This window comes from Ischnura elegans, chromosome 2 (genome assembly GCF_921293095.1).
Source record: "Ischnura elegans chromosome 2, ioIscEleg1.1, whole genome shotgun sequence".
NCBI lineage: Eukaryota > Metazoa > Arthropoda > Insecta > Odonata > Coenagrionidae > Ischnura > Ischnura elegans.
Window position 1 is genome coordinate 78245111 of NC_060247.1, and position 238648 is coordinate 78483758.

Below are 238648 nucleotides of genomic sequence, written 5' to 3' on the forward strand. Positions count from 1 at the left end.
TCCGACTCGGTCAGGCGGATATATCAGCGATGTGGTTTTGGGAAGAGGTAAAAGGTTATTAATGAGATCAAGAGAAGGTAAGAAAGTTTGGACGGAAAAAGAAACTCCGCGTGGAATTTAGAGTAGTCATTTTCATGAAAATTTAAAAATAGGTTCATCTATTTGTACCTCGTCGAATTATGGACACTAAAAAGATTTTCTGTTTTGTAAATTCTGTAAATTGCATTTGAATGTCCATAATTTTTTGGTGGTCCTCATACCGATACGTGCAAAAACTTGATGATGATGTTATAATATTTAACGCCATTTTTTACAAATATCTAATATGATGCTGGTTATAAGGCAAAATTAGTGATACATATAAGGGTGGTGTGATGACTTCCCATGAAAATTTAATGACGCTTCCGATTCAATCACCGGCGATGACAACGATTTTTCAGGGACTTCTCGATCGATTGATGAGTGATTTGTGGAGGGATATTCACAGCGCCCCAGCAGGTCGGATTGGACGTTCATGTGCTCAAAAATATCTTTCGAAAGAAAAGTCTTAATGCATATTCGAAACGAAAAAAAAAACATTCTTCAACATCTTAGGGTAGTCGATCACCTATTCGATCTGCTTCAAGATAATCCTCCAAAAAAAACTGATTCAAAGAATACTCATAATCCATGAATAGGGTGGTTTCCTATTATTTTTTTATTGCCTAAATCGAAAGATTATTACACCTGGAGTACGTATTTCACGCTTTTAGATTTTTAAATGACGATATCTATTTTTCGCGATTAAATGAAAAGTGAAAATTTTCAAGCGCGCGAAAACGCGACGCGTAAGTATGAATGCCGGGAAATCTCTCCGTGTGACGTATTTCTGGTTCCCGCTGCCGCCCTGTGAGGTGACCTTGAGGCGAGGCTTAGCGCTGATACGACGCAGGCTGCTAGCGGGTAGCTGAGTACCCTGGTGGCTGGTAGCTCTTGGCTTAAATAAGGATTATTAATACCTTATCAAATGAAGAAAACTTTCCGACCTTAGCCAGTTTTAATAAGTGATTATGAAGACATGTTTCCCTGAGCTCTGCGCCTCATGCATGTATTGGTAACCTCAGACGATGTATAACTCCTATCTTCTCGTATAGAAACTAGGTCCCTGTGACGTCACGTGGAGTGGCATCGCATGGGCGCCAATCTGGCCCTTTTCAAATGAGGATAAAAATGGACCATTGCCATTCGTCTAAACCGGTATTTCTAAAACGAAATAATTTGTATATTATGAATACAGTAATGGTGGGTAACGAATCGCAATCAATGCCTTTCGTTTTCTTTGATGAAGGAAACTACCCTATCGACACTAAAATCGTATTCATGATTATCTGTCTGCCTAAAACGGTTTACGTCCTCAGGATTATTTGAGGAATTTTCTTTTCTTCAACTCATATTCGCACTTCCTCATTACTTGCTCGGACGATCCATTTTTTCTTCCCCACTCTCCGATAGCCCCAGCTTTTGAATGATTCTAATCTTGACTTATGTGCAGCTGTCAACATTCGTGCCTCCTGTCTTCCTCCAATCACAATTTCTTCAAGATTGTTGCTTCAAATTTTCTTGCGAGGAAGCACTGTTATGTTTACTCTCAAGTGTACGTCCCGAGCGATTCTCGCACGAGGGAGGACTGGGAGTGAACCTGGTTTACCTTCAGCGTGAGTGTGTCGGGGGAAGGGGGAATGGGTTGAGGGAAGGGCAGAAAGATAGCGCCCAAGACGAGAGACTGATTGGAAGGCGTGGTGGCACACGCTGCCTTTTTGGCGGACCTAGCAACCGCGGGCGGAATAGAGTGCCTTCAGAACTCAGAGCACTGCATGATACAAGTGACTTTGCACGCAGTCACGCGCACGGGTGCATAGTCATTTACACCAAGATTCATATTTGAACAACATTTTTTTTTCTGTATTGATTTATAAATTTTATTATTGAATTGCGCATATCACATTATCATTTCTTGTTTTGATTGAATTACGTTAAAAAATGGTCCGCTAACTACTGGAATACTTGTACAATACGCACGATTATTCTCTTGTAAATTCATGAAATACTCATACGAGGCTAAGGAGCCTCCGAGTATGTTTCAAATTTTGTGAAAAAATTCTGTATTGGGATTAAGAAATAAAATATTTCTCCCTCTCTCTATCTCTCTCTTTGTGTATCTCTTCCCCTATCTTCCTCTCTCAAGAATGAAGTTTGCCATGAAAAAATATTTGACTTTGCTGGGATTCGAGCATGGATCTCCTGATGAAGTTCGCTCTGAAAAGATGGCTTGGTGGTGGAATTGGCAAACACGCCTGAGCGGCAATCGTGAGATCCAGGTTCGAGTCCCGGCCAACGCAAATATTTTTTCATGGCGAACTTCATCCTTGGTGTATATCTCTTTCCAAAGTTTTCAAGGCTATTTTTATACGAAATTGTCGACTGGTGAGGGCAGTTACAAAGAATGATAAACTCAGCGCTCTTCGAGTCTGAGATTTTCAAGAACTAAAGATGATTAACCTTAACTTCTCCTCTTCTTTGTGCTCATACTTTTTCCGACAGATTTAGGAGAAGAAAGTGAATTATAGAGCACAACACGCCCGAGAAGGGCCCAGTAGATTGATAATGTCAATAGAGACAGCAATTACATACATAAGTCACAGGAGAGAAAATTGACGGAAGAGTTCCGGAGTGAGGCCAGAGATAAGTACTGGGGACAACTAAGAATAGACGCGAGGAAAAATAAAGACAGAAAACTGAAAGAACGAAATCGAGGAAGAGAGAAATAGATGGCTGCAATATAATAGTATTTGGATATATTTTTATGTTGCTACATGTCCTTTATTCCACTATTTATTAACCAATGAATGGAAGATTATTATGCAATGATTGTAACATAAACACAGGTCCGCCCTCTAGTTTATATATAAAGCTCCTTACATTTTTATACGTCTCGATTTGTAATTAATATGGAGTAATAAACATCATTTTTATTGCATTTGAGGGAAGAGAGGAGATATTTTCAAGAAATATGACGTTCAATTTTATGTCTGATAATCTATCATTTACGGTACAGTACTACTTATATAAAGATTATTCGAGAAAACCGCGTCCAGACTAGTGACTTAGCTTTCGCTTACTAGGGCACGTAAAATCCGAAATTTTCACCGGGGAAAAATCATTTGCCTTGACCAGGATTCGAAACAACACCGCAGGGGAAGAGGATGCCTCGGTAGCTTGTGGTAGTGCACTTGGTGCGAAGTCAGGGATAACGGAATCGGGATACGTAAGAATCTTACGGTAAGATCACTTCATATGGGTTGTGTCAATTACATCAAAAGACAATGTTTCTCATTTTCTGCACTAGATAACTTCAACATTATCACGCCTGTAATTGATTCCTCTGATAACAATTATAATTACAGTAATATATAGTACTTAGCCGTCATACTGATGAGGTAACACTGCTCAAAAACTCATCGAGGTTAAGTGAGTGTAGCTCTCCCGGGAGATAAAGAACCTCACACTCGATGGATGGTGGATGCAAGTAATTGTATCAATATGAGTGAGGGTGTTTACGGCCATGGATATTAATGTTCATATTCATCACTCAACGGCACATTATCACCCCAGTTAACGGTACCCTTACTTCTACTTAGCGAAGATATGGAAGATGATTTCTACTTATTGATACTTAAGGATGATGTCTGAACTCGCTTCATGTTAATATAACTGATTTTTCAAGCCCTTGTGTATGTGGAAAATTTCATCCTGATTACGGAGTTTCTTGATTTGATTTCATCGGAGTTAATCTTAAAGGTCAACCTTTAAAACAGGTAAACATTATTTAGGAAAATAAATGGTACTGGCCGAATATGAATATCTTTTCTTTAAATGATCATTAAGCGAGATCACTATTCATAAAAAATCGTAGTCAGCTTAGCTAGAGATATATTGAGTGCTCTCTGCATCACAGATTACTGACAAAAACTGGAATTGTTCCGCTCAACAATTATTTCTGGTGCATCATATTTTTCGGTTGGCATCTTCCCCAGATTTCACCGTTTGAAATAAAATCCTTGATTTATGAGCCGGCATGTAAGTTACCGTAACGCCTACATGTATAAAATTGGACGTCATATTTCTTGAATATATCGAGGCTATACCCACAAAAGGGAATGAGAGTATTGAAATTCCAGGGAAAAGGTCGGAAGACTTTAGTGAACCGGAATGAAGCCTGATATGTTTTTTTCAAGGTGATTAACATCTTTCACTCGTCACTTTGGTGCACAGGTTGGAGTCTGAGAGAGGGCGGAAGTACCATAACCCAAACACGACCCTTTTAGAGGGAAGGATCAACGTCACTAAGGAGTTTAGAGGGGCGAAACGCGGGGATGTTAAAAAGAGAAATGGAAAGATTCATTAATTAGGCTATTTTTACGTCGCCTCATCCTAAAGTTAAATGAAGCAGCATGAATTCTCCCTGTCCCTTGATATTCTTTCTCTCTTTTCTTACATACCTATCATTATTTACTGACAAAAAGAATTAATCAGGGTGGAGTGACTGGAGAATCATTCGTATATTTGTTCCTACACTCGGCTGGCTGCATGACTGTGGACCTCGGTTATTTCCTTCGCTGTGCTGAGATGCGTTTTTCGTGAGGGTTATCAATTGTGCCTACTCATTCGGTGACTTCCCTAAGTGAAAGAATCCTACTATGTTCAGACTTCTACCCCACGTTTTTCGTAGGGTTGGTTATCTTCCTAGATCTTGCCGCCAGATGTCGCTACAGCTCACTTAGCATTTGGGTTTCCGTACTGTTGTAATATGCGGTCTTTTTTATACGTGTGATCAGACATGAATGTGACAGATCTTGGATTACGTAAATTTATAATTTCATAATGGGAACTTCATTATTATTACAATATTCTACCGCTCAGCATCAGTTTACGATAGAATTCTGCGAATCCTCCGCTATGCTAAAATCGAAACTGGTAGAGTTTTTAATAAATACTTTGTGGTAAATAACAACTTTTATTTTTTAATCTTATATTAATATCTCAGCTTGTACCATTGACGAAACGAAGAGGGTGCCAAGAAGTTCAACCCCTCGAAAACGCTGGGGAGATACTGTCTTAAGTGTACTTCCTACAACTGAACCTTTCCGAAATATAAACTCAGTCCAAATGATCTCTCCCACAATTTTTTTCTGCCTTTAGCTTAGGCTTAATTTTTTCAATGATCACTTCTGATGAAAAAATAGTAGACTTACCGAAAATAATTAAATAACGGAATTTTTGCTTGTTTAAAAAAAGAAATGGGAAAATTATTTTAGAAATAAGATTATCCACCTCTTTTACCTCCTTATAAAGATTTTTTTCGGCTCGATTCGTACCCCATAAGTTATGCGATCTTGTAAAGCAAGAGAGTGATATAGATGCCAATATTTCTGGCATCCCCTCATCGCCAAATTTTCCCTCTCAGAGGCCTCTGCTGGTTTGGTGGCGGGAAATCTTCCAGCCTCAACAGTTTCCGATTTCGGAACCTCCGCACAAGAGCATCATATTTGTCTTTTTGAAACGTAATACATATCTTCTCCGTTCAAACTCTCCTCCCTTCAAGCCGACTCCTAGACTCAACATGCACCCGAAATTGAATGGGGCTAATTAACTCAGTGGGTTGCCTACATGACTAAAACTGTAATCCTTTTTTGAAACACCAGAGGTGGAGCAATCACTACTCTTTTATTCATTGCTGATTGTGATAAGAAATTGAACAATGAAGAGGCACAAATTTTTCTACTTTTCGATTATACGCAAACTTCTCGAACTAAACGCCGCGAAAAATTGTAGACGTTAACCCACTCACAGATAAGTTGATGACGTAACGAACTCGGGTATAGCGTTTTACCTTGTCTCTGATACTCCTCGGTCTCATGCGTGGGTCTTGTGTGGATCGTTTAGTCTCACTACCGTTCCCTTCCCACGCTGAGTGGTTCCTCCTAATCGGGTAAATCAACAGAAACTCTTATGACGTCACCAACTCATGAATAGTGGGCGGTTAGTTAAGCGTTTTTTTACTATAAATATATGAGGGAATGGCCGAATGTGGAAGTTTTTCGTCATAAAATATCTTTCCCGTCCGTCTAGTGTGATAATGGTAGGAGTATGAGGGGGATAAAATCTCCCAATATCTCCAAATAAATATATTCTTATCATTGCAGTCCTAATTGCTTTTAAAGAGTAATTTAACCTTTTGGTTTTAATTTGTCTTTTCTAGTTTATGAAAATTAACAGTTTATTATTTATACAGGGAGGAGAAAAATCATGTCACGAAATTTTAACCTTGGATGCCAGTAGGAACCAAAATTATGAATGATGTTTATACCTATTTTTAGTCTGTATACCTTAGGGTGGCGCGCGGGCCCTTCAGCTACCTGAGCCGCGAGTGCCGCGGCGCGCCGGGAGGAGGTAAGGACCGACTCAGGTAGCTGGTGCGCCACCCTACGGTATACAGACTATTGGTCGAAAACGAACCAATTTTAAACTGCAGAAGCGCTCCGATTGGCCGCGAGTCTTTGCTGTTGCTGGATGCTCTGGACAACTCATGACTTCGAATGCTTTGCCTGCATTTGCCTTAGGTCAGAGAACACGGCAACTCGGGGAAAACTCGGGGCCAAACGGAGCACTTGACTCAAAGTTTCTGTAGTTTAAAAACGGTGCATTTTCGACCTATTCATCATCGGTAGGTTTGGTTCATACTGGCATCAGCTATCCAGGTTTAAAGTTTCGTGACACAGTTTTTCCTCACCCTGTATAGGAAACAAAATTTCATGTATCACTACCAGGTGTGATGCAATATTAAATCTGATCCTTCCCCCCACCCCAAAAGCGACGTGCTAGAGCGCCACTGATCCAGCAAATTCTTTTAATGACTTATGATTTCAGATCTGAGGGAATGACACCATTGGCAGACTCTCTCCGGTTCCCATGGATGGCGACTGCTCAGGTAGCATCCATCTCTCCAGCTTCGCGAGCCACCAACCGAACCGCAACCGCAGACGAAAGAACGAGTGCAACCAGAACATAAGCATGAAGAGGGATAGAGAGGTCGAGTTCAAAGATCCCTTAACGATTGTATACGCTTGAATGCTAACGATTTTTGATCAGATGTCAGCAGTGGATGTATTTTTAATTGTGAATGAATTTGTTAATGCCTCTGAGGTCATTGGCGCATTAGGACTGATAACTATGACTACTATCAGATTATTAATTCTGACAACCCAATTCTGCACTATTTATTCACCATCCAAAATGTTACCTCATTGAGAATTTTTTTCTTCTTTGAAACGTAACCATTCACGTGAGTTTTTCTAACCAATTCTTCGCAAAGGAAAAGTTCATTAAATAATCAAATAGTTACTCAGACTCAGGTTTTAGTAAGCCCCGTCTTGAAAGCGGCTTGGCGTTGATATCGTAATCTTCGATAATCAAGCCCTTGTAAATTTTGTGTTTTTTTCAGAGATACGTCAGTTTGTTTTTACGGTTCTTAGTTCCACTGTTTCTTGAAATTTGAACCGGAATTGGAGCCGAATTAAAACAGAGAATTGGTACCTTGCCCAGAATCCAATTTTTTTAAATCCTATTAGTTTAATTTCCCTTGCATGCTTTAAATAGAGTAAATCTATGCACCCAGTCACCTAAAAGAGATACCTTGATGAAGTATTTTAAGCAATTTTCATGATTTAAGAAAATCATGAGCAGCTTTTGAAAATTAAACAATGGAAATGAAAACGATGCCAAGAACTGAGCCGGCCGAAAAGTGGAACCAACCAATTTTTAATTTTTTCTCAACGAACCTCACTATTGGTGTAGATGTATAATTTCGCACCCTAGCGAGTGAATTCGTACCGAGTTACTTGTTTCACGCGGTTAATTTTTATTTTATTTTTCTCTATGAACCTCTTGGTTTACATAATGTCGCGCACTTACGCGTGGATTCGTACTGAGTTACTTGTTTCACACGGTACACTGTGGGGAGTAACGTGTCCCGACCGCCCGATGGCTTTCTTCCCAACGCGCTCTCTCCCATCCCCCTCTTAACGCGTCGCGAGGGATGAAAGAAGAAAAAGTCGACAGAGAAAGGCGCGAGGGAGGGGGAGGGAGGGGGCGGGGGTGAGTTTGGAAAGATTGAGGGAGGGGGCGCGCGAGAAGTCAGAGTGTTGGGGGCGGGGGCGCGAGGGTGGGGCACGGGGGAGTGGGATGGGGCGGGAGGGGAAGGGTGGATGGACCGCGAGGCAGAGAACGCCGCTGCCGCAGCCGATTGGTCGGTTTTCGGCGTCGCCGCGACGTCGGCTTCCACACTCTTTTGGCGCGCGCAGTCCAAAGGAAGACTCGGTCGGGGGTTAGCCGTGTGTCCGCGCGCGATCGCCGCTGTAGTCTGTACGCATCCCGCGCAGGTTTTGCCACACGTCCGACGCGCCTCCGTTGAGATCCCCTGCGGAGGGACTCCCGGAAGACCCAGAGGAAACTCCTGGAAAGGGTCCGACCACCCGTTACAGAGCCTACGTCGAAGAGTGTGTTCTTCCGGTACCTCCTCGAACCCGAATCCTCCGCCGAGGTGGTGTTCTCAACATGGCAGGGAAGAACTTCTTGTTGTGGGTGCTCGCTCTATTGGCCGCTGTCGCCTGCGTTGCCGCCGTAAAGTAAGTTGCATGACCGTTTTACCTTTAATATAGTGGGAGATAGGTAGCTGTTATGGTTTGGAGAGAGGTTATTGTCAGGTGTCCTTGCACTATGTTGTTTTTACGGTTTTTTTAGAAAGGCCGCCATAGCTGATATCTTTTTCCACCGACTATGAAATATTTTCTGGGGGATATTTGATTACGACCGGTATTAATTGACCCGTAATTTATTATTATTTGATTAAGACTGTTTTACCTCGAATATATTGGGGGATCGATAGATTTTACGATTTGGTGTGAGGTCACCGTCAGGCGTATCAGCACTCGGAATATAGTTATTTTGACGGTGGAAAGCTCACCAAAACTTTTCCCTTTTTCCGAATAACAGTTAACCGACTATGATATATTTTCTGAGTGGATAAATAATTTCGACTGGTATAATTTGATTTCGCATACTTGACGATAATGGTCTTCGTAAACATTTGGATAAATCTTCCTGAATTATTTTACTTTTTCTCTGAAAGTGGCAAAGTTGAATCTCAGAGTCGGATTATCTTTCCATGTTCAAATGACACAACATTATGTTAAAATTAACGCTTCACTCATTAATTTCAATGGCAACGTTTTCCGTAATGTCGAAACGAAGCAGAAAGAAACACAGAAATTTGACTACTCCACGCAATCAAGGGATATACCTGTGAAAGTTATGTTCTTAATTGGAACAGAAGTGTTACATTCCCGTCAAGCATTTCTTTTAGTAATACTTATGTTTATTGCTCCAAAAACACAATTTCATGAATTTACTTATTATATGTATTTAGTGGAGCATGAGTACTTTATAAAGCGAACGTGCATTTCGGTAACTATCAATTTAAAACACTTACCATAAACTGTTACAAGGAAAAATCGTAGAGGAAATACTTACTATACATTATTACTTTAAGAGAAAGCATAAACAGCCTTTTTAAAGAAATTACTATAACAATTAGGGGATGTTTAGAAAAATATAATATTTTCAATAAAATATTTCGATCTAAAATAACTGATTGAATGAAATTTTAAGGAAGGTACGCTGTTCGCCGTGGGCTATTGAAATCTATAATAAATTCAACTTATTTTCTCGCCGAATACTGAAAGTCACCCAATCCCAGTTAATGCCTTATTCAAGCAACTATCGCACATTAAAATGAGCTCCTTCAGGAGGACCACGCCGTTGTTCTGCTAATGAATGGTACCTACGTCAAAACTCAGCCTGTGAAGAAGACGATAGGTTTCATGCACAGTGAACGGTTTTTCTTACAACCGCGGGTCACCAAAAGACCAATATATTTTACTGTGCTATTTGTTTAAAAAAGAGTGGTATACACCCGTACGTCACTCTTTCTTAATCACCATGAGTCGCGAAAGCTTCAATCAAGAAATGTGCTATTTGTATTTCGATTCGAAGAATCCCATCATATAGCACGTTATCACCAAAAATATATCATTTGATTTTACTATTCATCTTCTTCTAAGATCGATATGCTTCATGCGACTGAAATTACCGTTTTATTTTTGCACTTTCTCGGCTTTCCTTCCGCATCAGTTAGCTTATAAGCAACACGTTTCGCTGGCTATCCTGCCAGAGTCATAAAGTGTCCACAAGCCAACTAACGTGGGATAAAACCCGAAAAAATGCAGATATTAGACCATCACCGCGGAAACCTTTGAAATAAACGTTTTTCTACGGTCCTTCGAGAAAAATTTTCGGTTCTTGGGGAGATTCGATAGTTCCAACACTCACTTTATCGCACCGTGCGGATAAAAAAACCGGAAACTATACATTTTAAAATAATAATGATACTCCATCTGCATGGTAGAATGTCTTCCCAAATTCAATAGGTTACCATGGTTAAGGAGGGAATGTGGCGAGATACAATGAACACACAAGTGTTTTTCGAGTTCCTTTATAATATTACTAAATGAAATCATGAAATACGGCTTGATATCAGATGCGTTTTTCTAGCCTTTTTCGGCAATACCGAATTCGTCGTCGATTACGAGAAATGCATGAAGTGATTTTTGGGTGATATTATTTTTTCAAAGATGCGAGCGAATGTATGTCTCAACATCGTCATTAAATATTTAGTTTTTAATCAATCTGAAAGTTACTTTTTAGAGTGCATGTTCTCCTGCTTAGTCCATTTTGATGTTGTTGTACGTATCGCGACCTGTTTTCGGTGTTTACTTTCAAAGTTTTATTCTCAACTGAAGAGATACTCTTCTTGGCCGCTTAGTCATTACCGCTACATCCTCTCTTGCTCTTCCGTCTGCCAAAATGTACTCCTGATACTCCTGATACTCCTCTGTCTCTTCACCCATAGCGACATCAACATCTCAACTGCCGACCGTCTTACTACCATACGAAAGTCATTTTTCCCCAGTGAAATTTTAAACCCTCTCGCACTACAATTTACTCATCCATATGCTGAGTACATTTGAGGATAGCTGTGGAGCAGCCTAGAATTTTTCTTACCTTATTCTTAACCGAGAATCATCTTTGTTATTTTCTGGAGATATATTTAAAAGAATCAATGGCCATTTTTTAGTTTTTTATACCCTATCAGACAGTGGCTTAACTATGGAGGGAGGTGAGCGGAAAGTTCCCCCCCCCCCCACCCAAAGCCTCAGAGAAATAAAAAAAATATTTAAAACTATTGACTAGTTTTGACATATGCTTTAGGTTCAATTTTTAGTGCCAAAATGGTGAAAAATGTATTTCCTGGTATGCCATTTTTTTAAAATCTTTACCAGATTTTGCCTGGAGGGTCGCCACCCCAGACCATCCTATTCCCCCCCAAGGCATAGGTAAGGCATATTCCTAGTTACGCCACAGCTATGAGTCATTCCGCACACCTTGTCAGCATCACAGACCCTAGATTGAAGGTGTGTTTTTGACTTGTCATTAGTCTTTCGCGGCCCAAAAAATTATAAAATTCAATAAAAATAATTAAATTTGCACCTTTGACATAAATTACGGTTTTTAAGTCCCTCTAATGGTTGGCCTTATTGACCCACAACCTAAGTTTTCTTCTCACCAACAATTTTTTGCCGTTTTCTAAACTAATAAATACGAGAAAATGAGGTATTTTCGTTTTTCATGATTTGATTATTTTATGCGAAAGCACCATAGAGTTGCAGCCACATACCCAGCTTGGTATGCATGAATAAAGTTTTGGAGAAGTACAGCCCGGAATATTGATTGATTGAATTACTATTCAATGGCATGAAATCGTGGGACTATTGAACAATGTGGCAGTTACCTGCGTTTCTTTGTAGAGTTAAATTAATATCCGGTTAAAATTTCCACCCATTTATCCTATCGATTTTTTCACGATTTCCAAAATTCATAATTTATTGAATGATTTTTTTTTTTTTTCAAATGCACTACGAAAGAAGTGTTTTGAAGAGTCATGTTAAAAAAATATTTTCGTATTTTTTAAAATTTAATTGCTCTCGAATTTGCGTCAATATCCATGAAATCGTCAAAAATCAATATTTTCTCTCTTTTAAAGGCGATAATTTTCCTCTACGTGAATTTTCCAATCTTATCTACCCAATGCAATATACCATATGCTGAGTACATTTGAGGATAGCTGTGGAGCAGCCTAGAATTTTTCTTACCTTATTATTAACCGATCGATTACGACGTGAAACTAAGAGGGCAAGGGAGGCTTGGTGGAAAAGACAGTGCGAGGAAATGGAAAAGTTCCAGAAGGATGGAGAAGTAGGCGCGTTGTACGCCAAAGTTAAGTCGCTATCGGGCGGCAAAAGAGGACAAGCCATGTCTAAAATTAAGGCTAAAGATGGGAGGATGCTAACCGAGCGGGAAGAGGTACAGGGTAGGTGGAAGGAATACGTGGAGGACCTGTATGACGGAAAGAACAGACCAGAGAGATTGACTCTAGAGGAGGAAAGTGCAGTGGAGGAGGATAATCTTGGGCCGGAGATATTAGATTCAGAAATAGAGAGAGCACTCCGTGATATGAAGGCTAGGAAAGCAGTAGGCGTGGACAACATCCCGTGTGAGCTTCTGAAGAATCTAGGGAAGGAAGGTAAGAAAAGGTTTTTCGAACTAGTGCGCAAGATCTATGAGGAGGGATGTTGGCCGGAGGATTTCGTGAAGACGGTTTTAATTCCGCTTCCGAAAAAGAAGAAAGCTGTGGAATGCGGAGATTATAGGACTATCAGCCTAATATCCCATGCGGCTAAAGTAGTGCTGAGGATATTGAACAGACGAATGGAGGCGAGGGCAAACGAGTATTTGGGCGAAGATCAGTTTGGTTTCAGAAAAGGGAAGTCAACTCGTGATGCAATAGCAATAATGAGGTCCCTCGTGGAGAGGAACCTAGAATATGAGCAGGACGTATATGTGTGTTTCGTGGATTTTGAAAAAGCGTTTGATAGGGTGAACTGGGTGAAGTTAATGGATATTCTCAAGAGAATAGGTGTTGACTGGAGGGATAGACGACTGATTTGTAATCTGTATATGGCCCAGACTGCGCAAGTGAGGATAGCGGACGGAGAATCTGGGTGGGCAAGCATTGGCCGAGGTGTGAGGCAAGGCTGTCCTCTATCGCCACTGCTCTTTAACGTGTATGCTGAAGAGATGGTAAGGGAAGCGTGGGATGAGTTAGAAGCTGGGATAAAAGTGGGAGGAATGATGTTCAAATCAGTGAGATTCGCGGATGACCAGGCGTTGATCAGTCAGTCAGCAAGAGGGCTTCAGGCCCTAGTGGATGCGTTGTACGAACGTTGCGAGGAGTTTGGGATGAGGATTAATCACAAGAAAACTAAGGTAATGCGGTTTTGTAAGGCATCACGAGTGAGGAATGTGAGACTCAAGATAAAGGTGGGTGGTGAAAAACTTGAGCAGGTTGAGCAATTCAACTATTTAGGCAGTACGTTAGAGGAAAACGGATACAGTAGTAAGGACATAAGGAAGAGAATCGCATTAGCGAAGGAGGCATTCATGAACAGGAAGGAGCTTCTGAGAGGATCGTTGTGTAAGAGTTTAAAGAAAAGGTTAGTGAAGAGTTTGATCTGGAGTGTAGCTCTCTACGGTGCGGAAACGTGGACTCTGAGGAAAGAAGACGAGAGAAGATTGGAGGCGTTCGAGATGTGGGTATGGAGAAGAATGGAGAGGGTGAAATGGACGGAGAGGAAAAGGAACGACGAAGTGCTGGATATGGTTGGCGAGGAGAGAAAGCTTTTAGATGAGATACGCAGGAGACAGAAGGTTTGGATGGAGTTAGTGCTTAGCGGTGAGGGGATGTTGAAAATGGTGTTGGAGGGTAGAATGTTGGGGAAACGAGGGAGGGGAAGGAAAAGAATAGGATTTTTAGATAGATTGAAAGAGAGTAGGCCTTACAGTGAATTAAAGAAGGCAGTGCTGGAAGGAAAGGGAGGCTCCCAGATCACCTCTTTAGTACTCCATGGAAACCTACCTTAATCGGTAGAATACTATAATAATAATAATAATTATTAACCGAGAATCATCTTTGTTATTTTCTGGAGATATTTTTAAAAGAATCAATGGCTCATTTCTGAGTTTTTCATACCCTAACAGCCAGTGGCTTAACTATGCAATAATATGGAATCCGATCTATTTTGAGAGAAAAAAGCCGACGGATGAAAGTATATTATAAGTAATTATATTAGATCTGGAATAATTAATTTTTCGTTTACGATGAATCTTAAAATCTTACTCGATTGATATGTATCTAGGTCAGATTCTCAAGCATCTACAACTTGAATGGGCACCTAGTGTAGCTCTACGCAGGAAAATGAAACAAGTGATGGAAGTGTTTATTTCATTACGGCGAACATGTGCGCATAGTTTTCTCTTTCCCTAGTGATCTTCTCTTCATGAAGACTGACAAGTGCGCTGACCCCAAATGCCGGACCAGTATCGGACCCATTCCAAGATTTTTTCTCTCTCCTGACTCACCTCATTACTGACCCGGCAGCTTTTCAAAATTTCCGGTACGCCCATTAAGAAAATGTTGTCCATTGCAACTGTTCCTCTCTAGCGTTTATCCCCCAAGTGCATTAGAGATCCAAACTGCGGCATAATTCGAGTAATTAACGAGAATATGCGCGGGTGAAATGAGGTAGATGTACTCGAAGCAAGTGCTCGCGTTCTTACGAGTAATGAAGGCCCCTTAAATGGTTCAGACATGATTTCCCTTCGTCGGCGTGGGCTACCATTGTTGTTAATTTTCTTTTTTTATCAGGTGCATTCATAGTGATTTCTTGTGGTCTCTTCATGCCCGACTGACTGGATCTGTGCAAAATATCGGCATTTGAACCGGCATTTATTACGGAGATTGACATAAGTTGACAGTAGCTCTAAGCTGAAAAGAAGTAGAAAATATTTACTCATTAAATGCTATTGACATATGGTTGACAGAGTGTTCAGGAGTTTTCGGTTTCCGATTGGCATTATTTTCTTTTACTACCGTTAAAGAATATAAAATTTTTCCGAATAAGAATCATGAATGAGCATGAAATTCTAATACCAAATCATATCATTATCTTCAGTTCAACATAAATGCAAAATCTCACGATTTTCATTTCTAACGCCTTCAATAACAGTTTTTTCTAAATAATATGTTATGTATGACAGGCAATTAATATCTTATTTTATTGGAAAATTATTCTTGTACTATTTGCCGTTGTAGCAATACAATAGCTTACAATAGCAATACAACAATTACAATAGCTTAATTGGCTAGAGAATGTTTCTCCTCTAAGGCATTAATTGGTTATATTTTCCATCGAGAGATCACACTGATATGTCGTCTAGTGTTCGTGAGAAAGACATTTTGATCCTACGTAAACACATTTATAATCAAGGACCCGATATTTCAATACCATTTACTTTGTTACCAAGAACTATTAATTACAGAGCCCTTATCAGTGGTACCTTTTACACCACTGGTTGAACCTCGGAAGTCAGTTATCTGTCGACAAACTCAGAGGCATTCGGGCTACCAAATTCGAACCCTCATGTATTTCGATTGGCAATATTTCCTTTTACTCCCATTAAAGTATATAATTGTGCCGAATACGAATCATAAATGAGCATGAAATTCTAACATCATGGACAGTGCATTAGGGATTTAAACTGCAATATATTTCGAGTTATTAACGGAATCGTTGTCTATGTATTTCTAGAGCTATAAAAATGATTTTCCAATCGGCATAATACCCTGATAATAGAAAGCAATTACCTATGATTACTTTTCTCTTTCCTGATTTAGTGCACAAATTTTCACTATTCTATTTTCAACGTTACTATGTGATACCTGGGTCCACCAAAGTGAACAATTCCAAGTCAAATAGTGTTGTGGCTTGAAACTTCAAACTTTTCATGGCGTAACCCGTTGTACTGGTCGAAAAACAATTGCTTAAAACCTCATTAAAATATAAGAATCACAAACCGTATTTTCCTCAGTAACCATCGTGAGTCAAATTTTCACTTTATTCTCTTCCGTTTTTTTCGGTTGTTTAGTGCGTGCAGGGTGAAGAGCTGGACCAACTGGACCATGAATCCACCCATAGTCTCTTGTTATGTAGAATTGCATTCTCGACCTTTTAATTTAATAAATAAGCAAATCTTGGAGAGTAGGTTTGTTATTAGTTACCATTAAGAGAAACAATCCTAAGCTTCAGAAATATGTTTTCCAGTTTTAAGGCTTTAAGTTAATTATGAAAATTAATTAGAAATAAGATCAATAAAAGGGATTGAATGTTATTAAACCATACCTTTTGGTACAAAAAGTAAAAATTTTGGTAGTCTTCTTTCTGAATTAGAAATAAAATAAATTTAGAAACTTGATTGTACATGCCTTACATGAAGTGTATTTTTTGTTGCTATATAACATTAATTTATAGTAATTTTAGTGGATCAGTGTGTAGTAAATTTTGCTTCAATTAGCTGCATCTATTTTTTCATCGATACCTGATATAATGACTCGATCTTTTCTCTCTTGTTATTCGAAGGATGTTTGTCTGATCTTGAAAGGCGTGAGTGCGAGGGTTTATCATCTCCGAATGAATTAGTATCAATTTCCGCCCTTCACTCTGAGGATGTCAGCGCTACATCTTCTCCTATCTTATCCTCCTCTTTGGCTTACGCTCAACTTGCATGGCTTCACTGAGATCCGTCGTGGGGTAGAGGTTGGACAGAAATCGAAAAAGGGGTTTTAAGAGATTGAATAATTTTTCACCCGTCAATGTCTCTAACTTGTCGAAATTTTGAACAAGGTCATTATTTGAAGTTCCAAATGAATTTATCCAGAGCTAACTGTTTTTCTAAGACACATATCTTCAAGGTACAAATAAGGGGCATTATTCGGCTCGCACGTGCGTTTTATACTTGCAGCTAATAAGTAATTCATTTATAATTTTCTCTAACGAAAATTTGTATGAGTTTGGCGATTTTAATTATTTTTCCTTAATGTTTTATATATTTTTTCTGTCGGTATCCCGTTAAATTTCCGCGACAGAAAACCAAGAGTTTAACACAATAAATTTGGAAACGTAACAGGTTCCACAATTGTTTAATGATGTGACCGGTTTCGATACAAAGCAAGATCATCAGGCCTTTCTGAACTATCATGTAGGAGTTCCATCATGAAGTTGTTCCACCAAATATATCGCTTTCCGCCATCATATTTCGCCTGACACTATTGAATTTTCCTCAATATATATCCGGCTTTACATTTGACATCTTTTAATTCACCTGTACCGTAAAATTCCATTTAAATTGTTGATACTTGTTGAAATCCAGCTCAATGAGTACCGTGACAAAGGAAGCCGTCATTCCTATTAATTCTTATTGACAACTTACGGCCATTTCATGCTTGGTTGATTTCGCAGAAGCCGAAAATCTATCCTGTTTATATTTACTCTTAGATGATGGGGTTGGACTTAAAGTCAATATGATGAAGAGAAATGATTGATTTTCTCGCATGTGATTTAGAAGGCAAAATCCGTCATCACGCATTAGGTTTTATGGGTCAGATTTCTGACGATAACGTCTGTTTTTGTGCTGTTTATTTGGATTTGAAAGTTTCATTAAATTTAAAATCAAGAGGGGGAAAAGTATCTGTATTTATATTTTATACAAAAAGTATCTATATTTTAAGAAAATCTGTTTGAAAGTATAAAAGTTTGCCGAATTTTTTTTATTTCCCATGATAATTCTGAAGTTGGGGTTTAAATGTCGGCCTTCTGCTTCTGGTTATTGCTTGGCAACCGTGAGTGCTGTCGTATATATTTACTTGGAGGGGTCGGAGGGCATCATTGCCGCGACAGTCATCCAGGCTAAAGCCCAACCGAAAGACTGACGGAAGGCATGCAGTTGCAGGCGTGAGTTTTTGGGGAGGGGCTGCAGTGGGCGTGAGAAGTGAGGAATAAATAAGACGCCTTGGACCGCGGAAGGAGTTTGTTCAGGAGGATAGAGGAGTGACATTGTGGAGGAGAAGTGGGAGTTTCTTCATTGCCGAGGGTTTCGGAGATGGAATGTTCCGCGTCTTTTTAAAAAAGACCCCAGAGCGAAGATGCTCTCCGACGCGGTTCATCACCGCTCCCTCCGTCTCCAACCTAATTTACGGAGAGCGGATGTCCTCCGGCCGAGGCCGTTAAATGGTCCCGGGTCGTGTTCCCGCGGCCGTTAATATGTATTTTCGGCGTCGTCTCGCGCCCAAAGAAATGCATCTGTGTACCGGAGGAGCGACTTTCGAGGGAGGAAGTCATGAGAAGCGGTAAACCGGGATGAAGGCACGAGAATCGGACGTTTAAAACACCACAGCATAGCAGATCAAAAGCAGATCATCATCATCACTGGACAACAATCCTAAGATTGATTTGACACAGCTTTCCACTCATTTCTCCTGTCAGCTAATCTTTTCACGCCTATGTTGTCTTAAAATACCATTATTTGGAAATTTTGTTCGGCGTATGAAATAGTGTGGCGAGTCAAACAGGAAGTACAACGCACCGACGCTGATCAGCGCGGGCAACCAGGCGAGCCCGGTCAACGCGGCGAGGCTGCCGCATCAAACCAAAAGCAGTATAGCCAGCGTATATAAGACCAGCGGAGAAGCCACCGCGAGAGGCAGAAATATAAGAGAAGGTGCTAGCAGAACGCTGTGCTAGAGAGAACTGTGAACCTCAAGTGTAAACCGATTTTTGTACATAATAAAAATCGTACATTGGAAGAGTATTGTTTGCTTGCAACATAGCCTGGCAGCCGACCTTTACAATAGCCTCCCTCCAGGAAGTGAAGTAGAACAATATTTTGGCAATTATTGGATAGAGCGGTGAGATGGATTAGAATTTGGTAGTACAACTCTTGATAATGGAGTAAGGTTTATAGTGATTCGAATGTTCTGAGTCATATATCACATTTCTCATACTGGTGGACAATCCTAAGCTTTGACGCAGCCCTCCACTCATCTCCTATCAGCTCATCTTTTCACACCTACATAATTTCCTCTTTGAAAACCTTCTTTACCTGTTCCACATATTTTACTTGAGGTCCTGATTTTCCACTCTTGACATCTACTTGTCCGTCTACGATTGTCTTCATTATGGCCTGTGTGGTTGCTCCGTCTTCTTATCAAGGTTTTTTGAGGCTTCTCTTCTCTCCTACTCTTCTTAGGACTTCATCATTACTTACTCGGTCCATCCATTTGATCCAAATCGGATAAATCAGAAACTCTCAAACTTTGATGTACTCAAATCCGCTAATTTTCAAGTTTTTTCTATTGTTTTGAAGCTAATGGGTGCATGTTGAAGAATTTTCCTGTAGATTCCGAAAGTGATGTTGAGAAGTTTGTACAGCGTCAGGTTTTTTTCAAAAATCAATCTAAATCCAAAGAACACGTAATTTTCCAAGACATAACAACATGGCAAAGTTTTGCATAGGAAAAATATTACCCTCGGAAATAAGGTGTAGACTATAGATAAACTGAAATCCTAATGCTAAACCAGTGTAGAGAATCTGTAATGTCACCTCAGTGTGGAGTACCCGTTGCTATTAGAAAATCAAATATGAGGGAGAAAAATGCTACACTATTGTCCATATTCTTCGGAGTCTAACATCAATATGATTGTTTTACAACAAGACAGAATCTGGGAAGGTGTGAGATGCGGGTAATACAGTGTCCAATCTTTTCCAGCTAGCGAATTCGGGATGGTGTATAATCATGTAACATGTATTTCCAGACGACTCAAGAAAGAGCTTTCATTATCTCAGTGAGTACAGAAGATATGTAGCTGTCACGTTGGTGTGGAAGTTCACGCGTGTTGACTGCAATGCGTGACAGCTGTCGGGTCGCTCAAAATAAAACTCGTATTCTTCTGTTAATGATGAGATGGGTGTGTTAATTATCCGGCGATATCTGCGTACTTGACGAACTGAATTCTCCCCCCTTATATCCCCTCTTTATCACTCTAAAGAAGTCAAATTTCATTCATGTCCACTTATATTAGTTCGAATATATGTATGTAGTTTAATTTCAGGCCATATTTAAAATTATCGAGTTGGAGCTTTAGTTTTTGGCATGTTTTTTCTATGATGGAAGTTTGTACAGTATAACTGGAATCTAATGCGTCGATACGTCATGAATGGGATTCAAAAGCCGGTATCACTAAATTTTGCGTAAGTTACCTGGTGTTTTTAAAACTCCATCTTGATATAGAAGATATAAAAATTATTACATGCTTAATAATTCTGGTTGTGTATCCATATTTGTTTCGTCGATTTGATATTCCGTGTAATTAATAACGAAAAAAGACTTAAATTGCAGATGTTAATGAACAAGGACAACCTTGTCAAGCATAAGTTTGAAATAGTTACTTCATTCAGGTTTATTGCGTGATTACAGGATATTTTTGATCCTAACCTTTCTTTTTAGAAAAATATTTGTATTTTCTCTTTCCGCGAGTATTTTAATCGTAAAGAAAATAGCAGTTTCATAAAAGAAGGCGAGAGCCCTTGTAATATATTTTTAACGTTGTTCTGACATAATGAATTCAAAAGGTTGAGTCTATCTTGAAGAAGGGCCAGGCAGAGAACGGTATGGAATGTTAGCGAAGCATTAGCTAATGTTCTCCAACCGTGAGTGGAACGTAATTTGACTTTCAACCTACACATTAAATGTCAGCTCTAGTCTCCCTTTTTGGACCACACATCCATTGGGAAATGTGTTATTTTCTCTGCTATTGGTCGACCCCGAAGTCGTAACTTTTGCTAAACTGATGATAATAGACATGAATTAGTATTAATTTAAGATATATGATTAGTAATCGTCGTAAAATTACTGAGTATAAAAAATAGCCGCTAGTAGTCTTTGACCAATCTGTAATTATAAGTCTGAAAATAATTATCTGAGTCACGGTATGAATTGTATTTTATACTAAAGCATCGTCTTAATTTGTCGAAATGAATGCTATGTATCCTATGACTTATTTAAGGCATACAGAAATTAATTTATCTAGCTATGAGGTAGCTGTTATGACTATTCATTTATGGAATTTGTAAGTACGAGTTATTTTGTCACCATAGAGCGACAGTCTTTGATCCAAATGATTTATATCTTATAATCACTGGATGTTACCTTTTTTCCTTTATGTGTAACAGCAGTTTCATTCATGAGCTAATATTTCAACATTCCTCATTATTTATGCGATTTTATCCCGATTAAAAACGCCAATTCATCCCTAATATTTCTCCTTCCGTATAGCTTTTATAGTGGGAGCACCTTAAGTAAGCGTAGATGGGTAGCAGTGAAAGTTTTATTAGTCAAGGTCTCTCTAGTTGTCGTTGATCCTTAGTGATGCTTGGACGGCATATAGCTTGGCTCGCGCCGAGCCCAACGGATTACCATGGCGTATTTTTAGGTTGGAGAGTGCTTGCCATTGTAATGGAGCGTGAAATAAATGACCACAGAGAGAGTGAAGAGTGATAAATGTTTTAATTGCTCGAAAGGTGAAGGCAATGCATGCACACTCTTCATATAATGTTCCGGGCTATGCCAGGTAATGTGAGGTCGAAGATAGACTTCGAATTAGATGCATCAATCATCGATAAAAGTGCGCTATTATGATATTACATATTATACGCTCGAAAGCTGGTTCAATGCAGCCTAGGAAGTTTTATTCAGGCAGATCGTGTCCTTTTGCTAACATTAACCGACATATTGCACTTATTGTAAATGTATTCGAAAATTTCTTCCTTCCCCATCTCCTATTGGTCTGGAAATCCCCCTTGATAAGTTCCCCATCCCCATAGAACCACCGCTGACTGCAACCAGTCTACCCTTATGCTTCCAACGTTTTTAGCTCATCTTCCTATTTTTTCACGTTCAAAATTAACTATAATATTTTTACTCTCGGCCTTCTTCTGTTGACTTTTCCCTTCATTCTCCTTTCTATTATCAGCTTTATCCTTAGTTTTGGTAGAACCATCAATCCGCGACTGGAACCTATTTGTTCGAGTTTAATTTGATAATACGATGCCATCAGCAAATTATTCGTGAGGACGATTGTAAATTAATGGATCAAACATAATAATGTTCCGTAAACAAGAGATTCATCATACGAGCAGCGGTCATCATACCATGACACCTAATGCTTAGGAGGGAAGCAATCCTGAAGTTAATATTTACTTTTTAGCTAATTTCTGATATTTTTAGCAAAATTTCGTGCTAGCCATTGGTGTTAATCTAAATATCTCAGACCCGCCAATTCAACTGATGGACTTTACTATGAGGCAAAAACGGATCCAGGATAGGAACAAAGGGGGGGGGGGCGTAATCCCCCAGCAGTAGTGGGGGTCCGAAAAAAATTACCATTCTTTCTAGGGTAAATTGGATACCCAAGGGGGTGAGGCTATAGCCCCCTTGGCCCCCCCCCCCCCGTAGATCCGCCACTGCATGAGGAAGATTAACTCTTTCGATTATATAGGGTTCTCATTCAAGAATATCATTTTGGTATTCTTAAATGCGTAGTATGGTGAGGATAATACTGATCTCATGTGGGAGGATATTTTTTCACCTCTTCGAACCCAAGATACACGGGCACCTCCACATTTTTATTATAATAATCCTTCAAGTGTGAATTATTATAGTTTAAACCCGCCGCTGCACTTCTATGTAACTTGTAGTTCACGATTCTGCCACTACATGCCAGTGATGCCACGTGTGTTTCTTTGGTATTCGTAAAACATGATGGATGACGCAGCTGTTTTGCTACGACTTGATTGGGTCCCAAACAAGTACTAAAAGATTTATTACAACTTACGCCAATCGGTAATATTCTCAAGCTGAGCGCAAATCGTAGTTATTTGTTCCGAGACCATGCCACAGTGAAGAGTCAAACGTTGAAATGTGAGTGGAGGGCACTGTATGGTCCATTTCATAGGAGGAATTTCGTTTCTAGTACTCATTATGTTCGTTATCATTTCCTGATGGTTGGTCGTTGAGCATTTCAAGTCTATTTTAGTCGATTCCGGAGCTCTCTACTTAAATTACTGTTCGCACAAGCTTATCAAAATGTTTGCCTTGTAGGAATCCAAAAACGAAACGAGTCCTGTACATTAAGTCTCGTGCAATATTAATCCCCAGGTAACATGGGTTCATTTCATTCAAGAGGGTCATTTTCACACTTTCATGTCATATCATTATCATTATGATAATGATAATTATTATTAGATATTGCAGCAAGTAGGCTACTGCCTGGTTGCAGCATTGGATTAAAACACTTAAATAATAAGTCTACTTACCTAATAGCAAAGTAAGAAACAGAAAAGACACCTATTGCAAAAAATAATACATTTTTTCTAATATCATACAACTAACAAATGAACATTGACCCAAACAACCCAATTTAAAAAACTCCATAGTAAACCACTATGTCTTCAACTAAGATATTATGAACACTAATTCCTAAAAACTTTGGTATTTGCGGTGAAGATCTTAAAAATATCTTCAGGTAGGTCGTTCCACTCCTTTGTTCCTCTATGTAGGAAGGATTTTTTCAAAATGTCTATTTCCTGCTTCTTTAACTTAATTTTGTATTTATGATCGTTCCTTCCTATGTATCAGGGTGATTCCAGCTTTAGACCTCTTTCTTTCCAACCCCGCTCTTTTGTAAAGGCTTTATAGACCCCACATAACCTATTAATGGTTCTTCTCACTTTCAGGGGTTTCCATCCTAAACACCCTAAATAATAATAAATTTGTATGGTTAATTACACTTATTATTAATATAGATGTAGACTCGATTTTTAAAATAAATTATTGCATTATATTCAGGATAATTTTTAATGATATCGGGTCAATTAATATAAATGTTACCATAAATAATCCATTTAATAAAAATAAAATTACAAATGATGATATCTTATCTTTTATAAAAAGTTAACAGGAGGCTACTCTAGTTACATGTATACATAATACCAATATATCCCTAAAAATACAGTAAATAGAAAATGATAAAATTATGCATTTTGTAACACATTATTTGTGGTTAAAAAAACTGACACCGTGTGAATCAATAGAGTAATTATGTTGTATCATTATCACGCCTGAACCAGTTCATATCAAAACAGATCATAACCCGCTTCAAAACCTATGTACCTAATGATAAAATACAGGGTACAGAAGATATTCTCTCTATGTTAAATGCTAGAAGGTGAATTGCTTCCCATAGCCCTTCATGACCCCTCCGTAGCCCACTCCTTGATTTCTCTATTTTATTCAGGGAGCTGGAGAAAAGTGGAAAATGCATAGGGACGGTTTATCTGGGTCGAAAATTCATCTCAGCCAGGCGGCGTAACACTCGCGGCTATTTCAGAGCATCCGCATCAAAAGTTACGACACTGAGGGACGGGTTGAGGCGAGAGCAAAAGTAAGCGATCGAAAAAAACTCGAACGGACAAAAGCCCGGAAGCAACGGCTGTCTTCTTTTTTTAAGACCGCGTCTCGTGTTTGAGGAACCAGTCGCGGTATTTATTTTTCCCGCGCGAAAGAATTGAGTATCAGAGCTTCGTGCTGGGCGCAATACTCATTCGTGATCGCGGGGGGGTGGGGGGGGGGGGGCGTGCTTGGATCTTTTCTGGGACCACATGCCAAGGAACATAGTGCAGTGGTCAAGGCCAGACCAAGGAGTTTTGTCAGGGGGTGGAAAGATCAGTTTTCCCCCAACTACTAAAATATTATACGTCCGCAATCTATTTTTTGAGATCCAGTAGTCGAAATTAGACACCGTATGTATGCTATTAAGAAGTTTTATTTATAAAAAAAATTCGTTTATAACACTTACATAAATACACTAAACAAATTTGTAACGGAATCAAATAAAAGTGAATATCTTATCATAGATTGTAAAAAATTATATGCCTTTTTAAACAAACTTTTCAAATGTTGTCGCCCGGGGCACGTGTACACCCTGCCCCGCCCTTGTTCCGGGCCTGATAGTCTCTCGGTAATACGGCAGATATCGGACCAGATCATACCCGGATTACCGAAAACGCCGGATTACTGGAAATCTGACTAATAATGTCGCGATTAGACGGCAGAAGCTATGTTTTATTGTATACATACATGTATATAATATTTTTATTGCACACTACATTAGTCCGTACACGCAATTAAAGTGTTATCGTTTAGTAAAACTACAATACATAAAAATTAAACTTAAATTACAGTACTGTATTGTTTCGTATAATTAGTCCACGTCATTCCATTGAAATGGAAGGCTCCCCCCTCAGTAAGCACGACTTTTAATTACCAATCTACCCCGCTGATAGCTGCCTGTGTACAAACGCCGGATTACTGGCAGGGCCGGAGAAGTGAAGTGCCGGATTATAGAGGGAGCAATATAATGTGTTTTTAAAGTTGGTGGAGGACGCAATTCACGAGGATAAGTAACGATTTCCATGCTCTCGGTGTTTCTTGCCATCTCTTGATGGTGACATCGTTGGGAGTTTTATTATTATTTTAGCTCTATTCCTAAAATATCGCAGCCGACTGCCTGAAACAAGGAAATAAATTGGCTCGTGCCAAGTTTATCCCTGGAGCTTTGGGTTCCTGAGCGAGAATTCTGTTCTTCAGTTATGCGCAGTGATGCTAATTGCAGTATTTTAGATGTTTTTGCTTGTACATGCCCTATTTTTATGAGAAGAGAATTTTTTGGTGGAGGATTTGTACAGTTACTGTGATAATAAGTATGTTGTAAGTAAAATTCTGGCCCACGACCTTTATCTGGTAATGGTCGGTACGAGGGTTAATAAGTTTTTGTTTTCCATGAAGTTGAGTATGTATTCATTCGATAATTGTATAGAAGAGCATTTTCCTTCCGGTTCCAATTTTCAGAATAACCTTTCACGTATTAAATTCTCGTCCACACATTTAATGCCTTCGTTTTGGTAATGTTTACTGATCGAAAAAAAACTTGTCTACATGGAAAACATCAAGCGGTGTCGAAGCCATATTCTTTCAGGACATATGTGAAAAGGAATAGAATATTTTTATTAATTCCATTGGCATTTCTTGTGTCTTATTATGGGTTTAATTGTTTGCAATTAAATCATAGAACCAATTTGGTATCGAATAAATTAAATATTTTCAAATTAGGAAGTATGTAAATTTATGTTAGTTAGGGCTGAGGATAAAAGCAATTGGAAGGGAGATACTCACTGGAGTAAGTTTTTACTTCAAGGTTTGTGGATAAAAAACTTTTAATAATGCTCTTCTTATAGTATTTTTAAAATATAATAACCGTGTCATCAAATACCAAGAAATAGAAGAAGAAATGTAAAATTTATTTTTTACAGTGGGTACCATTTATCCGCCACAGATGAATGGAATTAACTATCATTTTGGAATTACTTTTACAGTAAGAGCTTTTCATCCTTAAAGCATCGTCGAAATCGTCCAATTATGACCTGACCCTTGGAATGTAAGTTATCTAAAAATGCTATTACTCGACTCGTGGTAATACTCGAACTTGTGATTGTGAATATTTTTTTGCTATTTTCGCTAAAATATGATGTTTGATAGTCTGGCGAAGACACTACGTATCGTGAAAGAATTGGTGGGGTGAATGTTCTTTCGCACCTTAGTATATTTTCCTAATTTTGTGAGGGACCCGGACGATCCAGGAGCACTATTATTTATTTTATTTTCTGAAATGTATTCCTTCCGCCGAGGATTCAACCATATTTATTCTTCCTGCCTCTAAAAATTAAGCTGTAAGTTATTTCGAGCGTTTGCCAGAAATAGCAGGAAAGACGGCATAGGTTACTGAGAACGAAAGTATTTGAAATATCGCCCTTTAATTGTTCTTGAGGGAGAATATATTTGCTATTCAGGTAAGAAGGAAGGTCTCCATTACAAGAAAAGTAATAATCGCCAAAGGATAATGTGATTTTCAAATTTTTAACGCTAAAGTTTTCGAAATCGGTTGGTTCGATACGATAACTTTATTACGTAATTATGGTTATCTTAGTTTACTCATGTCACGTATTCACATTTCGTTATACCGATATAAAAAAACGTAATAATAATTACACTGCTCATCGTGGTTTCCGTTACATAAGGATATCTTTTGATTTTTCCCGACAATACTAATTAGACAATGTTAATAACCAATTTCGGCTTTAGCACTCGAAATTCAACGTAATTTAATTTTAGGCGTACAATCATCATTTTTGGTACATTTTCACCATGTGCTACAAGAAAAACAAAATTTATGGAAAAATGACTGTAGCCATATTATTATCCTCAAATTACCTAACTTCCGTTGAACGAGCAACCGCGAGGGAAAGTCCCTGTCATGTACCGATCCGCATTTGTTTCGTGTATTGTCACATTTTACACTGATATACTATTTACTATCTACCAATGCATTTTCTCTCCTTTAGACATGTCTTCTTTCCATTTAGGCTGCCATCATGTTTACAGATTGAAAAATTTATCTTCCTGTATTTACTTATGGGTATCTCAGATTTATTTTCTCCCAACTCCTGATTTACCCAGAGAAAATTTTATCTCGTGCTATTCTTGTCGCTGTATCGTTGTACAAGCTTCATCGCATTGATAAAATTTCCCTTCCGAAAGGACTTGACAGTTTTATGGATCCTAAGAAACCTAGCAGAATTCTCCGTAAAAGTACTTCACCTGAATATCCACCGTATAAGTGGGATCACTATACCTTTCCTCTATGGAATGGTAAAACAGGAGCCATCTCCATCATCACGTCGTATTAACCTCACATTAGTCGATCAAGTACAGACAAAAATCTGTAAAAGAGGATGATAAAATAAAAGTCACTAACCTTCACGTTCAAAATAACGTGCTCACAAACTTATGTTCACAATTTATGTCTACATTGACATAGAATGCAAACAAGTAGTGGAAAATTAGGTCAAATTGGTACTTATGCTGTCACGTCTTCAGAGATTTGAGACAGGATATCTAGAATTCATTTTATAATCGCTGAGTATGGTCGATATACCAGGGGCGCAGCTAGCAATCTAGGCGAGGGGGGTTTTAGGCGCAAAACACTGGGGTGTCTGAGGGTGTGGAATACCCACCAGGGTAAGTGGGAGGTGCGGGGGGCCCTCCCCTGGAAAAAGTTTCATATAAATAGTTCAAAATGGTGAGTTTTGCGGCCCTCTGACGGATATTTTATTAATATTTACACTATTATATAAGTAATGTTAATCCAATTAAGTGAAATGGATTAAACTTAAAAATTTCTCTGAGCTCTGGGGGGTTTAATTTAGATTTCCCTGCGTTAATCCCCAAAACCCCCCTCGTGCACCAGTGCGACGCACTGTGTATGAATGCTAACCACAGGCGGTATTCTGGGGTATCCAACAGGTCTGTTCTTAATAATAACCAATTCATAAGCTTCATGACAAATTAATAATTTACGTACAGAAAAGCTGAGTTTCAAATTGAAATTTCAAACAGTTTTTTTTGGTCGATTTGAATCTTCTTAGGGGTAATAAAGACGAAAGCTAACCTCACATTCTCACAAGCTAATTTATCTCACATGAAAGCTTAATAATGCGACCGAATTTGCGTTATTGTGCAGAAACTTAAAAGATAATAAAGAATGGCAATTTGATATATCTCAGTTTCATCACTTGAATTGTTTCATGAGTCGGTATAAAATAAACTTTGAATCTTCAAGCTCGATGGCATTAAAACTGAATCTGTCTAGTATTAACGTAAAACTTAATCGTTTCAAAATAACTTGCAAAGAATATTTTAAATAATGAGAGGGGTATTTTATTTTATCCTGTAGATATCTCTGTCATTCGCATTTTAAAAAATTCCTACAACTCTTACCTTCAAGCCCTCACAGAATACCTGTACATATGCGAAAATCCCATTATATCGCATTATGAAAGTTTAAATGTTTTTTCCTAATCCTATGGTGATGATCTTCTCTTCTCTTCTCCAGGAAAGACGTACGGAATGCAGAGGCGGAAATCATTAAGTTGCTGCTAAACCCTGATCGATATGACAAACGGGTCAGGCCGCCTGGATCCAACGTAACAAGTAAGTAGCTGAGCCCACCACCGTCAAAAATGCTCATTATAATCAACTCAAGAAACCCTAACGATCGGGTAACTGTAGCTAATAATTACATCGAGATACGCCTCGCTCTGTATGCTTCTCATTCTACTTCATTCCTCACAAAGTATATGCGTTTCCAATTGTAGTATATGTATTTAAAAGAAATTACAAGCTATATATATTTACTTCCAATCGTGTCCCCAAACGGAAAATAGCATGACAGATTGCCAAATGTCATAAAATTCAGAAATAAAGTATCCACGTTAAGGATGTTGGCCTGCTGTGCGTGGGATTATGAAATTAGTCATAGGATAAATGTAGGATATGATCAATAGTTTATGAGGGAAAGCTTTTCCTTGGCTTGAGTACATAACTAAATTAAAACGGAAGATTCGGAGACATATCTTTTTCATATGTCCATTTCTTGCGAGATACGCTTGTATAAGACATGAAAAGAATGGATTACGAAATACATGGGATAAGAAGATGAACCGATTTCCCTCCCCTGTTTGTATCCCCATCGCAAACAACATCAGCAGTGGGTACTTCAATTTTTCTCCTCCTTCATCGCCCACTCAAAAGAATCTTTCCTCCTTAAATTTGTAGGCTAACATTTATTCAAGGTATTTAAGTCGACCGTTAGGCCATCTTCAAGGAGCTAACTTGTTCCACTCAGATATCAGCATTTTTTGGCTAATGACTCAAATAGTTACGCGATCCGATGACGTGTATGAGTATAATTTTTCATGATTAGTAAATAATAACGACTATTTTAGCAGTGTTTTGTCACTACGACGTATTTATTTCAGTATTCCACGAGTATATTTTGAACATTTTATTAAAATTATGATGAATGAAATTCGTTTTCCGAAGCAATCTCCTCAACGGAAAAAATCAATAAAACTGATGACTTATGGCTAAATTGTGTGAAATCTTTCCACTATGGAAAATAAAATAATAAACTTCATATTACTAAACCTTACAAAGTTAATTCCATCATTTTACAGAAAAGTATCAAGTTTAGCGGGAAAATGCTATTACCAATGAAACCCTTTCCCGCCAGAATAGAAGGATTCCCGCCGAAATTTGTCGGCCAGACCGTAGGAGCAAGGTGGATCCTTAAGCTTTCCAACCTTCCCGCGTTTTCCTCCTCCAACCATCTAATTATAAATCGCGTAATCTTCCTCTCCTTCCAAGTAACATGTGTGCGTGTGTGTGTGCTTTATACAATTTCTTCCTCTCTTCCTCCTCTTCCGCCAAGGCCAGCTTTCGTCATTATGTCATCCGCTAAACGCGGTTCGCACCATCCAAGAGAGGGGGCTCTCACAACAAAAGCGAAACGAATGCGTCCCGAGGAATCACTCCCGCCCCCTCTCCTTCTGGTCTCCCCAGCTTAGATACTTCAGTGTTCTCCCCCTCCGCGATGCCCGTCCCTATTGTGGTCTATATTTGTGTCCAGGCGGGCGTTGACCGTCACCTCAGCCTTGCTGGCAGCTCTTGATGTCGATTCCCCTTATCACCCGAGGGAGTTTTTTTCGTCATCGTCACATTATAGGGGTGCGGGTCAGAAGTCTATGGAAGTAATTACCCAGGCCTCATTATCACTATTTATCTTCATAAACAGTCGGCATTTTAATGATTGGTCCCCCGCCACTCCACTTAAGGATGTTCGCCTGGGGAATGAAAGAAATGCAATATTCATGAAAATCCAACATAAGCTCCTATGTTCTTCATCGACTGATGGTGAGAAAAAATGGGGTCCTCTGGGAATATTTATGGAATGTCATTTGAAAATCCCTTACAGTTAGAGATGTTATTATAAGGGCTCTTTGTTATGTTCCGTGCCATTTTTATGCCGAGGCTCTGATGGCGATTCTGGTCTAAGCGTAGGAAAAATTCGTGCAATCGACGAGCGTAATTATAAATGTTGCTGTGACGAAAATACTGATATGAAGTTTATACTAAAAGAAATATGATGCTTTAAATGGTTTGTCTCCTTGTCATACTACCTTTTAAGGTATTATCGACCGAAAACTTAAATTAAAATCATGTCACGAACTAACTCTCTTTAGTCAAACGAAATAGTGCTTCTGTTGGGTTGCAAGGCTTCAACGTTATTTTGTTTAAAAATATGGGGACTGATTTGCATATTTATTTTGTTCTGCTTGACGTTATTTTCATTTCTATTTATCATCTACGAAATGGACAATTATTATGAAATATTTGGAAAATAATTGTTTTTGTAGTTCATTCACGATTAAACCAGGTGGATTCCAGTTGCGAATCACAATGTCTGGATTCGTTTTTGTCATGTTTAGGAACCTTGCTTTATTTTATCCCTCAAAAGATCTTATGTATCTCAACTGATTCGTATAAGGTCCTCATTTTCAAATTAAATATCTCCAAATGAATATTTTTCGCTGCTGAATCAGTAAGCCTTACTGATACCGCTACCGTTATCGATATCATAATCACGTATAGCTTTTCTGTACCATATAATGAAATGTAAACAACTTTATCCATGAAATCACGCCCTAGACAAAGAATTTTACGGACTGATTTTGTTTTCATCACGAATTTTTTGAAACAGTTTCTGCTTGTACTACAGTTGCTTTCCTGGCTCAACATTATTATTGCGGTGAATGCCTTTCTTTCGCTTTTACCCGGTCGCTGATCCTCTTTCATGCGTGAATAGCATAAATATCGGATTTGAATACATACACCTCAATTCAAATGAATCAATGCGTATTAAAATGTATTCGTACCTATCACAGCCTTTCTTTGCTCAGCAAAACCTGGCACTCATCCTGGTGGAGTATTCACCTTAATGAACGTCAGATGATAGTTTAACTTCAAGTGAGGAGTGCATTGCCGCAACCTCTTTTCATGAACACGGAGTCGTTGTTTCTCCTTCCCTTTGGACGCCGCCTCGTATCCTCTTTCATTCCGATTGATTCTTCAATCGATCCGATAGTGCGCGCTCCTATCGAGTCGAAACGTTCGCATTGTCACTGACTGACAACGGATCTCGGGCTTGATAGCTGTAAAAGCCGTTTCACCATGAACGTAAGGGAAAAACTCTATTAGAAATTCCCACGGCATGCCGCGTGCTTTTTGGAGCGTCCTAAATTTATTTTTAAATTCAATGGTTTTGTGTTCTTGTAAAGGAGTAAAGGGAGTGTGTATCCAAATGAATTGCCAATACGCGAGAGAATAGTTTGAGTTGTTTTCATCGTATAGAGTAGCACTCCCTATTGCAGTGGCGTGACAAGGAATTTGCTTTGGGGGGAATGGGATGGCTCAGGTGGGTGACCTCCCCCCCGTGTAACGGGAGGTAGGGAAAATTTGTGAAAAATGACATGCCTGGAAATAAATTTTACATCATTTTGCCACTTAAAATTTAACTTTAAGCAGATGCAAAACTAGACAATAGTTTTAAATAATTTTTAAATTTCTCTGAGGCTTTGGGGGAGGATCTATCCCCCCCATAGTTACGCCACTGCCCTATTGTAAAATTGCCCATCTCCCCAGTGGGGTACTCCATACTCCCCGAACCCAGGTCATGACCCCTCCCCCCAAATTTGATGCTGGATCCGCCTATGGCCAAAGCGCCTCTGTCCTCCCAATAGCCAATCTTGAACACCAGCGCACGTGAAACATGACCCACACTGCCAAGAGTTTATCCGCTGTATGTCGCAATGTGAGGATATTCCTGCGAAATCCGGACGTCTGATCACCCTTAGCTTGGATGGCGGCGCCTGGCGCCGTCGCGGCAGTTAGTCGAGAGATTCACACAGCAATTAGCGGTGTGGTCGTCATCATGCCCGCGCCACGACAATCTACCACTCCATGCATTAATCTCTCTCAGGATACGCTCTCATCGCGCTCAAGAGAGCTTTTGACAGTCCTGCGGCTTGTTTGTTTTGCACCAAGGGAAAATTCGGAACACTATTAGGTTTCCCTTCAAAACCGCAGCAAACCTTTGCGTCCTCAATTTCTATCTCATTTCCAATTCTGGAATGTGTTTTTTATTGTGACGTCGCGTTGGTTCTTCTGGATCTTAGTCTTTTAAAAAATCTATTTTCTACAATTACTTAGTATGATATTTTAAAAAAATATTATTTTATTGATGGAATTAGTCAGCTCTTCATCGTCATTACCCAACAGTCCTATTATTGGCTTGACCCAGCTCTCCATTCAGGACTCCTATCCCTTAGCTTTTTCATAGTGACGTATACCATCTCTTTTACATCCTTTATAACCTTTCCTGTGAAACTAATTCGGGGTCATCCCTTGCCCTTCTTCCCTTCCACCTGTCCATCTACGATTGTTTAATCCGGGCATCGTGTCTCATAATGTGGCTAACTAAGTTGTCCTTAAGGTTTTTAGGACATTTCTCTTTCTTCCCACTCTTCTTAGCACAAACAAATTAAATGAAGCCACACGTATGTAAGTAAAAATTAGATATCTGCTACATAACATCTTGTGTAGCTCGGGGAATTCGGATTTACCGTACCGGTGTATCACACGAAGGAAAGGACCCAGAAAAAAATTATGTGGGATTCCAATTAACAGCTCAGCACTTCGGCAACCAAACTAATCAAATCTCCCGTCATGGTGCCGTACCAAGCATAGGTAACAAACCAATCTGAGTCCGTTATGTGGAGGGATTCTGGGTTTTCTGAGTTACTTACTGTCGAGCACGCCTATTATACTTTAGGGAATTATAGCGAGGTGAATATACTTATAATATGTATATGATTGGGGCCAGGGAGCCCCCCCTGCAATTGCCCTTTCCAATGAAATTAATGAAATAAGGAAAGCAATCAGCACATAGCCTCCTATTATAATTTTCATGGATCACGCATGAGGGCATGGCAGCGCATTGCGGTGAAACATTGTCCTGTTCATATTATTTATAAAATATCATGGCGCGTCCTTATTTAAATATCATTACTCTTAAATTAAATCCCTCACAAAGATATACTCTACATTCGTCACATTTTGGTAATAGATTCTCCCTCCAGGTAAACTAAAATATTTCCGACGGTATGGAAGAATTCAGCTAAAACTGAAGCAGAGAGATGTAGCGGAAGATCTTTGCACGTTACTTCTTTCGGATTCCGATTCGGTGGTATAGGAAAGTGTTGCTCGTTTGGCGGGACGAATGTTTAAGTGTCCAAAAATACCGCTGGCCGCCTGCTTAGTTCGTCGAATGACCACTCGAGCGTCTCACTCGCTGTGCAAACAATTCTCCTACGGCATCCACCGCGTGACCTCGCCGCGATGTTTCTGCGCGTCCGCCTCACGGTGACGCTCGACAGACGCGAGTAAAACGGCGAGAGGGTGAGAGATGAAGAAGTTACGGCGCGAAAGTGGTGGCCAAAAAGAAAGAAAAACAAGCCGCGCGACGAAGTGCTCATATGCTACATGCACGCATGCCGTGAGTCCCTCGCCCTCTAGGAGGTGAAAGAGTAGTGGGGTAGGTGTTCGTTACGTGGTTTGCATTGCGACGGTAGAGTCCTCCCTGCTGGGGTGTATTAGCCCTTGTGGCGGGAGTCCTTGGAAGTCGTGTCTGCGCCTACCGGAGAGACATAGGTGCCAAACCTCGCGGTTTTGGGGGCGAACTTATATCAATAGCAAAATATTTGCCAAACGCTTAGCATCCTTTGTGTTAATTTACCACTAAATTGTTCTTTTTTATTTTACTCAGTGATGAGCAACATTTTTATGACCATATATGTTTTAATATCTCAAAATCGTATCTATTTTCATTAATAATATCATTTTCATTTGAAGCCCTGACGCAGGAAAATGAATTTGCCGAAACGTCGGCAAAAATTGTATTTTTGCCATAACACAACGGCGAATTCAACACACTCCAACATTCAACACAACCTTACTCCTAGAAACTCATTTACTACTAAATATCGTATGAGGTAATTAAATAAAATATTTCATTGAAGTAAATGGTGGCCCAGTGGGTAGAGAGGTTGGCCATTATACGGATGGCTTCATTCTCCATTCTCGAGTAAAACCTTCGGACATCCCATAATAAAACCAATATGTGCCTTATTCCGGGGTGATATCTACCCTCGCCTATCCAAACCAACTCCATGATTGAATAACTGAGTAGGTATAGGTGATGAACGGCAAATCATTTAATCGTAAAAAAGATCATACACAAATTAGAGACAGAGAGAGAGAGTAGATTGATAGAGTTGAAAAGTGTTGATTTGCGAAAATGAGTAGGAAATATCCTCATTCAGACACTTAGTGATTAAACCCGTAGGTATAGTCGGATTAGCGAGGGTAAATCTCACCCCGGAGTAAGCCACAATAATTGCAGTTCACATGTTCAGGGTAGGGAGGCTATTTTCTTTCCTTGGGCCACCATACTCTTCGATATTTTTTTCTTTTGGGTAATCAGAGGCTTCATCCTGAATTTCAATCCTACGATCAGTAAGCCAACGCCCTACCAACTGGAGTATCCATCACGCTCCCAGCCTTTTCTCTAAGGACAGTAAATGCCAAGCTTTGGTAGTTGAGCCGCATACCTATCAAAATTCTAATAAAAGTAATTCTAACCCAATTTGAATTCCACACCTACACACCTCCATATTTACGTATGGTGTTCCACATCTATTTTATTACTACTAATTATTTATATTATATTTATTACTAATATATATATTACTATTTAATTACTACAATTACTATGTGGCGATAACTAGGGCGTACCTAATTTAAGCTACGGAAGCTGATGTGCGATTATAATCCGTTAAAAATTTATTGTTAGACATATTAGTATATTGGCTCAGTGGCGCAACGAGGGGGTTTTTGGGAGATAAAGGCCCCCCCCCCCCCCCGGCGCTCAGAGAATTTTTTTAAGTTTAACCCATTTTACCTAATTGGATTGATATTACTAATAGAATAGTGTAAGTTTGAATAAAATATCCCCCCGAAAGCCGTAAAACTCACTATTTTGAACCAGATATCTTTAAAATTTCTCAATTTATTAATTTCAACCTACCGCTTATCCTGGTGGGTATACTATTCCCCACAAACCCGAGTATTAGTTGCACGTAAACCCCTCCCAGCCTTAATTCCTAGCTGCGCCCCTGTATTGGCTTGCTCTTTATTGAAAACTTTAAAGGACGGAAGTCTTGGAACTGTCGAAACCAGATTAGTCTCGTAAAAAAATCCTGCTTTCATTGGCTGATGGCCCGGAAAAAGGGTCGCCACCTTCCGACCATCGAATTATACCTTATCTGTGCCTTGATCGTTGTCGTCCAATTACTCTTGTGTACCTCACAATGAGCCCAACACATAACAATGTCAGGTTTGCTTGTGCGCACGGTGTAAATGAATCATTTACAGGATTTTTGATGATGTGTTACAAAGGGGTGAACTTGAAATCATTCAAAAATATTTTATGTTGTAGCAAACAGATTTTTTTACAGGTGAAGGAAAAAGTCTGTTTTTCATTATATCTTCCCTAAGAGTCTCACCTACAGCGTTACTAGTTTATTAATGCATTGCTCCGATTGAACGGGATCTTTGGTAACCTAATGATAAGCCCTTTATTCCAAATTCAAACACACTTCAGTGAAGAAACCGGGATTAATATCATTGATGCACATATGATTCATGCATATGATGATGCATACCTTTTTTCGAAATCCACGGCCTAAAATCTTTATGAGAATTGTACACAGATCGATGGATTTTATGAGGTACTTCTAAGTAGCGGTCACTCAGCGAATTCATAGTTGTCAGCCCACAATTCCGTGAATTCTTGATGCTACGCGACCACTCCGGACATGGAAACTTTGACCAATTGACTTTGAATTAGCCCATGAACTTCAAAAAGCTATCAATACTACATAATTTCTAGCCTCTTATTTTTTACTCACTCTCTGAAATCCTGGCGTTTCCAAAGAATCAGTAAAAGGCTCGTTCGTTCGAACAGTTGCAATGAGCTTCATGATCGAATGAACAATCGAAGGCCAAAGGAGGTTAAGATCTATGCAGAGGAATGCTGGTGGCTCCCGAGAATAGAATGCATGAAAAGAATCAAGGAACACACGCATGCACTCACTCTCTCGGGCACGAATGCTAAGTGCTTGAGTGTACAAGACTTGTGAACGTATGGATAAGTGAGAGAGAGGGGGTAGTGGAGGGGAGGGGAATTACGACGGCAGAGTAGGGGAAGGGCCTCTTCTTCCCAATTGCCATTCAAGATTAACTCGAATAGGCCTCATTTACCTGCTTTATAGAGCCTTATTCAAAATAATAAAAAATATTTTTTTTTTATTATTCGCTAAGGATCGATACATACACTGCAAAAACGCTCAACAATCGCCGACCGAATCAAATCCGCTAATCTAGTAGCAAAACAAGACACCTCCAAGCACTCACCTCCAAGTTTGGAGAATACAAGATGAGCGTTTATGCTCCGGACACTGCCAGCTGAGCGGATTCATCTTGTTGGGCTACTAGATGAGCGGATTTGATTCAGTAGGTGATTGAAGAGGGTTTTTGCAGTGGAGGTATCGGAATTATATCGGAAATATTAACCAGCCTTAAGGCCGTTTTACACGGGGCACGGAATTGCGCAGGTTAGAGCTGCGTTTATTTCTAAAATGGTGTGGAATTGCGCGAATGCATGAACCAAATTAGAACAGGGGCTATTTTGCCGTCTCGCATCCACGCATTCTCGCATGTGTTCTAGCAATTCACCGCTTTACACGACGCAATTTTGATTGCGCCTTCGCACGTACGTCAGATTGCGCAATTCCGTGTACCTTGTAAAACGGCCTTTTGTGGCAGCTGGGTACAGCCCTTGCCCTTACACAAGAGGTCGCGGGTTCGAGTTCGGTCTCTGGGTAGGTCTCCCCTATCCAGGGCATGGGTATTCGTCTACATTAATTTGTTAATTTAAAAACCCCTATGTAAAAGGCCATTGGTGCTGTTTTCGGTGGTACAGGAATGAATTAATAAAACTCCATCTCGTCCTTGATCGATCTCACGTTAATTACATGTGTCATGTTTTCCCCCTTCTCACTATTCTGTCTACCGTCGTATCCCCAATATCGGCCGAGAAAAATCACGGATCGTGATCCTTTCACGGAAAAGGACGTGGAAAGGTGACCATAAGATGTGATGCTGATACTTTTCTCTTACAACATCGTGGGCATGACGCACCATCCACATATCCTCGCCTTCCGGTGATATTAATTGGGTGCGGGTTTTTTAAATATGACCAGAATTTCAGTCTAGGCCAGCAATGAAATCCATCAACCTTTTAGGCAAAAAACGACCAACTACATCTGCATAGTGATCTTCTCGGATTTTTTTCTTTTTCGTCAAAAAATCAGCCCATTTAGGGTCTAGAAAATACAAAATTTTCGGCTGAAAACCGCTGAAATTTTTTAATTTTTGTCACTCGAAATACACCTTCTTATGGGGTAAGAGGTATTTCCAGGTCACCTTTTTCTCCCCCTTAGCCTCCTAGGTCTTATACTAGATCCACCGCTGAAAGAATGCTTCGCCATGGATGGCGAAAGTGATAGTATGGTCAACCATAACGATAATTAGGTCAACCATGGAAGGAAGGGTGATGTGTGAATAAGCGTGGGTAGCCAAGGGTCCCTTGTTCGATTTCCGGACGCGGTAATTAATTTAATTTGAATTAGCGTAAAACTCACTCACTGCCGTTCATGCGGCATCTTACATCCAGTGCTGTAGTTGGGCCGGTACGGCGTACCCCCTAAAATACAAAATCGTTATAAGCGTACCGGTTAAACTACCTTTTTAAATATGTAAAAAATAGCCCTACTATAAATTGTCCAATGGATTTCAAAAAGAAAAAATCGGAAAAATGATTAGTTACTTCTTCAGAGTTATCTCGTGGCACAACTAGGAACTAATGTAAGAGTTGGAGTTTGACATTTCAATCGCGGGCGGATGTATAACACATGTTCGGCTGTTGGCAATTTTGGTGAGTACCGACTAAATTCTTTTCCCATCTACAGCACTGCTTACATCCTAATTTATTTGGTCCACTTGGCAACAGAAATCCTGGAAATCTGTCGGCCATTCAACAGTTCAATTTAAAAAATTTTTTTTTCTCAGAGAGATTGAGGAACTGGTAACCTTCCCTAACCATACCAAATGGCTGGCACTCAAGCGAAAAATTTAAAGGACGGAAGTCTTGGGATGGTCCAGACCTGCTCGTCAAATTGGTCTCGTCAAATCCTGCTTTCATTGATGATGGCCTGGCACAAGGGTCGGCACCTTCGGCCCATCGAATTATGCGTAATCTGAGCCTCGATTGTTGTCGTCCAACGATTCTTGTGTGCCTCAACAATGAGCCCAACTCCTAACAATGTCTCTCTTTTTTCCTGCAGGTGTCATGCTCTTCGACCAGCCACAAAAAGTCACGGGTGACCCTGTGGTCGTCAAGGTCAATGCATTTATCCGATCTGTGGGACATATAGATGACCGTAACAGGGTAAGTGGACCTATACTACATATAATCATGAACACTATTTATTTCATTGCTTGTGTACGATTTATTCGACGCGTTTTTATTCAATTTTGAAGCATCTATTAATTTCATTCAAAAAATATCCTCCAAATGGTCGCAATTATGTTCTCATCTCGGTCTTTTCTAATATATTTCCTAGAATGAGAGCTACGATGACTTCGTGGGGAATATAATATTTTTACTACTTGCTTTTGTTTTAATTTTTAAATTCCGGGAACAAAATATTGTTCAAACTTTTGCCAGAAAATTCACGATTTTCAGCCATTATGCATTACAAAAATTGTGTAATTTACTTCATTAAAGAAAATTACAGTTGTGGTTATTTTTACCCGTTCTTGGTCAAATCTTTGGCAATGTTACGGGGATAGGATTAGTTTGATTGCCATAGCGCTGAGTTGTGATTGAGAATTCAGCTGACTTTTTTCATGAGTCCCTTCCTTCATTCCAAGTAATTCTTTTACAAAATATCTACCATCCGATTCCAACCACAGTTGAGACTTTAACGGTAGACTTTTCGATGGAATTCCATCCTCAGCTACAAATCGATGATATTAAGATTTGTGGTCAGCTTTACATCAATATTGTTGATTTCCATTCCTAGTAGTGTTTTCTTTGAGTTAGGGTACTTAATTTCAGATTTCAAAATGTTATTCAAAATCATGGAGTTGTACCGCGAGAATTGATTTATTCCGAGGGTGGTAGAATGAGTTTCGGTGGGACTCCATTGTATTGGGAGTTTTTAAGAAACTCGATAACTCTGTTTTTTTTTAAGTTAGCCTTAAGCTGGTGATATCTGATAAGTTCAGATGACTTGGACGCTATTACTATCATCCTAAGTAAATAATTCTAGGATTGGTTTGACGCAGCTGAACATTCCGCTCTCCTATCCGCTAGCCTATTCATAGTGAAGAATTTCTTCTCTTTTATATTCTTTATAACCTATCCTATTTAACTAGGTCCTACGTATATATTCGGGGGCATCCCTTACCCTTCTTTCCATCCGCTCATCCTTCTACGATTGTTTTCATCAGGCCATCATGTCTCGTGATGTGGCCATCTACTTTATCCCGTCATCTTATTAAGGTTTTTTTAGAAGACTTCTATTTTCTCCTACTTTGCATGACATAGTGATATCAATCAATGAACGTTCTACGGCCGTTTATTAGCTGAATAAAATAATTCCCCAAGCCGCACTTTGTTGTGATCATACAGTCGTGGGGAGTTCATACATTCAACGGTTTCGGTATTTAATCAGCATTTGGCGTTTCTTATTGACAACAGGAGGTAGGGGAAGCATAGTAATTTTCTCCTTCTAGCAAACTGCGAAAGATTTTCCCATGTAGGAAGTGGCGGGAATTCAAAATGTGTATTGGTACACAAATGAGTATGCTCAAGGCGCCTCAAATATTTTCTAATGTTAAGCAAAAACAGGGCTTTTAAAGTTCTCTAGGAGATGACCCATGGATTATTATATACGAAAATGGTAAATATTCTAGCCTGACATTTTCATTTTTTAACTTATGTCAAAGCTGAAACTGTTAACCATCCTCGACCAATTTAGAAAATAATACGTGATAAACCGCAAGTAAAACTTATAGAGCCGTGAAAGTACATACCTATCAATATTTCGGGGAAATAATACGGATTTTTACTATGAATCCTCTATTTGACCACGGAAAAAATAACTACCTCCGTCAGTGCCGAGAAAAATAGTTCACTAAAAGTCATCGATTTGATATTCGAGAAAGTGGTTGAACGTTTTGGCTGGAAGGCCTTTTCTCCGCTGCAGATGAATACTTAATTTAGCGTAGGCTCCTAACTTCACACTCAGATCCATTGGAAATGGAGATACGATCAAATATTTTATCCTGTACATGAATGCGTAGTGAAATTTTCTAAGTCGCTAAAAACCACAAATATGCATATTGGCCTAAGCCAGGGAACCATGTACCATGATTTTTGTTCATCGCTGAAGTGCTCAATCTTATATTTATTTGAGCTAACTTTGTTGAAGAATTCCTTCTCCTATTCTGACCTTTTTCAAAAACATTTTGGTCAAATAATTTTCACAATGTTTAATGATAAAAATATGAACCTGAAAATTGAAAAATGTCGACTCTAATTCAATGCATTAACTTTAACCCTTACATTTAAAAATTTACAGTGGCTACATATTCCAATAAAAAATATATTTGTAAAATTATTTTTAATTCTGTGAAGGTATTGTACTTGGTCTTTATTGAAATGCCTAATTTTAAGGCTTTTCCTGTTTAAATGTACAAAATTGATTTGAAGATTTTTAAGATTTGAAGTACATATTTGAGAAAATTTAAGGATTTGGATTGATAAATTTTGGATTCATCTCACCCCTTGCAACAATACTGCATGCTTTCTACAATTTTGCTAGAGAATATTCATGGTGAAACAAAAACACAGTACTATTCCACAAAATTTATTTAAGCTGTCTACTAGTTTCAACGTTTACACCGTCATTATCAAGACTAACTGAGCAATAGCGCACAACGCCCAGCCTTATTTATCCAACAATAGTGTGAGGGAAGGAGGAGGAGGGGGGAACTAAATGAGGAGGAGCATTGTTGGTTGGATTGGAGGGTAAAAACACAAAGTATAAAAGCTTGGGGGGGGGGGGAGGGCAGGCAGATAGAAAGTCAGGTGGTAACGAGGTTAATGGGAAGGGGAGGAGGAAGGATTATCAAGGAAGAAGTCAGATTTTAAAACAGTAGATAAAAAATTAGAACATTTGAATACAGTCATATCATTAAAAATTTCGATGTTACGTGCAAGAGTGCATTTGGTGATTTCTAAAATTTCTAAAATATCCAGTTTTACACTTTTTTCATGTACACGTAAATTTTTTTTTACATGTACATGACAAATTTAACGCCCAAATCAGTTGATTTTATTTGCTAGAGAAGTTGAATTACCCCTTACATTTTCGTGGCTGCCTCTCAGCAGCCTTTATTCTTTATTAAAGCTATAAGACTGTGACACTAATAGCTCTTATCTAATTAAATCTGACAATATTCTACCAAACATCCCAATATTTTTTTTCAGGAATACAGAGTTTCCATGACCCTGAGGCAGACCTGGAATGATGCAAGGTTAAAGTTCAGTGCCCAAGGTGAGAAAAATATGATGCAAAATGTCAAGGATGCAGTAGTTTCATAGTTGATAAAATGATGCTGATTACATAATTTAAGTTTCTAATGCATGAACATATAGAATTTTAGTTTGTTCAGTGTATGCTCTGCAGGAATAGTTCTCGGGTTTCCCACCGGGTGTAGATTTGGGTCACAGGTCCCAACGTTTCGATGAAAAAGTCTGCCATTGTCTTCAGGGGTTGAAAGTCGAGCCAAGATCTTGATGGTATTTATACCCTTGAGAGCCATTTAAGTGTGCCTTGATTGGTACGTTCTTGATTGGTGTGGTTTATAGTGGTTGATGACACCCTTCCACATATTATTTTTCCAGATTGAAGTGTATTGCTTCTTTGACAATTTGATCCCAATAATTGAACATCAACAGGACAAAGGCTTCCAGTTAAGTAATAATCGCAAGGGTGTCATCAACTACCATGAACCACACCGATCGAGAACGGACCAATCAGGGCACACTTAAACAGTATAAATACCAGCAAGAACTTGTCTCCAGGGGTGCACCTAAGAATTAAGGCTAGGGGGGGTTATAGGCGCAAGTAATACTTAGGAGTGTGGGGGTATTGCATACCCACCAGGGTAAACAGGAGTTGCGGGGGCCCTACTCCAGAAAAAGTTTTAGAATAATGGATCAAAATGGCGACTTTTATGGCTTTCTGAGGGATATTTGATTAATCCTAACACTATGCTATAAGTAATACTGATCCAATTAAGTAAAATGGATTAAACTTAAAAACTTCTCTGAGCTCTGGGGGGGAGTTTTATCCCCCAAATCCCCCCCTCGCTGCGCTACTGCTTGGCTCGACATTCAACCCCTGAAGACGAGGGTGGACTTAGTCATCAAAATGTTGGGACCTATGACCCAAATCTACACCCGGTGGGAAACCTGAGAAATATTCCTGCATTTACATATAACTTACTCTCTTTGAAATCATATTTTCTACCTTATAAGGAGGAATTATGATATATTTAATGTTACATGGTGGACGTTACTGCTTGAGAAAGGGAAAGCTTTGTGGTTAGGAATATTGGTGAATTTGTGATCCAGGTAATTAACATGCCAGTTATTGGTGGATAAAATGGAAATATTTTCATAAAAAATCCATGAATCACATACCTTGTAAGTATTTAAGAAAAGGGATGCCATTTCTAGAAGGTTCTATCATCTGGTGGTGGATTAACGGGAATTAAAAGGCAATGCCATTCGTGTGAAAATAGAAAAAATTTTATCATAAATTTGGTTTTTCAATGCAAAATTTCAATTTAAACAGAGCCATATTCAATGCTTATATTATTTTAACCTGTATTTTATGTCTCTCAGTTATAGCCCAGTGAGAAATGGGTGGTGGAATCCAGGTGGAACCCACGTGGAATCCACGTTGAGTGGTGGATATTTGGTGGTGCTGGATATTGAGTGGTTGGACCCACGTGGAATCCACGTTGATTTCAAGTGGATTTGTGGTGATTATCATAAAATGTTAAACAGAATTTCTAATTTGTGGAACTTAACTCTCTGGTGACATTGCGTCATTTATCATCCTGAAACCACGCTAGTTATGTGAAAATGTATCGCACATTCTATTTTTATATAATTCGTGGAAAGGCAGCCATGAGAGCACATGAAAAATCGTAGACACATATATAGAAGGTTTAGATATAGAGTGGTTGAGGTTTTAATGGTTTTAGGACAGCACCAACTGCTGTTTTAATTTTTCCACCAAATTTCCACGTGGGTTCCACGTTGATTCCACGACCAAAAACACGTGGTATCCACGTTAATTCTCCACGTGGGTTCCACGTGGATTCCACCACCCATTTCTCACTGGGAGCTTAGGTTATAGAGCAACTTAGAGTTGAACCAATTAATTATGTATGCACCATAATGGAATATGTGATAAACTCATAATTGATGCTGCTCTGTAATTCTATAATTATTTATCACCAACCTCAACATTTATGAGTGCAGTAGAGGATCTACCACACACATCAGGATCTATAATATCATATGATTTACCGTACATTTGATCATCCACCTATCTGGTGCCTAAGTTTGGCTGGAATGGCATTCCAGCACACCTCTCAGGAAATTTCATCATTTTTTTTACTTGGTAAATCATGATACCTCATTGTAACTTTTATTAAAAGTTTTAAAAAATCGGAATTTTTTAGAGGCTATACATATTTTAAAATCACACAGATAAATGTGTTAAGTTCTAAAAATTTTAGAAATTAAGCTCTGCACCTATCCCTTACCAAAGCAACCACCTCCCCAATCTCTCCCCAATACATCCTTACCTACTCTTATATATTCTTCCTAACCTACCCATCCCTCGAACAATTTGCTTTCCAATGACATGTTTGTGAAAGGTGTACAGAAAGCATGCTATTGATGAAAACTTGAAAGAAAATGATAATAAATAGAATGTCTATCTTTTCTGTTTATATAATTGGGCTTTCCTCCCATTTATTTATACAATTAAAGCTTTAGTGTAATACGTACCAAGCAAAAGCCCAACAAAAATTAATTTCTCTCTCCAAAATAACAACAGTTATAATATACTTGATACTGGTATTTTCCTTTTCAGATGACCTGAAGTACATTCTCCTAACAAGTGACGAGGACATCTGGTCACCTGACTTGTTCTTCTCAAATGAAAAGGAAGGCCACACCCACGACCTTCTCCATCCCAACTCTCTAGTCAGAATCTCACCGGAAGGTGACGTACTCTACAGCACAAGGTGAAAATGAGATAAAATTTTATCTTCATTTGAATTTATTCTCTTCGGCTATACTATAATGAATATTAAATAGATTGGCATTATGTACCATGTATATAAAAATATGTAAATAGGTTCACATATTAATAAATATCTTAATTTTATTTGCTAAGGATTTCCCTGAAGCTTTCTTGCCCCATGGATTTGACCAATTTCCCTATGGACAAGCAGTCATGCTTTATCAGGATGGCTAGCTGTAAGTAGTTGTGCTGAATTATATATAGTATTAGTAGTAAAGTACTGTAAGGCAGAATGTAATATCATGGTAATTCCATTTGAACTGATTGATAAACAAACCGATGCTTTCAAATTGAGACGTAATTTGAAAACTCTTGTTTCTTAGATTGTTGTAACACTGGTTATAATTTTACATCAGTATGTATGCATGAGTGAGACCAATGTAAGTAATAAAATTGATTACAAGAATAAGCAGACTACTGCATAGGTTATTAAAGATCAGGCAGCAAAGATCATAAAACTAATATCGAATCTGCCAATACTTAGCACTTTTTTGTGAAATGTGAAAGACATGAAGTTTTATACAATGAAGGAACTGAATCTTATGAATAAATCTTTCTCAAAGGCACTTTTTCAAATATTAAATCATCCATGGCACACAACGTTTTTCTAGATTGAGTTAAAAAGTCTTCAACGGTAGCATTACGCTCCAATGATGAATCTCCTACCAGTGGCGCCGACTTCATGGGGCCTGAGGGGGCCCGAGCCCCCTCAAAGATTCGTTTGGGGGGGCGGAGCCCCCTCAATATTTCAAGAAAATAATTAAGTTATATTATGCTTTGTGAAATCACAAAAATATGTTGGTAATTTTTATTTCCCATGTTTGACGATAGTTACCTTTTAAAATAAATTCAAAAATGTGTTAAAACAAATAATTATAAGGTGAAGCAGATTGACTGAATCAGGTGGTGTGAATCATGATAGTGTTACGGTGCTGCGACACACTTTGAATTTAACCTCTTCCCGGGGCAAGACCTCGTATATGGGCCCCCCCAATATTTTTTATAAGTCGGCGCCCCTGTCTCCTACATAGGTAATAAGATATAAATTGACAGTGTAAATTTCCTAAAAAAGGCAAATAATTTCTGCCTGTGTTCCTTGTACCTTAGATTCACCAGCAGGTACCTGATATTGGTATCAATTTGTCTTTAACAGTAGCTGGCTATGATGATAAAAAATTTAGGCAATGGTATCTAATTCCACATTCGGAAACTAGGTACATATTTACTTACACTCGATAAAGAGATGTACGCTCTGCAATATGTATGAATACAAGAGGGAGGCAAACAGAAGTAGAAATGATAGGTGACGATAGATATACTGATATATTAAATCCATGTTGGTAAGTGCAACGTGCCAAGTCGGCAGACTTTCTCTTTTTAAATTGGTCTGAGTTCAGACCTATGTCAGTTTGGTTTGTAAACACAGTGATAGAGTATATATCTGATTCAGTTGTCATCATCAAGTCAGCTTTTAATATACATATAGGAACATAAGCGTTGAAACATATGCATTATGTTTCCATATTGTAAAATTGTGGATTTTGCAATACTAAGTCCTAAGTTTTACTGACTTTGTGAAATGCTGTTCCAGCAAATTACACTTGATATGCCTGAGTAAAAAACCTCTTTGACAATAGCATTACATAGTTCTTATTTACCAAGACCTCAGCCATTATATGAGGCAATTAGTACATATTTAGTTTTAAAGTGGTTAAAATATCTAATGATTGGATTTAAAAAATAATTGTTTTACAGTTACTTTTAAATTGTTGTGTCCCTTAACTTCAAAATGTTGTCAACAAATTTATTCCTTCAATCATGCAAATAAAATTCTCATTATTTCTTCCAGATGCCTATACTACAAAGGATCTCATTTTCGTGTGGAAAGATGATGATCCAGTGCAATCTGTTGTGGACTTAGACATGAGTCCTTTTGTCATGCAAGGTTTTGGTATTGATTACTGTAACTCCAAGACAAATACAGGTAAATTATTTGTTGGTTGAAGTCCAATTTTCTTCAAATTGTCTCAGACATGCACACTGTGAAAGAGGCAAATTTGAAATAAAAGGTACATGGTTGCACTTTTCCACAATTATTTAATGCGTCCGATGTGTTTTGGCTCACAGCAGGGGCGCAGCTAGGAATTAAGGCTAGGGGGTTTTTTAGGGTAACTAATACTTATGGGTGTGGGGGTATTGCATACCTACCAGGGTAAGCAGGAGTTGCAGGGGCCCTCTCCAGAAAATTTTTAAGAATAATGGTTCAAAATGGCGAGTTTTACGGCTTTCAAAAGGATATTTGATAAATCCTAACACTATTCTATAAGTGATACTGATCCAAGTAAGTAAAATGGATTAAACTTAAAAATTTCTCTGAGCTCTGGGGGGGGGGGGGGTTTATCCCCCAAAATCCCCCCCTTGCTGCACCACTGTCTCACAGAGTCATCATCTGGAGCAAGACATTTAAGTACATAAGAATATCATAACATGATGTTCTCAGGTACTTTAATGTCTTGTACCAGATGATGGCTCTGTGAGACAAAACACATCGAGAGCATTAAATAATTGTGCAAATAACTACCTTTTATTTCAATATGCCAAACTTCCATTGTATCATGCCTGAATCGGTTGAACTCATTAGAGACAAATATTTTAAGTTTTCAACCGCATGAATCCACTGATTTTGCTTTCCCATTTTAGGAGAATACAGTTGCTTGAGGACAGAGTTCTTGTTCAAACGTTTGGTTCACCACTACATCCTCCACCTATTCTTGCCACTTGGACTTCTTGTTGCTGCTTCCTGGGCACCCTTCTGGCTTGACTTCTACGGGGAGGATGGAGCACCGGTGCTGGGTGTTGTGGGACGCTGCTTGATTGCCCTCCTCTGCTTGCTGGCCACCATCATTGAGGCAGCTCGTGTTTCCACTTACGCTCCACCCTCTTCTGGGGATGCTCGCGCCATCGACACCTGGACTACTTGGTGCCAGACATTCGCCTCCCTTGTCCTCCTGGAAGTCATCATTGTTGCTGTGATTGATCGCTGGAGGCGTGAGCGTCACCGCAATGCAGCCCAGGCTGAGGGTGCTGGACGCTCTGCGGTATGTATTTCACCAGCAAATAATTAATTTCCATCCCATTTTCTGCTATTTTCCAGTTATTTTCTTCACTTTCAAAATTAATATGAATTAAAAAGCAGCATCAGCTAATACCATGTGATTTCTATCATTGTGTTTTTTTTTTACTTTTTGAGGATTGCCATAATGGTTTACTTTGTGTTTAAATTGTCAAAGCAAATATTACAATGCATATTTTTCCCTCTTGATTCTTGGCTAATGGAATATTCCCTACAATCAAATGTTGCTTGTGGTCAGGAGATAATGCTTTTCGTTCTTCCTATTTTGCTCCATGAAAGCACATAACCAGGGTTGGCACTTAAGAGACTCTTGTCCCATCCCCCAAAAATTTACTCCTGTGGCGGCTGCCTGCCATACATCCAATAAAACCAACCCTGCGATAAATCCAAGCCCATAGGCTTATGCTCTCTGACACTCCCGTTTTTCAACATAATTACATTCATTAATGTAACTTATACCAAAGGGGTTCTTTCATCTTTACTGAGTCAGGAAAATGCAGCAATAATTGTGCATTAAAATTTATTGCATGCTCCCCATAAAAAAAATTTGCCACTCAATTCATTCAGATTTCGATGGGAAGCTACTTCACTTGTAGTAACTTCATTCTTAAGCAGTGTAAAAATGGAATAAAATACAGAAGAGAAAAATGCTCAATATATGCAAATGGCAGTACATCAATAAGGCATTGCAGGCTGTAACAGATAAGCCTATTTCTCCAATCACTTGCCCTCCAGTCTTTCCTCTCCCTAATTGGATGAGGAAGGCTGGTCGAAGCCAAATGGCTACCAATCTCTTTTCAACAAAATTTCTCTCCCTACAAGAACCAATGTACAACTTTTTGTTTGGTGATGATAGCCATAGCCAGGGGAGGTCTGACCAGGATGGCAATCGCTGAGGGCTCCGAGCTTAGGGGGCCCCCGCAACGCTTGCATCTATTGTGAAGCATATATGAAGGGTCTAATACAGAAAGACTCAGATTACTTGGACCAAAGTTTTTTTTGCAATTATAAAATGCTACCTTTTCATTAGTTATTCTGTGTAGTACATAATCAGTGCAAAAGAATTATACAAAAAAAAATAAAGGAGTTAGAAGGTAAAAAAGAGCCTGATGCTTGATGATGCTTGTTTGATAGGGCTATTCAAAAAGGTTATCTTAGACTTTTTTTTATTTCAGTGCAGTTTCAAGGAAAAAATTCACTATACATATATATAATAGAACCATAATACACTTCTTAATTTTATAAGCTGAAAAATTCTCACTATTCATTGCACATATTTTCTTACAAATTGCTATTTTTTTATTAACTTTCATCTAGTATTTGAGAGCCAGAATAGAGTCAAAATCCATTACCAGGCATGCAATATCCTAAGTTTTCCGGGGTGGGGTTTTATTGGGGAATCCCCCCATAAGATGGGCCCCATCATGAGCCCCAGCTGAGGGTACTCTAATCACCCCAGACCGCCCCTGGCCACACAACTCAATTATTGCCTTTGTAATGCCCAAAAGCACAGAATGAACTTAATCTGGAGGCAAACCATACACAAAGTTGAATTCGGACAACAGACAATTGCTGAATAATGGAAGTACCTTTAATTTGACCACTTTTAACGGCTTCTATACCCACCCTATGAAAGAACCAAAAGAGGCACAATATTGTATGTACTTCTTTAAGTTCTTGTGCACAAGCATACCATCTTCTCAAGTAATCAACTTTAAGGTCACTCCTAGTTACGCTGTGTTGTTACAAACGAGGTTACATATTTATCTTTTCCTTTAGGGTGCTGATGGAGGAGAAGGTGGAGAGGCTAAGAGTGGACCTCCACCAAACCTTCTGAAGAAGTGGATCATGGGCTGGCCAACTGCCGGACAGAGAATAGACGTAATCTGCCGCATCATATTCCCTGTGGTCTTCGTTATTTTCAACATAACTTACTGGTCCACTTACGCTGACTACATGGGGCTGCGTTCTCTTTCATCCATCAAGAAAATTCCATATTAAACCGTTCAAGCAGAGATGAAGAGAAATATTAAAACTTAAATGTTTTTTTAATCAAGAGTGCAAACACCACCATCATTGTTTCTCATACCTCTACTGAGAGCATATTGAAACTGCCGAAGATACAAGAGATTTGCCATAACAAGCCATGGGAAGTCTACTCTTCTCAAATTAAATGAGGGATTTGGAAACCATTTCCTAAGAAAATGGTAATAGAATACCTATCTTTTTTTTCAAATTTAACTCAGTCTACAAGAGTAAGTGTGAAATAGAGAAAAATACATGGCTACACAGTTTATTTTGTGTTCCTTAATCTCTTTTGCCAATAAGTAGATAGTACAATTTGAGAATGTATCTGATGTGAAACTGTTTTCCTAATATTTAAGAAATGTCTGTTGTCTAGACAATACCGATGTGAAGTTGAGTTTAGTTAGTTCAGTGTTGATGAATGCTTTTGATGGTCCACCCCAAGATAAGCAATTACCCAAAACATGGGTTTATATTTAAGAGACTTTGCATTTTTTTACACTTTAAAAAATTCATTTTTCACATTCTCATTTCATTATTTCAGATGGATATGTAAATTATTGCTCTGATAATGTATAGGCAATCATTTGCTGAGAATTAGTTTGATGTATATGAAATAAAGTATCATGTGCATATTCCATTCACTGGACCTCACTGTTGGATATTTTGAGCTAATGAGCTGCAAAAGTTATTTAAAGCGTAAATAAATCATTTAACCATTTGTTCATTCATTCATGGTTTATGGAATAGTTAGGCTAAAATTTTCATATCTAATTCTGTCTTCATCTGTAAATAAAAATGTCTCAATATGAATAAATGTATGTACGAATTTCTTTCTATTGTACTGCATTAACACTGCCATAATGTCACATTTATGTAAGTTAAACATGGTGGATGGAATTCAGTCTCAGAATTGTTCATATGTTCCTTCAAAAATTCACGATATATGCATGATAGGAGTACCTTTGGTTATTATACTGGAAATCAATCCAACCTAGAATTGAACCTATTCAGCAACCTCATTGTCATGCATTTATTTATTTGTTGAATATAAATTTTTCAAAATAAGTAAAATAATATGTGAACTGTGTTTTTATGTGAATATGATTTTCAAAGCAGATGGTCTTTGATCTTGAAATTTAATCTGCTAGTGGTCTCATGATAGAGCTATTTGACACCAATGCCAACATAATATTAGGCCACAAATTCGATTTCAGTAAGAAGAAAAATGTGCCGATATTACAAACGCCTAATAGGATAAATCTTTATAACCTGATCTTCAACGAATTACATCAGATTATTTCAAAGCAACAAGAACCTTAGCACAGGTCTATGATTTGAAAAGAATATGCTAATACAGATAATGTACACATTTGGTACCTCATAATTCTCGGGATATATTAATTTCTTGACCATTCTGAGAGTGAGCCATTTTAATCAGACTTTACTGATGGAGTTAACCCTCGTTCATTAATTATTAACTATTATAAATGCCTGACAAGACAAAATTTTCAAGACTTAAATAATTGAAATTTAAATTAAAAAGATTAAATATTGGTGTCATATGTTCCATTAGGGAAGGATAAATAGTAATCCGGCTTCAAAGTTCTTCACAAGGCGTCTCCAGGACCAGGGGCGCAGCTAGGAATTAAGGCTGGGGGAGTTTAGGTGCAACTAATACATACTGGGATGTGTGGAGGTATGGAATACCCACCAGGATAAGCGGTAGGTGCTAGATAAATAAATTGTGGAATTTGAAAGATAAATGGTTCAAAACGGTGAGTTTTACGGCACTCTGAGGGATATTTTATTAATCCTTAAACTATTCTATTAGTAATATCAATCCAATTAAGTAAAATGGATTAAACTTATTCAAGATAACACCTACGTTAAATTCGCACGCAATTAAAAAAATTTTAACGTAGGCGTTATCTTGCTCCGCTTATATGTGCGAGTGCTTTGTATGGTCAGTAATATTTTGCTCTAAATAATAGACCTTGCTGACATAAGTTTCTCACGTGTATATTCGAGTGATATTACCGTGAATTATTAATTGGTTATTTTGTCCGGACATGCATTTTTCTTTTGGCGGCCGCGTTTAATAATTGCTTTGTTTTTTATCAGTACTAAATAGCTAATCAGTGCTCTACGAGTCGGCACCAAAACGGTCTTCCTGGGAGGCAGGCGCGAGAGAGAACGAATTCGGAAAATTCCTGATTCATTCGGTCCACGTTCCCTATATGCTTTACCGACTAGAGAGAATCGCGAAGCGCTAACCGCGGTTTTAGGCAAAGCACAAATATTTCCAAGACCCTTACATTACCTTACCTTATAGGGTTCTTGAATATTACATTAGAGGATTCTCAAGTCCGCCGATAGAATATTGACTACTTGTGAGTATCTAATAGTTGTAGTGCTTCCGGATATATAATTGAAAACATTAGGGGTTAAGATATCCACGTATCAGGTGTGTCATGATAAACTGAATTCCATTATTAGGCAAGAGGGGAAGATCTTTCGTTAGGTGAGTCCACACAGTGACAGGATGTGTCATGAGAGGAGTCAGGCACAATAGGCATCCGATCCCTCCATAGGGGTAATAAAACTTCTGCAACCTGTACTGACTTGCAAGTAATGGTGTGAAGCTATCATCCCAGGCGTCGTTTCCACAGATGGCAAACCGAGTCCGAGGTGCTACGATCAAGGTCATCATTTGCACGATTAGAGCTAGGCCTAGAAGACCTTGAAAATATCTGCATCGAATTACTGAGAAAGATGCTCAAATTGACATCGTCTTTCAAATTAGCCTTTCTCACAATACTCAAAATCCTTCCTCCACATCTGCAGCCACACTGTTGACAAATAAAATTACAATCGGTCACGTTCACCTTTTTCCTTTCCTTCAAAGTTTATGTTAGATAAATCCGAAAAAAAAATAAAATCCGAAAAGACGTACGTACAGAATTTAATGTTTTGTTTGTTCTGAAAACGAAACAAATGATGTTATGGAGACGATTACGCTGACATGAATTTGCTATGCATTTTATTGCATGAATAAAGGAATGGGAAATTTAATTGTTTACGAAAAATCACCATATACAATTCAGTCATACACGCGTAAATTAAATTAAAAAAAATAAGGAAAAACATCCTTCAACACGAAAAATTAGTGAAATAATCAGATATCCTATGTACATTATTAACCTGTATCGTACCAGCGCGCTAGTATGATACAGGTTAATAATGCGCTGCAGCGCAGCGGTGCATGGACAAGACCAGCGAGTGATGTAAAATTAATTCACTTCTCTTATCAAAAACTAGTTAATAACTGAAATGTTTCGCTACCAGTGATTCGGAGAGTGGGAGATAAACGGAAAAATATGAGTCTTTTCACTTTTATTTTAGAAGAAGGCTCACATTCATAAATTAAAAGTAAAAAAATAAGCAAAAACAGCCTTCAACTAGTTAACTCAGTGAAATAAACAGATACCCTGGGTATATAATTAGCCTATATTATACCCATGGTGTATGGACGAGACCAGTGAGTGATGTAAAAATACTATACCCACCCACCCACAAAATATCACTGTTTTTCGCTATTTTTTTACTTAATGCTAGGATGAATGTAGTTGCTGCCGCTTGCCGCTCCTTAGATGTTCAGACCAGAAGTTAGAATGAAGTCTGTATTATCATACGAAAAAGAAAATTCTTGCTCCAACTTGCACCCCTCCGATTTTTTCATGGAAAAGCAAAATGATGTCGAGCGGTTGTCGCGCCCCGTGACCCGGTGTGGGCACTCGGGAACTTGGTATGATATGCATCGCAGTCCGTTTAAGGGACTGGGTTTTCCCTAAATCTTGAGTTTAATGCACTCAAATACTTATTATTTGAGATGCCTTTATGGTATACATACTCTTCTGACCAGGGGCGCAGCTAGGAATTAAGGCTGGGGGGTGTTTAGCTGCAGCGAATACCGGTGTGTATGGGGGTATAGTATACCCACCAGGATAAGCGGTAGGTGCGAATTTAATAAATTGCGTAATTTAAAAAATAAATGGTTCAAAATGGTGAGTTTTACGGCTTTCTGAGGGATATTTAATTCATCCTTACACTATTCTATTAGTAATATCAATCCAATTAAGTAAACTGGATTAAACTTAAAAATTTCTCTGAGCTCTGGGGGGGGGGGGTTTATCCCTCAAACCCCCCCCTCGCTGCGCCACTGCTTCTGACGGTTTTACCCTTTGCTCCTGACGTGGATTCCGCGTGCAGACGGGAATAAACCCAATGATTCGCGCGCTCTTTAAGCCCATTGTTCTCGGCGGGAACCTCTATTATGCACCCAGATTTGTTTTTTAACTTTGAAGAATTGCAAATTTTTCTATTCCACTGATTGGGTTTCCCAAAAATATGCCGATTGGCTCGCTCATTTCCAGCCGAGTGTTCAATTTGTGTAACAATAAGATTGCGCCGAAGGTCATTCACAGTATAGTTGCCCAGTTAGGGATACAGCTAAATTAACTCGCCAAGATTGAAATATCGAGGTTTTGCCGAATAGATCCATGAAGCAGAAGGAATCATTGTTATTAGAGTTTTTACACAAAAAACTTTTTTTTGGAAGAAGACAAGAAATTAAAAACTTTGCTTGCAGCCTTGTTTCCTAAGTGTTTTTTCACCAATGTTTTCGAAAGTGGGATGATTACTCCAGCGTTGATAGTAGATTTCTGAATTTCGAATAAAATTTGGTAAAAATAGCCCTTCTTCTGCCGCTGTTTTAAAAAATATCCCAAATGTCCTCAATCGGGTAAAAAATATTAATCGACAATCCTATTAAAGTGCCATTTAAAATCCTAATCCAGGAATTTCAGACGAACGGTTTACCCGCTTCCCAGTAATTTTTAGAGCTGTGTTGACTGAATGTCAAGTAAATGATATTTTTTCTCAGCTTACTGTCTTAAAACAGCTAAACTGTATGAAAAACTATCCATGGTATCACGTGCACCAACTGTTCACAAAGTTTTAATACACGGAGCGGGAATAGTGAAAATAGCAATTCTTCCTATTGGTCAACTTTCCGGAACTCTGGCTTAACTTTGAGGAATTTCACCATGATAGAAGCAATAACGGCTAAGGAATTATTCACGAAATATCAGCGGACTAGCTGGTTGCGTACCTTTACGGAGTCACCCGCAAATGCACGTGAAGTGAACCCAAATCCGGGTTCGAATCCCGGCCAGGGCATTTTCACAGCACTTGGTAATTTTCAAAAAGTTTCATTAACCCACTCATCATGGGTTGTACCCTTGAAAAAGACACATTGTGCGTCGAAACCAGTTGGGTTGAATATAGTGGGAAAGATAATTGAAGTCTTTATTACTCCCGTCGTAGAGATATTCAATGTCAGACTGAATGAGGGCCAATTTGGTAGTTGAGACTCTTAGAGCCTGAGATGACAGAGACGTGAAACATCTACGGCATCCGACGAGTCGAATTCGTGCTGAACAAGACGCACAGGAAATCGCATCACTATGGAAATTTCAAGCACAAGACTTATTAGTCCAAAGGCGAACGCGTCCATCGCGTAGGGGGCTATTCCCATCCAACGCGTCTTCCATTGTCCGTCTTTTCATCGGCCTCAAGGAAGGGAGTAGCGAGCGGACGTGGATGAAAGCGGAGGGAAGGGCCCGGCCACTTAACCGCAACAATGGAATTATTATTACTACGCCCATTTCGCTCGTCCCTCCAATCTCACCCTCTCCCCCAATGGACCCCATGCCCTCTCCTCCCACCAGACTTAGTCGACCGCTCCCTCCACATGCCTCGTGCCCAGAGTAACAGGAATTGCATTAACTGCGCGTTCAGAGTCTCCCCCACGCATCGGTCAACAACTGCTACATCGCACATGCTTCTTTTTCCTTAATCCCGCCACCGGACATGCCTGGCGGTGCAGTTTCCTTGTTGGGATCATGGTAAAGATTTTCTGGTTGTATTTAAATAAATAAAAGATCGTGGCACTTTTCCACAATTTTTTTTACTGCGTACAACGCGTTTCGGCTCACTGAGCCATCATCAGGTAAAAAATATTTGTGGAAAAGTGCTACGATCTTTTATTTACTTAAATATGTCTAACTTCCACCAATTGAAGCCTGAATCTGTTGAACATTTTCTGGTTGATTACATTCAGGCAAGGGCATATACAAAGGAGGGCTCTCCCGAACTGTGGAAAATGAAGAAAAATATATTTACCGCTGTTAGCATTAGTTAAACGAATCATGCGCAAGAGTATGGCTACGGTATGCACTGATACACCGCCATATGAATTACTTTTTTCAGTTGTATATATTGAAATACCTATACATTATCATTGGGTGTCCTTATTTTAACTCTGTTTACATAACCTTACAAAGATCCTGTTCTCCTCCCGGGCGGCTTTCTTACTGGGATCATGGTAAAGTTTTTCTGGTTGATTACTTTCAGGTAGAGGCACGTACGAAAAAGGGGCTGTAGGACCCTCCAGAATTGAGGTAAATAAAGTAAAATATAAGCACCGCAGTCTGACTTATTTTTACGAATTAAGGGCGAGGGTATGGTAACGGCAAGATACTCCGCCGAATGCATTACTTTTTTCAGTAGTGTGTAATTAAATATACCCAATCATTTCGTGCAGGAGCGTACCCAGGATCAAAACTAGAGGGAGGCAAACCGTGGTCGTTCAAGTTGTAACACAGAAAAGGTTATGAAACAAATATTTCAAGAAAATTACGATAGCGCTTTATTAGCTTTTAAAACTATTTGCTTGGAAAAAATATTTTCATTACGTTTTATACTGAGATCACTTTTCTTGGATTTAAAGAAACTTTGTTCAAAAATTTCGTTTTGAAATAAATTTACTTGTGCTTCAAGGGGGAGCAGCTGCCCTCTCCTCTCCCCTGCTGGGTACGCCAATGATTTCGTGCCTTATTTTAAATCAGTCAACCTATTCCAGATGATGACGAGCCACGCCGAAACCTAGGTCGTACATTAAATATTTATGCGGAATTACAAAGTTTTCTTTACTTTTCATTATGCCAAGTAGATTCCATAAAATCACACATGGGAAAACTAATCACTCAACGTAACTTTAAACTGACCATGCTCTCCTCCCTACAATTATCGATAACAAAGTTTTTTTTAAGTTATCGGTAAGCTTCAACAAGTCAGATTGCGCGCGAGAAATATAGAGAGGTATGGTAAAAGGGCCGAAATAGCTCAACTCAATTCCTGACAGCTTCGATTGCACTTCATCACCGAGATTGAGCTCTGCATCGGGGCCAAATCAATGTTTAGAATTACTCAAGGTGGTGCTTAGAGGTTATTTAGGGGAAAATTTATGATGATTAAGTAATGAAACAAATCTTGAAGAAAGTAACATTTTTTAGCAGAGAAACATACGTATTAGGTTAGATTACAGCTAAAATGTGACGGGTATATCATATATCTGGAATGCAGATAAGACTGACTGAGTATAATTAATATGGTTGTATTCCACAAAATCTATTAAAAACGCAGCAGATTGCGATGTATTCCAGTCATTACCAAAAGCTAAAATAATATAAAAAATAACATCATGTGTCGTTAAGACGAGTAACCTCCGCTAATAATTGGTCGGAATTTCCACTAAGTTGCTATAATATTTACTCAGGATAAATAAAATAGAAGTTTTCCTCAAAATAAAAAATCGTTAACTCTTACATCCTCTCCACCATTTTCTCTCCTCTGTTCTCCTCCTCGTCTACATTATATTTACTCTCTATTCACTACTGGCGCATATATATGCCTTCAATATTTGTATCCAGTATAAAAAAGTCATCCCTCTTCAATTCACTCACTTCATTAAAACTCTTAAAATTACAGTAAACACAGTTCTCACATATCGGCCCTGCAAGAAATAGGCATCAAATGATAAAGTAATGGTGATCTGAAGTGCAGGCCCTGCACTTGAGCCCTACAAAACAGCTAAAAAAATTCGCAAGCTCATTCATTCATTCGATCGAGTCAAGCGAGCGAGTTGGTTCGAGTCTTGGAGAAACTGTTTCGAGTAACTCGAATCTTCTCCTTCAGAAACGAAAAAATCTCGGCCTGCCTGCACTCAAATTTACGGAAAAACCGCTCGGGCCTCCTCGAATCTGTTGCGCTTAAGCTTTCTTGCTCGGGAATGGAAAAGTTCTAAATGAAATATTTCAATTTTAATGTTTGTGCTTGTAGTGTGCGCCACCACGTCTCATGAAAAGAAGGTCGCGGCTTTCCCTTGATTCTAGAACGCATACTCAATTTAATCTTAGTTTTGTATTCATTAGTTCTTGGAAACAATTTGTAATCGCTAGTGACCGATTCGCGCCGTATAGACCATCGGCGAGGTCGCAGGGGTTCTTCACTCAAGAAATATAATGTACCCATCACTTTTTAGCTATAATCTAACCGAATGGGTATGCTGCTCCGTTCGAAAATTTTACCTCCATCACGAATAGTTTCATTTTTATCCCCTTTCCCTATAAATAACCTTTAAGCCGCAAAATAAACCCCGGAACGCCATGATAAAATATAAACGACAAATGGTAATATCTACCCTTAAATATAAAACTCCACCACCGATCGGAATTGAAGCTATATATTTAAGAGAGGAAATAACAATTTTTTAATATTTTATCATGGATATATCGCATTTCAACCAAGTCAAACCTGGGGCCGTATTCTGTATTTCGTCGGTGCCGCACCGGTCGGTTTCCCTTTCAAGCCCACCGACTGGACAACAAACCGTACCGACAACGGATTCCGCACCGACGACGACACTTTCAGCGATTCTGTAAGGTCGTCGGTTTCAAACCAGTCGGTACGATTCCCTCTCCTTCCCAAACAGGGAAAATCCGACTATATCCGAAGTTTCACGTGTCTCCACCAATGAAAGAAGGGTAAAAACAAGAGAAGACTCATTGGCACAGTTTATTGTCGTCATTCTCAATCTTTTTATTTGCGGAAATTACGACTTATTGCTAGATTAAGATAAACGATATTGGATAAGTTGTTAACAATGCTTATATAATGTGTGGTAGTAATGCTGTACCTACAGAATCGAAGGAAACAATATTACAACATCACAATAAAGTTTGTACGTGATGGAGATTGTTGTTGCTGGAATGAATTATTGAAACTATCCTTGAGATCGTAGTTTCTTTTTTTAAATATTGGTTCCGTATAATGCTATTTATTCATGATTTGGTAATATAGTTGTCATTAAGTAAGTTCCGTATAAATGTTATCAACGGAAGGCTATGCCATTGGCACCGTAGCAGACGAAAATAGCATACCATGGAACGTGAACGTAGGATTCAAATGTAAATGTCATATTAGAGGAACAAGTTAGGAAATTGTTATAAAAATATGGAGCTGGGTGTAATTAAAAGAAGTGTAATGACGAGGAAGTAAATAAATTGTGATTGGGTGAAATACATTTGTATAAGTTGCGCATTCCAAGTGAGAGAAAATGATAATATTGCGGTAAACCTCATACTTATTAACAAATATCTTCTTTTATCGTCAAGGGAATCTATGGCTGACGATGAAATGAAATATAGTTGCCCGTTACAAATGAAAGAAACTGATACCGTTGTGGCAAACTTCATACTTAAATAAAAAGATCTTATTTCTATGCCGAGAGAAACGCCAAATTGATGATTGAGTGAAATAACAGTCGCCTATTCAGAGTGATATAAAGTGATAACATCGCGGCAAAACTCATATTTAATCAAAAATATCTTTTTTATGTCAAAGGAGCAAATAAATGATGATAGAGAGAAATAAAGCCTATTACAAGCGAGTGAAAGTGGTAACATAAATGAGAGAAAGTCATTATATGTTAGCAAACCTCATTTTTATTAACCATTATCTTATATTTCTGTCAAGGTAATTAATATAGATGATGACACAGTGAATTATAGAGGCGTATTCGAAGGGGCAGAAAAATATAACGTTGCAGAAAACCTCATTCTTTACTCGGTGATGAGGTAAAAACAAAATAAAACGTACAATGCGCACCGGGGAGTTCATGAAACCCACAAGTCGGTGGCCGTACCGACACCTTTTTGCTGTCGGTACGGCTACCGACGATCTCCCGTCCCCTCGTCGGTGCCGCACCGACCGGGTTCGTACAGAATCGCACGACTTCTCACCGGGAGTCGGTGTGACGTCGCACCCGACGAATCGGTGCCGCACCGATCGGTTTGGAGTTACAGAATACGGCCCCTGGAGGGGAAACCGTACCGACTGGTTTGATACCGACGACCATACTGAATCGCTGAATTTGCCGTCGTCGGTATGGAAACCGTCGTCGGTACGGAATGATGTGCTGTCGGTGGGCTGGGAAGGGAAACCGACCGGTGCGGTACCGACGAAATACAGAATACGGCCCCTGAAACGATTTTATACCCCCGGAACTCCGTCACTATCGAATTTTAACTGATAAAATCCGAGTAAAGTTCGCGCCATCTTACATGCCAGCATTACTCCACGTCTTCAGACAACCACACTTCGCTGCCAAAAGGTCCTCGATAAGAAAGCGATGACGGCGAGCATTCAAGCTAGAAACTTGAAGTGCCCTACCGATCCCCAATACGTCGCGCAAACCTCATCCCCAACCGTCTCTCCCCCTTTAGGAAACACTTGGCCAGGGAACGTTGAACGCAATTTAGAGAGCCATTCAGCAATCAAGTCTGCTCGTTCGGAATCAGGGGGAGGGAGAGGGAGCTTTTGACCGCTCAGATTTTTGAATGCCTTTTCCCTTTACCCGCGAGCGAAGGGTGGTGTCCGCTCTCCATTCACATCGCTGGAATTCGACGACGCGCAAATCGACGCCGACCGGTGAACCGTACGCTCGCTCCGAACGCAGTCTCCAAACGCGAGATAAACGACACAGCCACCACCGTCGAGCAGTGGACACGCTGATTCTCTGACTCACCGTGGACGAAGACCGCGATGAAGAGGCTTATCTGGGCGCTGGCCATCCTCGCCACGGCAACGTGGACAATTGCCGCCAGGTATGTTCGGAATTCCTTCCAATTCGATTAATTTTCCGAATATCGTGCTCCTATTCTCTATTTATTTTTTCTGTGGTTCTCTTTTATATGGTAGGTAGTGAAACTTACTTATTTGAAAGGCCAATAAAAACAAAAGTACTTCAGTTATTGTTTTAAATGTTTCTTTATTTGAGAAAACAATATCCCAATTTTTTTTCATGCAGTCTTGAAAATGACATCGGATAAATGGCGACCCCCATTGCGCATACACTGATGAAGTCGACTTTTGATAAAAAGAAATCGCATGGAGTCAAATCTGGAGAGCAAGCCCCTATGTGCCCCCCACCGTGCCAGTTATGGGGTTATTTGAAATCCCTGGTTTATGCCGATCGACCACGGGCCATAGCACACCTGGTAGAATGTAGGGGGGTTCTAATACGATGTTCTCCCTCTGAAAGATATCTATTCTCGAATTTTAAATTTTAAAAAGCAATTTACCAAGCGCGCAGCCTCCGAGTCTCTGGTGGCTCTCAGCCTAATCCGTTTAACGTCTGTGTAACGCTTTCTGTTCGGCCGTATCAGTTGTTGTCAAATCGCGCTTTGTTTTGTTTGCATATTAAGTCTTTCTGCGCCGGCTCACGTATGCTCGCTGCGTATTCAAGGTGTGCTCGGAAGATTGAGAAATAGCACCTCTCTTTTACTTTTTCATCCTAAAATCCACCCACAAAACGCTTGACGAATCCTAGCTACTTCAGGTCTCTGCTGCAAATATTACTTCTCCACGATAGGTTCGATGTTATCGTAACTCCCTTCATCTGTCACCTTTATGTTGAGACCATCCAGTGCATATACATGAGGATAGTTGGACAACCTAAGCAAAAAATATACGGCCGTTCATTTGCTCAAATTAACCTAGGCTTTAGTCCCTACTATTGGCTACGCACATGAATGCTGATTAAATCCGAAGATATAGAATTTCAAAGCCATAGTTATGACTTATTCGGCGATAGCGTCGTCAGTAAATGGATTTATTTTACACCAAATTCGGGATCAGTAGTCATTTATATATTTAATTAATGTTGATTTCTCTTTCTTGTCTCCTGGTGACACTTAAATTACATCAAAGCTAATTCCGCCAATAAATACTTTTGCTTAAGATCTCTCAGAAAGTCACGTACCCACTTTACTACTGTTTCGTTTAACCCACATTACTATAATTTGTATTAAAGAATATCTGTATGTTTCCTTTCTTGAACATAGGTGTAACGTTCGCAATTTTCATATTGGTATCTTTCCTTCAGACAAGGACTTATTGAAAATTATCTCTAAGAATGGTGCAGTCTGCGGCGCTAACTTCTTGAGGACAGGCGCGGTTATTCCCTTCGGACCCGGAGATTAATTATTTTTTATCGATTTTAGCTGTTTAGCTGTCCCATCCCTTTAAATACTGATTTATTTCGTATACTTCTTAGATAATGGAATGTCTAAATCACACATAATATCTTCTGTTGTGGAGTCTGTAATATATCTTAAGAATTGGGAGTTCAATGTGCTAGCTTTGTCAATAATTTCGGTGAAAATTTTACCATCTTTATCAAGACGAATCAACGGCTGAAGATTTTCCCTACAACTCTCACTCACATGACCAAAAAGATTTCGGATTCTCTTTGAGTAATTCACCGAGTACTTTTTTCTTTTTGCTGATTGTGGGGGTCATGACATTGGTTGAGATTCCGGAAGAGAGAGGCGCTTTTGCAGTAGGGAGTGCTGCGCTCTACAATGAATAAAACTCAAACTTCTCTCACCTTTGGTTCTTGTAGCCATGCATTTGCATATAAACTCCCTTTACTCCTTTACAAGAGTACAAAAACTATTAAACTAATAATTTTTTTCCTGATTAAAATTGGGGAGTTATGACCCCTGTGACCCCCCTAAATCCGCTCCTGCGTACGTCAATGTTTGCACTGGACAATTCCAAGCACCGCACGAACGAACTGGGCTCTTTACTGGACAATCCTGCACCCTTTGTCTCTCCGGTCGGCATACACTCGGTAATGCGAAAAATCCACACAGGAAAAATCATTCGCCTTGACCGGGATTCGAACCCGGACCCCTCGATATCCGGCCGAGTGCTTTAGCCAGTCAAGCTACCGAGGCGTCATTCTCCCCTGTGGAAATTTGCGGATAGTACAATGATGAACACTAGAGCATGAACACATTGCAAACGGTGATTTCCTCGGGAGCGCAGATCTGAAAATAACGACTATCTACATTTCCATTCACTACTGCAATATTAATAACCGTAATGTCATGAAACTTCATATGATGGTTGCAAAAGTCTATAGCTACAACATATGTACAGGAAATTTTGACACATATATCCCTTTTCCTGCTACGAAGCTGTAAACGCGATGCATACGAGCGGCAACCATAAAAATGCCCAAAACTTCTGTTTTCTCTGCATAATAAAATCATTATTCGCATAAACACAGTTTTCGTACCATAAGACAACGCAAAAATAAAAGAACTTTAACGTGGCGTACTTTTTCCTGAAACAGAATGAGCGGTCTTTTATGTATTGGTTAATTAAAAATAACTCGGTAGATAACTCCGATAACAAAATTTTCCAACGGACATTAGGTGGCATAATACTGGACTATAGCCTAGAGAGTTCCAATATCGAACCCCTGGTGAAGTCCTTGGTCACTTATACAAGAAAATATTCGCGCAAAGGCATGGCCGACGGGAATTAACTCGCTCAACCTCCCTACGCAACATGAGTGAAGTTCATACGACACCAATATCTTAGACCGAGTTGAATTTTACCCACGCCTATCCGAATCAAACGTGGGGTTGAATCACTGAAAGAGTAGGTCCTCCGAGTCTACAATAAACACTTCGCAATAGCAACCAAATCCTAGGTCGAAATGACGGTTTATTTCTATCTCCATCAGAGTAGCAACATCACGCCATAAACACTGAATTATTTACGCACGTTGAGAGCACCAAAATTTCGATAGGCAAGGAAAATTTTCTCTGACCGAAGCGACTAATCTATTTGGAGGAAGTTTTGTATGGGCAGTTTTTTGGTGGTATAAATGGAGTGAACAAAAATGGCAAACAACGAAAAATGTTTAATTCCCGACTCAGAAGGCGAACGTTAACAATAAACATATTCACACTTTTCCATTGGTTACGTTTGAAATATCAAATACAGAAGTGATATAGTCTACGTAAATAATTTGTCTCCGTCTGCACCAATCTAATCACCATGGGTGCGACACCACATTGATCTCTTCCTCCCTCGCTCATTTCCCTCGAATTACGTCACGAACTAGGGTGGTAACTTCTACGATGCATAGTTTTTTAATTAATAGTGAGTGGCTGAATGAGGAATAATGTACCTGTATAAATTAAAGTTTCCATTAAATCAATCAATCAATTCATTGAATTTAGGAAATTAACAGAGTATTCGGGTGGGGGTAAACGACCTCATCATATGTATCGTGTAAAATGGTAAAGCAATTCATGTGAACAATAGCACAAATATCTGATTGACTAAAAGGGAAATAGAAATAGAAACTACGTTAATTAAATTCACACAGTGAAAAAATCAAAGATTGTGTAGTTTGCACGAGGAAATGGTAATCGCATATGTATACAAAAACGCTACTCGCAACAAAACCACGCCGTATCCTAAAATAAAGGCAAACTGCAGTACACATAAGTAACTAGGGGCAGCCGTAGATTTCTGTCACCGCGAGTGGACCCTAGGAGTAAATGCCTAGAGTTTCAGAAGTGTAACAAGAGTAAATTTATAATCAATTAAGTATGTGTTATTAATGATGAATGGAGTAGCGCATTTAGCAGACACCAGAACTCATTTCATTTATGTTGCTCTATGGATTAATAGATCATGTGATTAAAATAACTCACGGCCAACTATAAATGCACAAGAAAAGTAATGTGTACGCAAGATAGACTTAAAGAAGAATAGAAATACCTCCAATGATCAAACAATAAGAACTGCTCTCCAATCCTGAACAATAAACAATAAGTGAACATTAATGCATGTCCTGGATAATGATTTCATCAAAAACTGGCAATCAATCTACCCAAATTTTAGCAATGCCAATCAAAGATCTTTTGGAACCATTTTATTTTTATTGGAGCCACAATGAGACAAATATCTATGGTGTAGAAATAATACTATTTTTTACTATTACTATACGTAATTAATAATGAAGTCAGGGATGGATCATAGAGGGGGGAGGGCCCTAGTGGTTCAAGCCCTGGACCACCCATCAAGCATGAGCCTTCCACCAATATCGAGGTAAATGTCACAAAATTGGAAAAACAGAAAAAAACCACCATTTATGAGGGGATTCGAAGTGAAGCTGGATTATATTTGGTAAAAATTAGCTGGCCTCGGTGGCGGCGGGGTTAAGTCCTCGCCTGCCAAACCGAAGGCCCGAAACTGGCCCCCAAGGTGGTGTACCTTTGGCACTCAAGACACTTAAGTCACTAGTCATACTTTGAGTGCTTGCAGAAAGGTAAAAAAAATATCTCCCTCTCCCTGTGGATTCAAATGGCAAAACAAAACAGAGGGCCACAGCTTCTAGAGGGCACAATAATCTGAAATTTCGCAAAAAAAATATTCAGCTATTTGTCACCGCATTAGGTGGCAGCAAGCAAAATTAGAGCTCTTTCATTTGTTTTGGACCATTCAACTGGATTAACACATTTTATCGTAGTGCAACTTCCAATTTTCCAGAGTGTGGTTTATGTATGCTTAACAATAGTTGACAATGGCACCAAAAATAGCTCAAGTAAATATTTTGCTAATGCATAATAGGGAAATAAAATTAATACATGTCATGTTCACCAATAATTATACTCCACTCTGATAATCATCATTTTACCTATTTAAAATTAGGTAATTATTCAATAGGTAAAAATGTATTACAGTTATTATTAATTAGGTAAAAATTTTATAAAAATGAGTACTCAGCTTTTAAATTATAATAACATATGAATTTGTCATGAATAATATTGTGCAGAGGTTTTGGGGGATAAACCCCCCCAGAGCTCAGAGATATTTTTAAGTTTAATCCATTTTACTCAATTGGATTGATATTATTAATAAAATAGTTTAAGCATTAATAAAATATCCCTCGGAAAGCTGTAAAACTCACCATTTTGAACCATTCATCTTAGAATTCCACAATTTATTAATCTCGTGCCTACCGCTTATCCTGGTGGGTATTCCATACCCCCACCCACCCTGGTATTAGTTGCACCTAAAGCCTTAATTCCTAGCTGTGCCCCTGCTATTGTGTATGTAGTATATTGAGCTATGGTAAAAGTTCTCCTCAGTACTATGTATCTCTTACTTCATTTACCTATTTACCTTCCATCAAGCAGGACTGATTTAAGGGAGAGTGAGACAGAACTCCTACGGCTTCTCTTGAATCCAGAGAGGTATGACAAACGCGTTAGGCCACCTGTACACAATGAAAGTGGTAAGTACATATGAATTTACATTAATAACCCTCTTTGGAAATCTCAAATACACAAAATTATATTTTAATAGCAGTAAATGTTTGAATCATATATATGTATTGTAAAAAGGATGCAGACATAAAATTTTGATCATAAAAAATTTCAATCAAGGATTAGGTTTTTAAATCCCGAAGTCTGATCCAACTTTTTTTTTTGATTAAAACAAAATACAAAATAAATTCCAAAACAGGCTGCAAACAATAAATAAGATAAGGGAGCTAACTGAAGGTCACAGCCATGAGAGGTACCTGGCTAAGAGATTTTTTGGGTTACGCATTTGTAATACACAAAGAAAACTCCATAGGAAGGTATGGTAATGCAATTAATGCAGTCTTCATTGAATGTGTAGAGAGAGAAAAAATGGAGCAATGGAGATTTCATGGAACATTTTTTTTTTAACTTGAAAATCTATGATGCATGAAATATGTCGTGATGGTTTGAAATGATATTTCATTGCTGAGAATCTAGATATCTCGTTCACTCACAATCAGGAAGAAAATTTAGACAAATATGCATTGTAAGAGAGGAGCAAATACCAACAAAATGATGTCTAGAAGGTAAGCAAGTGGAGTATCTGGAAGACTCAACTGTGCACAAAATATGCAAACAAATTGCATTAAGATCAGACATTGATGCAATAGAAGCCAGAGGCAAATTTAGACTTCAGTAGGAGGAGACTCAATAACCAATCCATACTTTCAATGGATACCTCACCATCCCAGTGGCGTAACTATGGGGGGATGAGGGATATATTCCTCCTCCCCCCCCCCCCCAAAGTCTCAGAGAAATAAAAAAAAATATTTAAAAATTTTGTCTAGTTTTGACATATAATGACTACATCTGCTTAAAGTTAAATTTTTAGTGTTAAAATGATGTGAAATGTATTTCCAGCCATGTCATTTTTCTAAAATATTCCCGGAACCCTGTTGCCTGGGGGGAGGGTTGCCCTCATTTCCTCCCCCAAAGTGTATTCCTAGTACGCCACTGCACCACCCAATACTCAGGTTCATGCTATTCCCCAATACTATAATTCAAATATATCAGCAAATGTTTAAAACTTAGCTCTTGTACCAGTATGGAATTAATTATAGAATTATCAAATTATCATCATGGCAGAATCACTGTTCCTCTTCAAAATCTGTAAAACTAATTACACCGAGCATCTAAAAAACTTGAAACTTTAATATTGCTGAGCATTTCTCACGTTTCCCATACAAAAAAGCTAAAGCTACAAAAATGAGGTTAAATAGCTCCTTAATATAGTTACCCAGGGCAATGGTTGAGTGTAGTCCATAATTGGGTCATGCTGCAGCAAATGTTTTGAGAAATGTGAGGGTATGAAGATCATCAATTGCAATGCTTATACCATTAGGACACTTTTGGTCATTTGAAACCAATCTGGAAATAAAAAACATGGTTTTCCATTTTCTTGGTTTTACTATGAACAAGAGCTATTTCTTGTTTGAAAAACTTTTAAAAATGCTAGTGAATCCTAAGCCAATTTTTTGCACTATTCCACAGGTTATGGAGGTGATGATTTTGTCATGGTGAAGGTAAACACATTTGTTCGCTCCATTGGGCCAATAGACGATCAAAATAAGGTAAGGTCCTCTTACAGCAGAATTAATTTTGAACCCTTCAAAGAAAAAGAGTCCTCAGTGCCGAAAATGATTCAAACAGTATCCTTTTCTCAGGTCAAGCTAATATGCTACATGAAAAGTTCAAACATAGTTAGGTCAGATTATATATGATACCAATTGCTTTATTTCTCTAGAACATAATCATGTCTTATGCTTTCGCCTCTTCCCCTATAATGCGTTATGCAGAGATTCATCCACTGGTAAAGGATAAAACTTTCATAAATGGACTTTTCTTTATTTTATGAGTTCAGCAATGACTGAAAAAGTACAAATACCAAATGTAACTTGTAAATTTCAACCATTGCAAGAGGGTGTATGAGAATTCCATTCAAAAGAGGAAAACATGATGGATAAGGGACAGCAAATGGCAATAAGGAGATGATCGTGGAGTTAATAAGACAATATTAGTCATCACTATAGTCACTAGGTACCCTTTAAATTTCAAGATAATAGCATATGTTTTATTCCACTAATCCTTTACCAAAAAGGACTGATCGATAGGGAGGTATGCATCCTCTTCCCCAGCTTTGTATGCTCGTGGATAGCACCACTTTCCCGTTTTTGCTCATATTTTCATGTTGGAAAAGATTTGTAAAATTATTGATACCCGATATTTCTTATGAAATTCCAGGAGTTCACAGTGTCTTTGACAATGAGGCAGACATGGAATGACAAAAGGCTAAATTTTTCTCCTCAAGGTACGTAATTTCAAGTATTCACTTCTAAAAATAAACTATGTAATGACTCAAATTGCAGCTATTAATATGTAATGATAAGTTTACCACCTGATCTCATATCTGTCACATCAACATGGTTTTGGAGGGCAAACAAATCAGCCCTGCCACACTAATTAAAAGAACAGGCTGAGTCAGTGTACTTTTCATACAACTTTACTGTAAATGTACTGGTAATGGCTTCATTATGGTGTTTGAAAATGAAGTTCTAAAAATACAGATACATATTGTTGGTTACCTACTCTTTTGTGCAGACAACCATTCAGAATGAATTATATACACTAGTGGATATGCATATCATGAAGTAAAAATTATTCAATTGAAAATAAAATTGCCTCCACTTACAGTATCAACAAGTATCAATCAATAATCAATATATGTGTATAATCTAAGGAGGCAAATTAAAATAGTCAACTAACTTCCCAATTTCAGGTAAATATAAAATTATGCTATCATAAGTTTGTTGTTAAATCAAGAATATGCATAGTTAATAATTAAGGGCCACAGAGATAAATCGTATTTTTACAATTCATGGTTGACTTGAAGAAATTTTACTACTCTGGCGACAGCCAATGCTGACGCAATGCTGATAGCATCCAAGGCCACTTGTGCCACATAATAAACATGTGAGCCAGGCACATGGCCAGGGAAAAAGGGGCTTAAAGACTCTTCATTGCCAAAATGTCTTTGGTTTTCTCAAAAGTCAAGGGCACAGCTAAACACTCAGTTCACAGTTTTCATAAACGCACAATTTTTTCATTAAAAAATTTTCATGGCTCAATTTTTGCAATTATAGCTTAATCAAATTATGTATAGTCCAGTGAACAATTCATGTGGTTCATGGATGCATATGACTCTTATCCCACCCAAAGGGGCAGGCTAAGTAGTTATGATTTGCAGTAGACATGACTCCAGAGCAAATTTCTGATTTGAGAGTTGTACCTTACTTGAGCAAGTGTTTGAATGGGAAATCCGTTCAGGTATAAAAAACATTTCAAATACATGTTTTTTTTAAACTTACAATTGAAAACAACCCAATGCTACTGGAAAATATTTGTACTAAGGAAAGTGCTAATGTGCTGTAAACTTGTTTTTGCAGATGGCTTAAAATACATAACACTAACAAGCGCTGAAGATATATGGTCACCTGATTTGTTTTTTTCAAATGAAATAGAGGGTCAAATCAATGACCTTCTCAAGCCCAATACGTTGGTGAGGATATCACATAATGGTGATGTACTTCTCAGCTCTAGGTCAGTTCCAGCCCTCTCCACCTTGAGTCATAGTGAAGTTACATTTAGAATCTATTCTAATCATACAGGAGTTAAAGCTTAGATATTTTTAACTAACAATGCTTTTGCTTATTTTCTCTCAAGGGTCACCATGAAGCTTTCATGTCCTATGAACTTGACCAACTTTCCCATGGACACGCAAATGTGTCACATCAGAATGGCCAGCTGTGAGTACATATAATATAAAGCAAAGCTCCCAATTAAGCATCCAGCATGGCCAAGAATGTTATTGGCCACAAACAGGAATTGATTATCAAATAAGGATGAACGTATATCCCTGTGATGAAAAGTCTGAATTAAAGTAAAAGATAGTTTATTCAAAGTGAACGAAAACTATGTTAAATTTTTTTAGTAATTTTCATTTAAAAAACCCACCTGAGGCATATTCATCAATTCAAAATTAACTATGTATACATATATACTAATATTACATTATTACATATTATATACATTATTACATATTATTATAATTATACTATATACCTATACTAATGTATTAGACTAAAATTAGTTCAGCTGATATTTTATTACAGCAAACTCTCATGTTTTTTTTTATTTTACAGATGCATATCCTACAAATGCTCTTAAACTTATGTGGAAGGAAGTTGAACCAGTACAGTTTGCCAAATCCTATTATACGAAGCCATTTGAACTGATTGGCTACAAAACTGATAACTGCAACTCAAGAACTGTTGTAGGTAAATCCATCTAGGAAAGCTATTTGCCTCCAGTGTTACACCATGAAATTGAGTATAATATTACACAAAGACATAAGGGATGGATAATTCTTAAAATGTTCACATTAATAGCATGAGAACAATATCATGAAAAACTGGTCATGGAAGATATTGATTGTCACATACTTGAATTGATTTGGCTGAATAATTATAGACCTATGCCCGACCACCATAAAATTGGCATGTACCTATTTTAAAAATATAATAATGTTTCCTCATAATTTTTTACTAAAGAGTTAAGCTCAGAATAAACTTTTGGAGTACTAATTGTTTAACACATTAAAAATAATAATAATTATTCAATTAACCTGAATTAAATCAAATGCTTCAGAATCATGCAAAAAGCTTATTTAGATACAAATTTGGATTACTGACACTACCTTAACAGATAAAAGGGTAAAATAAGGCCTTACGCACGTAAGAACACTATTTATTGATAAATCATGTAAAAATATGTGTAAATTCCACTCCTAAATGAGCATATTCATGATTGATTATGTTTTTAAAAGCTAAATTCCTCAAAATTGATAGGAGATAATTTTTTTAAATTAATGTCCTGTTCCTCATAATTCAAGATTATTAATGTAGGTACTATGATGCCATTCATACTGAGCTTTACACCTGCCAACTATGCACCTCAGTGGAGTGAATTCTAGCACATTTCCAAGGGCTGTTTAAAAAATATGCTAAATACACCACTGATGATTCTTTCATACACAGATCACCTCATGCATCTGCACTAAAAACAAATGAAATGATTGCCAAGTCAAACATATTTGCAAACCAATGAGATGTGGACATTTTCATTTCAGGGGAGTACAGCTGCATTCGCCTACATTTCTACTTCACAAGGTTGACCTACAGTTACATTCTACACTTATTCCTGCCTCTTGGTCTATTAGTAGCTGCTTCTTGGGCACCACTTTGGTTGGATATAAATGGAGAAGAGAGATCCTCAGTCCTAAAAGTCGTTGGACGCTGTGTGATTGCTTTACTTTGCCTGCTAGTAACCATTGTTGAGGCAGCTCGAGTCACAGCGTCAGCTCCACTATGCTCTGGATACTCATGTGCCACTGACATCTGGACCACTTGCTGTCTGATATTTGTTGCCCTTGTCTTCTTGGAAGTTGTTATTGTAGCTGTCTTGGACCACCGTCACAATAACAGTCACTGCAACTCTGGCACAACAAAACCTGGATGCTTCTCCATGGTATGTCCATAATTATACGATAAAAGAGCCTGAGCATTCAGGCAATATTGACAGGAAACAAAGAATAACAGAGATGACCAAATGGGTAACTTCTACATGGAAAAAGGGAGGGAAGTCTACCTAAGGTCCTCCATCCTCAGCCAAATTTTAGTTTTTTAGCTTTTTAGTTTTAATGAGAATAAGGGATTCCTAATACATAATTAGAGTTCCTAATTAGAGCATCTCTAGCCACCAACAATGTTGCCATGCCACTGAGAAGAACTAAAATTATTTCTCAATCCAGTATTTCCTTTTCAAAACATTTCAGGGTAAAACTAGTTCACTCAAATATGCTTTATTAAGTAAAACCTGGTTCATTAACCAATCAATTCACATACTTTTATAAAAGTGGGGATTGAAAGAAGTTGCCCATTCAGTGCTTTGTAATCATTGGATTGGAACAGTGACCATTACTGAATTACATTCAATCCTATGAAGTAGATTAAAACTGTAAGCCACTAAAGAACCCTTTTCAAAATATGAAGCCATATAAAAATACCATAGGCTTGAATAGAATATGTAAAGAATTGAATGTAAGGAGTTGGTCTTTCAGTTGCAGCGTCAAATGTAAGTTACAGGCAATTCTTTGGATAGAAAGAAACATGATCATGTTGTCTATCTAATTATAAGCAATTTAATTCTGGGAACACTAAATTAATATAATTTTGACTAAAATGCGATTCATGAAAAGGAGACATACATAAAAGAGAGCTTAAGAAGAAGCAACTTGGAAAAAGATCTTTTAATAATAGACACAAAATCTACCTTAATATGCTTAGGAAAATTTATAAAAAAACCAATGCTCTAATACATACTCATTTTTAATTTTACTCTCAAATAGCAGAAAGTTTTTCTAAAATGTTGATTCATACTATGAACACTGACATAGCGTAAAAGTATGCAATAGAAGAAATGGGGTACGCTTTCCACTTACTCCTAACTTTGCAGGTAGATTGTATCATAGAAAAAATAATACCTCCACTGACTTAGAAGGTAAATTGAGGACATGAAGGAGCTATTTCTGCTACGGAAATGCAGATTGCTACCTATTGAGGTAGCCTCTGGAATTGCTCAGAGTGGCATTGTAGTGGCTACATCACCCTATGCTGAAATTTTTTTTGATTAAAGTGCATTCCATACAACTTTGTTTAGTTTGGGAAGAGAGCTATAATTATAACCAATGCCAGTGGAAGAGGAGATAACAAGAATAGTTATCAGAATATCTAAAACTTCTGTACTTCGAAGGAGGTATAAATATTTAAACCTTAATTTTTCCATGAATTCTATCCTCCATCACTCAAGACATGAAAGTATTAGCCACCAATACATGTGGAGTATGTGATGAAGACAATGGGATTACTTTTTTATGAAAGAATATCATTGTATAAAATTAAAATACCTCAAGAAACTGCAGAGGTGAAAGATATTTGAAACCTAATCAAAATTGAATATTTTAGTATATGTTCCAAGAAATTAAGGAAATATAGGTAATAATGGAAGCTGATCCATCCACATTAAATAAAATGAAAATTTATCTTTTCAGAGTCATAGTGGAGCTGAAACAAACGATTCCAAGTTCAAGCCAAACAGGAGCTATATCCAAAAATGGTTGCTTGGTTGGCCAACAGCAGGACAACGAATTGATGCAATCTGCTGCATTCTCTTCCCAGTGGCTTTCATAATTTTCAACATAGCTTTCTGGTCAGCAAATTCTTACAGTCTGGATGCAGACATAATTTCTTCAATGAAGAAAATTGCACTCTGAGACTTAGGGGTCTAAACAATGGTAATAAAGGTTCATCGAAATTTGTATTTATCTCCATTCCAATCTAACAAAATAATGGATTTACAAGCTTAAAAATAAAATTTCATTTACATTCAAAAGTTTTCATATTGCAGTCATACTTGAAGTAACATGATTGAGATAGGATATGAAAAACCAGTGAAAAAGGGAATTCAGCATCAATAAACATGGCTCAGTTCAAATACATAGGTCTGGAAGAATTTTGTTCGCAAATCATCATCATGCTTTCAATAAAGAAATAGGACGATAAGAATCCACTAACAATGATCTCAAAGAAATATTCCCTAATGACATAACAGAATTACTTATGAGAACCATAATAATAATTACAAATTAATATTAAAAAATATTGAGAAAAGAGACACTGTCAAAAATTGTCTTACCACAAACTTATTTTGTATGTTGGTCAAAACCTTCCATCATATTATCAATTACATGGTGTATGGGTAAGAAGTGTAAATATTGCAAATATGACAATCAAGACGAACTAGTTAGCTAAAAATAATAAAGATCATTTAAGACAGCCTTTCCTCTGTTAGGATGTGAGGTGCTCACAATAATACTCAACATGATTACCCATTAATTTCAATGAAGAATTTTCTTTTTTATCCTGATGGGAATGTTTGAGTTTATACATAACATATATATTTATATAGCATAGTATTTTATGCTTCACTTTTATACTACCCTATAATTAATTATTTTTCACAGAGCAATGAGTATCACTGTAAAATTTATTATCACAAATAAATCTGTACTTCCAATCATTCATACAACTCACTATTTTATTGCACCTTGATGAATGGAAGAAATATGTATGTAGCTATTTTTAGAAAGTAACCTGTACTTAATATTTCATCTCATGCAATATTTGATAACTTTTTAGAGAAAAGGATATTTTTTACCAATATTATGCTTGACCAAACCAAATAGGGGGGAATAATTATGAACTTAAAACACTGATTAATTCCGTAGCTTCAAAAGGCAGCCACTTTTAATTGGCTTTAATAGATACATTTACGAGGGAAATTTGGATTAGGAATGCAAAAACACTGGATAGAGCAAAAAGTTGAATTTAGCATGTGGAGCAATTTATTTGTCACAAACATGGTTCAATCAGCATAAGGGCCTGAGATACACATGTAAGAGTGAGAGATACGACAAGTTATCAGAGAGACAACATTATGGTAAGACAGAGGTTTAAGAACAGAGTAAAAAACTTGAGCAGCTTCCCTGTGGTGGATGCGGATTCAAGTCATAACCAAGAGCTTATGATATGCAAAGTAAGATTTGAAAGACAGAAGACTGATGAATATTAAACAGGGCAAGGACATGGGTATTAGAAGCTCTAAAGATGACTTAGGGAAAGAATACCAGGAAATAGTGGAGAATAGTATCCGGGATATTGGAGATCAGCAGACTATAGAGGAAGGGTGGGATGAATGGAAAAATGAAATAGACAGAGGCCAAGAAGTCTATTGGCCAATATGGCAGTAGAAGGATAAAAAAGCCATGGGTAATGGAGGAAATGATAAAAGAAATGGAATAGAGAAAGAAGTGGAAGAACATGGACAGAGCAGGGTAAATGGATGTATAGGCAAATAAATAATCGATCACAGCATGAAACTAAGTGGGCGAGAAAGGCATGGAGTAAAAGACGGTGACGAATGAGCCAAGGTTCAGGGTAGATGGAAAGAATACAGAGAGGATCTATGCGACAAAACACTCTGGAAAGATTGAAGCTAGGAGAGGAAAGTATAGAATGAAAGAAAGAGAATAATCTTGGGCCACGGATCTAGATAGGGAAATAGAGAGGACTCTTCGTGATAGCATGGAGGAACAGAAGTTGGTGAGCATTAAAGTATCATGTGTGAGCTTCTGAATAATCTAGAGATGGGTGGTAGGAGAAGGTTTTTCAAACTGATATGCAGGATCTATGAGGAGGGGTCTTGGCTGAAAGATTTTGTGAAAACACTTCTTATTCCAGAACTGAAATAGAGAGCTATAACATGCAGAAACAATAGGCGTACAACCCTAATATTACATGAAGTACTGAGGATTTTAAATAGACGAATGGAGGCAAGGGAAAATGAGTACTGTATTTCTCTGAATATAGTCCTCCCCCCCCCTAATTTTGAGGCTTCAGTTTTGGGAAAAGTTAAAAAAGTGCATTTGGTTATGTTATAGCCACAATTAGGATCTCAAAGGAGAGGAAATTAGAATGTAATCAGGACATGTATATCTGCTTCATGGTTTTTGAAAAAGCATTCATCGGAGTGGGCTGGGTTAAGCTGATGGGCATTCTAAATATAAAAAAAAGAAAGAAAAAAGGGTATGTTGGAGGGATAGGTGGCTCATTCTTAATGTGTAGATGGCCCAAACTGCAGAAATGAGGATCCGGAAGAGCAAGAATTGGGGGAGGAGTGATTCAAGGCTGTCAAACAAGTTGGGAGGGGAGACAGGCTGGGGTGATCAGCAAAATGCTCCATGTAAACCTGCATTGACCAGTAGAATACTTTCATAATAGAGCAAGCAAGTTTAATGAAAAAAACTTGCACCATGAATTCTCAGAAGTTCTAAGTTTTCACAGGGAATAACATTTTCAAAATAAAATTACGTTTAACAATGGCGTAAGGTCATTAAAACCACAGGTGGAGGTTTGTTTTGTAAAAAACATCATAGTTTTAACACTTTCGTGCCGAATGTCGGATGGAATTGACGAGCATTTTAATTCGCAGAAAACCTAACATCGGCTATAGCTGGTGCAGGGGAAGGGAAGTGACCGCTGAGGTAGCAATGGTCTGCGGTATTAAGACCCTGCCAGAGACCCTGCTTAGCGAGACCCTAGTGCCACTCCTTGGCAATTAAGATCGACCCTCCCACACATTTACGATCCTCCTCACCGCAGGAATCCATTGTGAAGTGGTTACATTGCCAATGGTTTATGGACGGACACATTTTATTGCATACTCCAATTTTTAAATACTTTGAAGTGAATTCTTTGCTTTGTTCTGTGTGCAAGCAACTTTAAAATGAAATTTTAGTGTTACTAATAATGGACGTCTGGGTTTACAGTCCTACTACCTTGTGTTCACTAACTTCATTATTATCAAAGCTAGAAATCCATTTAAAAATTCCCTTTTGCATAACAAAATGATAGCTATTCTAATTGAAGAGTAAATTATTGAAAATCAGAAGCGATATTTGGTTTAAAAAAACACTGGTAATGCAATGAGTTGACTGTGGACTCGTGCTAAGATAGGGTTAGAGGGTCAAGTGGCCGGGATAATGGCTGGGCGTTGAGTTGGGTTCCAAATTGGAGGGACGCGAATACCTGCATACCTCTTCCCCAAAAAAAAAGAGCTCCGTGCGGAGATGTTTAAAATATTCTTATGCTACTTGTAGCTTGGAAAAAGTTTTCCTCCTGTAGGAGCCAGCACGAAAGGGTTAGGAAAAGTAAATGTGGACTAACTAATACATTAATTACATTACATTAGGGTTGCTTGATGAGGAGTTCGAAAGGGTCACAAATGGAAGCAAATCTTAAAGCTATTTCAGGGTTCCAACTCAATCTAAATTATAAAATTCACGGTTTTTTCCAGGTTTTCAGTCTTCAAATTCACGGTTTGAACATAAACCATTTTAGGCAGAAATATTGATCACGTAAAAATCATCGGCCGCACGTTAACTACAAATTTTAACAAACACGACAGATGCCGTGAATGCAAACGCAGCAATGAAAGTGCTAAAGGTTGTGAGTGGGAAAATAGAGGGACCAGGATGCCAGAAGGGTTAACCCATTAACGCCTAGCGGTACCAAATGGTACCAGCAGGTATTGCAGAGCTAAACATAACTTTTTTGTCATTTATCGTAATTTGATAAGGTTTTTGAGTTTTATATTAATAAATATACATACATTAAAATTTTCCGAAAAGTTTGCTATTTTAAAGCTGTAATTAACGCATTTAGAGCTGTTTTGAAAATTGAGAATTATCAACTAGCCCAAAAAAAACGAATTTTTAGAGCAAGCATTTCAATTTTCTTTACTTTCGCCTCATGTACTGTTAATACAAAAGTTTTATTATGTAATTATGATTGTTATAACATTTTTATACCGTATAAAGTATGGTTATTCGATGTGAGCCTAATATTTATGATGCAAAATATTTTGGTGGTACCATATGGTACCGACAGGCGTAACTATTAGTGGCAAAAGAAATTTTGCCACTAATGACTCAGAATTTCATTGACATTTAGTTACATAATTACCACAAAAATCGCAGAAACTTTTTAATTCAGGCGTTATCGGGTTAAGAAAAGTCTGAATTTTCGCTAGTGTTAATGAACACTTTGGTTACCAGTCTTCCAGCTTTGGTGCAGGTTTAAGGTCAATGTACCGTCATGGCGCAAGGACCTACAATTGCGCTTCGAATATACGTGTGCAGATAAATCCGTGGCCATGTCTGCGCGTGACTGACCTTGAAACATGATCGAAATATCCATTTTTCTTTTAATCTCTCAATTGTAGTTCTACAATCGTAAAAATCATGATTGAGAGAAAGAACCACAGAGAAAAAAATCATTCGCCTTGACCGGGATTCGAACCCGGATCCCCCGATTTCCGGTCGAGTGCTTTAGCCAGTTAAGCTACCGAGGCGTCATTCTTCCCTGTGGATATTTTCGGACACTACCGGACAAGATGTTGCTGGACTGCAGAGCATATGATGCCACAAGCAGTCCAAATCGTGCGCACAGCGCCACAGCCGGAGAGCAGGCCCGGACATAGAACACAAAGAGGTGTTCGCTCTAGACTAGTTCAAAGTATACCGGGACTAGCCGCGGTGATAACTTTTACGGGAGTCACCCGCAATGCCTCGGTAGCTTAACTGGCTAAAGCACTCGACTGGAAATCGGGGGATCCGGGTTCGAATCCCGGTCAAGGCGAATGATTTTTTTCTCTGTGGATCTTTCGCACCATTGTGCATTCCCGTAACTCCCGTAAATTTCATTCATGTGACTCCCGTAAAAGTTATCACCGCGGCTAGTCCCGGAATACTTTGAACTGATCAAGATTGAGAGATTTATAAGGTTTTAGGACCAAATTCTCAGCTTTTTCCAGGTTTTTTCACGGTATATAAAATTCACAGCTTATTCACGGTTTTAAGGTTTACAAGGTTGAGTGGGAGCCCTGTATTTTAGCAAGAAATATATTGCAAAATAGTGATATAATACAGAAATATGAGCAATATTTTCCTAGGTTTACACCAGATAAGAAATACATTAATGGTTCACAGGCATTTTGGGGTCAAACTCATCACCCATTCTCAAGCAAATGATGGATGAACTAAAATATCTAACCCAGTGTGAGTCTGAGAAAATATGACACATATACGCATTGTCAAGCTGGAAAGAGCAAAATCATAAACAAAATATATGTAAATAATTTCAAAATTAATGCACAAAATATATTAAAATATACTTTCTACAGCACAAAAAAATTTCACTTATTTCCAAGCATTTCTCGACACCACTGAGACCAAAAATGACGGTGACAAGGCACTAGCACAAATTTAAAAAATTCTAGATACCATAGCCTACAAAACTGAAGAAGAATGCATGGGAGAATGAGAAAAGAACAACAAAATGTGAAAAATTACAGGCATTAACAAAACGGGTATTCACATGCATTTTGTTAATTGTCAAAACGAAAATGTCACCTAAAAGTAAGCAAAAAATAATACCCTTCAGCATTGAATGGCATTAATAGATCTTGAGACCAAAAGCTATAAGCCTTTCATAATCCTGAATGACCCAAGTTGAAGCAGGTTGTTGTCCATGCTAGAGCAGATTCCTTTAATACCCAAATCTATAGCTTTAATTGGTCCTTTGGCCATTGCTTTGTGATGTGAGCTTCTCGCTCTACACAGTAGTTATTACATGGTGGTTTAACTGTACATATATTGAGTATCAATACATACATTTACAATACATACATTGCTGATGTACAGTTCAAATAATTAAAAATAAAATTATTTGTAAAAGACAAAAAGTCAATCTACTCATTAGAATTTTCACCAGATTAAGCCATGGTTAAATACACACCAGCCTAACAATGAATTCATGCTATAATGCCTTCTGAATGTATCCAGTCGGTGATTCATGGCCTATGTTCCAAACACTTCTTTTTTTTTATTCGCCTCATAATTGATAAACCTGAATCTTTTCTCCTCAAATATTTTCTCTTTTTTTTCTCATCAGCTTGTAATTTATTGGTATGATTTTCCTAACTCAAAGATTTTGAAATGCCTGTTTAGTGACACCCTAAAAAATAATTGTCCAGAGTGATTTTGCTATTACCGTTACTCAAATATGTCACTCTCACAATCAGCACCATTGGAGCAGTATTAAACCAAAAATCATTTGCTGGGCACCTTAATAAAAAATAATACTGAAAAAGTTCAACAGATTCAGGCTTCAATTGGTGGAAGTTAGACATATTTAAGTAAATAAAAGATCGTAGCACTTTTCCACAAGAACTGTGTCTCTTGTTGTAACTCTTGTGGAAAAGTGCTACGATCTTTTATTTGCTTAAATAATACTGAAAAATGTATCTGTAGGGCTACCTTGGCATTTGAACAGCATAGAGGCTGTTTTACACGGGGCACATACTTGCACAATCTGACGTGTGTACTATGGCGCAGTCAGAATTGCGTCGTGTAAAACAGTGAATTGCTAGAACACATGGGAGAATGCGTGGACGTGAGATGGCAAAATAGCCCATGTTCTAATTTCGTTCATGCATTCGCACAATCCCACGCCATTTTAGAAATTAATGCAGCTCTAACCTGTGCAATTCCGTGCCCCATGTAAAACTGCCTTAAGATAATGTTGGGGCTGGAATGAATGGTTAGGATTAAAATACCATATGAAAAGACACGCTTTTTTTGTACAATTCGATTTAATGAAAGACATATATATGTGTATTAGGGCAAGAGGACCCACAAACTTTTTTTTAAATTTATTGAGGCTGAATGTCATCACATTACAAACCTCAACAACATATGACTAAGACACTACACATTATTACATGAAGTTTAGTTTCACAGGTCAAATGTGTCAAACACCTACACAGTAGTTAATGTAAATGAGATCATAAAGAGCACAAACTCACCTGCTTTCAATTTGGAAAAAATCCCATGGAATGGATTCATTTATAACACAGATTGCGAAAACAGTGAGTCTTCAAAATAGTATAAAATATTATAGTCATCACCTCTGAGTAGGGACTAACTTAAAAGTTCTCAATCCCTCCATGAAAAACTATTCATCAACCATTGTGATGATTCATTCCCCTAAGAATAGTCACACATTTAAAAATAATACAATTCTTCACAGTTAGACAAGAATATTACTACAGTTACAATATCAAATTGACATTCTCAGTCTCAGCCATTCAAGTATGAAATATGTGGTCTACATTTCAAATATCCTTACCAACTTCACATTAGACTTGATCAGATTTTCCGGGCAGCCTCTCGTAAGCTAGTCATATCTCTGGAGCAACTAAATTGACCACACTTGAGTTTCTCTTCCTTGATGGGACAAGCAAGTACAAGTACCGCAGGCGGAAAGCAACCCAAATCCTTTGGCCCACAATGAACAGCAACTTTGCTCCCAGTAGAGTCACAGCCACTGCCAGAATACCTATAGTAGTGGGGAAAAATCAAAGAGATGTACATATAAGCAAGTTTCCATTTACAGTAAAACTTGCTTAAAACAAATTTCTGGTGACCATTTTTCTATTTTGTTATAAACAGGATTTTGTAAGATCCATAATAAAGGATTTTGCCCAATACATCACATGATTGCTGTAAATCCTCTTTATTTAAGCAACAGGTCCATAAAAATTAACCATCGTCCCACAGAATGTATTCAAAGCAGTGCTCACGCCAAACGAATTGCACTTTAAATACTACTATTTCATATATAATAAAGTATAAGCTAATCTCCTCCTAAAAAAACAAACAAAATAATTCAGGGTTTTCAATGAAGACTTGCTCATTCTATCATGAATGGCTTTAAAGGGAGTGAAAAGGATTTTAAGATCAAGAGTAGTACTACGCGGTGACCTGATAACACCTGATAACTGTCAAATGGTGTCGAAATACTCTACAACGATTCAAAATCAGGAGCATCAAAGCCTGTTCACAACATCGAAAGTGCTGATGAATCGTGGATCTATAGCTATGAGCCTGAATCAAAGTGCCAATCTTCAGTGTGGGTCTTCCAAAGTGAGTTCAAACCGACAAAAGTTGTTCGCTCTCGCAGCGCTTCCAAGAAAATGGTCGCATTGTTTGTAGCCAAATCAGGGCATGTAGCGACGATTGCTCTTAAATCAAATAAAAGTTAATGCTCAATGGTATACGACCATTTGCTGGCTGGAAGTGATCGTCGCTCTTCGGAAAGATAACCCAAATCGATGCATTACGCTCCATCATGACAATGCAAGCTCACACACCGCTCGAGTCACAAAGTCATTTTTGGAATAGCAAAATGTCGAAATTTTTGATCATCCTCCATACAGCCCGGACTTAAGCCCCAATGACTTTTTCACATTACCCAGAATCAAGAATATGCTACGAGGAAAGCGCTTCCAGACATCTGAAGAAGTGGCTGATGCCTACAAAACAGCCATTTTGACTACCCCTACTTCAGAAGGGAATAAATGTTATAACAACTAGTTCCATCAAATTCAAAAGTGCATTGACTATTGTGGAGAGTACTTTGAAAAACAATAAAAAATTGCGTTATTGTACCTCTTATAGTTTTCTACATTTCTTACACTTAAAAGGCTACCCTTGTACGCAGCCTCCCTGAATGGAAAAGTTGAGTACATAGGGGCCTTTGAATTGTCAGACAAAACATAATTGGCCACCTAGAGGTAATATTTGAGCTCCTGCCAATCAGTTACAAGTGCTCAGGCAAGGAGGGGCCAAAAACATAGTTCTGAGAAATGACTGATTGCTCACAGGTGAAATGAGGACCCTGGGTGGGCTGGTGGGGTTACTCTCCCGAAGGCAGGGTCTATGAGCCTTTCGCTTTTCCCCTTGCACCTTGCGAAGAAAAGGATAGCGGAAGGAAATAGGATGAGAGGCGCTGCCGCGATGAGAGCCCGACGATGCCTCCAGGGAGAGAATAGGGATGGGATAGGGAATCCCAGCACCGTCATTGGGGCCCACTATTTGCAAAACCATGATTTGCTGTCTCTACAGAAAGGAAAGATTTCCTCATTAGGAAGAGAAACCCAACGATTTTCTGTAGATAGTGAATGCTCACAAGCTTTTTTTAGCTTCCTAGGGGTAGCATTCAGGGGAAATTCTACAGCTGCTGTGAAAGCACAGTGAGTACTCACTCCCCCAAATATGGCCATTAATAATAATAATAATTTATTTCACCGATTGGCAAGAGTACAATTGCATTAATAATTGGCAGCACCAATCATTCAATGAGGGGGAGCTGAGGTAGAAAGCAAATGAAATTCACCTTCCGCATGCTGCGTAAGGCCCAGTCGCCATAAGTTGGGACATTGCTTACAGCACAATATTATGAAATTACCAACACCCAATTACTCTACACCTATGTAATTAGTAATAATAAAATATACTCCTTTAAGTATTACCTCCATAAACATAGGTCATGATTCCCGGACAAACAGTCTTCTCGATGTGGGCACATGGAGTAGAATCTGTAAGGAGCATAATAGGATAAGTTCCCTCGGCTTTTTTTATTTCTAGTCTTCTACACAGCAATTAGGGAAAAAGGAGCAGAATCACATAAATGTCACCAGAAAAAAACTTAATACGACCTCAGAAGCAATTATATGATAAAAAGACATAACTACACTCCTTTCTAGGATTCATCCTTTCAAAACATACTATGAACAGAAAAATAAACGGTAAGGATTAAAATATTCACCCATAAACCTACCTTCATCAATTACATTCAATGAAAGTATCTCTATTACATGATACTTTTGACTTAGAAACAATAAATCCGCATGATAGACAAATGCTTGAAACTTTCCCTGAGGTTCATATGTGTAGATTATTATCAATGCTTCTGCGCAAGAACAGGGACATGGGGCACAATCATAAAAAATCTCACCGAACTGTAGAGGAAATGGACCAGAGACACGCACGTCTGCGCCACAATTAGATTCAGCAAACCCAACAACCCTTCCGGTCTGGTTGAACATTATATTGAGCCCTTCCATCACAACTATGCCTGTAATTTAAATGAACCTTATAAGCACAACTTGAAACTAATGAGCATACATTAAAAGAACAGCAGGGTACCTGTGATGGAAATCACAGCATACCCTAAGTATTTTGCGGTGGTGCATCTGAATGTGCATGATAACTGGCAATCAATGGGAAGACAAAGTTAATGGACTGTTCAAACAGTAAATAATTATGGCATCTAAGGTAGTAAAAATGTAGCAGTTTTGGTGAGCAGGAATATTGCAGAAGGGGAAGAGAGACATGACAACGAATTTGGGAATATGAAATATGGGGGGCTTTGCAACATTATGCTGCAGGAATGATGCATGAGGTGATAACTTATCTTACATCAAGGTAAAACAGAGGTATACAAACAGCTTCCCAGGGACAGATGCGGATTTGAACCACACCCAAGTGCAAATGATATGTAACCTAAGGTTCATTACTGTTAACTAAGAAGGGTACAGTTTTAGTTGTTTCGTTTTTAATACTTTACTGGAAGCAGTTTTGTGAAATACGTCAAAGGTGAAGACGTTCAAATTTAATGAAACTTTTCCAGCATACCTCACTTAAAATTTAGATTCAATAACATGCCAGTAACGTGAACTGGTTCAGTTTGGGTTCAGTTCCCTCTACGTCCTCTCACTCAAGAAAACTTAATACTTGTGGAGAGGTTGCAATGTGCAGATAAACTGGAGGTATATGAATAGCTTCCCAGGGGCAGATGTAGATTAGAAACTCATCCAATTGCAAATGATATGTAACCAATATGACTTGTGTTGCTTACCAAGGACAGTTCCTGTCTCTGATGCTTCAATAGCAAACTGATAGCAATTTTCCCTTCTCCTAGGATATGATGATGAATAAGTGTTTTGATTTATCTTCCGGATATATGACTGGAATAAAAAAATAAAATTCAATAAACATACAATATCTGATTAAATGCATTGTCACTCTAGTTCATAAAAAATGCCAGTCACTTCTATAGCCAACCATAGATAGATGTCAACCAAAAGATAGGAAACACACATTGGTATTTTATAAAAGAAATACAGCAATGAGGTACACACATCGATGCCGCAGCGAAAGACAAATTGCACAAACAATAACATGGTATTTCAGACCTAATGAAACTTTTGAGCACTAGGCACCCTTCCTCTTCACTACAAGTTAAAAATTACTAGTAATAAAAATTAAAAATTGAGACCTTAAATCTTTTTTGTTCCATCCATCCATTCACACTAATATAAGATATCCAAGTTCAAACAACTACACACCCTTGAGGTCAGCTCCAGGTTGAAGTATGACTTGATTGGGAAGGGATATGGCAATTCACTTAAATAGAACTGATTTGTTCTGGGATTGTAACCATTGCCAAAGTAAGGCGTGTGAGCCAAGGAAAGGGTGAGGTTGGGGAAGCTTTCCAGCCACTGTTTCTCTTTCCACTCAGATCCTTGTTTCCAGCAAATGGTCTTCTGCTGCTCCCAGAATTCCACCGTTTCACTTCTGCCTTTTTCAGACAGAATTCTTTGGAACAAATTCATAACAACTTGAAACACCTGGAATGTATGTGTATACGTTCAGCACAAATTTAATTCCTTAGGTATTATCTTCCAAACCAATTAAACCTTAGTGGCAATGTGAGTCAAGATTAGAACAGTAGCGGATACAGAGAAAAACTCAAGGGGAGGGGTGCAAAATATATCTTGAGTTTCCTTTACTTTTATCCTAATAAAAATAATCAAGTCACATGCAGAGTTAAAGAAAATTTTAGTTAAATTTATTACACACATATACAAGACAATGCCATCTTATGATATAAAAAGTTATAATTGTGGTTCTGCAATGTTTGACAATGTGGGCGGGCCCACAAGGGGGGGGGGGGGGGCGCATCCCCTCTGCCCCCATCTGTATCCGCCACTGTATTAGAAAGAACGATAAGTTTTTTTTTCTCCATGAGATGGTGAAGTTATTCCTCACCAACCTTGTTCGGTAGCTTCAATTCCGTTGTACCACTGTCCACAATTGTTTTCTCATTATTAAACTCCTCACAAGGTAAATTGACGGTATTTCCCCCCAATTCCATTCCAGTGAGCAACACCTCATAGAATTCATCCTTCACAACTGGAGAGTAGATCCATTGAGGTACTCCCGGGCCAGGCACACTCAGGTCATCTTAAGTGGAAAGAAACACATCATTAAACTCGTTTGGTCCATCAAACTCACTCCTTAGGTCCATCTAAACAAATTAGAACCTCTAATTAATAAAGTATAAGGGACCATAAATTCTAAACTTTGGATGAAAGAGGGTTAGGGACTGGGGGGTTACCTTTGTGTGTTGCAAGTTGCATTCATTAGTTGCCTGGCGGGCATATGATTATGCTCTGCATTATCCTCCAACACACTCTTTAGGGCCATTATTGGAGTAAAAATGAATCAATGTTCATATACACCAAAGGAGCTCTTTAAGAATTGATATTTGCGGAGGGTCAGAACTGAGTACACTTTTACCAGTTGAAGAGGCAGGGACACTACTCAATGAATTAGTGAATTACTGGCCGAAAATTTTTTATGAAACTTTATTTATAATGATGATACCCCTCTAATTATACCCCTGAACAGTGGTAAACACAAATTTAGAGTGTACAGAAAAAAGTGCTACAATGAAACAGTGATTCTAATGGACTCGGTTCATCCCATAATGCACAAACTGGCATCATTTCACTTACTATCCATTGACTGGTCTCTCTACCTATTCAACCAGTGCAATTTCTAAAAGAAATAAGTAGAATCAAAAAAATACCTGTAGCTAATAGGTTGCAATCATAAAACAATAGACAGACTACTAAATAAAAAATAATACGACGTCGCAATCAAAAATTTGTGTACCCTATTCTGCCCCACTCTATATTAAAACAGGTTGCAAAGACAGTTAATTGGCAACATTTCCCACAAAATCGATAACCGTATCTCTATGACAAACCTACTTATTTTTACAACCCAGTTACCTTAGAAAAGCTACCCTGCAATACAAAAGATAAAATCTACTCTTTTCCAGTCAGGAGTACATAGAATAAAATGCAATGATTGCAACAAATTGTGAATTGGACAGACAGGTTGGATCTTTACCACCTCGATGAAGGAGCATTGGAAATGCAGGGAAAAAGGAGACTCGACCTCTCTCGTGGAGAAACATTCTTAAAGAGAGACTTTTGTATGAATTTGACAAGGAGACTGTCCAAGTGGAGAGGAAAGGCCAAAGACTCGATGCACTAGAAAGATTGGAAATTGTACGAGGAGGAGGCAATTCCGTAATGAACGAGAAGACATTCATGGGCCACTGCCCACTCCTTGCCATCTCATTCTTTAACCCTTAACTACTGGTGCGGTTTTTGAGACGTTAGTATTGGTGTGGGGACATACCATATCCCCATATTATTTACCTATTTAATTTCTAAATGACTACTGATATTTTGTCAAAACCACCGTGCATTTTTGAAAGTTTAAATTGTTTTCAACAGTTATAGATTATTATATTTTGATATTTTCAATATTTAATATTTTTCATATTCTTAGAAAAAACCTCGCATTTTTTGTGAAAACGTAAAATCATATTTAATTTTCTCTTCATTCAGGCCCTGGGAACTCATAATTCTATTATTATAACAAAATGCAAAATGAAGTAATATACACCACTTCAATTCACAATAGTAATTACTTCAATGCAAAAAAAGACGAGGCATCTATTATGCAACTGGTGGCACGGGGACACAGGGGTGCAGCCAAAAATAAAGGCTAGGGGGGGTTCTAGGCACAACTAATACTTTGGGGTACGGAGGTATTACATACCCACCAGGGTAAGCAGGAGTTGCAGGGGACCTCCTCAAGAATATTTTAAGATTAATGGTTCAAAATGACTAGTTTTACCGCTTTATGAGAGATATTTGATTAATCCTAACACTATTCTATAAATAATATTACTCCATTAAGTAAATGGATTAAACTTACAAATTTCTTTGGGCTCTGGGGGGGGGTTTTATCCCCCAAAACCCCCCCTCGCTGCACCACTGCAGGGACATACCGAGTCCCCAGATCTCTTTGTTTACACTGCACAAGGGTGAGATAGACTGACATGAACCAGTTTGGTGGGAGGGGGGGAGTAGACTTGAAGCTACTGAGTAGCTACGCGATGTTGCCAAATCACCCCGGAAGTAAACAACAAATTCACCAGCCTGGGGATCTACCATCACCCACACCAAAAGTTAACACGCTGCGTACAGATGGCGAGAATTTTCGTAATTTTTTTCCCGAACGTTTCGGATGGATGACGAAGATTCTCGTCATTTAGGCGCGTCAACCTAAACAATTTTAAAGCGTACAATACGTATTCGATAGTACGTTTTCAGTTGTTGTTCGTTATTCATAATGAATTGATGCATCATAACGTTTGATTGGGTAAAGTTATATTCTAAACATTAGCTTTTTAACCATGCTTACACCAAAGGCATTACGCCCTAATAGGCACATATTTCCAATCTCAACACCTCCACCCAGAATCGGCATTCCTACGAATTTAAATACCACGGTACGCAACGTGTTATGGGTTAAGCATACCACCCAATGACATCCCCTCCCTTCCTCAATGTTTCCCTTCCACTTCCCACCCCCACTCATTCAAATACAGCCGAACCTTGGTAATTGAGAGATCAAGGCACTGGCATTTTTTCTCGCTCATAGAGGTTTCTCACTTACAAAGATTTCGGAATGACATCTCTCACTTATAGAGGTACACTTAAGGAAGTAGGGGGATGAGATCGTAGAGAGTGAGATATGCAACAATGCAAGCTTCTGAAATTTTCTTCAAAAACATATCTCACTCTATCTTTCTCTCTCAACTTCCATCAAAGTGTGTGTTACAAAATGATAGGAAAGTCAATCTCTTGTAGAACACATTCCCCTCAAGTCAACATTAATTGAGATGTGTACAAATCTAAAGAATGAGTGTGACAGGTTTCCTCTCATTCTGCATTGAGTTTGACAGCATGCACATATTTCCCAACATGAGGCCAAAAGATCTCTCACTTATCCTAGATTCTAATCCTAGCAATTCTTAGACAATAATAGAGGCTTTCAAGGATAAAAATGGTGGGACTAGGAAATGAGTCTCACTCTTAGAGGTTTTTCACTTATCCAGTTCACGCTTATCATGGTTTGAGTGTATAATAAATAAGAGCTCATGAAACTGACAATATTGCAGTGCACTAGAGAATGACATAATGGTCAAAACACATCGTACGTTACACAATAAACTAGAGGAAAATTGCCATATATTTTTCATAAACTCTGGATGTCCTTCCACTACATCTTGCCTTTCTCAGTAAATTTTAGCTGTAGCACATCTTATGAGGAAAAATACAAGAGAAAAAAATCAGCATTGACCATGTACCCATGAGAGAAATAAAAATAGAACTTACCACCGACATAGAAATTTCCATAATGATCAAGGTCATCATTATATGGTCCACATAGCTCAAGAGTAAATGGCAGAGGTATTGAGCGGAAGTGATAATGACTGACATTGTGCCCAGATACATACGATACAGCTTCAAGCCATGACAAAACGCTTGATGATGGTCTAGATATGGAAGGATAAGCCAACCCTAAAATACCCTGTAAACACAAAACAGGCTTATTTATTTGAACAAGTTAACTTAGAGAGGGCATTTCAATACTACCAAGTACTTCCACACAAAAATCTTACCTGCCAGTGAGATCCATTCACATAAAAATTCTTGGATGAGTGAATACTGGCAATGTCACATCTTACAGGAACCAGATTTATAAGAGATGGAATGTAAACCATATCACTGCCCATCTTTCCATCCCAACAACCTTGGGTATAAGGTACGCCTACATTTTCCTTTTTAGAAACATATGTCTCTGAACTGTATGGGTAAAATAATAAAATGACTCATCGAAAATATTTAATGACGAATAATCAACACAATTTTCCATACGGCTCATATGATGATAGCGGAACCAAACGCATAAATACCAGCTTAAGACACTCTAATCCTTAAAACTAAAAATATTCCTTATGTAACATTAAGTATTGTTGATAAGATGTCAACCTTACCTATCACTTCTAAAATAAGCATCCACCAGCGGATGCTCGGTACCTGCGACGGCAAGATTTGAGCTTCCAGTGTCAACTAGGATATTCAACTGAAAAGTAAAATAAGATAAATCTAAATCTCACAGTCAAATTGTTATGGTATGCAATTATTGGTAACAAAATTTAACGTACGCCAATAATCAGGGCAATTGCGCACACCACAATAATTTGGATCGATAAAATAATTACCGGAAAATTTATCTCAATAGCATAGCTCACAAGCAAATATGGCAGAAAATTGGAATGCGTACTTTTTGCGGAGGCGTTCCCACTTCGGCTTCCACATAATACCCTTCGCCACGCCGCCCTTTCAGATTGTTCAATTGCATATAGCATGTTGATACATTTAATAATAGCGAAATAATTCCAAATACACGGAGAAAGTGGAAATAAAAACTTGTACATGTGCTTGACATTGCTCTCCTACGACGATTCGGACGTTCACATATTAAAAAATAAATGCAATCCAACCTTTGAAAATAAGACAGAGCATAGGGTTAATATGGAGGATTGAAAAACGCACAGACTAAACTCAGCACAAAGGAATAATAGACACACCCTAATCACTCACCAGCGAATTGCTTCGCCCACCAAACGTTGCTACAGCATATTCACCTGTGACCCAAGGCAACCTCTTGCCTAAACTTTGCAGTGCAGGAAACGATACGATGAGAGGACTTCAAAAACTGCACCATCGACAGTTATCAGAAATCAATTGCCACAAGATCACGAAATAATTGAGCTTCTAACATTTCAAGATTACTTTGTTTGTGCCCATCACATTCGCAAGGTGTTTGTGGGGTTTACAATCGAAATCAACAGAATCGATCGAGTCGCAGATATCGAAACTATGACGTCGACGCGATGACAAATGATGATTGGCTGCATAGATTGGTCCTTGAACGACCGCGAGTTATGAAAGCACGTAGGCTGATATCACCCACGTAAAAACTCAATAAGCAGAGATGGGTATGATACATCTCAATTGCATTTCAGATACAAATTACTATAAATAAATTAATTTTCAAAATAAAAATACAATTGCAATATCAAAGTAATTACTAAAATACAAAATACATTCCACCTTCGGCCAATGACATTCAAAATTTTAATCTCAAATATTAAAATGTGTTTACATTTTAATCCTTTAACTGAAAATATAATTCCGTTACTAATATTAAGTAATTCTACATGAATTTATAGAATTGATCTAAGTTTCGACAATGATTTTGTATTCCACTGCGGCATCGAGAAACCACCGACGCGACCCAATTCGCAAAAAAATTAGAGAGATTAAACGATTTTTTTCATTTTACACCGAAAGACCATGCAAAACTGAAATATGCCACTTTCCAACACTCCTACCAACCTCAATTTTAAATATCTGAAACAAAGTAAAAACAAAGAATAAGTATCTTATCAGCAAACGTCAACTCAAAAAAAATTTCGATTACTTATTTAATATCAGATTCAGATTTGCCAAGAAAACTGAAAACCACTATTCCATAGAAAGATAACGTTTGCATGCCTTTATCTAAAGAACGGCGAATAAACATATTGCCATCTCATCAATTGAGTGTGAATCATGCTTGATAGAATACAAAACAACCATCTATCACAACGATATTTTATTATTTTTCAATGGTTATATTTTCTTTCCGCGGCCACAAAAAGGGAATTCTGGGTTGTCAGCTCTCAAACAAAATACCAAGCCTGTAACGATTAATAAGTTACGTTATGAATTTTTCACGCCAAAGTTACCCTACAAAGCGTTATCTACTCTTGATTCCCCGTTATCAATTAGAAACGGACAATTTTTGATACAGCTATATATATAATTCAAAGTACGCTAAACTTTTTAAATAAAACCTCGACATTTTTTTTGTGTGACCTTCAGGAGATATTCGCCGTTAGAGATCCCTGCATTAGAGCATAGAAATATGTATGAATATACTCATAGAAACAAATATATTTTTTGTATAAACATTTAATGTGATAATTCACACTGAGGGAACGATTCCCCTATTTTCAACAAAAAGGTTGCTTTGACGGGTTTTCATTATTAAGAAAAAAATAGTTATTCGTCAAAATTTCACATATGCTGTACAAGCTACGGTCATCGTGGAAGTGTCAGATCCGCCAAATCTACCACCATGAGACAATTTAGCTGTATATTTTTAAACAGCCACTTATCACGATTTTTCGTCAATGGATCTAATCTATTTCATCATTAGCATGGCATATGCGAATGAGGGAGACCGATAATATTTTCTTATCTCCACATTTCCTCATCGTATGTAAGACGATCTAATCACTTCTTCAAAACATGGGAGATACCATTGCCCAGAACCATTGCAACACCGCTGAGGCCTGTTTGCACGGTACATGAACACGTCCAAGTTAAAGTATGAATGGCCGAAGGATTTTGGTGGACCGGAACGGAATATGTACGAATGCATGGACCAAATTAGAACAGGTTCTATTTTCTGTTCATGCGTTCGCACAAGTTGGTTGGTTATACGGCGCATTTTCGAGTCCATTCACTCGTTCATACATTTAGACATTAACTCGTGCGTGTTAATGTATCGGGTAAGCATGCCTTAAGATCTTTTCCCTCACGAAGCCGTAAACGACTACGCGCTTACGAGACAACCAAACAAAATCACGATTTCACGTATACTCCAGCCTGGTCCCTTGAGGTGATGGATGATGAGATTCCCACGGGGTTACTTGTTTCGCTATGCAAGCACTTTTTGTACCTTCTGTTCCTTGCTTGTTTACCAGAAAATTTATTTTCAACATAGATGGACGCAATTTTTTATTTATCTGTGAATAGGGTAGTTTTCTTCATCAAAGAAAACGAAAGGCATTGATTGCGATTCGTTACCCACCATTAGTATTCATAATATACAAATTATTTGGTTTTAGATATCCCAGTTAGACGAATGTTAGCGGTCAATTTTAACCTCGTATGAAAAATACCTGAGTGGCGGCCATGCGATGCCACTCCACGTGCCGTCACAGGGACCTAGATGCTATACGAGTAGTCAGGAGTTTTACATCGTCTGAGATTACCAATGCATGTGGCACAGAGCTCAGGGAATCATCTCTTAATAATCACCTATTAAATTACCTAAGGTCGGAAAGTTTCCCTCATTTGATAGGGTCAAGCCTTAATCCTTATTAAAGTCAAGCGCTACATGCTAGCAGGGTACTCTACTACCTGCAAGCAGCCTGCATCGCAGTGGCGCACAATATCCTCGCCCCAAGGTCACCTCACAAGGCGGAAGCGGGAACCAGAATGACGTCACACGGGGTTTTCCCACCATTCATACTTAGCAGTCGCGTTTTCGCGCGCTTGAAAATTTTCAATTTTCATTTGATCGCCAAAAATAGATATCGTCATTTAAAAATCTAAAAGCGTGAAATGCGTACTCCAGGAGCAATAATCTTTCGATTAAGGCAATAAAAAATAATAGGAAACCACCCTATTTAACGGTGCATGTTGCCACCTTCAAATTTTTGCTACGGCTTCATCAGTTTGCTACGGAGCCAGTATTAAATTAAAATAAACATTAAAAATTAAATGTCTAATAAAGCATTTATACTTCATCTTCCGGGCCTGTCTACGTTAGCAAGTTCTTTTACCTACTATCAAGTTTTTCCTGTACATATGCATATATTATGTGCAATCGTGTATTGATGTCCACGTCGAACCATTCTCTGACAAATTTAAAAGAAATGTAGTTTGTTAAAATATTTAGAGCCCTATTTGTAATGCCATGAATGTCTTATAATACGATATTTGCATATAACTTATAATTATAATAATAATACCATCATAAGTAATGACAAAATAAAACTGCCCATCTTCTTGGCAATGAGCACTGAAGTAGTCCGAGTTGTTTGGGTTTGGAGCAGGTCGACAGCTCTTGGCGTCTGCGATGAACATTTATGTCCGCGGTTGATTTTAAATAAGACAGCAGTATTACTATTTGTAGTGCATATTGTATTCACTTCACTCCTTTGCGCAAGCGAGGCCAAATACATACAATTCATCACCAGCGAGAATAAAAAAACTAAATATAAAAAAATTCTTTACCCCTCTTAAGCATAGATACCTTATTGGAAAGTTGTCTGACTTTCAATATTTTCACTTGTGCATGTCCCCTAGCTCCCAATTTGAAGTCGCGGTCCAACAGCAACAGATCTACGACTCCTTACATACTGTGCATACTACCAGTAGTTTTTCCCGTATCTTTAACAAACGTTACTTCGAACGGAATCACTCATCTTCCTCGGGATACACGCATTTAGTAACGAGATTAAAATCGCCAGAGCAATTGCAAAAAATCTCACTTGGGCTTAAATAGAAAATCACTCACCATCATCATCAACTCAGGTAAATGCTAAGATTGGTTTGACGGAGCCAACCTAATTCTCATGCCAGCTAATATCCTCACATCTACGTATTTTTTTCTCTTTGACGTCCTTCTTTACCTGTTCCATGTATTTCATTCGAGGGCTTCCTTTTCCGTAATTGCCAGGTACTTATCCTTCGACGATCGTCTTCATCAGTCCATCATGCCACAATACAGTAGCGTGACTAAGGATAGGCTCTGCAGGGGATGGGATGACCTGGGCTGACGGCCCCCCACCCCCTGGCAACGGGGTTCGGGAAAATTTTTGAAAAATGATATGACTGGAAATACATTTTACATCATTTTGGCACTTAAGACTTAACTTTAAGCAGATGCAGTCATGAAAAACTAGATAGTATTTTTAAATTTCTGTGAGGCCTTGGGGGGGTTCTATCCCCTTATCCCCCCATAGTTACGCCACTGCCGCAAGATGTGGCTGATATTGTTGTTCCGTCTTCCTCTCGAAGTTTTCACGAAGCTTATCTTCCCCCTTCTATCATTAGGACTTCCTCATTTCTCAGTCGTTCGATTAACTTTAACCTCATCATTCTTTTGAAGCACCACATTTTGAAAGCCTCCACTTCTGATTTCTCCTCTGCAGTCATTGTCCATGGCTCACTTCTGCAGAGAAGGATACTTCAAATCCCCCGGTTTCATGTGTCTTCCCCAGCTTCCTCGCTCACTTATTCCCATACGCACTATGCGCTATCCTTGGTCATAGATTGGTCCTTGGCAGTGACGGATATGGGGGGCCTAACATTGCAGAACCACAATTGTAACTTTTTATACCATAAGATGGGATTGCCTTGTGTATGCATACTATCAGTTTAAATAAAACTTTCTTAAACTTTGCATGTGACTTAGTTAATTGTCATTAATACAAAACTAAAAGTAACTCAAGATATATTTTGCGCCCCCTCCCTTGAGTATTTTCTGTATCCGCTACAGGTCCTTTGTCCTTTTCGTGGATCAGTATGCATTTTTGAAGTTTAAACTGATTATTCTAACTTCCCCCACTTCTTTCGTCGCCTATGGGCGGTTCTATAGAACCATTCTCATCAATATACCTACCCTACAGTGTAGCGACACCAGTCATATCTTCCGTATTTTAGATTTTCTTTGGTAAGTGTAATTATCAATATTTTACACCATGCTTTTTCCTGATCCTGTGATTGGTTTGGTGGACGCAGGAACAATTTTGGGGTTTTGTACAGGATTTCAGCGTAAGTCGCTACTGTGCATACCGCCAGCGCAAGGTCGGTGAAGTCCTTTGCGGACCTTGCCCCTTCCCGCATTATATCAAAAGCATGTAAATCCCATCAGAAAACTCCCTCAGTCCCAAACAATTCCTATCTTATTATCAATTTATCAATCAATTATTATCAATTATTATCAACATTATTATCAATTATTCCTATCTTCTTCCTATTTTATGGTATCGGTCCGAGGCGTAGATATGCGTGAAACAGGCTTGAATCATCATGCTGTAGAACTGTGTACAAAGACGATAGCGATGCCACACTGGGAATGGGCACATGCCCTCCCCCTCTCCTGCAGACTTCAAATGCACATCAAAATTAAATCCCGTGCGTTAAATACGATTACATCAGAAACAAATTTTACTAGTAGCATATTTTATTTTTATTTCATTCCCAAACCACCGTGTGCAGCTCATATTGGCCACTTTATATCGGGGAATTAAAAAAAAAATAACAATGACGCGTACATAAACACGAACAACCATGCCCTAAATAGGAGAAATCTACCCAGGCGGGACTCGAACCTACGACATCTTAATTGGCAGCCGAGAACCGCATACCGCCGCCGCCACCGAAACCGGCTTGCAAAGGATAGAAGCGTGGACTAGTTTGCTCCAACTACGATGAGGCTCAAGTAAGAAGCATAATCACCATTGATAAAAGTATGTGGCCAACCACTATTCGATCCCGAAAAATCTCGTTTCTCACAAATAACCTTGACTCAAGAGGACCAACTGGCAGAAACACATTCTCCTCTTCCGAAGAACCGGTCTGCTGCAGACGGGGGCCGTCGTAACCCCCTTCCTATTGGCATCCACACGGCCACCCTCTGCCTTGCCGCATCTTTTCCCCTCCAGCATGCATTTACCCAAGTTATCTCTTTCACTTACTATGCACGTTCCATTCTGTTTGTGAGGCAGTAACGCAATAAGGAAGCAGAGCTATAGGACAACCGAGAAGCATTTATCACCGTAAGAGCCATCTGTACGGCCATCCCTGCATTTACTCATCTCCGATATCACCGATCTCGCTTATCCCAGCCGCAACCTCGAACTCACTTTACTTTCGTAGGTAGGTGCAACCATTAAAATTAGTAAAATTTGTAGTGCAATTGGTTATAAAGTCCACGTCCAACTGGCCTGCCCCTGGCCTCATAGACACAACTAAAATCAGCAATTCTCTTTTGGTGTCAAACTGCTGAGGCTTGCGTCGTTTGAGGTCAGCATTTTCAGAGAGGCAAATAAGAACGAACTAACCGTGAGTAAACCAGTGAACTTGACCGATCTGATAAATAAAAATACAGCTCGTCAGGATGAAAAAATTGGCTTGAAGGATTTAGTAGTAGCAGCAGTGAGTGTTCCGATTGGTGTGGTCATTTTGCGCTATCGGAAGAAAGTGAATACGTCACATTCTCTGATAAGATAATGAAAAACTTGAGGCTTTTGCAGCGCTGGATCGTGCAGTTCTCTCCTCGGTTTTCGGTTCAACTGCATCGAAGTTATTTTCAAGTTGACATTTCTTGGCCAATGCTGGCCTCATTATCAGATCAGGTTCCTTCTGTTGACACTCAGACTCGATATGAAGATTGGATTGGATTGGAAGGCCGTGTGGATTACCCATAAGAGAAGGCCACGAAACATCATCTTGAAAATAACTTCGACGCACCTAACCCGAAACCCATGGAGAGAATTTTAGGATTTGAAAATTCATAGATTGGGTAAAGGATTGGTGTCTTGACTGCGCAGGAGTGAACACATTACGTCCTCGCTCTTGCGCAAACCATGCTTTGGACGCATGACTAGAATTAATTAACCATAGTACCACAGCATATAAGGAAGTTGAATAGGCGTGGGACGAACCGGGAAAACGGAATGAGCTTAGTGTAGTAATGGGAGAGTTTTTGCGATGGAAGCAATCAGAAGAAACAGAATCAAAGTTACAATGTAATCTGTAACGATCATAATTTAGGTAATATTTGTAATTGTTAAAGTTGTTTAGGTATACTTGTAATTATTAAATTTTTGAAAAAAAAACTATTCCTATACATCTACATCTTGATTGTGTCCCGCAAGCCAATAGGTGTGTGGCAGGAGAAGTTAGGATACCAGCCGATGACCGGTAACAGAAAATTTAGGCGAGTGAATAGGCGCCCTTTGACAGCCTGAGCTCGATCTGGTACTTATTTTTTCCATTATTGTTAAGTGAATGAATGAATCCCTTTATTTACCTTTTCGGCAATATCTCTTTCTAATTTAATCTTTTCTGTAGGATTTGGTAATTTTGTGCGGTTCTCAGGTGATGCTCTCGAGTGGCTACGAGCCTAATTTGTTTAGAAGATGAGTAAAGTTCTAAGTTAGCTCGTAGAAATATCGGATAATTTAACAGTGAAAATATTTGTACGAATGCTGAGACCGACACCATGAAATGACCCTGGAATCACTATTATTGCAACATGTTCTCTACAAAACAGGCTCCATTCGATGACAACCTATTTAAAATTTTACTGTCGATCATCTATTTAACACATTCAATGCGGATGATATTTTCACCGAAACCTCCAGTGACGGATGGGTGATTTTGCTTCATAACGGTGGTCTTGGAAGTAATACAACAGAATTTGCAATTTTTTTCGTTTCTATTTCAAGCAATTAGTAAAAAACCCTAATGACATACATGTATGCCACCCGTCACCAGTAATTGACAATTCACGCAACCCGCATTACACACATGCAATTTTCCTTGTATGAAGGAGTGAACTTTTCATATTTCCGTTTATAATACTTCTTCTACCATTGATTCCTTAGGTTAATGGCGGAAATATCTTGGAATTAGTCTTTACGTGTATTTTTTTTGTTTCAACGGCCGTAGATTTAATTTTTTCAAGTCACTGAAGTAGAACACACAATGAACGGCAAGAAAAATATAAATTTATGGGATAAACATTTTTTTAAATCTATGTTACCCCAGAGTTATTGCAAAATTGAAACATTTCAATAAAAATTCTCACAAATGTTAATGATATATTTGAAAGCAAGGCCTTATAGCCCTGGTTGACCTTCACATTCTGGGCAAATTGCAGTCACTGTCCTTCGGATGCCTTCACGGTTAGCGGAGAAATGAAGAGCCTGCATCATTCCTAAAAACCTATCACGGCACATTTTCTCCCGAATATCGGTACTCACACTAATTCTGACCTCCAATCGTTAAAAATCGTGTTAACCCTAATTGCGCCCATGTGGAGAAGAAGGCCCAGCGAAGTTTCCAGTTCTCCCTGTCTAACAGCTTCCAATCCATTATGCCCTTAGTGAAGGCCCTTGGTGAAGGATTTTGGAGGAAAATGCTTACAGCATTTTTCTCCGTCTATGAGAGGATTATTTCAAAGAAAATATCATTTGCAAGTTGAAATAATCTCTGGGAGTGCCGCTGGTAGGGAGGGACTCCAACCTTGAGCCTTAAAAATTATCAAGCAAAATAGTACAATTTGTGTAATGGAGTGTTGCATATGTGATTAATACCTTAGTTTTTATGAAAATTAAGACAGTATCTGTACCTAACACTAGAATGTATTAATGACCTACAAAATGAAAACACCATAATGATCAGAGGACAAGTAATTGATGCGGAGCAATGACTGAGAAAATATGCCGTAAAATTAGGAAAAAAAACAAATTATGTAAAAAACGTAATTTGCAATAATTATTTTAAAATTATTAATAAAGTATAAAATACGACCTTTTGGACCGCATGGAAACATTTTTGAACAAAATAGTAAGTTTTGAGACGGGAATACACGTTATTAACAAAAACTAAGTCTGATAATAATTTTTGTGGTTGTACATAAGATATGAATAAATTAAAAAATAAGATAAAAATACTATTTCAAGGGAATAAATAATGGTTAAATGCCGTAATGCTTAAAATACCTCTGAGTCTATTTTTTTCCGCAATTTCGTTTACAAAGCTAAGGAAACAAATAAACAAGTAAAAAAATACAGACCAATACTGTAGATAATGTAATGCAGTGTTGCATACGCCATTAATATGTTATTTTTTTATGAAAAGGAAGAAAATCTGCAACTAACCCAACACGTATGAATAACTCAGAAACTGAAATAAAATAGAAATGAATAGAGGATTGGTAATTGACCTAGGGAAACGAATGAGAAAATATGCAGTAAAAGTAGGAAAAAGATCCAAAAAAAATCACCCAGGATAAACGTAATTTGCATTAATAAAAAAATGTTCCTAGCAAAAGAAATTCAAATATAACATCATTAACTGAAGCGCCGCACTAAGATCATTTTTTTATAATGTAGTGAGTATGAAACGGGGATAAATATCTTCAATAAAAAAGTTAGTCTAATCATAATTTTTGTGATAGCACATAAAATATGAATAAATTAAAAATAAAGGTAAAAAAACAAATTTAAAATAATAATCCATATGTAAGACATGATTATGATATTTACGATAAGAATGATGAAAAAGAGTTGAAGGAAATGAAAAGAAAAATCTCAACCTGCCAAATTGTTCCAAAAACAGCAGTAAAGTAAACAAAAAAACACTAAAAATGAAGGAACACGTAGAACTAGAAACGGACACTTCCGCAATGGTGTAAGGTCAATCCCGAACTGCGGGAGGGTGAAAAAGTAACGCTAGGCGCGCTCGGAGCACCCTAGTGACCAGCGGAAAAACGTACTCCCGAAGACATACATTTATGTCATCCGCCTGAGTGGAAAAGCCCTCATGACATATATATATGTCATCCGCACTGAATGTGTTAAAGCCATAATTTTATTTCCTATCTTCTGGCTCAGAACTAGGGCGGGGTACAGAAGAAAAATTCTTCATAGCAAAAATACGGTGCGTAATTTTTACCACCGCATCTAAAAAAATCTTGCGGATGTATTGTATTTTAGTGGTGAGGGAGGGAACGAGAGGGGATCATGGGAGGAGGGGCGGTAAACTGATCTTTGCCCCCCTGACAAATGCCTAGTTCTGGCCCTGTCTATCATTATAGATTTGTTATTCTCAAATGTTTTATACTTCATGATATCTTATGTTTGGTTAATATGCAAATCAATTGTCGTGAGGGACAGTTTTTGTTTCATTCAGCATATTTTTTAATGTAATCATTGAGGGCTATTATTAAAATAGTAATTGTAATTTATATTGTAATTTTGTTTTTCGCTTTTATATCGCCACTTTGAACCTAGGGAGCATAAATTCTTAGGTTCTTAGTTACTAAGTTATTATCAGTTGAGAAATTGGATAAAGTAAATTTCAGAAGAAAGGATTTCTTTATCATTAGATCGCTATCATAATCGACCCGTCGATATGTGGTGTAAATATCACAAGGTAACTCGGTGATCCTTTTTTGCAATCCTACATAAACATAATAATTCGACGAAAAACAGGGTCCGCCATTTTGTATCGTATCGGCCACAAATACCTTAACCAAGCCGTAAAAGTTTATGAGGATAAACAATAGAAAACCGTTTTATAATATTGCCGATTTTTGTTACCAATGTCGCTACAAAAGGTGTACCATTAGTTTTAACACTCTGAATTCCGAAAAAATTCAATGCGGGCAATTTATAGGATTTTCTTTTTCAACTTTGAGGGTATGAATTATGTTTAAAAAGCCGTAGCCTTTGAAAAAAGCAATGCGTCAAAGAATGGAATAATATGTTGAAAACAACTGTGCAATGATACTTCCATGCAAAAAAAAACATTTTTGAGGCGGCTATCGAACCAATTCAGCTGAATGCCCCTGTTGTTTTCGGACCCACTCATCCAGAATTTCCACAACAATAAGCATTTTTGTACGTTAAGGATTTGCTTCTGAGACTTAGCTTTGAAGCCTGAACCTGCACATATGACTGAGTGGTGAGAGGAGCATTTTCCTTCGTGAAATAAAAACAGGAAAATATTATTTCAAACTCTTAAGTTGCGCTGGAACGTTCTTCGAAAGGAATGACTTGGATTTTCAGTTTTTGCGTTTCGTTCTTATATCTTCGCATGACTTCCTTGTTTTTAGGTATATTTTGAGCTAGCTTCACCACATAATTACCTCCGAAATTCCATAATTTTCCCTCGACGATTTTCCTTCATACCTACCACAAATAAATGGTAATATTTTAATTACATATATTAAAACGTGCTCAGAAGTCTCTCATTTATTTAATTAAGTTTAATTTTACCTTTGCTTAAAAAATTCGTTGATATTTATCATATAAAACTAACTTGACGAAGTATATTGTCGAATCGAACGAAATGATGACCATGAATTCCCCATAATATTAAAGAAAAAAGTGAAATCCTTGATAGATCATAAATTTTCGATGCAGTTAGAAAATCTGCGACTCATTTGTGATCTGAAACTCACTTCCTTGTGGTCGAACTTTCCTTAATTCGATCAACAAACAATAGGGTTAGAATAATGTTATGAAATCTCAATAGATCACGAAACCTAGGACGTAAAACCGAGGGAAAAATGTTTCAGTAAACAGGGCCAGCAATATTGGGGATTATCACTTGAGGGGAAGGTTCAATAGTATAATTTTATCCTATTTGGTGCATCTGTGAAGAAATTCCTCAGAATGTAAAGTGATGTCTCACCGGCATTCGAGTAGCAAAATATCCAATTTTTAGAATATAGATAGTATTAATATTTAAGAAATCAAAAAGAGCCAAGCAGAGCTATTATGCACATTTTATAATTAAAAGCCTTAGTAAAACCAATATTTGGAGGTTGTATCTAATTTCTTTTCGAAAGAAATTACACAAGCTCTATTTCAAATTCAAGTTGGGAGAGTACTAAATTTTGCCTGATCAATAGACGAGTTTATTTTGAATCAGTAAATGTGCTCAAATACTCAGAACAACATAAATCGTTTTTACGCTAGACATTACAATAGCTGGAAATTATCGATTCAGAGCTCATAAATTTAGTAGTCTCGGCATGTGACAACAGGTACTTTAAACTATGTGCCTCTAAACGCATGTCTCCTCAGCAGAGACATAAAATACTTAATTATTCTTAACTCTTCCATCCGAGACAATTCTATTACACATCAGAAAAATTAAAATGCGTGCTCTCGTTAGACTATTATTTTTAATGTATTCAACCGATTAAGGTAGGTTGTCATGGAGTTTGTAAGAAGCATTCTGGTAGCCTCCCCTTCCATCATCTACTTCCCTCATCAATTCACAATAAAGTTTCTGCCTGTCATTCCATCTACAGATCCTATTCTCTTGACTTTTGATGCCACTTCGGGCGCATTTTAATCGGTTTTCAAAATTGTATAAGGAACGCGGCGATGAGGTATGACTCGTCCATTTTTTCTTAACAGTTATTATTAAAGTATTCTACCGATTGAGCTGGGTATTAGGATATACGTAGTTGACAACTTCTTAAAAATTATTTATTTATTTTTTCACTTCCCCGCAAACAGCACAGAATGGCCTTTACAGCGTGGGTTGAAAAATTAACAATAGAACAAAATGCCTCTGTGTTGTATTTTTGCAAGTATCCGCACGATTACCTTAGCTACTCCTTATAATAGGAAACCCTGATATGAATTCACAATTCATTTGAAAAATTTACTTTTTTAGGCAATTCCTTAATCAAGACATGCGCTTGGCTTGGAGCATCCTGACCTACGGAGCTACCGTCCTCTCAGCCTTCTGCATCATCATAGTGGCCTTTGCCAAATGGCGCTTTGGCCACTGGCGGAGACAGGGCGTACCTCACCACAAACCAACATTTCCCTTCGGAAACTGTGGCGACGTTTTCATGGGACATAAAAGTTTCACTACTCGATTTCACGAGCTATACAAAATGTTTAAAGGTGAAATATATCAATTTAAATATTCTCATCAGTGTTCACTACACATATGTTTCATTGCAACGCACTTTTAAATTACGGAATTCTACTGACAAATTCAGGTAGCCTGATATGCTATGCTAGCATTCCGAATAATTTAAACCGATTCAGGTGTGATATAGTAGAAATTCAACACATTGAAATCATAGGTAGTTGCACTTTTCTACCATTATGGAAATCCAATAATCATCCAATAATTGTGGAAACGTGTAACTACCTTTTATTTCAATATGTCTAACTTCCACAATATCACGCCTGAATCCGTTGAACTTAAATATTGAACGGCCGCTAAAAAATGAAGTGTAATCCTTATAACTCCTGATTATACACGCTCGTTTAGCTACAGAAACACAGCAGATGCTTGGACACAGTGGCGGATACAGATGGGGTGCGCAGGCGGCGCGCCACTCCATTGTGGGGCCGTCCGTAATGCCCTCGGTAACGCCAAACATTGCAGAACCACCATTGTAACTTTTTTATATCATAAGATGGCACTGTCTTGTATTTTTATATGATCACTTTAATTGAAACCTTCTCTAAATTTGCATGTGAATTGATTACTTTTTGGTATGGTATTTGGAGGAGGCGACCGACAGCTGAGGTCATTTGCGCCATGAGGGAAGAGTGTGTAAGGAAGGGTGGAGAGAAACCCGGCGTCGGCATTACCCTGCTCCTAACGTAAGGCGCCAAGGGGACCACGGCTTAAAGTCCCTTCCGACGGACGGAGTGTTGCGCTTGAAATGTCCTCCACACAACATTCAAGCAGGGATCCGGCAGTCTCTAAAAATTCTCTGCCACTGCCGGGATTTGAACCCGAGCCCGCCGGGTGGGAAGCCAACACTCTAGCCACCACACCAACCCGATCCCCCTTGATTGTTATTTTTTTTATTACGATAAAAGTAAAGGTAACTCAAGGTATCTTTTGCATCCCCCTTGAGTTACTTCTGTATCCGCTACTGCTGGGAAATGAATTGACTACCATACATTTCTATTTTTGCTCAACAGTTAGTTTTCAGTGATAGAATACTTAGGTACTGATTGCCTTCAGGTTCTGGAGGGAAAAGGCAAGTACATGTCATTTTCAACAGCGCACAAACTGCAAGTATGACAAATATAAAGCACTTGCCCAAATATGGACATGTGGTAATGCAATACCGAGTATGCCTACCTCTCTTTCAACAGGGTGGAGATCTGACGTCCTCTTATTCAGTGAAGTCGTATCAACCGCAAGGAGAAATGTTTGAGCAAGACACAAAAGTGAAAAAGTGATAGAGATTAGGAGTAAGAGTGAATGTTGCGCAGGTGTTGAATGGGAATTAATTTTTATCATTAATTAAACAAACTTTTAACAGTACTTAATCAAAATTAACATAAATTTTATGCAAATGATAATAATACTCATAACTCACCATACAGTGCTTCCTACCACAAGGTGATCTTTTGTGAAATAACACCAACCCCCTTTCCACCATTACTCTGAGTAATACCACCTATAATTTTCCGTTGCTTCATGATACTCATATCCAGATCTGTGACACTTTTCTTGCCCAATGATATTTAATCTTTTTTCACTCAGGTGAGCCATATTTTGGAGCATTCCTGGCGCTGCAACCTGTACTGCTCATAGCGGACCCTGAACTGATAAAAGATGTGACCGTGAAGTTCAGTAGCACTCACTTTGTGGACCACATCTCTCAACCCGACGAGGAGAGGGATCCCTTACTGGCCAGGAACTTGTTCATGCTCAAAGGTCAACGATGGAGAAACATGAGAGCAGCAGTCGGTCCAGCTTTCTCCTCCGGAAAGATGAAAGTTTTCCACCCTCATGTTTTGACCAAAGCCCAATTGCTGTCAGACATCATTTTCGAAAAGGCGGAAAATAGTGGTAAGCCAAAGGACTCATGATTGGACCCTAATCTCGCCATTTAGGGTGCAGACGAAACTACATGGTTTCCAAAGTTCATAAGAATCACGGGAGGCGTTGATTTTCAATTTGTCACAAAGCTATGGTCAATACATTGAATGATGATAAAATTTAGCGAAAAAAATAATTATCAAATTATTTTTTAATTATATATTAAATTATAATCAAATCGCATAATGTCGGAATTTTATAACCTTAATGAGCGGACAACTGCGCTTCATACGGTCGAAATGAATAAATTTCGAATTCATTTTATTATTTGTCGGTGGTTTCGACGAAGAAAAGGTTTGTGTTGCGCAATACATCCTCAGATCACACTGCGATTCTAGCTACCTTATTGTCTTCTCGCTTTGCCAATTTTCCACGGTTGACTGAGAATGGACCATGCATAGTTGTCATGGGCACAAAAGTGAATTCCATGAAGTAAATAATACTTTATTCATCTCTCTACAGGCACGACCATGGATTCAAAATCGCTCCTGGGCAAATTCACAACGGACGCGATCGCGACATGTGCTTTTGGACTGGACGTGGACTCAATCAGGAACCCGGACAACGACTTCTACCAGATGGGCCTGCGACCTTTTGAACCAACTTTGCGTCAGCAGATGAACATCGCAATCGTTTTCCTGTTCCCGACCCTTGTGAAGGTAAGAAAGTCATTACTATAAGATATTCTGGACTAAAAATTCCCCCATAATTAATTGTTGAATGGAAAAACGCTTTGCTTTTTGTGCAGATTCCGAGACATAAATGGTCCTCAGATATCTCTCACACGCTGATCATATGGATTAACCTTCAAGCAAGTCCATTCTAGCAAATTAAAGAAAGAATTATTTCGGTATATTCCAAGCAAATGCCTATGTTTTTTGGGTTCAAAAAGTCTAATTTACGGCAAAATCGGGGAACTTCCTATTGAATAAAGTACGAATACACGAAGAAAGTTATTTCAGCGGAGTTTCTGCTCGCTGGGATGGATTAACAACGAACGATATTGTAAAGAAATTATTAAATATACTTTCATGAAACATTAAAAAATTCTTCAAAATTACAGATTAATTTTTAACTATATTTATATAATTTCGTCAGATAGTTCGGTTTATGATAAAAACTCGAGGTTACTGTCAGCCGCCATAACCATCCCAAGAAGGCTATCACAATTTATCAATAGTAATTTGTTTTTGCTTCTGTTGGCATTCAATTAATTAGTTTTTTGGGTCCAATTGCAAAGAAACAAGTATGCCAGAGGGGGCCTGCCGTATACGTTTACGTTCACTACCCCGTTTAAAATTTGTGATTTTTTATTTACTAAAAAATTGTTAAAATCTTACTAAATAATTCAGCAGAGAACTTGATATAATACTTTTGATTTACGTCTCAGAGAGGGGTTAGCGGGGTTAGAGGGGCTATGCCCCCCTCCTTTTGGTACCCAATTTACACTAGATGAAATGGTAATTTTTTTAGTCGTTGAATATACACACGAGAGGAAAAGAGCCCTGAAAACACAAGTAGGCTAGAGTAAACGAGCTAAAACTGAAGAAACATTTCTGCTTTAGACCTTTCTTAGTAAGAAATAGTAACGTACTGCATTACAGGAACTTTTCATGAGGTAAAATTACTATCAATGCACCTAAAAGTGTGTTTTAAAAACATCAATTTAAAAAATAGCAAGAAGACAACCTTTTAGTGTTGTTACAAGCCTCGAAATTCTCAAATTTCGTAACTTCCTGGACCGCCACTGCTGCTGGCAGTTTACCCAATCCATCCAGGCCCCCCTCGTCCCTATCCTGGATCCACCACTGTATACAGGCGAAGGAGTAAATAGTAAGTGTACCCTTTGGTTAATGCGAGGAAAGAGAGACGCCGCGTGGGAGTCACGCCGTGCGGAAGGCGAGGCATTTTGTTGAACAGGTCTCTTCCCTCCGCAACAGGTGCTGAAGTCCGTGCTGGTGGCCGCTGACGTGACGTCCTTCTTCCGGCACCTCCTGTGGGGCATCATGGGCGAGAGAGAGGCGTCGAGTGCGGCCGGGGAGCGGCCCAGGGGCGACTATATCGATTTCCTCGTTGGGATCCGTGGTCGGAGGCGCGGAGGCGGCGGGTGCAGTCGGGGGGCCGACGATACCGCCGTGCACGGACAGAGTCACAGCGACACGAAATCAATAGCAGGTGAGCGAGTGCCGACGACCCACGCGACTTTCAGAGACCACTAACCACGCGATAACGAACATCACCAACCCCTTCACCGCTCCCTCTTCAATAAGGGTAGCGAACATCCATTGAACTCATCCGGCTCATCTTCCGCGAGAATTTTTTTTCTCGCATCATGAGAATGGAATTCCTGCCACCTGTAACGTTTCCATTGCTAAGAGTGGAAAAGTTGTGGGAAAATATACCCATTATTGCAGCCACCTGCACCGGTAGGGATGTAAAGCTACGGTGGGTCTCAACTAAGTATTCTTCGGAAGTAAATAATTTCTCTGGTGCATAGAGAATTTTTGGGTTCTCCACCAGGCTGCATGTCTCCCGACGTTTCGAAGAACGGCTTAGTCCTCATCCTCAGGGGATCTTCTGATCTAATATCTAACATCTTTCCCTGGCTTTCCTATGTGTCCTTTAAACATCTGCATGTCGTCAGAAAGATTCCATTAACTACCATAAATTCTGTAAAATAGGGACTTGTTTCACCGAATGTCGAGGAGGTTTATGGTGAAAAAAACAAGAACGTATATTCCGAATCTCTGGTCAGCAATCTTTTCGAGAAATTACGATGAAAACGCTCCTCTTCCAGGATCGTGTCCGAAGTGAGAAAAAAAGCGTTTCAAAGACTTTCGGAATACCACTACACGTCCACATAACTATATCGACAAACCATTGTCGCTCCTTTTTTCAAAAAGGGAAGCTCATCAGTCGCACACTCGAGCTCATTTTTGGTTCGGTGCTTTAAAAGTTTTCCACTGCACGAGAAAAAAATCCCCAAAGACCACCTGTGACGCACCGCTTTCATTTTTACCACAAACACACCATAAACTACCATAAATAATGTTGAAAAGGGGATCTGTCTGACAATCTACCAATTCGGTTTATTGTAGACACGAGGAAAAACAATCGCATTACTACTGGATCTAGGGTCAGGAAATATTTCGAGAAAAAACGATAAAACAATACGCTACACTTTGTGAATCGTACACGAAGGGGAAAGAAGGGGTTTCCACCGGCTTTTGAAAACCGCTACATGGTAACGTACATCCCCAACCCTTCAATGCTTTCTCTTCGAAAAGGAGAGCATATGAATCGAACACTTGATATCGCCTTTCGCGAGCTTCAGACCTTTTTGCATGAAAATAAATCCCTGCAACACCTGTGACATTTGTGATGTCGTTTTCATTGCTATCACAATTTACAGTGCAGAAAGGCATGATGTAACAAGCATATCAGCGGTCTGAGACTATTCTGGACACACAGACAAACGTCAGTAGAACAGAGACAACCTGACGACGCCTCCAAGGTAAGAATAGGGATGGAAGTGAAAGGATCCCGCGCCGTAATTTGGGCGACGCGGGCTACAACTAGCGAAACCAGTTTTACTGTTTCTAGACAGTTAATAGAACATCATACGATGAGAATTATCCATAAAAATCTCTCAATGTTATTTCTAGCAACAAATTGCATTGCACCAGTCACCGGTAGGGAGTTTAAGGCGAGTTGAATCTTTACTAAAAAATCTTAGAAAAAAATTCTCTCTCACTCTAGCTTTCCTATACCTTCTCTAAGCATCTGGTTGTCACCGAAAAATGCTGAGTCGCGCTGCCGCTAAGTGGCATCAATGACCACTATAGTCGTCGTCCAAAATGATGGAATGTTTCAAATTTGAAAATTATTTCTGTTTCCAGATATTTCCTACGAAGACTTCGACGACGACGACTACGTGGCGCAGGCGTTCAGCTTTTACTTGGCCGGATACGAAACGACATCCACGGTGGCTTCATTCGCACTCTTCGAGCTGGCGGCCAATCCTGATGTCCAGGACAAGCTGCGAGAGGAGATCGACTCCGTCCTAAGCGAGGAGGTAGATCGCAGAGTAAATTACGATGCCATCCTCAAGATGAAGTACCTACAGATGGTCATTAACGGTGAGTCCACGAAGAGGGAGGGGGTGGCATCGGAAGTTGAGATTTGGTAATCAGTCGAGCGTCCGTAATCTGTGTTAACCATTGTGAAGAACTACATCCAATAATTTAATGCAAAAGAATAACGGTAGCCCACCACCAAGTAAAGCAAAAAATTGCACATCGTGGGAGGGACCTTCGAGTTTGGCCACACCGTAAAAATGCAAATAAATTGCATTAATACAAGGTGTTTCAGAATGCATCTGCAATACTCCAGGAAGGGATAGGGGAGACAATTTCGAGCATGTTTTTATCCCTAAACATGGCGTCGCAACTCCTTTGTTACTGAGCCATGCCAACGTAAACATTTTTTTTGATGCACTTTGCAGTTACCATGACAATGGTTATTCTTGGTTCAGTCAATATAAAAATGGGTGAGATTGCGCTGTTTTATTGCTGATACTAGCCCAACGCTCTTGTTAAATTTAACTGAAAGATTAATTGTTTTACACAATTATAATCGCACATTTTCGTCCAACCTTAATTACTTAAGATCCTTAAAAATCTAGAGTATTAAATAAAATGTTGAAAAGGATGGATACCCAAGAAAAACAGTTTTCATTATATCAGTAACTAAGGAGTTGCAACCCTATGTTTACGGACAAAAATGTTTAAAATTGTCTCCCCTACCACCTCCTGAAGTATTAAAGATTCCCCCTGAAACATCCTGTATTTGAGACATTTTTTGATCTATCAGTGCGGATTGTATTTCAATATAGATGACCATTCACTTGGATCCTTTATGACAGTTTTATTCTCTTTTCCTACCTTCCCCAGTTGCTTATAACTCATCCCTCGAACACTGTTCTCAACATTCCCTCCGACACTGTTCCCAACTCAGTAATCACTCCATCCAAACCTTCCGTCTCCTCCGCATCTCCTCAGGAAATTCCGTCCCCTCTCAAACCAAGTCTACCATGTCCTCGTTTCTCATCATCTCGGTCCATTTCACCCTATCCATTCTCCTCCACACCTACATCTCGAGCGCATGATGCCATTTATCGTCTTCTTTCCACGGAGTCCACCTCTAGTGTGACAGTCTGAGCACTTCAAAAAGATGTATGCCCATGTTCGCTAATTCTACAGTAAATTTCGCTTTTGAAATACATGGGCCGAGCTCCCTCCCCATTGGAATTCAGCTGATCCAGAGCACACGGCGGTTGACCGTCATACCAATGTATGTATTGAGTTCAGTATCTATCTAGGATTTCAGTTTTTATCTGGATTGTGAAAAAGTTTGATTGAAATGGAAATCTAGGCGTAAACACTTCATAAAAACTTACTCACCCATCCAAAAGCTAAAGAAAAAAGAGGGATCACTCCCATTCACGGTTGCAAAGCAAACGCATTTAAGTAAAAAATAGATGGTCGACACACTGTCGTGTAAATACTGAAAAAGCAGTTGATGAAATATGATCTAAGATACTTGGGATGATGGGGACTTCATTATCAGGAAAAAAATGTTCAGATCAAATGGCTCGAATAAATTATATCCCCCGGTTGTAAATCATCCAATTTGTCCCAGGATTGTTTCCTCCAACAGTGAGTGGTAAAGAATAAGCCATAAATTAAAATTTTCATTGATTTATGATATATGAAAGTACTACTACAAAAATATTTCATATATTTTATAAATAGAATACGAAGGTGACATCAGGGTTTCTCGATACCAGCGTACGAGTGTCTTTTTTCCTGACAGTGAGTGTATTTTAAGTGTGTACTATAACTATTTTCAAACTATCCATAACATATTCAGCCACCTTGCATTATAGTCAAACGAAAATAATCATAAAAAAGAGTATTCAGGGAATTAAAGGATTTTTCAAGCAAATGTTTCTGAACCCACAAAAAGACCGACGGTGATTTATTTCGCGGCCCACGCACACTTAAAATATACGAACTTGACCGGAAAAGAGGAAGCAAACACCAAAACGAATGAAGCACGCGTAATAACTTGGATAACAGCGAGGCAAATTGTCTGAACCGATGTTTCGATGGTTTGCTGCACCAGCAAAATCAAGCAATAAGCCCACTCAGTTCCTTGGCAGTGATTGCAGATATATGTGGGCCCCTAAAAACCTGCTATCATGACAGAACTCTATTCATATGAACCAAGAGGAAAAATTAGGTCCTACATCACGCATAATAGATATTCATGAGGACGAAATAAACCAAACTCTTATTACTGCGTGTTCAACAAAACCTACCTCCTTCACCCACGGCGATGCTTACCTTTTCGGTTTTCAAAAACTCTCTCTCCTGCCCAAACGTTCACCCAGCGAAGCAAACAACCCTAGATGTAGCTTCTGTTATTATTAACTCCAATAACTTTCATGCCTCCAGCAAGGGAAAGGACTCGAGAGCATCCGAGACGAGGAAGTTTTGGAGAGGCCCGGGTGTCAGAGCCAAACACACAGGCACACACCCTCTAAGGCTTCCGCTGAGGCAGGTCGTGACCCAGTTCCCGCTTCGGTTGGTCATATTCTCTGAAGATATTGATCGGCCTCGTTGCTAAGCTGCATCCCACTCTTCGCGACATAAATACGCTGTCGCACGGTGAGTGCTCGCGCGCGCCTTGTTGTTTACATGTCCTACACTACTGTTTCCATTGTTGATCACATTCTGAATGAAGGGGAGAGTTACGTTCTAAACCACCATTATGAGCCTTCTGGATCAGTCGAAGTGTTGCGCTTCCCTTAAGTACTGGTTTATGATTAACCGAATAGGCTTGCAATGCTGAATGAATTAGTCTTTCTCTCCAAGCTCTTAAAGCGAGACTTAGATCACCCAATGACATAGCCATGTAACACCAGCACAAAACTCACATACTGCTCTTGCATCATTCTAAACTGATTAATGAAGGCATCCTCGTAGGAGAAAGATGGAAAAAGAGCTTATGGAAGAGGCCGCAGAAAATACAATGGGCGAAAAAAATTAAGAGGTTCTGAAGAGAGTTATTCTTAATAGAAGAATACTTTATAGGGTATATGCAATTAGCAAAAGGGACGATAACAAGAGTTCTTGAAGTATTGGTGGAAGGAGAGAAGAAAAGAGGTTGAAAAGGCTGAAATTAAAGGATGAGTTTGATAGGAGATGTTGCAAGGAGACCAAGAGGCAGGAGAGGAATGGAAGCGCGTGGATATAGCTAATGTGGATTGAGCAGAACACAGCTCTTGGTAGAATACCAAATGAAGACGCTGAGGATGCCCCCTTAAGAGTAAGAATATAAATTATAACTCCGAATGACGTTGTGATGCCGTTCACCCTGATTCGAATGTGAAATTTCATTGCTGACTGTATACAACGCTAAGGTATTAAAAACGAAAGATAAATGCTTCTGCTCTTACGGATACCTTTAAGCATATCAATAAGCTTTTTTCTTCATTCAGAAAATAAAGCGTGGGTGCTGTTTAGGTTGATTGTAAATGAATGAAGAAGAGCCTAACAGGTGATTTAGGATCGCGCGCAATCCAATATATCTAAATCTAATCACCATCAACGCTTTATTCTTCGAGTGATGAAAACGCTTATTTTTTTTACTTTTTAGTGAATTTTATTCTGTTAATGGAGAAAGCGCGTTTATTGGAAATATTTATTTTATTTTATAATGTTTGGTGGTGAATCATATAATTGATTAAACCAGATCCGTTGAAGATATTTCTGAAAAACATTGGAAATTCCGTCATCTATCGAGAAAATTTAAAACTGTTTTTCCATTTGTAAATTTAGTTAATTAATTAGAGAAAAATGGAACGAAATTTCAAATGTCTGATTATTGAATATTATAATTGTTATCGGAAGCAAGCAAGTTTGCAAAATTTCAAGCCGATCCGACAATGGGGAGTGGGAGGAAACCGATATGTAAATGGAGAGGCACATGTCCTTATATCCGTGGCTTGAAAATCAAATGATTATTTTAAAATTTTAACTCCCGCAACTTAAACTTCTGTAAACGTACCCTATGTTTTTTTCAGTTCATCTCAGTTTCAGTTCATCTCTGTTAGGATAGCTAGGGGTAAAAGATTCCGAAATATTCAAAACCCAGCGCTACGGTTGCTTGCGGTAAAACCAGCTCCTCGCTCATAGCCAAACCATAAGAAAACCTTGCCTATTCCAACAATAGGATACTTCAGCACTAAGAGAGGAGGGGGTACTTAAAGCCATATTATTATTATTATCGTAATCAGTTACAATTTGACAACTGGCAAGGTGGTAACATGTACTACATCCAAAAAGAAAACACAAAATATCCACAAAGTCACATATCAACTAGACAGTGTATACATTTTAAAAATTCAGTTAAAATAAAAAATAAGTCATTTTTTCAGATTTTTCTTAAATATTTTTACATTACCAGGAAAGGGCTCAAATAACTCTGCAGGCAATCTGTTCCAATCTATAATTGTTTTATTGAGGTAGGAATTTTTTTAACATTAGTCCTCTGCGCCCGGCATTTAATTTTGAACTGATGATCGTTCCTATCAATGAAATTAGGTTTTCCCACTATATTGCTTAGTTCTCTCCATGCTTTATCCCCTTTGTATATTTTATACATAGCGCAGAGTCGGTTTCTTTTTATCCTACTTTCCAAAGATTCCCACCCCAGTATTTTTAACATTTCTGATACGCTCTCTGTCCTCCGATGCCTACCCAAAACGTATCGAGCCGCTTTTCTTTGAACTCTCTCCAATGCCTTTATATGTCCCACCTCATAAGGATCCCACACCATAGAGGCCTACTCTAGGATAGGCCTAACCAGTGTTTTATATGCCATATTACGGAGAGGAATGTTAAGCTGAGGGGGAAGAATGCTAAGTAAAATTTGAAGGGAGAGAGGGGAATAGGTTTTTAAAGGTATAAAGAAAGAGAAATGGCCTTACTGGGAATTGAAGATGGAAGTTCATTTGGGAAGGGAATGAGTGGGTTGATTCGCTGAATGCTCCATGCAGACCTCCCTTAAACGGTTGCAACGCTAAGAATATTTCCAGAAGATATGTCCATAGTATAGATTTAAGTACATTTGAAAAAAAACAGCATAAAATTGAAACTGGAACGCCCAAAATATAATAAATAGAAAAAAGTGAACCATAATGACATATTAGTGCTATAATTCATTTAAAATATTGTGGTGACATTTAAACGTCTTCTTTTGTATTTTACCAGTTACATTATATTAAAAATACTTTTGTCGCAATAGAATGCTATACATTGGAGTTAAATTTACATAGGTTACTTAAACAAAATCTACAATATAATGCAATCGCTTATGGCATTGTGTGCGATCAATAAGTTGTTTAAGGCTTCCAACTTATTTAATAGATATAATTTGTAACCAGGAAATTTTATATTCAACGAATCTTTAAAAAAGCATCCGAAAGAACAAAAATAGTGTTTAATTGAACATTTTAAGGAAATTTACATCTTTGTTACAATTTTTATGCTTATACCAGCATCGCCTAAAGAGCCAATCTAAATATTTTCTCTTCCAAATGAGATTTCCTGACAACTGAGGCTAAGTGAGCCTATTTTTTGGGACTAATTGATGAAGTTTTATTATATGAAGTTTTATTATATATTTAAATATTTCATTCATTCATAGTATTGCAATCCTTCGCTTTCCGGTATAGACGAAGATTCTTAAAGTCTGCTTATGTATTAAATTATTCTAGCGATTAAGGTATATCTATAGCTAAGCTATAGCTATAGCTTTCCATGGAGTACTTAGGTAGCATTCTGTCAGCCTCCCCTTTCTTCACGTACTTCCCTCTTCAAATCACAATGAGTCCTACTCCCTTTCATTTTATCTGGAAATTCTGTTCTCTTCCTTCCTCTCTCTCGTTTACTCAACTTTCTACCCTATAACACTGTTTTCAACATGCCCTCGCCGCTAAGTACTCTCTCCAGTCATACCTTCCGTCCGATTCGTATCTCATTTAGAAGCTGCTTCTCGTCACCCACCATGTCCAGCACTTCGTCGTTCCACCGCCTCTCCGTCCACTTCACCTACTCCATTCTTCTCCACACCCACATCTCGAACGCCTCCAGTCTTCTCTCGTCCTCCTCCTAAGTGTCCATGTTTCCTCACCGTGAAGTGGTACTCTCCACATCAGAATCTTCACTAACCTCTTCTTTAAATTCGTGCATAACGACCCTTACATAAGCTCCTTCCTGCTCACGAACGCCTCCTTGGCTGATTTTCTTCCTGATGTCGTTACTGTCTATGGCCATCTTTAAATCGGATCTTTTTTTTGACGTGTGCTTTCGCAGAGGTTCTCCGCAAGTACCCTCCGTTTCCGACGTTGGACAGAGTGTGCACACAGGACTACCGCCGCGCCGACATGGGCCTCACCATCGCAAAGGGCACGATCGTCATGGTTCCCATCCACGGCCTCCAGATGGACCCCAAGTACTTCCCAGATCCGGAGGTCTTCAACCCGGAGAGGTTCTCGCCCGAGGGCAAGAGGGAATGGCCCAGCCAAGCGTATCTGCCATTCGGCGATGGACCAAGGATCTGCATTGGTATGATAACAGGCAATTAGCACCGCGTATTCAAATGTGCCACGCGCCCTCTCGTAAAAAGCGAATTTAATTTGAACCGAAGACGGCTATGAATTGGGGTCAAAAATATTAGTGAAAGTTGGCAAAATATAACGTGAATTACTCAATGGAAAAAACACCATTTACATCATTACGATTAATATTCCTTCGTTCATTCATTCAACGGCATGAGCGCATAAATACAAGAAAATATCTAGGACGACGGTTCTGTGGTAGATGGGAAAAACTAATGATATGGATGGCTTTTTTCATCCACCACAGCACCGTTGCCTTTGTCTTTTTTCTTTTATGCTATACCATCCCTTACTTTCCCTCTCTGTGAATTCATATTCTTGTACACTATAATTCATTTTATATATGATTAATATTATCAATAATATGATAATCTAAATATTATTATTAATATAACAGTTTTCACTTTCATTTATTTCATAATAACATAATATTCAATTACATTCATGTTTCAAATTCATTCAATTACATTACAATTCATAGACATTCTGGTCCTTTCAAGCCATAATAAGCTTAGCAGTGGGTGATAGATTTAGTATTTTTGTGTGTCTTCTTCACATTTATTTACAAGTTGTTATTTGAAAACCATACCTTTAATTGTGCGAAAATCCACAGAGAAAAAAATCATTTACCTTGACAGGGATTCGAACCCAGATCTCCACGGGTGGCTCCCGTTAAGTTAACACTCTGGCTAGTCCCGGTATACTTAAATACCTTTAATTTCCTTTTAATTTCCCCATTAGTTCTCAAACTTAAAAATTCATCTTTTAGATTGTTACATAGTTAAGGAACTACGACTTATAACTGCCTTCTTTTGTTAGTAGTGTGCCATCCGTGCCATCGAGTGATTTCATATGAATTTGCAAGTATCAATTTAAAATATGTCCAAGCCACGTATGTCCAAGTACGATCATTTTTTCCATCCGTTTCTAGGGATCGTGTTCAAATAACCGTGAGTGTAATGCATTGAGTTGGGTGAAAGGAGCCTAGAGTGCAACCTCGTTGAAGTGCAGAGTGATAGAAAACTATAACAATATTTCTCTAACACCTTCGCTGTTATATAACCCATATTGCGGGTGATTCGAGGGCAGCGGCGGAAGGACTATAACACAACAAAGTTTGATTTAAATCTGAGACCCGGTTTTCGGACACTTGGCCCTTGTGAGAGGTGCCGAACGCCGTCCAATCGAAATTTACCATTGGAGATGAATGCAGTAACATAATTATGACTAGGAGAATCAGTTTGGTATGCCGCCATTGATACACTGTCAGAACCCGGTTGCAATAATGAATGTGAGGAGCGCGTATCAGTGATGACGCTATTGCCGCTCGTTTGGCTGCGGATTAAGATGTGAGGCGATGATGTGGGATGAAAAATGGATTTACGGGTCGGAGCCATGACGTAGAATGAGTGCGAAAATTTGATGCAACTATTTAGCCAAAAATTTGACAGAAGATTAAATTGACTCTAAATTTTTGATCAAAAATCAAGAGAAACATACGAACAAACCATAGTGGCACTAAGCAAGATATTGTCTTCTGCACCTTGAATATTCAATGTTCTCATTGGTGTTCAAAGTTATACGTAAAAAAGGGATTCTTGCTATCACCACAAGGTGGAGTGCCTCCGCTATTCCAATGGAGGACAGCCACGAGGGATAGTCGACAGCCGAGGAAAAATGCAACTAAGACTACTACTACCATCATTCGAAACCTATTTATTATTAACGTTATTTAGTGTTTTCGAGTGAAAATCTTTCAGAATTAAATGCAGAATGTTTGGCCAACGTTTCGGTTTTTACCGTCTTCACGGATTTTTTTGCAATGAATATGATTTTTTTGCTATTTGAATTGCAAAAGAGCCCTACAGAAGGCTTAAAAATATACCGAAACGTTGGCCAAAAATTTTGCAATAATTTCTTAAAGACCTGCACTCCAAGACACTAATCAATGTTAATAATTAAGGTGAATAGAAAGAAGAAAAAATAGACGAATTATTACCCTCACTCCACCAAATTTTTTCGGTTCAGATTCAGACATACGAACAAACCATCGTGGCAGTAAGCTAGAAGTTGCCTTCTGCATCTTGAATGTTCAATATTCTCATTGGTGTTCAAAGTTATGCATCGCAATAAAAGTTATGACATGAGCATCCTATTCAGTTTCTGGGAAAAATTCATGAAATTAATGAGTACAAGGTGCGCCTAATCCTTCTCTGTCACATAGAAAATTGTATACCGCAGGGAGAAAGTAATTTAAAAATTGTTAAAAATATACGAACTCAATGTTAGAAGGCTGCCAAACCGGAATGGTCAGCAATTATAGCCCACAGTAACTACATTATAAAAAATATGACGACTGAAATAATACCAATGTCAATTTAGAAATAATAAATATGTGCATTAATCCGCCCAAGATATTATCCCTGTTTTATTGAAAAAAATTAAGAAATGAAAAATGTGTCTCGAAATTAAATATAACGAGCATGCTCCGCCCGCTCTTTTCAATGCAGGTTCACAGAGGAATAGGCGCGTTTCTAATTTTAAAATGTAGAAAAAAGGCAGGGTTTTATGTAAAAATTTAATTGGAATGTTCATGTACAAATTGAGGTCAGAGGACCTCTTTAAACACAACATTGGAAGTAATTACACTATCCTCTGTTAAACGCGCATGATGACTCATACTTACGTATCAACAGGAGACTTGAATGTGGAATCAGCCGCATTTTGATAAAAGTTATTTAAAGAATGCGAGATATTGTTGCAAATGAACAAATGTATCAGTTTGTGCGCCGTTAACGTCAGGGTTATTTACCGTTTTTTTAAAAACTAATTTTAGGAAACAATAGCAATATGCCATCGCATGTTCTCTGATAAATTCTGTGCATTTTGGTACCTCATTTGTAGTTTGGTTGCGTATAAGTTGAGAAAAAGGTATCTATACAGTAGAAATAGTATAGAAGATGCTCGTGCGTAAATTAACGTAAGTAAATGGTTAAACTACACTTTCACCACACACTTTATGTGATTATAAAATGTTTTTAAATAAAAAAACGATTAGCCATTAAAGTAACTGAATTTTTTTAAATTAATAAAGATTTATTTTTTAACTTGTTCGACGGCAGGTATGCGGTTCGCTCAGATGCAAATCGCTTTGGTGCTGGTGTGTCTGCTGTCAAGGCTGCGGGTGTCGCTCACGGCCGAGCACCAAGGGATGAGGACCTGTCCACCAAGCACAAAGGGATTCTTGCTCTCACCACAAGGTGGAGTGCCTCTGCTGTTCCAGAGGAGGACAGCCACGATGGACAGTTGACAACCGAGGAAAAATGCCACGAAAACTACTCCTGCCATCATTCGAAACCTATTTATTATTAACGTTGACTAGTTTCTTCGAGTGAAAGCCTTTAAGTATTAAATTCAAAATTTTCTTCTTCATGGATTTCTTTGCAATTTGAATTGCAAAAGAGCCCTGCAGAAGGCATAAAAATGTACCGATACGTTGGCTAGAAATTTTGAATTTATTTCGTAAAGACCTACACACCAAGATACTTATCACTTATAAAAATTGAGGTTAAGAGAAAGAAAAAAACTCAATGTATTATTACCCTCACTCCACTAAATTTAAAAAAATTAAACTGGGATTTCGGATGAATTTTACCGACTATTTACTCAGCATCCGTGAAACGGAAACGAAGCTAATCTTTCATGACGCTTTCTACAATGAATGAAAATGAAAAAATGGCTTTTTTTAAATTCTTGACAGCCACTAGTAAAACTACTTCGAATAATGGGAACCATCACGAGTAGTCTTGTAAAATAATTAAATTTCTAGGCGAAATCTGCATTCCCTGGTCTTATTTCGTCCTGATTTTGTCCGGAACAATTTGGACCCAATCATTTTATAGAACGGAATTGCATAAAAATCAACAAGTGGAAAAAATTAGAAAGCTGCTAAAATACGTTGCACGTCAGATAAACCTGGTACATAAGGGTATGGAAACTTCAATAGACATTTTTCTATATTTAAAAAAATTAAATATTTTATTGTCCCTTGTGGTGATGGACGAATAGATCCTCACGAGGTCACATAAATCGTTAAGCACTTCTTGCTACGCCTGGTACAGGTTTGAGTGCATGTTAATGCACTCAAACCTGCGAAGAAATAAGCTAGTGTTTTTGAATGGAACAAAAGATAAAAATAAAATTCACATGAAAATTTATTTATATTATAATTGTACGAATTGAAAAGTTAGATGATTGAGTGTTGGCGGTTTGAGAGGTTAGGCGTATTCAATTTTTATTGTTCATTTCAGAAGTATAGTTTATTCATTAAGACCCACATATCCCCAATATTATGAAAGCTATTAGAGCAAACCGAATTTCTATTTCAAACAAGTGTTTTTTACATTTTCCTGGCAAGCTCAAGCTATAAATAATTGATTCAATAATAACTCAGTCATTTATGATTCACTGAAGAGTATGTTTGTATTAAGTGGTCATTCATCTTGTAATTTTCATTAACCGTTCATGCAGTACATGTCACTGCAAATGACCGCAGCTGTTTATTTCAGGAAGTTTAGATATGCGCATTCATATCTCCTCCCAGAGATGACTGTTCAACATCTACTACGAGCATGGAAATCAATGCATGCCAGAGAATTATGCAATTGGCACGATTTCTTCCTGCTAGACCCACCGCCTCCTTGGTTGAATGCCGTCATTGGTTAAATCAGTATTGTCCTCGTGTGTCCAGGAAAACAGAGCAGAATTCACACGCACCACTTCCCCTCGCGAAACCGACCGATGAGGAAGATAGATTACACGTTGAGCGCTCTGTCGGAGTGACCTGTCCTCAAATGCGTCACGCTCTCCCGAGGAGCAAGAGATCACAGAAAGAAACGCTGGAGGGCCGCTGACTGAACCTACCGGTGAGATTAATTTTCCTTAATAATTCACCTAATCATTTATAATTAACATCTTAGTACGAACGTGTTCGTATTACGGATATTGATAGCCTCGTGCTAATTCGCGCCTAACTTCTCATTTGCAAATACCACAATAAAAAGTTTATTTTGGTTTGATTACCCAAAATTGATTTAAAAAATATCGACTGGATAATATTCATAAATATCCATTTTCACTGCCATATTTCGCATTATACATTAAGTAATTGTATCTTTGGGGATAAGAATAGCAATTTTGAATAGAGATAAACTAGAAGACACAAGCCAAAGTTGGACCAAAGTTGTGCAAGAGTAAAAATATCCGGGAAAGGCCGTATCTTTATGTGGCGTGGCACGAATGTAAGAATATAAATTATATCAATAAAATTCAATGCTAATATATTGCATTCAATGTCAAATTCGTTCCACTTTCTCTCTGTCAATTGGCTAAGGGAACAATCGTAAAAGAAACCAAGTTTTATTAATACAATTTGTTTTTTAGCGTTAGCTTTTTAGATTGCTATCAACCGGAAAAGGACAAAGTAATGAATATTTAGTACGTAGGAAGTTGTACCTTTTTATTTACCTAAATTTCCCTCCCGAAAATTGAGGAGCCTAAAATTTGAAGCAAAAATTTTCGTAAATATTTATATTGAGCCTTCATTTCCTCGCTACCTTCTAGCTCTTGCAGTAATTATAAAGCAAGTAATAAATTGAAACTAGCAGTGGCGTTTTCGATATCGCATTTTCAACGATTTTTATCGTAATATACGTCGTCTTCCATTTTTGCGTTGATTTTCACACTTAAAAACTGAGCCAAGCGTCGATTTACATGTTAGAAAGAAGAGGTAAACTCATTTCAGAAAAATAGATAGGCAACATTATCATAATAACTGACCTTCACGTGATTCAGTCGAACAAACTGGACGGCATGAAAATCGTCCCTATTAGTTATTCTTGCTGATTCTTCTTACAAAATGACCTCCAGAATCCGAATATGATCTCCGTTTTTCCCCATCACTGACCATTTTCGAGGGAGATCCTCCCTCATATTTTTGTCACTTTTCGATATTTTGCGGGATGAAAAGGATTATTTGCGCATTTACATTGCTTCTAAGGGTTTAGAGGGTTGAAAAATCTAAATCATGAACATTCATGGCAAGAAGATTGATTAAAAATGATCGATTTTTGCTTTTTTTTTGCAATTTTCACGGTTTTTCTATATTTTACTTTTTATTTTAACTATTAGATGCTGTATGAGGCATCACTGAAGCTGTCTTTGACACAATAGGAAACTATTTTCGTGCTAAACAGATTTAATCGAAATTTCTCGCGATCTTCAGTTTCTGGTGCAATGGTGCATACCAACACCCCAGCAACTCAACTCAAATAGTAGTTTCACCTACAGCTTTTTTCTTACACATACAGGAATCTCTGCATGGCGGCCATGGCGGTAGCGGGATGGAGCGTGCTACAAATCACCGTCGCTATTGTAACCATTCTGGTGACCAGCTTCATCCTGTTCGCGTTCTGGCGCCTAACGTATTGGAGACGCAAAGGAATACCCTACCTCTCGCCTAAGCTCCCATTTGGTAATGCCAACGAAATGTTCTTTGGCAAGAGGCCTTATGGCGATGTGATGGAAGACATATACCGAGAGCTCTCAGGTAAGGTATCCGTTGAATAACCCACATGTGGAGAATGAGAGGGTCAAAAAAACTGTTCCACGATTGAATACTGTGGAAGAAGTGACGAAAAATGTGCACCGCACTGTGAATGCCCGCGCGATGCACAATTGGAAAGAGTTGACGACATGTGGGTATGAAGTAGATGAAATGGAGAAAGGTAGCGCAGAGCATACATTGCACCCAGCAGCGTATATAATACGTAATACATCATAAAAATCGTGTAGATCGGGAAGCATTAATAAACATCAGCAGGGAATGGGGTGCAGTGGTTTCCTTTTTCTTTTTTATTGCCTAAATCGAAATATTATTACTCCTAGAGTACATATTTCAAGCTTTTAGATTATTAATTGACGACATGTATTTTTCGCCATTAAGTGAAAAGTGAAAAATTTCAAGTGTTCGAAAACGCGACGGCTAAGTATGAATACTGGGAAAAGCCCGTGTGACGTCATTCTGTCTGCGGCGCTCATACCCTCGCATAAAGGTGGCCTCACTACATGTGACGACAATGGTGGCGCTCCGCTACGATGCAGGCTGCTAGCATATAGCGCTTGACTTCAATAAGGATTAAGGCTTGACCCTATCAAATGAAGGAAACTTTCCGACCTTAGGTAATTTAATAGGTGATTATTAAGAGATGATTCCCTGAGTTCTGTGTCACATGCATTGGTAATCTCAGACGATGTAAAACTCCTAACCACTCGTATAGCATCTAGGTCCCTGTGACAGCACGTGGAGTGGCATCGCATGCCCGCCACTCTGGTCTTTTTCATATGACGTTAAAATTGACCATTAACATTCGTCTAACTGGAATTTCTAAAACCAAATAATTTGTATATTATGAATATATTAATGATGGGTAACGAATCGCAATCAATGTCTTCCGTTTTCTTTTATGAAGGAAACTACCCTATTGAGACTTTATCTTCTACTCCATCTTCTATTCCTCCCATCACTGGGCGTGAAGCGGGTTGCGCGAGTTAAGGATAACTTTCTGAAAGCTTCAATTTCCACTTTTTAGCAAAATATCTCTCTTTTAAATTTCTTACCCTTTTTTATCCACACTCCAAGGAGTGAACCTGTCTTGAAGAGCGTTCCATGAATTTATTCCCGTTTTACTGGCACCTAGCGAGAACTTCCCTTCTTGCCTAGTGTTGCCGCGAGACGAGACGAGACTTGCGCCAGTCTCGTCTCAGTCTCGTTTTCCGCACTCGGGTATCGTCTCGAGTCTCATCTCGTGAAACTCAGTCTTGTCTCGGTCTCGAGTCTCGGAAGAGTCTCTCGTCTCGTCTTGTTAGCTCCAAAATAAATTTAGTACCATGAAAAGCCGTTTCCTTTGCGTACTTAATCACCGAATCGGTACCACGAAATAGGATAGCCATTAATATAATTTTTAAATATACCCTTATCCGGACACCAATTACGTCAATGCTGGTAAAATAATTGATTTTATTGATACTCAATGAATAAACATAAAACGAAAGGTTTCTACAAAGGGAATATAGGCACAAATTTACTGCGGAGAAATCAACAGAAGGCTTGAGAAAATAAACGTAAAAATAGTGTTAATCCCTCAAGCGCAGCGGGCATTTAATTGAATCCTATCCCAGAAGCCGGATGAGATTTAGATTACTTCGCCTTTTTTAGCATGCTTTCATTCAATAGTTTATAACTTTCATGAAATATGATTAGTATCGTCGAAAATTTTTGTAAACATGCTTTATGTAATGCGCTACTCTATGATAATTTTTCAAGCAATTTCAATAAATATTTATTGTTTTATGTATCTCGTTCTCGAAACTAATCAATACATTTTCAGTTTTCAAAAATTGAAATTTAGTTTAGATTAAGCTGCGAGATCTCTAACATTCCATGCATTTTTTTATAATTACATAATGTATTTTAGAGTATGATATGGGTTGAAAATTTGGAAAAAAACCAATTGGATATTTTCGATAGGATTACCCGTTTCGCCTACTTAAAAAATTATAACTTCGCCCATTTCTTTGAATTTGTTCTATTATTACCAAATAATTTTTTATAAGTACTTACGCTCTGTTGTTTCTATCGTCAGGATGGAAATATTCAAATTATTTTACCTTAGTAATTCTGCTTTGTGTGACATGATACGAAGCAATTCAAGCATAAACTCACTGCAAATTTTTCACATCAGTACACGCTTTTTCTTCTTTTCCCGTGATTGGCACAAACTGCTCACCTCCTTTGGGGGTTTCCTTCCCAGCAGCAGGAATTCTCCTTAGGAAATGTCTTTCGGTGAGTCTTAGTACTAAACTGTCTAAGGAGTGACGGCCATGTCCAAACCACAGAATAAGGACCTACGGAGTCTCCGTAGGTCCTTATTCTTAATTCCGTTCTTTGTCCAAACTGTCCGTATGGAGTTGCATATTAAAAAAAATTACCTCAACCAGCTGCACGCGAAGCGATAATAGGGACAATTTTTAATCTTGTTTTCCCTGTGAATAACATATGAATTTAGGACTGCGGAATTCAATAGTCTCCAAAATAACTTCATACACCACTTATTATGGAATTTTCTTTCCACTAGGTACGAATGCAATAACAGGTCCTTGAGATCCACCCTACCAATGAATTTACTATAACCTAACTCACAAACAGACTTCCGAGTCTCTTTTTTTCCTTGCAATACTTTTCCCATTTCGTAGGATCCCCAATTATAAATAAAAATAACCACACACAGGAAGTGCACCCGACGAGAATTTCAATAACCTGCCTGAAAGAACACCGTGCAGCATGAAGGGTTCTAGTGGACTGAAGCCCGTGGTTTCGAAGCTCCATCAAGAGACGAGAAAATATCACGAAGGGGTCCTGGTACACGCTGACTCTTTAGATGGAATATTACCTTCGTGATTACTGTCCACAAAAGAAGAAAATATAAATGCAGAGCGAAGCACATGGTATCTTCGCTTAGGACTAACCAGGCGGACCAAACACACTTGGGGCTCGAGGTGATGAAACACATGGAGAAGACAGAGAAAGGGCTGTGAGCAACTTTACACATATACTAGTATTATCAAAGATATTTTTGTCGTAGGAGTAAGCACTGAAAATTTCCACTTTGGAAAATAGTTCAAGTTTTGCAGGATAATAACACTTTAGAATCGTTCATGAGATAAGGGATGCCTGTGATGCATGTTTGAATTTCTATCTCATGTACCCGAATTCTGGCTCGTAAAAACTGGGCTTGAACACATTTTGGTTGCCTATAATAGATTTCCTCGCCAAAAGACAAACTAGAAGAAATTTCCCTGTATCACGAGGCCCTTCCTTTTTATCATTAAATTCGCATTTTCCGAAGAATTACGAAATCAGGAACGAGAGAAGGGTCCAAAAATGATGCTGACAATACTAAGACCCTTATCACCACCTTTTGCCCGATTTCCCTGAAGATCCTGGCCTCCGCTTGGATCCTTGCTTCCAAAATCATCACTCGTGATACCTCTCCACAATCACCGTAATTGTACATTGTCGTAAAAATTGTATGTATATTTTGAATATATTTTAATTTAAATTGTAAAAATTTAAATTATTTTAAATATAGAAAATAATAAATATTTTACTGCTGATAAATATTGTATATGGTTTCATATTTAAACTTCATGTAGCTAATAATTTGAACATTCATAATGGAATTATCATTATTCTGTGTATTTGGATTTATAAATCATGATGTTGTAAATTATGTAATATACGTACTGAAAATAAGTATTCCATAAATTTGTGTTTTAACATAAGTAAATAGTGACTGAATATTCTGTAAAATGTTAGGCTGAATTTTTGTTTCTTGCTACACTTGCTCCGAGTAATTATCTTTTTCGATATTCGCAATAACATTAAGGAACTATATCGTGAAGCATTTCAAATCTTTTTTAGAAAGGACATTTCAATAATATTTGGCTATATTTGCTTACCGCGGTGCACTTAGTCAGCTATTCATCCCTAAATGGAAGAGGAAGTGCCCTTTGCTGGAGAGAATGGGAGTTGGGGTTAGATGGCCTTGCTCTTCCTTCGCAAACAATATGCTCGTTCTCTTCAAGTCCAGATGCAGCCCGTGATTCTGTCCTTGGGTCGGAGTCTTTGGAGAAGATTTCACTGGCCTTTTTCCACAAGGAAGAGAGACATTTTCAACGTCTTACACACATAGCCAAGTTCTCAAGTGCGTTTCGGGATACTTAAGGATTAGGTCCTGACTTTGGAATGTGTGGATGTGGTACAAATGGGGCACGTGTTCAAAACTGACTATATTTCTCCGTTCTCAAATAAACGTTTGCACGCAAATAGCACAATCAGCCGCAACACAAGTCAGAAAACGCTCATCCAAGACAACCCTAACTTGATGCGCGCAAAGGGAGATCGGTAAAATGAATCATTGTATGCACAAAATATAACAATAAAAAGGTATGATAGATAAATATGAAAAATAAAAAAATGCCAAACTAAACTCTTCTAGAAATAAAAAATGTGAAATAGTTTGAAGATAAGATTTCAAAAAGTTGCCGCGGGCGAACCCTAACTAGACGCGCGCACAGGGAGTTGCCTCCAGGTGGAACGAAAATCATTCATTTATCTAAAAACACTGCTAAGACACACTGCATTTTCTTGGATGGGAAGAAACGAGAAATTGAAGCTGCTTTATGTCAGCCGGGATCGGTAAAATGAATCATCATGTGCTTAAAATTTAACAATAAAAAGGCATAATAGATAAGTATGAAAAATAAAAAAATACTAAAGCAAAATCTTTAAAAAATGCCTCAATGTATTACCTGTAACCTTATACATCAGCCCTAGAAATAAAAAATGTGAACTAGTTCGAAAAATAGACTTCAAAAAGTTTCCGCAGGCGATTTACCTAAAATACTGCGAGGCCGTAGCCTTTTCCCTTCACGAGATCCGAGCGTCATGTATATATAACGGTAAAAATATTAAATTACATAAACATTTATGTGCGTTACGACTTGTTTAGATCCTATTTTATATAATGTAACGCTTACCTAAATGACGAAAAAAAAATTTTCGGATCAAGGAAAAGTTAAAATGTTTACCTTCGGGCTAAAAGTGCTAAAGGTATAAAGCATGAGGATGCTGAAGTGCACTCCTTCGAAAATAGAGCAGGCCTCTTCCTTTTTTCTCTTCCCATTACCTTTCTTCTCTCGCACAGGAATGACCTTTGCTCGACTGCATTGTGGAGGCTGTGCACCCGACGTGACCCCAAACATAAAAATTCATTTTCGACTGGCCTATACCCTTGCGGAGCCTTTGCTCTTAGCTTATTGTGTTTTTTTTATTATTGGAGCTGGACGCTGCAATGTCAATATGGGACTCTTCTCCATAAGATAGGATTTTTCTGAGAGAGAAACAACGTGCAGAGTTTCCCCCAATTATTTTTTCACTTACTTTCTAATTCACTGAATCGGAAGGGAAAAGGCTTCGAATAACCATTTGAATGGTAAGTTTCCTTAAGATCGTGTTCTTGAGCGCACTATCTTGACGCATAGGAGAGAGCGGGGTAATAGCGTACACTTAAGCATTTTTTCTGTACATCTTTCAATTGAAAACTTGAACGAGAGAAGCAATCATTTTATTTTGAATGAAATTCGATTTCCCACCAATTATTTGCTTCATATTCGGAAAATTTAACTTACTTTGAATGTTACACCTATTTTACAAAACCGTTACACTACACGGTATTGTACCGGGGTAAAAAAAACATAGCATACATTAAAATTAAAGTAATACCAACCTCCTATCTTAGTTGTAATAAATGTGAGCTAACATAAAACTAAAATTGAAGATAATCCTCGATTATTTACGATTAAATGTTTCATTGTAGCATCAAAATATGAAAATCCATAATTAGTACAGACAAACTGACGATATGACGGATGAAAGTCGTTCGGACTATTGACATGTTCCGACCATCTTTTGTCCGGACTATCGAGGTTCGCCTGTACTTGGAAGGATTGTTAACTCACTCTTTCAAAGATCTTTCATAATTCACATAAGCATTTTAAAGTTCAAGTTGCTCAGAAAAGTTATGATACTATGTGGGGCATTATCGTTCAACACGGGGCATAACGTAGACATTGCGCTTTGCACGGTATTACCCCATGCTGGGTGTACGAAATTGCCCCAACATGACATGACGCAGCATTTTCAACCCTAATCTAAATTAAGAACAATATTAGACTTGTGTTTGGCATTAAAAAATAACCCCAATGGGCTATTCAAAACCACTGGTTATATATAGTCACAAAAAACATTTTTCCTTTACCTCAGTTCGAGTTAGACTTTAAAATTGTAAGAAAAGTTGAGAAAAGAGAAAAACTTACGTCACATTCACGTGCGTAAATGCAGAGGCTCACAGATTGTCCTTATTGGTTTCAATTTCCTTTTGCTAGTCAGCAATGCCTCCCAGCGCTCACTACATACTCCAGCAGATCCAAAATTATGGTGCACGGTATTGCCCCGCTGTACAGTATTACCCCGGTCTCCCCTATTCATGGTGCACTGCAGCGAAAATTACTTCGCTACGGGTACACAAAAGGCACAATTTACTATAGTGGTTTTCCGTTATCAATTACGTAACGTTTTAGTATCTCCCATTATAACAATTAGTACGTCATACCCCACCGAAAGTCAAAGCAATACAACTATATATTCAAGCGCATATGTAAACGAAGCATCCCGTCGTCTGCGACTTCCAAAACAAATCATGTGGTCAGAAACGGTCGGAAATATCGCTAAAATCGACACTCATTATCGATAATCGCACCAAGAGGCATCATTTCTGCGCAGAAAATTCGCCGAAATCATTCACCTTGTAAAGCGGTCTAGGCGAATGAATTTAATTTGAATGATAATCAGGGTGAATTATCATTCGAAAGATCGTTCAAATGGTCATTCACCGTGTAAAACCGTGTTAAACAGTGACATATGTTTCACAATCTGGTACCAATTAACTCAAAACCTCAACATTCAAATAAATTTCATTGGCGTACCCAGCAAGGGGCAGGAGGAGGCAGCTATTCCCCCCCTCAGAAGCAAAAATCGTAAATATCTTTAAGGAATATAATCTTTCTGCAAGAAAGTAATTTTAAAAACTAGTAAAGTGCTGTTACAGTTTCCTTAAAATGTTGGTTTCATTCGATTTTTACATTTTTAAATCTTACCTATAACTTGAACAAATATGGCTTGCCCCCCCATAGTTTTGATCCTGGGTACGCAGTTGAATACATTAGTATTGGCACTGGTGGAAAGTTAGAGGATGAAAGGATCATATTGTGGATGAGGATTAAAGAAAAGTCAATATGCGAAATTTCCAGCTAAACGCTCAGGACGAGGAATGATAAGAGATGAAAGGAGATAACTAAATTAAGTAATTCATTTTCGGGGATAACGACTAAATATGATTATCCCCAGTGATAACTGAAGATAGGTTATCGAATAATTAATGGAAAAGTAAAACAGCCCAGAAAAAACTTCATTTACAATACCGTGAAAAATTAAATAAGAGAAGACGAGAAATGATCAGGGTATTTTTGGACGTTTCTATTAGTAAGTTAACGATGGTAGTGTGCGGAGTACTAAAACTCTAAAAAAGATAGTGATTACTGCCAACCATAATTATCCCCAGTGATAACTGAAGATAGGTTATCGAATAATTAATGGAAAAGTAAAACAGCCCAGAAAAAACTTCATTTACAATACCGTGAAAAATTAAATAAGAGAAGACGAGAAATGATCAGGGTATTTTTGGACGTTTCTATTAGTAAGTTAACGATGGTAGTGTGCGGAGTACTAAAACTCTAAAAAAGATAGTGATTACTGCCAACCATAAGGCCCCTATTAGCCGAGGCAACCAGACGCGCCACCGGACGCGCCACCGGTGGCGCGTCTGGTTGCTCGGGCTTATTCCGCCCAGGTCACCGGTGGCGCCACCAATATCAGTCTTGAATTTTACCCTGCGCACAGCAGTAGTTGCAATAATAAAACAACATTTTACATCAATCTTGGCAGTTTTTAACACTTTATTCTACTTTTACAAACAGTCTTCAAATAAACATCAGGAGTATTAATTCATTAACATTGTTCAATTCAAATAATCTGATTCATTAACACAATAAAATATTCTAGTAATCACTGAAATTTTTTAATCAAATATTTGTTTGATTACGCGTGAGAATAAAATTCTTGAATCTTTCAAACTTTACACTTAACAACGGTTTCGTTAGAATGTCGGCTACTTGATTTTCTGGGAAACAAAACTAAATCAAATAATCCTTCCGAATACTCCCAAGTCATAAATCTCTACCTCAACTTAATGTGTTTTGTTCTCCAACTCATCTGACCAGATTGTATCATTTTATTGTACTCTGATTGTCTATATTTAAATTTACAAATACTGGTTTGCCTGTCAACTCCCCAATTAAAGCCTTAGCATTTTTTTCTTGAAAGCACTCAGATGCTGCAATAAATTCTGCTTCAGTCGAGGATATTGCCACAACGCTTTGCTTGTGTGAGCACCACAGGATTTGCACACCACCGAACAAAATTACATATCCTGTTGTACTTTTTCTTTCAGACAGATCCCCTGCAAAGTCTGAGTCACTATGCATATGCTTGCAGCTTCATTTGCTCTTCCATTTCTGTTGTGCGCAAATGTATTCCCAACGCTTGTGTTCCTTGTAGATATCTCATTGTCCTCTTCAAATTCTCTATAACTTCTTTGACAGTTTTTTTTTCCATGAATCTGCTCTCAAAATTAACCGAAAATGCAAGGTCTGGTCTAGTTTTACATAATGTATCGTATCATCTATAAATGATACGAAGTGCCTTTTACTATCGCGAGTCTCTGTCTCAAATGGATCGCAAACATCAGTGTGAATTATTTGCAAAATTCTATTTGCTCACATTCTTTCAGTTTTAAATGGGAATCTGGTTCGTTTAGCATTCACGCAAACAGAACAAAACTTATTGCCATTTGTCCGTGCAATCTTAAGGTACACCATGACATAGAGATGAAAATTTTTTAAGGCTCTTAAAATTTAAATGGCCCATTTTTCTGAGCCAATCCATATCCAAATTAACTGCCTGAGTTAACATGGCTTCGGTTTCGTTTACATCAACTACAAACTATCCGTTTGAACCTTTCTTCCCTTCTATTACAATATTTTGTTTTGGTATTTGTATTACAACTACTAATATTTCAATCCTATTCTTTGTAAATAATACATTTCCATTATTTTCTGTGATTTCAGAAACTGACATTAAATATTTAGATAATTCAGGTACACATACTCCTCTCTAAGTTTACATTTATTCATTTCTAGACTTCCTACTCCATTGACTAACATGCTCGCATCTTTCTTAGCTACCTTAACCTTATCATTACATGGACGCAAATTTTCTACTATTTCGGTGGCATTAACCGTATGTTTTGTCGCTCCACTATCCATTATAAATTCAAATGTATTATTGCTACTAAGATAAGACGCAGATTAAGTTAAAAATTCTACATACTTAACTTTCTCTCGGCTTTCTGTCCCTATATATTATATCCTTTTTCATTTGACGATCCCTTATTTCCAAAAAAAGAACAATGTTTTTCATCATGATTCGTTTTCTTTCACATTTTACAACATTTTTCTCGTAAAAAGCAGTCCTTTTCTGAACGATTAGTTCGTTTACATATTCGCCTCATGGAAAACACACCATATCATTTTTATAATTCATTTTTCCGTGTCGATAATCTGCCGGGATCGTCGTGGTCAGGGCAGTATGATGCGCGCGCATGCAATATTCAGTCACCGGTTGCGCGTCTGGTTGCCTCGGCTAATAGGCTACATATAATCCAATGCCCCGGGACGATTCTGAGCGACCCAAAGTGGAAGGCGCGGTTGCGGGGCTCGGGCGACTGGTTTCGGTGGAAAGTCTGGTGGCGCGTCTGGTTGCCTCGGCTAATAGGACACATTTGATTCTATGCCCCGCACCTGACCATTTCCACCGGACGCGCCACCGGTTGCGCGTCTGGTTGCCTCGGCTAATAGGGGCCTAAGATAGCGCTCTAGTCTAATGAACTTGGGACATCATCCAATCAGTGTATGCTTTCCATACACTATAAGTTAAAATAATGCCACTATAATTTAAACGAGAAATAATTTGTTGATCAATCTCTTACCATTTGTGAAGCGGCAGTGTAAATAAGCGAGGTGAATAGCTTTCGTATTGTACAGGTAAACCCACTGAGTAAAAGATCATTTAGACGTATTCAATACACTATGACTTTAATAAACTGAGCCGCCACAGAAAACATACGATTTAATTCTACTTTTAGTTGTGTGATGACAGTACTAATGCACCCTCCACAGGGAACGTTCCTGAGGGAGGTAGAAAAGGTATCAGACCGATAAGCTGGGAAAGCTGTCTAAGTATTGTCGGTAAGGATATCATAAATCCATTTAGGCTGCAGAGAGAATTAATGAGAGCAATTTTTCAATGTAAGAATAAGAGGAAAAAGTATTTTGCATGTATTATTCCGAGCAAAAAGAGCTACGATATCTCTTTGTGGGCTATAGTACCACATCTATTAGGTACTACGCTTGAAATAGGGCGTATCGTAGAATATGCTTTGTTAATCACTCAAGACAGCTTTTCTAAAAATAATTCAAAAGCTAATAACTATGAAGTATTGCAAAAAAAATATTATGAAAAAATTCGTCCAACAATTAAACTGAAGATTGCAGTCCTTTTAAAAATTGACGACTTCTAATGCCAGCCTTATAAGCTCAAAACTAATCCGAAATTAAGATACGTTTTTACGTAATTAATTGTATAAAGAGATGCAAATACCCAATCAAAAAATACGTTAATTTCTTTAAAGCGTGTATTTGGATCCTCTTTGTAAGTTTTATTTATTTTACGTCGTTATGTTATTAATTATTATCATCCGCAATGAATAGAGATAAGACGAAATTATGTATGGAAATTTTTCCAAAAAAATCTTCCATGAAAATGAAGTCTAACGACATCTACGTGTACATATTTAAACAGAATCCAATGGGCGGTTTTTTGATCTATCAAACACGTCCAAAGGGCGGTTTTCCAAAAGGGTCAAAAATGGTCTTAAATCATTTTAATTGCAAACGTTATTTTACATAATGCAGCTCAATGTTCTCCTTAAAAAATTACAAGTTAATAAGAAAAGAAATAAAATCTGGGAACATTTCAATTATTTTAAACCTAATAAGGCAGTATAGCGTCTAAAATTATCACGTCAGTCCTCACATATAATCTACAGTTATTACCAATAGGTGAGAAGTTGAATGCAAATTTTTAACAAAATATAAAGCCCACGAGGAGATGACTCCAAAGTAAAAGTAAAGAATATTAAGTCCAGTAGTCCAAAATAAATATCCGCGCTCTATGTTAAGTATTTTGATAGCCAATTCTCTTGTTCTACCGAAAGGCGATACACTGTTGAGAGGTTCATGCCCCGTGATAACTGTTTTCATTTTCTCTCGCGCCAGGGCTATCGCGGTAATTACGACTCAGGGGTCGTATTCTGTATTTCGTCGGTACCGCACCGGTCGGTTTCCCTTCCGAGCCCACCGACAGCACATCATTCCGTACCGACGACGGTTTCCATACCGACGACGGCAAATTCAGCGATTCAGTATGGTCGTCGGTATCAAACCAGTCGGTACAGTTCCCTCTCCTTCCCAAACAGGGAAAATCCGAATACATCCGAAGTTAAAAGTCATCTAACGTGTCTCCACCAATGAGAAGGGTAAAAACAAGTGAAGACTCATTGGCACAGTTTGTTGTCGTCATTCTCAATCTTTTTATTTGCGGAAATTACGACTTATTGCTAGATTAAGATAATCGATACTGGATAAGTTGTTAACAATGCTTATATAATGTGTGGTAGTAATGCTGTACCTACAGAATCGAAGGAAACAATATTACAACATCACAATAAAGTTTGTATGTGATGGAGATTGTTGTTGCTGGAATGAATTATTGAAACTATCCTTGAGATCGTAGTTCCTTTTTTTAAATATTGGTTCCGTATAATGCTATTTATTCATGATTTGGTAATATAGTTGTCATTAAGTAAGTTCCGTCTAAATGTTATCAACGGAAGGTTATGCCATTGGCACCGTAGCAGACGAAAATAACATACCATGGAACGTGAACGTAGGATTCAAATGCAAATGTCATATTAGAGGAACAAGTTAGGAAATTGTTATAAAAATATGGAGCTGGGTGTAATTAAAAGAAGTGTAATGACGAGGAAGTAAATAAATTGTGATTGGGTGAAATATGTATAAGTTGCGCATTCCAAGTGAGAGAAAAGGATAATATTGCGGTAAACCTCATACTTATTAACAAATATCTTCTTTTATCGTCAAGGGAATCAATGGCTGACGATGAAATGAAATATAGTTGCCTGTTACAAATGAAAGAAACTGATACCGTTGTGGCAAACTTCATACTTAAATAAAAAGATCTTATTTCTATGCCGAGAGAAATGCCAAATTGATGATTGAGTGAAATAACAGTCGCCTATTCAGAGTGATATAAAGTGATAACATTGCGGTAAAACTCATATTTAATCAAAAATATCTTTTTTATGTCAAAGGAGCAAATAAATGATGATAGAGAGAAATAAAGCCTATTACAAGCGAGTGAAATTTCACTCAAGTGGTAACATAAATGAGAGAAAGTCATTATATGTTAGCAAACCTCATGTTTATTAACCATTATCTTATATTTCTGTCCAGGTAATTAATATTGATGATGACACAGTGAATTATAGAGGCGTATTCAAAGGGGCAGAAAAAGATAACATTGCAGAAAACCTCATTATTTACACGGTGATGAGGTGAAAACAGAATAAAACGTACAATGCGCACCGGGGAGTTCATGAAACCCACTAGTCGGTGGCCGTACCGACACCTTTTTGCTGTCGGTACGGATACCGACGATCTCCCGTCCTCTCGTCGGTGCCGCACCGATCGGGTTCGTATAGAATCGCACGACTTCTTACCGGGAGTCGGTGTGACGTCGCACCCGACGAATCGGTGCCGCACCGATCGGTTTGGAGTTACAGAATACGGCCCCAGGATAGACTTGCGTAGGGAGAATGGTGGGATGTTACACTTGGCTGGTTTAATTTTCAGAAACCAAATCTTAGACCATTGGTCTATGGTATCAAGATCCCTCTGAACAGCGAGGCAGTCTGTTAGGGAATCAATTTGTTTAAAATTTCTGCAGTCACCTGCGTAAAGTAATATATTACATGTGGTGGATGATATAATATCAAATATTTCAAATTAATACAGCCGTATAAAAATTGTTACGTACTTCGCATTTCTTTTAGACAAGCCCTATGCTGGTATCTACATGGCCCTACAGCCATCCTTATTGGTCATGGATCCGAAACTCATCAATGACATACTGATCCGAACTGCCCTAACCAACTTCCAGCATCACATCGCGACTCCACATCCGACGAAAGACCCGTACATTTCTAATGCTATCTTCTTTGCGCGGGGAGCAAGATGGAAGACAATACGCACCGGACTCAGCCCAGCGTTCTCTTCGGGAAAGATGAAGATGATGTACCCACTCGTCGTGGCCAAGGCTAAAAAGCTTGCATCTGTGCTGGAGGAGATAGCCCAGGGGTCAGGTGAGTGCCTATACGAAGGGATTTTTTTTAACAAAATCGAAGCTGGAAAATTACATCTCCCACCAGACAGTTTATAAATGTAGAGTAGTATTCACCTTCAAAGGTAAGAAGTTTGAGTTGGGCCTAAATTTGTTTTCAAATATCTTGGGGCTTGTCCTGGTATTTTTGGAGTAAATGGTTGAGATGTCTAATGCAATGATAATTCCCCCTCCCACTGATAAGTGTTTGAAGTTGCATATCCGATCACTTAAGGAAGGATAACAACAACAAATATAACAAAAAGAAGGAGTTTTAAGTGGTCCTTAATGTCATAGGACCAGAATTGAGCCATTATCAAATAATAAAAATGTATGCCATAAAAATAATATAATAATGCAATAAATAATACATACAGTGTTTTAAGAAACAACATCAAAGTAAATGTTCAATTATTTCTTTTGAGAAAATGCAGTCATAAAATAAAATAAATAAACGTACATTCCATAGTCATTTCAATTGACAAATTTTCCATCGCGATACAACATTCTGCTGGTGACCCACAAGCGAGGCCAAAGACCGCGTCTAATGGTTAGAGGCTGGCAGCTGCTAACTATTCAGATCCGAAAACAACCCTTAACTGGTGTTTTTTATATATAACTCACATTTATAACGTTAAATAGCCGCTATTTAATACGACACTCAATTGTATTCCTTTATATGTACGAATCGTTGTGGTGGAATTTCTGATGCCACTAAACGAAAATTTACGTTTTGGGCACATCAAGTCATTCTAAAAATATTGGGAATTAAAAGGTCTTTTCACTGAAAATCTTACGTACCGGAGGGAATTGCATGTGTAGTATCAGAGGAGAAGCAGTGAAGACGGCTTAAGTGTATGTATCTTAATATGTTAAAATTATGTTATTTCAACAGAAATATTCTCGGAAAACAATTCGATCGCAAAATCATTATATTGCCTTTGGATACGGAATGTATGATTAATCAAATAAATAGAATATTTTCCAATGAAAAATTGAAATTACTCGTTTTTCTCAGAAGGTAACTCATACTTTATGGCTCTAGTGTCAAAAGAAATTCTAATAAGTATTATTTTCGTCCAATAGATCCGAAGATAGACGCGAAGTTCCATGCTGCCCGGTACACCACAGATGTGATTGCTTCCTGCGGCTTCGGCATCGAAACCAACGCACTGGAGGACCCTGGAAATAAATTCTTCAACATGGCACTCAAAATTTTCGAGAGGACGTTCCGGCACACTCTGAACACAATGATTATTTTGCAATTTTCATCCCTCGTGAGGGTGAGAAAATTATACATGCGCAAGGAATTGCTCACATTCGTTTCTATTCACTACCATATGCCATTTTAATATTTAAGTTTCGACAGGGCGATACAATGCTATAAAATCAAAGTTTTTCATTCTTTGGGCTTGGCTTTCACGCGGTGAAATTTTGTCATAATGTCAACAAAACAATTAACTTAGTTATTTCCTTAATATTTCATTTAAAAACGACCGGTTTCGGCAGCTACGCCACCCTCACCTTTAGATGAGATTTTAAATAAAAGTTGTGGAAATTACTTCGTTATGACTATTGGAGCATTCCAAAGCGGCCATTAATGCACTTTTACTTTTTTGAAGGTTAGTGTCTAGACGGCATCGTGATTATTCATCGATTATTGTTTGATGTTAGCACCTGAAATACATTATAATATTGCAAAATAATCTATTAAAGGGGTAAATTGGCACTAATTAGCGCATTTCGCTTTTTTAGATCAGGATGAAGTAACAGCAAAAACGGTCGTTTATGAATAAAATCTTGTAGAAGTATCCAAGATAATTCTTTTATAGACATTATAACATACTTCGACCTCGAGAAAGCTTCGGAAATTGATTTTATATCATTGCACCATCTCATTAACATCGGATGAGTATATTAATAGAATCGATTGTGATAAATGCATGTACCACCCACAAGGATCCAACAAATGAAATATTATTCATAATGTAAATTATCTTAAAATTTATGATTTCACAAAATACGAATTTACTCATCATTATCAATACTTTCTGCAAATAATATTTCATTTTTATATTCATACGCTAGCAAAGGGGGCGCGATTCTTATAAAGATGTAATTCAAAAGCAGGAAATTACCTTTTCTAATTTATCTTCAATATGAGCTCTCTACTGCTGATATGCTCATTGAATAATAAGAAGGCAGAAGAGATAAGAGCAAATAGGCCTCTTATGATGTGATAAAATGGATCGCTAGCTTCTGGTTAACATCCCAAATTAAGAATAAGTTTAACTAATGATTCAGAGAGAAAATTTCAACTCAAGAGTCCTAAGAAATATTATAAATTCACATGAATATACCACAACTCTACTTAACTATTACCTAAGAATCCGTTAAGCGTTTCGACAATCATTTTTTACCTTTTGTTTAATTTAGTCAGACGTTATTTTACTGCACCTAATCCAAGCTGTGATAAGAATCGAGCTTTACATTTAATTTCTGGTCAGCAGGTGGTGAAACTTACAAGGTATCGGAGCATACCGTAGCGGGCATTGATCTCATTGATTCTTTTTTGATGCTAACACCTGGAAGTAACCATTATATTGCAGCATTAAAGGGGTAAATTGACTGGTATTGGTATTTTGCTGTGAATATGTGAAATTTCGCCGAAACACTTGAAAGTTATTTATTTATCAACATGAAAAGTAGCGTTGCAAATTTCTACTGTGTATGTCTCATGAAATTCTAGTCATATAGTATTTAATTTCGTATATTAAAAAAATTACTTATCCTGGAATTCACCGCAATAATTGCCTCCATAAATTAATTCATATATTTATCCCGCCGATCGCCTTTGCACAAAAATAAATGTGTTTTGGGCTCATTTTTTACGAATGTTTTCACAATCATTAACTGAAATTTGCTTATTCGGGCTCTACCCAAGGATAATAACTACTCGCAATACGCTTTTGCCTATTAAACGTCTAGCCTCGTAAATTCAAACGAAAGTTGGAGAGCGAAACCTTCGAAATATCGTCTTTTCAATGGCTAAGACGCATTGAAGCATATTTTATAAGGTATGAATACGGTACGGAATGTATAAATATCATTTCAGATTGCCGGAGCGGTGCTTATTATGAAAGATGTTGGAGATTTCTTCAGCCACATAGTTTGGAGAGTAGTCAAAGAGCGGGAGGACAAAAAAATTCAGAGGGGCGACTTTATAGACATGCTGATTCAACTGAAGAACAACGGAAAAGTTTACGAAACCAGAGATGACAAGAAAACTGCCGTCGCGCAAGAAGAGGACAAGAAGAAAATATTCCAGCGTGAGTTGATACCAACTAACCAGACAGCAAAATGGGGTTTTTAACCTAACCCGAAACAATCTTGAATGTTATTTAAGAGGTGGGAAATGACTTTATACTATTACGAAATATATACTTCCAAATTCATATATTTATTATTGAAATAAAAAAAAGGTGGAATCCTACTAAGAAGCTCGTCCCAATATTAGTGATCACCCTCGTAACTCGATTCGCTCTTTGAAAAACAAGAGAAAGGATGTGTTATGTAATGCTCGTTGTGGTAAATTGGGTCATGTGGAATAAAAAACTTTCCACGCCACTCTATCACATATGGTTAATGAAATAGCTGTAAAAACAAGTATCGGGTGCATTTACGGGGAAAAGAAAATTCTGGTGATGAACTCTTCACGGGCTCTACACCGGGTGAGACTTTGATGCTGCCGACATTTGGGGTAGCGATTTTTTATCCACCCTCAAGGGAAATGTGAATTCTTATTCCTCACAACGAACCGGAATAATTTCAGAAAAAATAACCATCGACTATCAACCTGAACGTCAGTTTGGCTCTGCACCTCAAATTTCTGTGTTTTTTATCTCTTTGGACTGACACAAAATCTTCCAACAAACTATCCTTTCTATGACATAGGCATTTCTGGTATTACTTATTACCATTTATCAACTTCAAAATCGTTATTAAAGTAATAATTAAACAGCTGTCACATACTTTCATAAACATAATGATCGTAAATTAAAGACGAAACTCACAACATCAATTTTCCCTTAACACACAATAATTGTTACGATCGATATTTCAAAGAGCACTAACATTTGGGCGTATTTTAAATTTCTACTATTTTATAGTTCACTTTATCCTTCCTTTTTGTAAACCATTACTTCATATGTTGCTCGTTACAACGCATTGACACTAGAGGGCATTGTGATGAATGATGGAATGCCTTGTAAGAATTATTTCCTGATGAAAAATAAGATCTTGAGTACCCTGTCAACACTAAATTCGACAAATTAAGGCTCCAAGCGTGGAGAGAAAAAATACACACACCTTTAGAATTACTGAATATAATTATGTCTATATCCCACATTTATAAAAATGGAGATAATATTTAAACATTCTAAGTCATTTAAAATAATGACGTCGCATTTTCAAAATATATTTTCAAAAGAGGTATTCCAAATGCCACTAAACTCATTCAAAAATACGTTTTTTTAGTCTTAAACGTCAAGCTCATCATCGCCTACAAAATCCATACCCCATAACTGAAATAACTACTGAGCTTTAGAAAAAAAGGAAATTGCGATGGTATAATTTGTTTTGTTGCAGACTTCGGCGGAGATTCACTTGTAGCCCACGCTTTGGCTTTCATCACCGCCGGATACGAGACTTCGTCCACAGCACTGAGTTTTGCTCTGCTGGAACTTGCACGTAATCCCGATTGCCAGGAGAAGCTCATCAATGAAATAGATGAGACGCTGAAGAAGAACAATGGAGAGATCGATTACGATACACTCCGAAGCATGGTGTATTTGGACAAGGTGGTCAACGGTGAGTGATGAAATGTAAAAAAATATTTGTGAAGTTTGGATGAAGGCTACATGCTAATGTGCAAAGTTTTAAAGCGGCAGCTGTTCCCATAACACTCACCTTATCACAGGAAAATCTTTTATCTACGGAGAATTTTCCACGCACAGTTTATCACTTATTTTTAGTAAAGTTCGTGATCCCTTTTATGATAATTTTTCTTTAATTTTTCATCCCTTCGCCTGGGGTCATCAAAGGTAAATACTAAATAGTTTTCATTTTTTCGCAGAGACGCTGAGGAAATACCCAGCCCTCGCTGTTTTGGACAGGTACTGTACAGAGGAGTACCGCAACCCAGAGTACAACCTCGTTATCCCCAAGGGTATGAGTGTACTAGTTCCTGTACTGGGTATACACTACGACACCAAGTACTATCACGACCCATACCGATTCGATCCTGAGCGATTCGGCGAGGATACCAAGGATAACCGCCCGAGCTGCACTTTCATGCCGTTTGGAGAGGGACCAAGAATATGCATAGGTTAGAAACCATGGACGAATTCTAGTCTATCCTTTCACTACCACCAAACGTATTAGACCCAAGATACAGTCAACTTTTGTATCATTATCATTACGTTGATTATGGCCAATGGAAATAAACGTAACCTATAACTTTCTACCGATTGATTATTCTGATATGCTCGAATTACACTTGTTCAAAACTTATTCAATCGTATTGGCAGCGATAACACTTCGTTGCAATTCTCATTGCTAATATGGAGACATTCCACCGCGTTCAAGCTTCTAGCTTCGATTAAATTATGCTATCGTCTTGAACCTTGCAGGGTACAAGGATTAGACACATTTTAATCACCACATATACTTGAAATACAAAATTTTACCTGAGTTTTTCTAATATTTGAGGTATAAGGACTACTTAACAAGCGTCCACTCGATTATACCGGACGATTTAAAGTTGATGACCCACGTTTTAAAAAAGGAAGAAGCCGAGAAATGAAGACAATATACAAGCGGTTGTACGGGAATGATGCGCCCTCTTAAAGTAGGCGTCGATAAAAGGCAAACAGTCTAAAATCCCATAAGACGCGAATTCTACAACCAAAAGCCCAAGCATCATTTATATCCAAAGATCAGCCATAGGTTGAGTTTATATTTATTCATCTCATTTCTGCATCTAAATCGCCTTTCCCTGCCATTCTTGCCCAGCATTCTTCCCTCTGTCACTAACCTAAACTTCAACATCATTACTTCTCTCGGAACATCCCTCAGCCACCTTACCGACTTCCTCATCTCTTCCCTGTTTCCTCCAACATACTACTCAATTAAAAAAATAATTCCAAACCTCGTTCGATTTATAACATTTTTCTTGACTCATTCGGCTTGCTTCCAAACAAGAGAACATAATAATCTATGTTTTATATAATCTTCTAGCCAAATGTATTCATATTTACTCACATGAATCAATTCCCTACCACTACCACAATAAATATTTGGCTGCAGTTAATCAAAACGGATTGAATTATTGACCTATTAAGATTCCTACATTCAACTCTTCCCACGCTTCTTTTGCTAACTTCTCAAAAATACAATGATAAAATGTCAAAATGAGGCAAATCCAAGGGTGTAAGTTATTCATGATGATCATAGTGGTGATCATAGTATTCATGGCGATATTTTATCATTAGGATTGGCCCTCATTAGTTCATCGGGCAAATATAATCTTAATTTACTTCCCATAGCGATTGATAAACGTACTATATGCTAATCCGAAAACTATTCGCACATTCGAAACCGGTCTTGCCAAGAACGCCCACCTTTAAACTGCGACCTATACTGAGCCCATCATACTATATGGCTGGTGTAAGCATGGAGTAGATGCGTGATTGCTTGCCAAGTGCTGCTCACAGAATGTTCTCAGGCTTAAATACAAATTTGTAACAATATTCCGAAACAGAAATCCTCACTGTTCATGGAGACACTGTCAAACGCGCTGGCTTTCTTACCCTGAGTGTGTGAAAGTTTCATGCACATGACTAAATTCAGGGTGAGCCCCACCCTGACCTATTTCACCAACCTCAGGACTGCAGAGCTGAGTCAGTTAGTATCTATTGACTGCATACGTTTAACACCGATATTTATTCTTTCCAGGAGTGAGATTTGCGCACATGCAGGTCAAGGCTGGCCTGGTCAATATCCTCTCCAAGATGCGATTCTCAGTTGCAGACAAGTTGAAAGAAATGAAAAGGCTCCCGTTTGACACAAATTCCTTCGTGATCTCCCCAGAGCAAGGTCTATTATTGACAGTGCACAAGAGGGAAACATCTACCGTGGTATGACCAATGAATATGGTTCCGCCTAAAATGAGGAGAAAAACATTTTCGACGCGATTCCAGTGCAACAGCTCGCCGGATGAAGGAGCAAGGTGTATAAACAAGAGTATTTTTCGCGAAAGCCCCACGAGGTGAAAGAAGCAGCGTGCATCAAAGAAGTAGCATAAAAATATGATTTCGGAACAAGATGCAAGTATCGAAACATTTTTAAAAATATTTTGCTTCCATTGTTCAAGAATAATGTGATAATTTTGAAAAAAATCTCGTTCATTACATGTTTGTATGTTTCACATGTTGATTACATTTTGATAAAAATGCGATCTATAGCTTAGAACATTTGATTTACTATCAAATCTCACTCATCTTCCATTGCCAAGAGTTGTACGAGCAATGCCGAATTCTAAATCGTACCGCCGAATTCAATGATTACCAAAATATTGTGTGACTCCACTTCCTGAAGGAAGATTTTTTTCAAGGCCCAAGCAAAATCTCGAAAAAATAGTATTTTAAGACAACATACGACAGAGATGTACTTAGCATTTCTACGCGGATGTTCAGTTGGCCATACATTCTGTGATACATTTTCCCTCTACCACCTGACATCGTCTACTACTCAAAATGAATCCAGAAAGAGCAGAAACAACTGTGGTAATTTCTTTTGCAGCTCGAAAAATGAACCCTCCTCTGTTTAGGCGCATGAACAATTTAACATAAATCATTATGAAAATCCCTTTTCACAAACTTGTTCAGTGCATTGTATATTAGATTCAAACTCAAGAAGAACAAATAAATAAATGGGTGAAAATAACTATTCCGTTAAAACGCACATCGGATGGAACTGTAAATTAATTCGTTGATACTAAATTTATATTAAAAATTTCAAAATCTCATGAGCTACTAGGTTACGTTCAGCGGATGTTTGCGATATAATTATTTCGACAATTCGTGGAATAGGCAACATTTTATCATTCGATTGAAATGCAAGGACAAGAAACGGAGAAAAAAGGTTTTTAATTATAATTAATGGCACAAAAGGGATCTTTAATACAGAACCATATCCGAATAGTTTATCTATACGGTAATTTAGATTAAGCATTAAAAATTATGTATCGTTATAATTTCATTTCCTGGGATAGAAAAATTACAATTATTTTTCCCAAATTTGTTCGTATTTTCTTTATCAACATACCATTTCTTAATTTTTTTAAATGTAATACACATATATGTACTCATATGTTGTTGCATAACTTCATTTGCCTTTTATAATGACTCAATGATTTGTTATGTTCTTTAATGGGAAAACTTTTGTATTGATATTATGAAATAGAAGCTTTTCTGTCGTAATCATTGATATTCCTGCAAACTGTTTTTATTATTATTTTATTGTGTGTATTTCCTAAACCATGAACATTTTAATATCTCTAATAAAATTTTATTAAAAAAAATATATTATAATTGTATCAATTATCTATTTTTCCCAAAGTATAAATCGCCAGATAATTACCAAAGAAGAGAGTACATGAAAAGCAAAAAGGTGTCCTAAGTTCGATCTAATTCAGATCGACTCAAGTTCGATCCTGAGCATAAGTAAAAAACGTGAAATTTGCATTTCGAATGAGAAAGCTATCGAAGTCAAGATACTTCGTTCGCATGCAAAGGAGAAAAAGAGCAATAAGTGCCTCAAAACAACCATCAATAAGTTTGTTATTCACGACAAGTGGGGAACGAATAAGGATTATACATTCCTTTCAGAATATAGATACGAGTAAAGGCTTACAGCGTCTTCAACTTAATTTTAACCTTTGAAGAAATCAATGAGTCAAACAAATTGATGTCAATTCAATACGGCATTAGTGACCTTGAACGTGAAGCCATTGCTTACCCTGGCTTTCACAATATGAATAACGCGGGCCTTCGACTGCGATGAAAGCAAACTCTTAGGTAAAGTTATTTGACCACTAGTGCCGTTTTAAGTGTTTTTTTCAGATAAGATCAAGTGCGAAGGATTCAGTGCCAGGGGCCTTAGAACACCATACCAAATGCCATGCTTCAGTACAATGAACTTGTACACCCTACAACCACACCTCGTGCCACCTATGGTTGTGAATTCATCAAGTCATACCACACCTCGTGTGAATCACTCATCGTGCCACCGTTGGAAATATTTTATCTGACTTTACAAGTATAAGAGATTTTTAAGGACTTATCACATAAATTATGAGGAGCAAAAAATGCAACGGCCGTATACTGACTTCTAATTCATCCATGATTCGAATGAATTTTTGCGTCTAGTCACTGCTTTATAGCAGGAATGACACAACACGAATTTTCGACTAGGTCAACAGGAGATGTCAAACGTAGACGACAGTGGGTGCTTTCCATTCATGCCACTCATGCGTCGACTGGTGTCGACTCGCGGTAACTGTTTCTAACTCTCCAATTCCTGCGCGTAATAGTTTGTTGATTAAGAGCAATCTCACCCATTTTTACATTAATTGTTTCAGAAAATTATAAACCCACATATTCGTCCAACATTAGTTATATACTGTCCTGAAAATCCGGAGTATTGAATATAATGCCGATAAGGCTGGTTACCCAAGAAAAACCGTTTCCATGGTAACTGCAAGAAGTGTACGAAAAAATGTTAGCGTTGCCATAGCTCGGTAACTTGAGAGTTACGAGCTCACGTTTATGGACCAAAATGCTTAAATTGTCTCCTTCAGCAACTCCTGAAGTATTCCAGATTCCTCCTGAAACACCCTTTATATTTATTTATTGTGAGGGCTGGGCCCATTCCAAGGTGACCCATTTTTTACGAATGGATTTCAGACTACAATGTTCTCGGGGTAGACGAAACAAAAACCAATGATCTTGTTCACGATTTATTTATTATTATTCATTGCGATAGAGTTTGAAGAAGTAAAAAGAGAAGTATTTTCCGTTTTTCGTTCCGCCGCCTGATTCTCGAAAAAAAAAACAAAAATATGTGAAAACTTAAAAAAAATGAGATCACAATAAAGATTATGTCGAATTATGATATTTTTCTCTCTAAAATGCTCTTTTCCACTTTACTCAATATACATATCCTTGTCTTAACCTCATGTTTTTGGATATTCTACCCGACAATTCTCGTTAAAGACTCCAGAAGGAAGCAGTGTTGTTTAGTGCCTTTACTTCCGTCAAGAATAGGGTCTCTCTGAAAGACTCTATAAGCCAGGAATTTGATGACGTCACCAACTTATGAAAAAATGGGCGGCACTTTTGACTTTTTTTTTCGTTTTAAAGTTATGAGAAAACAGCTTTATGTGGAAGGATTTTTTCCTTGCCTTTCCACTCATCTTTACAATCTATCTACCTATAAAAGTGCCTTTTAGATGCTCAGCAATAGCATTGAAATATTTTTGTTAAGTGGGTGTAACAAAACTGTCATTGAAGAATCACCTAGAAGGATATCATGTTCTCAGTTTTTTCAAAAAATATCTTATTTAACCTTTCATCATATTAAATTACCATATTGCATCATTATTATGTATTGAGTACCATAATGTGTTATATCCCCTTACACAGTTTTCTCTTGCCAACGCCGTAAGTAGTTTTCTCTCCCCTTCTGTCCTTTCCAGCCCTCATGCATGGCATCAATCGTATTTTCTACAACCTGTACCATCATACATACGCACTAGGAGTGAAAACATCAACAATATTGAATTCATCTCATTAAATTACTAATAGCAAAAACATCAATAATATTAAATTCATCTTATTAAATTGCAATTCTGGCTCACAGTCACGACACACCCCATCAAACACGCAAGAAAGTAGGACGAATACCCGGTTATAAAATCGGTCTGAGCCACAATGTGAACAATGGGGGATAAATAAGTGCCCTGGTGTGCTAGAAATACGATCGTGGATTGTTGTTATTCCTTCCGGAAGGGAAAATTAACTCACAAGAGTAGAGAGTAGGAAGTTAAAAGAGACACGGGCATCCCAGCTAAATGCACACGTACACATCCTTAGGGCCTCCACCGGGGCATGTCGTAACCCAGTTCCCGATTTTTTTCCCCACATTCTCAAAACATATCGATCGGCCTCGTTACAGAGCTGCATCGCACTGCTCGCGGTGTAAAAAATAAGTTGCTACTGGCTACTAAGTTGTTTTGCACCGGCATCTTGTGTACTTGTCCCTCCCAATATTTTCATAGGTTTATGAGGTTCTCCATAAATGACTGGAAAGATCTATTAATTCAGCCACTATTATAGCCATAGTAATTTAAAGGATCACTCACAATTTCCACTCTCTCCATGTCATGGAAAGAGATGATGGCTTAATGCGCTGGGATTACAGTCAGAGGTGAGGCGATCAAAAGTTTGTAAAATGCATGTACTAGGGATCTTTCTATTCACCATGGATACCACAGTGGCGGATTAAGAGGAGGGGTGACCGTCCCCGTAATTTTTGGATAAATTGAAAAGATGGTAATCCTTAAGTTCGTTATCCAATGATAGTTTTGCGAAACCACCTTAATAAAAAGCATTTAAATGTCATTTATGAAAATCTTCAGACCACTTGTAGGTATACTAGCCATAGAAGATTTCAGACGCAATGTCGCATAGTTGCAATCAGAAGCAGACGCTGGGAAGGGACAAGGGAGGGCTAAGAGGGGTTAAAAATTCCAGTAGTAGTGGGGGTCGGAAAAAATTACTATTCAATCTAGAGTAAATTTTATACCCAAAGGGGGGGCTATACTCCCTTTAACCACCCCCCTATAGGTCTGCCACTGGGTGTGTTGCATATCACCATGGTGTCGCGGAATGTAATGATCCCCCAAAAACAGCGACTTTCATGCGTTCCTGGGATATCATTCGCTTCTACAAAGTCAATTCCAGTATACTACCACAAGATTGAAATTTTTAAGGCAAAAATAGGGTTGAATATTTATTATTTAATAACGAAAACAACCGATTTTATGAGGAAACAGATAAATGTTAGAAGACATGGTGGAGGTCGTGGAAAGTATGATTGATTGAAAGAATGTTGAAGGACTGGAAAGGGCCGACGAGGTGAGGAGACTACTTGACGTTGTTGGCAAGAGAAAACTGGGTAAGGGGTTGTTCCGCATTATAATTCCCAAATTAAGCAAAAGTTCTTGCCTTCATTTCACGGATTATCCGAACTATTTTTTCACATACGTATACACAGAAAATCCGTGGCTAAATTCATCACTCGGTGAGAAAATAGTAGGCATAGGGATTTCCAGAAAATTTTATCCACTGAAAAGATCTACAATTGCCACTTTCTGACGAATGAATCTGAAAAAGTCTTTTGAGAATGAAATATGCTGATAATATAGGAAAATTTATCGCCCAATCGAGTTTTTAAGGCGTCGCGGGAGATGCAATAGATATGAATAGAAGGGAATGACGTTCACCGCAAATATCGGATAAACATGCGAAGCAAAGGACATTTAAAACTTTCCAAGCCCATTTCACCAAAAAGAGTGAAGAAGTTGGATGTTGCCTTGGTTAAATTTTGAGAATCAGGAAACGGATGGTTAAAATAAAGCGTGATATTATGTTCAACAGAAAATCAGAATGAACCCTGTACCTGTGGTTTTTTTTACCACCGTAGTTGAACCAGGAATGTACAAAAAGGCAAATAATACTCGAACGGAATACATGAACACAGAACTGTGGTGGTATGCGGTAAAAACGACCTCCTTGCCACGGACCAAACCACAATAGAAGGTCAGCCACCTCGACAGTAGGATGCTACAGCAGAGTAAAAGAAGGCTAAGCACCCAAATTCTGTCATGGGGAGTATTTTCATATGGAGGGAAGGGCCTGAGCAGTATTAACAAGGGGCCAAAAACTACCGAGGTCTACGATGCGTGTACTGCAGCCATTTTGGATCTGGGTGCAATGAACGATTAATACAACTAAAGGTGAGGGAGGAATCGTTCTACATGGATGAAAATAAAAACTGTGACATGAAATTTGGGGGTTGAAGACTGTACTTGACTCAATATATCATTATGAATAATTATCTGAGCCACGGCACTCATATACCTTTATTTTGTCAATTTTGGATTCGATAGTCTAAACATGCAATCGGAAAAAAACCTCACTACCGAAAACACTATATATTACAGACTCATTATGACCTCGTTCAATGTTGAATACACCTCCACCGCCCAATCCGCATCAGAGTGCCACCAGGAAGTGTCCAAGATCACCTTACGCCTTATTCTTTCTGAAAGTCTTGATATCATATACCTGTCACAAGAGAAATTACCACCAAAATATTACTTTGCACAGAATGTTTCTTAAATAATTTAACTGCCTCACATACCTGTAAATTATCTATTCCTCTTACTCCGCTATCGTCTGAGAACTTAAAATACCACCTGCTCCACTTATAAGTTTACGAATAAGTCATGGGAAATATATTCCCTTAGCAGTCAATCCTGCTTAAGTATGTCCAAACGCATCTACATGAACGTACTACCCTTCAAGTCGCCCCAACTGGCGTATGGCGGGGAGTGATAGGACACCAGCCGCTAAGAAATACGAAGGGAATGCTCTTACGAAACTAAGCCTAGGTTCTATTGAAATACCTAATTGTTCAGTAGAAAAACGATTTCCCCAACCTTTTACAAACAAATCTTTTCGGCAAGATACCTCCCTTATTATAACGGTTCTATCGGACCTGTTGAAATATTGTGTAATTCTTTTATTATGATCTCCGTGTTGCTCTTAAAGATATTGCTCAAGCAATCTAAGCCTGTCGCGCAACCTCCGAGTCTCTCGTGGCTCCAAAAATATACCGTATACTTTTATAGTAAATTAGGAGGAAGAACACCACGGAGCAGAAGGAACTAGCTTTGGCTAAGGGAAAACTATCTAGCCACAGGATACCAATACTTGGACTGCAAGGCGTGAAATAATGAATGTGTAATTTAGGTGTGGCTAAAAGAGGGGGAAATGAAATCCTCTTCAATCGCTAATAGGGAAGTGTGTGCATCCGGTAACATTTCCGAGCGGGGTTGACATTCCACGAAGCTACCGAATTGCGGTAATCCGCGCGTAAGGAAGTATTGGTCTCAAGTAAATAAGGGCGTCATCTTTTTTCCAAGTTTCATGTAGCCCTCCAATATACCTCGCAAAATAAAGCATTTGACATCGGCGAATCATGGTATCGATTATAAAATTGGATGCGACTTTTAGCGTCTCATGTTTGAATTGTTTGGAACAACAGAGACAATTTTTTAAATCAAACTGATAAATTAGTAGTTATTATCAGCCCACCATATTCTTCCTATTACATCCTGTTGTGTTACATGTTCCTCCCTCGAAGCTGGATCCTAATTTCTCCGTTTAGATTTGGAGCGATCTTTGAACGTTTAATCGATTGAAACTTTGTAGGCTGCATTTTCCGGGTTTCACCGCGTCGTGGTTGTGTTGGTGACAACAGTTTCTCCTGCATTCCAGCAGGCGTCATCAGGTCGAAGTGATTATGCCGTGTTTTGGCCGCCGTTATATAGGCAGCCCAGTGGTGTAGGTTCGCCATGATTGGTCGCCTTGCGCCAATAGCGTAGGGGTATGGGGCGAAGAGTCTCTTCCATGTGCTGTGGAGTGGGTAGCTATCCTCTCGATTGAAATTATGAGGATGTTTGGATATTTCAATCGCCTCTCGGATGATCCTCGGAAAATATCGGGATTCTCTGGCGATAACTTTTGTTTCTTCCCAGTTGATGTCGTGTCCAGGTTCACTCAGAGTGTGCTCAGCCACAGCCGACAGATGGAGTTGTTTATTTTTCACTGCTCTTCTATGTTCTTGAATGCGGCACTTCACAGCTCTCCCGGTCTGTCCGATGTATGACATACCGCAACTGCATTCAATTTCATAAACTCCTTCGTAGGCGTGAGGTGAGATACGGTCCTTAGTAGTCGGAAGAAGTTCTCCAGTCTTCTTATCACAGTTGAAGCGTGTTGTAACGTCGAATTTTCTGAGGAGTCTCGCGAAAAAATCATGTATGTCCTCCGGAATCCGATCCGCTGGGTTATCTGCTGTCGAAGTTTGAGGTTATCACTCGCAGCCGACCACCAAGGATTGAGGAACTATCTCCTCACCCCCACCGGCGGAAGGTACTCCTGCTCTCACCACGAGGTGGAGTCCTCTGCTCCCCGACAGGACGGCAGGCACGATGGACAGCTGACAACCGAGGAAAATCACCACGAAACATCATCCGGATTCAAATACTAAAAGCTGAAAAAATATGAGAAATGTTGAATTCGATATATACGATTCTTTCATTTGCATGCATATGTTGGCCAAAGGGATAATGGGTTTGTTCATAAAGTCTTTAATTACCAAGTGTGATAACAGTTTTAAAAAGTGAGAGCGCCCGTATTATTCTAATAAAGATACGTTCCAAACTTTTCCAAATCGAAGGCGAAATGTAAGTACTCTCCCTTTGACGCAGTAGGGCGTGGAATAAAGACAGGTGTCGTCCTAGCCTCCCTTCATAAGTATACGGGACCACCGGTGATGTCACCTATCTCTTGAATGGGTGACAACTACGGCGAATGCTTGTTTCTCATTTAATAAAGAATGGTAGAGGTCAGACCGTTTTTTTTTCTTAAAATTTACTTTAATTATTAAATGTCCTCCGAACCGAAAAAATAAATATGAAAATGGTAACGAGGGGACGTATTCAATCTCGAATGGCAATCAACGAACACTGAGTCCTTCAAAATACTTGTTAATGATTAATTTTTTCAGACATCATTTCAATCAATTTTCAATCAATCATCACCTAAAGTAATTTCTATAAATGGATTCATAACAAAATTGGCTCTGAAATAAAAAAACTCCCAAATGGCGATACCATCATAATTCCTCATTGCTCTTCGAGTAGTAAACGCAATGTTTGGAAAATGTGCGCGTTATTACTTTCTAAATTTTTCTCAAATTAATTACAACAACTCTGATGATTTGTGATATGAACTATCTATTTTTTAAAGGCCCATTTAGATTTTATGTATGTTTAGATGAGATAATGGATTAGACCAATATTTTCCTTTCGTTTCTTTTGCATCATTTATCAGAAGTTGAATGAAAATTTTTAAAAAACACTTCAAACCAATTGATTTCTCCACTGAAAATTATCTATTATGATTTAAGGAAACTCTTGTCTGCTGCATAAACAAGCAATCCCACACTACGTCAGGGGTGTTTCAACCAATCACGAAGTCTGATTCCAAACGTCAATATTTTATCCCCTCGTGTTGAAAAGGTTCCATTTCCTTATGGAAATAAAAGAAATATTGGAACCATGATATTGAAATAGGAATGACAAATTATCGAAAAATATGGCACAGGACCCACAAATTGACAAGGTCAAGCGGCCAGTGGCCAGCCGAATTGTCATAATGGAGGAACAAAGAACCACCTCACCGCAGCGGTGGTCAATTTTTTATTCTTTCCTCAGCTTTTTTAACATGTTCTCGTAAAACTGAAAGTTGACCCTTTGACATTGATGCAAATATAAACCAAATATCTTTGATTTTCTCTGTTCGTGAAGAATAATTAAATAAGTCTGGACTCACGTTTGAGATCCTATGATCTTAAATCGATATCACTTAGAGAGGGTATGTATTCATAGTAATTTCAGTTCCCACAACATCAAGTACGATTATCACGAAAAATCGAAGGCTTTTGTAAGCGTTTTCCTATGCTTTGTGCTTGATATTTAACTCCATCGCCACTCCAGATAAACCCAAATTGCGAACATCAACAGAAGCACAACGGGACGTTTGGGTGTATAGCAACGACTGGAAAACTAAACCAAGCAAAGCAATGAATGAAAGGATTGATCACTCTGAAGGTCATGACAGTTCAAAAACAGAAACCGCTTCATTTGTTTCTCCTTTCCCCCCTAAATTTAAAAAGTTTGCGTTTCCCTTTTAATACTGTCTTGAGTGGGACAATCTCGTTTTCCTTTAGTTTATCAGCGAAATATAGATCAATTAATATCAATTCGACATTGTTACCCCCACGGACTCATTGAGGATTATCAAGATAGTTGACAAAAGCGAAAAATGGAGATATTAATGAGAAAAAAGAAAATAAATAATATTTCGACAACACTAGTTCCAAGATTAGCTCCATCACTATTTCTGATTCCTGTAAGAATAGTAATTGATATTTCTGTTCCTCGATTACCAGCTTTATTCCCATGATAAACTCCCTTATTTAATGGGTTTTTGTTAACAAGACTCCATCATCAAGCCTTTTTTTTCTTCAAGCAAACGAACGGGATATCTTGGCCTCTTAGATAAACATAGCGATTGACCAGCGGGGAAACACAGCTCAAGATTTCCGTATTAGGGTTGAAATCCTTCGAGTCATCCCATAAGTCTACAGGAAGGGAAATGACTATCTACGTGAAGATCAGATTTGGATACCGACAGTGATGGAGAATTTATCGTAATATATGCTAGGAAAACTGCACCAAAAGTATTGTTATCATAAGGCCTGTTCAAGTCAATGATGACCTAAGAACTAAGTCTTGAATCGAAAATGTATGAATAAATATAAAGTGATAATACTTACTTACTTTGGTTTTATTTTAAACTAGTGCGTTATGTAAAATCCACTGAAGGTGAAATCTTATATGTTACTCGAAAAACGATATTTAATCTTCGTATAGCGGTTACGGGAAGAAGAAATAATCTCGACAAATCAACACGACGGAAACTTCCATAGTATTAATGAACTTCTTTCTTGGTCTGGAAATTTAAAAAATAAACCCAACTTAGGAATTAATTTATGATTTTGAGTAAAGGTGAATAACCTTTTACTAACAACGATCATTTAAACATATAATTCTCGTATGTTTACAGTATTCAGTGATAGAAAACGAGAGACAAAAATTTGGAGATCGGGACTATGATTACAACCAGAATCTTATAAATAGGAAATCAACTTACCATTAAAATTTGGGATAAATGAACTCTTCTCTGAGGGAGAGAATGATACTTAAATAAGAACTAAAGTATGGATATTCGGATATTCAGGAAAATTAGTCGAACTTTTCGAAACAATGATATCTCAAGGAATTCACAGACAGCAAACATACGAGATAACTAATTCCACACCACAGTCATTCGCTCTTTCCTTTTTAAATTTGACTTGCTCCAAAATCAACGAGTCATAGCTCTGTGAACTCTTGAAAATTTTCAAGCAAATGAGACTCTTCGCAGCAGAAAAATACCTTCTCCGTTGGTTATCATACTAGGAAACACCATTTTACACCAAAGAATACACCACACCACCAAAGGATACTCCAAAGATCCCATTTTTTAATCCGATGTAACTTTAGTCATTTGCCTAAGTTATGAGATTAGCACCACATGGAGCTAAATTTTCTCTTGTTTTCTTGCCTCTTGGCAACGGGATCGAACTAGTTAACAAGCTCGGTGATACATCATCACCATTAACGGTCAATGCGTCAAGCAAAATATCGTCTACTAATATTAAAAAAGACCAAGGAAAGTTTTTGGTTGACTTTTTAACCAATGAAACCATATAGGAGATTCGCAATTTCGATACAGGCGAATTAGCCACCGTGAATTTCGTACATTTATAATAGGGCGACCAATTCCAAGGTTGCCCTGAGCCACCATGCAACGAGAAGATAAAAGAAACCAGGGGATAAACTTTTTCAAATTAAATTAAATTAATTTTTAGGATAGGGAAAAACCGATCACTATTTCTAAGAAGCATCTTTGTTGCTTTTATTCGATTGAAATTTGGCGTCATAGTCTCTGTATTTTTCATTTGGATCTCTGTTCCAACTCAATTTTCTTTCCTCACTGTGTTTCGCAAACAAAGAGTCATCCTGAGAACACAAAGGCGTCCCCCATATTGGAAACCGAAATACTTGGGTTATCATCTAAGGATTGACCGATTAAAGGATCAAACATCACCATAGACCTAGTTTTAATATGATATCAGGTGTGAGTGCGTGAGGTGCTAAAATGACACGTTATCTTCGAAGGCAACGAAAATTATCGCAAGATGAAACACTTTGGAGTTAAAATTTACAATAAAAACGAAATTTACAATGGATACTTTCATTTATTTAATCATCATCATTAGTCAACAATCCTAAGATTGGTTTGACGCAGCTCTCCATTTCTCTCTCCTATCCGCTAATCTCTTCATAGCTACATATTTATTCTCTTTTACATCCTTTATAACCTGTCCTATATAACGCATTCGGGGCCGTCCCTTGCCCTTTTTCCCTTCCACTTGTCCTTCAACGATTGTCTTCATCAGACCATCGTGCCTCAAAATGTGGCCAACTAAGTTGTCCCTTCTTCCGCTTAATGTTTTTAGGAGGCTTATCTTTTCTCCTACTCTCCTTAGCACTTCCTGGTTACTCACACGGTCAATCCATTTTATCTTCACCATTCTTCGGTAGCACCACATTTCGAATGCTTCCACTCTTGACTTCTCTGCTGCTGTCAACGTCCAAGCCTCGCTTCCATAGAGAAACATACTCCATATGTAGCATCTGATGAATTGTTTCCTTACTTCTATGCTGGTATTTTCAGCTGTAAGAAGATTCTTCTTTTTGTAGAAAGCCCTCTTCGCCTGCGCCATTCTACTGTGTATTTCTTTCTTGCTCCGTCCATCGCTGGTAATTCGGCTTCCCAGGTAAGAGAACTCGTTCACCTCTTCAAGCTTATGCTTTCCTAGGTTGATGTTTGTTGTAGCCTCCTCTCTTTTACAGCAAACTAATATCTTAGTCTTATTTTTGTTGATTTTCAGCTGATATCTGGCCATTGTCCTTTCCATGTGTGTCAACGTCTTCTTCAAATCCTTCTCTGTCTCGGCTATGACTGCTATGTCGTCAGCAAATCGCAGCTTACTAATTTTTTCTCCGTGGATATTGACACCCGAAGCTTTCTGCTTGATTTCGTTGATGGCTTTCTCTATGTAAACATTAAAAATTAAGGGGGAAAGCGCACAACCTTGGCTCACCCCTTTTCTTATTCTCGCTTCTGCACCGTTTGGTCCACATTTGATCACAGCTACTTGGTTTTTATACAAACTATGAATAATTCTACGATCATTGTAGAGTACGCCGATTTCTTTCAAAATTCTAAGCATTGAATTCCATTCCACGTTATCAAAGGCCTTCTCTAAATCGACAAATGCTATGAAGGTTGGTTTGTTTTTCTCCATTCTCTTCTCTATGATCATCCTAAGAGCGAAAATTGCTTCCCTTGTGCCCCTGCTTTTCCTAAATCCGAATTGGTCCTCATCCAGGAATTCTTCTGCTCTTCGTTAAATTCTCCTGCAAATGATTCTTGTCAGAATCTTCGACGCATGTGTCGTCAGGCTTATGGTCCTAAATTCTTCGCACTTCTCAGCTCTCTTCTTTTTGGGTATGGGAATGATGATGTTCTTCTCGAAGTCACTAGGTAAATCTCCTGTTGAGTACATATTTTTTTTTATCTTTTATAATAATAATAATAATATTTATTGCAGAGATTAGAAATTTTACAAAAACTTATAACATTAATCAAAGATGAAATGTCATTTACAAGAAAATACAATGAGAAAAAAAAGTCTAGGTCCGGCTAAGCCTTTCAAGGCTTGTCAGCAGGTGCCTATTTGTTTTTTTTATTCGTGGTCGTACATTGTCTTAAAATTGTGTATCTCATAATGTTTCCACTATTACCAAAAACACATTATAAAATTATTGGGAAGCAAGAGTACATACATAAATACACATTAACATTACAGGAATATATGTATTAATTTTTTTTTATATAACGTGATTGCATTGGAGATATTTTTTAATTGGAGACACAATATATGTATCTTTCTTATATATGTATAAGACATAAATTTTGATAAATTTTTAACAAAACAATCTTTAAAATTTTTAGCAGTATAATGTCATTAAATTTTTAATGACATTATACTGCTAAATTAAATTTTTAACAATAGACTTTTTTATAATATAAGAAATTTAATGGCAGAGATTAGAAATGGTAGCAGAATAGGTTATAACTTTAAACAAAAAAGAAAATAAATGTATTATCACATAAGCAAACATGAATTCTCACCAATAATGTTTCCACTATTACCAAAAACATATTATAAAATTATCGCAGATAGTTTTATACATTTGAGTTAAGACCTTTTCTCCTGCATTTTTTATTAACTCTGCTGGAATGTCATCTATTCCTGGGGCCTTATTCTTTCGCAGGTCTCTTACTGCAGCGTCAAATTCCGATCTTAAGATGCTTGCTCCAATGTTATCCTTTTCAACTTCACTTTCCTCTTCGAGAACTTTTGAGCTAAGTTTGCTCCCGTTGTATAATTCCTCCAGGTATTCCTTCCATCTCTCGGCTTTGTCTTCGTTTTCAATTAGAATGTTTCCATTCCTGTCCCTTATGCTATTACATTTTGTGTTTCGTTCCTTGAAATGGTTCCTCACTATTCTATAGGCCGCTTCCACTTTCCCTTTTACTAGGTTATTTTGTACGTCCTCACATATGTTCCTCATCCACGCTTCTCTGGCTTTCCTCGCTTGGCGGCAAATCTCGTTCCTTATTCTCTTGTAGCAAGCCTGTCCTTCCTCAGTATTCGTATTCTTATACTTTCTCCTTTCTTCAATGAGGTCTAGGATTTCATCCGTGATCCATGGCTTTTTCTTAACACATTTTCTTATCCCTAGAACTTCTCTAGCGGCCTCCTGAAATCCACTTTTTATGGTAGTCCAGTTATTCTCAACTGAGTTTTCATATATTAATACAATATTCAATTACTTTCATGTTTCAAAGAGGCAATCATGCCAATAAAACGGTGATTATTGAAGATATGAAAGTTATCTTCAGTATCTATTGAATAGTTGTCTTGTGATAGGTAAGCAATAGGTAAGTTATCGGTAAATATGTCGCGGAGATGTTGGTTTACTACCGCAAGGTGTGAATGCACTCAAAACTGTAAACTAATTAGCTGGTGTTTTTCACTGAGCAAAAGAAATATCATCAACAGGAAAATTTATTAACATTATAATTGTACGGATTGAAAAGTTAAATGATGGGTGTTAGGCGGTTTGAAAGGTTTGGTGTATACAATTTTTATTGTTCATTTCAGAAGTATGTTTCTTTCATGAAGACTCACAGATCCCTAATACTATGAAAGCTATTAGAGCAAACTGAATTTCAATTTCAAACAAGTTTTTATTTACATTTTCCTGGCAAGCTCAAGCTCTAGATATAAAAAAATAATTTAATAATGACTCAAATATTTATGATTCACTGAAGAGTATGTTTTTATTAAGTGGTCATTCATCATGCAATTTCCATTCACCGTTCACGTAGCGCATGTTACAGCAAATGACCGCTGATGTTTATTTCTGCAGATTTGTATCTCCTCCCGGAGATAACTCTTCACCATCTACTACGAGCATGAAACGCAATGCATGTCAGAGAATTATGCAATTGGCACAACTTTTCCTGCTAGACCCCCCGGCGTCCTTGGTTGAATGTCGTCATTGGTTAAATCAGTATTGTCCTCGTTTGTCCAGGCAAACAGAGTAGAATCCACGCGCACCACTTCCCATCGCGAAACCGACCGATTAGGACGATAGATTACACGTTGAGCGTTCTGTCGGAGTGACCTGTCCTCAAGTGCGTTGCGCTCTCCCGAGAAGCAAGAGATTATAGAAAGAAACGCTGGAGGGCCGCTGAGTACACCTACCGGTGAGATTAATTTTCCTTAATAATTCACCTAATCATTCATAATTAACATTTTAGTACGTACGTGTTCGTACTGCGGATATTGATGAATCGAGCTATTTGGCGCCTAACTTCTCTCATTTGCAAATACCACAATAAAAACTTAATTTTGGTTTGATTACCCAAAAATTGGTTTTTAATAATTGACTGGATAATAACCATATATATCCATGATAAATGAAGATTGAAAAACTGTGTATACCCACAGTATTAATTATTAACATTAATACTGCATAATTACAATAATATTAAATTATTAATAACAGCAATACTGTGGACATACACAAACGTTTTAGTTTTCAATTATCGTTGCAATATGTTCCACAACATCACGCCGAACACCGTTGAATACATAGTACATATCCATTTTCACTGCCGTATTTTGCATTATAAATTAAGTACTTGTATTTTTGGGGAAAAGAATAGCAACTTTAAATAGAAATAAAGTAGAAGACACAAGCCAATGGACCAAAGCTGTGCAAGAGTAAAAATGTCCGCGAAAGGCCGTATCTTTATTTGATGTTGCACGAATGCAAGAATAAAAATGATACCAATAAAATTCAATACTAATATATTGCATTCATGTCAAATTCATTCCACTTTCTCTTTTATATCAATTGGCTAAGGGAACAATCGTGAAAGAAACCTATTTTTTTGATTCAATATTTGTTTCTTTAGTGCTAGCTAGCTCTTTAGATCACTACCAACCGGAAATGGAAAATTGAGTAGCCTAAAATCTGAAGCAAAAGACTTCATAAACATTGAAATTGAGCCTTCATTTCCTCGCTATCTTCTAGCTATTGCAGTAATTATAATAAAAGTAATCAATGGAAACTAGCAGTGGCGTTTTATCTTTCGCATTTTCAACTATTTTTATCGTAATATACGCCGTCTTCAATTTTTGCGATGATTTTGACACTTAAAATCTGAGACAAGCGACGATTTTCACGTGAGAAAGAAGAGGTAAATTCACATCAGAAAAAAATATGGGCAACATTATTATTATTCCGTAAGTCATCCAGTCCAACGATAATTTTTAGATGCTGTGACATCACTCAAGCAATCTTTGAACATGATAGGAAAATATTTTCGTGCTAACCAGATTTAATCGAATAAATCAATTAAATTTCTCACGATCTTTAGTTACTGGTGATATGGAACATACCAGCACCCCATAAACTTTCAACTCAAATAGGAGTTTCGTCAAAGGCTATTTTCTTGCTTTCATAGGAATCTCTGCATGGCGGACATGGCGGTAGCAGGATGGACCATGCTACAAATCACCGTTTCCATTGTAACCATTCTTGTGACCAGCTTCATCCTGTTTGCTTTCTGGAGCCTAACGTATTGGAGACGCAAAGGAATACCCTATCTCACGCCTAAGCTCCCATTTGGTAATGCCAACGACGCTTTCCTTGGAAGGAAACCTTTTGGCAATGTGATTCACGAAATCTACCGAAAGCTCTCAGGTAAGGATTTCGTTTATTAACTCACATGTGGACTTCTCTAGAACTTCTCTAGCGGCCTCCTGAAATCCACTTTTTATGAAACTAAATCCCATTGATAAGCAGAAAAGACTTGCATTAAAATGGCCATCACAAATTCTATAACAGCCCATCTCTGAAGGAATATGCTGTCTCCGTGCAGCGCCGTACCACCGCCTTCCTCGGTCTGGGTCGTTTGGCACAAAAAATACTAAAAACAATACACTGGCGGTGTACTGTTGTATGCCTAATGTGAAAATTGTGCTAGCTGAAAATTCATTCATTCATCCGTACGTGTCTCGGAAGAGGGATGTGGGTCGGAGGTAAGGAAAGGCGGGAGAGGGAGGTGGATACCGGTGCTCGTTCCACTCTTCCATTCTCGTCTTCAAAGCCGGATAATTTCACTCTAACCCCCAACTACGTTAAATTGTCGATGCTGATGACTAAAAACACAATAGTATGCCTTTTGGAAGCGAACAGCACGAAATCAGTATTGACAACCTTCAATAGATCGCGGGGGTAATTATGCTTTGTGTATCACCGTCTTGCTGACTTTTTTACCCGGAGGTAATAATTGCCTTATCGAGCCGTGGGGACTCTTTGCAATTCAACGGCTTTGGAATTCATATTGTGCTCCTATGAGATCATTTTCAGATGATCGATTTCTTATGAGGAGGAGAGGTTGGAAATGGGCTGGAGGGGAGGGGGGGTGGTCAGCGAAAGTTCGTCTGGTGATATCGTAATTATTGATTCCTCTAATGGATAATTGACCTCAATTGCGCAAAAACATACAAATCTACTCTACTCTTTCCGAGGGCGTTGGAGACACAGGAAAGCTCGAAACCAGAATTGACGCGAAACGTAGATGCATGAGAACCTACTGCCGATGTTTGTGAAGATCGGAGATCGCTGAGCAAAGGAATAGCTAAGAACGGATCTTTCAATGTTGTCTCTACCGAGCGATCAATGGATGACGCTCGGTCTCAAAGTGTTGAGTTGGCTCAGTGTCATCTCAACGCTTGCTACTTACCAACTACCGCAAAGCTACGAATGCTCTCAAGATATCTTGTGTGATTTTGCGCGTAATTACAGTTAAAGGTTTTATAAATACCTAAAGAAATCGCCACAAAGAGTTCACTGTTCTTTAAATATAGGGTTTGCCCTTTGACTTATAGGCAAAATTGTGAGATTGTGACTTCCTATGTGGGCCAACAGGATATAACGACTCGTTTTCGTTGGAATGTATTCACCAAAGAGACAGGGATTATTACATTAATTGTTCTTTAAAAAAAATTTGTTCAATAAAAATCCCGAATGTTTTTTTTCCGAATTACCCTCTTTAGCGAATTTTGTTTTCCAATTTACGATCTTTCAAAAATGTATATGGTATGTCCACAAATTAAAGCATCCACTATAATAGAGTATGTGCACTCAGGAGGAATACGATTGAAATGCAGTTTATTCGATAAAGTGTATATCGTAAATATAATTACTTTCGATTAACAGCATTAATTGTTGCTTAGTTTGTTTAATAATTAATATGCATTGTTTTCGCAACGATATTGGGCAGACGAAAACGCCCATCTATTGGCTCCTCGGTATGTGACGTCATTCTGTTCTATCTCATCAGCGTGCAAGGTGTTTATCGTGTTATGATCGTATTTATGATCTTTTGATCTTTTGTGAGGGAAAGAATGTTCCTGAGGTTGGATTTATTGTAAAACGCAACTTTAATTTTATCCCTAGGCACCTTTTTGTAAATCTTCGGCCCGATGTCCTTTAAAAAAAGGATTCTACGCCACTTGGCCGTGGATTCTTGTCGCGTTCGGGATCCATAAATTTCTCTCAATGCTTGTTTTTTTAAATGTTTCCGATATAAGCTATCAATTAACTGTTCGTTGTATCCGTTATTTTTAGCAATTAGTTTAATTGTGTTTAATTCCTCATTGAACTTGGCAGGGGACATCGGAATATGCAGCAACCTATGTAACATGCTGTGAAAGGCTGATAACTTCTGAGAAAAACAATGTCTTGAACTGGAGTGGATCACTTGGTCCGTATAGGAGTTTTTCCGAAAGACTGAAAACTCGAGGTGATTGTTGACCTTAGTGACTTTAAGATTTAGGAAGTCGAGAGAGTTATTTTCTTCTATTTCGTAAGTGAAATTCAAATTGCGGTCCACAGAATTCAAAAAAGATAGGAACATTTGTAGTTGTCTTATTGAGCCAGTCCAAATACAAAACACATCGTCTACATATCGATGCCAGGATAGCACATTTTTGGTCTGTGGATTATTGGGGGAAAACAGGTTCCTTTCGAAAAAGCCATTGGATTGGCCATGGGCTCTCCTTTATCCCCTCTCCTGGCGGACATGTATATGGATATCTAAAAATTGGTTATTGAAAACTCCGTCCGGATGAATGATGGAAATCTCTCGGGCTGGAAATCAAATGTTTCATAGTTAGATCAGACGATTACTTTTCATTCATTCGGTTTCAATATGCTCCTCGAAGAATTTGTCAGCATAATTTACAAATTGGTTCATTTTATATTTCTTCACAGCATAAGTTTATTGGTTTTCAAGGTACAAGTGCCTTGTTATGACTATCCATTAAGCGAGGAATCCCTGCGCGCGGTGCATTTCCAAAAAGTAGTCCGCGACTACAAATTTTCTGTTTTTAGTTAGTGTTACTAAGTTAGTTACTAATTAGTGACTTAGTTTTCATGAATTAAGTCGTACTATTTTCAAGGGTCATCACTGCTTAAGTCCCGACTTGTGGTATGTAATAATGAGCTTATTTCACATCCGATTTGGAAAATATTAGCATCACTGTGTTTAGCATTAAATTACAAACATTTTGAATACCCAAACTATTACTTTTTATCGAAAATTAATTTTCTGTTTTTAGTTAGTGTTACTAAGTTAGTTACTAATTAGTGACTTAGTTTTCACGAATTAAGTCGTACTATTTTCAAGGGTCATCACTGCTTAAGTGTCTCTTAATTTCAATGTCACTATAAATCTGCAAACGAACGCAAATGCGAGAACAGAGGAGTAAGAAATACGATTAGGTAGTTCAAGGTAGAAAAGTTGATAGAGTCTTGTCGTCAGCGTAACTCAGAAATAAATGAATTAAAAGATGTAGATGATGGCATGTCAACACTTTTAAGCTAGTTCACAAGCCATTCCATGGCTTCTTTCAAAACTCAGTATACGCTGTAGAGGGGCTCACCCTAAAGAACATGGTATGCCTGAGAACATTCGAACAAAATGACGTCACAGCCTTGAAAATATGGCCGACTGGTTTTTCAGCGCATCATTAATTTTGCAAATTTTAATAATTAATATCTCACTTAAAAAGTACTTCTCTATTCTCAGACTCGGAATTTAGCCTAATTGAGGTGTACATTTTTTTAAAGATCACTTCCCAAAAATGTGCACATACTCGATTGCCGTGATTACTGTCTCTATCAAAAATTTAAACATTTCATCTTAAGAAGTTTCATTTCAATGAAATGATTCGTTTTAAGACAAAAAAATTGTTCATCGTGCCTCAGTTGATAATGTCAGTACATTTCGATAATCAGCCAGAACAAAATTAACGTTTTTTTTCACCATGATGATACACTTTAGGCCACTATTTCCACGAACCCAATGTGTTTACGGCTTCTTCAAGCGTTAATCCCGCGGCATTCATGAGGTTCACACGTCACACGGCGTCAGCCAATAGAAATACGTTTCGCGTCGTGGGCGTGGCCAAAGCTCCTAGCGGACTTTTAATGCTAGTTATCTCGGTTAAAAATCGAATTTGAGCTCTGAAATTTGGCGAGGGTGTTTTTCATTCATATACTTATACATACATACATATACTTAAATCCGAACAGGATCACCAATATTTACATTTTCCATAAAATGCTTATTTTGCAAGATGGCAAGAAACCTATATCAAAATATAATAGATGCATGGGGGGCGTTGACTGTGTCGAACAACTCATGGCATAAAATTTCAGTGATGATAACATTTAAGAATTGTTCATGAGATTAGGGATTCATGTGATGCATATAATGCTTTTGATTTTCTATCTCCTGTACCAGAATTCTCGCTCACAAAAACTGGGCTTGAACTCATTTCGATTGCCTATAATATATTTCCTCGCCATAGGCCAAACTAGAAGAAATTTGCCTGTATCACGAGGCCCTTCCTTTTTATCAATAAATTCGCATTTTTCGAAGAATTACGAAAACAGGAACAGTAGAAGGGTCGAGAAGCAATGCAGACATTGCTAAGACCCTTATCACCACATTCTTCCCGGATTGCCATGAAGATCCTGGCCTCTGCTTGGATCTTTGCTTCCAAAATCATTACTGGTGATGCCTCTCCACTATAATCGTAAAATTGTACACTATCGTAAAAATTGTATGTATATTTAAAATATGTTGTAATTTAAATTGTAAATATTTAAATTATGTTAAATATATAAAATAAAAAATAATATGCATTTGATGAATATTGTACATAGTTTCATTTTTGAACTTCGTGTGGTTAATTATTGGGCATAATCATATTGTAAAATATTATTATTCTGTGTGTTCATTGAATTTATAAATCATGATGTTGTAAATTATGTAGTATACGTATTGAAAATAAGTAATCAATATGCTTGTGTTATAACATAAGTAAATGGTGACTGAATATTCTGTAAAATGTTAGGCTGAATTTTTGTTTCTTGCTACACTTGCACCGAGTAATTATCTTTTTCGATATACGCAATTGCACTGAGGAACTATATCGTGAAGCATTTCTGATCTTTTTTAGAAAGGACATTTCAATAATATTTGGCTATATTTGCTTACCGCGGTGCACTTCGTCAGCTATTCATCCCAAAATGGAAGAGGAAGTGCCCTTTGCTGGAGAGAATGGGAGTTGGGGTTAGATGGCCTTGCTCTTCCTTCGCAAACAATATGCTCGTTCCCTTCAAGTCCAGATGCAGCCCGTGATTCTGTCATTGGGTCGGAGCCTTTTGAGAAGATTTCATTGACCTTTTTCCACAAGGAAGAGACACATTTTCGACGTCTTACATACATATCCAAGTTCTCAAGTGCGTTTCGGGATACTTTAGGATTAGGTCCTGACTTCGGAATGTGTAGATGTGTTACAAATGGAGAACGCGTTCATAACTAACTATATTTCTCCGTTCTCAAATAAACGTTTGCACGCAAATGTCACGATCAGCCGCATCACAAATCAGAAACCGCTCATCCAAGACAACCCTAACTTGACGCGCGCAAACGGAGATCGGTAAAATGAATCATTGTATGCACTAAATATAACAATAAAAAGGTAAAATAGAGAAGTATGAATATAAAAAAAATGCCTAATAAAATCTTCCAGAAATAAAAAAAATGTGAAATAGTTTGAAAAATAGACATCAAAAAGTTGCCGCGGGCGATTTACGTAAAGATACTGTGAGCGCCGCAGCCTTTTCCCCTCACCAGATACGAACGTCATCTATAGATAACGGCAAAAAAATCTTAATTTACATAGAAATTTATGCACGTAACGACTTATTCCGATCCTTTTTTTTATATATATAATGCAACACTTCTCAAAATGAAGAAAATAAATTTCGGAACACGGCAAAATTAAAATTTTTACCTTCGGGCTGAAGGTGTCAATTGTGGAAAGTATGAAGATGCTGAAGCGCACTCTTTCGAAAATAGTGCAGGCCCCTTCCATTTTCTCTTCCCATTACCTTTATTCTCTCGCACAGGAATGACCTATACTCGACTGCATTGTCAAGGCTGTGTACCCGACGTGACCCCAAGCATAAAAATTCATTATCGACTGGCCTTCACCCTTGCGGAGTCGTTGCTGAAAGCTTAATGTGTTTTTTTTTATTGGAGCTGGACGCTGCAATGTCAATACGGGACTCTTCTCCATAAGATAGGCTTTTCTAAGAGAGAGAAATAACGTGCAGTTTTTCCCCAAATTATTTTTTAAATTACTTTCTAATTCACTGAATCAGGAGGGAAAATGCTTCGATACTCTTCAAATGATAACCATTTGAATAGTAAGTTTCCTTCGGATCGTGTTCTAGAGTGCATCTTGAAGCATAGGGGAGAGCGGGATAATAGCGTACACATAAGCATTTTTGCTGTACATGATTCAATTGAAAACTAACAAAAGAGGCAATCATATTCTTTTGAATGAAATTCGATTTCCAATCAATTATTTGCTTCATACTTGGAAAATGTAACTTACTTTGAGTTTTACACCTTACCATGACAAAACCCTTGCAAAACACGGTATTGTCCGAGTGCCAAGGCAATACAGTACAGTAGTTGGGGTAATACCGCTCTGCGAGGTATTGTCCATAATTGGTGATGATGAACGAAATTGCAAAGACTTTAGGGGAAGAACAAAGATGGAGAATGTAATTTTAAGTTTTATTTCATATCTAAATAAGTAAAACATAGCATATAACCTAACTTAAAAATTAAAATAATACCAACATCCTATCTTAGTCGTAATAAAAGTGATCTAACATAAAACAAAAATTAAAGATCCTCTATTATTTACGATTAAATGTTTCATTGTAGCATCAAAATATGAAAATCCATAATTAGTACAGACAAACTGACGATACGACGGATGAAGGTCGATCGGATTATTGACATGTTCCGACCATCTTTTGTCCGGATTATCGAGGTTCGCCTGTACTTGGAAGGATTGTTAACTCACTCTTTCAAAGATCTTTCATAATTAACATAAGCATTTTAAAGTTCAAGTTACTCAGAAAAGTTATAATACCATGTGGGACATTATCGTTCAACACAGGGCATAACGTAGACATTGCGCCTTGCACGGTATTGCCCCATACTGGTAATTGCCCGATCATCACATTACGCAGAATTTTTAACACTATCCTACATTAAGAACAATATTGGACTTGTGTTTGGTATTAAAAAATAACCCATCTAGCATTTAAAACCACTGGTTAAAAATAGTCACAATAATATGTTTCCCTTACCTCAGTACGAGTTAGTCTTTAAAATTGTGAGAAAAGTTGACAGTAGAGAAAGACTTTCGTAACACTCAAGTGCGTAAATGCAGAGGCATTGCCTTATTGGTTTCACATTGTTTTTATTGGTTTCGATTTCTTTCTACTAGTCAGTAATGCTTCCCAGCGCTCACTACATACTCTAGCGGATCTAAAGTTATGGTGCACCGTATTACCCCGCCGTACAGTATTACCCCGGTCTCCCCTAATCATGGTGGCACTTCAACGAAAACAGCTTATTACTTCGTTACGGGACCACAAAACGCACGATTTACTATGGTGGTTTTCCGTCATCAAATACGCACCGTTTTAATCACTATCATTACTTACAACAGCGTGGTTTCCTACTATTTTTTTAGTGCCTAAATCGATAGATTATTATTCCTGGAGTACGCATTTCTCGCTTTTAGATTTTTAAATGACGATATCTATTTTTCACAACTAAATCTCTTAATCTATTCTATTTTTCCCTGTGACTCACGTGGAATGGCATTGCATGGGCGCCAATCTGACCTTTTTCAAATGCAGTTAAAATTGACCATTGACATTTATCTAAATTGGGAATTCTTAGACCAAATAATTTGTGTATAATGAATACACTAATGGTGGGTAACGAATCGCAATCAATGCCTTTCGTTTTCTTTGATTAAGGAAACTACCCTATTAGTACGTCATACCACACCAAAAGCCAAAGCAATACAACAATATATTCAAGCGCACATGTAAACGAAGCATCCCGTCCTTTGCGACTTCCAAAACAAATCATGTGGTCAGAAAAGGTCGGAAATATCATTAGAATCGACACAAATTATCAATAGTCGAAAGAGTAGGCATCATTTCTGCGCAGAAAATTCGACGAAATCATTCGCCTTTTAAAGCGTTCGCGGCGAATGAATTAAACTCGAAAGATAATCACGGTGAATGCTTATTTGTAAGATCGTTCTAATCAACATTCACCGTGTAAAACCGTCTTAATCAGTGAGATTTGTTTCACAATCTATTACCAACTGACTAAAAACCTCCACATTCAAAATTAAATAGTATTGGTACTGGTGGCACGTAAGAATATGACAGGTGGAACTTGTGGGTGAGTATTAAAGGAAAGTTATTATTCGAAATTTACAGCTAAAAGCAGCTAAAAGCGTGGAATATGCTTTCGTAATCACTCAAGGTAGTTATTCTAAAGATGATTAACAAGCTAATAACTATGAAATATTACAATGCAAATAAAAAAAACTCCTCCAACAATAAAACTGAAGAATGCAGTCCTTTTAAAAATAGAAGTCTTCTAATACCTGCCTCTCTTTTAAGCTCATGAAGTCAACAAAAAGCTGCCATAAATTTTTAAGTAGCATTATCATCCACCTTATATAAGGTCCTTACCAAAATTCTTAATTATCCAGACATATACCCGCAATAGGCTATTTATCATTTACTTCCACGTGGCTATCTATTTGACGCTCTAATTTGACCTATCAATTGAAAAGCACTGTTATTCATTTGTAAAATGATCGTATTGCACAACAAACGCCAATTCCAAAAATACTTAACACAGTTAAAGGTATCTGTCATCCGATGCTAATTTTTTTAAACAAGCGATTATATCCGAAATCGCTCTGATACTATCATATGGATCCGATCCGCGGGCCGTAGTTTGGAGACCCCTGTCTTAGACATTTGATCTATGGTATGAATAGCCCTCTGAACAGTGAAGCAGAGTGTTGGGGATTCGATTAGTTTAAAATGTTTGCAGTCACCTGCTTATACTAATATATTACATGTGGTGTAGGGGATAATATCGACTATTTCGAAATAATACAGCCATATAAAAATTAATACCTACTTCGCATTTCTTTCAGACAAGCCCTATGCTGGTATCTACATGGCCCTACAGCCATCCCTATTGGTAATGGATCCGAAACTCATCAAAGACATACTGATCCGAACTTCCACAATCAACTTCCAGCACCACATCGCGAATGCACATCCGACGAATGACCCGTACATTTTTAATGCTATCTTCTTTGCGCGGGGAGCAAGATGGAGGACCATACGTACCGGACTCAGCCCTGCGTTCTCTTCGGGAAAGATGAAGATGATGTACCCGCACGTCGTGGTCAAGGCTAAAAAGCTAGCATCTGTGCTGGAGGAGATAGGCCAGGGGTCAGGTGAGTGCCTGCAAAGGGATATTTTAACTAAATCAAAGCTGGAAAATTACATCTACCACCAGACAGTTTATAAGTGTAGAGTAATACTGACATCAAAGGTAGGAAATTTGAGTTGGGCCTAAACTTCTTTTCAGATATCTTGAGGCTTGCCCTGATATTTTTGGGGGGAATAGTTGAGATCTCTAATGCAATGATAATTCCCCCTCCCACTGATAAGTAATTGAAGTTGCATATCCGGTCACTAAAGGAAGGATAACAACAACAAAGACAACAAAAAGAAGTAGCTTTAGGTGGTCTTTAATGTCATAGGGCAAGAATTGAGCCACCATCAAATAATAAAAATGTAAGTCAATAAAATAATATTACAATGCAATAAATAATACATGAGTGTGTTAAAGAAACAACATCAAAGTAAATGTTCAATTGTTTCTTTTGAGAAGAGCTAGTCTTTGGCAAGTATTAACATTTCATTTGGTGATTTAATTTTCTTAATTTTAGCGGGCAGTAAACTGTAAATGTAAAGTAAACAACATTTTCAAAATGCTAACCTTGGTCTGTTTCTTACTACACATGATTCAATCCTTAAATTATACTTGTATTTATCACATCCACTCGGCATACTGCCACTTCTGGCATAAAACCGTTTTAGAACTTTGAATAAATACAAATGCCTTAGTGGCAACAATTTTAGGGCCATAAACAATGTAAATGAGTTTTCATAAGAATTTTTGGACAATATTACCAGAATTATTTTTTTTGCAAAACGAGTGCACACTTCAATGTGTTCATGTAAGCACTGCCCCAGCAGATTATACCATAAGAGATTTTGGAATGAACAGGATCATGATAAATATTTTATTTAACCAGGAATTAAACATTTGTTTCGTAAGTAGTAAAACTTGGACAAGGCACCACTGGTAAGTCATTTGTTCACAGTAAGTAAATGGTTATCCAAGTGTAGATTACTGTCCAAATTACTCCTAAGTATTTCATTCCATTCACTCTATCAATAGCTGGACAGTTACAGACATAATTGAAACAATTTGTAGTATGAAATACAAGTTTACAATCAAAAATACTTGTATTACATATGTCATAACACATAAACATCATCTTTTCAATTAAATGTAACCCATCGAAATCAAACCATAGTCATGAGAACTGTAGATCCTCTTTAACAAAGTTTTCAGCGTAACTCCAATTAGGTCCTTAGTACCACAGTGCTATATCAAGAGCAAAAGCTGTTAGTCACACCATTGAATTTATGTTCACATAAATCGTTTACGAAAATCAATAGCAGTATAGGTCCTAAAACAGTGCCCTGTGGTACTCCTGTCTCAATAGTTACATAACCACTAAAACAATTACTTACTTTTACGCATTAAGATCTCGTCGAAAAATAACTTTTGAACCACTTCAGTGATAATCCATGTATTCCAGCTTGCCCAAGTTTCAATGGTAGTACTTTTTGCGAGGGTGCATCAAATGCCTTAGTTATGTCTAGATACAACCCAATAGTTCACGAGCTTGAGTTAACTGAATTGTATACTTCGGTCATGTGCTTCTCTAGAGCACCTTCAGGTCTCAATCCATGTCTAAATCCCAACTGATTTTCGCTAGGAAAATTAGGAGGCGACTTCTCTCTAGATTTGTTGCAAATACTGACGAAAGAGATATCGGTCGGTAATTCGCGATTTGCTATCTGTCCCTTTTTTATGCACTTGTATATCAACAGATTTATTCAAAGGCCTAATTAATACACCATTGATTAAACTTAAAGAAAGATTTTTTACCAATTTTACTATCTCAAATGATACCACTGGTAATATGGCAACGGAATTGAACTCACTCTTATCAGCATAAGGGTTTTAAATATATGCCCTGTTCTCACCATTGTATTTTAGGTTTGCACTTTCAAAACTTTTATTGAAGGAACATGAGAATTTTACTCCTCCTTAATAAGTGGGAAATCACGTTGCTTTCAAAATGGTTTCTCAGTTCATAAAATATTTAAAATGCTTACGTTTCGCCTCACTAATATACTGTTCCAGACACACCGTGGGTTTCTCTGAATTCATAGCACGACGATTTTATTTGCCACTTTTGGGAGATATCTTGTAATGTCTACCTATTACTTGCCGCGCCAGAAGAATGTATCAGTTTAATTTAGATTTAATGATATTAGATTAATATAGATTGCGGAAAGTACTTTGATCGACAAAATAACATTTTCAAATTGTAAATGCAAACACACTAGTGGCAAAATTAAGCTTTAGAGGTTTTTTCTTTGTTTCCCAAAAGTTTCCTATAATAAAGCGGTTTACCCCTAACATGAATATAAACTCCATCCCTCGAAAACCGCGTATTAATCAGATTTTAACGTACGTTTGAGTGGACTTTATTTTGTTTCATAATATACTGGATCTCTATATGCAAATTAAAGTAACTTACAATACATTGTTTTCATTTCAGATTTTGCGCAATTTCCCAATTAAAATACATGATCGTCGGACATACTGGCAGGTCCCGGGCTGTTTTCAGCTGATGCCGTGTGCGGCGTAGAGCGGTCGTCATTCCCATACATTGAGTTAAGGCGGAAAGATCGTTGATAGAGATGTGACTTTCTGCAGAGCCAGTAGGATGTTCCAAGTTAAGCCAACAGTGGCTTTTCCCGGGCTAATCGCAAAGTTCATCCCCTGTTACCCAAACATCTAAAATGATAATAACCAAGCTGATAATAGAAGGGGAAAATAATTTCAGTAGCTTCTCCATTAAGACTTGGTCTGCCTATTAAATCTTCGTTTATTTAAATAAACATTTAAATAAACGTGCATTCCATAGTCATTTCAATTGACAAATTTTCCATCGCGATACAACATTCTGCTGGTGACACACAAGTGAGGCCAAAGACCGCGTCTAATGGTTAGAGGCTAGCAGCTGCAAACTATTCAGATCTGAAAACAACCCTCAACTGGTGTTTTTTTTATATATAACTCACATTTATAACGTTAAATAGCCGCTATTTAATACGACACTCAATTGTATTCCTTTATATGTACGAATCGTTGTGGTGGAATTTCTGATGCCACTAAACGAAAATTTACGTTTTGGGCACATCAAGTCATTCTAAAAAAATTGGGAATTAAAAGGTCTTTTCACTGAAAATCTTACGTACCGGAGGGAGTTGCAAGTGTAGTATCAGAGGAGAAGCAGTGACGACGGCTTAAGTGTATGTATCATAATATGTTAAAATTATGTTATTTCAACAGAAATATTCTCGGAAAACAATTCGATCGCAAGATCATTACATTGCCTTTGAACACGGAATGTGTGATTAATCAAATAATCTTAGAATATTTTCCAATCAAAAATTGAAATTACTCATTTTCCTCAGAAGGTAACTCATACTTTATGGCTCTAGTGTCATAAGAAATTCTAATAAGTATTATTTTCGTCCAATAGATCCAAAGATAGACGCTAAGTTCCATGCTGCTCGGTACACCACAGACGTGATTGCTTCCTGCGCCTTCGGCATCGAAGCCAACGCACTGGAGGACCCTGGCAATAAATTCTTCAACATGACACTCAAAATTTTCAAGGGGACGTTCCGGCACGCTCTGGACACAATGATTATTTTACAATTTTCATCCCTCGTGAGGGTGAGAAAATTATACATAGGCAAAGAATTGCTCACATTCGTGTCTATTCACAACCATATGCCATTTTAATAAAAGAAAAACATAAAAATTTCAACAGGCGATACAATGCTATAAAACCAAAGTTCAATCCTTTCATGCGGAGAAATGTTGTCATGATGCCAGTAAAAGTTCTAATTAACTTAGTCGTTTCCTCAACATTTCTTTTAAAAACAACCGGTTTCGGCATTACGCCTTCCTGTCCTAAGTTATTACATATTAAAGTATTCTATCGATTAAGGTAGGTTTCCATGGGGTGCTTAAGAAGAATACTGGGAGCCTCCCCTTACATCATGCACTTCCCTCTTCAGTGCACTATAATACCTACTACCTTTCATTCTATCAAAAAATCCTATTCTTTTCCTTCCCCTCCCTCGTTTACCTAACATTCTTCCCTCTAACAATGTTTTCAACATCGCATCCCCGCTAAGTACTCGCTCCATCCGTACATTCTGTCTCCTCCGTATCTCATCTAAAAGCTGCCTCTGCTCACCCACCATGTCCAGCACTTCGTCGTTCCTACCTTCCCCATTCTTCGCCACACCCACATCCCGAATGCCTCGAGTCTTCTCTCGTCCTCCTTCCTAACTGTCCACGTTTCTGCACCGTAAAGCGCTACACTACAGATCAGACTCTTCACTAACCTTTTCTTTTAATATTAAATTCTTACATAACAATCCTCTCAGAAGCTCCTTCCTGTTCATGAACGCCTCCTTTGCGGATGCTATTCTCTTCCTGATGTCCTTGCTACTGTATCCGTTTTCCTCTAACATACTGCCTAAATAGTTGAACTGCTCAACCTGCTCAAGTTTTTCACCACCCACCTTTATCTTAAGACTAACATTCCTCGCTTGTGAGGCTTTACAAAACCGCATAACCCTGGTCTTCTTGTGATTAATTCTCATCCCATATTCATCGCAACGGTCGTATAACGCATCCATTAAAGCCTCAAGCCCCCTCGCTGATTGGTTAATCAACGCCTAATCATCCGCGAATCTCACTGATTTGAACATCACTCCTCCCACATTTACTCCTGCTTCTAACTCATCCCACGCTTCTCTTACCGTCTCCTCAGCGTACACGTTAAAGAGTAGCGGCGATAGAGGACAGCCTTGCCTCACACCTCGGCCAATGCTTGCCCACCCAGATTCTCCGTCCGCTATCCTCACTTGCGCAATCTGGGCCATATACAGATTACGAATCAGTCGTCTATCCCTCCAATCTACACCCATTCTCTTGAGAATATCCATTAACTTCACCCAGTTCACCCTATCAAACGCTTTTTCAAAATCCACGAAACACGCATATACGTCCTGGTCATATTCTAGCCTCCTCTCCACGAGGGACCTCATTATTGCTATTGCATCACGAGTTGACTTCCCTTTTCTGAAACCAAACTGATCTTCGCCCAAATACTCGTTTGCCCTCGCCTCCATTCGTCCGTTCAATATCCTCAGTACCACTTTCGCCGCGTGAGATGTTAGGCTAATAGTCCGATAGTCCCCGCATTCAACAGCTTTCTTCTTTTTCCGTTGCGGAATTTGAACCGTCCTCACGAAATCTTCCAGCCAACACCCCTCCTCATAAATCTTGCGAACTAGATCGAAAAACCTTTTCTTACTATCCCTCCCTAGATTCTTCAGCAGCTCACACGGGATATTGTTCACGCCTACTGCTTTCCTGGCCATCATATCACGAAGCGCTTTCTCTATTTCCGAATCCAATATCCCCGGCCCAAGATTATCCTCCTCCACTTCACCTTCTTCCTCTAAAGTCAATCTCTCTGGTCTGTTCCTCCCTTCATAGAGATCCTCCACGTATTCCTTCGATCTACTCTGTACCTCTTCTCGCTCGGTTAGCATCCTTCCATCTTAAGCCTTAATTTTAGGCATGGTGTGCCCTCTTTTGCCGCCCGATAGCGACTTAACTTTGGCATATAACGCGCCTAACACCTCCTTCCTTCTGAAACTTTTCCATTTCCTCACACTGACTTTTCCACCAAGCCTACCTAGCTGTCTTTGTTTCACGCTGTAGTCGATTTTTAATTAGTCCATACATTCTTTTGCCCTGTTCTGTGTCCAAGTTCTTCCACTTCCTCCTCTCCTCCATTTCTTCTTTATCCTTCTACTGTCAACGTAACCAATTGACTACTCCGCCGTTTTGACTATTCCCGTTTTAATATTATCCCATCTTTCCTCAATAGTCTTAGTACTTTCAATCTCCCGTGTACTAATGTCCACTAGTTCCTGATATTGTCTCCTAATACTCCCCTTCAGGGCTTCTACGTTCCATTTCTTCGCCTTCCTAACTTTAGTAAGTCTTTTGAATCTGACGTTGCATTTCATAAGCACTAAATCGTGGTCTGAATCCGCATCCGCTGCTGGGAAGCTGCGCGAGTTTTTCACACTATTCCTAAACCTCTGCCTTACCATGATGTAGTCTATCTGATATCTCCCAATATCTCTTGGACTTTTCCACGAGTACCTTCGGCCTTTGTGATGATTAAACTAAGTGTTTGTAATGAATAACTTGTTTCTCCTGCATAGTTCTGCTGCTTTCTCTCCCCTGTCGTTCCGAATTCCTAATCCAGATTCTCCTACTTCGTTTCCTACCCTCCCTCCCCCGACTGAAGCGTTCCAGTCCTCCATTACTACCAGATTTTCCTTACCCAGTATTTCTCTAATTATTTCTTCGAGGTGTTCATACACCTCATCTACCTCTACTTCCCTATGATTTCTTGTAGGCATTTAAACTTGTACCACCACAAGGTTGGTGGGTCGTGCGGCACCGAGTCGTGCCTCAATTTCTACCACAAGAATTCTATCGCTTACCTGCTCTATACCTACCACACGTTTACCCATCTTCCCGTTTAATACTAAAGCTACCCCTCGTTGAATTTCCTCCCCACCACTATACATAACCCTGTACCCGTCACTCCAGTAGTCCCCACTGTCTTTCCACCTAACTTCGGATAGACCCAAGATATCTATATTCCCTTTTTATATTTTCTAGTTTACCCGCCCTCATCATTGTCCTCACATTCCACGTCCCTACATTCCTCGATGCCTTTTTCTTGGTCTTTTTGTCCTGCTCCTTGGATGCTGCCGCTGATGAAAAAGATGTTATGTCTCTGCAAGGATTTCGTATGATAAGGGCCCCGAGGACCTTGCCGACCTCGTTGCCACCTACGACAACCGCCCTACGCCAAGGGCTGGGTCCCGCGATTCCATTCGAGGCTAGTTTGATCAAACTCCATGTTTTCAGGGAAGAGATAGTTGGTAGGGTTTCCCACTTCTATTCCAACAGTGTTTTTTACGTGATACCATCACGTGGACTACCTTTCGTCTGGCTCCTACCCTTCGACCTATCTGGCATGGGTGGCCCTAACGGGAATAATTGCGAATTAATCCCGCCAGCGCAGCTCTAGGGGTCATAGGAACGCGCAAGCCTTTCCACCACGACAAGGTTGTAGCCCAGGGGAAAGGCCTCACCAAAGGATGAGATGTCAATAAAAGTTGTGTAAATTATAAATTTTCGGCTATTGGAACATTCCAAACATTGGAACATTTCGGCCATTCATGCACTTTCACACTTTTTTATGGTTAGTGTCGAGAAGGCATCATGCATATTTATCGATTATTGTTTGATGTTAGCACCTGAAAAATATAATAATATTGCAACATTATCTATGAAATGGGTAAATTGGCACTAATTTGCGTATTTGGTTTTTTTAAGATGAGGATGAAGTAACTGCATAAAACGGTCGTCTCTAAATAAAATCTTGTGGAAGTAACCAAGATAATTCTGTTTTAGACATTATAACAGACTTCCACCTCCAGAAAGCTTCGGACATTGATTTTATATCATTGCATCGCCTTGTCGAAACACTAATGATTTTTTCTCATTATCATCGGATTAGACTATGAATAAAAACGAATGTGTGCATGTCGAATACACAATTATAATTATCTATGGTGATAAATGCATGCACCACCCATAAAGATCCAACAAATACATATATTTCACATCGTAGATTATCTGAAAATGTGTGACTTCACAAAATACGAATTTACACCTCAATATCAATATTTTCTAGCTTCTGGGAAGCATCTCAAATTTAGGCTGAGCTTAACTAATGATTCAGAGAGAAAATTTTAATCCAAGACTCCTAAGAATTGTTATAAATTAACCTGAATTCAACGCAACTCTAATTAACTAATACCCAAGTAAGGCTGTAATCCGTTTGGCATTTCGACAACCATTTTTTACATTTCGTTTAATTTTGTCTAACTCAGTTTTACAGCACCTAATCCAAGCTGTAGTAAGAATCGAGCTTCAAATTTTAAATCAACATTCAACTTTGAACATTTTAACAAATTTAACATAATTAAAGAGTCAATTTAATCAACTAAAGAGTCCTAGGAATTGTTATAAATTCACTTGAATTTACCACAACGCTACTTAACTATTACCTAATAATCCGTTTAGCGTTTCAACAATCATTTTTTACCTTTTGTTTAATTTAGTCCAACGTTATTTTACTGCACCTAATTCAAGCTGTGATAAGAATCGAGCTTCAAATTTTAAATCAACTCTCAAATTTGACTTTTTCCGACAAATTTAACCTAATGTCCTGCTCATGCAGTGGTATTCTCCTAGCAGCTTCTTGCGTTTTATTTCATAATCATTACATGAAACAATTGATTATGGGTCAGCAGGTGGTGAAACTTACAATATATCGGAGCATAACATAGCGGCCTTTGATCTCATTGAGTCTTTTTTTATGCTAGCACCTGGAAGTAACTATTACATTGCAGCACTAAAGGGGTAACTCGCAGCTAGTTAGTGTATTTTGTAGTGAATATGTGAAATTTCACCAAAAAAACTGAAAGTTATTTATTTATAGACATGAAAAGTAGTGTTGCAAACTTCCACTGTGTATGTCACATGAAACTCTAGTCATACAATATTTAATTTCATTGATAATTTACTTCATAAATAATTGCTTATCCTGGAATTCACCGCAACAACTGCCTCCATAAATTATTTCTTATAATTATCACGTCGATCGGCTTTGCACAAAAAAGTGTGTATTTTGGACTCAATTTAAACGAAGGTTTTCACAATAATTAACTTAATTATGTTTTTTCGGGCTCTATACAAGGATAATAATTATTCGCACTATGATTTCGCCTGTTTAACAGCTAGCTTCGTGAATCCAAAGAGAACTGGAGAGCGATACTTTCGAAATATCGTCTTTTCAATGGCTAAGACGCATTGACGCATGTATTTTAAGGTATGATTACGATACGGTATTATAATGTAGGGAATGTATAAATATCATTTCAGATTGCCGGATCGGTGTTTATTACGAAAGATGTTGGAGATTTCTTCAGCCACATAGTTTGGAGTGTAATCAAGGAGCGAGAGGAGAAAAAAATTCACAGGGGTGACTATGTAGACATGCTGATTCAACTGAAGAACAAAGGAAAAGTTTACGAAACCAGAGATGACAAGAAAACTGCCGTCGCGCAAGAAGAGGGCAAGATGAAAATATTCCAGCGTGAGTTGAAACCAAACCAGACAGCAAAATGGGGTTTTTAACCTAACCCGAAACAATATATTTAATCTTGAATGCTATTTAAGAGGTGGGAAATGACTTTATGCCATTACGAAATATATACTTCCAAATTCATATATTTATTATTAAAATAAAAAATATAAGTTGGAATCCTATTAAGAAGCTCGTCCCAGTATTAGTGATCACACTTGTAACTCGATTCGTTCTTTGAAAAACAATGTTATGTAATGCTTGTTGTGGTAAAATCGGTCAGGTGACATAAAAAATCCACTCCCCTTTATTACAAATAGTTAATGAAATAGTTGTAAAAACAAAAATCGGGTGCATTTACGGGGAAAAGGAAATTCTGGTGATGAACTCTTCACGGGCTCTATACCGGGTGAGAGACTTTGATGATGCCCACATTTGGTGTAGCGACTTTTATCCACCCTCAAAGCAAATGTGAATTCTTACTCCTCACAACGTATTGGAATAATTTCAGAAAAAATAACCATCGACTATCAACCTGAACGTCAGTTTAGCTCTGCACCTTTTATTTTTTGTGTTTTTTATCTCTGTGGACTGACACAAAATCCTCCCACAAACACTCCTTCCTAAGACATAGGCATTTCTGACATTACCTACTACCATTTATCAACTTCAAAATCGTTATTTAAGTAATAATTAAACATCTGTCACGTACTGATAATGATCGTAATGATCGTAAACATAATGATCGTAAACATAATGATCGTAAATTAAAGGCGAAACTCACAACATCAATTTTCTCTTGACGCATAATCATTGTTACGATCGATATTTCAAATTGCACTAATATTTGGACGTATTTTAAATTTATATTCTTTTATTTATAGTTCACTTTATCCTTCCTTTTTCTAAACCATCACTTCATATGTTGCTCGTTACACCGCATTGACACAATAGGGTATTGTGATGAATGATGGAATGCCTTGCAAGAATTATTTCCTGATGAAAAATAAGATCTTGAGTACCTACCCTGTCAACACTAAATTCAACAACTTAAGGTTCCAAGCGTGGAGAGAAAAAATGCATGAAATCTTAATACTATTGAAAATAATTATGTCTATAACCCAATATTATAAAAATGGAGATAATATTTAAATATTCGATGTCATTTAAAATAATGACGTCGCTTTTTCAAAATATATTTACAAAAGAGTTATTCCAAATGCTACTAAACTCATTCAAAAATACGTTTTTTAGTCTTAAACGTCAAGCTCATCATCGCCTACAAAATCCATACCCCATAACTGAAATAACTATTGAGCTTTAGAAAAAAAAGGAATTTGCGATGGTATAATTTGTTTTGTTTGCAGACTTCGGCGGAGATTCACTTGTAGCCCACGCTTTGGCTTTCATCACCGCCGGATACGAGACTTCGTCCACAGCACTGAGTTTTGCTCTGCTGGAACTTGCACGTAATCCCGATTGCCAGGAGAAGCTCATCAATGAAATAGACGAGACGCTGAAGAAGAACAACAGAGAGATCGATTACGATGCACTCCGAAGCATGGCGTATTTGGACAAGGTGGTCAACGGTGAGAGTTGAAATTTAAAAAAATATCAAGTTTGGATGAAGGCTACATGCTAATGTGCGAAGTAATAAAGCGGCAGATATTCGCGTGAAATAACTCAAATTTGAAGATTAAAAAATGAATCATCATGAGCTATGATTTAACAAGTAAATAGACATTACTATTTGTATGATCATACTAAGAATGTGTAAAAAAATAGGAGAATTTGCGCCAGAGTTTTTCAAGAATATTTTGTTGTTTAAATCTTAGATTAATCCATAGTTCTGTGAATTGCATAAGCAAAACCCTTAAAATAATACTTTTTCATGTAAAAAATAGTCTCAAATAAATTATAAAATGAAAACTAAGCTATGAATTCAAGTTTTACATCATAAGTACGTTAACATAACTTCTCCAGCAATAAAGATGAGTGATCCGTGGTGACAGACAAAAACACAGTAAAAAAGGACAAAGACTCTTCCTTTGGCTCCGAAACACCTCTTTCTCAATCAAACCATACATTAACATTCTGTATCACTTTCGATGTTCTTATTCATGAGTACTTCTACTGACGTCAATTTATGAAATTAATAAAGGAAGGGGGGAGAATCGTTATGCGGGGGGTAGCATCCCAATATTTGATTCACCATTTACCGTAGATACTCGTATATACCGACACCTTAATTTGAAGTCATATGCTATTTACACACGTTAATTATTTCATAGACTGTACCAAAACCTTTTCTGTCGTCAAAATAATATTACTTTCCCGAATCGCCATTTGATCTAATAATAAATTGTTCGCTCGAACCCACAACAGCTTTAAGAATGCTGGAGGGAAATACACCGATAGTTCATGCAAGAATTAATTGGTGAAGCATAGACATTTTCTGCATCCCATAACACGCACCTTTTCTCAGGAAAGTCTTTTATCTACGTAGTTCATTCCAAGCTAAATGTTTGCACGCACAGTATATCACTTAAATTTAGTAAAGTTCGTGATCCCTTTTATGATAATTTTTCTTTAATTTTTCATCACATCGTCTAGGGGTCTTCAAGGTTAACAGTTTTCTTTCTATCGCAGAGACGCTGAGGAAATACCCAGCCCTCGCTGTTTTGGATAGGTACTGTACGGAGGAGTACCGCAACCCAGAGTACAACCTCGTCATCCCCAAGGGGATGAGTGTACTAGTTCCTGTAATTGGTATACACTACGACTCCAAGTACTATCACGACCCATACCGATTCGATCCTGAGCGATTCGGCGAGGATACCAAGGATAACCGCCCGAGCTGCACTTACATTCCGTTTGGAGAGGGACCAAGAATATGCATAGGTGAGAAACCAGGGACGAATTCTAGTCAGTCCTATCACTATCACCAAACATCTTAGACTCAAGATACAGCCAACTTTTGCATCAATATTATCACGCTGATTATGACCAATTATCCCGGTCAAAATAGACATTGACCCTTGTATAAATCCCCAAGAAGCTGAAAATTTGAAAAAACGTCAAGGATACCACTCTAATTAAATCCTGAAAAGACCCGTTTTATTAATTATTACCCGATTAATACCGTGTGCGCAAATCTTTTATTCAAGGTCAAAGGTCACAAAATGGGTACTCAATGGTAATGGTTTTGCCAAACGTTTAATTTTACGATAAAAATTGCTCAGATCAAAATTGTAGATCCGGAAATCTAACATATGAAATTCTCATGTCACGCTTTTTTTCCAAAATCCTCCGTAACGGCTGGACCAATTCCAGTAAAATTTGGTGCGTGTGTTCAGTGGGACTGAGAATATGTTGTAAACTATTTTTCATTCTTCTCCAGGGCCCATGAGGGCCTGGAATGGGCCCTGAGTCATTTCCATAAGAAATATGTGTAAAGTACGTTTTTAGTGACTGCAGGCCTTTTTCCTTTTGCATATTTAAATTAGTGATAATGGACACATGAAGTTGAGACATACATCATTGGAAATAAAAATAAATGCAAATTCTTACTCTTGCAATCTAATTTCGTTTTCCACGTGATTTATCGTCAATTTAGAAAAACACATCAAAAAAAAAGCTGAAATTACAGTGTTTTGGCATGCTGTCCCCAGTGACGACCGTCAGTAATGTTTATGTCGTTTGAAATCCCATTTCATCACGATAAATTAAGAATGGGATGTTCCAAGGAGATATATTACTACCGCGAATCCCTATTATTCCGACAAATGTGCCAATTGAATACAAACGGGTTTAATTTCCAATTAGATTGGTATTCGCAATGACAAGTCTCAAGGCCAAACGATGTAGTTTTGTGGTTTTGAGGCATACCGTGTTCTTCATACGGACAATTATACGTGGCATATTCACTCGTGAGTAAACAATCCAGTCTGTTTGCTTTGGCTAAAGATAGATTTACTAAAAATATTGTACACTCCATTGAACTAAGAGGCTGTTAATGTTTTTTTTGGTAGTCATTATTTGTGATAGAGATGTCATTTGAAATATACTGATTATTAGCAGGCCACCTCGGGAAGTATAGTACCCAGTGAAGTGGGAAACTTAGAACTGGGAATTCATAGTCACATGGCTGGATTTTTAGGCAAAAGAAAATAACAGGTCTGATGATGGTAAACATACATAGCAGTAAACAATGGAAACAATGATTTCTGTATATCGCGCACGGGATGAATTTACGCATACCCCAAAAAAAGTGTTTCACCAAGAGTATTAATAGGTAAGAGTAGAATCATTTTAGTTATGTTATACCAGAGCGTCTCAAGAGTTTTGTTTACCAACTAGGATCAGCAACCACAGAAGTTGCATGAACTGATATAACTAATGGCAATGAAAAAAGGACCTTGAATAAAATTTTTGCACACACGGGATCGATGAAGACTTTTCAGGATTCCATGAGAGCGCCATTTCTAACGTTCCTGTAAATTTTCAGCTTGTTGGGAATTTATTTAAGGGTACCCTTAATGTTTGGACTAATTTGACCAGGCTAAATGGAAGTAAACGTAACCTGTAACTTTCTACCGATTGATCATTCTGATATCCTGGAATTACACTTGTTCAAAACTTATGCAATCTTAATGGCATTGATAACACTACGTGGCTTGTCTCATTGCTAATATGCAGCCCTTCCACCACGTTCAAGCTTTTAGTTTGGATTAAATTATGCTATCGTCTTGAAACTTTCAGGGTACAATGCATAGGCACATTTTAATCACCACCAATACGCGAAATACAAAATTTTACCTAAGTGGTCCTAATATTTGAGATATAAGGACTACTTAACAAGGGTCCACTCGATTATACCAGACGATTTAAAGTTGATGACTATATGGATACTGTAAGCACGGAAGAGATACGATTGATTACTGAGTGGACAGTTCGGCTACTCAAAAATAGGTATCAGGTTTAAATCCTAGTTTTCCCTTAACAAATTTCCAACAAGATTCCGAAACAGCAAACCTCATGGTTCATGGAGATACGGTCAAACGCGCTGGCCTCCTTACCCTGAGTGTGTGAAATTTTCATGCACATGACATAATTCAGGTTGAGCCCCACCCTGACCTATTTTACCTACCTCAGTACTGCAGATATGAGTGAGTTAGTACCTATTGACTGCATTCGTTTAACACCGATTTTCATGCTTTCCAGGAATGAGATTTGCGCACATGATGATAAAAGCCGGACTGGTCAATATCCTCTCCAAGGTGCGTTTCTCAGTTCCAGATAAGTTGAAAGAAATGAAGGAGCTTCCACTCGACATAAAGTCCTTCGTGGTGTCCCCAGACAGAGGTCTTTTACTGACAGTGCACAAGAGGGAAACATCTACCGTGCTGTGACCAATAAATAATGTTTGCGCCAAAAATGAGGAGAAAAACATTTTCGACGAGATTCCAGTGCTACTGCTTGCCGAATGAAGGAGCGAGGTGGATATTACAAGAGTAGGTATATTTCTCGAAATCCCCAAGAGGTGAAAGGAGAAACAAGAATCGAAGAAGTAGGATAAAAATATGATTTCGGAACAAAATGCAAATATCGAAACATTTTTTTTATATTTTTCCTCCATTGTTCAAGAATATTGTGATAATTTTGAAAAAAATCTCGTTCATTAGATGTTTGTATGTTTCATATGTTGGTTACATTTAGATAAAATTGCAATCTATAACTTAGAACATTTGATTTACTATCAAGTCTCACTAATTCTCTATTATTAGAGTTGTACGAGTATTGCCAAATTCTTAATCATACCACCCAACTCAATAATTAGCAAAATAATGTGCGACTCCACTTCCGAAAGGAATTTTTTTTTGAAGCGCAAAGCAAAATCTCCAAAAAATAGTATTTCAAGACAACATACGACAGAGATGCATTTGGCATTTCTATGCGGACATTCAGTTGGCCATACATTCTCTGATTCATTTTCCCTCTACCACATGACATCGTCTACTACTCAAAATAAAACCGGAAACATCAGAAACAATAGGGTAGTTTCCTTCATCAAAGAAAACAAAAGGCATTGATTGCGATCCTTTACCTATCGTTAGTTTATTCATAACATACAAATTATTTGGTTCTAGAAATCCCAGTTTGAACGAATAATAATGGTCAATTTTAACAAAATTTGAAAAACGCCGGATTGTAGCCCATGCGATGCCACTCCAGGTGACGTCACAGGAACCTAATAGATATCGTCATTTAAAAATCTAAAAGCGCGAAATACGTACTCAGGGGGTAATAACCTTTCGATTTAAACAATAAAAAATAATAGGAAACCACCCTATTGTGGTCATTCCGTTTTCAAGTCGAAAATTGGACCCTCCTCTGTTAAGGCACATGTTCAATTTACCATATATCCATTTTATATAAATCCGTTTCCACTACTTTGTTCAGTGCATTGTATATTAGTTTACACTCAAGAAGAACAAATAAATAATTGAGTGTAAAAAAAACTATTCCGTTAAAACGCACATCTGATGGAACTGAAAATTAATTCGTAAATACTAAATTTATATTAAAAATTTACGAATCTCATGAGCTACTAGGTTTCGTACAGCGGGTGTGTGCGATATAATTTTTCTACAATTCGTGGAATAGGTATCATTTCATCATTACATTGAAATGCAATGACAAGAACGGAGAAAAAAGGTTGTTAATTCTAATTAATAGCACGTAAAGGGATCCTTAATGCAGAACCATATCCGAATAGGTAAACTAATCTACATGTTAGATAAAGCATTAAAAATTATGTATCATTATTATTAAATTTCCTGGGATAACAAAAGTACATGTATTTTCCCTAAAGTTAGTATTTTCTTTATTAATGTAACATTTCTGGATTTATTTTATGTACTACATATATATGTAATCATATGTTGGTGCATAATTCCATTTACCTTTCTATGACTCAATAATTTGTTGTACTATTTAATGGGAACACTTTTGCATTGATCTAATGAAATACAAGTTTTTTGTCGTAATCATTGATGTGCCTGCAAACTTCCTTCATTATTATGTTATTGTGTATTTTTCCTAAACCATGAATGTTTTTATAACTCTAATAAAAAATAATTCCAAAAATATTCTATTATTACATCCCTTATTTATTTTTTCCAAAGAATAAATCACCAGATAATCATCAAAGAACAGAGGACATGAAAAGCAAAAATGTGTCCCCAGTTCGATCATACTTAGATCGACTCAAGTTCGATCCTGAGCATAAATACAAAAAAAGAAATTTGCATTTCGAATAAGAAAGCTATCGAAGTTAAGATACTACGTTCGCATGCGAAGGAGAAAAAGAGCAATACGTGCCTCAAAACAACCATCAATAAGTTATTTATTCACGACTAGTGAGGAATGACTAAGGATTTTACATTCCACTCAGAATATAGATAAGAGTAAAGGCTTACAGCGTCTTCAACTTAATTTTAACCTTTGATGAAATCAATAAGTCATACAAATTTATGTCAATTTCATACGGCATAAGTGACCTTGAACGTGAAGCCACTGCTTACCCTAACCTTTCACAACATAAATAACGCCAGAATTCGACTCCTCTGAACACAAACTCTTAGGTAAAGTTTTTTGACCACGAGTGCCGTTTTAAGTGTTTGTTTCAGATAAGATCAAGCCCGAAGGATGCAGTGCCAGGGGCCTTAAAACACCATACCAAATACCATGCTTCACTATAATGAACTTCTACACCCTACAACCACATAATGGTTGTGATTTCATCAAATCATACCACACCTGGTGAGTTCACTCATCGTGCCACCGTTGGAAATCTCTTAGTTGACTTTACAAGTGTAAGTGATTTTTAAGGACGTATGACAGAGATTATGAGGAGCGAAAAATAACGGCCGTATATTGAATTCTAATTCATTCATGGTTCGAATGACTTTTTGCCACTAGCCACTGCTTTACAGCAGAAATGACACAGCAGGAATTTTGGACTGCGTCAACCGGAGATATTAAAAGTAGACGACAGTAAGTCTTGATATTAACAATAAGAACAAATGAGATGCGAGGTTTTTGTGCAGTTAGAAGCCTATTTGCGTTGGCGTAGAAACAGAAACAAATACGATAAGATGGAGAAAATTAATTTCACTCAAGATTTAGGTTAAACAATCAGCAGATAATAAAATAGGATTCTAACAAGAGTGCGATCAATCTTTGAGCTTCATTAAACGAGAGCTTTGGGCTAGTATCAAGAATACGATAGCGCAATCTCACTCCTTTTTAGATAAGTTGTTTGGGACAATTTTAGTCCCATATATTCGTCTAACCTTAGCTACATAATTTCCTTAAAAATCCAGAGTATTAGAATATAATGCCGATAAGGCTGGTTACCCAAGAAAAATCGTTTCCATGGTAACTGCAACAAGCATCCAAAAAAATGTTAACGTTGCCATAGCTCAGTATCTTGAGAGTTACGAGCTCACGTTTATGGACCAAAATGCTTAAAATTTTCTCCCATATCAACTCCTGACGTATTTCAGATTCCTCCTGAAACACCCTTTATATAAAGTAGTGAACCGACCCTTTATGAAAAGTAGATACACAAAATTAAAAAGGATTTGATTATGATGGTACCAAGCGAATACCGCCCAAAAAGGAGGCATCATCCCTTTGCTGTAAGCATAATTCCAACATCCCTTGCAGTGTTGGTAAACTCTTCTCGGGATTCCAACCGGGTTAATTTTTCCATAATGGCCAACATTTCAAGCTCCGACTCGGGGCTCATCCCAAGGGATAAATTTTGTTGAACCCCAAAAAGAGTTTACCCACATCATTCGCCGGGAAAGAATCAAATCGTATTTCATCCCTTACAGTGGTCTATTTGCTAATAGCACTACGTTGACTTGGATTTGCGACGTAAACATTGGGAGGGTAATCAAGGGACCCAATTTGCGTTGCTGCAAGGATGCGTTTGGCGACCAATCCGTGATTTTTTTTATTGCTGGATTTTAATATCGACGTAAAGGACTACCCGCTGATGATGTATTGGAGAGAGACTCCGGTTCCTTCGGCTGTATCTGAGCTTAGCGCTGTGGAAATTAAAAATCTATTGATGAACGTTCACATTTGAATTTAAATATTCCTTTTACTATACATGCCGACGAGAGATTAGTGAAAGAATTTACCAAAACTTTGTTGACAGCAGCGAAAGACGAGGAATGACTCTGACATAAGAAATGCAGACTGGGAAGCGGATAATTGAGTAATTCTTTCGTGATTGTTCCTCACCGGACGATGGTGAAACATCAAATATTAGTAAGACTAACGAAGAAAGACGCACTTGGTGTGAATTTTGGTGCATTTGGGGCGTGGGAGAGGCGAGCGGGGACGGGACGCGAGCGGCCTTCACCCAAAATCCATTTAGTCACAGCTGTCGGACAATACCGGAATAGAAGTGCATATCTTAAGTTCCCACACCGTCATTGCCACTCGAGAAGCGTCTTCATAGACCGTAGCCTCCTTTCCTGCATTCGCAGATCTAAAAATATTTCATCACTTCTCTAAAAGTTGGTAACATCGATTTGTTTAACGCCGACGAGGCGCCAAATAAGGGACGAGTCGTCTCACTACGCATCGTATTTTACCTTCTACCATCTTCTGATTTATATTATCAAAGATGAACGCCCTCCTAGCAGCACACGCGGGATGAATTTTACTGCATTCGAGGCGTAGGAGGGGGAGAAGCGAGGGGTCGGGGACGGGATCGGCTTGCTGCTCTTGTATCCGCGACGGTGCGTGGGCGTTGGAATATGTTCTTCGCGGGCGCGGACTCAAATTAAGCATTTTGTGGCTAAACGGTGGCAGATACGTCAAAATGCACGAAAATTTTGCCCTAGAAGAGCAGTAACTCGATAAATCTATAGGGAATGACCATAAAATATTTTATTTTTCGAATTTTGACCCTCCCCCCCTTAAATGCATTTGAGCGAGGGTCAGGGGTTCGCGTAGAGGTCTCAAAATTTTCAGGCCTTATTTTTGATCGGTCCCACAATTTTTTTTCATCGGGCCTGATGGATTTGAAAAAAATCGATTTTTCGATCCGCCCTAACGGGCATCCCAGCTAAATGCCCACATATACATTTTTAGGGCCTCCACCGTGGCATGTCGTAACCCAGTTCCCGATTTTGTTGTCCACATTCTCAAAACATATCGATCGGCCTCGTTAAAGAGCTGCATTGCACTGCTCGCGGTGTAAAAAATCGCTGCTGGCTGGGGTATTACACGTGAATCTTGTGCTCTTGCCCCACCCAACGGTTTCGTAGGTTGATGATGTTCTCGATGAACGACTGGAAAGATCTATTAATTCAGCCATAATTATAGCCATAGTAATTTAAAAGATCACTCACAATTTCCAAACTCTCCATATCATGTAAAGAGGTGATGGCATAATGTGCTGTTACTGCAGTCGGAGGGATCTTTCTATTCAACATCGATATCACAGTGGCGGATTAAGAGGAGGGGTGACCCTCCCCGTAATTTTTGGATAAATTGAAAAGATGGTAAACCTTATGTTCGTTATCCAATGATAGATTCAGAAAAGAAAATAAAGATAGTTTTAGAAAAGGAAGTATTGGAACTTTGAGATGGAAAAGCAGGTGACAAGATGTTGAAAAATCTGGTACGGAACCCACAAATTGACAAGGTCAAGCGGCTAGTGGCCTGCCACATTGTCGTGATAAAGGAACCAAGAACCACCTCACCGCAACGGTGGTCAATTTTTGATTCTTTCCTCAGCTTTTTCAACATGCCCTCTTAAAATTGAAAGTTGATCCTTTGACCTTGATGCAAAAATGAACCGAGGACCTTTGATTTTCTCTGTTCCTGAAGAGCAGGATCCTCAATAAATAAGTCTTCCTTCACGTTTGAATTCCTATGATCTTAAATCGATTGATATCACGTAGAGGGGGTATCAATTCATAGCAATTACCGTTCCCACAACATCAAGTACGTTTATCAGGAAAATCTAAGGGTTTTTCTGCGTTTTCCCATACTTTGTGCGCAATATCTTATTATGCCGCTACCCCAAATTACGAACATTAACAGGAGCACATACTGACGCTTGGGTCAGTAGCAGCGGCTGGAGAACCAAACCAAGTAAAGCAAGGAGTGAAAGGAATGGACTCCGAAGGTCAAATTCTCTCCGAAGGTCAAATTTTATTGACAAATATGAAGTGATAATGATGGGATATGTAATTACCACTGAAGGCGAAATCCGATAGATGTAATATGAGTGGGTGAGAAGCCATGGGTTACAAGTGATTTCTTTTTTCTAATCAGAGTTAGGTACAGAAATTAGGCATAGAAAACAAACGAGATCAACTAGATATTTGGTAGCGCATTTCATTTTCCACTCAGTGTCAGCATAGAACAGAGACTCACTCGTATCCCTTAGCAAGATTTTGTGTATATCTTCCAACAATTAACTTTACCTAACTCAGTTGAGAAAAGAATCACTTGAACCCCTTGGCTTCTCAACCCCTCATATGAAATGCGATATTTAATCATCAAATAGCGGAAAGAAGAAATAATTTCTTCAAGTGAACTAATACTGATAATAGAGAATAGTGAAGACAAACAATATTTCGACAACACGAATTCTAAGGTCTTTCTAGAACCTGTAAGAAGAGTAATTGATATTTCTGTTTCTCCATTACCAGCTTTATTCACTTGATAAACTCCCCTAGTACATGGGTTTTTGTTAACATGACTCCATCATCAAGCCTTTTTTTCTTCAAGCTAACGCACGGGATATCATGGCCTCTTAGATAAACACAGCTCTAGATTTCCGTATTAGGGTTGAAATCCTTCGAGACATCCCATAAGTCTACAGGAAGGGAAATGACTATCTACGTGAAGACCAGATTTGGATACCGACAGTGATGGAGAAATTATCGTAGTATACTAGGAAAACTGCCCCAAAAGTATTGTTAGCATAAGTCAAGTCAATTATGCCCACAGAACTAAGTCTTGAATCGAAAATGTATGAATAAATGTAAAGTGATAATACTTACTTACTTTGGTTTCATTTTAAACTAGAGCGTTATGTAAAATCCACTGAAGGTGAAATCTTATATGTTATTCGAAATACGATATTTAATTTTCGAATAGCGGTTACGGGAAGATGAAATAATCCGGACAAGTCAACACGACAGAAACTTCCATAGCATTAATGAACTTCTTTCTTGGTCTAGAAATTTAAAATATAAACCCAATAGGGTAGTTTCCTCCATCAAAGAAACAGAAATGCATTGATTGCGATTCCTTACCCACCATTAGTGTATTCCTTTAGAGGAATGGCAACGGTCAATTTAACCCCATTTGAAAAAGGCCAGATTGGTGCCAATGCGATTCCGCTCCACGTGACGTCACAGGGACCTAGTTTCTATACGAGTAGATAGGAGTTTTACATCGTCTGAGATTACTAATGCATGCATGAGGCACAGAGCTCAGGGAAACATCTCTTAATAATCACACATTAAAAATACTTAAGTTTGGAAAGTTTCCTTCGTTTGATAGGAGAATAATAATCCTTATTTAAGCCAAGCGCTACCAGCTAGCAGGGTACTCAGCTACCTGCTAGCAGCCTGCGTCGTATCAGCGCTCAAGCCTCGCCCCAAGGTCACCTCATAAGGCGACAGCGGGAACGGCACAGTGTGGACCACTTCCTTAAAAAACCCTCTTAAAAATCAACCTGAAAAAAAATGTATCCGGTTATTCATTAACTAAAACCGCATACCCAATTTGGTCAAAATCGCTCCATCGCACAGTGGACCCAATCGCTAATCTAGCGGGACAAAAGTCAGTTTTGCAACTTTAAAAAAAATAAAGTCGCCGTAAGTGTAGCGATATCCGCAATTAAATTTTTCATCATGGTTGGTAAGTTGTACAACGTTTATATAAGTTATAACAATATTATGCAGCTGCGAAGACTCGCGTTGAGATTGCCTACCCTCCGCCTACACCCAGACGGTGCCTCACTCGCTAGCATTAACACGTACCTGCTAGATAGTAATAACGCAAGGAACGACAATTTCTAACGGGATCTTATAGCCATCGGTATATAGCATTATTTTGAGTGATTTTTCTTCAAATATAATTGCTTTCAAATACTATATTTCAAATGGCAATGTCTCAGTCTTTAAAACCTCGTTTTATTATCGACTTCAATTGTTTAAATTGACTTATAAAAAATATATGTCAAGGTAGGATTGTGAAACCTTCAAATACATGTGGAAACGCCCTTATAGTATTAGATAGTTTTATCACATTTTGCGCCTACTTGCGCTTTTAGACAGTAATGCCCTTTTTGCTTCATGAAGTTAACAAACGAGAGCCGTTGAGGCGCGGGCCTGGGGGCATTTCCTCGGACGACCTCGATTTACCAAGCTCTGGGTAAAAAGACGCGGCTGCAATAAAGACATAACTGAAAACATACCAAAGAGAGCTACCAACTATAAGAAGATTTTCATGGTTAAATAAAAAACACAGTACTATTCCACAACTTATATTTTTGCAGTCTACTAGTTTCAACGTTATAACAATGACGTTGTAACGTTGAAACTAGTAGACTGCAAAAATATAAGTTGTGGAATAGTACTGTGTTTTTTTTATTTTTTTTTTATTTAACCATGAATATCTCATCGTTCCACCAAGTAACGCCTAAATCTGTTGATTTTATTATTAACTATAAGAAGGCTTAATTGTCTTCACCTTCGATTCCAATACCATATTCATCATTAGAAGCTTTGTCCTTTTCCATGGAAAAAACCTACTATGCAACAGTACGTAAATACCAGAAGAGAGGCCAACCAGAGACGGTGCGATATTTATCCCTCTTACAAAATAAATTTGAACTCAAACTAGCCCCCATCACAAGAACTGATCATTGCTGATACTTCGGCCGAGATCATATTACTGGCTCTAGTGATTAACTCTATTTTGGCTCAGAAAGATGTTGTCGCCGCTTTCCTCCGGTCTGGTCATGAATTCAAACTAACGATGATATTTAAGTGGGGTTAAGATGGGAGTAGTGGGCACAAGCAATATAAGCAAAGATTTGTATTTCGGAAGGAATCAGGTCCAGCGGACGATTCCTATATGTTTTCCATATCTATGTTGCCTCTTCAGCTAAAATCAAATGATAAAAACAACATCTTATGGCAGAATATCATGCCATCTTCGATCAGGTATTGTAGACCCATTAAATTATTTCTAAAAGATGAAAGTTAGGAGATAACTGTGAAAGAAGTGCAAAACATAGAGGCGCAGATCTCTCCACTGATGCCCTTGGTCATCGAAGTAAACGAGAAGAAATTGTACATAGTATCAGAATTTTGACGTTAAAAGAATCCTGACATCTCATCAGGCATTACTGGAGTGGAGGTAGAATTATTTTAATGGTTTGGAACAATTCTTAGCGCACTTTCCTGTGGTTTCTCCATAAGTACAAGTGAATTTGACAAGTATGCTAAAAAAAAACAGAAAAAATATACATGCGTCATACTCATGGTATTATATGCTTTTCACGGAACATGAAATCAAATTCATGAGACAAAAGTGATTGATTGCCCCCATTGCATTGCATTAGTTCTCATTGGAATGCTTTCCGAAGAGGCCCAAGAACCAAGTATATTCGGAAATTCAAAGAAAATCACGCGCTAAAATAGTCAATAAAGGACACATTGAGAGATGTTTTTGACCTACTATTAGTCGCATCTGATCCTTATGTTTCCATTATTAGTTCGTTGCACCCAAAGCACTGTTATTCCCTCTCGATGGATGTCCGACAGCTTCTCAGGGAACCAATATTACCTGTTCCTAATGACATAAGTAATGTTAAAGAGATGGAGGATGTGGAGTCGGTAAATTTCGGAAATGAAGGGAGTTGGGAGAGTAATAATAATGAAGCTGAGTATCATTCCGCAGTTCACATTCTTTGAAAAACGATTTTGTGTAAATCCTGTTTTTTGGAGTATATTTTTAAAGTAATTAGTTCATTGAATTAAGAAAAGCGCATTACTACCGATTTTTAAATGATTTTCTGCATATTCTTCTAAGTGTTGAGTAACACGAAATTATTTTGTAAATTAAATTTTAATTTGTTTTCATAAAAAAACCACCTTGAAAAACCAATGATAGTGTTACTTTGTGTTTTTGTCTATAATTTGGCAATTTTGAATGTATTCACGACAAAAGCTCCAAGTTTTTTGGGAAAAATAATTTTGTCCCACTAGATTCGCAACTGGGACCACTGTAGCACGGCGGGAACCAGAATGACGTTACACGGACTATTTCTCACCATTCCAGGTAAATAACCTTTTACTAACTACGATCATTTAAATACATAATTGTCGTATGTTTACAGTACTCAGTGGTAGAAAACGAAAGACAAAAATTCGGAGCTCGGGACTATGCTTACAACCAGAATCTTATAAATAGGAAATCAACTTACCATTAAAATTTGGGATGAATAAGCTCGTATCAGAGGGAGAGAATGGTACTTGAATAGGAACTAAAGTATAGAAATTCGGATATTCAGGAAAATTAGTCGAACTTTTCGAAGCAATGATATCTCAAGGAATTCACAGACAGCGAACATACGAGATAACTTATTCCACACCACTGTCATTCACCCTTTCCTTTTTAAATTTGACTTGCTCCAAAATCTACGAATCATAGCTCTGTGGACTCTTTAAATTTGTCAAGCAAATCAGACTCTTCGCAGCAGAAAAAAACCTTCTCCGTAGGTTATCATACTAGAAAACACCATTATACACCAAAGAATACACCACACCACCAAAGAATACACCAAAGATCCCATTTTTTAATCAGATGTAACTTCAGACATTTGCCTAAGTTATGAGATTATCTCCAAAGACCACATGGAGCTAAATTTTCTCTTGTTTCCTTGCCTCGTGGCAACGGGATCGAACTAGTTAACATGCTCGGTGATATATCACCCTCATTAGCGGTCAATGCGTCAAGCAAAACATCGTCTACTAATATTCGAAAAGACCAAGGAAAGTTTTTGGTTGACTTTTTAACCAATGAAACCATATAGGAGATTCGCAATTTCGATACAGGCGAATTAGCCACCGTAAATTACGTACATTTATAATAGGGCGACCAATTCCAAGGTTGCCCTGAGCCACCATGCAACGAGAAGATAAAAGAAACCAGGGGATAAACTTTTTCAAATAAAATTAAATTAAATTAATGTTTAGGATAGGGAAAAACCAATCACTATTTCTAAGAAGCATCTTTGCTGCTATTATTTGATTGAAATTTGGCGTCATATTCTCTGTATTTTTCATTTGGATCTCTGTTCCAACTCAATTTTCTTTCCTCGCTGTGTTTCGCAAGCAAATAGTCATCCTGGGAACCCAAAGGCGTCCCCCATATATGAAACCGAAATACTTGGGTTATCATCTGAGGATTGACCGATTAAAGGATCAAACATCACCATAGACCTAGTTTTAATATAATATCAGGTGTGAGTGCGTGAGGTGCTAAAATGACACGTTATGTTTGAAGGCAACGAAAATGATCGCAAGATTATTATCACTTTGGAGTTAAAATTTACAATAAAAAGGAAATTTATAATGGATACTTTCATTAATTTATTATTAATACAATGTTCAATTACTTTCATATTTCACATGCATTCAATTACACTTCAATTCTTAGACATCCATTTTCCTTTCATCCATAGTAGGCTTATCAGTAGATGACAATTTTAGTATTTTTAGGTGTCTTTTTCACATTGATTCACAAATCATTATTTTACTTTTTATTTCCTTTATATTTCCCTATTAAATCTCAAACTTTAAAATAAATGTTTTTGATTATTACATAGTTTAGGAACTACGACTTATTATTAAGCCTTCTTCTGTTAGTAGTGTGTCATCGAATGGTTCCATATGAATTTGAAAATCTCAATAGAAAATATGCCAAAGCCTGTATCTCACGATCATTTTTTTCCATCCGTTTTAAGGGACCGTGTTCCGTGAGTTTTATGCGTTGAGTTGGGTAAAGGGAGCCTAGAGGTCAATAAGTGCAACCTCGTTGAAGGATAAGCGATGGAAGGGTATAATAATATCTCAATTCATGTAATTTTATCCAACGATTTGATCTATGGATTTTTCTTATTTATAGAAAAATCTTCCAAAACCGTAGGCACAATAAATTATGGTTTCGATAGTAGTGGGCCCTGGTCGCTTCCATTGCGGCGAGGGTATACCATGTCCCGCCCTTCCATCCCTTTCCCTACCAAGGAGGAGGCGTCGTTTACCTCCTATCGCGGCGGCGCCTTCATCCTTTTTCTTTCCCATTCCACTCTGCTCCCGGGGTGCGCGGTCGTATCAGTTGCCCTACTAGGTCCCAGCCCGGGAGTATCGTAACGCTCTGAGGACTCCCCTTGGGCCCAGATTCTCTGCCCCTTTTCGCGATATTTTCCTATTTCACACCAGACACCCAAAGTGTTACATGTGGTTCAAACTTCAACATGCAAAAATCAAATACATGAGCACCCTAACATGGTTAACGTGTAATTATATGAATATGGAATTCAAATAAAATGGAGAAAGAGGCAATCATGCCAAGAAAACGGTGATTATTGAAGATATGAAAGTTATCTTCAGTATCTATTGAATAGTTGTCCTGTGATAGGTAAGCAATAAAATATAGGTAAACATGTCGCGGAGATGACGGTTTACTGCTGCAAGGTGTGAATGCACTCAAAACCGTGAACTAACTAGCTGGTGTTTTTCACTGAGCAAAAGAAATAACATCAACAAGAAAATTTATTTACATTATAGTAGGTTATTAGTTATATAAGCTAAATGATGGGTGTTAGGCGGTTTGAAAGGTTTGGCGTATTCAATTTTTATTGCTCATTTCAGAAGTACATATATTTTATTCATGAAGACTCACAGATCCCTAATACTATGAAAGCTATTAGAGCAAACCGAATTTCAATTTCAAACAAGTTTTTATTTACATTTTCCTGGCAAGCTCAAGCTCAAGATATAAAAAAATAATTTAATAATGACTCAAATATTTATGAATCACTGATGAGTATGTTTTTATTAAGTGACCATTCATCATGCAATTTCCATTCACCGTTCACGTAGCGCATGTCACTGAAATGACCCCAGCTGTTTATTTCCGTAGATTTGTATCTCCTCACGGAGATAACTGTTCACAATCTACTACGAGCATGAAACGCCAGAGAATTATGCAATTGGCACTATTTTTTTCTGCTAGACCCCTCGCGTCCTTGGTTGAATGTCGTCATTGGTTAAATCAGTATTGTCCTCGTGTGTCCAGGAAAACAGAGTAGAATACACGCGCACCACTTCCCTTCGCGAAACCGACCGATGAGGACGATAGATTACACGTTGAGCGTTCTGTCGGAGTGACCTGTCCTCAAGTGCGTTGCGCTCTCCCGAGAAGCAGGAGATCATTGAAAGAAACGCTGGAGCGCCGCTGATTGCACCTACCGGTGAGATTAATTTTCCTTAATAATTCACCCAATAATTCATAATTAACATTTTAGTACGTACGTGTTCGTACTGCGGATATTGATGAATCGTGCTATTTGGCGCCTAACTTCTCCCATTTCCAAATACCACAACTTTGAATAGGAATAAAGTAGAAGACACAAGCCAATGGACCAAAGTTGTGCAAGAGTAAAAATATCCGGGAAAGGCCGTATCTTTATGTGGTGTTGCACGAATGTAATAATAAAAATGATAGCAATAATATTCAATACTAATATATTGCATTCATGTGAAATTCATTCCACTTTCTCTTTTATGTCAATTGGCTAAGGGAACAATCGTGAAAGAAACCTATTTTTTTGATTCAATATTTGTTTCTATAGTGTTAGCTCTTTAGATCACTACCAACCGGAAATGGAAAATTGAGGAGCCTAAAATCTGAAGCAAAAGACTTCATAAACATTGATATTGAGCCTTCATTTCCTCGCTATCTTCTAGCTCTTGCAGTAATTATAATAAAGTACTCAATGGAAACTAGCAGTGGCGTTTTCGCTTTCGCATTGCGACGATTTTCATGTTAGAAAGAAGAGGTACACTCATATCAGAAAAATATATATAGGCAACATTATTATTATACCGTAAGTCATCCAGTCGAACGATATTTTTTAGATGCTGTGTTAGGGAATACTCAAGCTGTCTTTGAACATGATAGTAAAATATTTTCATGCTAACCAGATTTAATCGAATAAATCAATTAAATTTCTCACGATCTTCAGTTACTGGTGCAATGGTGCATACCAACATCCCATCAACTTTCAACTCTAATAGGAGTTTCGTCAAAGGCTATTTTCTTGCTTTCATAGGAATCTCTGCATGGCGGACATGGCGGTAGCAGGATGGACCATGCTACAAATCACCGTTTCTATTGTAACCATTCTTGTGACCAGCTTCATCCTGTTTGCGTTCTGGAGCCTAACGTATTGGAGACGCAAAGGAATACCCTACCTCTCGCCTAAGCTCCCATTTGGTAATGCCAACGACGCTTTCCTTGGAAGGAAACCTTTTGGCAATGTGATTCACGAAATCTACCGAAAGCTCTCAGGTAAGGATTTCTGCACTGTGAAGGCCCGCGGGATGCACAATTGGAAATAGTTGACGACATGTGTGTATTAAGTAGACGAGATGGAGAACGGTAGCGCAGAGCATGAATTGCACCTAGCAGCGTATATAATACGTAATACATCATAAAAATCGTGTAGATGGGGAAGCATTAATAAACACCAACAGGGAATGGGGTGCAGTGGTTTCCATTTTCTTTTTTATTGCCTACATCGAAAGATTATTACTCCTAGAGTACATATTTCAAGCTTTTAGATTATTAATTGACATCTATTTTTCGCCATCAAATGAAAAGTGATAAATGTCAATTGTTCGAAAACGGGACGGTTAAGTATGAATGCTGGGAAAAGCCCGTGTGACGTCATTCTGGCCGCGGCGCTCCTAGCCTCGCATCAAGGTGGCCTCACTATAGGTGACGACAATGGTCGCGCTCCGCTGCGATGCAGGCCGTTAGCAGGTAGCAGAGTACCCTGCTAGCATAAAGCGCTTGACTTTAATAAGGATTAAAGCTTGACCCTATCAAATGAAGGAAACTTTCCGACCTTAGGTAATTTAATAGGTGATTATTAAGAGATGATTCCCTGAGTCCTGTGCCACATGCATTGGTAATCTCAGACGATGTAAAACTCCTGACCACTCGTATAGCAGATAGGTCCCTGTGACGGCACGTGGAGTGGCATCGCATGTCCGCCACTCTGCGGTCTATTTATTATGAAGTTAAAATTGACCATTAACACTCATCTAACTTAACCCTAAACAACTAAAGCCAAATAATTTGTACATTATGAAGACATTTATGATGGGTAACGAATCGCAATCAATGTCTTCCGTTTTATTTTATGAAGGAAATTACCCTATTCAGGCTCCTTTCTCCTATCACATGTTCTATTCCTCCCATCATTGGGCGCTAAGCGGGTTGCGCGAGTTAAGGATAACACTCTGAAAGCTTCAATTTCCACTTTTAGTAAAAATATCTCTCTTTTAAATTTCTTACCCTTTGTTATCCACGCTCCAGGAAGAGAGCCAGTCTTGAGGAGCGTGTTATGAATTTATTTCCGCTTAACCGGCACCTAGCGAGAACTTCCCTTCTTGCCCCTAATTTTCTAGCCTATAAAAACTCAGCAATTAGCGTCTATTTGATAAGGGAAGTCCGGGTGAGATGCCCCACCGGGTGAGATGCCCCGATCGTGGTAGTTTAAAAACAAACGATCAGATTGCTCTGCTGGTGGGGTCCGTCAATTAGCTGGACAACTAATATGAAGCCTCAAAAGTTTCGCGGTGATTTGTTTTTTTTTTACTCTACTTTAGAACATCATTTCAAGTGAGATTTCCGCTCTGCTATAAGGTAGAGCATAATGGTTCTGGTCGGCATCAGTTAAAATGTTTGAATACTTTGAATTAACGGTTGAAACTTGTAGCAGCATGTTTATCAAATGCCCAAAAGCAGTGACAAGTCGTCTTAGACCATGCGTTGGCCCGTTGACTGTAAGGGCAACTCTCCCGTACTGAAAGGAGAGACGCCCCACCTCTCCTCGGGATAGATGCCCCAGTGCTATCTTAAGGTATGGATGCCCTACTTGTATTGTTTTCAATTAATTATAACCAATACGATAGAAGTAGTGGCTGATCTATCGAGGGGATCTTTGGGGGGGATAAATTGGATACCCAAGGGGGGGGGCTATGGCCATGCCCCCCCCCCTTGGGTATCCAATTTATACTAGATAGAATTTTAGTTTTTCCGACCCCCACTACTGCTGGAATTTTCAACCCACTTAGCCCCCCCTTGTCCTTATCCTGGATCCGCCACTGGATAGAAGTAATATTAGTGAGTACGTCAATAGAAGAGTCCTAAAGTGAAAAGTGCCTCCTAATTTTTTAATTGCTTTGATACAGTCTGATTTGTGGAGATGGGAATGGAGACGATCTCCACGATTATCGAATCAGTTGATTAGAGCTTTTTATGCCATTCCCCTTACAATCTTAGCCCATGACTTATTGCCTAAAGCATAAACAAAGCAGCAAGGCCTCCTTGGCTACAAAATAAATAATGATAGAACCATTCGCAACAGATTCATCATCATCTTCTAAAGGCAATCACTTGTTGCAGCAGGCACATCTCTATTCTCAGCACTGCCTCCTTTTGACCAGCGTAATATTTAAATCCCATCTCCATTAGTGATTGACTAAGTCGTTCGATTCGTTTAGGTGATGTCGATCATCGCTCACTATTCACTTGAGTGATTCAATCGATTGTTTTTTTTTTTTAATTTTCACTTTAGATCATGCCGAAGAGCAATTTAAAGAACCTCTCACGAGGCTGAAAGCAGGTGATAGCGGAATAAGTGAGACTGCGAGGTACATCTAGTCCCCTTTTGGACTCTTCGCCGATGCAGGAAGAGGGTAATGCAAGCAAAAGTTTCTTTAGGTCCATTTGGCATGGAGCAGGAAAAGCGACTTGTCAGTCATGATCAACGCCTGGAAAAATCTGGGTTTGCACCTGATTGAGAGACTAGTATATCAATAGCCTATCAGTTTGCTGAAAAGCTTGTCCTTCAATGCAGAACTGAAGATGTCGGGTTATGACTGGCTTAATTCATTTTTAAGAAAAAATTAGTGCTAGGCTGGGTTGTCAGCTGGTAGAGGTGAAGGTATAAATAGAGAAAGCGTCAGTCACTTTTCTAAAATACTCTCAGAATTATTTCAGGAGAATGATTTCTTTACCAGGCCGGCCAAAGTCTACAACATGGATGAGTGTGGTTGTCGGCTACACAACGTCCTACGGAAGATTTTTTCCACAAAAAGTGCAAAAGATGTTCAGATTCTAACATCTATGGAGAGAGGAAAAAACAACACCGTGATTGCGTGCTGCAACGCTGAAGACCAAGTTTTTCCTCCGGCATTAATTTTCAAAGGCCGGAAAAGGAATTTTCAGACTCTGAATGGACTCCCACCAAGTTCTGGTTTCATGGAGATAGACATATTTCCTATGGACCTATCAACAATACCTTAACACTTCTTCGACATAAGTTATGGAATAATAGCGATAGAAACCCAAAGCTCTAAGCAACTGTCCGGAGTACATGACCCTAGTTCAATGCCTGGGACATCCAGAGAAGCCTTTAATCAACTTTTAAGTCGTCAAAAGTTCATCAGAATTCAAAAATGGCACCTACAAAATCCTTGAATCAAATATCACCATACTCACCTTCGAAATAAATTCGAGAAAATTGATACGTACTGCGAAAGTACTGACGTTCGGCGAACAAGTTAAATAAGGAAAGATAAGTGCGAAGAGTAAAAAATAAAACGTTTCAAACAAAGTAAATTTGGAAAAGAATAAGGAAAAACTGATCATTGATATTGACCAGAACAGATGGGAATGTGAGGATAACTGTTTTGCCACAAAATTAACAGTAGACTTGATCAAATGTTCAATTGCGATCATTGACTGCACGAATCATGGACAATTTACGGAAATCTCTGTAAATAAACGTGGAACCAAACTGATCGAGGAAAAAAGACGAGCAATGTTTAAACAATTGTAAATTAGGTAAGAAGCTCCTGTAAAATATTATTTCTATCGTTGTCATTCATTAGTACATATACGAGTTTCAGTGCAACATTTAAATAATATTCTCACTGGATTCATGCAATTCTGAACAATACTTTTACAAACGTTGATTCAAAATGTATTTAAATGTTATATTAATACCATAAGTTTACGTTAATTTGAATGTGTTATTATAAAACAGGTTTAAATAAGATTGCATTCAGCTTGAGCTGCGTGGGGCATCTCTCCCGAGGAGGTGGGGCGTCTCACCCGGACAGTTGGGAGAGATGGCCAAATGCATATTTATGGAAAAGTTAAAATATTTTGGGGCTAATATTTTTTAATCAAAATTTGTTGGTATATTGTTAATAATCAATAAATATTGTATTTTATCGTGAAGTCCGACATTCTTACTATTACCTCAGTCATAGATATGAAGACATTTCCTTAGGGGCATCTCTACCGGACTTTACTTAATTGATCCATACACTTATCCAGTGCGAACACCGTACGAAGTGCAGTATCTTTTTTGAGAAAAATCTCAGGTTTTAGAGCCATCCAGCATCATTTCCCTTTCACATATACCGTCTCTTCCACTCAAACTTCTAATTTTCTTAGTATCACAGGGTATATACATATATATCTTTTCCAGAAATCATATTTTATTGTTAAGGCCGTTTTACCCGATGAATTTTCATTCGAATGATCTTGCGAAGTACCATCATTCACCGTGTAAAACGGAAATTACCTGCATTCGAATGATCATTCGAATGAAATTTCAAGTATGTTGAAATCGCTTGAATGATTTCCGTGGATGATATTTGCGCACGGCGTCCATCTTGCCACCTTGGCATTTTAAGATCATATCTAAAAAATGTGGAAGCACAGTGACCCTTTTGATAGCTCAAATAATTAATATATACTTTGAAAGAACGTAAATTGCCAAACAAAATTCGCAAAAGAGGGTAATTCGGAAAAAACATTCGGGATTTTTATTAAACAAATTATTTTTAAAGAACAATTAATGTCTCTTCGGTAAATACATTCCAACGAAAACGAGTCGTTATATCCTGTTGGCTCACATAGGAAGTCACAATCCCACAGCCTTTGAACATATGTATTATTGTAGCCACAACTCGGCTATGAAAAAATATTAACCAAGAGTTATTGAAGAAATACGTCAGTAACCTGTAGCGCGCAGCTTGCTGACACGTTGCATTCAGTAGGCATGGCACTTACTGTGAAATCAGTGTAATAAGATTTCTTTCGCAAAAAAAATTGGCGCAACAAATACTCAAGACAAGGTATCCAGAATGGCACGCGAAGCGATAGACCCGAAAATGTAACTAAAATTGAAAAGTATACTTTGTAAGGTTCAAAGTTCTATTTTACGTAATAATAAATGATGTCTTGGAGTATAAGTCTGAGAATGAAATGCAAAATTGTTTGACTACGATTTGATGTGATTCTTATATTATCTTCAGGGCTAGGGCTATGATACATAATAGTTGCTTAGTTGAGAACGGGCGCAATCAAGAGAGGCAACTGGTAACATAGAATATAGAATGTAATGAAAATAGAATCAATGTTTCCTAAAAGCTACGATACGCAAAGGTAGACGGAAAGATATTTAATGTTATCACGGGCACAACTTCAACACAATGGTGTTACCTCTACAATGCCACCTATGCGGAATTCAACGATATTGATGATTTCGTCCATTAAAATATTATAATCTCCAGTAGGTTTAAGCACGGATGCATGGATGGATTCGACTTTTCAAATGCTGCTTGCAAGTGCCTTAGAGAATGGAAGTTAAAACCTGGCATATTCGCAACTAAAATCCAAAGGAATTAGTGGAGGAGTGTATGAACAAGATACAGGAATGATTAATAAAGGAGCTTAATTTAGTAGTTGACCGGCCAATGTAGGTGCACGGAGATGACGCAATATAGCAATGACGGCAACACTGCTCGCCGCTTCTTCGAGCACTCAGATATTTCCGCCAATATATAAGGCCTCAATTAGGAGCTCATACTGAGATTTTACATTGTTTTACAAGTTCTATCACCTGGATACATGGTAAATAAAGATATCTACTCGGAGTAAGCCATCCAAACATCATGGCTTTTTGTTGAATTATATCCATGGTTCTTTGTGTCAACAAGTGTACATAAAATACTGGTTCACGGAAGAGATGTCATACAATATCCATTGTGGCCAATCGCGCAAATGTCAGAGGAGCATAGGAAGTGTGCAACAAATTGTTGAGGAAATTCAGAGAAGATTTTACCCGAAAGTTTTCAAGAAAAAAAACTATGGAGGACTTGTTCGTGAGAATGATGTTACATTCTGACCCAATTATTTCAGGTCAGATTTGACGCGATCCAAGCCAACAAAAGTTTTATCTTCCGAGGCAATAAATATTTTGTATGTATCCTACCAGAATTAATAAGCATCTACATAGGATCCGGATGATGATTCTTTGGACGGAACAGAATCTGATTAAAATTAATATTTACGTGTCTAAGTTTGTGTACGAGGTTCTGTTCATATCCTACGCAAAAAAACTTCTAAATAATATGTGTATTGTAAATGATTTATATTTTCATATAAAGATTTTTAAATTAGGTTTTAAGTAAATTTTTAAGTTGTCATACACGACGGTTGCCCAAAAAGTAATGCACCATACCTTTTTCTTCGACATTTATTTATCGCACATATTGAAAATTCCACACACGACAGAATGATGTTTCTACTACATACCCTATTTTACTTAACCTCCATCCAGGTTTATGGCCTTCCTTGAGCGCGAAACAAAAACGTTTATACCATGTTGGTAACAGTCCTTTTCTGGTCACGGAACCATTTATTTACTAAGTGAATCACGCCCTTATCGTCTTCAAACTGTCTTACACGAATAGCATCCTGTAATTATCCAAACAAGTGGAAGTCCGAGGGAGACAGATCAGGGCTGTAGGATATATGGGGTTGTTCTTTCCGACCCTAATTTGCCATTCGTTCTGCAATCCTCAAAGTTGTGAGGGGCGGATAGTTATCGTGTTGAACCAAGACATCTTTTCGGTTAGTATGGCACCGAAGTCGCTGGACCGCGTCTTCAGGTTAGTTAATGCGCTGGCATATGCTTCAGAATTAATGGCTCCACCGTTTGGCATCAATGGCATGGTGATGAAATGGTGATGGCAACATTAGCTCACTACAGAATGCCAGGTGAGACAACCGTGGATGATCTCCCCGACTGCTGCAAATCTTGTAGCACCGCCGAACCACCTTCTAATTCCCTCGTTTGCTGAGACCAGCGACTATTAGTACTACTGTTGACAGCAGATGCTCCATAGACTTTGCACAAACGTTTGTGATTATTCTCCACAGTGAGAAATTCAATGACGGCGCGCTGCTTGCAGCGTACACCACTTACAAAAAAAACCATTTTGAATCGGTCCCGCAGCTAAGCTATGTTTAGAAAATGTCAGAAATTTTGCATACCCCCCATGAAACTTTAGGTATTGCATACGAGAAATTTTAATAACGCAAAATTGTTGTCGGCTGAGAAATAAATTTTGGTGCCTTACTTCCTGGGCAACCCTCGTAATAATAAAAAAATTAGTTGGTATATTCATTTAATGCAGGTGTACCTCTATAATTCATTGAACTAATCAGAGCCGGATGGTAAGTAAATTGTGTTTGCGTTTTCCTAAGTGCGTGTTGGCGGGCCTGTATATGTTCATTGAATTTATAAATCATGATGTTGTAAATTATGTAGTACACGTATTGAAAATAAGTATTCCATAAACTTGTGTTATAACATAAGTAAATAGTGACTGAATATTCTGTAAAATATTAGACTGAATTTTTGTTTCTTGCTTCACTTGCACCGAGTAATTATCTTTTTCGATATACGAAATATCATTGAGGAACTATATCGTGAAGCATTTCTGCTATTTTTTAGAGAGGACATTTCAATAATATTTGGCTATATTTGCTTACCGCGGTGCACTTCGTCAGCTATTCATCCCTAAATGTAAGAGGAAGTGCCCTTTGGTGGAGAGAATGGGAGCTGGGGTTATATGGCCTTGCCCTTCCTTCGCAAACAATATGCTCGTTCTCTTCAAGTCCAGATGCAGCCCGTGATTCTGTCCTTGGGTCGGAGTCTTTTGAGAAGATTTCATTGACCTTTTTCCACAAGGAAGAGACACATTTTCGACGTCTTACATACATAGCCAAGTTCTCAAGTGCGTTTCGGGATACTTAAGGATTAGGTCCTGACTTAAGAATGTGTGGATGTGGTACAAATGGAGAACGCTTTCATAACTAACTATATTTCTCCGTTCTCAAATAAACGTTTGCACGCAAATGTCACGATCAGCCGCATCACAAATCAGAAACCGCTCATCCAAGACAACCCTAACTTGACGCGCGCAAAGAGAGATCGGTAAAATGAATCATGTTATGCACAAAATATAACAATAAAAAGGTAAAATAGAGAATTATGAAAATAAAAAAATGCCAAATAAAATCTTCTAGAAATAAAAAATATGAAATAGTTTGAAAACAAGACATCAAAAAGTTGCCGCGGGGGATTTACCTAAAATTACTGCCAGCGCCGCAGTCTTTTCCCTTCGCCAGATCCGAGCGTCATCTATAGATAACGGAAAAAAAATCTTAAATTACATAAAACTTTATGCGCGTAACGACTTATTTCGACCCTTTTTTATATATAATGCAACACTTCTCAAAATGAAGAAAAAAGTTTTCGGAACATGGCAAAATTAAATTTTTACCTTCGGGCTGATTGTGTTAATGGTGGAAAGTATGAAGATGCTGAAGCGCACTCTTTCGAAAATAGATCAGGCCCCTACCTGTTTTCTCTTCCCATTACCTTTATTTTCTTGCACAGGAACGACCTTTGCTCGACTGCACTGTCAAGGCTGTGCACCCGACGTGACCCCAAACATAAAAATTCATTATCGACTGGCCCTCACCCTTGCGCAGCCGTTGCTGAAAGCTTTATGTGTTTTTTTGTTATTTGAACTGGACGCTGCAATGTCAGTATGGGACTCTTCTCCATAAGATAGGATTTTTCTGAGAGAGAAACAACGTGCAGTTTTTCCCCAAATTATTTTTTTAATTACTTTCTGATTCGCTGAATCGGGAGAAAAATGTTTCCATACTCTTCAAATGATAACCATTTGAAGAGTAAGTTTCCTTCGGATCGTGTTTTAGAGTGCATCTTGAAGCATAGGGGAGAGCGGGATAATAGCGTACACATAAGCTTTTTTACTGTAAATCTTTCAATTGAAAACTTCAACGAAAGAGGCAATCATATTATTTTGAATGAAATTCGATTTCCAACCAATTATTTGCTTCATATTTGGAAAATTTAAATTACTTTGAGTTTTACACCTTACCATTACAAACCCTTACACAAATACGGCATTGTTACGTGTGCCGAGGCAATACAGTACACCAGTTGGGGTGATACCGCTCTGCGAGGTATTGCCCATAATTGGTGATGATGAACGTAATTTGCAAAGACTTAAGGGGGAGAACAAAGATGGAAAATGTAATTTAAAGTTATTTTTCATATCTAAATAAGTAAAACATAGCAAATTGCCTTACATTAAAATTAAAATAATACCAACCTCCTATCTTAGTCGTAATAAAAGTGAGCCAACATAAAACTAAAATTAAAGATAATCCTCTAATATTTACGATTAAATGTTTCATTGTAGCATCAAAATATGAAAATCCATAATTAGTACAGACACACTGACGATACGACGGATGAAGTTCGTTCGGATTATTGACATGTTCCGACCGTCTTTTGTCCGGACTATCGAAGTTCGCCTGTACTTGAAAGGATTGTTCTCACGCTTTCAAAAATCTTTCATTATTCACATAAGCATTTTAACGTTCAAGTTGCTTAGAAAAGTTATAATACTATGTGGGGCATTATCATTCAACACAGGGCATAACGTAGACATTGCGCCTTGCACGGTATTGCCCCATACTGGTAATTGCCCGAACATCACATTACGCAGAATTTTTAACACTATCCTACATTAAGAACAATATTGGACTTGTGTTTGGTATTAAAAAATAACCCATCTAGCATTCAAAACCTCTGGTTAAAATTAGTCACAATAACATGTTTCCCTTACCTCAGTACGAGTTAGTCTTTAAAATTGTGAGAATTGTTGAGAAAAGAGAAATTGACAAAAGAGAAAAACTTTCGTCACATTCACGTGCGTAAATGTAAAGGATCACAGATTGTCTTTATTGGTTTCGATTTCCTTCTGCTAGTCAGCAATGCTTCCCAGCGCTCACTACATACTCTAGCGGATCTAAAATTATGGTATTACCCCGCCGTACGGTATTACCCCGGTCTTCCCTAACCATGTTGGCACTGAAACGAAAACAGCTTATTACTTCGTTACGGGACCACAAAACGCATGATTTACTATGGTGGTTTTCCGTTATCAAATACGCACCGTTTTAATCCCTCTCATTACTTACAACAGGGTGGTTTCGTATTATTTTTTATTGCCTAAATCGATGGACTATTACTCCTGGAGTACGCATTTCACGCTTCCTCGTCTTTAGATCACTAAATTAAATAGGTAATTAATTTTCGGGGATAACGAATTAATAGAAATGTAAATTTGTCCAGAAAAAACTTCATTCACAATACCATGAAAAATTAAATAAGAAGACGAGAAATAATCAGGGTATTTTTGGTCATTTTTATTAGTACGTTAACGATATAAGTGTACGGAGTACTAAAATTCTAAATATTGTAGTGATTACTGTCGTCCATATTATAGCGCTCTATTCTGATGAACTTGGGACATCATTCAATCAGTGTATGCTTTCCATACACTATAAGTTGGAATAATGCCACAATCATTTAAACGAGAAATAATATGTTGAGAAATCTTTTTCCATTTGTTAAGCGGCAGCGTACATATGCGAGGTTAATAGCTTTCGTATTGTACAGGTTAACCCAATCAATACGCTTTAACTTCAATAAACTGAGCCGCCACAGAAAGCATACGATTTAATTCTACTTTTAACCGTGTGAAGACGGTACTAATGCACCCCACACAGGGAAGGTTCCCGAGGGAGGTAGAAGAGGTATCAGACCGAAAGGGAAAGCTGTCAAAATATTGTCGGTAAGGATATCATAAATGCATTCAGGTTTCAGAGAGAATTAATGAGAACAATGCTTCAATGTAAGAATACGTGGAAAAGTATTTTGCATTTATTATTCCCAGCTTGTAGGAGCTGTAGTATCACATCTAATAGGCTATACATTTGAAATAGGGCGAAGCGTAGAATATGCTTCCGTAATCACTCAAGGTAGTTATTCTAAAGATGATTTGCAAGCTAATAATTATGAAATATTACAATGCAAATAATAAGAAAAAAATCCTCCAACACTAAAATTGAAGAATGCAGTCCTTTTAAAAATTTTAAAACGTCTTCTAATGCCTGCCTCTCTTTTAAGCTCATGAAGTCAACAAAAAGCTGCCATAAATTTTTAAGTAGCATTATCATCCACCTGATTTAAGGTCATTACCAAAATTCTTAATTATCCAGAAACATACTCCCGCAATAGGCTATGTATCATTTACTTCCACGAGGCTATCTATTTGACGCTCGAATTTGACCTATCAATTGAAAAGCTCTGTTATCCATTTGTGTAATGATCGTAATGCACAACAAACGCCAATTCCAAAAATACTTAACTCATTTAAAGGTATCTATCATCCGATGCTTATTTTTCCTAAAAAAGCGATTTTATCCGAAATCGCTCTGATACTATCATACGGATTTATATTACGAATTTTACCCTCTAATGACTAAATTGTAAAATATCTTTATCTTAGTCAATTAACCACAGTCACACTTGAATATGATTTCCTAACGCCATCTTGGTCTGTAAAAATATAAATCACTTATTTCATTGAAATATCCTCAGGTTTCTTGTTTTCTATTTGTTTACAAATTAAGAATATCCTGCCTAATATACGCAGTAAGCATTTCTACCTTGTCTATGTTGCCTCAATGAGATGAGCGTTTCGTTTAATGACCTCGAACTCCGTCTTAAGTGGTCATTGCACCGCTTGGAAAAACATCATCAGAAAGAATGTGGATAAGCTCTTCTGGTGTTGATATAGGGGAGACCGGGCACGGTTGTGACAGTTTTCACATGATTGCCCTTAGTTCTGTAAGTAGTCTACTAAGCTGAACAAAGAGTTTCTTAATGTAAAGCACTGCAGGAAATAGTGACTTTCTACACAGTCACGCACACGGGTGCAAAGTTAAATACACCAACGAATGAAATTCGCCATGAAAAAATATTTCACGTTGCCGGGATTCGAACCCAGATCAACCGACTGCTGGTCAGACGTGTAAACCAGTTTCACCACCAAGCAATTTTGTCAGAGCAAACTTCGGGATGGGTTTTACCGAACAAGATGTTGACGTCAAAAGTTCACTCTGTGGAACATGTGGCGAGGGTCTTGCTTACTAAGCCACTGTCGGGGTGAAATACCCTTATTTTGTCGCTGATCTGCGACGACGAATTTCAAAGCACTGCAGGAACAAGTGACTTTCTACGCAGTCACGCGCACGGGTGCAAAGTTAAATACACCAAGGGATGAAGTTCGGATCTCCCAGCAATCGGGAGATCCGGGTTCGAATCCCGGCTAAGTCAAATTTTTTTTCATGGCGAACGGAACATAGCCCTGCAGTATTCTAGGTTCGGAGAGACACAGGAAAAGAAGAAGGTGCGTATAGCAATTACATCCGACAACTCACTGTAGCGATACATCATACCCATAAAAGACAACGTGGGAGGAAATAGATTTAATATGCTCACGAAAGAGCAGCTTAGAGTAAAAAATAACCCCTAAATCCTTCTGAGAGGTGACTGAAGGATTATGATGTCCAGATAGTCGGTAATTACGAATTAGGATGGAATTGCGTAGGGTGAAAGGCGGGATGGTACACTTGGGTGGTTTAATTTTCAGAAACCATATCTTAGACCATTGGTCTTTGGTATCAAGATCCCTCTGAAGAGCAAAGCAGTCTGTAGGGGAATCGATTTGTCTCAAATCTTTGCAGTCACCTGCGCATAGTAATATATTACATGTGGTGTAATAGGAGATAATATTGACTATTTCCAAATAATACACCGGTATAAAATTGCTACCTACTTCGCATTTCTTCCAGACAAGCCCTATGCTGGTATCTACATGGCCCTACAGCCATCCCTTTTAGTCATGGATCCGAATCTCATCAAAGACATACTCATCCGAACTGCCATAACCAACTTCCAGCACCACATCGCGAATCCACACCCGACGAAAGACCCGTACCTTTCTAAAGCCATCTTCTTTGCGCGGGGAGCAAGATGGAAGACCATACGCACCGGACTCAGCCCTGCGTTCTCTTCGGGAAAGATGAAGATGATGTACCCACACGTCGTGGCCAAGGCTCAAAAGCTAGCATCAGTGCTCGAGGATATAGCCCAGGGGTCAGGTGAGTGCCTACGAAGGGATATGTTAACAAAATCGAAGCTGGAAAATTACATCTCCCACCAATCAGTATATAAATGTAGAGTAATACTGACATTCAAAGGTAGGAAATTTGAGTTGGGCCTAAACATCTTTTCAAATATGTTGAGGCTTGTCCTGATATTTTTGGGGGTAATGATTGAGATCTCTAATGCAATGATAATTCCCCCTCCCACTGATAAGTGTTTGAAGTTTCATATCCGGTCAATATATGAAAGATAACAAAAAGATGGAGTTTTAGGTGGTCTCCAAGGTCATAGGACCAGAATTGAGCCACTATCTAATAATAAAAATGTATGTAATAAAAATAATATCATAATGCAATAAATAATACATGAGTGTTTTAAGAAACAACATCAAAGTAAATGTTCATTTATTTCTTTTGAGAAAATGCAGTCTTTGGCAAGTATTAACATTTTATTTGATGATTTAATTTTCTTAATTTTAGCGGGCAGTAAACTGTAAATCTAAAGTAATGCTAGCCTTGGTCTGTTTCTTACTACACATGATTCAATCCTTAAATTATATTTGTATTTATCACATCCACTTGGCATATTGCCACTTGTGGCATAAAAAGTTTTAGAACTTTGAATAAATACAAATGCCTTAGTGGCAACAATTTTAGGGCCGTAAACAATGTAAATGAGTTTTCATAAGAATTTTTGGACAGTGTTACCAGAATTATTTTTTTTTTACTAAACGAGTGCACACTTGAATGTGTTCATGTATGCACTGCCCCAGCAGATTATACCATAAGAGATTTTGGAATGAACAAGATCATGATAAATGTTTTATTGAACCAGGAATTAAACATTTGTTTCGTGAGTAGTAAAACTTGGACAAGGCACTGGTGAGTCATTTGTTCACAGTAAGTAAATGGTTATCCAAGTGTAGATTACTGTCCAAACTACTGCTTAGTATTTCATTTCATTCACTCTATCAATAGCTGGACAGTTACAGACATAATTGAAACAATTTGTAGTATGAAATACAAGTTTACAATCAAAAATACTTGTATTACATATGTCATGACACATAAACATCATTTTTTCAATAAAATCTAATCCATTGAAATCAAACCATTTTAATGAGAAACGTAGGTCCTATTTAAATGATATTTCGGCATAACTCTAATTAGGTCCTGAGTACAAAATAACATTTTCAAATTGTATTATGTAAACAAACTTGTGGTAAAATTTAGCTTTAAAGGTAGTTCCTTAGTTTCCCAAAATTTTTCCAATAGTAAAGCGGGTTACCTCTAACATGAATAATAACTCCGTCCCTCGAAAACCGCGTTATGATCTGATTTTAACTTACGTTTGTGTGGACTTCATTATGTTTTATAATATGCTGGATCTCAACATGGAAATTAAAGTAACTCATAATACATTGTTTTTATATTCAAATTTTGCGCAATTTTGCTAATAAAAATACATGATCGACGGCCATACTGGGAGGTCCCGCAATGTTTTCATCTGATGCCGTGTGCAGCGTAGAGCGGCCGTCATTTACATAAATTGAGTTAAGGCGAAGAGATCGTTGATAAAGATGTGACTTTCTGCAGAGCCAGTAGGATGTTCCACGTTAAGCCAACAGTGGCTTTCCCGGGCTCATCGCACAGTTCAACCCCTGTTACCTAAAACATCTGCAATGATAATAACCAAGCTGATGACAAAAGAGGGTAATAATTTCAGAAGCTTCTCCACTAAGACATGGTCTGGCTATTTAATATTCCTTTATTTAAATTAACATTGAAATATACGTACATTCCATAGCCATTTAAATTGACAAATTTTCTATCGCGATATAACATTCTGCTGGTGACACACGGGTGATGCCAAAGATCACGTCTAATGGTTAGAGACTAGCAGCTGCTAACTATTCAGATCCGGAACCAACCCTAAACTGGTGTTTTTGTTATATCAGTCAAATTTCTTAGGTTAAATAGCCGCTATTCAATACTCCACTCAATTGTATTCCTTTATATGTATGAAGCATTGCGGTGGAAAATCTGATGCCACGAAACGAAAATTTACGTTTTGGGCATAACAAGTCATTCTAAAATAAGCTCTTATAAAAAAAATTTTTTTTTAAACCAGCCTTTATATTTAGATTACAGGGGATGAGCAACGTTTATATATGACACAAAGCAAAAAAACTCAGTGACCCCGAAAAACCAAAAGTGACGTATTAAAAAAGTCACTATATATAAATATAAAATATGTTGAGCTGTGGTGAATATGGTGAGATTTTATGGGTGTCAAAAGATGGGAAATTTTATGGTGGATAACTTTTACTGTGGTCGCAAAACACGAAAATCGACCATTTGGAACTTCTTAGATCAAAAACATGTTTTGGGGGGCTATAGGTTGACTGGGGGGTGGTTAAAGGGGGGTTGGAGAGAAAAAGTTATATTTTCATGTATTGTCATCGGAAATGAAGAAGTGTGCAAAATTTCAGCGTTTTTGCTTCACAGGAAGTGAGTCAAATTTGAGTTACAAGATTTGTACCAGACAAACAGACAAACAAACAGACAGGTTGGTGAGTTGATATAAAGGCTGGAAAAACTAGGAATTAACAGGTAATTTCTCTGAAAATCTTACGTGCCGGAGGGAATTGCATGTGCAGTATCAGAGGAGAAGCAGTTACGACGGCTTAAGTGTATGTATCTTAATATGTTTAAATTATGTTATATCATCAGAAATATTCTCGGAAAACAATTCCATCGCAAAATCATTACATTGTCTTTGAACACGGAACGTGTGTTCATTCTGATACAGATATCTTAGAATATTTTCCGATCAACCTTTGAAATAACTCGTTTTTCTCAGAAGGTAACTCATATTTTATGACTATAAATTCATAAGAAAATTCTAATACTTAATTTTTTCGCCCAATAGATCCGAAGATAGACGCGAAGTTCCATGCTGCTCGGTACACCATAGACGTGATTGCTTCCTGCGCCTTCGGCATCGAAGCCAACGCACTGGAGGACCCTGGCAATAAATTCTTCAACATGGCACTCAAACTTTTCGAGAGGACGTTCCGGCACACTATGGACACAATGATTATTTTACAATTTTCATCCCTCGTGAGGGTGAGAAAATAACATATACGCAAGGAATTGCTCACATCCGTTTCTATTCAAAACCATATGCCATTTCAATAAAAGAAAAATATTTAAGTTTCGACGGGGCGATACAATGCTATAAAATGAAAGTTCGAAGATTTCACGCGGTGAAATTTTGTCATAATGTCGAATTGACAAAATACGAATTTACTCAATATTATCCAACCCAAATTAAGAATAACCTTAACTAATGATTCAGAGAGAAAATTTTAACTAAAGATTCCTTAGAGTAGTTATAAATTATCGTGAATTTACCACAACTGTAATTAACTATAACCTAAGAAAGGCTGTAATCCGGTTATTGTTTCGACATCCCTTTCTTTACATTTCGTTTAATTTGGTCCAACGTAGTTATACTGCACCTAATCCAAGCTGTGATAGAAATCGAGCTTCAAATTTAAAATCAACTTTCAAATTTTACTCTTTCTGACAAATGTAAATTAATTTCCTACTCATGCAGTAGTATCTCCCAGCAGCTTCTCGCGTTTTATTTCATATGCATTGCATGAAACGGTTAATTATTGGTCAGCAAGTGGCGAAACTTGCAACATATCGGAGCATATCATAGCGGCCATTTATCTCATTGATTCTTTTTTGATGCTAGCACCTGGGAAAAAAACATTACACTGCAGAATTAAAGGGATAAATTGCAGCTAGTTAGTGTATTTTGCTGTAAATACGTGAAATTTCGCAAAAAGCAACTGAAAGTTATTTATTTATAGACATGAAAAGTAGTGTTGCAAGGTTCCACTACGTATGTCTAATGTATAATATTTAATTTCATATATTAAAATAATTGCTTATTCACCGCAAAAGCTGCCTCCATAAATTAATTCTTATATTTACCAAGTCGATCGGCTTTTCACAAAAAATGTATTTTGGACTGAATTTTTACGAAGGTTTTCACAATCATTAACTAAATTATGTTTTTTCGGGCTCTATACAAGGATAATAATTATTCGCGCTATGATTTCGCCTGTTTAACAACTAGCTTCGTAAAATGCAACAAGAATTGGAGAGCGATACTTTCGAAATATCGTATTTCAATGGCTAAGACGCATTGACGCATATATTATAAGGTATGATTACGATACGGAATACGGTATTATAATGTACGGAATGTATAAATGTCATTTCAGATTGCCGGATCGGTGTTTGTCGCGAAAGATGTGGCAGATTTCTTCCGTCACCTAGTTTGGAGTGTAGTCAAGGAGCGGGAGGACAAAAAAATTCAGAGGGGTGACTATATAGACATGCTGATTCAGCTGAAGAACAACGGAAAAGTTTACGAAACCAGTGATGACAAGAAAACTGCCGTCGCGCAAGATGAAGACAAGAAGAAAATATTCCAGCGTGAGTTGAAACCAAACCAGACAGCAAAATGGGGTTTTTTACCTAACCCGAAACAATATTTTCTAATCATGAATGGATTCAAGAGGTGGAAAATAACTTAATACCATTGCAAGATACAATTCCAAATTCAGATATTTATTATTGAAATTAAAAAAAAAGTCTCGTCCCACTACTAGTGATCACACTTGTAACTCGATTCGCTCTTCGAATAACAATGTTATGTAACACTTGTTGTGGTAAATTGGGTCCTGTGGCATAAAAAACTTTCCACGCCCCTGTATCACATATGGCTAATGAAATAGCTGTAAATAAAATTATCGGGTGCATTTACGGGGAAAAGGAAATTCTGGTGATGAACTCTTCACGGGCTCTATACCGGTTGAGAGTCTTTGATGCTGCCCACATTTCGGGTAGCGACTTTTTATCCACCCTCAAGGCAAATGTGAATTCATTTTCCTCGTAATGTATCGGAAGAATTTCAGAAAAAATAACTATCGACTCTCAACCTGAACGTCAATTCACCTCTGGTTTTTTATCTCTTTGGACTGACACAAACTCTTCCGGCAAACATTCCTTTCTTAGATATAGGCATTTCTGGTATTCTTTATTACCATTTATCAACTTCAAAATCGTTATTTAAGCAATAATTAAACATCTGTCACGTACTTTCATAAACTCAATGATGGTAAATTAATGACGAAACTCACAACATCAATTTTCTCTTGACGCACAATCATTGTTGCGATCGATATTTCAAATTGCACTAATATTTGGATGTATTTTAAATTTCTATTCTTTTATTTTATAGTTCACTTTATCCTTCTTTTTTTTAAACAATCACTTCATATGTTGCTCGTTACAACGCATTGACACTAGATGGCATTGTGATGAATGACGAAATGTATTGTAAGAATTATTTCCTGACGAAAAATAAGATCTTGAGTACGCTGTCAACACTAAATTCGACAACTTAAGGTTCCAAGCGTGGAGAGAAAAAATACACACACCTTTAGAATTACTGAAAATAGTTACGCTTTATCTCACATTCATAAATTTGAAATAATATTTAAACATTCTAAGTCATTTAAAAGAGTAATGCGACTTTTTCAAAACATATTTTCAAAAGAATTATTACAAATGCTACTAAACTCATTAAAAATATGTTTTATAGTCTGAAACGTCAAGTTTATCATCGCCTAAAAAAACATATCCAATAACTGAAAAAACTACTGAGCTGAAAAAAAGGAATTTTCAAGAGTATAATTTGCTTTATTGCAGACTTCGGCGGAGAATCACTTGTAGCCCACGTTTTTGCTTTCCTCACCGCCGGATTCGAGACTTCGTCCACAGCACTGAGTTTTGCTCTGCTGGAACTTGCACGTAATCCCGACTGCCAGGAGAAGCTCATCACTGAAATAGACGAGGCGCTGAAGAAGAACAATGGAGAGATCGATTACGATACACTCCGAAGGATGGTGTACTTGGATAAGGTGGTCAACGGTGAGAGTTGAAATTTAAAAAAATATATGTTCAAGTTCGGATGAAGGCTACATGCTAATGTGCGAAGTAATAAAGCGCCAGATATTCGCGTGAAATAACTCAAATTTAACGATTAAAAAATGAATCATCAGTAACTATGATTTTAGAAGCAAATAGACATTATTTTTTTGTAGGATCATACGAAGATACAATATTTCATATTCAACAATATTTTGTGGTTTACACCTTAGATTAATACATAGTTCCGTGAATTACATAAGCATAACCATTAAAATAATACTTTTTCTTGTGAAAGATAGTCTTAAATAAATTATAAAATAAAAACTAAGCTATGAGTTCAAGTTTATTATAAAAAGTACGTTAATATTACTTCTCATTTCCTCCAACAGTAAAGACGAGTGATCGATAGTCAATGACAAATCAACATTAAAAAATTGCAAAGACTATTTGTTTGGTTCCGAAACATCTCTTTCTCAAGATCAAACCATGCATTAACAATCTGTGTCACTTTCAATATTCTTATTCATGAGTACTTCTATTCATAGGCGGATCTAGGGGGGGGGGGGGCACGTGATTAAAAAATAAAAAGATTTTTAATACGGTCCCATTATCATTGCGTTCGTTTTGTATTACGAGGTATCCTTGTGCGCCCCCCCGCCCAGAACAAAATTCCGGATACGGCCTTGCTTGTGCCCCCACAGAAAGAATTCCTGGATCCGCCCCTGCTTCTACTGTCGTCATTTTATGTGCTTAATAAAGGATGGGGGGATAATCGTTATGCCAAGGGCAGCATTCCAATATTTCATTAACCAATTACCGCACTCGTTTATACCGACCGTCTTAATTTGAAGTTATTTGTTATTTACACACGTTATTTATTTCATAGACTGTACCATAACATTTTCTGACGTCAAAATAATGTTACTTTCCCGAATCGCCATATGATCTAATGAAAAATAGTTCGGTCAAACCCGCAACAGCTTTAAGAATGCTGGAGGGAAATACACTGATAGTTCATGCAAGAATTTAGTGTGATATAATAGTGAACCGTGAGATAACGAACCGGTTACCAAAAATTAATATCAGTAAGTAGAACTTCATGAGGACCTGAAGTGTTGCATTCATTATCGATGGCCAGAATTCTCATCACATCATAAATACAATAATTAGTTTTTTATACTAACTACGGTAAAATATTTAACAAAAGGCATTTGTCCTAAGCTAGCGTTAAAAATCTCATTGGGCATTGAACTTTTATTATAACAGCATAAAACGTACAATTTCAAAGATATATATTCTTCTCGCATCGACAGAGGCAACGAGGTAATACCTAACTTTGCATTGATTTAGGTGAGAATTAATTAAGGCCCATTTGGACACACCACATCAGCAACAGTGCATATAGCATTAATTGGTGAAGCATAGATATTATCTGCATCCCATAACACTCACCTTTTCTCAGGAAAATCTTTTATCTACGGAGTTCATTCCAAAAAAATGCTTGCACGCACAGTATCTCACTTAATTTTAAAAGTTCGTGATCCCTATTGTGTTAAATTTTCTTTAATTTTTCATAACATGGCCAAGGGGTCTTCAAAGGTAAATAGTTTTCTTTTTTTCGCAGAGACGCTGAGGAAATACCCACCCCTCGCTGTTTTGGATAGGTACTGTACGGAGGAGTACCGTAACCCAGAGTACAACCTCGTCATCCCAAAGGGTATGAGTGTACTAGTTCCTGTACTGGGCATACACTACGACTCCAAGTACTATCACGACCCATACCGATTCGATCCAGAGCGATTCGACGAGGAAACCAAGGATAACCGCCCGAGCTGCACTTTCATGCCGTTTGGAGAGGGACCAAGAATATGCATAGGTGAGAAACCATGTGGCATAATGTACCATGGACCAATTCTAGCCTATCCGATCACTACCACCAAAAATCATAGATCCAATATACAGCCAATTTTTGCATCAATACCATCACGTCGACTATGGCCAATGGAAGTAAACGTAACCTATAACTTTCTACCGATTGATCATTCTGATATCCTCGAATTACACTCGTTCAAAACTTGTGCAATCGTATTGTATGATAACACTTCTTTGCAGGTCTCATTGCTAATATGGAGACATTCCATCGTGTTCAAGCTTCTAGCTTCGACAAAATTATGCTATCGTCTTCACCTTTCAGGTACAAGGAATAGACACATTTTAATCACCACCTATACGTGAAATGCAACATTTTACCAAAGTGTTTCTAATATTTGATACATAAGTACTACTTAACAAGGGTCCACTCGATTATACCGGACCATTTACTGTTGATGACGTACGTTTTTAAAAAGGAAGAAGTCGAGAGATGAAGACAAAATGCTATCGGTTGTACGGGAATGATGCGCCCTCTTAAAGTAGGCGTCGATAAAAGGCAAACAGTCTAAAATCCCATAAGACGCGAATTCTACAACCAAAAGCCCAAGCATCATTTATATCCTAAGATCTGCCATAGGTTGAGTTTTAATTTCTTCATCTCATTTTTACATGCAGTTCACCTTTCTTATCATTCCTGCCCAGCATTATTCCCATGGTCACTAAGCTAAACCTCAACACACTTACTTCCCTCCGTACTTTCCTCAGGCACCTCAACAATTTCCTCGTCTCTTCCGTGTTTCCTATAACATACTACACAAGTAAACAAATTATACCAAACCAAATTGGATTTATAACATCTTTTTAATGAATTTCTCGGCTTGTTTCCAAACGAGGGAACCTAATCTATGTTTTATATAATCTTCTAACCAAATGTATTCATATTTAGTCACATGAATCAATTCGCTGCCAGAAACACAGTTGACACTTGGAAACCATTGAATATAAACGCCTTGACTTATTGACCTTTTAAGAGTCCAACATACAACTCTATACATGCTTCTTCTGCTATCCTCTCACAAATAAAATTGTAAAATGTTCAAAATAAGGTAATTCCATGTGTGTAAGTTATTCATGGTGATCGTAATTGCCGTATCTTTCATCATCAGGATTGGCCTCATCACCTTATCGAGCTTGTTCATGAACCTAAATTACTTCCAATAGCGATTGATAAACGTATATTTTGCAAATCCGAAAACTATTCGCACATTCGTAGTCAGTTATGCTAAGAAATCTCACCTTTCAAGCGCGACTTATACTGAGTCCATCACACTATATGGCTGGTGTAAGCATGGAGGAGGTATGTGATTGCTTTCTATGTGGACTAGTCGGCTACTCACAGATTGGTCTCAGGTTTAAATCTTGGTTTTCCCAGTACAAAGTTCTAACAAGATTCCCAAATTGCAAACCTTACTTATTCATGGAGCAAAAGCAAACGCGCTGGCCTCCTCACCCTGAATGTGTGAAATTTTCATGCACATAACATAATTCAGGGTGAACCCCACCCTGACCTATTTCACCAATCTCAGGACTGCAGATCTGAGTGAGTTAGTGTCTATTGGCTGCATAAGATTAACACCCACTTTCATGCTTTCCAGGAATGAGATTTGGGCAGATGATGATGAAAGCCGGACTGGTCAATATCCTCTCCAAGATGCGTTTCTCAGTTCCAGATAAGTTGAAAGAAATGAAGGAGCTTCCACTCGACATAAAGTCCTTCGTGGTCTCCCCAGACAAAGGTCTATTATTGACAGTGCACAAGAGGGAAACATCTACCGTGGTGTGACTAATGAATGATGTTTGCACCTAAAATGAGGAGAAAAGCATTTTCGACGCGATTATAGTGCAACAGCTCGACGGATGAAGGAGCAAGGTGGATAAACAAGAGTATTTTTCGCGAAAGCCCCACGAGGTGAAAGAAGCGGCGTGCATCAAAGAAGTAGCATAAAAATATGATTTCGGAACAAGATGCAAATATCGAAACATTTTTTTATATCTTGCCTCCATTGTTCAAGAATATTGTGATAATTTTGAAAAAAATCTCGTTCATTACATGTTTGTATGTTTCATATGTTGATTACATTTTGATAAAAATGCGATCTATAACTTAGAACATTTGATTTACTATCAAATCTCACTCATTTTCCATTGCCAAGAGTTGTACGAGTATTGCCGAATTCTTAATCGTACCACCCAATTCAATGATAACCAAAATATTGTGTGACTCCACTTCCGGAAGGAAGATTTTTTCAAGGCCCAAGCAAAATCTCCAAAAAATTATATTTGAAGACAACATGCGACAGAGATGTATTTGGCATTTCTACGCGGACATTTAGTTGGCAATACATTCTCTGATTCATTTTCCCTCTACCACCTGACATCGTCTACTACTCAAAATAAAACCGGAAACAGCAGAAACAATAGGGTAGTTTCCTTCATCAAAGAAAACGAAAGGCATTGATTGCGATTCGTTACCCACCATTAGTGTATTCACAATATACAAATTATTTGGTTCCAGAAATCCCAGTTTGAACGAATGATAATGGTTAATTTTAACCAAATTTGAAAAACGCCAGATTGTAGCCCTCGCGATTCCACTCCAAAAGACGTCACAGGGACCTAGATGCTCCACGAGTAGTCAGCAGTTTTCATTGTCTGAGATTACCAATGCATGCATAATGCACAGAGCTCAGCAAAACATCTCTTAGTAATCCCCTATTATAATTGCCTAATGTCGGAAAGTTTCCTACGTTTGATAAGATATTAATAATGCTTATTTAACCTGAGCGCTACCTGCAAGCAGCCTACATCGTAGCGACGCTCATAGCCTCGCACCAACGTGGCCTCACACGGCGGAAGCCGGAACTAGAATGACGTCACGCGGGCTTTTCCCCGCATTCATGCTTAGCCGTCGCGTTTTCGCGCGCTTGAAAATTTTCACTTTTCATTTAATTGCGAAAAATAGATATTGTCATTAAAAAATCTAAAAGCGTGAAATACGTACTCAAGGAGTAATAATCTTTCGATTTAAACAATAAAAAATAAAAGGAAACCACCCTATTGCGGTCATTTCGTTTTCAAGTCGAAAATTGGACCCTCCTCTGTTAAGGCACATGTCCAATTTACCATATATCCATTTTATATAAATCCGTTTCCACTACTTCGTTCAGTGCATTGTGCATTAGATTCAAACTCAAGAAGAACAAATAAATAATTGAGTGTAAAAAACCATTCCGTTAAAACGCACATCAGATGGAACTGTAAATTAATTCGTAAATACTAAATTCATATTAAAAATTTATGAAACTCATGAGCTACTAGGTTTCGTACAGCGAGTGTGTGCGATATAATTTTTCTACAATTCGTGGAATAGGCGTCATTTTATCATTACCTACATTGAAATGCAATGACAAGAAACGGAGAAAAAAGGTTGTTAATTCTAATTAATGGCACGTAAAGGGATCCTTAATGCAGAACCATATCCGAATAGGTAAACTAAACTATATGTAAGATAAAGCATTAAAAATTATGTATCATTATTATTACATTTCCTGGGATAACAAAAGTACTTGTATTTTCCCCAAAGTTAGTATTTTCTTTATTAATGTAACATTTCTGGATTTTTTTAAATGTAATACACATATATGTAATCATATGTTGGTGCATAATTCCATTTGCCTTTCTATGACTCAATAATTTGTTATGCTCTTTAGAAGGAACACTTTTGCATTGATGTAATGAAATACAAGTTTTTTGTCGTAATTATTGATGTGCCTGCAAACTGCCTTCATTATTATGTTATTTTGTATTTTTTCTAAACTATGAATATGTTTATGACTCTAATAAAAATAATTTCAAAAATATTCTATTAATACATCCCTTATTTATTTTTCCCAAAGAATAAATCACCAGATAATCATCAAAGAAGAGAGGGCATGAAAAGCAAAAATGTGTCCCCAGTTCGATCATACTTAGATCGACTCAAGTTCGATCCGGAGCATAAATAAAAAAATGAATTTTGCATTTCGAATAAGAAAGCTATCGAAGTGAAGACACCTCGTTCGCATGTAAAGGAGAAAAAGAGCAATAAGTGCCTCAAAACAACCATCAATAAGTTTGTTATTCACGACAAGTGGGGAACGAATAAGGATTATACATTCCACTCAGTATATAGATACGAGTAAAGGCTTACAGCGTCTTCAACTTAATTTTAACCTTTGAAGCAATCAATGAGTCAAACAAATTGATGTCAATTTAATACGGCATTAGTGACCTTGAACGTGAAGCCATTGCTTACCCTGACTTTCACAATATGAATAACACGGGCCTTCGACTCCGATGAAAACTAACTCTTAGGTAAAGTTTTTTGACCACGAGTGCCGTTTTAAGTGTTTGTTTCAGATAAGATTAAGTCCGAAGGATGCAGTGCCCGGGGTCTTAGAACATGCTTCACTATATTGAACTTCTACGCCCTCCAATCATATAATGGTTGTGATTTCATCCAATCATACCACACCTCGTGAGTTCACTCATCGTGCCACCGTTGGAAATCTTTTAGTTGACTTTACAAGTATAAGTGATTTTTGAGGACTTATCACAGAAATTATGAGGAGCGAAAAATAACGGCGGTATACTGAATTCTAATTCATTCATGGTGCGAATGACTTTTTGCCTATAGCCACTGCTTTATAGCAGAAATGACACAGCACGAATTTTGGACTGCGTCAACCGGAGATATTAAACGTAGACGACAGTCAGTCTTGATATTAACAATAAGAACAAACGAGATACGAGGTTTTTGTGCAGTTAGGAGCATATTTGCGTTGGCATAGAAACAGAAACAAATACGATAAGATGGAGAAAATAAATTTCACTCAAGGCTTAGGTTGAACAAGCAGCAGATAATAAAATAGGATTCTAAAAAGATTCCAATCAATCTTTGAGCTTAATTAAGCAAGAGCTTTGAGCTAGTATCAAGATTGCGATAGCGCAATTTTGAGATTAATTGTTTGAGACAATTTTAATCCCACATATTCGTCCAACCTTAGTTATATAATGTACTTAAAAATCCAGAGTATTAGAATAAATGTCGAAGAGGCTTGGAACCCATGAAAAACCGTTTCCATGGTAACTGTAACAAGCATCCGAAAAAATGTTAGCGTGTCCATAGCTCGGTAACTTGAGAGTTACGAGCTCACGTTTATGGACCAAAATGCTTAAATTGTCTCCTTTAGCAACTCCTGAAGTATTCCAGATTCCTCCTAAAACACCCTTTATATTTATTTATTGTGAGGGCTGGGCCCATTCCAAGGTGACCCATTTTTTACGAATGGATTTCAGACTACAACGTTATCGGGATAGACGAAACAGGAGACAATGAACTCGTTCACCATTTTTTTGTTATTGTTCATTGGGATAGAGTTTGAAGAAGTAAAAAGACACATATTTTTCCTTTTCTCGTTCCATCGCCTCATTCTCGAGCTATCCCCGGCGGAATATATCAACGGAAAACGGGAAAGGAAAAAAATAAAAATGTGTGAAATCTTAAAAAAATGAAATCCCAATGAATACTTGGTCGAATTATGATATTTTTCCTTCTAAAATGCTCTTTTTCAGTTTACTCATTACACATATGCTCGTCTTTTTCTAATTTTTTTGGATATTCTACACGACAATTCTAGTTAAAGACTCCAGAAGGTAGCCTAAATACAGATATATCTTCAAAAAAGGTAAGTTATACTGCATATAAAGGAAATAAAAATTATTAATTCATTTCATTAAGCATTAGAAGTTATGATATTATTATTTCACTTTCCGGGATAACAAAATTTCTACAATTTTTTCCAAAATTGTTAGAAATTTCTTGTTTGAAACATTTGTTATTTTTAAATTGATGAATGTATGTGCTAATGTTTCTGTCAATTTACCCCTTTCACTGATAATTAGATGACAAGGCTGAGCTCTACGCCGCACAGTGGGCTGAAATCGAAAAAAGCTGGACAAAACCTCGAAAATGTTTTTTTTGAGTATGGAAGTTGAAACTTTGCACAGTTGTTGCCAACACATTAGTGCATTTTTTGACGTAAATTTTTTTCTTAGGCTAATTTTTTATATAAAATACATAGCCTCAAAGTTGAACAAATTTGGCACAAATTGCCCGCTTTGAATTTTTTTCGAAATTCAGCATGTTTAAACTAATGTCACGCCTTTAGTAGTATTTCAATATTAACAAAAATTTATAAAATTGTTAAACGGTTTGTTATCAACGATTACCATCAACTTTCACGACTTAGTTGTTGTATTTGTGACCAATACGATAAAAAATGGCGGACCCTGTTTTTCGTCGAATTTTTGTGTTTATGTAGGATTTTAAAAAAAGGATCACCGAGTAACCTCGAGATATTTACACAACATATACAGCAAAGTATATAGATTATGATAATCGGAAGTACAGCTGCGACCACCTGCGACGCCGAAATTAAGATCGATTTTTCGAACGTGCGGCACCGCCCGGAGCTGGCTGCGGGCCACGGGAATTGCCGTACTCGACGGATGTTGGATAGTGAATCATTTTAAGCAAATTTATTGAATAAAAGCTATGATATTTTATTACTACATTTATTTTCCTTTTGTTGTAACCTGCTTTCTTCACTGTCTTGTAATATTTATCGTCGATGCAGTACAAAATGGCGGACGCTAATTTCAGTAACATTTTTGCCCGTGTGTGACTGTATAAAAAGGATGACACCGAGTTGCTCTCAGATATTTACATCGTAATTGCATCAAGCCTTTCAGAGTCTTCATCCACGGAAATAATCTGCGACCGTTGGCAACAAACTAAATAAAATCGATGTTTTTACCGTGCCGCGCAGTCCGCGGCTGCTCCCTGGGCTCATGGATTTTCATTTTAGCTTTCTTGGCAACTGTTCCTTATGCCAGAAGTGGATTGAAGTGCACTCTGATTTGTAAATATGGTTTCGACGTCAGTTCTGGGCATTCACAGTATAAGCAAGTTTGGCAACAAGAGCCTAGGTCGGAGGAATATTTGTTTATGAGTTCTGTGGTGCCCCCAAACGTTCTTAAGGTCCTAATACACGGAGCAGGTATAGCTTCAGAGATGATTCTTCCTCTAGAGCAATTATCTGAAGAAGCAATTGAAGCACGCAATAAAGATAGCAGAAAATATCGATAAAACTTTAACAGGAAAAACTCTAGAATACCTATTAACGATGTCTTATTTTGTCGGCTCCTCCTGACCTCGGATCCAGTAATATCTAACGCCGCACCCCTAATTACAAAGAAATCCCGAAATATGCCGATAGAAGTGAGGTATTTACTGTTACTAAATGACGATGCCCCAGAAATCCTGCAGCCTCGAAGTGAAAGCGACAGTTCATCAGCCGACTCGGAGTGATGCTATTACATGTACATAGGGTTCATTTAAATATTCATTGATAACCTTTTATCAAAATGGAAGGACTGAGAAAGAGTTTTTAAAGCCTATACAGTTAATAATAACATTAAATACATCCTCAGCAAAGGTTATGCATTCATAGCACTTTATAATGTACGCTGTGTCACGACAATCCATGAGCCCAGGGAGCAGCCGCGGACTGCGCGGCACGGTAAAAACATCGATTTTATTTAGTTTGTTGCCAACGGTCGCAGATTATTTCCGTGGATGAAGACTCTGAAAGGCTTGATGCAATTACGATGTAAATATCTGAGAGCAACTCGGTGTCCTCCTTTTTATACAGCCACACACGGGCAAAAATGTTACTGAAATTAGCGTCCGCCATTTTGTACTGCATCGACGATAAATATTACAAGACAGTGAAGAAAGCAGGTTACAACAAAAGGAAAATAAATGTAGTAATAAAATATCATAGCTTTTATTCAATAAATTTGCTTAAAATGATTCACTATCCAACATCCGTCGAGTACGGCAATTCCCGTGGCCCGCAGCCAGCTCCGGGCGGTGCCGCACGTTCGAAAAATCGATCTTAATTTCGGCGTCGCAGGTGGTCGCAGCTGTACTTCCGATTATCATAATCTATATACTTTGCTGTATATGTTGTGTAAATATCTCGAGGTAACTCGGTGATCCTTTTTTTAAAATCCTACATAAACACAAAAATTCGACGAAAAACAGGGTCCGCCATTTTGTATCGTATTGGTCACAAATACAACAACTAAGTCGTGAAAGTTGATGGTAATCGTTGATAACAAACCGTTTAACAATTTTATAAATTTTTGTTGATATTGAAATACTACTAAAGGCGTGACATTAGTTTAAACATGCTGAACTTCGAAAAAAATTCAAAGCGGGCAATTTGTGCCAAATTTGTTCAACTTTGAGGCTATGTATTTTATATAAAAAATTAGCCTAAGAAAAAAATTTACGTCAAAAAATGCACTAATGTGTTGGCAACAACTGTGCAAAGTTTCAACTTCCATACTCAAAAAAACCATTTTCGAGGTTTTGTCCAGCTTTTTTCGATTTCAGCCCACTGTGCGCCGCGGGACCCTGGGGCTCGGTAACTGAGGCAGATTTTCAAGTTTTTTTAAAACTTCATTCTTGAAAATCGTCAATTAAAGCACGTAACATCGACTTTTTTGACTAAAACACTAAAACACTAAACTGATGATGTTAAAAAGGATGAAGAATAGATATACTTAACCATATAACGCATTACTCGAGTGAAAAAACTAGGGAATGGATATTTTTCGGAACCATCCCACGCATAAGAAATATGGCTCGGGTATTGAAGTATAGTAAAGAGATTAAGTCGGCATGCTTAGAAGAGAGAAAAATGAACTGTTTCCGCGAAAGGCAACTACCGATACCCTTTTTCCTTTTCCACCTTCGTCAAGGTGAGTCGCGCGGAAAGGGGAGTTTTCACATCACAAGACATCTTTTAGCCTATTTTATTACTGCGTCCGCCGATGTGATATTCATATGCTGCGTTTAGTTTCTTTCTTGAGCTTAAAAAACAAGAGTTTTTAATTTCACATCCCTATTTTTCCCCTACCTTTCTTCTTATCATTCTCATCCATCTTCCTATAAAAGTGCCTTTAAGATGCTCAGCAATAATATTAAAATGTTTTTTTCAAGTGAATGAAACAAAACTGTCATTGGAGAATCACCTTGAAGAATACCATCATCTCAGTTTTTCCAAAAATTATCTTATTGAACTTTTCAAGAGATTAAATCAACATGTTGCATCATTAGCATGTTATGAGTACTATAACGTGTAATGATCCCTTAAACAGTTTTCTCTTACCAACATTGTCAAGTAAGTTTTCTCTCCTCTTCTGTCCTTTCCAGCCCTCCTGCATTCTTACCATCAATCGTATTTTCTACAACCTGTACCATCATACATACGCACTAAGTGTGAAAACATCAATAATATTAAATTCATCTAATTAAATTGCAATTCTGATTCACATTCACGACAACACCCCGTCAAATACGCAAAACGAGTAGCACGAAAACCCGGTAATAAAATCGGTCTGAGCCACAATATGAACCGTGGCGATTTAACAAGTGTCCTGATGTGATAGAAATACGATCGTGGAGAGTTGTTATTCCTTCCGGAAGGGAGAATGAACTCACGTGAGCAGAGAGCAGGAAGTTAAAAGAGACAGGAGCATCCCAGCTAAATGCACACATACTCATACTTAGTGACTCCACTGGGGCATGTCGTAACCCAGTTCCCGATTTTTTTTGTCCACATTCTCAAAACATATCGATCGGCCTCGTTACAGAGCTGCATCGCACTGCTCGCGGTGTAAAAAGTCGCTGCTGGCTGGGGTATTACACGTGAATCTTGTTCACTTGCCCCCCCCCCAACATTTTCATAGGTTGATGATGTTCTCGATGAACGACTGGAAAGATCTATTAATTCAGCCATAATTATAGCCATAGTAATTTCAAGGATCACTCACAACTTCCACACTCTCCATGTCATGTAAAGAGATGATGGCATAATGTGCTGGAACTGCAGTCGGAGGGATCTTTCTATTCACCATGGATATCACAGTGGTGGATTAAGAGGAGGGGCTATCGTCCCCGTAAGTTTTGGATAAATTGAGAAAGATGGTAACCTTTATGTTCGTTATCCAATGATAGTTTTAGAAAAGGAAAATAAAGATAGTTTTAGAAAAGGAAATATTGGAACTTTGAGATGGAAAAGCAGGTGACAAGATGTTGAAAAATCTGGTACGGAACCCACAAATTGACAAGGTCAAGCGGCTAGTGGCCTGCCGCATTGTCGTGATAAAGGAACCAAGAACCACCTCACCGCAACGGTGGTCAATTTTTGATTCTTTCCTCAGCTTTTTCAACATGCCCTCGTAAAACTGAAAGTTGATCCTTTGACTTTGATGCAAAAATGAACAGAACACCTTTGATTTTCTCTGTTCCTGAAGAGCAAGATCCTTAATAAATAAGTCTGCCCTCACGTTTGAATTCCTGTGCGATATGTAATTACCACTGAAGGTGAAATCCGATAGATATTATATGAGTGGGTGAGAAGCCAAGGGTTACAAGTGATTTCTTTTTTCTAATCAGAGTTAGGTACAGAAATTAGGTATAGAAAACAAACGAGATCAACTAGATATTTGGTAGTGCATTTCATTTTCCACTTCGTGTCAGCGCAGAACAGAGACTCACTCGTATCCCTTATCAACCAAGTTTTTGTGTAATACTTCCAACAATTTACTTTACCTAACTCAGTTGAGAAAAAAATCACTTGTACCCCTTGGCTTCTCAACCCCTCGTATGAAATGCGATATTTAATCATCGTATAGCGGAAAGAAGAAATAATCTCTCCAAGTAAACTAATTTAGATAATAGAGAATAAAGAAGACAAACAATATTTCGACAACACGAATTCTAAGGTTTTTCTGGGGCCTGTAAGAATAGTAATTGATATTTCTGTTTCTCCATTACTAGCTTTATTCCCATGATAAACTCCCCTGGTACATGGGTTTTTGTTAACATGAATCCATCATCAAGCCATGTTTTTCTTCACGCCTACGCACGGATTACCATTTCATATTTGATAAACATAGCGTTTGAGCATCGGGGAAACACAGCTCTAGATTTCCGTAATAGGGTTTAAATCCTTCGAGTCATCCCATAAGTCTACAGGAAGGGAAATGACTATCTATGGGAAGACCAGATTTGGATACCGACAGTGATGGAGAAAATATCGTAAATTACTAGGAAAACTGCACCAAAAGTATTGTTAGCATAAGGCCCGTCCAAGTCAATGATGCCCTAAGAACTGAGTCTTGAATCAAAAATGTCTGAAAAAATCTAAAGTTATAATAATGCGATATGTAATATCCATTGAAGGTGAAATCTTATATGTTATTCGAAATGCGATATTTAATCTTCGAATAGCGGTTACGGGAGGAAGAAATAATCTCGACAAGTCAACACGACAGAAACTTCCATATCATCAATGAAATTCTCCTTGGTCTGGAAATTTAAAACCCAATTTAGGAATTAGCTTATGATTTTGAGTAAAGGCGAATAACCTTTTACGAACTACGATCACTTAAATACAAAATTCTCGTATATTTACAGTACTCAGTGGTAGAAAGTGAAAGACAAAATTAGGAGCTCGGGACCATGACTACGACCAGCATCTTATGCATGGGACATCAACTTACCATTAAAATTTGGGATAAATTAACTCCTATCTGAGGGAGAGAATGGTACTTAAATAGGAAATAAAGCATGGAAATTCGGATATTCAGGAAAATTAGTCGAACTCTACGAAACAAAGATATCTCAAGGAATTCACAGACAGAAAACATACGAGATAACAAACTCTACGCCACCGTCACTCGCTCTTTCCTTTTTAAATATAACTTGTTCCAAAATCTACGAGTCATAGCTCCGTGGACTCTTTAAATTTGTCAAGCAAATGAGACTCTTCGCAGCAGAAAAAAAACCCTCTCCGTTGGTTATTTTACTAGAAAGAATACACCAAAGATACCATTTTTTAATCAGATGTAACTTTGGACATTTGCCTAAGTTATGAGATTAGCTTCAAGACCACATGGAGTTAAATTTCTCTCGTCTCCTTGCCTCTTGGCAACGGGATTGAACTAGTTAACAAGCTCGGAGATACACCGTCACCATTAACGGTCAAGCAAAACTTCGTCTACTAAGCTTTACAAAGACCAATGAAAGTGTTTGGTTGACTTCTCGACTAATAAATCCCTATACAAGATTCGCATTATAAAAAAGTACGGCCGGGAAATTACGACAATCGCATTAACTACGGTGTCCTTTCTTCCTGATTATGATACAAGTTTATTGAATGAAGCCATAGAGTAAATATATATAGAGAGCTCACCACACGTACAAAAATCGTATACGTTTTTGGTGTAGTTCTAGAACAATTAACCAGATGGCTATGAACAATTTTGGCAATTTTTTTCATTTGCTCGTTTCACAAGTCTAAAAATATATTCTGAAGCATAAAGGGTTGCTGCGTTAAGTGGAGACATTAATTATTCGATTTTGTTTACAACAATTGTTATAAAAAATATTTTCTCGAATTTCGGCTAGTTACTTGACTTTTCCGAGTTTATATTCCTAATCCATTTTCCGGCAGACTGTTCTTAGTATAAAGTTGAAGCTTGCAGGAAATGTTTATAGCAGATTTGTTTCCGTATTGGTAAACTTTAATTTGTTTTTTACTCAGTTTCAACGTTATTATGTGTACTACTCTATGATAAAGCCTTGTGAATTAACAATAATTCGTCTAAGAACACGACTTACCATGAGATGGTATGTTGTTTGGAGGAGGCATTGACAGCTGGGGTTATTTGCGCCATGAAGGAAAGGTATGAAAGGAAGGATGGAGAGAAATCCGGCGTCGGCATTAGCCTGCTCTTAACAATGGGCGCCAAGAGGATCACGGCTTGACGTCCCATCCGTTGCACGGAGTGTTTCGCTAGAAAGGTCTTCCACACAACATTCAAATAGAGATCAGACAATTCTGACAAGTCTCTGCCACCGTCAGGTTTTGAACCCAGACCAACTAGGTAGGAAGCAAACACTCTAACCACCGCACCAACCCGATCCCACTTAACATATGATATTTACTTTACTTAGTGGAGTCAAGGTTCTTTGACTGTAACCTCCTAAAGTCTCATATCATTAGAGCGTTCCCCATTTTTCCTTCTAGGTGGCCTTCGACTATTTCCAGCTTCTTCACAGGGATGGCAATTGAAACTAAACTAAAGTAAAAAACTTTTTCGTTCCCTGGAGCGAAATATAGAAACGAAATGGGTTGAAACCTGTGAAGCTAAACTCAGGTTTGAAACTAAATCGGTGTCAAAACTACTTCGGGGGGGAAAATTAAACAAAACCTCCGGGACGAAACGAAACACATAATGCTTCGCACCGGAGGCACCACGTGCTTCACCTTCGACAGTTTGGTTTCGACCCACACACCGAGTACGAAGCATGGTTAAATGAAGCAAAGGCTCGGCCTACCAACATTGGATGCAAGGGGCTCTCATCTTTTGCCCACAAACAGGAGAGCGATGAACACATTAGAGTATTCGATTTTTATGCTCATTGTTTTAACCTCTCTACACGTATAACACACATAATGGATCGAAACTATTCCCTTTTTTCCCTTCTACTCAAATTCTGGGATCGAAACTCAAATATGGGCAGCGGAGTTTCGATTATTTTCGTTTCGTTCCGGGAGTAAAGTTTCGCTCCAGGTCGAAACTAAACCTATGCCTCATATTTTCGTTTCGATCCGGGTCAAAACGATATTTTTGTTTCGTTTCGCCTGCCAGTCCTGCTTTTCATATGTTTTTCAATAAATTTACTCCTGCCAGGGCATAGCAAAATAAAGGCCGAACCATTAGAAACACAAAATACCGCTCTAAATGTATTTAAAATTCAAAATACAAACTACCTTTATCTTTAGCTTTTGAAAAACGAACTACTTTAATACCTTCAAATACAAAATATATTTGTATGGAAACTAAGAGATCTTAAAAAATATAACCTACCGTGGTACATGATGAATAATTGCAAGCATGAAGAAAACGATTCCCACGAAAACGAAGCAATCTCTTAAGCATAAAGTTACAGAAGTGTTATCAGAGCTACTTCAACAATATTTTACTAATCTTTTTTGATTTGAGACTGGGAAAATATGAAAAATCGGTGTTTGAAATACAAGATACATTCAGGTCGGGTATTGGAAATACTAAATACATATTGCAAATATATTTCAAATACGTAATTTAAAATATTGTATTTGAAATACTGCCCAGCCCGGACCCATGATATATTTTTATGGCGTCTACCAGAGATCAATAATGAAAGGTGACACCCTATTAAGGAATAGAAAAACAACTTTAATGGCCATGTTTCCAAAAGCGTGCATGCTACGTGTACAATATTCTTATGCGCATAGATGAAAGTATCCTCTGTGGACAGCTTTACACCGCCTCTCCGTCATATATATTGCGCACATGGCGTTCATTGCCTTGAGGCACATGTCCGTAAAATGATATCATATCACTCGAAGTCCTTAACTTAGATGATTGATCTTGAAATTCTAGCTGAACCAAACGCTGGATACAATAGAAGTATGACCATTGATATCTGAAATCACAGCAATACAAAAGACAAATTGAAAAAGGACTTTGACCAAATTCCTCTAAGCTTTCTGTACAATAGAGAATAAAAAGTACACACACTATTACGATACGTTATATAACTCCATTTCGTAAAAGAAAATCGATGCTTGCCGATTTCTATAATAACTACGGATTCCAGTATATAAGGAACATATCTATCTGTGAAAAAATCTATTTCGGGGAATCTAGTCATTAGATTAAAAGGAATTACTTGAGAATGAAGATAACTTATAACGCTAGCAAAAAGAGAACACGTAAAAGTCTATAAAGATAACTTACATTTGGAGTACCATTCTCTGCGGAAGCGAGGTGTGGGTAATGACAGCAGTAGAGAAATCAAGGATGAAAGCTTTCGAAATGTGGTGCTACAGAGGAATGATGAGGATCAAATGGATCGACCGAGTAAGTAATGAGAAAGTCCTAAGAAGAGTGGGAGAGAAGAGAAGCCTCGGGAAAACCTTGAAAAGAAGAAACTTAGAACGAGAGAGAAGAAGAATAAAAGAAGAACCCTATCGGCCATATAATGTGACGCAATGGCCTGATGAAGACAATCGTCGAGGGAAATGTAGATGACAAGAACAGAAAACGAAGATCTCGAGCAAAATACACGGAACAGGTAAAAAAGGATGTGAAAGAGAAGATATACGTAGGTGTGAAAAGAAAAGCTGATGGAAGTATTGTATGGAGAGCTTCGTCAAACTTAGGGTTGTTGACCAGTGATAATTATGAAGGACAGGTGATACATCAATAAAGGAAAATATATTGGCAAATGCTATCCATCGCACAAATGTCTTCCCAAATGCGAAATGTGAAGTGATTCATGTTTTCGGGTAGCCTATGATCGAACTTTATTAACTATTCGGAAGTTCCGTAGCCGCTAAGAATTTGTTACAAAAGCTTTGATTTCATTCTTATGAAAAGTTATATCGAATTCATGTATTTTTGGTAATGTGTTTTTAGTGCAAAATAGTGGAATAAAGTAATATTTTGGCCAAAAGTTAAAAAGGAATATCAATACATCGTCTACTATGACTGTGAAAGCCATGACCTATAAATCTCTGTCTTTTAAGATATTTCATTATATTTGTATCCCATTTTTATAGAATTTCTGTCTTAACTTTCAAAACTTTAGGGGGGATAGTATAATATAATTTAGAAAAATAAATCGCTTCTGAGATACATACATCAGTCTGCAACTTAATGAAATGACCTGCGGCGCACATGGTGGAACTGTTTGTGTTTCGCAGTTGTGCCAGCGAAACTCTGTCATCGCCACACGAAATGAAGAACTTTAAACTAGGACATCTTTTTAGATAATTAGTACAGGATTCAAGTTTATTCATTATTTTCGTAATTTTTAGACATAGATTAATATTCAGATAGAAAATTTAGAGACTACGGAGAGAGTATATATGTTTATATATTTGAAACATGTTTGAAAACAAATTACATATGATTTCGAGCCATTACTCATCCGTCCCCCTAATATTAGTAAGAAAAGTTTTTGTAAAAAAGTTCTCTGAGCTCTTGGGGGGGGGGGGTTTAACCCCCCAAAACCCCCCTCGCTGCGTCAATGCTTCGCTTCGCTATATTTATTTAGCTTCATCCGCTTTATCTTGCGCCTGATAAGAAAAACAAAAACGGTTGTTTATCAGAAGGTGCTTGACACAAGATATTAAACCCGAATGTGTAGGGCACACCGTGGTGCGTTTACGCATGCAACACGTTTACGCAGTGCATTTTTTCCAAACAGAGATACTATACTGGCGCGCCTAAATTCATTTGATACGAATCATAGGGACTTTTCTTACACGATTTTGAGCATCAGTCAAGCGTCGGCCTTGCGTTGTGTTAACCTGCCCCGTGAACGGGCCAAATTTACGCAACAGACTTGGACCTAAAAATATTTTTTTACGGTTAATAACACAAATAGCCAACAACTGAATTCGTATAATTTTCATTTCATTAACTGCTTTATAAAACCACAATGTCCAAAATTTCTTAAGCTAAAACGTAAGAAAATTCATTGAAAAAATCCGCGTAAA

At 37.9% G+C, this 238648-nt stretch overlaps 5 protein-coding genes across 6 annotated transcripts; 4 read left to right on the top strand and 1 right to left on the bottom strand.

The window, feature by feature from the left end:
* The first annotated feature begins 8354 nt into the window (after positions 1-8354).
* LOC124154014 (glutamate-gated chloride channel-like) lies at positions 8355-51864 on the top strand. The gene is made up of 9 exons (XM_046527485.1): positions 8355-8723; positions 29232-29329; positions 39760-39863; positions 42975-43041; positions 45661-45814; positions 45967-46049; positions 47723-47857; positions 48574-48971; positions 50786-51864. Exons 1-9 carry the CDS (start codon positions 8653-8655, stop codon positions 51005-51007), a joined length of 1332 nt encoding a protein of 443 aa, XP_046383441.1. The 5' UTR covers positions 8355-8652; the 3' UTR covers positions 51008-51864.
* A 9972-nt stretch (positions 51865-61836) lies between these two features.
* Positions 61837-75873, top strand: LOC124154015 (glutamate-gated chloride channel-like). The gene is made up of 9 exons (XM_046527486.1): positions 61837-62100; positions 67504-67601; positions 69163-69242; positions 69913-69979; positions 71115-71268; positions 71392-71474; positions 71871-72005; positions 72857-73254; positions 74837-75873. Exons 1-9 carry the CDS (start codon positions 62039-62041, stop codon positions 75056-75058), a joined length of 1299 nt encoding a protein of 432 aa, XP_046383442.1. The 5' UTR covers positions 61837-62038; the 3' UTR covers positions 75059-75873.
* Positions 75874-82037: 6164 nt separating this feature from the next.
* Positions 82038-92377, bottom strand: LOC124154016 (beta-secretase 1-like). 2 transcript variants are annotated; one of them, XM_046527487.1, is made up of 11 exons: positions 92125-92377; positions 91805-92024; positions 91515-91603; positions 91140-91323; positions 90853-91048; positions 87363-87553; positions 86656-86937; positions 86166-86274; positions 85263-85382; positions 84778-84843; positions 82038-82802 (listed from the first exon to the last, which is right to left on the bottom strand). In XM_046527487.1, the coding sequence occupies exons 2-11, from the start codon at positions 91967-91969 to the stop codon at positions 82645-82647; spliced, it is 1560 nt and encodes a 519-aa protein (XP_046383443.1). In that variant the 5' UTR covers positions 91970-92024; positions 92125-92377; the 3' UTR covers positions 82038-82644. The 2 variants fall into 2 exon arrangements, with proteins under 2 accessions (XP_046383443.1, XP_046383444.1); XM_046527488.1 differs by having other exon boundaries at positions 92112-92377.
* Positions 92378-98090: 5713 nt separating this feature from the next.
* Positions 98091-146548, top strand: LOC124153185. The gene is made up of 16 exons (XM_046526286.1): positions 98091-98304; positions 104851-105086; positions 106699-107007; positions 107500-107696; positions 108978-109212; positions 110937-111176; positions 117480-117731; positions 120907-121089; positions 123407-123414; positions 124121-124391; positions 137833-138141; positions 139245-139441; positions 141274-141487; positions 142806-143027; positions 143293-143544; positions 145173-146548. The coding sequence occupies exons 2-16, from the start codon at positions 104870-104872 to the stop codon at positions 145358-145360; spliced, it is 3294 nt and encodes a 1097-aa protein (XP_046382242.1). The 5' UTR covers positions 98091-98304; positions 104851-104869; the 3' UTR covers positions 145361-146548.
* Positions 146549-161020: 14472 nt separating this feature from the next.
* LOC124153186 lies at positions 161021-224089 on the top strand. Its single transcript, XM_046526287.1, has 16 exons — positions 161021-161143; positions 162410-162648; positions 171585-171893; positions 175356-175552; positions 180938-181151; positions 182507-182728; positions 183789-184040; positions 186363-186548; positions 188831-188963; positions 200593-200831; positions 213657-213965; positions 216901-217097; positions 218270-218483; positions 219762-219983; positions 221608-221859; positions 223511-224089. Exons 2-16 carry the CDS (start codon positions 162420-162422, stop codon positions 223696-223698), a joined length of 3363 nt encoding a protein of 1120 aa, XP_046382243.1. The 5' UTR covers positions 161021-161143; positions 162410-162419; the 3' UTR covers positions 223699-224089.
* The last annotated feature ends 14559 nt before the right edge of the window (positions 224090-238648 follow it).

Bases quoted from the DNA above. Each gene is read 5' to 3' on its own strand.
- LOC124154014 (XM_046527485.1), top strand. From the start codon at position 8,653: ATGGCAGGGAAGAACTTCTTGTTGTGGGTGCTCGCTCTATTGGCCGCT. The intron at 29,330-39,759 runs GTAAGTAGCTGA...TTTTTCCTGCAG, and splicing joins GCCTGGATCCAACGTAACAA to GTGTCATGCTCTTCGACCAG. The intron at 47,858-48,573 runs GTAAATTATTTG...TTCCCATTTTAG, and splicing joins TAACTCCAAGACAAATACAG to GAGAATACAGTTGCTTGAGG.
- LOC124154015 (XM_046527486.1), top strand. From the start codon at position 62,039: ATGAAGAGGCTTATCTGGGCGCTGGCCATCCTCGCCACGGCAACGTGG. The intron at 69,243-69,912 runs GTAAGGTCCTCT...ATGAAATTCCAG, and splicing joins CAATAGACGATCAAAATAAG to GAGTTCACAGTGTCTTTGAC. The intron at 69,980-71,114 runs GTACGTAATTTC...TTGTTTTTGCAG, and splicing joins GCTAAATTTTTCTCCTCAAG to ATGGCTTAAAATACATAACA.
- LOC124154016 (XM_046527487.1), bottom strand. From the start codon at position 91,969: ATGTCAAGCACATGTACAAGTTTTTATTTCCACTTTCTCCGTGTATTT. The intron at 86,275-86,655 runs GTGTGTAGTTGT...TTTTTATTCCAG, and splicing joins ACCTGGAGCTGACCTCAAGG to TCATATATCCGGAAGATAAA. The intron at 84,844-85,262 runs GTGAGATTTTTT...TGCTCCTTACAG, and splicing joins TCCATTTCCTCTACAGTTCG to ATTCTACTCCATGTGCCCAC.
- LOC124153185 (XM_046526286.1), top strand. From the start codon at position 104,870: ATGCGCTTGGCTTGGAGCATCCTGACCTACGGAGCTACCGTCCTCTCA. The intron at 107,697-108,977 runs GTAAGAAAGTCA...CCTCCGCAACAG, and splicing joins TGTTCCCGACCCTTGTGAAG to GTGCTGAAGTCCGTGCTGGT. The intron at 124,392-137,832 runs GTAAGGTATCCG...CATTTCTTTTAG, and splicing joins CATATACCGAGAGCTCTCAG to ACAAGCCCTATGCTGGTATC.
- LOC124153186 (XM_046526287.1), top strand. From the start codon at position 162,420: ATGGCGGACATGGCGGTAGCAGGATGGACCATGCTACAAATCACCGTT. The intron at 213,966-216,900 runs GTGAGTGCCTAC...TTCGCCCAATAG, and splicing joins GGATATAGCCCAGGGGTCAG to ATCCGAAGATAGACGCGAAG. The intron at 217,098-218,269 runs GTGAGAAAATAA...ATGTCATTTCAG, and splicing joins AATTTTCATCCCTCGTGAGG to ATTGCCGGATCGGTGTTTGT.